General features: G+C 41.9%; 3 protein-coding genes across 10 annotated transcripts; 1 reads left to right on the forward strand and 2 right to left on the reverse strand.

The window, feature by feature from the left end:
- Nucleotides 1–38,942: 38,942 nt before the first annotated feature.
- Nucleotides 38,943–53,011, forward strand: CD40LG (CD40 ligand). The gene is made up of 5 exons (XM_082445478.1): nt 38,943–41,246; nt 43,087–43,218; nt 47,276–47,333; nt 49,269–49,331; nt 52,067–53,011. The coding sequence occupies exons 1-5, from the start codon at nt 41,091–41,093 to the stop codon at nt 52,441–52,443; spliced, it is 786 nt and encodes a 261-aa protein (XP_082301604.1). The 5' UTR covers nt 38,943–41,090; the 3' UTR covers nt 52,444–53,011.
- Nucleotides 53,012–58,723: 5,712 nt separating this feature from the next.
- Nucleotides 58,724–166,009, reverse strand: ARHGEF6 (Rac/Cdc42 guanine nucleotide exchange factor 6). 8 transcript variants are annotated; one of them, XM_082445307.1, is made up of 23 exons: nt 165,540–166,009; nt 164,305–164,388; nt 136,565–136,649; nt 134,264–134,388; nt 132,597–132,798; nt 118,211–118,281; nt 103,351–103,446; nt 102,589–102,683; nt 99,496–99,591; nt 98,410–98,532; nt 85,867–86,005; nt 83,086–83,145; nt 80,962–81,108; nt 78,070–78,156; nt 77,184–77,262; nt 76,011–76,156; nt 74,819–74,956; nt 73,238–73,258; nt 71,961–72,054; nt 70,735–70,824; nt 68,430–68,529; nt 66,670–66,724; nt 58,724–65,521 (listed from the first exon to the last, which is right to left on the reverse strand). In XM_082445307.1, exons 1-23 carry the CDS (start codon nt 165,702–165,704, stop codon nt 65,381–65,383), a joined length of 2,439 nt encoding a protein of 812 aa, XP_082301433.1. In that variant the 5' UTR covers nt 165,705–166,009; the 3' UTR covers nt 58,724–65,380. The 8 variants fall into 8 exon arrangements, with proteins under 8 accessions (XP_082301433.1, XP_082301426.1, XP_082301427.1 ...); XM_082445300.1 differs by lacking the exon at nt 103,351–103,446 and having other exon boundaries at nt 165,540–166,002; XM_082445301.1 differs by lacking the exon at nt 103,351–103,446 and having other exon boundaries at nt 74,819–74,944; nt 165,540–165,998.
- A 48,104-nt stretch (nt 166,010–214,113) lies between these two features.
- Nucleotides 214,114–222,967, reverse strand: RBMX (RNA binding motif protein X-linked). The gene is made up of 11 exons (XM_082445388.1): nt 222,811–222,967; nt 221,449–221,577; nt 221,141–221,247; nt 220,493–220,664; nt 219,728–219,880; nt 219,355–219,469; nt 219,128–219,253; nt 218,940–219,022; nt 217,088–218,311; nt 216,119–216,208; nt 214,114–215,411 (listed from the first exon to the last, which is right to left on the reverse strand). The coding sequence occupies exons 2-9, from the start codon at nt 221,555–221,557 to the stop codon at nt 218,001–218,003; spliced, it is 1,176 nt and encodes a 391-aa protein (XP_082301514.1). The 5' UTR covers nt 221,558–221,577; nt 222,811–222,967; the 3' UTR covers nt 214,114–215,411; nt 216,119–216,208; nt 217,088–218,000.
- Nucleotides 222,968–244,495: the final 21,528 nt, after the last annotated feature.

Consider the following 244,495-nt stretch of genomic DNA (forward strand, 5'->3'; position numbering starts at 1 on the left):
AATGAGTGGATGAAATAGACACATCGAATAGATAAGATATAATAAACAACAATATCACAAATACATGCCACTGGAAGGACAGACACTGCCCGGTCTGTCACCTCTACACCCCAGAAGAATTAGTAAATCCTCACCCAGGTTCCCTTTTCAGAGACTGCAGGAGGTAGCCCTGCCCTGGAATTTGACCCAGCCTCCAAAATAAAGAAAAAAACTTTCCATTTCAAAGCTTCTGCCAGCTCTTGGAGTAGGTGGGTCTGTGATAGGTTTGCACAGTCTGAAAGCAGAAGGAGAAACAAAACACAGGCACTCGCTTTGGGTGACAGTGGAAGTTGGCAGGACCAGCTGGACAGGTTTCAAGAACCTTTGGAAAATGTTCCTCTTCCTTAGCTCGAATTAGACTGGACCGTCCTTGATAATTAATCGAGACCTATGTTGATCCCAAGAGGGGCAGATCACGTCCTAAAGGTATAGGCTTTTTTTTTTTTAAACAAGCATCTGCCTTTTTAAAAAAAAAAATAAATCTATTTATTTATTTTTGGCTGTGTTGGGTCTTCGTTTCTGTGCGAGGGCTTTCTCTAGTTGCGGCGAGCGGGGGCCACTCTTCATCGCGGTGCGCGTGCCTCTCACTCTCGCGGCCTCTCTTGTTGCGGAGCACAGGCTCCAGACGCGCAGGCTCAGTAGTTGTGGCTCACGGGCCTAGTTGCTCCGCGGCATGTGGGATCCTCCCAGACCAGGGCTCGAACCCGTGTCCCCTGCATTGGCAGGCAGATTCTCAACCACTGTGCCACCAGGGAAGCCCCAAGGTATAGGCTTTTGAACCCGCCTGCCTAGGTTCACAATTACCATTCACTAGCTGTGTGACTTGGAGCCTCAAATATGTCACCTGTATAATGTTGATAAAAATAGTCCTTACATGATGCAGTCATTGTGAGGATTAAATTTCCATATCTCACTGAGACTGAGACATCATCATTTGTAGGATAGACCATTATTTTATGTGCTACTAAAAGAGAAAAAAACAAACTACCCCTTAAACTCCATACGTCACTGATTTTGAGACATCCTGGTGGCAGAAATGTTGAAGTGTGAAATGTGCACATTTCCTAATTGTTGAAGCACAGCAGTTAATACTGATAAGGTGCTTAGAGCAGTGCTTGGCCTATAGGAGGTGCTCAAAGTTTGCTCTCATGGGGTGGAACGTCCCTCCAGGAAGATAGTCATTCCCATCTTGAAAATGGGGGCCTTATTTAGAAAGGAAGCCCACAGCCTTCAATAGGGCAGAGTGAGACGAGGAACCGGGACGTGTCCACAGTGGACCCTTACGGAGGGGTTAATTCTTTCACGCTTTTCTGTTGAACACCACAAAGGCAAAAGCCACTTTTAGTGTGCAGTTTTGCATCCTCTCTCCGTCACTGTAATCTGTCTAGTCGCCCTCATCCCCAGCCTTCCAATACTCCTACAGAACTCTGCACGGTGGAGCCAGTGAGGAATAGAAGGGGAACAGGGCCAGCTCCACTTTCAGCTCTGAGCTCGGGCCCAGGCAGAAGAGTGGCAGCACACCGGCAAGGGCCATTGTCCAAGAGCCCCACGTGGTGACAGGCTAAGCAGTGAGCAGTGGCCTATGTGGGAGAGTGGCTGAGAGCGCCCAGGCGTCCCCACGCCCAGAGAAGTTGCTGCTCAGTGGACATCCGACTGAAGAGCCAATGTGGGGGGGCAAACCTTCTTCCTCGGACTTTAGGAAAAAAGTGATCCTGGGGGTGGCAGAAGCGACTAATGCTTAGGACACATAGCTGATGAAATCAGAAGGCATCTTACACAATCCATAGCAGCAGTCACTGAATCAGATCAATAGCTTTACTCTATTTTCTCACTTTTAAAAAGTACATTTTCACATTTCATTATTTCTGAAATCAGAATGTGTGATTATGATGATGGTGAGGTGACGATGATGATGATGATGATAATAATGATAGGGGGCTTCCCTGGTGGCGCAGTGGTTGAGAATCTGCCTGCCAATGCAGGGGACACGGGTTCGAGCCCTGGTCTGGGAAGATCCCACGTGCTGCGGAGCAGCTGGGCCCGTGAGCCACAACTGCTGAGCCTGCGCGTCTGGAGCCTGTGCTCCGCAGCAAGAGAGGCCGCGATAATGAGAGGCCCGTGCACCACGATGAAGAGTGGCCCCCGCTCGCCACAACTAGAGAAAGCCCTCGCACAGAAACGAAGACCCAACACAGCCATAAATGAATAAAATAAATAAATAAAAATAGTGTTTAAAAAAAATCTGTTAAAAAAAAATAATGATAGCTAACACTTATATACAACTTAATGTGTGCCAGGTGTTATTCTAAGTGCTTTATCTATATCAACTCATTTATAACCCTAGGGATTAGATTACCCCCTCTTTGACAGTTGAGGAATCTGAGGCACAAAAAGGTGAAGTCGATTCTCCAAGATGTCTCACAGGCACACCTACTAAGTGGTAGAGTCATGACCCTAACCTTGACACTGTCATGCAACTGACCAAAACCGTGGGATTTATGTTCTTTCCCCAAAGCTCTTTCTAAACCAATGGTGCCTCTTAAGATACCCAATAGTATCTTAGAATCGAGGAAATCCAAGTGGTGGTTAAATGGTCCCATTGGACTATGGTGGTTAAATAGTCCAATTCCAATCCCAGCTTCATGCACTGGGGACCTCTGAGGGGCAGTGTAGGGCAGCGCCAGAAGGCACAGCTAGTGGCCTCTCCCTGCAGTTGAGCCCCCTATGCCACTTTTAAGCTAAGTGAGCTTGGGAGAGTTTTTAAATCCCTCTGATCCTCAGTTTCTTATAAAATGAGGACAATCATAACATTTTCTACCTCGCAGAGCTGCTGTGATGATAAAAAGAGCTAATCCATGTGAAGTTCCTCGAACACAGCAAGTGCTCCTTAAATGGAGACCATTTTCATCTTTCATTTGACATCTTGGTGTGCTCAGATGAGGGGCCTTCCCCTCAGTGTTCAGTGAAGGGAGTGGTTCTTACTCGGTGAAGACTAGCATCTTTAACTAGTGCCACCCTTCAGTCAGCCCAGGCTCTATAGACTCTTCCAGTGGTTTAGAGGGCGCAGCAGTGGAAAGGTCTCCCTGCGAAGGCCACGAGGCACCCGGGGAACCGCTGCTACCACATGCCAGGCACAACTTCGTTCCAGATGGGAATGCATAAACTTTGCTTACTTAAACTCGAAAACAACTCCTCTAGATTTTTGTTTCACGTCGTTCACCTTTTGCGAATGTTTCAAACCTGACTTTTAGGTCTGTGAGACGCCCCAGAGGGCTTTGTTAGGAAACACAAATACTCAAGTCAACGGAAAACAGACACTGAAAAAAGACATCTTGAAGCAATGGGTGACCATGCCAAGAAATACACTCGAAATTAGTGATCCACGTGCTGAAGTGACACCAAATTAAGGACCAGAGGGGATGTTGGGAGTGAGCCCGTGGTAATCAGACAAACCCCCTTCTCCCAAGCTTATTTCCTCCTGTTCTCTCCGTGGAATAGAAGACAAGGCTTTAATCCTCCCCAAGGTAAAAACCCTTTTTATGGGTTACTATCATGGAATCAGTGAATTTTAAGAAGGGGTTGGAGAAGAAAAGTGTGGTCAAGAATGGAGAGAAAAAGGTGCCGGACAACCCTAGTGGTAGGACATCTCTGTGGAGGAAGGGGAAATCGAATTCAAGGTTGCACTGTTGTTGCATTTTCTTTTATAGGAGACATCTTGAAATTGACCTGCGGATTATTGTAAATAAGTACAAGTTTGGCACCTAGCTCCCAGAGACTATCTCATCCCATTTTGCTACAAAGGTCAGTTAGGATGTGCCTCTCTGGTTTCTATTTTCACTTTGACCTACTCCTCTGGGAATGTACTTGGATCTTTGGTTTGAAGATTTCAGATTCTCCCCCTCAGCAAGTGTCTCTAGGAGCAAGACCCAAACCACACCCAGCCATCATATCTTTGCCCCTAGTAGCAAACTCATGACCCTATCATTATCAGCACACTGCTTCAACCAGCTAACCAGGTACAACTAAGCCAACAAAGGCATCAACACAGCTAAGCCAACTAAGGCATCAAATCCTGCCTAAGAGCCCCAGGTAGGATTTCTTCCTCTATAGAATAGCCGAACTCTGGGATCTCATCCCAGTATTCAGCAAAATTTTTCTTTGGCTCAGCTTTTCTGAAAATGAAATCAGTCATCTCTGAAAGGAAGAGTGTCTGCTAGGGCCACCTCTGGGCATGGTGCCCACCCAACTCATAGTTTCCAGATAGTACTATGGTGCTCATTTGGCCTTCAGAAGTTCACAGCCCTGATTCTCTGAGGAAGAGGCAGGTATGAAAAACACTTGGGGGAAATGTGTGGGTGGGTAACAAATAATTATAAGCCAGACATTTCGTGAACTATTGTTCTAGGTGGGTTGAATCCTTAGAGGCTAAGTCACCACCTCCAATCTTTTCTGAAAGTAGTTGGGGAGAAGATAAATAATACATGAAATGAGCGTCACAGGTAGAGTTTAACAAAAACACACGAGCAGCTAGAAACACTGAGAGCTGGGTAACACTTGTCACAGACAGTGGGAGAAACAAGAATAGCATAATGATTAAGAGATAGGCAGTGGAAGGGGGCTGCCTAGGTTTAGATCTTGCCTTGCTATCCATAGGTCAGTAAGTTAATTAACCTCCTTGGGCCTCAGTTTCCCAATCTGTAAAATGGGTATAGTAACAGGAGAGCTACCTTATGGAATTATTGGAAGATTAAATGTGTTATTATATAGAAAATGATTCTAACACAGCTAAGCATATGATAAGTGCTCTATATCATTGTTTCTGAGTTCCAAATGTTTCTAGAGTGTTCAACTGACTTTGGCTGCTATGCCAGTTTAGCAAGCAGCCATTACAAGCAGAGCAATTCAAAGGCGGATGAGAGGAGAGCTGCTGTGAGTAAAACTTCCAAATTCAGGTCACCAATTACCGCCCGCAAAGTCTTATTCTTCTACACACCCACATTTTGGGGGCAGGGGAGAGTGGGGAGTGTTTCCACATGGAAATTAAAGATTGAAATTGCTTATTTCAGGAAAAGCAAAATTAAACAACATGGAGATACAACTGGGGCCGTCCCCCACCTACTTCCTAGGCAGCTTCATAGGAAGCTGGCATTGGCCCTTTGAGCAGTGCGGGGTCATTTGGGTCTGGTTCTGTCACACACCTACTCTTTTCTATTCCACCATGTAACAAAGAACCAAGTCACCATTCTTCGGTTGCCGATCACTTTGATGAGTGCAACTCTTCATTTCCTAGTAACCGTTTCCTTCCTCATTACTAAGCCCTACCACCCGAAGGCCTCTGAGCTCTTCCACTCTGACTCAGAACAAGAAGCCCGCATGGCAAGCCCAACGCCATGAATCAGAGCTTTTCCAGTGTTTGTTGATAGGAAGGGAAGAATGCAGATATGGCAACAGTGATCACAATGTCGACAGCTTTGGAAAACTCTCAAACCAATTTCTAGTTGCTCGTCATCTAAAGATTGTTCCTGAGGGGTAAAGCACCTTGATGTGAAGGCGGAAACGATGATGCAGAGACTACGAAGGGCTCCCTCTCTACCCCACCTCATCCTATGCCCCACTCACTCCCCTGGCCCATGTGTGCTTCATCCCTCTGGACAGGAGGAAAGGATTTGACACCAAATTCGCGTGAAGGTATTGGTGGTCCTAAGTGTGACTCCCTTAGGTAGAATTTACAAATTTGTTTTGGCCTCACCACGCAGCTTGTGGGATCTTAGTTCCCCGACCAGGGATGGAACCCGGCCCCCAGCAGTGGAAGCGTGGAATCCTAACCACTGGACCACCAGGGAATCTGCTGTATTTACAATTTGAAGGGAATCCCAGCTAGGCCAAGGAATCTCTAGTGGTGGACACCCAAGCCTTTGTGACCTCTAGTTCCCAAACCCCAGAACGATATGAGCTAGTCTAGATGAGACCTTTCTCAATTATCCCAACTAAACCATTTCCCCCACCCTGGTCATTCTCTAACCAATGACCCCTTTTCATTTTCTTCATAAAAGTCTCATTACTATCTAAAATCGTCTTAATAATTTATCTATTTATTTGATTACTGTTTGTCTATCCTCTCAAGTATGGTTTGTTCATTCCTGTATCCTTTAGGGCCCAAAACAGTGTCTGTCACATAATAGGTGCTCCATAAATATTTGGAAAGTGAGTGAAAGAATAATGAACTGAAATGATTTTAAAACAAGTTCTCCTGAAAATAAATTGTTCACCTCCCCATAGCCTTTGGTAATTCAGACTCCATACATTTTTTTTATGGGGCAAACAAGACTACCCTCTGTCCCACCTGTACATTAAATTGCACATGGCTATGGCCATGATAAGGAGCACCTGTTATATTGTCGCCATCGTCACTCAAGGTACTTTTGGCGAGAGGTAAGCTGGAGTACCGGCTGCCAGAGGCCAGAACACTCTCCTGGATCTGTACACACCAGCTTGGGGCTGGAAGGTAACACTTCACTTCTAACGTAACTGAAAGGCTGAAGAGGAGTTTGAAAGATGAAGATAACAGGTCTCCGCACGACAACCCCACAGAGCTGAAAGTTCAAAGGTTTCCACTTTGTTAGATGTACATCTTCTAATGATCCCCCGCTCTCTATGGCCTTTGCCTACAATAACCCTCACAATAGCAATAAAGTGTGTAGGTGGCGAGTATTATTAGGCCCATGTGCAGGTGGAGAAAGTGAGGCACGGCCAAGGCGGGGTGAAGTGAATCAACAAGCTGGCTTCTTGCGTACTCCGTTCAAGTCACCGCTCACTGAGTGCCTGCCTTGTACAAGGCATGATTCTCCAGCCATGTTAACCAATAACCCATGTTATTGCTCCCTTTCAGACAGACCCGGGCTTGCTTGTCTCAGGACTGGAAGAGGCTTTTCTGACAACCTACGAGCTGAGCATACAGCCAGAAACCTACAGAGCTGGGAAGACCAGAGCCCCTGAGATGACACCCAGTGCTTAAGAGTGGTGGGTTTCCTGTGTAGAATGAAAGGAAGCTTCTGATTGGTTCATAAACACAAGGCTCACTCTGGAGCCAGGCACTGTGCTTCCCCTGCATTATCTCACTGGGTTCTCACAACCCTGAAGATATAAAGTATCTTTATCCCCCTTTTACAGATGAGGAAACTGAAGTTTACTGACTTGCCCAAGATCACAGAGCTAGTAAGTGGCAGAGCCACTTGAACATGAATCACCGTGTCTCCCTGATTCTGGAGCCATCCTTAAGGCATCTGTGTTTCCAGCTGAAGACATGCCAACCAGTTTGCTACAGCATTCGGGCAGAGCACTGGGAATCTGTCATCCTACACAGACCAGAAAGCTCATTCAGCTGGAGCTCCACACCATCACTGCTGGCTTCAATGGCTGCATCAACAGCACAAGCGCTCAAATGAGGAGTGAATGCGTGAATCATGTTTGTCTTGAATTTAATCTTTGAGAAGATGGAACCACATATTTAGAGTCTTCTGCTGGAAAGTAACATTTTACGAAGATTTCTAGCCAACAGCAGGTATAATTTGTAAGTTCCCACACATAAAGGGCTGGCCTTCAGCTATGTGATAAATGAGCCTCTCTAGGAAAGTTTTCCCCCAATGGTTCTGGAAAGTTGGGATTGCTTGCCTCCACTGTCCTTCTTTTGTATGCAGTGACTAAGCAGGAGTAAGTTGCAGTGGTCATGAGCAAAAGCTCTGAAGTCAGGCTGCCTGGATTCTATTCTTGGCTCTGATTCTTGTTTGTTAGCACTATAATCTTAGGCAAGTTACTTCATCTTTGGGTACCTCCATTTCCTCCTCTGTCTCATGGATTAACTGAGTTATTATCTGTAAAGCACTTAGAACCTGGCATGTAGCAACACTCCATAAGTTATCATGCTGCTTCAAGTAAGAAATGATCCTGTGATGAAAAACTGGCCCGCCGACAGACCACCACATTAAAAAAGCAGAAGCAGCAAGTTGAAGGTTAAGCCTACAAGTTAAAACTTCCGTGCACCAAGTATTTCTCTTTCGCCTTTCCAGTGTTTGTTGTTGAATTACAGAGTAGTAGTTAGATTGTGCCCCACCAGAAGCCATACTCTGTGACACCAAAACTCAGAATTGCCCACCTCCGTCTTCTAGCAACTCTGCATAGGTGACTCAGCACTCACTTTCTAATTCCCCCATAGAACTCTAAACCCGAGGCTAGCCTGAACCACAACAGTGGGTGACATTGGCAGTGTATTTTGGGTGGCCCCTCTCACTCCTTCCTTCAGCAACTTCCTCCTCCAATTCTCCCTGATACTCTGTGCTCTTGTAATGACCCTGCCTGGGCAGGGCTCCTTGCAAAGAGACACCCATCAGGCTATTGGTCTAGGGCTCCAGACCTTCCCCAAATGGGATTCTGGTTGAGCAAAGCCTACATCCCCAGTAGCTAGTTGGATTCAAATAGCCTAACCCCACATTCATGAAACAAATAGACTCCACCTAAAATTGCTTCCTAGGGACTTCCCTGGTGGTCCAGTGGGTAAAACTCCACGCTCCCAATGCAGGGGACCCGGGTTCGATCCCTGGTTGGGGAAGTAGGTCCCACATGCGTGCCGCAACTAAGGAGTCCGAAAGCTGCAACTAAGGATCCTGCAGGCCACAACTAAGACCCGGCACAGCCTAAATAAATAAATATTAAAAAATAAAATAAAATAGCTTCCTAATCTTTGTGAACTGCAGGACTGATCCAAGACAATTTTGTCATCACCAAGTTGTTTTTCTCCATCCCCCCCTCATGATGGACTCCTTCCTCTTGCCAGGCCACCCTTGATAGGTATGACCTCTATTTTTTCAAGGTCAGCCATAGCAAACCACATCTTAGAAGCATCTGAATAGGAGGTCTATAACATCTCTATTATGTTCTCAGTGGTGAAATGTTTGATGCCGTTATATCTTTTTTTAAATTTCTGAGATAATCTGTTACCATTTTTTCCCTGAAAGTTAAGAGATTTGGGGAATTTTATATTGGAAAGCTCTAAAAGATTGAAAAAAATTAAAAGGCATGATTATCTTTTTCTGGATTCAGAAGAGCACATATTTTCAGTAAAACATAATATCAATTCATGCATGTGGAGAGTTTTCATGAAACGTTCATCTATTCTTATGAAATGTTGGGTTTTGTGCGAATAAAACTATATGGTGCATGATTTTAGTACTGAATTGATGGATTTCCTCCCTGAGATCTGAGTTCTCTTACTTAACAAACACTTCTCCCTTCACTCAGCAGCCCTATACTTGGATTTGTTTGCACTCTTCCGCTCCTCTACACTGCTCCCATCCCACTGCACTATCAGTTGCTCATTCCTGTTTATTGTAGAAACAAAGAAAGATGGGACTTCCCTGGTGGTCCAGTGGGTAAGACACCACGCTCCCAATGCAGGGGCCCCAGGTTCGATCCCTGGTCGGGGAACTAGATCCTGCATGCATGCTGCAACTAAGATCCAGAGCAGCCAGAATAAATAAATAAATATTTTTTAAAAAAGAAATAAACAGGGCTTCCCTGGTGGTGCAGTGGTTGAGAGTCTGCCTGCCAATGCAGGGGACACGGGTTCGAGCCCTGGTCTGGGAGGATCCCACATGCCGTGGAGCAGCTGGGCCCGTGAGCCACAATTACTGAGCCTGCGCATCTGGAGCCTGTGCTCCGCAACAAGAGAGGCCACAATAGTGAGAGGCCCGCGCACCGCGATGAAGAGTGGTCCCCGCTTGCCACAACTGGAGAAAGCCCTCGCACAGAAACGAAGACCCAACACAGCCAAAAATAAATAAATAAATTAATTAATTTAAAAAAAAAACCTATCTCAAATAAAGCAGGAGGATGCAAAGTTGGTTCTATAAAAAAAAAAAAAAGAAATAAACAAAGACAACATGCTATGGGGTGAATTATGTCCCTCAAAATTCATATGTTGAAGTCCTAACCCCCAGTACTTATGACTGTATTTGGAGATGGGGGTCTTTAAAGAAGTAGTTAAGTTAAAAAAGGTCATGGGTGTGGGCCCTGATCCAATATGACTGGTGTTCCCTATAAGAAGAGATTAGGACACAGAGGCACACAGAGGGAAGACTACGTGGAGACACAAGAGAAGATGGTCATCTACGAGCCACGAGGATAATCCTCAGAAGAAATCAACCCTGCAGACACCTTGATTTTGTATGTCTAGCCTCCAGAACTGTTAGATAATAAATTTATGTTGTTTAAGCACCCAGTCTGTGGTACTTTGTTACGGCAGTCCAGCAAACTACTACATTACATATACAGTCAATTAATATTATTCTTTTTGGATAGGTAAGGTGATCAAATATCCAAGTTTTTAATGACCTGTATATGCCAAGGGGCCAGGTATCCTGGGGCAAGTCCTCAAGAGGACAGATATATTCCAGGGCTCAGGGTCACTGATGTGAAATAGCTGTCTGGTTCAACCAACGGTGACTACAGAGCTCAGCACTTTGTCCTCACAGCCTGGCACTCTGGCCCCAGGAAAGTCTATGTTGTGATTCACTCCGTTTATGGGGAACAGTGACGCCCAGGGGGACACATCCATTTTGTGGATGCCCCTCCCTTCCCAGCACAGCCCACCTGGTCTGAGGCATGTAGTGAAAAGAGGTACCAGCCGCAACTGGAAACAATAGGCCTGATTGCCTCGGCCATTGACATAGACTCAGGTGAAGAGCCCAGAATAAAGGAAAAGAACTCACTCTAGGACCACAGCAGAGAGGCAAAGGCCCTGGACTGAGAAACCTGGCTTCTTAATCTTGCTCTCAAGGACCTTGAGCAAATTACCCAACCTCTCAGGGCCTCTTTTTCCTTATCTATAAAAATGGATGGGTTGTACCCCCTTCCTGCTAAGGCAGGATTTCTCAAGGTGGGATCAGCATGAACCAGCTGCAGCCCAATCATCTGGGATACTTGTTCCCAATAGCATCCTGGGCCCTAACCCAGACAAACTGAATCAGGATCTCCTGTGTTGGAATCTGCATTTTAACCCATTGCTCCAAGGTCTCTTTCAGCCCAGTATGTCATGAGTCTATGACCTGTTACCTACTCCACCCCATCCCCATCATCCGTTTAGAAACAGGATGACTTTCTCCCCTGGACCCTTCGCTGCTCTTAGCTTCTGGTTTGATCCTTAGTGCAGCTAGTATTGTGCTTTCTGGCTCTAAAAGCCATATTTCTCCTTCCAGCAAAGGATGGCCCAGAGCAAGGAGAAAAGCAAAAATAAAAGTTTGGTGGGAAATAATTTCGAAACTTCTAAGTTAACATAAACTTTTGATATTGCCTGGCTTTTAATTTTCCAGAACTTGTTTGTCCTTCATGAACACAAATAATCAGTAGGTAGCCTCACTAAAAATTTCCTTGAACTGGTTCCTTTGACTGAAAAAACAACGGAGAGAAGGGTAGGTTCGCTAATCATTTGAGTTCTACCTCGCATAATTGTTTTGCATATCAGTATTTTGGCCTTTCCTGCTAAAGTTCTTTCCTTGGGTTTGCAAACAGGAGTTTGAGAAGAGTCCTGGTACTGACTGAGCTTTCTTGGTAATGTCACAAAATTTCCAACCACAAAGTCAATTTTCATTTGAGTCAGAGCAATTAGAGGAAGACAATGGCTGTGGACAAAACGACTGAAATATTTTATCGAGGACGCCAAATAGGTAATTCGAATGGGAAAACGTCCTTTTTACAATGATGGGGTACAATCTGCCACCTTTTAGCAGTGATATGCCCAGAAGATGTTCTTAAAGAAGAGGAGAAAATATGAGTATTCAAGACTCCCTCTCTATAGGTTGTAGGGAATGGCATTGAAGGCTGCTTTCCTGGGTCCTTCTGTAACATCTCTTTTTCACAATGTTTCTATAATTCAAAGTTGAAACCTTGATTTCCAGTTGATTTAGCACTGCCCGTATTCCAGTGCCTGGGTTGGTGCCTCAGGGAAAGATGTTTATTTCAACTGGTCCAGCATACTATTGACCAGAGTCCCAAGATCACTAATACACATGATCTTGGCCTCAGTATAAAAACATACTGTACAGTTAGCTAGAAGAGTGCAGAAAAGTCATTTTTAGCCAAGCTGAGCTTTAACTAAGGGAGTGGTACGCTGTTTAGAAGTCAGAATAGCTAAAGCCACCAAACGTTCAAATGGCTCTTTTCACTTGAGAATACTGCTGCTGGAAGCTTTATTGTTTCCTGAATCTGGGCAGCCAGCGATGAAGAATTCTTTGGCTGAAGGTCATGCTTTATTCATGAAATTCAGGATACTTTAGAGGGTCCATACTTTTTCCAAGAGGCCCACAATGCAAATGATTTGCATTGATAATGCTTGTGGAAATCAACAAACACAAATTATAGATTGCAAGAACGTCTAAACGTTTACTGGTCTCTAAGTAAAAGGTAGGGTTGGACGTTTTCAGCGACGTGACAAAATGCAGTAACCCTTATCAGAACTACAGAGTCTGGGTGACACCTCCATCAGCTGAGCCACTTAGAGTCAGGGAGTTTCCGCTTCTCACCTTAAGATGTAATGTGATACCCTTCAAGAGGCTAGCATCTTCTCACTTGGTTACCACAGAGGAGGTAGGGTATAAACCCGTCAGGCCACCTTCTCCATCAAACCCACCAACCAGATTAAAAGGTGTGGGAGAAGCGTCCACATATACAAGCCCCACATCAAGGCCATCGAAACAGCTCTTTAGCTGGGAGTAGGTCATATAGGTGCCAATGCAGAATCAAACTTTGAGGATGGCAGATGTGGGTCACTGAAAATGACTCATCCCTTGGCACTCACATGTATTCCATTGCTCACAGAGGGGTACCTGTGTAGACGATCCTGAACCTGACGCTACTCAGGCCTTGGAGCTCCAACTTAAGGGTCTTTGCAGAAATAACTACCTCCACCAGAAAGAATAGAAACGGGCTTCCCTGGTGGCACAGTGGTTAAGAATCTGCCTGCCAATGCAGGGGACATGGGTTCGATCCCTTGTCCTGGAAGATCCCACATGCCGTGGAGCAACTAAGCCCGTGCGCCACAACTACTGAGCCTGCGCTCTAGAGCCCGTGTGCCTAGAGCCTGTGCTCCACAACAAGAGAAGCCACCACAATGAGGGGCCTGTGCACTGCAACGAAGAGTAGCGCCGCTCGCCGCAACTGGAGAAGGCCCGCGCACAGCAATGAAGATCCAACACAGCCAAAAATAAATAAATAAATTTTAAAAAAACAGAAAAGAAAGAAGAGAAACGCTTTGAGAGCAGCAGCCATGTCTTAAACCTCTTAACTCTGCACTTACTGCAGAGCAATAGGAGAAAAACCACAGTCTCACAGTGGTGCGATGTTACTAAAAGAAGCATTCTATTATGTTGCCTTTTAAAACGGTGGTTATTAAAATGTGGGGTAACATAGAAAAATGCTTATTAGGAAAGGGTAAGTAAAGAGAAACACATGAGGTGATGGAGGTGTTAATTAACTAGCTGGGGGAATCCTTTCACAAGGTATACGTATATCAAATCATCACAACATATACTGTAAATATCTTACAACATTGTCAATGATACCTCAATAAAGCTTAAAAAGCAAAGGTAAGTTTACGAAAGCAGGATACAAACATGTGGGTTCTATAATTACAGTGAACATTTTTATGTGAAGAAAAGACGAAGGAACTATGACAACAGTGGCTATGCTAGAAAGGTAGGTTTGTGATTCATTTTATTCCTTTTCTCTTTCTTTTCTTTGGCAATATCATTAAAGAATGTGTTTTCAGCATTTTATTTAAGAGAAGGGTTTCTGTCCAGTTATTGTAAAGCTAAGTTCCCAGGCTGACAGCATGAGTTGATTTTTTCCCTTGCCTAACTCAGTCTTCCAGAAACGGAGAATCTCAGCGGGGTGAGCAATGCTTCATCCTAAAAAGGTTGCCTAGGAGAGGGGCTCAGCTGGGCTCTTGGCTGGCAATGAGTAGGCTCAGAGAAACTCTGAGTCACCCCAGAATGAGACCATCAGCCTCAGTCCCGTCAGTTTCTCTAAATTGAGGTCACGGTGCAGCCCATCCTTCTGTGCGCCTGCCGGTGCAGTCTCAGCTGAGCCAAAGGACGAGGATAAGGAATAGACGGAGGCCCCTGATTTCAGCTCCAAGGGGATGGGCCTGAAGTAGAGAAAAGGGACATGGAGCCTGTTGCGTGCGAGCTGGTGCCTCCATTTCTCGGGAAGGAATATGACCTTTGTGGCTAAGATTTGCCACTTAGAGCTTTCCCCGGTCCCCACAGATCATCCAGTGAATCACTAGGTTCACCAAAATATTTTGTGAGGGCTGTTCACTACATTGACAAAAAAGAAATCTCGAAAATACATTTGAATCAATCCAGCAATTGTTTATTGCAAAAAATGAGGGGTGGAGGAACCGGGCACCCAAGAAGCTTAATACCTAGTGCTTGCTGAGGACAAAAGAAACAGTTAAGTGCCAGTGCCTGGTGCTACAGAATTAAGTGCCACACGAATGGAAGAGAACGCCAAGGCTACCATGACAGCCTCCAAATTTCTCTGCCACCCGCTGGGCACTGGAGCTGATTTCATTTGATTATTAGGCTTTGGTATTTGATAGTTAATGGAATTTGCCTCTGAGAGCCAGGGCCCTCCACTTATGTTTTACAAAACCAGTTCCTCATAGGGACAAATTGGGAAACAACTTAAATAGAAAAATGCTCACGCCCACACAGTGTTCAGGGGAAAAAGGGGTCATAAACTTACATATTCAGCTGGAGTCCAGCGATGCATTATGTATGCATATTTATTTCTTTATTGAGAGAGAGAGCATGCAAGCTGGTGAGTCTAGAAGGAAATACTCCAAAATGTTATCAGTGGTTATCTTTGGGTTGTGGGTGCTTTTTGTTTCCTCCTTTATATTTTTCTGCATTTTAAAGTTTCCCACAATGAGCACTTATCACTTTTCTCATCAGAAAACCAGAGCTCCATCAGGCATCGGTGGGTGAAGCATTCTAAAATGTAGAGGTGTCTGTGAAAAATAATAAAATGGGTTTAAGAACGATTTTAAAGAAATCCCTGGCTAACTGAAAATGAATTCTTAATTAAGCCTTTAATTTAAGCTGTATCTGAGCATCTTGACAGATGGCCCAGGGCCTGAGCAAACAGGAGCTGAGGGCCCACTGTGTGCCCAGCAGTGCATGCGGAGGGCTGGGGCTGCCGTTTCTGCTCTCCATTGTCAGTGAACTCAACGCCCACTACTTAGAGGAGGAATTTGCATTTTATCTGACTACATCCCTTCAGCATCCTCTACTGTAGTGAGAGCCATCATAGCACAGAGGTTAAAAGCACAAACCCGGGAATCAGACAGATTTGGATTTTCATCTGCTTTGGGCTGCTTACTAGCTTGGCCAATTAACTGGACCCTTCCCGGCTTGGATTCTTTTCACAAGTGGCTGCTGGGAGCTTGTAATGAGGTAAAGCACATCAACTCCTTAGCATGGTCTGGGCATGTAGTAAGTCGTCAGCCCATGTTCGTCCCATCCTATTTCCTCCCCACTCTCACCCCAAGTTCTGAAGTATTGCGGTATCTTGCCAAGGGTCAAAGAGGAAAAAATCTCAAAAACATAGCAATACAAGGCACCGGGTGAAGAAAGAGGATGGCAATGTGGGATGCAGTGAAAATATTTGATACCGTTTCCCAGCCATCCACAAGAAGCACAGATTTTCTCTGTGTAAGGAAGGGCCAAGTTGTGTGGTAGATGATTCAGTTGCCATAGGAGTTTAGAGAAAAGAGAGCTTCCTGGAGGAGCTACTGCTGGGGTTGGCTCTTGGAGGGAGGGGTATGAAGGAGGTGTGAAAGGAGAGGGGGATCTGGCAGGTAAGGTGAATGAAAGTGAAGGCACAGTGGGGGCAAGAAGGATGCTGGGCTGTCGGCCTAAATAAACAGCTTACTTACAGCAGCAGTTGGTGGGTAGAATATAGGAACAGCAGAGACCCTCGGGGAACATTTTGTGGTCCAAACTTTTCATTTTACATCAAGAAAAACTGAGACCCAGAAAGGGAAGGCCATGCGGTGATACAACTGGTCAGGAGCACAGGCAGGACAAGAAGCTTGGACTGGGAAAGCTTTGGGGGGCAGGGCCCCTGCCTTAGTCAAAATTGAGTGGGGGGGAATAGAGGGAAAATGGGGCATGACTGCTAAAGGGAATGTTCTAGAATTTGAGTGTGGTGATGGTTGCACAATTTGTGAATATACTAAAAAGCACTGAACTACACACTTCAAATGCACCCAATTATATGCTATGGGAATTATATCTGAATCAAGGTGTTATAAAAAATACTGAAACCCCAGGGCCCATCCTGGGTCGTGGCCCAGGACAGGGGTTCAGCTGCTGGGAGAGGAATGGGGCAGGTGAACGGCAGGACAGCAGAGTGCGGTACAGTTCAGACCATTTCGCCACTGCAAAACAACTCACACCAAGCAGAAAAGCCTGGGTGCCTCCTAGGTGAGCTTTTGAATTCATTCTCTGAAGTTCTCAGCTTTGGCCTTAGATGCCATTTCTCCCCCTCCTTCCCTTGCTCAGGATGCCCTTAATCTCGTCATAAACACTTGAGATCAGAGGGTGCCCTGATCTTAGGGGCACCAGGTGTTAGGTTCCGGGTGCCGGCAGGGAGCTAGCAGGGGCTGTGGAGACCCTGGGGTTTGGGAACTACTTGGGCCAACAGAAGCCCCAGGCAGCTCCCCCATGGCCTCTGGCAACACAACAAACCCCAAAGAGGGGTTCAGCCTTGATGTTCACCTGGGTTATACAGCTTTGCAGCTTTCCACAACTTTTTGTGAAGTTATAAGGGCTCCCTCTTGACCATAGTGGTAAGGTTTTTGGTGAATCAAATCACATATCCCCACAACTATTTTTCCTTAGTTCTCTTTCATTTTTCATTCACTCACTCATCCCCCCAAACAGAAATGGCCCCTGCCCTTGTGGACTTTAGGATCTAGTGGAAGAAAGATCAATCAAATCATCATGGTGGTAGGCAGAATTCTAAGATGGCCCCCCAAGATTCCCATGCCCTGGTGTACATGCCTTCTATAAATCCCCTTCCCTTGCACGTCAGCAGGATCTGTGACTACGATGGGACATCACTCCTGTGATTAGGTTACATTATACTGCAGAGGTGAAGGGATTTTGCAAATGTAATTAAAGTCCCAAATCAGTTGGCTTTGAGTTATTCAAAAGAGAGTTTATCCTGGTGGACCTGACAATGCATCACCAAAAGAAACTGTAAGATGACAATTGGGACAAATGCTACAGGAGGGGAACGCATGGTGCTATGAGGGTCTACAATGGGGATATTTGAAACAACAATCTAACATTCAGCATATTATGTTCTGTTTTCCAGGTGCTGTTCTTGGTGCCCTGTTTAGGGCTCACAATAGCCCTAGGAGCAGAGACCATTGTTGTCCCATTTCACAGGTGATGAGATGACGGCATAGAGAGTTTAGTAACTTGTCCAATGTTGTGTGCTTAGAGAATGATGGAGTTGGGATTTGAAGCCAGGAAGTGTGGCTCTTGTTCTGAGGGTCAAACCAAGCTGCTTAGCTCAGAAAAGCATTCCTTGGGTGGGCAGGTGGGCAGTGCTTGAGGGGAAACAAGAAGTTTGAGCTTAATCTTTCCTGCATCTTTTCCCCTCTTTGGTTTCTATGGTACTGCCCAATCCTGATTCTCTATTCTTTGACCCTGCCTTGCTTCTCTTCTTTCTCGTTCCTAATTTTGAGATTCCTCCAAGTTATGGTTACTTGCTCTCTGCCCTCTCTTTTTTTAAGTTTTCTTTCTTTCTGAAAGTGCATTCACTCTAATGAATGATCTTTTAGGTACTGTGAGTCATTCAGTTAATTTTTAGTAATGAATCAAAGCTGATTTCAGAATCAAATGACGTACAGTCGGCCCTCTGTATCCTCATCCGTGGAATCCGCAGGGTTCCACACCTGCGGATTCAACCAGCTGCTGACAGAATATTGACCCTCTCTATCCGCAGATGCAGAACCACAGAGCATCCACGGATACAGAGGGGGATCACTGTAAAGGACTTGAGCATCTGTGGGTTTGGGTATCCGAGGGGGGATTCTGGAACAAATACCCTGTGGATACTGAAGAGTGACTGTATATGTCAATTTGTGTAGAGGTAGTAAAAGTAACTTGGAGTGAAATGACTACTACACCAGTTTGCAATTCTAGCTACTCAGTAGAATCACGTGGGGAAGCTGCCCAGGTGATTCTAATGTGCAAACAGGGCTGGGAACCAATGGTTAATACAACCAGTGAAGCCAATCAGCACAATCTTCCTAAAGACCTTCTTAAAAGAGGGCCTAGGAGTTAGCATGGAAGGTTAGTCAGGAAGTGTTACTTTGTTTACAAGACCATGCATGAACAAACAAGCTAGAGCAGCAGTAAAAACATTCTACATCCAATGGTACAACTGAAAAAAACAGGAAAACTGAAAATTGACAGTATATCACTTACCTTAGTGTGCTGCACACAGTGTTAATGAGTGTTTCACAGGTGAGAAAAAAGGCAGTAAGAGATGGGGGGTGCTGAATCGTCAGACACTGAGAAGTATATATTATTACCACTATTTAAAATATTAGGAAACTGAAGCACATAGAGTGTGTGACATGCCCGAAGTTAGAGATAGTAAGACTGAAATGTAAATTAACTTGTGAATGAAGACTGTCACTATTCTTTCTCTTCTAAAAGCATTATCAGGGGGACTTCCCTGGTGGTCCAGTGGTTAAGACTCCACGCTCCCAATGCAGGGGGCACGGGTTCAATCCCTGGTTGGGGAACTAAGATCCGGCATGCTGCATGGTGAGGCATAAAAATAAATAAATTAATTAAATAAATAAAAACATTATCAGAAATTGATGTTGAATTTTTTTGCTTCTTCACCATTTATCACAATAGTGTTCTGTTACTAAAGGGAATTCGAATAATAGATTTTCTAATATTAAGCTATTTTTGCATCACTTGAATGAGTCCCTCTTGGTGAAGGTATGAGTATATTAACATACTGCTAGATTCCATTTACTAATATTTTACTTAGCATAGTTTCAGAAAATATTTATGTGTGAAACTGATAGGCAGTTTAATTTTCCATGTTCTTTGTGAGGTTTTTAAAATTTTATTTTAACACAACACTGTTAATCAACTATGCTCCAATATAAAATAAATTTTTTTAATTAATTAAAAATATTTTATTTTATTGTGGTAAGAACACCTAACATGAGATTTACCCTCTTAACAATTTTTTAAGTGTACACAATTTTTAAAGTGTACCTATTGTGAGTATAGGTACAATATTTTACAGCAGATCTCTAGAGCTTATTCATCTTGCTTAACTGAAACTTTTGCCCATTGATTAGTAACTCCCCATTTCCCCCACCCCAACTCCTGGCAAACACCATTCCACTCTTTGATTCTATGATTTTAACTATTTTAGATACCGTATATAAGTGGACTCATGCAGTATTTGTCTGTCTTTCTGTGACTGACTTACTTCCACTTAGCATAATTTCCTCAAGGTTCATCCATGTTGTCCCATATTGCAGAAGTTCCTTCTTTTTTAAGGCTGCATAGTATTCCATTATATGTCTATACCACATTTTCTTTATCCAGTTGTCTGTCAGTGGACATTTAAGTTGTCTCCACATCTTGGCTATTGCTGCAATGAACATAGGAGTGCTAATATCTCTCTGAGATCCTTATTTCAATTCTTTTGGTTATATACCCAGAAGTGGAATTGCTGGATCATATGGTAGTTCTATTTTTAGGTTTTTGAAGAATTTTCATACTGTTTTCCATAGTGGCTGCACCATTTTGTATTCCCATCAACATGTGCAAGGGTTCCATTTTCTCCACATCTTCATCAACACTTGTTGCCTTTTATTTTTTTTTTGAGAATAGCAATTGTGACAGGTGTGAAGTGATGGCTCATTGTGGTTTTGATTTGCATTTCCCTGATGATTAGTGACATTGAGCATTTTTTATGTATCTGTTGGCTTTTGTATGTCCTCTTTGGAGAAATGTCTATTCAAGTCCTTAGCCCTTTTTAAAATTGAGTTGTTACTTTTTTTTTTCTTTTTTGGTAATAATTCCTTATATATTTTGGAGACTAACCCCTTATCAGATATATGGTTTGAAAATATTTTATCCCATTCTGTAGGTTGCCTTTTCATTCTTTTGAATGTTTTCTTTACTGTAAAGAAGATTTTTAGTTTGATATAGTCCCACTTGTCTATTTTTGTATTTGTTGCCTGTGCTTTTGGTGTCATATCCAAGAAATCATTACCAAGACCAATGTTGTGAAGATTTTCCCCTATGTGTTCTTCTAGGAGTTTTATAGTTTCAGGTCTTCTGTTTAAGTTTTGAATTCATCTTGAGTTGATTTTTGTGTATGGTGTAAGATAAGGGTCCAATTTCATTCTTTTGCTTGTGGCTATCCAGTTTTCCCAACATCATTTGTTGAAAAGACTATCCTTTCACTGTTGTGTATTCTTGGCACCCTTGTCAAAGAGAGTAGACAGTATATATGTGGATTTATGTCTGGGCTCTCTGGTCAGTTCCATTTATCTATATGTCTGTTTTTAGGCCAGTGCCATACTGTTTTGATTATTGTAGCTCTGTAATATATTTTGAAATAAGGAAGTATGAGGCCTCCAGCTTTATTCTTCTTTCTCAAGATTATTTTGTCTATTCAGGGTCCTTTGTGGTTCCATATGATATTTAGGGTTTTTTTTTTTCTTCTACTGTTGTAAATAAGTCCATCAGGATTTTGATAAGGATGCATTAGATCTGTTGATCACTTTGGGTATATGGACCTTTTAATATTAAGTCTTTCAATCCATGAACATGCAATGTCTTTCCATTTGTGTCTTGTTTAATTTTTTTATTAATGTTTTCTAGTTTCAATAGACAAGTCTTTTACCTCCTTAGTTAAAGGTATTTTATTCTTTTCAGTGCTATTATAAATGGGATTGTTTTCCTAATTTCCTTTTCCAATAGTTTCTTGTTAGTGTTTAGAAATGCAACTGATTTTTGTGTGTTATGGGTCGTGAAACTTTACTGAATTTGCTTATTAGTTCTAACAGTTATTTTTTTTTAACATCTCTATTGGAGGATAATTGCTTTACAATGGTGTGTTAGTTTCTGCTTTATAACAAAGTGAATCAGCTATACATATACATATAGCCCCATATCTCTTCCCTCTTACATCTCCCTCCCTCCCATCCTCCCTATCCCACCCCTCTAGGTGGTCACAAAGCACCGAGCTGATCTCCCTGTGCTATGTGGCTGCTTCCCACTAGCTATCTATTTTACATCTGGTAGCATATATATGTCCATGCCACTCTCTCACTTCGTCCCAGCTTACCCTTCCCCATCCCCGTGTCCTCAAGTCCATTCTCTACGTCTGCATCTTTATTCCTGTCCTGCCCCTAGGTTCTACATAACCTCTTTTTTTTTCTTAGATTCCATATATATGTGTTAGCATACGGTATTTGTTTTTCTCTTTCTGACTTACTTCACTCTGTATGACAGACTCTAGGTCCATCCACCTCACTACAAATAACTCAATTTCGTTTCTTTTTTATGGCTGAGTAATATTCCATTGTATATATGTGCCACATCTTTTTTATCCATTCATCTGTCGATGGACACTTAGGTTGCTTCCGTGTCCTGGTTATTGTAAATAGAGCTGCAATGAACATTTTGGTACATGACTCTTTTTGAATTATGGTTTTCTCAGGGTATATGCCCCGTAGTGGGATTGCTGGGTCGTATGGTAGTTCTATTCTTAGTTTTTTAAGGAACCTCCATACTGTTCTCCATAGTAGCTGTATCAATTTACATTCCCACCAGCAGTGCAAGAGGGTTCCCTTTTCTCCACACCCTCTCCAGTATTTATTGTTTGTAGATATTTTGATGATGGCCATTCTGACTGGTGTGAGGTGATACCTCATTGTAGTTTTGATTTGCATTTCTCTAATGATTAGAGATGTTGAGCATCCTTTCATGTGTTTGTTGGCAATCTGTATATCTTCTTTGGAGAAATGTCTGTTTAGGTCTTCTGCCCATTTTTGGATTGGGTTGCTTCTAACAGTTATTTTTAATGGAATTTTTAGGGTTTTCTATATATAAGATCATGTCATCTGAAAACAGGGATAATTTTACTTCTTCTTTTCTGATTTGGATGCTTTTTATTTGTTTTTCTTGCCTAATTACTCTGGCTACTTCCAGTTCTATGTTGAATAGAAGTAGCAATAGTGGGTTCCCTTGTCTTGTTCCTGATCTTAGAGGAAATGCTTTCAGCTTTCCACCATTGAGTATGGTGTTAGCTTTGGGCTCATCTTATATGGCCTTTATTATGGTGAGGTACTTTTCTTCTATTCCTAGTTTGTTGAGAGTTTTTAATCATGAAAAGGTGTTGAATGTTATCAAATATTTTTTTCTGCATCTACTGAGATGCTCATGTGATTTTTATCCTTTCTTCTGTTAATGTGGAGCATCACTGATTGAGTTTTGTTTGTTCAACCATTTTTGCATCCTGGGTATAAAGCTCACTTGGTCATGGTGTTTGATCCTTTTAATGTGCTGTTGGATTTGGTTTGCTAATTTTTTTGTTCTTTTTTTAATTTTTATTTTAACAATGTTGTGTTAGTTTCAGGTGTATAGCAGAGTGATTCAGTTATATATACACATATATCTCTTCTTTTTCAAATTCTTTTCCCATTTAGGTTACAGAGCATTGAGCAGAGTTCCCTGTGCTATACAGTAGGTCCATGTTGATTATCTATTTTAAATATAGCAGTGTGTACATGTCAACCCCAAACTTCTAATCTATCCCTCCCTCCCCCATCCTTCCCCCTGCTAATATTTTTTTTGAGGACTTTTGCATCTATGTTCATTAGGGACATTGGCCTATAGTTTTCTTTTCTTGTGGTGTCTTTGGCTTTAGTATCAGGTATCATTATCCTGGCCTCAAAAAATGAGTTTGGAAGTATTTCTTTCTCTTCAATTTTTTGAAAGAGTTTGAGAATGAATGGTATTTACCAGTGAAGCCATCTGGTTCTGGCCTTTTCTTTGTTGGGAGATTTATCACATCTTCTTTATCCATTCATCAATCAACAGACACTTAAGTTGTTTCTATATCTTGGCTATTGTAAATAATGTTGCAATGAACATGAGGGTGCATATATCTTTTTGAATTATTGTTTTTGTTTTCTTTGGATAAATACCCAGAAGTGGATCATGTGATAGTTCTATTTTTAACTTTCTGAGGAACCTCCATACTGTTTTCCATGGTGGCTGCACCAATTTACATTCTAACCAACAGTGCACAAGGGTCCCCTTTTCTCCACATCCTCACCAACACTTATTATTTCTTGTTTTTTGATAACAGCCATTCTAACAAGTGTGAGATGATGGCTTATTGTGGTTTTGATTTACATTTCCCTGATGGTTAGTGATGTTGACCATCTTTCATGTGCTTGTTGGACATCTTTGGAAAAATATCTATTCAGATCCTCTGCCCATTTTTTAATCAGATTGTTCCTTTGTTTTCTTTATTGAGAGGTTTTTGATTATCAATTCAATCTCCTTACTCATATTGGTCTGTTCAGATTTTCTGTTTCTTAATGATTCAGTCTTAGTAGGTTGTATGTGTCTAACAATGTATCCATTTTTCTAGGTTATCCAGTTTGTTGGTGTATAATTCTTCATACTAGTCTCTTATGATCCTTTTTATTTCTGTGGCATCAGTTGTAATGTCCTTTCTTTCTTTTCTGACTTTATTTATTTGAGTCTGCTCTCTTTTTTTCTTAGTCTAGCAAAGAGTCAGTCAATTTTGTTTCTTGTTTCAAAAAACCAACTTAGTTTTGTTGATTTTTTCTATTTATTTTTAATTTCATTTATATCATCTCTAACCTTTGTTATTTCCTTCATTCTGCTAACTTTGGACTTAGTTTTTCTTCTTTTTCTAATTCCTTGAAGTGTGAAATTAGGTTTTTCCTTTGTCAGAACTCAATATTAATATTATGCTGGCTTTGGTTTAAAAATGGAGATCTTATTTTTCACTGTTCTAGAACACTTTTTTTTAAAGTAACAAGATTACCTGTTCCGGGCTTCCCTGGTGGCAAAGTGGTTAAGAATCTGCCTGCCAATGCAGGGGACACGGGTCTGAGCCCTGGTCTGGGAAGATCCCACATGCCACGGAGCAGCTAAGCCCATGTGCCACAACTACTGAGCCTGCGCTCTAGAGCCACAACTACTGAGCCTGTGCACCACAACTGCTGAAGCTTGCATGCCTAGAGCCCGTGCTCCACAACAAGAGAAGCCACCGCAATGAGAAGCCCACACACTGCAACAAAGAGTAGCCTGTGCTCACTGTAACTAGAGAAAGCCCGCGCACAGCAACGAAGACCCAATGCAGCCAAAAATAAATAAATAAAATAAATTTATTAAAAACAGAAAAAAGATTACCTGCTCCTTGAAAGTTAGAAAGAATTCATTTATGAAGCTGTCTGGGCCTAACACTGTTTTTTTTTTTTTAATTAATTAATTAATTAATTAATTTTTGGCTGTGTTGGGTCTTCGTTGCTGTGTGCGGGCTTTCTCTAGTTGCGGCGAGCAGGGGCTACTCTTCATTGCAGTGTGCAGGCTTCTCATTGCGGTGGCTTCTCTTGTTGCAGAGCATAGGCTCTAGGCATGTGGGCTTCTGTAGTTGTGGCACGTGGGCTCAGTAGTTGTGGCTTGCAGGCTCTAGAGCGCAGGCTCAGTAGTTGTGGTGCACGGGCTTAGTTGCTCTACGGCATGTGGGATCTTCCTGGACCAGGGCTTGAACCCATGTCCCCTGCATTGGCAGGTGGATTCTTAACCACTGTGCCACCAGGGAAGCCCTCTAATGCTGTTTAGAAGAGTTAGCTATTTAAAACATTCCTGGTTCTTCCCTGCAGGTCCAGTGGTTAAGACTCCGTGCTTCCACTGCAAGGAGCAACGGCCAAAAAACCCCCAAAACATTCCTAGTTTATCCTATAGGGCTTAAGTCAGCCCAAGGAACCCCATGAGGCACAGAAGAAATTTATTCTACTCTATCAGGCCAATTCTTTGCTCTTCCTGTTCACTTATTTACTCATTAGTGATATCCTTCCGTTCACCTGGTAAAACTTCTCTCTTCTTCTTATCCAAATATGGATTAGTTCTAAAATAATATTTACTGTGAAGCGTTTTTCCAGGGCTACATCTAGGGACATGATATACTTAGGGGCACTCCCAGTACAATGGGTATGTGATGCAGATTCTTTATATATGCAGGCAACTTTTGAGTTAAAAATGTTCTGGACTTCCTGAGATTGACATAAATTTTTCTTCTCTGTTTCCTCTACATCCTTTTCCCAGCTATTGAATCAGATCCCCTGTGCTAGAGGAGACTGCTATAAGAAGAGGCACAGAACTAGGTGAGGGGGTGGGGAGAGAGTGGAAAACTATCAGAAACCTAATTGGGAATTATATTTTCCCTGCCTCTCCCCCTCCCACCCAAAAAGGCCTACAGTTCTTCCGGGCCATGGTTTGAGCCTGCCATTCTAGAATGTTCCATAATGCAACGATTACTTTCCTGCAGAGGTCATGAAACGTAGACTTTTGGCTTTCCGGTCTTGCTCAGAGATCTTCATTTCAGTGAAATACCAGTCCAGAAGCTGCTTTGAAAGGTGTCATATGCTGTCCCCAGCCTCGGTTTAGGAATAACTTGTGCAAAAGCCACAACTGCTCTTCTTCACAAAACCTCTACTGTGGTTTTTGCACATCACTGCTACCTTGCACACAGCCTTTCCTCTTTCTTACAGGAGTAAGAGAAAGTCTTAGCACTAAGTCAGCTCTGTTCACATTTCCGGTTTTAGAGGAGCTAACTCTGAAAATGCAGTAATTTTCCTTGTTCACCAACTGTGTGGATACGCACCCCACGGCTGGAAAAGTCTTATGCGTCCTAAGCTGCAAATGACAATTTTGCTCCCAGTTGGGAGTAGATTTTGAGACAGGTCTTTTGTTCAGAAGTATGAAAATAGGAGCATAGGTAATTGACATTTTGTACCTGGTGGCTACTAATGATGTAAACCTTGGAATGCTGGGGGCAGAAGTATCCAGTGTCAGAGAAGAAGACAAATATTCTCTCGACTGTCCTCCCATAGAGCTCCAAAGCCTGGAAGACTTCCTTTCCCAGAATACACATGGTTTGACCTGGACACAGAAATGTGTGATCTCTCGAAACACTTTTGCTAGACAAGAGAGATCACAAATGTGTGAACTCTCTTGTCTAGCAAATTAGCCAGGAATGGTCTTTAATTAAGACAATGGTGCAGGGGTGTGAGAGTTCCTTTTTAAGGCAACTTCCTTACCTTCAGTTAATTGGCCCATAATTCTTTTTTTTTAAAACCTTGTTCTTTTTTTAAAAATTAATTAATTAATTAATTCTTATTTTTGGCTGTGTTGGGTCTTCGTTGCTGTGCATGGGCTTTCTCTAGTTTCAGTGAGCAGGGGCTACTCTTCGTTGCGGTGCACGGGCTTCTCATTGCAGTGGCTTCTCTTGTTGTGGAGCACGGGCTCTAGGCGCGCGGGCTTCAGTAGTTGTGGCACACAGGCTCAGTAGTTGTGACTCGCGGGCTCTAGAGCACAGGCTCAGTAGTTGTGGCATGCGGGCTCAGTAGTTGTGGCTCGTGGGCTCTAGAGCACAGGCTCAGTAGTTGTGGCTCACGGGCTTAGTGGCTCCGTGGCATGTGGGATCTTCCCGGACCAGGGCTCAAACCCGTGTCCCCTGCATTGGCAGGCGGATTCTTAACCACTGCGCCACCAGGGAAGTCCCCATAATTCTTTTTAAGCTTCCTTTTCTTGTCCTGGCTGTGTGGGAAAAGGTCAGGGAAGGGGAGAATTGTGAAAGCCTATGGGGTCCCCAGAGCTCTGCTCCTTGACCCCAGTGCTCAGAAGACCCCACGCCCTCCGTTCTCCAATTTCTTTGCTGGCTTCTGGGCTTCCGGAAACCCAGTCCTTCTCAGCCCTGAGAGTAGCCACACCCACACCCTGTCAGGCAGGGCAGGGAGCAGCCTGCCCTCTGGGAGCCCCCCCAACACACACACACAAGGCCTTGTGGGAAGGTGTTACCTGTGTGGAGGGCGGTGGGAGGGGATGTGAGAACTGGGGGTTGGGCTACAATGACAGGCAGCGGCGGGAGTGTTTTCTGCCTGCCTCACCCCACTTCCTTTTTCCCATTTGTTTCAAGAAGTCTTCCTTCTTGACTCACTTTTGGACATTTTCTGTACTTCTCATGTTCTCTTTCTGAACTGTGACCCTTCTCCATCCACCTTGCTGCCATCTCCTCTGTGTGAGCATGTCTCTCTCTGTGTCAATATTTCTTTTTTTTCCTTCAGTTTAATTTTTATTGGTATACAATTTTTAAAGGTTACTTTCCATTTACAGTTGTTACAAAATATTGGCTATAGTCCCCGTGTTGTGTGTTTATCTTTTCTAATTTTTTTTTTTTGGCTGCACAATATGCGGGATCTTAGTTCCCCATCCAGGGATGGAACCCACACCCCCTGCAGTGGAAGTGCAGAGTCTTAACCACTGGACCACCAGGGAAGTCCCTTGTGTGTCAGTATTTCTTTATGTGTCTTATTCCTTGTCCCAGTCCTATTTCTTGTCCCAGAACCAAATAAATCATTCTGAGGCTGACAAACCCACCCATCGGCAAAACCTGCCCTCCCCTTGACCCTGGATCTTTATGTTGAGTGGCATTTTTTTTGGACAAGGAGCCCTTTACAGACTGACCTTGAATGATATCCCTTAGGGGCCACCCTGTAGGTGATGTGAGAGGCCAGCCCTGGAAATTAGCTACCCTTTACTGGGGGTAGGGGTCAGAGGAGCAGGTTGTGTGGAAGGACAGAGATTGAGGAGAGAGTGGGGCCTCTCCAGCAGCCCTGCTGCCGTCTGCAGAGCACAACAGCTTGGTCTGAACAAAAATGTTCCTAGTAGCAGAAAATGCTTCTAGGGAGGAGCTTGCTTTTGTTACATCCATTCACTAAAAAGGTACTGATCACCTACCATATACCCAGCACCATTCTAAGTGCTGGAGATACAAGGGCTAGGAGAACAAGACAGACAGACAGCATTGTCTTTATAGATCTTACATTCTAGAAACTGCTGCTGGACCAGTTGTCAGGACCATGAGTGCTAGTCACAGCCCCATGAGTTATTAGCTATGAAACCTTGGACAATTCTCTGAGTCTCAGATTCTTTATCAACCAGAGGGCTATGCAGTTGAACGGGTTGAATGTGTTGATGGAGATGGAGGTGTGCTCTTTGAAGAGTATCAAATACCACACAAATACAGGGTTTTATTATTGTCTACCCTCCCCACTGCCAGGGCTTTTCAGGAGTATTTCCTAGCCTTGGATCTACAAGAAATGAAGGTACTCTGGGGCTATTTAACTTGGAAAGATTCTGTGAGTGTACAAGCATACTAGTAATTAAAGATAGGTAGATGGATAAATAGATGACAGGTATATATAGATATATACCTGTTTTTTTTTACCACGTGGGATACTTAGAAAATATTTTTCACCACGTGGGATACTTAGAAAATATAGACAAGTTAAAGCAAAAGGATAAAAATCTCCCAGAATTTATCACCCAAAGACAAATCTTGGGGTGCCTTCCAGACTTATTTCTCTACGCACGTATAGACCACTGTAGAGCATAACCAGAGGGACCACATAGTCCCCAGGCTTAAGAGTGTGTCCTCTGTTGATGAGCATCTTTCTCCTAATGTCTCAACTGGAGCAGCATTTCAGAAGGTGGGGCCATTTTTTTCTTCCATAAAAGTGTCATGTTAGTTTCCAATGGCCTCTGTAACACAGTGCCACAAACTGGGTGGCTTAAAACAACAGAAATGTATTCGCTCACAGTTCTGGAGGCCGGAAGTCTGAGATCGTGTTGGCAGGGACATGCTCCCTCCAAAGGCTCTTTTTTGGCCTCTTCCAGCTTCTGGTGACAGCCAGCAATCACTGTTGTTCCTTGGCTTGTGGCCGCATCACTCCAACCTCCACCTCCATCTTCATATGGCCATCTTCCCTCAATTTGAGTCCAAATTTTCCTTTTCATGTAAAGACATCAGTCATTGGATTAGGGCCCATCCTAATTCAGTATGGCCTCATCTTAATTTAACTAATATCTGCAAAGATTCTATTTCCAACTAAGGTCACATTCACAGATTCCAGGTGGACAAGAATGTGAGGGGGATGCTATTCAACCCAGTACAAGGGTCAATCCTGTTGCTTATTTAAACATGCTTCAGATATGGTTGGGTCCCCCATGTCAAGAGAAAGGTCTCCAGGCATCAGTGACCCTGTGACAATAGGAGGCCCCAGGGCTTCCTGCTCCTCCCAGTCAGAAAACATCTTGATGTCAAAATCCCTGACTGGATTAGACGTTGCATTAGATGTAGATGTGCTCTGGTGGGAGCCGTTCTAAATGCACACTGGACAAGATGGCACCGTTCACTGTGGGACATTGTGAAGGAGGAAAGTTCTCAGCTCCATTTATTTGCAGGTGAACACCTGTGTCGCAGCAGCTCTCCAAGGTTGTGGTCATTGTCAACTATTAACTTCTGGGCAAAAATTAACATGCAGAGAGTGGAGGGGAACACACAGCTAATTGCTAACTACCACTCATAGGCACTTTGGAGACACTCTCAACTTACTTTTACACAAGTAGAACTATGGGAACATTCTATTTTTGCCGTGATATTTGCACTAACCTTGTATCACAGCGGTCCTTCTAAGTCAGTAAATATATTTCTGCACCCAAATGGATTTCACTAGGAATCCTAAATCTTTTGCTACAACCCTTCCACCTCCCACCCCACCCCGTGGGCCCTGACATCTTACCATTTCACTGACTCTCCCCACCTTCTTTTGCACCCTCCACCCTGCCAGAGGAAAAAGTAGGCTTCCTACCCCTGGTGTCTCCTTAATCAGATGCAGACATGGCTGGATGTTCTTTGCTGGGCTGCTGAGTCAGAAGCCTGGACGGGTCAGCTTCAGTCTTAGTGAAGTGGCTCAGGAAGGAAGTACTGAGAGAGATGGGTGCCCGGTGCAGTCGGTGGATGGGAGCTGACGGCAGCGAGAAGACCTGAGCCTTCTGAGAGGCAACCTGATTCCTGGGAAAGAGCATTGGCTGGAAGTCTGGAGGCCTGGGGTGGTCTCTGCTCTGTCACTAACTTGCCGCCTGCTGACCCTCGTAAGTCATCCCCTTTCTTTGAGCCTCAGTTTCCCCGTTTCGGAAACCTTGAGGCTGGCCCCAGGAGACACGGTGGGAGAAGTAGAGGGCTCCTGAGTCAGTCCCCATGAAGAAGACAGTCTCCTGTGAGGAGACCTAGGACATGAGTCAGGAGCAGAAGCGCTCATTTCAGAAATAGCCCCAATGGGTTGTCAGAACGGACCACAGGAGGGATCAGGGAGGGACTGCCCTAGCCTGGGGTCAGAGCTGAAGAAGGCAGCTTGGAGGAGAGCAGTTAGAAGCTGGGGGAGGGGGAGAGAGAAGAGAGAACCCTGAACAAGTTAAGTCAAGAAAAAGGTTTAGTGTAGGGGTAGATTAGGGGCCCCAGGGAGAGGCTATGCGGAAGGGTTTGGGGCATAGGAGCTAGGAGCCAGCCTATTGAAGTCCTGGACTCTGGAGAAAATGCAGAAGGCAGTCTGAGATTGCAGTGAGGGAGGTAAGAAATGAGCTAGAACCACACAGACAAGCATCATATATTCAAGCATATCAGGCTGATTTCTGAAGAAAGATGGATGCCAAAAATGTACACGCCTGTACAGCACTTGATCCCTGAGACCCTTCAACCTGGAACAAAGGGGATGTTTTTACTATAAAGTCTTCATAAGGTGATGCTCCACCTTAAGGGCACATTGGAAAAACCTGGGGTGCTGTGCAGAGCCCAGAACAAGGCTGTGGTTCCAAGAATGCAGCCTCAAGAAGAGAAAGAGCCCCTGGTCTCCAGCCTCTGGGGCCTTGTACATGCTATTCCCTGTACCTGGAATGCATTCTTCCCTCACTCAGAAAATTCCTTCAGGGCTCTGATGTCACCTCTTCCAGGAACCTTCCTGGACCCTCTGGTGCCATCACCTTCCTTCTCCGTACACCCGCAACCCCCTGAACTCTCTCTATTGAGGTGCTTCCCCAATGCACTGTGGTTGACGCCATGCTTTTCTATCTCCTTAACTAGCAGTCCTTTCTTTCTCATTTTGGTTTCCCCAGACATATCAGAGAGCCTAGTGCTTGCTAAGTGTTGGGCAAATATTTGCTGAACAGACACTGACTGCTTGATATCAGGCACAAGGGCCTCGTGCAGTCTTGCCATAGGAAACATCAAGGGGAAACCTTTGGGAATTATACAGAAAGATGCCATGGGGCTTGTGTCTTTCTGCTAGACACACAGCAGTAGGTGTTTAAATCATACAAGGGACGCAGTAGCATCTGAGAACCCAGTTATGACTAGAATTTCTTCTAGAATTTCCTTCAAAGCAGGCTTCTCCTGCTGTTTGGTGGGGGTGGGGTGGGGGGGCAGCAGGAAGTGAGGGCACAAAATGCTACCTCCAGGACACAACTCTAGAGTTTTTTTCCTTAGACCTAGAGAAAGAGGAATCATTCATCCATTCTCCCTCAGATACTAAGCCGTTGACTGCCTCAAGGACAACCTTCTCTTTCATGCCTTCTTTCCAGGCTTTGCCAGAAGGGCAGAGAGACACTGATGAACACTGACTCTGTCAGGCATGGAGCAGAGAGCCTTGCGTAATTTTCTCATCTAATAATCCTGAGGCCAACCCTATGAAGCAAGAACTATTATTATCCCTGCTTTATAGACAAAGCAACCGAGGCACAAAGAAGTTCAATAATTTGCCCAAGATCCTACAACAAGTAGAGTAGTCTGAAACATCTGCTACCCAAATCTGGCTATTTCCACCACCCTAATCTGCCTCTCAGAAGAATTGTTACCCCCAAAGAATATCCCCTAGTCTGGTTAATGGTGTTATTATCTTCAAACAATTTTCTTAAATGATTATGTTCTATATTTATGGAAGATTTTAGCATCCAAGAGGACATGGATAGCAAGTGAGCACATGCAGAGATGATCAACATCATTAGCCACTAGCAAAATGCAAATCAAAACTACAATGAGACAATACTACAGACCTATTAGAATGGCTAAGATAAATAATACTGATGATACCAAGTGCTAGTGAGGATAAGGAGCAACTGGAACTCTTAGTCAAAACCATTCTTTGGTGATAGAAGGCAGAATAGTGGTTACCTTTGTGAGAAGTGGAGGTGATTGGAAGGAGACAAGAGGTGGGCTTCCAAGATACTATTAAAAATCTACAAGTCTACAATCTGGGTGATGATTACAATGGGTGTATTTACTTTATGAAAATTCATTAAGTTTATGATTTGTGCACTTTTTCTGTATGTAAAAGTTTACTTCCATAAGAAGTTTATTTTAGGGACTTCCCTGGCGGCGCAGTGGTTAAGACTCCATGCTCCCAATGCAGGGGATGCAGGTTCGATCCCTGGTCAGGAAACTAGGTCCCACATGCATGCCACAACTTAAAGTTTGCGTGCCACAACTAAGGAGCCCACGAGCTGCAACTAAGGAGCCCGCCTGCTGCAACTAAGACCCAGCGCAACCAAATAAATATTTTTTTAAAGTTTATTTTAAAAATTACAAAAGTAAAATATGCTCATTATAAAAATAATGCAGGGACTTCCCTGGTGGTCCAGTAGTTGACTCCATGCTTCCAATGCAGGGGATGGGGGTTCTATCCCTGGTTGGGGAGCTAGGATCCCACATGCCGCATGGTGTGGCCAAACATTTTTTTTTAATTTTTTAACAAATAAAAATAATGCAAAGGGCACAGAGGTATAGATTAAAAAGTAAAACTTGCTCCCCATAAAACTCCATTGTATTCCCAGTGGTAACCACTGTTACCTGTGTTTCTTGTCTATTTAAACACATAAACAAATACAGCTTTTTTTCTTACACTAATGGAGAGTGGAGTCATGGTGCCTACAAGTTAGAAACAAAGAGTAGACATTTGCTAAGAAAATTCACCTTGGAGACATGGGATGGAGGTAGGCAGCTAGAGATTGAGGATCCTGATCATACTCTCAAAACTAATATCTGAAACCAGGCCAACACTCCAATTATCCCCATCTCCAACCACATTCATCTGTGCTGGAAATGATTATCACCAACCCCCTCCTACTTTACTCCTCCTAAGCCTTTGGCATGTCAGAGTGAATACAGCTGACTAGAAAGATAGCTGTAGAAGGAAAAGGGGTGGAAGATTCCAGACTAGAAAAGCCAAGGACAGTAGATAGACAATGAACATGGGGATTTGTCAGTGGGGTGCTAGAAGTCAGGATACAAAGTTATGACAGGTGTATTTTCTTCTAGGAAGCCTTCCTGGACATTCTCTCTATCCTACTTCCCTGCTGGGTAGATACTCTTCCTTAACACTCCCACAGCATTCTGTCTTCACCTCTACTGTGGCACTTCTCACATTGTTTCATGGTTGTCTGCTCATGTATTGATTGGCTTCTCTTGACTGGGAGCTCCTGACAGGGTAGGGACTATCATTTTTATCTTTGTATCCCCAGCATCCAGCTCAGCACCTGGGCCACAGTAGGCACTCCGTGAATGTTAATTTGAGCAAATAAACTGATTGAAGGCAATGTCTCCTGAAAATGCTTCTTACCAATCTCGCCTGCAAGTGCAGCATCTGGATGGAAGCAGCAGAGATCACGTCATCTCTGGCTTTCTGCTGCAGACCTGCATGGAGAATCCCACATGGTGCAACCAAAATCAGCAAGGCCAGACAGGACTTTGCATTGGAAGCTTTAAAATGTAAGGCCTCCCCCTACCCCTCACCTCCAAGAAAAAAAAAAAAAATGTAAGGCCTGGCTTTGAAGAGGGTGCATAACACAGACAATTTACTATGCACTGATCTGACTAACGGAAAGTAAACAATAGCTTTTATTTATTTTATTATTATTTTTATGTCTTTATTGGAGTATAATTGCTCTACAATGTTGTGTTAGTTTCTGCTGTACAACAAAGTGAATCAGCTATATGTATACATATATCCCCATGTCCTCTCCCTCCCACCCTCCCTATCCCACCCCTCTAGGTGGTCACAAAGCACGGAGCTGATCTCCCTGTGCTATGCAGCAGCTTCCCACAAGCCATCCATTTTACATTTCGTAGTGTACATATGTCAATACTACTCTCTCACTTCGTCCCAGCTTCCCCGTCCCCCCCAAGTCCTCATGTCCGTTCTCTACATCTGCGTCTTTATTCCTGCCCTGCCACTAGGTCCATCAGTACCATTTTTTTAGATTCCATATATATGCGTTTGTTTTTCTCTTTCTTACTTACTTCACTCTGTATGACAGACTCTTGGTCTATCCACCTCATTACAAATAACTCAATTTTGCTCCTTTTTATGGCTGAGTAATATTCCATTGTATATATGTGCCACAGCAATAGCTTTTAAATTATCTTCCTTTGAGTGTGATGTGTTCAGGTTAACATGTTGATTGGTCAATGTTAAAAAGCATATATATATATGTGATTTTTAGCCTTCCAGATCCCACAGATATGCCTGAAAAGAAACTTTAAAAAGTGAATAAGTATAACTAAATCACTTTGCTGTACAACTGAAACTAACACAACATTGTAAATCAAATATACTCTAATATAAAATTAAAAAAATAAAAACAAAAAAAGTGAATGAGGACTTCCCTGGTGGCGCAGTGGTTAAGAATCCGCCTGCCAATGCAGGGGACACTGGTCCGAGCCCTCGTCTGGGAAGATTTCACATGCTGCAGAGCAGCTAAGCCCATGCACCACAACTACTGAGCCTGCACTCTAAAGCCCGTGAGCCACATCTACTGAGCCCGCATGCCACAACTACTGAAACCTGCACGCCTAGAGCCCATGCTCTACAACAAGAGAAGCCACCACAATGAGAAGCCCACACACTGCAACAAAGAGTAGCCCCCGCTTGCCGCAACTAGAGAAAGCCCACGCGTAGCAACAAAAACCCAATGCAGCCAAAAATAAATAAATAAATTTATATAAATAAATAAACAAATAAAACCCCCAAATTCATGGGTCCAGCCCAGACCCCTACCCCCCAAACTCCAGACTCTAAAAAGAAAAGTGAATAAGTATAGGGTTATTTGTTGCAACATTGTTTAATATCATATGACTGGAAACAACCTAAATGTTCATCAAGAGGAGACTAGTTAAATTATGGTGTGCCATTCATACATGGAATACTATGCAGTTGTAAAAAAAAAAAGGGAGCACTTTGCTGACGTGGAATAATCTCCAAGGTATAGTGTTAAATGAAAAAACAAAGATGTAGACAGTATATTATATACTACTGTGTGTAAAAAAGAGTGCCAGAGAATATCTATGTATTTGCTTGAAGGTGCATAAAAGCATCTCTGGGAGGTACATAAGAAACTGACAACACTGGTTGCCAATGAAAAACCAGGAGGAAAAGGCAGAAGGAAGACTCCACATTGCACACTCTTTTCTATCACTTACATATTTAACCATGTGAATGTATTACTCAGTCACAAATAAATGTAAACAGAATGAAATCACAGCAACAATGGGAAACAAGAAAAGGTGACATCAATGTGAAATAAATTTTGAGGGATACCAGGAAGCAAGAAAGCCAATGAATTTGGGCTAACAGAGAAATCAGAGCAGAAAACATTGCAATTCAAGAAATCAGAAGTAAGAGTGGGTTCTCTCAAGGAGGCAGCAATCTCAGAGTTGGTAAATGCAAAGAGCAGGGGCGGGCAGGGGAGGAATCATTATGGCAACTCAATAAAGAGCTGCAGTAGAACAACTAGGACAGGTGGACCCCTTTTCTCCCTCTCTCCCTTCCCCCATGGACCCTTTGTCAGCAGCAACATTGGGCCTTTGCCCTCAGGCTAACTTTGCCCGAGGAGGACTCTAGGGAGTGTGCTGAGACCTCCACAACGAATAGGCAAAAGAAAACAAAAGGAAAACCAGCCTCAGTCAAGAGCGAAACCCTCTAAAGGGCTCCACCCCCAGAGAAAAGCCCTCCTTACTTTATCAGTTGTGGGGGTCCCGGCCTTCCTGCCTCTCCACCCACATAACCTAAGGGGAAACCTGCCTGTTGACAAGCTCTACCCACTTAAACAGAACCCACAGTCGGCCCTCCCATTCCGGGGAGAGGTTTGTGGGGGAAACAGATCAATGCAATTGTAGAGGAAACCCATGCCATCCACCCATAAAAGCTAACATAGATCTTCATTCATAAATATGACCAGACAACAAAGGGTCACCAGACGTTTGAGGAAAACTATCAACATGAAGGAGAAGGACCAAAATAAACAAATGGAACTGACCCCAGAGGAAAGAGAGATAATTAAGGGAATAGAAGAAAACGTAAAACAAATATATTGTGATTCGTATCGCCAGAGACCCTGGCCAGTGCTGTTCTACCAGATTAGAATATTTTACAACTTCCCCTTCTATCCCCTGAAAAGAAAACTTAGTAATTGGGCAAAGATTTACTAATTCCTTACAATGTGTCAGGAAGCAAGGATTCTGAGATTTTTAATAGTCTTTCCTCTAGAAGCTAATGGTAGGGAAATCTGACAAGTCAGTTATGATGTAATGTGTCAAATTCTATGATAGACTGAGCACAGAAGAGGGCACCTTGTCAGCTGGAAGGGCACATTTCACAGAGCGGGTATCTCTTCAACATTAGTGGATAAAAAAGGAGGGAGTCATGATGTTCATAGGGGACAGCTTGAACAAACACAGCACATTTGGGGAAATAAGCTTAGCCGGACATGGGTGATGCTCAAGTCTGAGCATGGGTGAGTGGTGGGGGATGAAGACAGAAAGGTGGGCAGGGGTCGGAACCTGTGCTATGCTTACAATGGAAACACTATCCTCTAGGCTAGGGTTTTCCAGACATGTTCAGGGAAAAGAGTCCTTGAGAGGCCCTTTGTAGAACAAACAAAATGCTGATATATTTAACTCCTTCTTATGTACTGGAAATAACTTTCCTAGCAGAAACTCTGACTGTGTTCTAGGTTATCAATATAAAATCACAACCACAAGCCTAGTCACATCAGAATGTGTGCGATCCATTGTTTTTTTAGTTTTTTCCTTGATGCTTATTTGTTGCAGATCAATCACCAGCTAGAAGAAAATCAGTAGTAGAAAAGGGTGACAGAGATTTGAGAAAATTTTATGCAAGAAAAACTGAAAAATGAAACAATTCAATCCATTCACTTAATTCTTTCTGTGAACTAAGAAAAAGATAGTCAATATTTGACTTTAGCTGCAGGCACTTTCCTGTACTCCCCAGGTCTACAGATTTCTTGGTAACCTAGTTTAAAAATCACTTCTGAATGCAATAGGCAACTGAAGATTTTTAAAGGGGACCCAACACCAGGGCCGGGCCACTCCTTGTTGGGGGAGAGACAGGTATGGGAGGTCCTGACACAAAGGACATCTGATACAGAATCAGAAAGTAGAGCTAAAATGTGGAAGCTGGATAGGTAGCCAATATTGCGGCAATCTAGAGGACCAGGCAGAAGAAGGATGGGAGAAAGAGGAGGCTTCAAGGATTACAGGACCATCAGGCTATTCCGGAGCTAATCCCATTCACATTGAACATGCCAGGAAACTGTCAATCTGCTTCCCTGGGTCTAATGCATAGTCTTAGGGGGGTAAAATCAGGTTAGATAATATGGTCACTTACAAGATTTAGAGTTAACATTCTTCTGGTGGTATGGAGGATGGATGGGGTGGGGCAGGAAGGGAAGCAAGGCAATCAATTAGGAACGTACAATTCAGTCATGCAGGAGAGAGGGGATGAGGGCCTAGACTAGGATGTTGCCCAGGGGGATAGAAAGGTGGCAATCGAGAAGCTTTGAGGAAGCCACTGGGATTGGGGAGTAATCTGGGCAAGAGAGAGGAAGGAATCCTTGATGACTCCCAAGTCTTGGACAATTATGTGGGTGTAGTAGTACCATTCACTGAGATGGGGAGAGCCTGGAGGGGGAACAAGTCTGGGTTGGAAGTGGAGTGAGGAGATGAGTTAAGTTTGGGGCATGCCAAATGTGGGGTGGCTTTGGGGTATCCAAGTGGACATATTCAGAGGTAGCTGCACTTACAAATCCACAGTTCAGGGCTGCAGTTATATATTTGAGGTTTATCACTATGAAGGTGAGAGTGAAAACCATGAAAATGGATGGGAATCATCCAAGGCAAACATGTAGAATGAGAAGAGGGGAGGGGAGGAGCGTGAAGATGGGAGATACCAAAGTTTTAAGGGGAAACGGAATCACATGAAGGATTCTGAGAGGCAAGAGGGGAGAGGTTTCAGAAGGATGACAACAAAATAATAGGTCAACAGACTACTGGAAAGGTCACTAAAAATTAACTCTAAAAAGTATTCAGCCCAAGTGAGAGAGTGGCATGGACATATATACACTACCAAATGTCAAATAGATAGCTACTGGGAAGCAGCCGCATAGCACAGGGAGATCGGCTGGATGTTTGTGACCACCTAGAGGGGTGGGATAGGGAGGGTGGGAGGGAGATGCAAGAGGGAGGGGATATGGGGATATATGTATATGTATAGCTGATTCACTTTGCTATAAAGCAGAAACTAACACACCATTGTAAAGCAATTATACTCCAATAATGTTTAAAAAAAAAAGAAATAGGGGCTTCCCTGGTGGCGCAGTGGTTGAGAATCTGCCTGCCAATGCAGGGGACGCGGGTTCGAGCCCTGGTCTGGGAAGATCCCACATGCCGCGGATCAGCTAGGCCCGTGAGCCACAACTACTGAGCCTGCGCGTCTGGAGCCTGTGCTCCGCAACAAGAGAGGCCGCGATGGTGAGAGGCCCGCGCACCGCAATGTAGAGTGGCCCCCGCTTGCCACAACTAGAGAAAGCCCTCGCACAGAAACGAAGACCCAACACAGCCATAAATGAACAATTAAAAAAAAAAAAAGAAATAAAAAGTATTCAGCCCAAACTATTGTGCTAATAATGGTGGAAGCAGTTTCAGGGGGATATGGTAAGCAGAAGTCAGGAAGTGGAGGCAGGGAGATTGGACAATTCTCTCTTGAAGTTGGTCACGTGAACAAACGTGGCATTGTCGGCAACTCTGGTCCCTTCAGTGACCTCTCCCTCGGGGCTTGACTGAGCTGATGGTCACAGGGTCCTTGCAGCTCTGGCATGCTGTCACGGTATGAAGCTGCTCCTGGAGAAGTCCTCGAGCCCCTTTTAGCTCTTGTGATAATTTTCCTTTAGTGGAACTAAGGTTCCTTGTCTAAGAACTGAAGCCTCTAACTTGACTGATCAAAGTTTATCACATGCATTGAAGCCACCTACTTGGCAGATGTAGTGAGATCTGCGCCCAGGACAGGATGCTGGGGCGTGGGAGGGGAAGACAGCAGGTGGTAACTATGCAGATAGCATGCCTATCAGAGGAGTTTGTTACATTTCCTATTTGTGTCTCAAAACAATCTTATAGGAATCACCAAAGCAATCTTATCATGGTTTCTAGACCAGGTTGGGATGTGGGGTAGGGATTTCCACAGCTACTTTTATTTCGAAGGCGATCTGATAAGACCATCAAAAGCCATTCAGAAATGCATAATTCTACACACTTCAATAATTCAATTCGTTGTCAAGACGCTGGGTGTTTTTGATGTTGATCATTTGTTTTTCGCTAGTATGTAAGGAGTTGGCAATTATTTGGAAAACTCATATCATAGGCTAAACAAATAGCAAAAAACTCAAAGTGAGAGTGTTTTTCTATAGCTTAACGTGTTTCAACCATCTTTCATGCACATCTTTACTTGATTTCATAACAACCTAGAGGATAAGCAAGGTGGGTACAACTGCCCATTTGGATATGAGGAAACTGAGATCTGGAGAGGGAAAGTGATAGGCTCGAGGTCCACAGCAATTTATTGGTACACCAAGGACTAGTATTCAGGTCTCTTAACTGCAGCCTATTTTCCCTAGTCCAAATGGATACATTGGCATCAACAATTATCTGATGGATTGGAACAGTATAGACAGACAACTTGGCTAAATCTAGCTAATATTCCTACTTTAACTTCAATCCCAGAGTTTTGGCCTGAATTACCCCAAGACCCTACTTCTCTTGGCCTTGGAAAAGTGTATTTTTCTTGAATTATCTTTCCAGCTAAATTTTCTTTACTAATTGTCAGCACTCCTTTTTGCTTTACGCCATGTAGACTTGCCTTGAAAAGCTGCCGGGACTTCGTTGGGTTTAAAGATGAAAGAAATGTAAACAAGCAGTTAGCCAGTGGCAAGCCAGTCACAAATTCAATCCAAACTTTTGTTGATGTTTCTTTCTTTCCCCATCTACCAGGTTCCCGCTTTATATTAGTAAGATTGAAATTGAACTAATTCTATTGCTGGTGGATTCATTTGTCACTTTCCTTGAAACTGGTGAACCCCAAACGTTAGACAGCGATAGGAAAGTACTGCCATTGTCTGTTATGAAGTCTATGACATTTCAAGGCAAGAATGAATGTATGGAAGAAGAAACTTGTTTCTTCTTTACTAACGAAAGGGAAAGCCTGGAAGTGAATGATATGGGTAGGTAAAAAAAAAAAAAAGAAAGAAAAAAAAAAAACCTTTACGTAACTTTTTTTGCTGGGAGAGAAGACTGCGAAGCACATTTTCCAGGAAGTGTGGGCTGCGACGATTGTGCGCTCTTAACTAATCCTGAGTAAGGTGGCCACTTTGACAGTCTTCTCATGCTGCCTCTGTCACCTTCTCGGTCAGAAGACATCATTTCAACTCGAACGCAGCATGATCGAAACGTACAGCCAACCTTCTCCCCGCTCTGTGGCCACTGGACCACCCGTCAGTATGAAAATTTTTATGTATTTACTTACTGTTTTTCTTATCACCCAGATGATTGGGTCAGCGCTTTTTGCTGTGTATCTTCACAGAAGATTGGACAAGGTAAGTTGAACCGTAGGCCTTTATTAACTAAATTTGGGGTTCTTATTGATGTGTGTGTTGGTTGGTTTTAGTTCTACCCAAATGATGGACAATGGTAAGAACCCAAATAGATAAGTGGTCTTGTGGCATGGTGGTCGTGGTCTAGTTAGTGAGATGTTCTACTCTTTTCTCTGGTCAAGAGCCTTGGCTCTGGAGTCAGACTGCTGGGTTCAAATATTGACTCGGTCCCCTACTAGTTCTGTGATCCCGGGCAAGTTATTTGCCATTTCTATGCCTCAGTTTCTACATTTGAGAAATGGGGATGTTAATGGTACCCACCTCATAGATTAAATTCAAGCTAAGACCAGAGCCAGGCACAAAGTAAGCACTACGTAGACATTAGCTATAATGATTTGCTAAGGTTTTGCTTAAAAAGTGAACTATTTTTTTTTTCTGATGGAGACAACTGTTTTTCTTCTAAATATCCAACTAGACAAGGAGAGCATCAATCTGAGCTGAAAATGCATAGTGCTTCAGGTTAGCATAGACATGGGTAAGTCCCTGAAAGTGGCATTCTCTGTATAATTCTTCAAATGCTGATTGTAGTTGCAAGCTGCTCAGTTTCCCTCTGAGATGTCTTACGTTCTTAAATAGTTGGACATACAGAACAAAAGAGTGGAGTAAGTTAGCAGGTTGTTCTGCGTTCTTAAGAAAAATAACCATTAGGATTTATCCTGTTTCCATGCATTTACCCACCTCCACTGCTAAGAATTATTGGCTGTGTTGAAAAAATACCAATCATAGATGAAAAGGAGAAATTTCGTCCAATATTTGACTGTTCCTAAAAGTCTAGATGTGGGAACTGTGGATGCACATCATCTGGAGACTGCGTTTTCTCAGGGATGTGCGAGTGGCCATTATTGGGATGCCAATCTTGAATTAAGACCATGAGGTTTTCTATCAGGATAAGGTGGAGTAGGAACAATTGAGGCAATTCTTGGGTTACCCAAATTTTAGGTTTCACTGCTGAGAAAAGAGCAGGGCTCTGGGTCTGGTTGTTTGTTTGTTTGTGTTTGGCCTGGTGGGCTCTGCCAATCAAATGCCTGGACATAAGCCTAGCCTCTATAGGGGAAATACTGACCTGGGTAGACTCAAATTTACCCTGGCACTTGGGTGTTCTCTTAATGACAGTGAAAGCCACCGGCTAGCTGGATCTTGTTTTGAATCTAAAAATGTAATCTGAATATAAGAAAACGGCACAGAATTAGTTGATTAAACAAGTGAATTTCATATATTTACTTATTCTAAGACATCGGAAAAGAAAATATCTCATTACCTTTGGGAATGAAAGATGATTTCTTTAAAAATGAAAATGTTTTCTGCAAATGCTAAACTTAAAAAGAGAGAGATGTAATTAGAACTCAAGTCATTGACACACATTGCAAATTACCTTTTCCAAAGCACTGCAACACAAACACTAAAACTAAGTGGGCAAATTAGCTCAGCAGAAAACTATTTTATAGACTGTGTTTATAATGACCAATCATTACTGAAGCAATGGGAAATATGACCTTTAGAGAATGTTGCTGCTACAATACACGGGAAAACGTACACTTTGTGAAATTTCATTAGAATAGCTGTGATTTCTACCTAGCATTGCAGACCACATGACATTTTCTTTGCTGGCTTTTGTAGATTTTTTAAACTGCTAATACCGAATATCAGTAATCCAGTATACTAACTTGTTATTATGCCCCATTTATATCTGCAAAAAGTCCTCCTCGTGTCGTTGAGGCCATGGAAGTGATTGTAGAGGCAGACAGAATTACAATGTCTCATGTCCCTGTTATTTCATAAATAGATAGAAGATGAAAGGAATCTTCATGAAGATTTTGTGTTCATGAAAACGATACAGCGATGCAGCAAAGGAGAGGGGTCCTTATCATTACTGAACTGTGAGGAAATTAGAAGCCGGTTTGAAGACTTGGTCAAGGTAAGGACCTCAGTTGTTGGGAAAAGTGTCATTGAAAAGTTTTGGTTGGGAAACCTGCTAGGTTGGGACACTAAAACGTGACTATGTAAAATTTAAACATGTGTTATATATATACTATAGATACATATCGCCATACATATGTACATACATGTATGTATGGGTATGTGTATCAGAAAAGCAAAAATGAAGCCAAAATCCTATGGTTAAAAGGGAAAGGAAAGTTGGAAGTGTGCTCGTTGATAGGAATGCCCTTAAGAAGAACAAAAGAGACTCTCTCTGGGGAAAATACATACTCTCATGGACACATCCACACATGCACATGAGCTCAGACATGCAGATGCCTCAGGGAAAAGGATGAAGTCTACCAAGTTTGTTTTTTGCATTTTCTTATCTTTCCATCCAAACCTTGACGCCTTCCCACTGTGGACCCAGGGTCTGGTCCCCATTTCCCAGGGAAGCGATAACCATTGGCCACTGCAGCGTTGGCAGGCCACAGGTTAAGGGTTTGCCTTTACTGGGGGCGGTGGGGACTTCTGAACACTGATAGACTCTAACATAGGAAGGAACGCTTCTCTCATGATGGGATTTCAGGTGCCATGTAAGTGAGATCTTTTCCTTTTACTGTGAGGAGAGGTGTGGGCGATTGGCGATGGACCGTCTCAGTACCGCTCGAACCAGACCCCGTATCATACCACCTGCTCATGGAGCCAGCCCCCTCTAGGGCCAATCAAGACCTGAGGCAGAAAGTCTGAAGCCTTCTAGCCCAACAGACTGGTGCCCAGCATGAAGTAACTGCAGTGGCCTATGATAGGTACCTAAAGCAGGAGTTTCTAGACCGTTTACTGAGGACATGCCCACCACATTAATTCCACCGCTGTAGACAAGGGGTCTAGGAGCTCTTTCTCCAGAAGAAGAACAGCAAGAAGCCTTTCTGCCTGTTTCCCCCTCAGAACACTGAGTCAAATACCTTGGGCCCTCAGGGGACTTGGGGGCCGTGGCTAGGAGGCCGCATCCAGGCTGAGGGCAGCGCTGTGCCAGATGGGTGGGTATCTGGAGAAACCAACAGGAGTTAGCTCTCACATGTGGATCATGTGTAATTAACCTGGGAGTGAAGGACCCGAGATCTTATTTCTGAGCTTATTCCTGTCCTCCTGTACTGTCCCCGGTGTGTCATTTAATCCAGTAGTGAGGACTCTGAAAGCTTATTCCTGGGTCACCTACGGGGATCAGAATGCAGCTCAGATCTGTTGCTGGCTTTTAGGTTCTTTACACTAATCTAGGTTTTAGAGAAAGACTCCTAACTCTTTATTTGCAAGGCCTGAAAATGATTTGAGTTTCTCTGGTTCTTCAAGGCTTCTGGCCAGTATTACAGGGTATTGGAAGGTGCTGCAAATTTAAATGGGAATAAAGCCACTTTGAGAACAACGCTTGAAAATCCAAATAGCATATTTAATGTGCTGGGCTGTGTGACCTTGGGCAAATGACTTCACCTCTCTGGGCCTCATTTTTCTCATCTATCCAATGAGAGGGCTGAGATGATCTGCCAGGGCACTACCAGCTCTGACATCCTGTAATTATGTGATCAGCCTTCAGTTACCCCCAAAGGCAGTGAGAGTGGCTGTTGGTTTCTTCCCTCCCTCCCTCTTTCTTACTGAGAGTTTTACAGTTGTACTGCCAATTCCTCACGGCTGTATTTCAGGTTGGGTATGTAAAGCTTCCCAAATCAGCTACCCAGGACAAAAGTAAGGAAGAAAGTCAGTTTGACCTCTTTGCTTATGCTTGCATGAAAAAAGTGACAGCTCCCAAGTTTCATACTCTGGAAAGGCAGACCTTCTCAGGCATGTCCGCCAGGGCTCCTTCCGTGCAACAGAGGAAGCCCCTTGCCTCCAGTGCTGCGGGGTGGAGTCCGAGTCAACGTCATCTGCACCAACGATGCGCACGACAGTCAGACACAAAGTACTCCAGCTCCCCAGTCCTGCTCCAACGATTGACCCCCGTTCCAATATCCATTCCCCGAAACTTCTCATTCTAAAACAATATTTTGGACTTCTTTTTTTAACCCAATAGGCCAACTACAAAATAACCCCCAAGCTGGATTATTTATATTCTTAGCTAATGTTAGCAGCCTTTCTTTCTGGGTCACAGTCTGATTGGTTCAGAGCAACCCAAGGTCTGAATCACAGGAATGGGTCTTTTTGAAATCATCAGATCCAATTATTAACCCAGAGCTGCTTCTTCTCCCCACAGCCGCTACCCAGTGGTCACTCACTCTCTGTTTGAACACCTCTAGTGACGGGGAACTCATTATTTCCTGAGGCAGGTCGCACCAAGCTGTCACTCTGGGTGCAAGATGGGATTCGGGGCTGATGTTAGCCTAGATGAAGGCAGCATTTTAAATAGTATAATTGCACATTAAAACTTTCTCCCTCCCCCCAGCTCCCTGCTAGAATGATCAGTTCCATGATTGTCTGCTCGCCCATGCCCGAGGTGTCTTTGATAAGGTCAAAGCATCTCCTTTTCGAGTTAAAGGTCAAGCTATCCAACCCTGCCACATGGAGTTCCCACTAAGAGAGAAATAACTAATTCCAGATTTTCTGAAAGTCAACTTTCAAAAGTCTTTCAGTTGAGGTAGGGAGTGAAGCAAGAGGGGTAAAAAAGGCTCTGGGGAGTGTGGCTGGGGGAAAGTTCACAGAAAGGCAAGGCCGGGCGCATAAAGGACAAACTTTGCTGACTTCACGTTTTCATGTTGGCCAAGCCCTGACACCAATGCAACCACCTAGCCTAAAAGTATCTCACCCTCGATCACCACACTCCATCCTTTGAAAAGACATGAAATATTCACTTGTTTGCTTGTTATCTCACAAACATTTTCCTGTTGCAGCACTTTCACACTGCCACACTTCAGCTCAAGTGGAAAGTTGAAGCTCTGGGCCCCCGTGAGAGTTTTGAGGCACGGGCTCCCAGTTAGGCTCCGTGACTTACACCCTCACATCTGGCACTCGAGCCGAGCGTACGAGGAACCCCTCAGCAGTAACAACACTAATTCCTTCTTGGGGAGGAACGAAAAGGAAGGGCGCTGTAGAAGTGGAAGGCACACAGGACTTTGATTATCAGAAGATGTGAAAATACTATTGTCTTCCTCATCTGTGTTCAGAGCACAGCGTTAAGCCCAGCCTCGAACGTGATCTCAGTTTCTACTGTCGGCTTCAGCCTCAGATTCCTTGGGTGACCTCATGCCTGCCAGTTAAGCCCACCGTGCCTTTTATTCAGTATCTTTAAATCTTTAAAATGACAACAGCAGCCTTTATTACCTTCCAATCTGTGTAGATGGCACTCTCTGCTAGCTTCTTTAAGTGCCTCTAGCCTTCCTGCCGTTGCTAATGAGAAGAAACCCCTTAAGAAGTGCTGCGTTTGGCTTGGAATATCAGCCGCATTGGGAGATTACCTGAGTTTCCTATACGCAGATGATTCTGAGTAAGAACGGGCCACACAAGGCAACCAGCAACAAGAGAATCTCTTCAGCCCATTGACAGGGACAACAAAAATTTTTTAAAAAGTCTGAGGATCTTTTCATAGTCTGGGATTTCTTCCCAAGGTCAAACTTACTATTTCCATTTCCTAAGAGATTTCAGACCAATTTTATTCTAATAGATACACACCATGCTTTATGTTAATAATATTCTATATACCAGTTCCCAGGGTAGAATCTGCTCCCCATTCAGCATTATTTGTCAATACTCGTCAAAGCCAGGGAGGTTGGGATCATAGGAGAGGTCAGGATGGCAGTCATTGGTCTGGACAGAGCACTGGAAGATAATAAAGCCCAGATTCTGTTTCCAGGTTCACCCCTGGGCTTTCTGGGCTGTCAGCTCATCTGTCAAAGCCATGGGCTCCTAATCGGCAGGATGGAATTAATGACAGGATCTGAGTCTATATGATAATCTTCACCAGAAACAGGCAACAGAATAATGGCAGGTGCCAAATGAATGAAACCTCCCTCTAAAGCCCCCGCCAGAGTTCCCATCAAAATGACCTTTTGCCATGATTCTTATTTTAGGGTATAATGCAAAGCAAAGAAGTGAAGAAGAAAGAAAAAAACTTTGAAATGCACAAAGGTAGGTTGCTCTTTACCATTTCTACGAATACTTAAAAACTAAAAAGAAGCTTTAGGCCGATCATACTGAACAACCCAGTGTTGGATCAGGGAACTTGTAGCCCTGGAAATGAAACAGGAACACAATTGCCAAATCAATACCTTCTCTGGTGCCTGTGATTTAGAAAGGAGTCGTATGGACATATTTATAGGGAAGGCTGTGTTCCTTTAGTGCTGACAATACCAAGTATGAAGAAATCACATTATTTTCAACACCTTAATCAAAGCAACCATACAGCCTAGTACCACCTACAGAGGATAAGATGACAAGTCGGTCAGCATTTGGTAGCGGTGTCATTCATCACTCAGTGATAACAGCTTTTTCATGGGGAAACACAGCCAGTGGAGCCTCAGAGACCCAGGAGTGATTCAGTGTGACAGCGCTGTTCTTTGCCCTGTTCTTGATGTCAGAGCATCTCAAACATCCCAGGGTTGGAAGGGACCTTGACGGTTCTCAAATCCCGCACCATCCCCGGATCACGAATCTCCTTCACAACAGCACTGACCATTGACTCTCTGATCAAACATGCCTAGACACCTTTAGCTCATAAAGCAGCCTGGGCCATCTTTGAACGGCCCTAATAATTATAATAATAAGATTACTCTGTACTCGAGAGAAGGCTTTTCTCCTCTGGAGCTGAAATTTGTTCCTATAATCTCCACTCACTGAATCGAGTTCTGCTACTTGGAGCCATACTAAACAAAGTATATAATTCCTCTTCTGCACAGCAGCTGTCCACATGTTGAAAACAGCAGTCATGGCCCCTGAGCCTTTTCTTCTCCAGGGTAAACCTCCTCAGTGTCTCCCACTGTTCCTCCTGTGACCCTTTCCAGGCTTTTTCCTGTCCTCATTTAGGTCCTTTTCTGGACACACTAATTTTCTCTGTTCTTTTAAGAATGTAGCACCCCAAACCAAATACAATAATGCCTGGAGTGACCCGAGCAGCTGAGTATGGGGAAAATGGAGTGTTGGTAGATGGGTGTTGTTAGACAAACTGCTATATCACAAAGTCAGTGTAAAAGATGGTATGACTTGTGTAAATTTAATACACACACAGAAATACATACATACATACAGAGATACAGATACTGTTTTCTGAGGCAAAGAGCTTGCTTTAACCATTGGTCTGGATGCAAAGGGTCACCTGATTTTCATGAAGGCTTTGCTTTCAGAGTGACTGTAAAATACGTTGAGTGGTACCATGTTGTCTGTTAATTGCTGTGAAATTTGAGGAAACAGTTCATGTGGGTGCGGCCTAGCAGTCTTTGGGAAAATGATACACTTAACAAAGCTGGTCATTTAGGTCATGCAGCTTGACTCGTTATTCATAGGACACCTACAAAGTGTCCAGCTCCAGGCTCATTACTGAAAAAAAAAAAAAAAAGAACTTCCACACCGTGTCTGCACTCAGGAGATCAGCACATCTAATTAAGGAGCAAATCTTTTACATGAGCAACAATTAGAGGTAGATATAATACTGTGGCCAGTGCTTGATCAAATCAGACACCACAAGCATTTTACTAGCTAAGTGTGCAGACACGACCTTTGGGCCCACTGAGATGACCAATGGATGGGAGTTGTTCTTAAAATCAAGATTCAAAATGTGTTTAAGGAAGATCATTTTCTTTAGCCTGTGTCAATCTATGTAAAGCAGAGTCAAGTGCTGAATGACGCTTGGGAGAATGGGCTCGGTGGAAATAGCCAACTCAGTTGTTCAGATTTTAGAAACCAACGTTTCCCTCTGGTTTCAAGGGATTTCAAGGCCATCTTACCCTTCCTTTCACATAACCTATTTAAGTACAGTCTCTATGACCCAACTGCAGAACTAGACCAAATCGTTCTGTGGCCAGTTTTGTGTTTCTTTGGCCTGACAGTTGGTCTTTGGTTTCATTTCAGGTGATCAGGACCCTCAAATCGCGGCACATGTCATCAGCGAGGCCAGTGGTAAAACAGCATCTGGTAAGAGTCCAAAGCATCTGGGCCTCAGCCACCCGAGCGGGAAGGCCAGGAGGCTAAAGCAAGGCAGCCTAACAATTAGGCGCCTCTCTTCCTCTGGGGGCCAATTTACAAAGCTACCCAGACATGCTTCATGCACTTGCCTTTGTCTTCAAAGTAGGCTCAAATGCACAGATGGGACTTGAAGGGACAAAAGGAGGTGGGAAGCAATCCCGATGTTCTCATTAGGTTCTTGCTCTGTGGCTGATTCTAAATGATGAATCACTGGGTGGAGGGACCATTATTCTGATAACACAGAAGAGATGGCACGTAGTGACCTCCTAACTGGGAGCATCCCTCATCCTAACCCCTTTCCACTATATGCAAATGGGCCTCAAGGGGTATTTCCTGCCATCTGCCAATCCCTGTATGATTAACCCCAGCCTCACTGGGGCCAACCTCAGGGAAATTAAAGGTAAAATCATTCTGCAAAGATCAATAGGTGCCAGGATGTTAGATTTTCCAATGAAGTAACAACAGACGACATACTGTAATCTTTTCAACTCTCAATGATTTTCTTTCCGTATACGTTCTGCCATGACTCTAGCCCTCAGATTTTTTTTTTCCCAAATCTGTACCTCACGATAGCTGATGTTGGACAATATGGCACATCTGATAAATGGATGGAAACATGCACACTAGCATAAAATCCCCTATCTACATAAATGCAGGCCAAGAGCATCAGAGCAGTCTTTGAAAACTTTAACACAGCGCTCTGGAATGGAGTTCTAAGCAGTGTGTGTGTGTGTGTGTGTGTGTGTGTGTGCGCGCGCACGTGCGCGCATGTGTGTAAGAGACAGACAGAGATATAGAGAGAGACACAGAGAAAGAGAGGAAAGGAGATAGGACCTCATCTTGGAGGCGGCTTGGGCTTCTCAGTGGGCATAATGCACACGTGGTAATCCTGGATCGTGGTAGAGGAGTAAGGAGCACTGGATAGAAAGTTGTTGAACACTGAGATTTAAGATCCATGACTACCACTTGCTGGGTGACCTTGGGCAAGTCCCTTTACCTTCGCAGCAGTTTCCTGTCTCACTTACTTCACAGGGTGACTCTGAGCATCAAATCAGCTAATATAGAAGAAAGTTATTCTGTCAAGTGCTATACAAACGTAAGGTGTCATTCCTTAGCTACTTCACTGCAGTTTAGCTGTCAGAAGAGTAACATAAAGCCCTTTTTAATAACACTTACCCCACAATATTTAATAATTCTGCCAAGTACCCCTTTCTCATAAAATCCACTTATGGGAGAATATCACAACCATATCGGGTATGTCCAGGGTGGTCATCCACGTGACACAGTCTCATCCGGATTGGATGGATGCCAGCAACAGAGACACCTCCTAGAAGAATATCTTGCCTTGCATAGAGTTCACGGTGCTCACATGTTCTGCCAAAAGGCCCATGATGGCTGTTGGTCCTAGCATGGTTGACAGTCCGCATCACAGTAGGTCTGCAGGGGATCAGGTGAGAAGAAAGTCACATTCCTTACCCCACAAGCCTCTCAGACCTACTTGGTCACGCTGCTCCAAACTTGACCTACATCTCACAGCAAGGACGAAAATTAGGTAAGGACTTACAAAGATAAACTTTGTGGACTCAGAGGTAGGGAACCTGCCCATGTTTTCTCAATCAGATGGTCCAAAAGTGAAAACATCATAATGAAGCATTTCTAGAGTGATCTGGAGGCCCAAGAAATGTCAGGCATTTCAGGATGCCTTTCCTAATTACTAAAGGATGAGTCTTAACAGGTGGGGTCTTGCACCCTGATAGGCCTAAGACCACCAAATAGGAGTTTAAAAAAAAAGCTCAAGGAAGTAAATGCATCAATACTTTCACTTCTCCCCACCCTCCACCCCCGGCAGTCTAGCTCTCTGTGGGAGCTGAGATTTGAAATCGGCTGCACACACTACTTTGAACCCACTCAACATCTCAGCCGAGAAAAATGGCACATTGTTGGTGGGTACTTCGGCTTAGCCACAAGAATACAGGCACTTTCAAGTTGGTGGCGCCCACTACAATGGGAGATCAAAACACACAGTGAAATGACAGGTTTATTTTCATACTTCCTTGCCTAATTTTAGTCCTTGCTGTGGGAGGCGGATCGGGTTTGCAAGAGCACGATCAGGTAGGAAGAAAGGGGGTCTTTTCCCTGTGCTGAGGCTGAGCAAGAGAGATCGGCAAGTCTACGACTCTGGAAAATTCAAGGAAAGCAAGATACGAGTTAGTCTTAGCAAGGACTTGGAGTATTTTGGCAGGTGTAATTTATGACCTGGGATTTCTAAGTCATTCACATTCTTTTAAGTTCAAGGGCAAATTGGCTTTAAGAGCTCTTAAAGGGAGAAGGAAACTCGCTGTGCTCTGTTACTTGAGTTAATCTTCACAACAAGTCTCTGAAATAGGCTGTAATATTAGCCCCGTGTTACAGGTAAGGAACTGAGAGGCTCAGGGAGATTGACTTGCCCAAGCTTGAATAAGGCCTGGATGGGAGCCCAGCTCCGTCTGACTGTGCAGCCCATGCTGATTGGTCAGCCGTGGCTCCTCCATAGACTGAGGGCTGGACGGGTCCTTTCGAATCCCTGACGACCCAAACTTCCACTCCTATGTGAAGCCAGTATCCGACACGAAACCATGTTGTCTGTTAGAATCTGAATCATGTATGTTCCACCTCACCACGGATTTGTCCCCTCTCCGTTACAGTTCTGCAGTGGGCCCCCAAAGGATACTACACCCTAAGCACCAACTTGGTAACCCTCGAAAACGGGAAACAGCTGGCCGTGAAAAGACAAGGACTCTATTACATCTACGCCCAAGTCACCTTCTGTTCCAATCGGGAAACTTCGAGTCAAGCTCCATTTATAGCCAGCCTCTGCCTAAAGTCCCCAAGTGGATCGGAGAGAATCTTACTGAGAGCTGCAAATACCCACAGTTCCTCCAAACCGTGCGGGCAGCAATCCATTCACTTGGGAGGCGTCTTTGAATTGCCACCGGGCGCTTCGGTGTTTGTCAACGTGACTGATCCAAGCCAAGTGAGCCACGAGACTGGCTTCACGTCGTTTGGCTTACTCAAGCTCTGAACGCTGTAAGCTGGCAGGTTGCGGCTGGGCTGATGCTGGCGGTCTTCACAATCCAGCAAAGCAGTTAAGACCACCCCACCCCACCCCGTTGAACTGCCTATTTATAACCCTAGGATCCTCCTCATGGAGAACTATTTATTATACATCCCGAGGCACGTAGGGCTGCAATGAGTGAATTACCGGGCGGAGGAAACCCCTGTTCCATAAGAGCTTATATTCTGAAGCAGCAATCCCACTGACGCAGACATCCGGAGCGTCTTATGAAAAGACAAAGCCATTACGCACAGCTCGAATTCTGAGTAAGCAGCAGAAAATTAGCCAAGTTTAGTTTTGTTTCTTTGCGTGCAGTGTCCTTCAGTGGAGAATGTATTTGATTTCTCAGTGAAGATGCCGGAGGGAAACGGGGAGCCTCAGCTCACATTCAGTTATGGTGGATTCTGGGTCCCTGCGGCCGCGATGGAGGTGGGGCAGACTTTAGAAAGTATAATGCAGTGGAGAACCGAAAACCCTGCCCCCGCCAATCACCCTGACACTCATTTTCATCCTTTCTTTCTCTCCTACACACACACACACACACACACACACACACACACACACACACACACACACACACACACACACACACACACACACACGAGTCAGGCTGTTGCTAATCAAGTATCTTATTTCAACCCTGTTCCTATCTCCACCACTGTCGATGGGGTAGGCGGGCAGACAGGGCAGCTCTGAGGCTGCCCACTCCTTCCAGAGAAATGACTGGATTTAAAGGAAATCTATTGTATCTACCTGCAGTCCCCATTGTTTCCAGAGTGAACTGGTGATTATCTTGTTATTTATTTTTTGAATAATAAAGATCTCTTAACATTATTGTGGTTATTTAGCATCTGAAGCCCCAGGCCAGGTTGGGGGGAGGGGGGATCGTTTGGAGGGAATGTTCCCAACCCTTGTGATGCTTTCAGAAACTTGGTTCTGAAGCTTGTGGCACCACAAAATATCTTGGTGACAGCACACTCCCTGGAAGGCTGCGATAGCCTTTGATGGATGACAGGAAAGCGTATCCGGTGAAAAGCTTGCTCAGGAAAGGTTGCAGAGGATTGAAAAAAGGCTGGGTTTTTTTCCTTGATTAATCACAGCTAAGCGAAGCTTAAACGAGAAGCAGTTGCTTATCTTTTTAATAGCTGTCAAGGCGGTTCCACCTTAGGTAAGAGGACGTGGAACTGGGACAAACTGAAGGGAAGCATTGGCCTCTCGGTCTTGTCACTTCCGGTCGAGGGGTTTTTCACGTAAGAAGCCCAGAGTGGCTTCGTCATCCTTACCGGTAGGGGGCCCTTCTTAAGGCAAATACCACGTGTCCAGGCAGAAAAATATGACTGTAGCAATAAGACAGGGGCGTGAGGAGAGTTGGGGGCAGCTCTCGGCCGCTGGCCCTGCTCTTCGGTCCTCTGGATGGCACAGTCCCTTCCTGGCTGAGTGACTTGGAAGGCCTTAGAGCATGAATTTCTAACACAAGGCTGGAGTCGTGCTAGACAGACTTGCTGGGTTGTGTATGGATACTTTCTCCAACAAGAGAACTTTGGTCTGAGCCCTCGTGACATTTGTGGATTCGGGGACTCAGTCAGGGATGTGTCCACAGTGCGATCCTGTCCTCTGGAGCAAAGATCCTTCTTCAGCGTTGCCCTCGGCACGGAAGACTTGAAGGAAGGGGGCAGCGAGCAGACACTGCTCATGATATTCTCACAGGTAGGCCAGGACCCGGTCTAGCTGATGGGAGGGCCTGGCCCAGTCCCGAGGGAAGAAGACAATACATGGGCCATCAATGTCCCTCCCTCAGGGTAGCTGAGCGCCCACTTTGGAGCACAGCCATGGGTGGGCAAGAGGGTCATAAGGGAACTCATGTCCAGCCTGGACAAACCTTTTATAGTCTTTATACACTCACATCCTCTGTTTAAACCTTGCCCCTGCACTTCACGCCCCCTTCTTCTTCTTCTTTGGAAATCATTATCTTCCAGACTATCTCTACATCTAGTAACCAAGTGGCTATGGCTAACAATATCTGTTATCGGAAGGAATGCTATAGACACAGAAACTCGAATTTTCTAGGCGATCTCCTCTGCTCCCATGCTTTCTGCTGCCCTCTAAATGCCAGTTCCCGCAGCCCCAGCCCAGAACTTTCTCCTAAGCTTCAGCTTCACATAGCCAAGTGCCTTCAACCTCTCAGACGGCTTCCTCCTAACGTCACCCTTGCCCTTCCCAAGAACTCCAGGGCCCATCCCTCCCCTCTCCTCCTCCTGTCCTACCTGCTCACAGGGGGCTGTCTCTCCCAGCGCATGGGTTGAATGACCCCCTTCGTGCTACTGACGTTATGCCTTTAGTCCTGACCTGCCCCCTAGAGTGTGTCCCCTTCTGCCCGCATTTCCGAATGGTGGGCCCAGGAGTCAAATCCAAGGCATCCAAATGGAACCCTTGATCTTCCCCCCGCCCAAGATGGGACCCACTTTCTGTGTTGCCCATTCCAGTGAAGGGCAGCCTCATCCGCGCTGCTTCCTGAGCCAGAACCCACGCTTGACTCCTCACTGCCCTCACTCCCACGTCCAATCCTACCAGCCCAACGCATCAACCTTATTTCTTAAATACCTCTTAATCTACTTCTTTCTGTCTCTACTGTCACGATCCTAGTCCAAACTCCTGTCATTTCTCTTCTGGAAGATTACAACAGCCTCCTAGACTCTCTGCCTCCACCCCTGTTCCCTCTCATCCATTCTCCATGTGCGGCCTGAGGCGAGAGCGAATTCTTTTTCTTTTTGGCTGCACCACACGGCATACAGAACCATAGTTCCCTAAGCAGGGATCGAACCCGCGCCCCCTGCAGTGGAAGCAAATTCTTAAATACAATTCTGATGTCACCACTCCCCTACTTCTTAACGACCTCAGAATAAAGACCCAAATAATTAACTTATTTCTTCTCCTGCCGATACCTCTCTCAGTGCGTTAAGTTCCAACCCTCAGTTCCTCTAAGCAAGGCTACAAACGCTTTCATGCCTTAGGAGAGATGGGAATGCTATTTTCTCTGCTTGTGGCTTCCCTCCCCTCCCCGCTGCCCCCCGCACTTAGGCTCACAGCACTTACAGGGTGGAGGTGTTTCCTCTGATGCCGGGAGCTGCTTCTAACCCAGGATTCCATGAAATCATTCTGTGTGTTGGTTAAAGCAAGAATTTGCACCGCCTTAGGCCTTTAAAGCAGTCTGAAGTACTTGGAGACACAAAAAGGGAACATGATTTTTATTATGTTCTTTTTTTCTGTGAAGCACATCTAGGCTCCACAGACAAGTCATTTTCTCTCTTCTGGGCCTCAGCGTCCTCATCTGTAAAGTGGGGATGCTAAGAATACATGCTTTGCAAAGCTTAGGAGGATTTGATGAGACCATTCCCAGAAAGCCCCCAGCAGAGTCTGCTCTCTGGAACACATTATCCTATAAAGAGCACTAAGGTGGGTCTCCACGCGGTCCCCAGCACACCAGCCCGCACCCAGTGGCATAGGTAAACAGGACGGCATCTTAAAATGATTGAAACCTCCGAGACCAAGGCCAATGAATGCCTGGCAGCCCAGGTACACATGAAAGGCCTTGCCCATGTAGTAGACCAAAGACCACACCCACTTTGAAGCAAAGTGAAAGCAAAAAAAAAGAAAAGAAAAAAGGCAAGATTAGAGTACATACCGAACACTAGAGCAGGTCTGTGTGTAGCAAAGACTCTTTCCTATAGTTTCCTTGTCAAAAACGATTAACCATCGGAGGCTGGGGGTTGCCAAATTTTTCAGTAGGCTTGAGCAGTTCCATCTTTACGACATTTAGGAAGGTTTAAAAACAAAACTATGATCACTAATTCTCAATCTAGAGGATATCAGCTTATAAACTTCCCCCTTCCAAGATAAACAACAAGGTCCTACCGTATAGCACAGGGAACTATATTCCCGATACACCATAATGGAAAAGAATATGAAAAAGAATATGTATATGTATGTATAACTGAATCACTCTGCTGTACACCAGACACTAATACAACATTGTAAATCAACTATACTTCAATAAAATAAATTAAAACAAAAAAACTTCCCCCTTCCATACCACACTTCTCTGAGTAACCCCAAGAGGCAATTCAGCAACTTTCAAGAAAACCAAATATATAGTTGCTTTCCATTTCCCATTCCTGGAGTTCCACTGAGTTATCTGTCATATTTTTCCTGCTAATGTAACCCCACTTAAAGTCCAATAATTTTTGGTCACTAATTCTTTATCTTCTGTACCTCTCTGATGGTAAACCTCTTTGAAATCCAACATGAAACCTTTAACACATCTTCGATCTGATTCACATTATTTATTTATTTATTTATTTATTTATTTATTTTTATTTTTTTATTTTGGCTGCGCTGGGTCTTAGTTATGGCACGTGGACCGTTAGTTGCAGCATGCAGGATCTAGTTCCCTGACCAGGGATCGAACCCCGGCCCCCTGTGCTGGGAGCGTGGAGTCTTACCCACTGGACCACCAGGGAAGTCCCTGATTCACATTTCTTATTACTAGGAGTTAAAGACTTGGTTTTTTATCCATTCACCCACCCATTCAACACTGATTGGGATGATACGTTCTGTGCTATGCACTCGATGGATATGATCCAGTCCCTGCCCTCAGGTAGCTTACGGAATTTTGCATCACAGGTGTGCAAATGTTGAAAGCCCAGCGTGAATACTGCAGCGGTGGTCAGGGCCAGTGTAACAGGGAAAACCGGGAAGGATATGTAACTCGGACAAGCAGGGCAAGGTAGGTGTCAGGAAAGGCTTTCCAGGACAGGTGGCACACACTGAGTCTTGAGGGATGTTGGGGGGAGGAGGGGCCACAGGGAGGAAAGGAGGACCAGAGGGAGAGCACAGAACATACGAAAGCAGAGATTGTGAAGACGGATAAGAGGTTCAGGGGAGCAGCGAGGGCCTTGTGTGAGAAAGAATCTTGGTGTACAGGCCAAACAGCACCTGCTGAAGCCCAATCTAGGAAGAGCCTTTGTGCTCATCTGGCAGACAGAAACTTCCCTCTGAGCTGCTTGCCCAGAGGGGCTGGCTCTACAGCTTGGCCGAGGTCGCCTGCATGCCAAGAGCTGGGTCAGACTGGACCCTGCAGGCTTGGAGGTTGCTGAAAGCTTAGAACCCCACTGGCCTTCTGCTATTGGCACCAAGGCAAGTCTTCACAATTCTTCCAGACAAACAGCGGAGACCTCAAATTATGGGGAAAGTTGGCTCATTCAACAAATATTTCTTGAGTAGGTTCTATGGGCTTGACCCTGTATTAGGCCCCGAATTTACATGGATGAAAGGAGCCTATTCTCCCCTTTTAAGGTAATTAACATTTAGTGTGGAAAAAGACACAAGCAAATAAAGTGCAGCGTGATGGAGTCTGGATTCCCTGAGGAGGTAATGCTTGAGCTTTTTTTTTTTTTTAATTTATTTGAAAATTATTTCAAACTTACAGAAAATTTGCGAAAATAAGAATAGTACAAATAAAAAGTGGTTTCTGAATCATTTGAGAGTAAGTTGTGTACCTCACGGCCTTCACCCCTAAATACTTCAGCGTGTATTTCCTAAGAATAACGATATTCTTGTTTATAACCACAGGTACAGTTATCAACTTCAGTCGATTTAACATTGATATTGATCTTCCATTTGTATTCCAATTCAGGTAAGTCATCCAATAATATCTTTTATAGCATTTTCCCCTCCAGCACGGGATTCAGTCTAGGGTCGGTATTGCATTTAGTTGTCATGTCTCTTTAGTCACCTTTAATCTGGAACATTTCCACAATCTTTGTCCTTTTTTTTTTTAATAAATTTATTCATTTACTTCTGGCTGCGTTGGATCTTCGTTGCTGTGTGCGGGCTTTCTCTAGTTGCAGCGAGCGGGGGCTACTCTTCATTGCAGTGCGCAGGCTTCTCATTACGGCCGCTTCTCTTGCTGCGGAGCACAGGCTCTAGGCACGCGGGCTTCAGTAGTTGTGGCACGTGGGCTCAGTAGTTGTGGCTCACACGCTCTAGAGCGCAGGCTCAGTAGTTGTGGCGTGCGGGCTTAGTTGCTCCATGGCATGTGGGATCTTCTTGGACCAGGGCTCAAACCCATGTCCCCTGCATTGGCAGGCAGATTCTTAACCACTGAGCAGGGAAGCCCACAACCTTTGTCTTTAATGACATTGACTTTTTAGACTAATATAGTAACAATCTGTCCCCTTTAAAAAAAAAAAAACAGTGTTCCTTATTTTGAGTTTGTCTGATGTCTCCTCATGATTAAATTCAGGTTATGCTTTCCTGGATGGAAAACTACATAAATGATGTTCTGTCCTTTGCAGCGTATCACATCTGGAGGCACATGACGGCCGTTTGCCTCCCACTGTTTTTTTTTAAAATTAATTATTTAATTAATTTATTTATTTTTGGTTGTGTTGGTTTTTTGTTGCTGCTCGCGGGCTTTCTCTAGTTGCAGCGAGTGGGACTACTCTTTGTTGCAGTGCGCAGGCTTCTCATTGTACTGGCTTCTCTTGTTGTGGAGCATGGGCTCTAGGTGCACAGGCTTCACTAGTTGTGGCATGTGGGCTCAGTAGTTGTGGCTCACGGGCTCTAGAGCGCAGGCTCAGTAGTTGTGGCACACGGGCTTAGTTGCTCTGCGGCATGTGGGATCTTCCCAGACCAGGGCTCAAACCCATGTTCCCTGCATTGGCAGGCAGATTCTTAACCACTGCGCCACCAGGGAAGTCCCTGCCTCTCATTGTTGATGTGAATTTTGATCACTCAGTTACAGTGCTGTCCAATTTCCCCACTCTATCTAGAGTTACTATTTTCCACCTTGCAACTAGTAAGCACTCTTTGGGGAAACACTATAAGATCATACAAGTAACTTGCTCGTCATCAAAGTTTCCCTCTATACTTAGCACCCAATGATAATTTTTGCCTGACTCGGTCTTTACTATGATGGCTGCAAAACAGGGATTTTCCAACTCCAGAGTTCCTTCCACGTTTACCAGTCAACCCTCAGCATGGTACTGTAAACAAGAGCCTTCCCTTTCTCCCCACTTACTTATTTATCCATATGGACACATAGATTTCTACTTTTTCCAATGTTTTCAAATTCATTACTGTATTTTTGTGCTCAAATTTTCCCTTATTTGGCCAGTAAGAGCCTCTTCAAGTTTGCACCTGTGTCTTTGTAACATGCCCCTATCATATTTCTGAGCATTACTTTCTGGCAGAACAAGATGTTCCAGGCTCATCTTGTACCTGTCCTGCCTCAGCCGTAGAATCGGCCATTTCTCCAAGGAGCCCTCGTTCCTTTCAGTGCAGAGTATAGTGTTTAGAAACCAAGTTCTGGGCACAGCTGTGTTCATTGCTATTAGGATGTCACTTCTCCTAGGAAATGTATGCGTTTAGACGCCTATGTATACGCATGTAGGTACTAAAGCTGTCAGCCTTAGCAAATAAAATTTCAGGGTAGGGACCTCCCTGGTGGCACAGTGATTAAGAATCAGCCTGCCAATGCAGGGGACACGGGTTCAATCCCTGGTCCGGGAAGATCCCACATGCCGCAGAGCAACTAAGCCCACGTGCCACAACTACTGAGCCTGTGCTCTAGAGCCCGCGAGCCACAACTACTGAGCCCGCATGCCGCAACTACTGAGCCCACGTGCCACAGCTACTGAAGCCTGTGCGCTCTAGGGCCCATGCTCCGCAACAAGAGAAGCCACCGCAATGAGAAGCCTGCACACCTCAAAGAAGAGTAGCCCCCGCTCGCCGCAACTAGAGAAAGCCCGTGCACAGCACCGAAGACCCAACGCAGCCCCCAAAAAATAAAAAAATAAAAAAAAATTCAGGATACCCAGTTATATTTGGATTTCAGGTAAACATTGAAAAACTTAGTATAAATATATCCCATGCAATATTTGGGACATGATCTATACCAAAACATTATTTGATGTACAGTTGAAACTCCGATGTAACTGAGCATCTTGTATTTTATCTGGCAACCCTAATTCATACAAACATACACACTACATACATATAAATGTACACATATACATGCAGAGATACATATGTACATGCGTTTTAGAAATCAGGAGTTCACATAGATACTTGAGCTGACTCTAAATGGAAAGGAATGAATTTGCTTGATGGACAGGGATGGGAAAGGGATTCTAGGCAGGGCAAATGGCATATTATGGGACTTAGAAATTCAAGGAGATCCAACTTTACTGAGTGTGGTGGGGAGTAGCCAGAGATTAAATTTTTAAACAGGTGAATGACATAGATGTTTTAGATAATCATTCTACTGGCACCAAAGAGGCCAGACTATTGGCACCAAAGAGGCTAGACTACAAGAGGCAAAGAGATGCATTAGTCTGAGGGAGAGATGATAAGCAACAAAAGTAGGCAATGGAGGATGGGGTTATAACAGAGTTAAAAATGATAAGACTTGATGACTAGATGTATAAAGGGTTAATGTATAAATTTATACAGGGTTGAGGGAGAGGAAGGACTAAAGGACAATACTTGTTTTTCCGGTTCGGGCAACTAAGTGGCCAGGGGTGCTAGGTACTGGGATAGGAAACATTGGAAGAGCAGATCTAGGACTACAAATGAGGAGTACAGTTTGGGACATGCTGAGTTTGAGGTGCTGTAGGACATCCAAGCTGAGATGTCCACAAGGTAGCTGCATCCACGGGTCTGGAGCTCAGGAGAAAAGGTCAGGATGGGAAAATATGGACCAGGGAGTCATCTACACTTTGATGAATAAAGTTATAGGAATAGACAAGGTTGTCCACGAAGAGGCTATAGAAAGGAAGAGAAGAGGCAAAGAGCATCAAGGATCAGCAACATTCAGGGAACAGGCAGGAGGCAGATCCAGCGAAGGAGACTTTGGGGTGGTCAGAAAGGTTGAATGAACGCCAGGAAAGCTGGGATCATGAAAGCCCAGGACGGAGAGATTTATCAAGGAGGCAAGGGTCAGAAACTGCAGAGAGGTCAAGATGGGTATTGAAAAGCGTTCCCTGGATTTGTCAATAAGAGCTCATCAGTGACTTCAGGAGAGTAGATGGCTGAGGTAGAAGCTGACTTGGCAAGTACCAAGTGCAGAGGAGGAGATGCAGTAGCAAGAGCATGGATTCGAGAGGCAGACGGACCAGGGTTTCAAATCCCTGCTCCACACATACTAGCATATTGTTCAACCACTGTAAGATGGGGATAACAATAGTGAATACCTCACAGGGTTGTTGCAAGGGTTACAGGAGCTTTACTATGTAAAAGAGTGCAGAGCCTAGCACATGGGAGGTGCCATGTTACAGCTATTGCTTCGGCTTCCTACGCTGAGGCGATCTCAAGCAGAAAGGTAATATCAGGTGCCTATAAAATTGATGGCTACAGGGGCTTCCCTGGTGGTGCAGTGGTTAAGAATCCTCCTGCCAATGCAGGGGACACGGGTTTGAGCCCTGGTCCGGGAAGATCCCACATGCCGCGGAGCAACAAAGCCCGTGCGCCACAACTACTGAGCCTGTGCTCTAGAGCCCGTGAGCCACAACTACTGAGCCTGTGTGCCACAACTACTGAAGCCCATGTGCCTAGAGCCCACACTCCACAACAAGAGAAGCCACTGCAATGAGAAGCCCGCGCACCACAATGAAGAGTAGCCCCCCGCTCGCCACAACTAGAGAAAGCCCGCACGCAGCAACAAAGACCCAATGCAGCCAAAAAACCAAAAAACAAAAAACAAAAAACAGACGGCTACAGAAGTGGAAGTCAGGGGGCTTCCACTGACTATGGCTTCAAGGTCATAACACGGTAGCTGTAATCCAAATCCAGTTTCAGAAGATGCTGCTGCCACTACAGTCTGTCACCCATAGGTAGTACAGAAGCCACGAACATATCCTTGGAACCTCCTGCCAGCCAACAAGCCCCAGGAAGATAGCCTCTGCCTAAATGAAGCCTTTCAAGCATTGCACAAAGGCATCTCATTGGCAGAACTGAAAATGTATCAGAACCCACACTGTATCGGAACCCTAGCTGCAAGGGAGTCTGGGCTAGGTGCTTTTTTAGCCTTGGGGTTGCGGGTGGGAGGAGGAATGGATGCTGAGTAGCAACAGATAATATCCAGTGCATCTATCTTGAGGGGGGAGCAAATATTTTCATCCTGACCGCTGACACCAGCATTCCACCTGTGGTCAAAATAGAGCAAAATTGGCAAAATCCTGCAAAATATAAAGAGGGATGGAAACAAGACTAAAGATCAAGGGATAAGCTTGAACAAGAAAGTGAATATCTCTTTCTCTTATATTGGAAGGAAAATGGTGAGAAGAGGTACAGACAGTTTATAGGTTGTGGGCAGGAGGAGAGAGGTGGAGAACTTACAGAAGGTTCTCTCTCAAGAGATGTATTATCTCTTTAAAGTGGGGAACAAATATCATCTGCCCTGAGTGAAAAAGGTAGAAGCTGGTTCAGGGGCCTGATGAGCATGGATAGCTATGAGGGAAACAGAAGAGGAAGCTGACACAGCATGAGAAATCTTTCTGCACACCAGCTAGCAAAAAAAAAAAAGAAAGAAAAAGAAAATGAAGAAGAAACACAGGACTTATTTTATAAAGCATTGTTATTCTTATTTATTGAAAATGTCCATTTTAAAAGTCTTCAAAATAAAAACAAGTTAGAAAATTTCAGCTGTGTAAGAAGGGACATGACAGAAGAGGAACTGAAAGGCCTCGAAGGGCAGCGGTATGACTACAGAGTAACAGGGACCCATTTATAGAGTACTGTAAACAACACAACTATGGAGACACTGCCGTCAGGTTACCATGGCTTCATTTCCCATATGGGATTATTAAGTGTGAGCGCGGACACCACTCTGCACAAGCTACGTTACCCAGAGTACTCAGGGCCTCTCATCAGAAGGGCCATGTCCCCAAAACATGCATATGGACACGTCGCTTTAAAATAAAGACCTTTCAATATTTTAAGCAATCCTATATACCTTATCAACTAAAGTACTTTGTAATCACAAAAATGTTTCCTATGGATATAGTTTGCACATTTATTGCAAGCCATTGACTAACCACAGACAGGGCAGATGCTGTGATCTGTGCTGCTGTTATTGTTGTTTTCCATTTGGAGATGAAGGACGGCATCTCTAAACTGTTGGGCTAAAAACAGAACAACAGCCATTCCTAGCAATCTTGTTCCGTCTTCAGCTTCCAAAGACAGCTGTGTGTGGTTGGCTGAGATTGATCTGCGGGAACAGTCCATTTCCCGTGGATGGTGTAATTTCTGCTGTGCAGCAAGCAGTCAACAGCCCTGTACCATGTAGCTATGGGAATTGAGACCCACCCTGTACTAGAAAGGAAAAGGGCTTAACAAGCTGGGGAGTTCAAGCTTCAAGTTTAGTTCCTAAACAACATTCGCAAAACCCACATTTATAGGCACCCATCAAATGTATCTGGGAGACAACTTTGATCAGTCCGCTGGTCCTTGGCCTCTCTTTCCAGCGATCTCCTCCACCTGGCCAAACTTCCCATCTTTGGGACAGACAGGGGCAGGTTGCCCTGCTCTGTCCTACAGCCCCAGGCCAACTTTCAACTGTGCTGAATTTGGATGTGCGTTGCCCTCCTGTGACCCTCTTCTAAACCTGGTTTATCACAGTCCTAATTTCTCAGATACTTACAAAGGCGAGGGTTTGATTCAACGAGCAATTTGAGTAAACCAGTTCCAAATAATCAGCTTCACTAGTAACCAGCACACAGCTACTAGAGGGGCCCTTTCTTTCCGGCTATACAAACTGGACCAACAGCACATTTCTGCAAATAATGCTTAGAGTCCTACTCGAAGAGGCCGATGACTATTTACAGCTTCTCACAGCATATATGGGAGAGCAATCAAGGGAATTAAAGCTGTCTGCTAGGGCACAACATCTCCTCAAGTGTAGACTGAAGGATGAGAAGTCGCAATTTGAATATGTGATGGAGAAAAAAGTAACTGCTCACAGTCTATATTTTTAAAAAGCAAAGCACACACATACCAGTTGACACACCACTTGGTATGCTTGGCTAAAAGCACTGGGGAAATAGAAAACTTACACACAAGGCAGAAGGTTAGGGACAAAACCTATCATGCACTGGCAAGAGATGGGCAACTCTGCTACTGAAGGGGAGGACTGTCCAGTGCAATTTGCTAATGGATTTGGTGTTGGCATGGGTGACCAGAGCTTCTGTCCCACAGAGTTAAAATGTAAACCAACACGAAAGGAGGGAGGGCACTACAGTTTTCTTGGTCTTCTAGACAAAATAGGGTAGTCATTAAAAAAAGTGTGCATTGAGGACGGCCCAGGGAAGGGCAGCTGGATCACTGGGCAAACGTGTTAGCCTTTCACCCTACGCCGGTCAGAGTTCCAGAAGTGTCGCCTTCAGTAAATCAGGTACTGAGGGGCTGCCAGGCACAGGAAAGCATTGTGGGGGAAAGTCAAGTTCACATTTAATAAGCCATGGCGGGCCACTTTGGGTCAGCAGCCGGCCCAAAAACAGTGACCCGAGATAATGGCTGGTAAAGAGGCACTATGAATTGAAAGCCATCTGAAGACCATGTAAGTCATTTGCCTACATTAGCTTCCCTTTGCTTACTGAATGGAAAAGACTCTGGGGAGACGTTCACCCCCTCTTGCTTTGACCTCTGTCAAAAAAAATAAACAACCAACCAATAACCAAACAACAACAAACACTGAACCAAACACACACACAGGGAGAGAGAAAGAGAGAGAGAGAGAGAGACTAAGATACGAAATAAAAACCAGAGAAGTGAGCAAACTGAGTCAGATCACTCAGCTGGACATTTCCCGATGCCCTGCGGGCACCCTCTGCCAGCCGCACTGTGATGGTTATGGGAGAATGGAGGTCTTGCTACTGGACTCAGCCCGAATACACTCATCAGTTTGCTTCAACAGCCTCCGGACCAACTTTTCTAGGTCCCTTCTTGATTTCAACTCTTCTTCCAGGCACTGCTTCATTCTTTTATTCTCCTATGATGGGAAAAGGTTGGTTGGTTACCAGACAAAGGGACCCCGCCTCAGGGCTCCTCCTGCCCAGTCTCTTGGCAGCCTTCACCACTGACAACACTTTCCTGCCTCAAGCGCCTCTCCCTCAGCTTCTAAGACAAGGCAGCCTCTTGATTGTTCTACTTCTCGCTGACCATCCCTTGAAATACAATACAAGCATTCTCTAGGGCTCTGGCCCTGGCCCTCTTCTAATTCAACACACTTTTCACTTAGTGTCTCTTCTCTTTCAACTCAAATAACTACATAGGGGCCTCCCCAGCCTCTCTGGTACTGACCTCATCTCAGCTCATGAGCACCAGGTCCACAGTCCCCAATGCCAACATAGATGTGTTACAAGCACCTTGGACTCATTATGTCCTAAAGTGAACTCATTATCTCCCCCACCACCCAAACTTCTCTTCCTCCTGTGGCTCTTGATTTCCGCGAAGGGCACCACCATATCAAAGTAGATACCCAGGTGAAGAGACTCATCTTCCATCCCTGGCTCTTTCTTAATCCCCACATCATGGCGCCATTTTCCAAAGGCTCTAACTCTGCGATGTGCCTTCCTTTACATCTGTGTCCCTCCTCCGCAGCCTGAGTGGCTCTCCCTCCTCAGCTCAGGACTTTATCATGTCTCACCCTGAGTTTTATAATAACCTCCTAAGTGGTCTTCCAGCCTCTGGTCTCTCTCCCTTCAATCCATCCTTAACCCTGTCACCAGGTACAGTCACTCCTCAAACCCAAGGAAGAGCGTCCCTCATGGAGCACTGGATCAGATCTGCAGAGGAGCCCACAAATCATGATTTATGGTTCTGTTTACACTTACATGCTCATGAATGACTTATCTTTTCTTAAATTCTGTTTGCAAAAGTCAGGGACCATGAAAGCTGTAACTAAGTTTGTGATCCTATTGTAAATCCCTAAATAGGTATAGAAGCAAGCCTTGGAAATTGAAACCCAAGGTCACGTGGTAAAATCAACAAAACCCACCTGGATGACACAAGGGAACTAAGAATCCCCACCTCACCACCTTGTTCCTGGCCTTCTCCTGAGGGCATATACCAGTGCACAGCAGGGAAGAGGGAGCAGGCCCGTTAGGACCTGAGAAAACGACTTTCGAATTTCATTACCTGTTTCAGCTCTTTGACCTCATCCTTCAAGGCATAAACAGTATCGACAAGGCTCCTAGGACACAAAGATAAAGTTCATAGATTAATAGATGGCACTGAAGTATTGTTAAGTGATACTTAAGAAGAAAAGCAGCTTTCTAGAAATACAGATCCTGAAAAGCGGTGGCCTTTCTGGTGGATCGGAAGAGATACTGCTATGAATGGTCCTTGTGTTTCTCATTTTTATGGGCTAACAACCAGCATCACACAAGCTCTTTCTAACACCGTGTCACCGCACATTTTCTATACTTCCCTCCTCCTCTGCTGCTCGCTTCCCAGCTTAGGCAAGTCCAAAAAAAAAATAAAACAGACTAGTGTATTGTACACCTGTAACTTATATAATATAGTACATCAACTCTACTTCAATTTTTTTTAAATAAATAAAAAGAAAAGTCAAGGAAAAAAAGAGACTAGGGCTCCTCATAAGGTTTTGATTTCTCTCTCGGGGGCAGGAAGGACCATCACCTGACATATTGTAATGAGAGGTGTCACCAGGCCCTGCCTATCCTACACTATCTGTGCTATGGCATTGCCCTTCTCACCTATCTGACCCTACACCATCGTATATGACACAAACACAAAGTCAGGGGCATTATTTCTAAAAGATTCCATATATTCCAAAAAAGGATAAAGCGCCTTGGCAGAACTGTGGAAGAGTCACTTCCTCTCTGGCTCTCTCCCTGGACAAGGACATTGGAGATCTGGGCTCCAGTTCTGACCCTATGACTTACCAGGCCTCTAACCTTAGGTAACCAGTTTTCTTCTCATCCTCTCTTGGTCTTATTTTCTTCACATACAAAATGGGGATAATACCACATTCCCTGAAAACCTCATAAAGTCATTGTAGGGGTTAATATAGCTATAATAATAGTCATTATAACGATCATCATTTACTGAGTAATTATCATGTGCTAGCCTTTGTACTTCTTATTCCATTTAACCTCACAAAAATCCTGAAAGTATTACTATCGTACCCATTTTACAGATGAGGAAACTGAGGCACAGAGAGGTGACGGAACTTGCTCCAGGTCACACGGCTAACAAGTACCAGAATCTGGAGTTGAACCAGGGCTGTTATTCTCTTGAGCCCAAGTGCTTTACCATTTGGTCGTATCACTTCATACACCAGATGGAAAAATACATTGACGATGCCAAGCACTGTGAAACACGCTGTCCTATGCAAATTTAGGCCTGACTTCAGAAATGACTCAAGTATAAACAAGTACTTAACCTGATTTTCCCCCGTTAGGTCACCCTCACTACTGTGCAAAGCTAGGTCAGGGACATAATTTCCCTGAATCTCAGTTTCCTCATCTGTAACAGTGGTGAAAGTAACGTTTATCTCCCAGGATTGCGGTAGGAGCTTAAATGAGGTCAAGTATGTGAAAGTCCAGTGCCTGAGTCAATAAATGTGAGAGGCATCCCTCTGGGCAAGGGAATTGGTGCTATGGCCTTCCCAATGCCTCCAAAACCCATGTGGAGTGGTATTCTTGCGTGCCCTGAAGTCCCACCCTGACCTCTTCTGCCTCTCCTTCCCCCTTCCCTTTGTTGGGGGGCAGCACCCCCGAGGCTCCCAACTGCACAGTCAGCCAAGAGGGCCACATTCTCAGATGAGGAGGGACTGTCCTTCCATGCAGGCTTGGCCAAAGCCACGTTGCCCTGCCAGAACCTTCTTTCCAGCCCCCAGAAAAATCAGAAAAGGTTTAGCCCGCTCTACGCACTTTTCTTCGATGATGGTCTGGCCGTTGCTTCTGGTTTCTTCAATGATGAGTTTCTCTTCCTCGGGGAGTAAGACTTGGGGAACGGAATCCTTGCGAGCACCTACAGACAAGGGCGGCAAGAGGCGAGGGAGGGAGTTTACTAGGGGAGACTATTTGTTGGGGGTTAGTTCCTTTCTACTGTTGTTTTTGAGGGGTCTTTGTTGACGGCATCTGGCTACCTGGCACCCCGAGAATAGTCATCCAACATTTGCTGACGAAATCCTCCTGACGTGAGAAATTCGAAATGGCCAAATACACTGATTCAATCCTGGGGGCGGGGGGCACATTTTGTATTCAGAAACACAATGTGAAAAGGCCGCTGTGAGAACTATCCTCAACCAGGACCCCATCCTTTCCTGTTTTGCCTCTTCCGGAGCAAAGAGCCGGCCAGTGACCATTCCTCCCTGTACATCTCTGGGGAACGGCACGCCACACCCTGTGGGTTTTGTATTTGAGTAAAGATCGTGCAGAACGTAGCACTGCACTGGGACGCAGCATGCTTAAAGGGTCAGAAGCATCATTCACTCCCATTTGTTCTCTTTACCGTCCTACAGGGTGAAGCAGGGTCAGTGAAGACCACTTTGATGGAGGGTAGAGGGGGCGTTGGGGAGATCATCACAACAGCAGCAAAGATGCAGGCGTCCTCACTGCTCTCTGCTCACCATCTCCAGGCTCTGGGATGGAAGAGGTGACAGAGCAGCCATGGGACCTGACCAGACAGCTCTCCTGCACCTGCAACCTCCCCTTCCCTTCTGGATCCTTCCTCTCAGAGCCACTGGCTTCCTCTCTTCTAAGCCAAGTTCCTTCAAGTTGTGAACACTCAGTGCCTTCACTCAACCTCCATCCCTTTCCCGAGGTGGATGTGTCTCTGCCTTCCTCGGGGGCCCAGTACTTCGTAGGTGCTTAATAAGTGCATAGCAGACTGGCCGACTAACCAACCGACTGGATGCAGCGAGAAACAATAGCAGCCGCTTCTAGGGGTGCAGGACTTCTGGCTGGAGAGGGATGGAGGGTGTCGGTCACCAGGATGCGAAAACGCTTACCATGTGCCAAGCACTATGCTAGACACTTTCCACACATAAAAGGGAGGCCAGGGAGGACGGGGGGAAATGAGACTCTTGAGGCCAGAATGCCTGCCCGCACCTCTGAGCAAATCTCCCGTTCTATCAGTGTGAGGACAGAAGGCGGCAGGAGGTGAGGTCAGATTTCCTATGAGGGCTGCTGCTTCTGGCGTCTCCTTGCCCCCCTCTTTCCTAGTTTTTGCGATAAAAACTGCTCTCACTTTCTTTTCCTGACTCCTCGAACCTTGTTATCAGGGCTGGGCATGCCCAAAGCCGGAGGCAGGTTTGGTCTGAGAAGCAGAAGGTGCGACAGTCCCCCCTTCAGAGTCAAATGTGTCAACTTCCACATACAATACTTTCCCCATGACGACCTGAGAGACATGTTACTTTGGAAGCATCGGTCAGGGCAGTCCACTGAGGAAGCCCTGCCCACGCTCAAGCCAGGGCTCAGTGGCTGTCCAGATGGAACATTATGGAGAGCTTATCCCTTACACAGATGCAAGACCCTCACACCAGGTATCTTGAATGTCTATAATAATGAAAGGCCAAGGACATAAGCGATGTGACCTGGCTTTTCTAAAAGCACAAGGATGAATCAGAAAGTATTATCTCGCTTTCAGTTTGTAGCCTGAAAGTTGGTGGGGGAAATACCCTCACCTAATGGCTCCCTGATAAATTGTAGACATTCTCAACAGGGCCTGCTAAGCAGCTACATTTCCAGATTTTCAGAGCAACTCTGAAACTTGAGTTTGGTGAAGCTCTGTTTGCTTAAATATGCAGCTGATCAAAGATAGTATTTTGACTTCCTTTCCAAATCTGCCTATAAGAAGAGATTAGCATCAGTTCACAGACACAGGAACTCTCTGGGCTCTTTAATTCCTAACTAGTGTTGGTGAAGGTATCTGCGTACTTCAAAGGAGAGTGACTTTAAAAAAAAAATTTATTTTCATTTCTATCACCTCCAACTTTTTTACTCTTGCATCTCTCTTTGTCTCTGGGTGAAAAGAAACAGTGGGTAAACAAACCGCTTGGTAGCTAAAACCAGCTTATCTGAAAGATGCAGCCCTGTGCCCGCCTCCCTGCTGCAAGTCACCTGCTTTACACACCCTGCAGCCCATCTGGGTTGCTTTTCTCTTTTTCTAAGAGGCGGTGAGCAGTAGCAAAGAAACATCACTCATTAGAGAAAGTGGTTTGGGGGAACCTACTCGAGCCGTGGCCTTGTTGAAAGCTGGCACTGGTACAGTAGGCTTCGATCACTTTCAGAATCTGAGCGTCCTCTTCCAGAGCAGCCGTACCTGTCAAGTGTAATGAATCGTGACTCCTCAGGGAGATACATGCCTCTGGACCCCCGAAATGATGCAGTGCGCTCGGGTGCTAGGCACTGGCTTCTCTGACCAATGGTCTCAATGAAAGGCAGGAGAAAAAGCTGACCGGCTGGCCTGGTGGAGGGGAGTGGCGCTGTCCCCAAGGAGCTCTGGGGTGAGCACCAGTGACTTCAGCACCGAGAGTGGCCTGCTCCGGAAGCCACCCGGAGTTCGAAATTGGAGGGTCCTGTCAGTGTCTCAGAGGCTACAAGGCCAGCACTGGGCTTGGCGCTGGCCTCAGTTCTCATCCCATACACCACACCCTTCCTCTCCATCAAATTTCAAGGCTCACTTTCTCTAGGAAGCTTTCCACCATTAATCCCACCCATTTTTTTCCCCAACCAGCCAGCCTAGTCACTGATTCTCCCTCTCATTCCCCCAACCCCCTCCAACTCATCCTAGAAATGACTGTTAACATGCTGATGTGCACATCCAGGGGTGAGGTGAGGGGTAGGGGAAGCAGAAGCTAGAGTCCAGCAAAGATTTATCCAGACTGTATTTCGGACTGATACACACAGCTCTGTCACCCCTTTGTGATACATCACCTACTCCTTCATGTGTGTCCCAGAGCACCTCGTTCCCAGAGAGGCAAATGTGTACATATCGATTGGCTGACCGACTTTGCAGCCGGCCTCTAAACCCAGCCCTGTTTCTATATGCCAGCAGGCTGCTTCCTTGACTAACTGAGAACATCACTGAACATTAAAATCCCAGAGGATCTCAGGTTTCGGGCCTATTTAGTCGATCTCAGTAAAGGCAAATATCTCAGGTGTCAGAAACTAAGAGAGAAGAAAAAAATGTATCCATAGCAAATGGGTCCCTTTAGTGGTTCTAAACCAGGTAGAGCCAAATATTCAACATGAAAACTATATAGATGGTTTGTCTGCCTAAGACGACATGAAAAGCAGCGGGAGACAGCTTATTCCAAAATCTGAGAGGTGGCGGCCAAGCCTTCCCATGCATTTTTCTTCATGTCACAGGTGATGCTGAGAACACACTGCTTGAATCCTCTTCTTTCAAAAAATTCCTCATCCATAACCGACTTTCTAAAAGCACGAAACACGTACTTTTGCGGATGACATATTCCTCCTCCGATGGCTTTCTTTCGGTCTTTCTTTTGTGAAGAAACTTCTTCATCGTTTTGGGGCTTTTACCAGATTCCTGTAAGGATAGAGGTTTCTTTATGAATTAAAAATTTCCCCAAAAAAACAAATGAGAAAAGCAAATGAAATTAAATAGAATGGCTCTCTCTTATTTTTGACAGTCTCACTTAGGAGGGTATCAAGATTTAATACTATACACAATAAAAATGGCTCCAATAAATGCTAAAAGGTTAAATAAAACCGAGGCAATGCTATTATCCTCTCAATTGCCATAGAGATGGGAATAAGAATGGTGTGGGCCTACTGCAGATGCGGCTGCTTCTCTAGGAGGCCAAATGCCTTTAGGGTACCATCTGCAGAGAAAGTAATGGATGGCAATCCTAGAGAAATAACAGTATTCCTAACTTGGTTTATATTCCCCACTGATACAGCTTTAAGGGAATGAAATAACAATTGTAACTATTAATGGGGTATAGACCGCTTTTTGAAGAGCTTCAAAACTATTTAAATAAATTCTCCTTAGCGACAGTCCCACAAAGAAGAATATCAATTTCCATTTGTGAGACAGGAAAATTAAGGCAGAGAGACTAAGTAAATTCCCTGTAGTCAGAGAGAAGAGCCAAATGAAGGATTTCCTGATAAATAATTTGGGGTTAGGCATAACGTACCTACAGCAAGCTTAAACGTACATCTATAAAGTCATATTTTTAATTAGTAGATAAAAGAGAGATGAATTATTGGATTTGCCTTTGCCATATGAATAACCAGCAGGTCTAAAAAAGTGCTCATTAAGTACCCGAGTAAACAGCGATCATCTTATTCCCATCTCCCATGCAATGTATATACAGGATGCATGGATAACAATTACTACCTTAAAAATAACTGCAACAAAGAATTTAATTTCTTCCACTTAGCCTCAGTGATCCACTTAGACTTGAAAACAGACAGACATGAAAAACTCACATGTGACAAAAATAACAGGAAAAATAGAAACAGCATATAAAAAAACCCCATGGAAAACAGACATCTTAGAGGCATTATAAGATGACATTTTCGTACATATTTCACAAGAGCCTACTTTTTTGAAGAAAGTACTTACATGTCAGAATTGTATCTTCATATTTTAGCCACCAATTGTAACAAGGGACAAAACAAGCATAAAGGAAAGCTTCATTCATCAAAGGTTACAGCACAGCATTATATGATGTCACTGTACGCCAAAGATATCGTTCTACCCTTACCTTTAAGATATAAGACATCCTCTAAAGTGAATATGTAAAGAAAGAGAAGATGAGCGTGAGAGGTCGATGGTTATAATGACCAAATCCATTTATCAATAATTCTAAAACAACATTTGAAATGTTAGTGTTATCATAAATTACACAGAGAGAATATCATCATGTTTCCCACATTAGTTTCAGATGCAATATCATCATGCAAAAGCCCAAGGAATTCAGTTCTGTGCAGAAAAACAAATGCTGAAAATAACTGAAATACACATCTCCCAGCAGAAACAAAGTGATCATGCCTTAGTTTTAATGGATTAGTTCTGTGAAGGATTAAGTCAACTTTACCCTTCAAAGCTCACCTTAATTTGAACTTAGTAACTGACAATTACAAAATATCCATCATTAAAAAGGGGGCTTAGGTAACTATGAAGTGGCACTCCTGGTTTAGGTAATCAGAGGAGAAAATTGGATGACTGCAGGAATCACCGGTCAATTTCCAAAGTCAACCTGTGGAGCTGTTTCCTGGCCAAATTCTGAATAGAGGTACATAATGAAGATTCAGCTCAAGGATTATTTCTCCTATCATGTCAGGTTGAAAGGATCAAAAAATCCTGCCATATCCAAATATTGTCCTACTTTTACTGCACTAAGAATTGGAGGCAATAATTAAGTGAAACAATTAAGTGAAGCATGGAGTTTTAAATCAAAAACTCAAAATTGAGCTAAGTCTGCGTCACTCATCAAAACACACATTTGACACAAAAATATATGCTGCCTTTGCACCATAATTCTAACACGCGTCTCATAATTGTCACAGGCTTAAATCTGCACTCGGTAAGACCTATTTAAAGAATAGTTACTAATAAATGAGGATCTTTTCCGAAAGCTGAAATGATGAGAAACTTGTTAGGGTAAAAAAAAAAAAAAACCACCGTTTGGATGGAAAAGGTAACACTCCGCACAGTTACAGAAGATAGTGACTGACATTTCCTGACTACCGCTTCTAGACAAAAAAAAAAGAAAACCTTGAAATCCGCATTCTACCCAAATATCAGATGTCCTCTAGGGTTGTCGCTTAAAAGCCTCTTTTTAAAAGACACTCCTTTCATTAAATTCTTTTTCTCTTTCCAACTGCAGCAAATAATTCAGACTTTCATAGTTCAGACCCATGGCTTGGTCCCATAAGACTTTTACTGATTTGGTTTAAGAGATCAAAATGATTCAAAATGCAGAATTGGGACTGCTTGGTGAGCAATTCAATGGTAATGAGGTGGTATTTGTTTGAGATGTGTGTACATCATGACCTATTTATAGAATTATCATATAATCATAAAGGCAAGCCAGAGGCACTCCAGGGGGAGACCAGGGAAACTCAGGCAGTGCACAGAAACCTTGTGGATATTCAAGAAATATGTGTAGATGGACAATGCGGAAATGGAAAATTAATTTAAAAAAATCACTGAGTCTGGCAATTCAAGATTGACTGACGTGTATCACCTATCATCAATTCTAGCACATTCCCACAGAACTCTTTGTAATAAGCTATGAAATCAGCTTGTCAGAAGCATTTTATACCATATGTAGCAAAATTACCTCTTTATAACCTAGCGCTGCTGATGGTCTAAGTGGAGGTGCAGGTCGCAGACAACTTAAGCTCCACGGTTTTATAATTTGAGGAGGCTCCAAGGGTCCTCGGGGCTGTCCGGTAGAGCTAAAAGACTGGGAAAATGTCTGATGAGATGCTGGCAATCTGCCATCTGAACCCGACCCTTGGGCCACACACTGAGAGAACAATAGCTTCGTTGCATCCGCAAAGGCAGCCCCAGAAAGGAAAAGATGGGAAAACAAGTCTCCAGTTGGAGAACTGGCGTTTTCCAGTCAAGACTCTGGGGTCTCTAAGGAACAGCACAAAACTCACTCCACATCCCATGATCCTGCCCGCCCTCTGTCCTGGAATTTCACTCAAGTCAGGTGTTTTCTCCCCTCTAAGGGAGGAAAGTGGAGTAACAGTCAACATTTAATGAGTTTGGTCATGTGTGTCGCACTCAATTAGGCACTTAAATAGGTTATTTCCCGAGAAAACCTTAAGACAAACGTTAGCAAAGTGAAGTAACCAGCCAGCAATTGGCAAAGCCAAGATTTGAACCCAGATCGGGTGCCAAAAGCCCTTGTTCTTTCCACCACACACTGTGCTCAAAACTGGAATTTGGGCATCACAGGTTTGAGTGTTAACAGACAACACAGCACATCTTCAATACTCGGCAAGTACAGTAAAATCTCATCAATTCAAATTCCGTGAACTCTAAATTTATGATAAAATGGAAGGAGACGACGCTCAAAGTTCACCCTTAAAGGTTACTGAGGTAACGTGATGCATAAATGAGACCGCGTGGAGACGTTCAAGTGCTTACGAAGGTAAACTCTTTCCTTTGACTTAGCACATTATTAACATGAACGTAATGGTTGCTGATTAAAATAAATGCCGTTTATCATTAAAACATCTTAGCAGGACTTCTGGCTAGAAGAACTTTGCTAGCAGTTAGTTGGAGTACCTTAATACTGTCAAACAAAGCTGCACACCTCTTAAGTCAAACTCCATTCATTGGGATGGGTCTCCCTCCATAACAAGAAACCAGAATTAGTGAGGTTTGACTGTACTTCAAACCCTATAAATACAGACTATCCAAAGGCTAAGGGCATGCTCACCACTTCTTGTTAAGTCCTCAGCAGGCAGGATTTGACAAGAGACTCAATGATCCCTGGACAGGACAGACGGACTACTTACGGAATGAGCGCTACAAGATGACGACGATGTTTTGGATAACGAACTGCAAGAGGCGGGTCCTCTGATCAGCCTGTACAGATGCTCTAGCCAGTCCTGGAAGTCCTGGTTGTTGCCGCAGTGGACCACAATTCTCTCTACCATGTTACCTGCATCACCCGATTAGGAGCATTTGGAAACAGAAGGCAAGGAGGAGCTTGAGCTTGCCTCATTCATAAACACACTTCATTGCAGCTAGGACTTGGGTGTCCATTTTCAGGCGTTTTCATACCTATGAGCTAACCCTGTTGAAACTTGTCTATCAAGAACAGATAAGCTCTGATGATAAAGACAAGACATAAATGCCCATATCGGATTTATAAAACCATCCTGGATTTCTACCACTTACAGAATCTTGGAAGGAGTATAAAACTTCACTCTAAACAAACTCACAGTCCAAAAATGTAAGCACAAGGTCCAGCCAGTTCATAGTCTAAAATGAGAATATTGTATTGCTCTACCCAATATCAAAGATGAAGCAAGATCCAACTAAGACTGGTTCCAATCTCTGGGCCAACACCAAATCTCGGGCTCCCTATTGGGAAAGAAGGGGGTAAAGCCTGCGGCCAGCATCCCAGTGTTAGCCATCGTGTCGTGTCAGTGCAAAAAGTGCAGCCATCAGGTGGATATCACACATGTTTGGCAAAAGGGACAAGAGGCCAAAGTGTCACGGAGCATTATGGAGGTGTGGCATTTTGCTCAATTTGTGAACAAAGTTTCATGGCTTTTCAGCATTTTTTAAAAAGATGTCCAAATCTTGCTAATTCATAGGCTGGTGATAAAATGGCTGATAAAAGTCCACATCTTTGGCTCCTCTGCCACCAGGGAACAGATGACAGAAGAGAGAGAAAATTACATTTACATCGGTCCATTTTGTTATTTCTTAGCTCTAACAAGTAGCTCTTATGCAAGAGAAGACTGAAACCAATGGCGAAGCCGAGGCTTTTGAATGACCAGGAGGTTTCCCTGCTATCGCTGTAGCCTAATTAAGCCAGAAAATGGAATATGCTTTGCCATGCCCATGTAAAACTTGCTCATGGACTATAGAACAGAAAATAATAGCACTTATTTATTTAAACCCCATTGCATTTCAAAAAGAATTTGAAGTAGCTACATGAAGAAGAGAAAATTACCTACCAGTGATTTCAAATGTGTAGTCATTCCCTTCAATTTCATCTAATCTAGTCACCACCATTCCTGCTATTGGTATTTTTCCCTACCAGAAAAAGAACATCCCCATTAATTCTGTGGTTATACATGTCTCTGCTTATTTATTAGATTTTCTGACCCTCTGAGGAATCACTGGTGAATTATGGAGAGACATATTTCTTTGGTTTGTCAATAGATAATATGTTTCCCGACTTTAAATTTCAATCAGACAAGAAAGCAAGGGGAAAATGTGGGTTGTGTTTTGCTAACACACCCTAAACCATAAGGTCAGGATTTAATCACAGTTTACTTTTCTAACACATTTTCCTGAGAATCAGAAAACAAAGTAGAAACTCGAATTTCATGAAAATTAGTAATTGCTAGGCCAAGATAGGATAGGCAACAGTAACTTATAATACTCCGCGTTTTGGGAGCAGACTAAAGGAAGTTGAATTTCCTAAGGAGCTGAATGACTTCCAGCTCAGAAACTTGAGTCACGTGATGTGACTGTAATAAGACAACCATAGGGGCAAGTCTCAACTTTATATTTTCTCAGCAATAATGATATGATATGGGCCTGGAAAATGCTGTTGCTAATTCATCTAGTTGCAGACTTCAATTTCTATTTACACATTCATAACCTAGCTTATAACCAGAGCAGTGGACATTCAGGATAAACTCATTATGCTAACACATACGCCTCTGAGAGAAGGAACATCTGCTCTTATAAACTGTTTAATTACATGAAGGGTCAGACAGAACATTCTGTCTTTTCTGGCTGGAGCTTTTAATGCCGGAGTGGAAATATTGCATCTGGATGGAAACCTGTTTTCATTACAGGTCTTGCTATTTGCTTTATATGAAATCTACTAACCTGATAGATAAAGCCACTCATCCGAGGACTTGCAGATAACATTATCAAGACACTTGAAAATAACATGAGGTACCGCTCTTCTTTTTCCTGAAGTGGAAGGAAAAAGATTAAATGAAAAATATAAATTGCACATTTTGTTTATTAAGAATTTCTGGAATCATTTTTGTAACATAGATCTTATATAAGGCAATGAAACACAGTGATTTTTTTTAAAAAAGGATACCCAACTTAAAAGTACAAAACGCATTTAATTTTACTTTGAAAATGGATATAGGCCCGCAGTTTATCTGTGTCTTTCCTATACATAAGAGTTAAATACAAACAACCATGCTTGTTTCCCAAGCATGTAAGCCTGAAAAGTCACGCAGTTAATGCCTTCCTGCCCAAGTTGCAACCAGAGCACAATGTAAGTCTCAGTGTTCCCAAAGTGAAAATGATTTTACTTTGAAAAGTGGCCCAATAAAGGGGTTTTCAGGTGATAGGAAATTTATTATGCCCTAACATGTATGGTAAACTCTTCCTAAAATTACCGTTAATCAATAACTACACAATAATTATTATACCCATATAAAACAAAGAAGGAAACCCTTTTTAAAATGGCACTAAAGGAAATTTTACACACGAAGGCTTCTCTGAACCCCTTAAACAGATATGCAATGAGTAGATGCCAAAGATTGCGCTGGGCTCGCGCGTCCAGCCATCTTAGCTACAATTATCCTCATGCCTGGCTCCGTCTCCTTTCTCCCGCTTGAGAAGAGCAACCTTTCAAGGCTAATTTTTCTAACAAGTGTTCTGCGTTCTCTCACATCTTTCTCTTGCTTGGTCTCATCTCCTGCTCTTGCTTCCAGCTGCCTCTCCTGTCTAACTGGCTTCTTCTGCTGCCTTTAGCATATGCACATCTCCTGTCCGTTTCATAAGCTTTCACTTGCCCCTGTGGCTCCTTAGACATAACACCCTATTTCTTGACATTTTATTGCCAAATTACTTGCTGCCTTCGTTTTCTCCCCATTGATCCCTCTCTAACTGCACCCCTGCTGCTCTCTCAAAGTCTTCAATCACTGCCTTCTAGAGAAATCCAATGGCTTCTTCCCGGTCTCCATACTCTTTGACCTCTGACCCTTCTACAGCACTCAGCAGGCTGACCATTTTCAAATGCTCCTCCTAGAATTTCCATGACACACCACACTCCCCTGATTCTCCTCTATCTTCTGCTTTGTGTTTGTTTCTTTTTTTAATCTTTTGGCCTCGTCGCGCAGCATGTGGGATCTTAGTTCCCCAACCAGGGATCGAACCCCAGCCTCCTGCACTGGAAGCGTGCAGTCTTAACCACTGGACCGCCAGGGAAGTCCCTGCTTTGTCTTCTTTTTCCGGCACTGATTCGTCCTTGCTTTACCCAAGAGGTTTATCCCAAAGGTATGAAAGACTGTTAGAGTCACTGCATTAACCTTCCCCAGGGTATCTGCATTTTAAATGAGATTGCTTTTTTTTTCCAATTTTTTAATTGAAGTATAGTTGATTTACAATGTTGCAAGTGTACAGCAAAGTGATTCAGATACATATTCTTTTGCAGATTCTTTTCATTTTAGGTTATTACAAGATATTGAATATAGTTCCCTGTGCTATATAGTAGGTTCTTGTTGTTTATCTATTTTATGTATAGTCGTTTGAATCTGTTAATCCCAAACTCCTAATTTATCCCTCCCCACTTTCTCCTTTGGTAACCACATTAACTCACAGTAATGAATCTCTGACAGAGACCTGTCAGGGAGTAGAGGAAGATGTCTGGGGAGGGAGACGACGATTGTAATACCCCATAAGTCACACCAGGTGATGTAATCAACCTTCTTCCCCTACCCCGCTCCCTTCCTAAAAGACATAATCCATCTTCAGGCTTCCGTGCTTCTCTCTGGATATTTACTTCCCAAGAAGGCACATCTGTCAGGGGCATGTAAACCTCTGCCTCTAACTCTGACCTCCTACCCACATTTCTATACCGTTTCAACAGCTGCCTACAAGTCATCTCCTCCTGGATATCCACCATCACTTGAAAGTTACCAGGTCTGCAATGACATCCGTCATCTCCTCTAGCCTCTGGCTCACCACTTCCTATAGGCTTTCCCTTCTAAACAGGTCTCATATTTGCCCCTTAAGTTTCATTCTCTCTGCCACCACCTTCCTGGGGTGGGTACTTACCACTTTCCAACCCAGCTGGCCTGTCTCTAGCCCCATCCCCTCCAGTTTAGCTGACATATACAGCTGCCAGGTTGTCAGAAACACCCCTTTCGTTTCACCCCTGTTTCTCTACTACTCAGGCCTTGCATGGTTTCCTGCTGCGCCCAGCTGAACTATCCTTGCCTGACATCCGAGGTTCTTCACAACCTGCCTCTCTCAAACCCAATGAATTCGCTCTTTCACTCTGCCCAGGATGCTTCCTCTGCTCCTAATAAACTGGCTGCCTCAGTGCGCTGAAGAAAAAAGGCCACATTCCTGCTCTCTCCTGAGATAAGAATGACCTCTCCCTCACAAAATCTTCCCCCTCTCTCTTCACTGCCCCCTCCTCAAGTCCTATCTGCGTACAGTCTTTTCTTGGTCTCTCCCTTCTCTGAACTTCTATGGAATCTATTGTAGGGATGGCATGATGTGGCATTGACTATTTTGGTTGGTTTTTTAGTTGCAGCTTGGGTTTTAATCTGTCTCCAATGAGTTCTTTGAAGGCAGAGATCATGGCTGTCCCTGGTGATGGAACTCTGCTTGGTGCTGTGGGCTGGGCAAAGAACAGGTGCTCAGTTTCTGATGGGAAAAGTTTGCGCATTTGACCTTGACGGAAGAAGAAATAAAGGAAGAAATATACAAAAGACGGAAGAAAGGGTGTTGAGATTTGAAACCTCTTACCTCACATGTTCCATACTGCACCATTACTTGTGACATAAAGATCACATTTCCCAAGGTTTTAATATCCTCCCCTTCCCATGCCTGAATAGGTTCCGAAAGTATCTGCAACTCCAGCTGTTTTCTCTTTCTGAGATCTTGGCACTGCCCCTACAGAACCAAAGCACAACATACTGAAATAGGAATTCTTCTGAAACAGACCTAAAACAAGGCTAAAGTAAGAAGTGGCTCTTGTCTATCAGATTTCTGCTGAGTCCCTATTCCTCATCACGAGTCCCATCACCAGGTCCGTTCGGGACAGATGGAAAGATCCACTACCTTAAATCTCTAGCCTTCAGCCCCTAAACATTTTGTAAGGAAGAGCCACTTCTCATTTTGCAAAACATCAAGATAAAGTGGTAGAAGGGGGTTGCCTCTCCCTCCCCACACGGAGTAAGGGAAGACAAGTAGCAGAATCACATCCAACAGGACCAGTAAGCTCAGATCTGGTGCTTGGTGTCCCTGCTCGCTCCAGCTCCTCTCCATCTTGTCTACCTTTGCATAAATCGTGCTTTGTTACAAAGCAATTTTATTTTTCTAACTCAGTTTCCAACCAAGTGACATCTTAATTTACAAAATGACTCCAAGAGTTATCGAAAAAGAGAAAAAGTAAACTCCTTATGCCACAGTGAATCAAACTGATCTTATAGTGAAACATACGCACTGCCTTATACTTTGTTTTGGGACCAGTAGTAGATTGCTATGAAAAAGTACTAAGTTAATTTTTATCCCTAAAAGGATTGGAGAAAGAGATACAACTGAATTTCACAAATACAAACTGAAAATACAAGCCAAGAAATAACATGTGGGGTATATGACTACTATATATTTGTATACAGTATATACTATGTACATATATACCTCACTGCTTCAGAAAATGTGTGGTTATCTTAAAATAATTTAACAGTATTCACTCCAAATCGAATATGAAAATAAGCATATGGTTAGTTATGTTCCTGTTTCCAAATGACTATCATAGTGTTTTGGGGCGTGTTTTCTATAAAATCTCTGCTGCCCCTTTTAGGTAAACGGAAACTTGAGGAAATAAATTCATTGTACACATATTTTTGAGGCCTAGAATGGGAATAAGTATACTATAACCATCAAAGCAAGTTTTACAACATGTAAAATGATTAGAATGAAATATCATTTTTCAAATGAGACATTTTATATTCAATTTACACAGGAAAAAAGAGAAGGGACACAAATAATTATAAATGCCATGGGTTTCAGCGGGCTGTTCCATTAGGCTGAACCATGTCAAACTGCCAATATTCCACCATTTTTTACCTACAACAGCAATTTTAACCTGATACCTTACACTCTGGTCTTCAACTTGCTGTTTAACTGTGGACACGTCAGGTACAGATCTTTTGACAGCAATAAAAACGAGGTGATGGTGAATGTTGCATCGCAACCTTACAGCAAGAATCAATAACTGAGCGGTGATCCCCATCACTTGGAGTACTACAGAAATGTCTAAAATTAAGCTCAACTTAATCAATCACCCCAAATAACGTTTTCTTTCCTCCTAAAATGCCACCAAGCAGTTTTACATCAGTGGGTTCAAGAGGACATTAAGCCATTGTGCTCGAGATTCAAGATAAAAGGCAACTTTGATAGCACTCTATATACAGCAATTGTATTTTAGTCGGGTTTCTTTTTCCTTTTAGATTTGATGAAGGATTTCTTTTTCATATGCAAAGAATAGACTCACACCTTTCGGCCTAAGTAGATGAATCCGGTATTGATGCCAATCAGTGAAGGACGAGTTGCACAGACATAAGGTGAGTAACACGGGGGTAAAGACAAAGAGACAAAAGGAAACCCCCCACCTACACAGCCATGCTTAATGTGGCAGAGACTTCAAATGTGAGTGCTTTACGCCCTCAGCCTGGCAACCTTTCACAGGTAAGCATGATGTTTGGAAAACAACATTAAATGAAACAATCACTGCGATACGGTCACTAGAGCTTATTGTTTCCACTCTAGAGACCTTTGCAGAAGGAAAGAAACATTACACACAAGTCACTCTTTTAGGAACAAAGCATACAAAATGGAGAATTATAATTTTAGAGCATCACCTACCATGAGAGTTTTGAATGCTATGATTGCTTTCAGAATATCCTGGTGATCTGGATGCGTATCCTATTAAAGGAATACATTTTAAAACAATATTAAAGGAGAACAGAGCAGTGATTGCAGGGGTTAGGGGTGGGAGGAGGGTGTGGCTGCAAAGAGAGCCAAAGAGGACATTTTGAGGGATGATGGAATTGTTCTGTATCGAGACATTAGTGGTGGCAACTCGAATCTACACACATGTTAAAAATCATAGACCTGTACCCCAAAAGAAAAAAGTCAGTTTTACCGTATGCTAACTTGAAGATTAAAAAATCAAACAGCATTTGAGCATTTGGAATCTCAGCACCTCTAATGATTAGGTGATGAAGAAATTAAGATGGCTGGGAACACATTATATATTTGGTAACAACATACTAGGTACAGTTATCGAGGCAAGAGCTCCCATTTGCCTTTTTGCTGTTATACCGTGGATAATAAATAATAATTATGTGGGGGGGCATCATTAGGTCATGTTATTAGTAAATGACAAGAGGTAGGGAATTGCAGAAACAGAGTGGTGGTTAGAGAGAAATCAATCCAATCTCATTTCCTACACCGCCTCCATTTTCTTTCAGCAGACTCAACATGGCAGACGGGAAAACATTCCAGGTCTCATACCATGTGCTCCGTCTTAAGCAAGCTGATTATATTTGGTCTGCAATTCCACGGTACTCACAACCCTGAAAAGTGAACAGGTTCAAAAATGGCTTTGAGGAATCCACATCTGCGTGACTGTTTATGAAGGGAAAGTAGGGCTCCTTGCGGGAGATGCCCAGCTAACCTCTGGAATTCAGCTGCAGTAACAGGAAGACAAAATCTGCTGTTCAATCAGCTTTGGGTGATAAAATACAGAGCTGAGTAGACTAAGGGTCTGACCCAAGCCAAGAACAGCACTGCTTATGAAAAGAAAGGTGGTACTCCTTTATAAATGTATCCTTCTGCAAATCGGCTGATCATTGAGAGGTTCAAGTTCTACTCTGCCATGAGCCAGCAGCCATACTCAATGATCAGAAAGCTGGATAAAGTGTCTCACCAGATGGTGAACTTGTACTCAGGGTACGTATTATCTGATGGTGGGAAATGAAAGGCAGCCAAAGGCAGGTGACCAACAGCACGTGGAGCAGGATGGAAACGGGCTCTGAGACAAGAAGGGCCAAGACAGAGGATCCAGGCAGTAGGAGCTCCTGGGATTTTATTTCCTCAAATGAAGTGTCTATTTGCACTTCAGCACTGAGCAGTTACAGAAACCGGGGCCACTCGTTTCTGGATTTTTGTGATAAACAAGGAGGGGCAAACCTCAAACGGTTCAGTGAACAGGTTTAGCTTTTGGAAAGCCATCCAGAGGTCAACACCGTCCTGGGCCCTAACTGAAATTTCATTCCGGCAGGCCAAAGAACTTGAGAATGTGCTTTCGCTCAGAGTACACGCTTTCAATCCTTACAAATGCTGACAAGACCGGCAGCGTGCAACCTTTTTCTTTAAAGATAATCAAACCCTTTCAAACCTCAAAACCTTTCCCCAGACACAGGAAGAACAAGTAGGGTAAATGCAGCTTCACCCCTCGGGCCCTCCTCACCCGCCCCCATCCCCTATGCTCCATCACACAAGAACGGCTCAAGAAGCTACCCCTGCTGATTGGCTTTTAATAAAGAGGATTTGGGCTCTTGAGGCAAAAATATTCAATTCTCAGGCCTCATTGCAAATCTGAATATTTAGAAAAAGTGATAGCTATGCTACAGCTGTTGCAAGTAAACTGTACATTTATAAACAAAAATGTGAGGGGGCTTTGATGGAGATGTATGGCTGCATAAAGAGAGAAACTGAGAGTGGACCCATTTATTCATCTTTAAAGAAATACCAGAATCTTCCATTGTAATCCAGAGTCAGAAAGCTGAATGACCACAGTGCTCTAGGGATAAACATTCCTGTCTATAATGAAAAATGTTCTGTACATTTTCTGATGCTGTTTTGCTTTGTTTAGCTCCCACAAGAAAGCTGGTTCATATATCAGAGCAACAGAAGATTTCTTGGTGGAAGACTTCTCTGTAGAACTCTACAGATGAGAGGGCAGAAGAAAACCTAAGTCAACCAGTGAGCAGAGACTTGAGGAAGCAACAGGATGGGGGCTGGGAGAAGAGAGGGGAGGGAGAATGATCATGAATATTTAATAGTAAAGTATGGGTATCTTTCAGTTATTAGATGAATAAGTCCTGGGGATCTAATGTACAGCATGGTGACTATAGTTGATAATACTGTATTGTATACTTCAAATTTGCTTTAAAAAAAAAAGAAAAGAAAAGATCTTGAAAGTTCTCACTAAAAAAAAAAAAGGTAGGTATGTGAGGTGGTGGATGTGTTAATTAACGTGACTGTGGTCATGATTTTACAATGTATGTGTATATTAAATCATCACATTGTACACCTTTAAAAAAATCATGTTGTACAACCTAAATATATACAATTTTTATTGGCCAATCATACCTCAATAAAGCTGGAAAAAAGAAGTAAAAATAAGTTAAAAAAAATCTTCAGAGGGGGGAAAAAAAAAGAATGTCCCCTTCTTATTTTGCTGCATAAAGAGGAAAACTAAAAGCCCGGGAAGAGGGAAGACTGGATCAAGTAAATTTTGAAACCCAGGTTTTTTCTGAACTCCTCAGTAAGGCTAGTTTGGAGGCGGTACTGGCTGCTTCCTCCAGAGCAGAGGCCCACCCTTTGTACAGGAGCTTAAAATAGCTCGCCTTCCCTTACCTCCATATGCCGTTCCAACTCTTGCAAGAGAGTAACATACTTTTCCAGTCGCATGAAAGGTTTGCTGAGACTTGTTGTTAAAATGAGGATACCTGGGCTAGATGCACCTTGACTTTCCATAAATCGTTCCAGATCATCACTGGCAAAAGAACGAATATAGTTTTGTTACTGCTTAATATTCCATGTAAAGAGTTACCAACTGAACATGATTTTCCTGTATTTCACAGCACAGAAAACCAAATAAATTTTGTATCACCAACACAAATGCTGCCCAACGCACTTCAACTCAATTCAATCAGCATGGCACACAGCACTGCGCTACAGCGGTGAACCAGGCACTTATGATCCCTGGCTTTATTTTCTCATCCAACAATTATTTATTGAGCATCTACTAAGTGACAGGCTCTGTTCTCTGTTGGGAATACAGCCGTGAAGAAAACTAAAACCCCTGCCCTTAAGAAGCCTGCACCCAGAGGCATGGGGCATACAATCTATCATATGACCTCAACGTCAGATTTGAAAAAATCTTTTCTTAGTCACTGCAAACATTCTAGTTATTGGCTGATGAGATGCCAAGGGGAGTAACTCACCAAGTGCTCCCTATCACTGGGACACCCACTTGTAATGTGCCAGAATCAAGTCCTAAATTCAGATAGCAGCATGTTTGCATGACTAATCACTTAGCCTAGGATCTGAAAACAGTGCAGCAGCCTACCCAAATAACTCGGCTTTAAAAAAAAAAAAAAAGACTGTAGGGAATTCCCTGGCGGTCCAGTGGTTGGGACTCTGAGCTTTCACTGCCGAGGGCCCAGGTTCAATCCCTGGTAGGGGAACTAAGATCTCACAAGCCGCGAGGTGTGGCCAAAAAAAAAAAGACTGTATTAATATCTTAGGAAGCATGTTGTGCAAATGTCTAAGTCTAAGCCTGGGTTTTCTCTGCCCTTCATCACCCTCTGGATTGTCTCCTTTCCACCAATAGGATACTGAGTCCTGGGGCTGCAAGATCATTTTAGTTTATATTTCTGCAAAATAGAATTAAAGAAGGAAACCTGCTTTATCTCTTGACCCCTCCCCCTCCTTGCTCACCCATGCATATCTAATCCGTCACAAGCCTTCTTGTGCCTGTTTATTCCTTTCCATTCCCACTGCCACTGACTTGGCTCAGGTCTTCATCTCTCCGGTCTGGTTCACTGCAATAGTCCAATGGACCCCCCAGCTTCCAGGCTTTCTGGCTTCTGAACCACCCTGCAAACCACCACTTTACTCCTGTTGCTTTCCGACTCAGGAACCTCCAATTGCCTGCAAGATCAAGTCTTAACTTTTTGGATTCCCACTGGCCCCACCAATCTTCTCATCCCTCTCCAAGAGGAACCCTCTACTACCAAATGACCTACTTATTCTCCTAGAATACATCTTCGACAGCGGTTCCCAACTGTGGCATGTTACAAAAAGTTGTGCTGTGTTCAAAAAAACTTGCTATCAGTGATAACCTACTAGGGGGTTTGGGGGTGTGGTGGGTTGCAGGTTGCCCCTACTATAGATACTCTCCCCCTGCTTGGCTTTTGCGAGCAGGAGAGAAAAAGACATCTTTTCAGCTGCTACACAGCAACCTTGAGTCACGCAGAATCACAGGGATGTCACGGAAGCTAGATCTCATCTGAGTGGTCACATCTAACCATCAATGCTACCTGTTTTATCAGTTTTTGCAGTCTTGCTCCAGAAGCAGCCAAGGGGAGGGAAGTGCCCTGGACTTGAAATCATAAAACAGATTCAGTGACCCTGATCAGTTACCAACCTCAGCTGACTCATTTGTAAAGCAGAGATAAAACCTACTTCCTACTAAAATTGTGAACCTTAAATATTGGGGTTTATAAGACTAAAATCTTTCATGCTAAGATCTCTGCATGCATTTGTTCTTGTTTAATATTCACAACAACATTTCAACACAGGTGTTATCTTCATTTTACAGACGAGAAGCATAAGACTCAGAAAGGGTGAGTGAAAGCAAGTAAATAGCTAAGTTAAGGTTCATACCCAGGTCTGTTGGAAATCACTACTGTCTGATGCTTGATGTGGAACACAGCAGTGGCATGGACCATCTCTGAGGTCTAAACCATGAAAAAAAGGAGGGTGGGAGCTGAGTTGACTTGAATAATGCAGGGAGAACTTCTAGAAGAAATAGTGTTTTGGACCTAGAGATTATCATACTAAGTGAAGTAAGTCAGACAGAGAAAGACAAATATCATATGATATCACTTAATGTGGAATCTGAAATATGACACAAATGAACTTATTTACAAAACAGAAACAGACTCACAGACATAGAAAACAAACTTACGGTTACCAAAGTGGAAAGGGGGTAGGGAAGGGATAAATTAAGAGTTTGGGATTAACAGATACACACTACTATATATAAAACAGATAAACAACAAGGTCCTACTATATAGCACAGGGAACTATATTCAATATCCTGTAATAAATCATAATGGAAAAGAATATGAAAAAGAATATATATCTATATGTATAACTGAATTACTTTGCTGTATACCTGAAACTAACACAACATTGTAAATCAACTAGATTTCAATAAAAATTTTTAAAAAAGAAATAGTGCTTAATGCAAGCGACTAGGGAAACACAGGTTAACCTGCCTCTGGGTCAGATTTGGCTTAGACTAAAAAATAATCATCACATATAAAATATAATTAGGAAAATAACTCGAAGTTGGAGAGTGCATTTGAGTATGTAATTTTGAGAAAATCACTTTCCTAATTTCTTTTCAATTTGGTAAACAAGTCTTATTTTTTCCTTTCCATGAGTAAATCACTACCTGCATCCTCAACGTTCTACTCTAATTGATACAAGGGTTACAAACAATTACAAGCAAATGCTAACGTGTACTTTATTACTTTCCATGCAGCATTCTAACTTCTAGGCTTGTTAAATATTACAAAAGAATTTTAAAAATTTTTTCAATATAACGTGAGATCACTATCAGAATAAAACACTGGCTATTGGGGAAAAAGTAACATTAGACTAGTGCAACAAAAGAACAAAACTGCCTTATAAAGCCACTGCCCATTATGATAAATAGATCCTCAAAGACACATTTTACTTAGCCAAATAAATTTAATGCACAAATTAATATCATACACAAATATAACATGCAAATATATATCGTTATACCAAAACACAATCTGTCTTTCAAATGCAGCTTTTACGTTTTATACAGCCTGTTTGAAGTGCTTTTCAAGTTTAACAGGTTCTGTCTATGTGATGTGATACAATAGAAGCAGTTTTCAATGTATGAATGTTGTTTGAAACTCAACATACCCTTATAGAATGCATGGTGGATGGGGCTCTGGTATATTCTAGGTTGGGCTGGAAAACTGAAGAAAAGTATCATACATTATAATAACACTACAGGGCTTAACCATCTCATATAACAGTGTTTGTGTAGAATCTTTGCATAGATTTCCACTTTGAACGATGGTAACTCTAACTAGAGCAGCTAGAAAAGGACCAGATTTTCCCCCCTCTTCGCCTCACTCTCTCGCCACCAGCCTTTCGTGGGAATCACTGTGGTCTGGAAAGGGGAGGTGAGGCATGAGGAGCTGGGGGGCTGGGCGTGGCCAGTGGAAAATCCCCGGGGTTGCCGCTCACACTGGGTTGGGTGGATCTCACTCAGCCCTTTCTTCACTGATCCAGTCCCAGAAACTAGGCTGCCTCCTTCTTCCCCACCACTTTTTGTCTGTGGTCAGTCTCACTTGCTCCCTTCCCTGGTTCCTCAAAGACAGAACAGAACCTAGTCTCAGAATTTTTCCTATGTGCTTCGTCCCGGAAGCAAGTACACAGCTCTGAGTTTTTCTCAAAGTCTTCGTTGCTGACAACAGTGGTAAACAGAGAGTGAATAAAACTAACAAGAGGAAAAGAACACGTGGTGTTTGTGGTAGTCGCCGCAATAGAGCCGGAAGTGAGGTCCAGATCTGCCTCGGCGCTAACTCTCTCCTCCTCTCCCCCCTCTGTCTTTTCACGCTGCTGGGTTCCTCTCCCTTGTGAAAAGGATGGATGCCACAACGAAGCACGGGAGAGAAGTGGGTATTTTTGTAAGGGTGAAGTTACTCCCAGGAAGAAATAAGAGCCACAATAGCAAGCCAGAAGGGGAGAGAGAGGGGAAATCCCGAAAGACCTCACCCAGGGCCGAGCAAAAGACTGGGGCAGTCATTCAAATATATGTAAATATGGGGAACAAACATATCAAGATTGGGGTCTGCTTATATCTCCAAATTCAGATAATGCATCACTGCACTTTTCACAAGGCACCAACACACAGTCATACAATTTTCAGGCTGCGTCTGGTCTCATTGGCAATCGTTACAAGCATTTCTAGTATGATACTGCTACCTGCCGGCCGAAATGAAGAAGTTCACCTACCTGGCTTGCTCTGACTCAGAGATTTTCCCGCTTCTAAGCATCTACAGCTTTAGCAGAAATCCACCAATGTCCCTATTTCAGCTGAAATCTTCATATAAAACAGGATTTTAATCTGAATTTTCTGAGAATTTCACTCAACTATGCTTTGCCTCTAGTATGTCAGTATAAATTACAACAAGATGCCTAGAAAATAGCTGAGATTATATTAGAAGCACCTCTGAGGATAGCCCCAAGTATTTGAATTTAATTTTCATTCCTTACATGTAAATAAACCACTAAGATAAAAATTCAGTTCTATGGGACTCCAGTGAGTCTTCCATCATTTCAAGGGATATAAAATTCTCCAAAAAAATCACTAACCATTTATAAAATAGATAAACAAGGACCTACTGTATAGCACAGGGAACTATATTCAATATCTTGTAATAACTTATAATGGAAAAGAATCTGAAAAAGAATATATATCTATATCTATACATAAATATATGTACACTGAATCACTTTGCTGTACACCTGAAACACTGTAAATAACTATACTTCAATTAAAAAAAATCACTAACCAAAATCAAGCGAACAGGATATAATAATTTCCCCCCAAAGTTGAGAATCTTTCAATTAACTGTGCAACAAACTTTAAATCATAATGTTTGAAGGAATCTCTACTGTCATTTATACTTTAAACTCCTAACATGGGTAAATACAGAGTCAGTAGTATTTTAGCACACAGAATTACAACAGAAAATTCTCTAAACACTACAAAAGTCTGCCATCTGAGGTACACCATTTCTTTCTGGTATTTATCCAGAATTGCTGTTCTCAGATCAGAAGAAAAAGAATACGTGCTCATATACATGGCAAGCTAACATGATGGGATCTCTTTTCATTGGCATTAAGAAATTTACCCTTAGCCACACAGGATGTTTACATAGCCATCACAGGAAAAATGCCTCTGAACCATATTTTTCTTTATTGAAGATAAGTAGTGAAGTATGAAAACATTCCTGGAAATAATAAAAACAAATTCAGGACTGAGGTTCCCTCGGGGGAGGGAGGGAGGAGAAGGAAATATTGGAAAGTATACACAGGACTCCAATTGCAGCTATAATTTGATTCTTAAGCTGAATGGTGGGTACGTGGGTGTACTTTATTTTATCTCTGTTCTTTGTATGCTTGAAATATTGCATAATTTTTTTTCTAAAAAACAACGAGAAGCTGGTAGAAGATGAATAAAGCAGACATGGGAGGTGGCAGCAAGTACCTTATGCTATATGCCGGGTACTTGGTACACATTATTTCATTGAATCCTCACACCAACCCTGCAAGGTAGGTGATTTTATCCTCATTTTACAAGTGAGGAAACTAAGGCTTAAATATTAAGTGAATCACCCTGGGTAACACAGCTTCTAAGTGGCAGAACTGTAAACTGAGACAATATAAAAGTGGGAAAAGTTTTTAGGCTGACATCAAGGAGTGGCATGAAGGGGATGGTGGCATGAGATGCTACGTGGACCCATCCCCCGGGGAAACAAGCAGAGCTAGTGGAACCTATAAAAACAACCGTTTAAAGTCTCTAGAAAGTGTTCCAATGACATCTGGTAAATGAAGAAAACATTTATTCAAGAAAATATTCTAAAACTCAGTAAGAACAGGGAGAGCTTGGTATTTGAGCCATGACCTGCTCTCTCCCTCTCTCCCTCCTCCCTCCTCCTGGCTCAGTTTGCCAGAAGGCACTCCAGGCAAGTGTGGACAAGAAGAGAGGGCTCCCTCTGCCCTCAACTCCCAACCCAAGGACACAATATCTCACTAGCGTATCTCAACTGCTTCAGCTCTGAGTTGAAGATGCTGAATGCCTAGTGAATGTGGCTGAGAGGTTGGATGGAGAGGGAGGACGCAGGCTGAAAATACTGGCACCAAATTACCCTCACCCCAGCTCGCTTGTAGGGTAGAGGTTCTGTGCTGGGAAAGGTAAACAGAGAAGACCAGAGGCTACTGCCCTGCCCAGCACCCAGAGTAGTGGCTCAAAGATTTTGCCCAGGGGAGAGGCAGACAGACTATAGGAACAGAGAGCTTTCCTCAAAGGAATTGGTTCTAGTTGAAAAACAGTGTGGGGAAATTCAAGCCTAAGGTCTCTTGCAAAAGCAATGAAGATTTTGGTGGTAAGCAAATGAGAGAAGGCTGGTCCTCTTAATTAAGAACAACAAGCTACACAAGAGGCCAGCTAGGTCAGTAGAGAGAACGAGCAAATTTCAAAGACTGGTCTCAAAAAACTACCCCCAGAATAAAGAGCCCAGAAATAAACCCACAGGCCTACGGTCAATTAATCTTCGACTAAGGAGGCAAGAATATACAATGGAGAAAAGACAGTCTCTTCTATAGGTAGTGTTGGGAAAGCTGGACAGCCACATGTAAATCAATGAAGTCAGAACACTCCCTCACACCCTACAGAAAAATAAACTCAAAATGGCTTAAAGACTTAAATGTAAGACAGGACATCATAAAACTCCTAGAAGAGAACATAGGCAAAACATTCTCTGACATAAATTGTACTAATGTTTCCTTAGGTCAGTCTCCCAAGGCAATAGAAATAAAAGCAAAAATAAACAAATGGGACCTAATCAAACTTTAACCTTTTGCACAGCAAAGGAAACCATCAACAAAATGAAAAGACAACCTACAGAGAAAATATTTGCAAACAATGTGACTGACAAAGGCTTAATTTCCAAAATATACAAACAGCTCATACAACTCAATATCAAAAAAACAAACAACCCAATCCAAAAATGGGCAGAAGACCTAAGTAGACACTTCTCCGAAGAAGACATACAGATGGCCAACAGGCACATGGAAAGATGCTCAACATCACTAATTATTAGAGAAATGCAAATCAAAACTACAATGAGGTATCACCTCACACAAACAGTAAATAAGAATGTTAATAAAACAAATTCTATAAATATATCCTCACTCTCCTCTCTTCTCTCAGTTTCATTAATAGAAAATTATATTATTAATAACGATGGCGGGCTTCCCTGGTGGTGCAGTGGTTGTGAATCCACCTGCCAATGCAGGGGACACGGGTTCGAGCCCTGGTCCGGGAGGATCCCACGTGCCGCGGAGCAACTAAGCCCGTGCGCCACGACTACTGAGCCTGCACTCTAGAGCCTGCGAGCCACAACTACTGAAGCCTGTGAGCCACAACTACTGAAGCCCGTGCGCCTAGAGCCTGTGCTCCGCAACAAGAGAAGCCACCTCAATGAGAAGCCTGCACACCACAACAAAGAGTAGCCCCTGCTCTCAGCAACTAGAGAAAACCCACGTGCAGCAGCAAAGACCCAATGCAGCCAAAAATTAAATAAATGAATAAATAAATAAATTTAAAATAATAATAATAATAACAATGGCAATGTATTACTGGGTTCATAACATATAGACATAACGTGTATAACAACAGTAGCACAAAAAGGGAAGTGGAAATAGAGGTATACTAGGAGTAACATTTTTATATCTCACTAGAATTAAGTTACTGTAAACATGAAGCAGATTCAGACAAGTTAAGATATATATATGGAAAGCCTCAAAGCAAACACTAAAAAAATAATTCATGGGGGTGAGAGCAGGGATTGACTGCAATAGGCATAAGGGATCTTCTGTGACAGAAATGTTCTTAAATTGGATTGTGGTGATGGTTGCACAACTCTATACATTTACTAAATGTAAGTTAAACAAATTGGTTAAAAAAGTAAAATAAAATAAAATAATTCAAAAACCCATAAAAGGACATTGGGTTTCAGCTCTGACATCCAAAGAGCTTAGAAGTTATCATTACCATCCTCGCAACAAGAAAAACACTGAACAAACTGAAAATCAATTACTTTTCTTAGATCCACTGAGAATTGAGATCACAGGGAAAACCACCACCCTCAAATCTAGAAAGACAGGCAAACACAAAGAATTAGAACTGAGATCAACTTCCCTGAGGAGAAGCCACTGGAGCCAGTAACTGGTAGGACCACTCAAATGGGATTTTTCTGTGATCTTCTCCATGAGAACCTGCTTGGGTTCCTGGATGCAAAACCCACAAAAATTTTGGTCTCCCCAAGACTGGGTCCCTGGGAGTTTTTAATTGTCAAGCTAGTCCATGCTCATACAGAGTGAAGTAAGTCAGAAAGAGAAAAACAAATACCATATGCTAACACATATATATGGAATCAAAAAAAAATGGTTCTGAAGAATGGTCTTGAGGACACGGGGAGGGGAAAGGGTAAGCTGGGACGAAGTGAGAGAGTTGCATTGACATATATACAGTACCAAATGTAAAATAGATAGCTAGTGGGAAGCAGCCGCATAGCACAGGGAGATCAGCTCGGTGCTTGGTGACCACCTAGAGGGGTGGGATAGGGAGTGTGGGAGGGAGACCCAAGAGGGAGGGGATATGGGGATATACATATACGTAGAGCTGATTCACTTTGTCATACAGCAGAAACTAACACACCAGTGTAAAGCAATTATACTCCAATAAAGATGTAAAAAAAAAAAAAAACGAATCCGCCTGCCAATGCACGGGACATGGGTTCGAGCCCTGGTCCGGGAAGATCCCACATGCCACAGAGCAACTAAGCTCGTGCGCCACAACCACTGAGTCTGCACTCTAGAGTCCATGAGCCACAACTACTGAGCCCACGTGCTGCAGCTACTGAAGCCCACAGGCCTAGAGCCCGGGCTCCGCAACAAGAGAAGCCACCGCAATGAGAAGCCCGCACATCGCAACAAAGAGTAGCCCCTGCTCGCCTCAACTAGAGAAAGCCCACGTGTAGCAATGAAGACCCAACGCAGACAAAAAAAAAAACAACTCACAAACAAACAATGATGCCACAACTAAGACGTGGCACAGCCAAAATAAACAAACAAATAAATATTTTTAAAAAGTGATAGAACTGCAAAGGGAAATAGATAGATCCAGTATTGTGATCCATCCGTCTATCAGTAATCAAGAAATCCAGCAGGTCGAAAATTAGTAACGATGTAGTTGAACTGAACATTATCAATTCTGTGACATAAAACACAATATAACAAATTTATAAGAAGAGAAATCAACAAATGGTGCTGGGACAATTGGATATACACATGCAAAAGAATGAAGTTGGACCCCTACCGCATATCATATGTAAAAATTAACTCAAGAAGGATTAAAGAGCTAAACTTGAGTTAACAATATTAAATTCTTAGATAGGCATAAGTCTTCACAACCTAGATTAGGCAACAATTTTTTAGATATAACACCAAAAATATAAGCAAAATAGATAAAATAGATACATTGGATGTCATCAAAATTAAACTTAAAATTAAAACTTTTGTGCTTCAAAAGATACCAAGCAAACCCAGAAAATGAAGTTTTTTGCAAATCACACGTCTGATAAGAGTATATAAAGAAGAATATATAAAGAAATGTTGCCACTCAACAATGAAAAGATGAATAACCCACCTAAAAAAACGGACAAAGGGTTTGAGAGAAAAAATGTTCAACATCATTAGCCCTTAGAGAAACGGAGAGTGACTGCTACTGGGTAAGGGGTTTCTTTGTGGGGTGATGAAAATGTTCTGGACCTAAATAGTGGTGATGGTTGCACAACCTAATATATTAGCAACCACTGAGTTCTACACTTTAAAATGGTGGATTTATGGTATGTGAATCATATCTCAGTAATGAATCAAGTAACCCAATTTAACAATAGGCGAAGGATCTGAATAGACGTTTCCCCAAATGAAGGTACACCAATTGCCAATAAAGCCCATGAAAGATGCTCAACATCATTAGTCATTAGGGAAATGCAAATCAATATCAAAATGAGATATCGTCACTTCATACCCTCTAGAATGGCTATAATCAAAAAGACTGATGATAACAAATGTTGGTGAGGATGTGGAGAAAGTGAAACCGTCGTAAACTGCTAGTAGGAATATAAATTGGTGCAGCCACTTTGGAAAACAGTCTCACAGTTCCTCTAAAAGTGAAATACAGAGTTACCGTATGACCCAGCAATTTCACTCCTACGTACCTACCCAAGAGAAATGAAAACATAGGTCTACACAACGACTTGTACATGAATCTTCATAGTAGCACCATTCACAATCCATATGTCCACAAACTGGTGAATGGAAGAACAATATACGGTAACCATACAATGAAATATTTTTCACTGTATGTATGGCAATTTAAAGAAACAATGTACTGTTAAGTGCAACAACATGCATGAACCTTGAAAACATTATGCTGAGTGAAAGAAGCCCGACACAAAAGGCCATATGTTGTGTGAGTCCACTTAAATGAAATGTTCAGAATAAGCAAATCCATAGTGACATAAAGTATTTTAGTGGTTGCCTTGGGCTGGCAATGGGGAGTGACAGCTAATGAGTATAGGTTTGTTTGGAGAATGAAGACAACCTTCTAAAAATAATTTAACTGTACACTTTAAACGGGTGAATTGTATGGTATGTGAGTTATATCTCAATAAAGTTATTATATTAAAAAAGAAACGGTAAAATTTTATTTCTTAAGCTGGGTGGTGGGTACATGGTGCTCATTTTATGATAATTCTTTAAGTTTGCATTTAGATTATTCACTTTGTAGGTGAAATACATGTCTTAATAAAAACATTTTTTCAGAAGTCTGACAGACTTGGATTCTAATTCTGGCTCAATCACTTAACAGCTATGAGTACTTGGGCAGATTACTTAACCTTCTAATGTCTTATCTGTAAAGCAGAGATGGTAATAATAGTAACTCCCTCATAGGCTTTTACATCATGTGCCTGGCACATTGTCAGTGTTATTATTAGCTCTAAGCAGTTGAGCCACTTGCCTAAATAATCCAGAGTCATGGCTTCTCTTTCTTTAAACTCCAACTTCCATATTTGCTATTCCACAAGAGTTCACAACTTTCATCAGGGAAGTAAAATTCACCTTCAAGTAGGACCTACTGAATTCTACCTTCAAAATGCCCTTACATAACAGCTCTGTAAAGCCAATCAAGCTCCTAATGAACCAGGACAAAGTCAAAGTTTCCATCACTTCTGAGGGTTGTTGTCACCTACTGTTCCAGCCTGGGTCTGGGAGTACAAGTCAAATTAAGAGAAGAATAATCTTTTCAGTCTTGAGCAGCCTCCAGAATCATGTCGGTTCTGAATCTAGTCTCCGAGTTCAGTCATAAGAGCCTCTGTGTGTTGTTCTTCCTATCGTCCCACCTGGATTCCTAGCACGTGGCTTCAAAGTCCAAACTGTGTCTTCAAGCCTATCCTACAGAATTCTGGCCCAGATGAATGTATCAGTGAATGTGTCAAGGGTGAGTCGTCAGAGGGTAAGGAAGGGTAGGAGAGATGTGAGCTTATCTGGGTCCCTTGCAAGGACTCTTAAAGGAGATACGGTGCTGCTGTTCCCCATGAATCTGAAACAACTTATATTCATGTATAACTGTCATCAGAGACCTTTGCTTAGAGTACCTGACACCCAGTTCACAGCGTTAGTTTCCTTCCACCTTTCCCTGCTGATACCTGCCTTTTAGCCATATTACTACTTGAGACTTCCTCTACCAGACAAAGGGAGAGTGAAAAAGAGATGAACCTAGGCAGCTTAGCTCTGCAGCAACTTGGATAAAACATTCACTGGGATGCGGAAGGCTAAACCATTGGCTCTAAATAGAATTTTACTTCAAGAAAGCCTTCCCTGACCCTTCCTTCACTCCACACTTTGATACCATGTTCAAAGTCTCACAGCTTCCTTTTAATTACCCTTTTCTAATACAACATGTTTACAACATTTAATTTCATGTCTATTTCTCTCAAGAGTCTATGCTCCATGAGGGAAGGGACCTTCTCTTCCTTGTTCACTACTGTATCTCCATCAACTACTATAGGACCTTGCACATAGTAGGTGCTCAATAAATTATTTGTTGCATGAATGGACAATAAATCCATATAACAATGAATCAATTTCTGGTATGATGAATGGGGATAATCAAGAGTTCAGTGGGAGATCTTGGATTTCCAAATGAGGTAGTCCTGGGAAAGGATATCATTGCAAAACAGCTTTTTGGCGGAAACGTTAATGATTTACCTGTGCTGGGTGAGTACATTTACAGCTGAAGGATGATTTGCACAGTAAGCCAGGTACATAGATTTAAAATGAGGCATGAGGTTCAGTAGACAACCACCTACTTTGTGTTGGTTTTCTGGAAACCTGTAAGCAAAACAGGTGAAACACAGACTGTAAAATAGGAAATGGGATAAAGGAAGATGATTCCAATTAAACCTGGCAACATGCAAACCTTATGAATTCTTTTGCCAAAGTTAAAAAGAAACTTCTATATTATAACCACTTTATCTATGAAATGCAAGTTCTTGGCCACTGTTTTAAACTCTAGCCACCAAACATAGCTCCAATATATAGGGTCAGATACTTATTTGGAATTACTAGGGTTTTTTAAGTTGCTTATTCAAATTATAATATTCAAATTTAGCCGGGCACACTAAAAATACTCTTGATTAATTTGCATGAAGTTCAAGTACAGACAAAACAGGAGCAGTGGCTCCTCAGGTCTCTTTAGAGGGGGTTCTCACCAGCTTCGTCCCTGGACAACCCCCCGTGTCTCATTAAGCTCAAGAAACAGGCAATTGCCCCAAGTTCCCTATAGACGATGAAAGTCACCAATTCTCCGAGATCCACTACTTGGAAAACGAATCTTGCTCCAGAAACATATTGCCTGATGATCATCACAGGTCATTCTGCAGTACGAAGTTGAACACTTCAACGAGCTAGCTAGCCATCAATGATGCGTTGTGGTTCACATAAAGATATTACTTGGAAAAGTAATTCGCAATGTACAAAAGAAAAATATCTAATCGATGACAAAGGCATCATCCATGGTCAATTTAGACCTTATTTGTCAATATGATTTTTAAATAAAGTGAGAAATAACTGACCAGATGTAGAGTCCTGATAAGCAACTAGTGGGTTGACTCTGTGAATACCACCAGCTAGTAGATTTTCTCTGTACTGGGGCAATTTATCAAAGTTGTAATAAATGTATAAATGCATAATAAATATAAAGGGCCCCTATCTAAGACAACAGTTAAAAGAAAACAAAACACACCAAAAAACCCAATGTTGCTAGCTACCCTGATGGCGACGTGCGACACTTACTTTGAACATTCTTCCAAGGCTTGGCAGAGCGTCTGTTGAAACGTGCATACTTCCTCGAAGTTTCCCAATAAAGATGTAAATTCCACAGTACTCAGGCTGAAAATATATATATATGTAGTTTCAGTGAAGAGAACTTGGGGATGACTCTAGTTATCTATCTCTAGTCTAGTTAGCTGATAATTTGCTAGTAACTGGCAAATGGGAGAAGGGAAGCAATCCCTATATTTTAACTTCTGTTTTTTAATTGATACCAACTCTGTGATCTCAAGCAACTTTCTAAAGCTTCTTTCCTTGATCTCCCTTTTCCATAACAAGAATAATGATCCTAAAGAAAATGAGTGTTTATAAGGGACATTTAGGTATTTTACAAAGCAAGGAGTAAATGAATAACAAGTGCTTGACATCTAAGCATCTACAGAGAACAGATTGGTGGTGGCCAAAGGGGGGGGGTGGAATGGGGGTCAAAAGGTTCAAGCTTCTAGTTATAAAATAAGTAAGTCATAGGGACGTAATGTACAGCATGGTGACCATAGCTAATAATACTGTACTGCATAGTGGAAAGAGTTGCTGAGAGAGTAGATCTTAAAAGGTCTCATCACAAGAAAAAAAATTTTGTAACTGTGTGTGATGATGAACGTTAACTAGATGTATTGTGGTGATCATTTCACAATATATACAAATATTGAATCATTACACCGTACACCTGAAACTAATATAATGTTATATGTCAATTATATCTCAATAAAAAAATATCTAAGTATCTAAATGGGTAGAATACATCATAGCTGGGAATAAGTGTAAAAACTTTTGAATACTCTCCTCTAGAGGAGCTGGGAAAGTAATTGAAAGACATTACATATGCCATTCATAAATCAACTAAAGGAAATCTTGAGCGGAAATAGGAGGGAAGAAAATAGTACTGATGTGTTTGTTTGCTTTAGGAACAGAATGGAGTCAAACACAAACTGAACCATTTTAATCCAGTGCCTCTGTACTGAGAATTTTCTCATCCTTTCTTCCCCTACCAAATAATAGGTGACAAAAACAAGAGCCAGCACGAATACAGCGCTTAACACTGAGGTAAGCATTTTACAAATAACAACTCATCTTAACCTTACAACAACTTTATGAGGTAGGTACTATTGCTGTCTCTGTTTTACACATAAGGAAATCCAGGCACAGAGAGGTTAAAGCAAATCAGCCAAAGTCCCAAAGCCAGTGAATGGTGAAGCCAGAATTTGAACCCAAACATTCTAGCTCCAGAGTCCATGCTCCTAACCACTTTTCGAGAGAAAACTTTTCTGAAGATTTAATTAAAAGGCCAATGTCTGCCACATGTTCTTTCTCCTTAATATAATAATACAAGGGGAGGGTTTCCAGGAGAGTAATTTTTGCTGACAAAGAAAAGGAAGACCCAAACAGACGTTACCAGTAACCCCTAGGGTATAAAAAGCACCCAGTTCCTCTGCTGTGATGCCCTCCTGAACCACAAGCTGGAAAACCCCTCTCATGGGTGTCAAAAGCGAAACCCTTTAGCCAGCTTCCCTGGCTGCCGTCCCCCATAGCAGCAAGAACCTGATTGGGGGCTTAACTGGACCTTTCAGGATCAAACAATAAACAGTCCCCTTTGCTCAAATCACTTTGGGGTCTACGAGGCAGAACCAATGGAAAGTGACCAGAACTGCATTTTGAATTTCCTTGGGAACAGCGCATTCTGACTCGGGTCTCTCACCTCCTCTGCCGTGGCTCTTTTCTTTTCCTTTGACTATTTCTTGATTGCTAATCAGTCACTCCTCCATTTGAAATCTTACCATCTCTGCTGCCAGGGTTACCACTTCAGTTTCCCTCTCCTCCTCTGCCTGTCACCTCTAGAACACGGAACCACATTTTACTCGGTGGCAGGAGACGCAGTGGGTTGAGTCTGGCCACTGACTGACCGTGTGATGGGCAGGACCGTGAGCCTCTCTGGACTTTGTGGTTTTTTTATTTATTCAATGAGGATAGTCATTTCCTCCAGGGCACTAGACCCAGTGATTCACTGAGGTTCCATTCAGCTCTAAGGGCTATGATTCACAGAGCACTTCATGTTTTACATAATAATAACAAAAGCCACTTTGTTGTTGATCATTTAAACTCTTACAAAACACAGGAATACAAAATCCTTTCATACCGAAGTAAGATTCCCATAGTGCCATGAAAATAACCGAGTAGGAAATTTAACAGGACATCATGCCTAAGCAAGCGTGATTTAGAAAAAGGGAGAAAATAGTGAAATACATTAAACTTATTTAAGCCTGAAGCCAACAGTTTAGGCAATTGTTTGGCAAAAATAAACTCTTAAACTGAGGTACAAGAAGAGGTTTCTGTCCTCCATTCTATGTATCGACTGCTAAATTTACCATTTGACTTACAGATCATAATCTCCAGTAAAGTTTAATCCATTAAAATAAAAAACACACATAAATGCAGTTAGCTATTATTTGTTACATATGCCAGGCCTACAAGCACTAAAAAATGAACAGCCAATATTTTTCTTTTGTGAAAAGTAAGTTTTCAGTTCAGGCCTTCAGATTTCTAAGACCAGGATAAGGTTTGAATATTTTTAACACCTCTTTCTCATTCACTTTTGCCTGGGTGAAATACTGGCTTGAATTGCTCTTAGGAACATTCACAAAATGCCACGCTTTTTCCACTCTGGGAGCATGGGAAAGAGTTTCTGCCCTGGCAAGCCAAGGTCAGAGCGAGCACAAGAATTTCCCGTGTCTGTGCTTTCTGCATAAAAACACCAGCAAGTCCTTTTTCTGGAAGGTAAAACTAGATGTATCACTTCTAAAACGTACAAGATAAAAATGGTGACAGACAGAAAGGCAGATCGGCTCATTCCCTCCACAGCCAGAAGAGAAAGAAAGCCAAGCTCTCCAAAAGCTATATCTTGCATAATTCCTGTTGCCTTGACCATGTTCTTGGCAACCTGTGATCTGTGGAAATTCTTCTAAAGGGCAAAATCAATTATTCAGTGACATAAGAGTAATGACTCCATCTACTGACATTATCTTGCTTTGCTTAGCGAGGGGTTTAAAATATAAATCTTACTTGTTATTGGACTGCAGGGGTCTTAAGTAAGTAACAAGAAGAGACTGAAGTTCTTTAGCATAATCTTTTTCAGTGTCCAAGATATTCTGTAACACCTATGGAGAAACAAAGGTCAAGGTATTGTAACTGTCAGGAAAGTCCAAGGTAAAATAGAGTTTTAGATCTTTTAACCAAATTATCAAAAAAAAAAGTCCTATTTACTCAGCTAGCACTGTAAGTAAGGAGCACAAAATCTGAATGCACTTTGTTTCATTCTTGTAAACTACTCTAATAATTGCATGACAACTGGTTATACTGCATAACTCATACGAACACATTTTTTCAGAATTACCCATAACTGGAGGGGCCTTGCCGTTTACACAGTACTGCTCAGAATGCTTTCACGTGCTTTAAATCATTTTATCCTCAGCAAAGGTCTCAGCTAACAAAGGATCATCATTCCCATTTTATGGATGAGGAAATTGAGGCCAGCTACCTCAAGACATAGAGATTCAGTGTCAGGATAATTTCATGATAACTGATGTCAAACATCAAAAAAGATTTTTTAAATTATGTTCTTGAGAAAATCTTTAGGTGACAAAATCAGAGGACACTGAATTTTTAAGCAGTTAAAACTGGTTTTTTAATAAAGGTAAAAAGTGCTAGTACGAACATTTCAAAGAGAAAAAGAAGCTGAAATGTGAGGGATTTAACAAAGAAAATGATGCTTACCAGTATTATTAATGATAGCCAAATGAAAATCCTATCGGCAAAACAACCAATGTACAGGTCCACAACTTCTCTGCCGCCACCAGCCCTGGGGTCACACCTCATTTCCCAGCCTCTTCTGGAGGCAGCTATAACCTTCATTCTAAGCTCCTAGAGATCACCAAGTTAACATTTTGGTGTATTTTCTGTCATATCTCCTAATCCATTCAACACAAATTTACTGAGTGCCTCCTTGGTGCCAAAGGCCATGCCTGTCCTCAGGGAGTTTCTACTCTGTCTTCAGAGGGAGACATTAAACACGGGCTCACAAGACAATGTGAAGCATTCTTAGCCAGGAGAAGCCCCTTAGCCTACCAATATGCCAGACATATACTCACAAGACAGTGCATGATGATCTGCTATTGACAGGTGGAGTGGACAAAGCAATTGGAGGTCCAGGTAGCCGTGGGTTTTTTGGGAAACAATTGGACTGGAAGGTGGTCGTCCAGGCTCTGCTACCAACGGACAGGTTGCTTCAGTTTTAAGGCTCATCTCAGATTGTGACATTTCACCTACCTCAGGGACCATTGTGAAGAGGTAAGTGTGAGACACTGTACAGGTAGGTGCTGGGTGAATTGGGAAACAGTCCCTCCAATTTAAGGGGTTAAAAAAAGGTTTCTCAATGGCAGCACTATTGATATTTCACAGCAGATAGCTCTTTGTTGTGAGCAGATGCCCTGTGCACTGTAGGATGTTTAACAACATCCTTGGCGTCTACCCACCAGATGTCAGTTGCATGCCACCCCCTACCCCAGTATGAAAACCAAAAATGTGTCCAGACGTTGCCAGATGTCACCTGAAGGGCAATATCACTCCTAGTTGACAAGGACATAGGCCACAGGGTGGCTTCAAAAGCTAGGGCTTAAGTTGTAGCCCCTCCTCCCAGCCACTCATGTCTACTTTCAGTTTCTCTATTCCTCAGGGAGGAATGCCTACTCTCTAAAGGTGTAAGTGTAAATTTAAGGGCCTGGAGGTACCAGTGCTCTGTGAAATTAATCCAGGGATGGAACAGAAATGTTACCCCTATAGAAAGTCGAAGCACAACAAAGGAAATTAGAAACTAACTTCAGATGAATAAAAAAGAAAACACAACATCAAAACTTATGGGATGAAGTTAAAGCAGTTCTTAGAGACTGTAAATAGCTGTAAATGCCTACATCAGAAAGAAGAAAGAGGACTTCTGGTTTCCAGTCCAGCATTTAAGGCATTTGGAAGTCATCACTCCATCCTAAAAACAAGTAAAGAGATGAAGAACTAGAAAAAAACTTTGCTTATATCTGTCAGGGAATTGAGGTCACAGGCAAAAATGGTACACTTAAAATTGGAGAGACAGACAGGCAGATAGAGAATCATAACTTGCTGGACCAGAAAACCATGAGCAGAAGCCTCCATGGGAAGTGGTATCAGGGTAGGAAAACCTGAACCATAATTGATGAATTGCTGGGGGCTCAGTGCAGAAACACCTGAGAGTTAAAAACTCTAGGGGGTCCAGTCACAGAGGAGCACACCCACACTTCTGTGACTTTTACCTCCAGAAGCTGTACCAGGTTATCACAATGAAGATTGGAGGAAAATCTCCCTTGTGCTTCAGGAGAGGGAAGGGAAAAGTAGCCATTTTGAAATTTACCAGAGCATTCTGTTCTTCATAACAAGGTCTGCCCTCAAGAGAGAAAGTATTTTACCAAACCCTAACCTATTGGGGTTTTATCAGAGCCTAATATACCTAGGGGAAGAGAAATACCCTACTCCAGCTCCCTCTAGCCTTCCTGTCCTATCTAAGGGAGGGGAGAAAAAGACTGAGAAACACTGCTGAAGTTCACAATCTAGGGACATAAGCTCACCAAAAGACTGAGACCTAATCATAGGACTTGAGAACACTTCCCCTGACCCCATACCTTACCACCATATTACTAAAGGCCTATTTACTGCAGTTCCTCTTACCTAGTACATCACATCTGGCTTCCAACAAAAAATTACAAGGCATATGAAACGGTAAAAAAAACACAGTTTGAAGAGACAGAGCAAACATTAGAACCAGAATCAGATATGGTAGGAACATTGGAATTATCAGACCAGGATTTTAATATAACAATGATTAATATGCTATGGGCTCCAAAGGAAAAAGTATACAACATGCAAGAACAGATGGGTACTGCAAGCAGGAATAAATACTGAGAAGGAATAAAAATGAAATGCTAGAGATCAAAAACACTCTAATAGAAATGAAGAATGGCTTTGATGGGCTTGTTAGTAAACTGGACCACTGAGGATAGAAGCTCTGGGCTTGAGGATGTGCCAATAGAAACTTTCAAAACTGAAAAGCAAACAGAAAAAAAACCTGAAAAATGGAACAAAATATCTAAGAACTGTGGGACAACATCTAAAGGTGTAACCTATGTGTGATGAGAATACCAGAAGGAGAATAAAGAGAGGAAGGTACAGAAGAAATATTTGAAACAACAATGACTAAGAATTTCCCCAAATCAATGTCAGACACCAAGCCACAGATCCAGGAAGCTCAGAGAAAACCCAGCAGGATAAATGCCCCCCCTGCAAAATGCCCCCTAAGCACACTATATTCAAACTCCAGAAAAATCAAAGATAAAGAAAAAAATCTTGAAAAAAGCCAGAGGATAAAAATACTTTACCTATAAAGAAGCTAAGATAAGAATTATACCTGACTTGTCAGAAAGCATACAAGCAAGAGGAGAGTGGAGTAAAATATTTAAAGTGTTGGGGAAAAAAACCCCCACCAACCTGGAATTCTGTATCTTGTGAAATTTTCCTTCAACATTCAAGCAAAAATAGACTTTCTAGGACAAAAATTGAGGGAATATTCTTGCCAGCAGACCTGCTTTGCAAAAAGTGGGGTTTTTTTAAAGTTCAGAGAGGGACTTCCCTGGTGGTCCAGTGGCTAAGACTCTGTGCTCCCAATGCAGGGGGCCCAGGTTCAATCCCTGGTCAGGGAACTAGATCCCGCATGCATGCCGCAACTAAAAGTTCACATGCCACAATGAAGATACCACCTGCTGCAACTAAGACCCAGCGCAGCCAAATAAATAAATATTTAAAATTTTTAAAAATTAAAAAAATAAAGTTCAGGTGGGATAGGGAGGGTGGGAGGGAGACACAAGAGGGAGGGATATGGGGATATAAGTATACCTATAGCTGATTCACTTTGTTATACAGCAGAAACTAACACAACAATGTAAAGCAATTACACTCCAATAAAGATTTTTTAAAAAATAAAATAAAAACTAAAGATCAGAGAGAAAGAAAATGTTATAGGTTAGAAACAGATCTACATAAATAAAGAAAGCATGAAAGAAGGAATAAGTGAAGATAAAATAAAAACTTATTTTTCTGTAAATCAACTACACCTCAATAAAAAAACTTTTATTTTTCTTCTTAATTGATCTAACAGATAACAGTTTGTTCAAAATAATAATGGAAACAATGTATTATATATATATATATATATATATATATATATATATATATATATATATAAAATGCTTATGTGTGCTTATGTATAAGTGAAATGAATGACAGCAATGATACAAGGGATAGGAAGGAGGAATTAGGAACACTTTGTTATTATAAAGTATTTGTACTTGTACCTGTGAAGCAATACAGTGTTATTTGAAAGTGGACTTGGACTAGTTCTAAATGTATATTGCAAACTCTAGGGCAATCACTAAAAAAGTTAAAAAAAAATTCTAAAAAGACACAAGCTACCAAAACTGACTCACAAAGAAGTAGAAAATCTGAATATCTCTATAACAAGTAAAGAGATTGAATTAATATTCAAAACAACTTCCCATAAGTTAAAGCCCAGGATGAGATTGTTTTATTGATTAATTCTACCAAAAATTTAAAGAATTCATATCAATCCTTCACAAACACTTAAAATCCTGGAAAAGAAGAGTGTACAAAGTTAGAATGTATACTTCTCAATTTCAAAACTTACTAAAAAGCTTCAGTAACAAGACAGTTTAGTACTGGTATAAAATAGATATATAGACCAATGGAATAGAATTGAGAGTCCAGAAATGAACTCATGGTGAACTGATTTTTGACAAGAGTGCTGTGAACTTCCAATAAGGAAAGAATAGTCTTTTCAAAAAATGGTGCTGGCTAAATGGGAAAAGAATTTGATAAAGAATAGATACATGTATATGTATAACTGAATCACTTTGCTGTACACTTGAAACTAACACAACATTGTTAATCAACTATACTCCAATATAAAATAAAAAGTTAAAAACAAAGGTATATAAAAAGTGGTGCTGGGACTTCCCTGGTGGCACAGTGGTTGGGAATCCACCTGCCAATGCAGGGGACACGGGTTCGATCCCCGGTCCAGGAAGATCTCACATGCTGCGGAGCAACAAAGCCCATGCGCCACAACTACTGAGCCTGTGCTCTAGAGCCTGTGAGCCACAATTACTGAGCCCGTGTGCCACAACTACTGAAGCCTGCGCGCCTAGAGCCTGTGCTCTGCAACAAGGGAAGCCACCACAATGAGAAGCCCAGGCACCGCAATGAAGAGTAGCCTGCACTCTCTGCAACTAAAGAAGGCCTGTGCACAGCAACAAAGACCCAACGCAGCCAAAATAAAATAAATAAATAAATAAATAAAAACAACAAAAAAACAAAAACAAAAAACACATGTAGCCTTTGATTGTGCAATCCCTCTTTTTTAAAAAAAAAAGTGGTGCTGGGACCACTGAATAACTACATACAAAGAAAGAATTTGCACTCCTACTTCACACCATATACAAAAATTAACTCAACATGGATTCAAGAGTTAAAACTACAAAACTCTTAGAAGAAAACAGAGGAGGAAATCTTCCTGATCTTGAATTCGGCAGTGGATCCTTGGATGACACCAAAAGCACAAGCAACAAGAGAAAAAATAGATAAACTGAAATTCATGAAAATTGAAAACTTTTATGTATCAAAGGACATTATCAAGAAAGTAAAAAGACAACCCACAGAATGGGGAAAATATCTACAAATCATATATTTGAAAAGGTTCTACTATTCAGAATATATAAAGGACTCTTACAACTCAACAATAAAAATAATCAGTTAAAAGTTGGCAAAGGATTTAAATAGACATTTCTCCAAAGAAGATATACAAATGGCCAATAAGTGCATAAAAAGATACTCAACATAGTTAACCATTAGGGAAATGCTAATCAAAACCACAATACTACTTCACACTCATTAGGGTGGCTATAATAAAAAGAAAAAATAGAAAGAACAAGTGTTGGTGAGGGTGTGGAGAAACTGGAACCCTCATACATTGCTGGTGGGAAAGTCAAAAATTGTAACTGCTGTGGAAAAGTTTGGCAGTTCCTCAAAAAGTTAGACATAGAGTTATTACATGACCCAGTAATTCCACTCCTAGAGAAATGAAAACATATGTCTGTGAAAAAATTTGCACATCAATTTTCACAGCAGCATTATAAATAATAACCAAAAAGTGGAAATAATCCAAAGGTCCATAAACAAAACCTGGTATATATCCATAATATGGAAGATTTATTCCGTCATAAAAAGCAATGAAGGGACTTCCCTGGTGGTCCAGTGGTTAAGAATCCGCCTTCCAATGCAGGGGACACAGGTTCAATCCCTGGTCGGGAAACTAAGATCCCACATTCTGTGGGGCAGCTAAGCCTGTGCACTCTAGAGCCTGCGTGCCACAACTAAAGAGCCCGCGCACTGCAACTACGAGCCCACATACCACAACGAAGATCCCGCATGCCGCAACTAAAACCCGACGCAGCCAAATTAATTAATTAATTTAAAAAAATACTTTCCTTCTTTAAGAAAAAAAAAACAATGAAGTACTGATACATTCTACAACATGGATGAACCTTGAAAATACTATGCTAAGAAAGAAGTCAAACACAAAAGAACAAATATTGTATGATTCAATTTATATGAAACATCCAGAATACGGAAAACCCATAGAGACAGAAAGTCGATTAGTGGTTGTCAAGGGCTGGAGGGAGTGACTACAAACGGGTACAGGGTTTCTTATTGGGGTGATGAAAATGCTGAAAAGTAAGATGGTGGTGATCATCACACAACTCTGTTAATTTACTAAAAATCAGTGAATTGTACACTAAAGCGGTGATTTTTGTGGTATGTGAATTACGTGTCATTATAGTTGTTATTTTAAAGTCAAAGCACAAATTTCTCATCTGTTAATAGAAACTTTTCTGTTTTTTCTCTGACTCCAAGTCCTCATCCAGTAGTGTCCTTCCAAACTCAAATGTGTCCATCGTTAGTGGTCTCTGCCCAGCTGGGCTGCTGTTCAATGCAATGTGTTAAATAATCATTTATACTCATGCTCAGCACTAGGATTCATTTTTTTATTCTTAAAAATGGAGAGAGCTGCACTAGAATTCAACAGTACCACATTTTATTAAGAGGTAAAACTCATACGCAGACTACCGTTTTAGCAACGTTTGTCTATAGTATTTATATTGGAGGAAAAAGAGGATGGTGGCCTGGCTTCCCACTTACATTCAGGAGAGAATGAAGTCATCTCATCATCTCTTTTGTTCACATTTTTCTAAAGAGACCATGTCTGGTAATGAGCCATCTCACATCCTCAACCTTGCTTTCAAGCACTGTTGTCTGTAACTGTCACACTACCCAAAGTATAGTGTCCATTGAAAAAAAGAAAAACAAAGTAAAAAAGAAAACAAAACAAAACACAGTCATTGCCTGAGGGAATTTTTAAATTAGAAAATTCACGGATATTATTTACATTATAAAATGTGATTTTTAAGACAATTAAACATCACTGCTTTAATCCCATGGTTGCTATAATTCAACATTCCTTCCCTCATTGAAACAGTTTTATTATTTTAACTTCCTTTAAAATGCTATCACAGGTAGTTCCTTTAAGAGAAAGCACTAAGATGTTGCAAGAAAGGCGCCAACTGTCCTGCTCCAGTGGATTTATCTGCTAGGCGAAGCAGCACACTTTCTAAGGGTTCCATCTGTGCTGGAACCACTCACATGGGACAAACGGAGGTAGGAAGGCAGACACTCCCTGCTGCCTTTGAGTAAGTTCTGGAGAGCTGAATGGAAACATACACTAAACTCATATTGTTGCAAGTCTTGAGGGTGGCTGAATGCTGACTTTACAAGCTAAATTGACACAGGTGATTAATGAGTCCTTCATTAAATAATGCAAAATGTGTTTGAATGATGATGGACTAAATAGCATTGCCCTTGCTGTGGTTTGATTAGTAGAAATGCTCATCAGGGTGGATGCCTGGGATTCTCTCCCAAATTCACTTGGATTTTTATTGCTTTCCTCAATCTCAGAAGACCAACTGATGAACTGTGGAGACTGGTTCTTTATTTTTCAGGCCACAGGGCATCTACTGTAAAAGGAGAAAAAGGGAAGCAGACAGAGAAGGCTATGTGTTCCCAAACAGAAGGCCTCAGTGGTGAGTCAGAATGCAAACAGTTTGGCAGGCCAACCAACTTCAGAGCAGTACAATCTGATCGAGATGAAATCCACTCAAATACTAAAATGGACTGTGTCCAGACATTGCCTTTGCCTCTCTGACTCCATCTTCACAAGGACAACAGAGTATCCTTTTGCTCAATTAACCTCTGACTAAATTCAGAATAAAACAGATGGTGAGAAGCCATAGAAAAAAGAGGTGGAGGCCTTTTGTACGTCCATCCTGGGCTATTGATTTTCCAGTAAAATATATTTCCTCCATTTCCTGGAAAGGCTTTAGAGTGAGTTCATTTTTATAACTCTGTTTTCCATAAGGGAACAAGTCATATAAGTCTGAAGAAATTATTTTAGGAGGCTAAAATGCATAAACAAAAGCTGGAAACAGAGATACATCCCATGATAAAGGAAGATTATAATGGCCCCAGGAAACCTTAATCTAAGCAAAACCATCATATTATAGGAATTCTGAGATAAGTATGATGCCTGCAAAAACGGGTTCATGTTGGTAAACTCCTAGGAGATGGGAAAAGACAATACACTACCGTATTTATGTCATATTTGACGTATATGGCAGAAGAGCCCGCCAGTTTACATTCAAGTGCAGTGATCAATTTCACCCCTCCAGGTCCTTGGTTTTCACAAAACAAGCAGCACTCTTGCCCTGTTATGGACAGATTCTGCAAAACAGAGATGGATTCTGAAAACTCTTGTCACCTCCCTGACCTCAGATGGAAGATATGGATGAGTTAGGCAGGAAATGGGTAGGTAAAAAACAATAGGGGATATGGAGAAGGAATAACTGGATAGATGTGTAAGGTAGTTTAGGCTGATGGTTTTTAAAAAGGGAGGGTGCACAGAGGTTTTTTAGGGCGGTGAAATTACTCTGAACAACACTGTAACTGTGGATACGTGTCATTATACATTTGTCCAAACCCATAGAATGCCCAACACCAAGAGTGAATGGTAATGTAAACTCTGGACTTTGGTGCTAATGATGGGTCGATGTAGGTTCATCAGTTGTCACAAATGTCCCACGCTGGTGGGAGATGCTGATCCTGGGGGAGCCTGTGCCTGTGTGTGGGTAGGTGGTATACAGGACATCTCTAACCTTTGGATCAATTCTGCTGTGAGCCTAGAACTGCTCTAAAAAATAAAGTTTTTTTTAGAAGGGTAGATAAGCACTAGAAACGTAGAGAAAATTCAGGGTGGGAGCAAGTGGGTAAATAGATGAGTGAGAGAGAAAAGGGGGGTAAACAGAAGACGGGTGGCAGGAGCAAGAACTACAGGAGGCTTCCTGGGATTCTGATGTGATTGAACGGGTCTCAGATTGCTTCCCACCTTTCCGACTGCACGGAGGTTCTGGTAAGACATCTGCCACACGTTACAATAAAGGAGAAGAAAGTTAGAAAAAATGACTAATACTGGCCCTTACTGATTATATTTTCCTATTTGGATGTAGGGAAATGCCATCTCTCACTCTGCAGACAGATGCTCATCCCCAGAGTTTAGTACAGGCAGACCTCGTTTTATTGCGTTTTGCTTTACTGCGCTTCACGGATATTGTGGTTTTTCCACAAATGGAAGGTTTGTGGCAACCCTGCATCAAGCAAGTCTATTGGCGCCGTTTTTCCAACAGCATTTGCTCACTTCATGTCTCTGTGTCACTTTTGGTAATTCTCGCAATAGCCCAAACTTTTTCATTATTATTATATTTGTTATGTGACCAGTGATCTTTGATGTGACTATTGCAAAAAGATTACAACTCGCTGATGGCTCAGATGTTGGCGAGCATTTTTTAGCAATAAAATTTTTTTAAATAAGGTGTGCACATTGTTTTTTAAGACAATGCCATTGCACACTTAACAGACTACAGTAAAGTGTAAACATAACTTTTATATGCACTGGGAAAACAAACAACTCATGTAACTCGCTTTATTGTGATGGTCTGGAACTGAACTGGCAGTATCTTTGAGGTGTGCCTATATTAGGATTACTGTGAGTCTGGCCTATTTGTGGCAGCACGAGGGACCACATTCTTACATTGGGCTGCACCAGTTGCAATAAATAAGGAATTTCACCCTCCGAGAGAGGCATTTTGACGGGGAGAGAAGAGAGCGCAGTCCATTCTGTGACCTGCAGGCACGCACATTCTTGCCTGGATGAACGTGCTCACAGGGTTCCCCCTGCCTGAATTCCCTTCCAGCTCTTCTCTGCTTATCTAAGTCCTGACACGCCGTCAATCCTCTCTCCCATTCAACCTTTCCCTTTATTGGCTCTCAAATTTTAGTTTAGTGAGTATCAGCATCACCTGGGGGGGATGGAGAGAAGGGTGCTGAGGGGGTGTTAAAAATGCTGTTTCCTGGGACCTATGGCCAGAGATTCTGATGTAACAAGCCAGATGTGGAGAACAGATATCTGCAGTTTTAACAATCTCCCTGGGGGCTTTCAAATGCAAAAGATCCCCCAACCACATTTGGAGCAACTCATTTTAGGACAGTTTATAACTTGACGTCATTGTCTGCCATGTGGCTTATACTATCATGTCTGTCCCGTCTTCCCAGTGAGACCATGGGTGCCAAGACCTAAGCACTGCATGCAAATTAAGCCTGACAACTAAGCTACATAGATTCCTCTTTCTTTTCTTTTCTTTTTTTTAGTTTTATTGAGGTCTAATTGACAAATAAAAATTGTATATATTCAAGGTATACAACTTGATATTTTGATATATGTACACATTGTGAAATGATCACCACAATCAAGCTAATTAACACATCCATCACCTCTCATAGGTACCATTTTCTATTGTTGTGCTTATTATTTATTTTTTAATCCCTCCTGGCATGTAACATCAACTTACAATAGGCAAAGAGAGCCAATGAGCAGAAGATCATTAGAAAAATAATTCATAGAAAATGATATGCTTTTTCTCAGTAGTGAGAGAAGTTTAACAAATGGCAGTGAATTCTGAGGACAATGAAGGAACCAAGGTCAGGAGCAGCAAATGCCTCCTCTAGGCTGCCATGTCCCTAAAGTATGGGCTAAACTCTCATTCACAACAACCGGCCAGGAGAGGCCAAGCCTCGGTTAGAGGCATTAAACATGCCCCTCTGCAGAAGGTAGGAAGGAAGGAAACTACTTTTTGACATGTACTGTTTACATTATCATTCAGTGCTAAATATCTTGTATTTCGTTGATGACTTCCTTTTAATCCAAGGCTTTTTGAGCTTTAAAAAAAAATGCCTCATGGCAGATGCAGGTCTGAGTTGGGTACCCCATGCCACTTGTGATGACACCGGAGAACTTCTAAACATTTCAAAACTGATGTGCCACCAGAAGCATATCGAGGCCTAAATGGGGCTGAAATCAGCAGACAATCCCTTGGAAACCTGAAAAAGGGGAGAGAACGTCTGCAGACCTGCAAATTCCAAGAGGTCTCTATCCTGCCCAAGTTTACAGGATGTGACAGTTAATTTTATGTGTCAACTTGTCTGGGTCACGAGGTACCCAGATTAAATAATATTTCTGGGCATGTCTGTGAGGGTGTTTCCAGATGAGATGAGCCTTTGAATCAGAAGCCTGAGTAAAGCAGATTGTCCTCCCCCATATGTGTAGGCATCATCCAATCTGTTGAGGGCCCATATAGAACAAAAAGGTGGAGGAAGGGAGAATTTGCTCACTCTGCCTGACTTCTTGAGCTGGGACATCAGTCTTCTGCCCAAGGACTGGAATTTACACCATTAGCTCTCCTGGTTCTCAGGCCTTTGGACTCGTACTGAACTACACTGCCATCTGTCCTGGGTTTTCAGCTTACAGATGGCAGATCGTGGGACTTCTCAGCCTCCATAATCACGTGAGCCAATCACTTACAGTAAATCTCTTTATACGGATCCTATTGGTTCTGTCGCTCTGGAGAACCCTGACTAATACACATGACCAAAATAAAGGAAGCATTTGGACTAGCAAGGACTCGCTGAATGCAAGAGCATAAGAACAGGTCTGGTCAGCAACAATATTGTCAGGGTCTGAGAATAGAAAAATCTCCATGAAGGAGAAATAATGAAGAATACATAATTCCTGTTTAAAATACACACACACACACACACACGTCATAGGCTATATATATATGTATATATGTGCACACGTGTGCACACACGCGCACACACGCACACACACATACATATCTACTTCAAAGGAAGATTGTCATGAGATTCACCAAGATGTTAATAGTGATCATCTCTGAGTGGTGGGATTACAGGTGATATTTATTTTCTTCTTTATACTTTTCCTGAACTGTCTGACTTTTTAAAAAAATCATTGTTTACATAATGTTATGTAGTCAGAAAAGAAATACTTCCCGTTTAAAAAAAAAAATGAAGTAAAAATCAGTCACTAGTGCCCTTATAGTACTAGCAACAGAAAATGTCTACAATTAATCACTCTTAGAGAGGATAAGAGTTAATATAAGATCATATGGGAAATAAAATTTGTTACATTTTTACCAAAAAAAAAAGATCAGATGGGGACACCTTACATGTGGGTGAACTTGATTTTCCAGGTCTCCAAATACTGTGCGTGAGCTAGAATTATTTTGGTTTGTCTAAGGTATTCAACACAGATTGGGAGGGCAATCAGAACACTCAGAACATATTTTGAATTAGTTGCTGCTAAAAATTTGCCTAAATACTCAAAAATGTAAATTAGAAAAAAACACCAACAATCAACCCAAATCCCTTCACATGCATATCTAGTTACAACAACATGTCTAACTGGTCTCAATAATTCAGCAATATTTACACCACAGCTCTACAGTTCCTTCCCAGGCCATCATGGGCTCTCCAAGACCTTCTGTTTTATTAAGTTTGGTTTGAGACAAAATCTATCAAAATTTAAATACATATATATTTTTTTTGGCTCAACAATTTAACTTCTAGGAATCCACCTCACAGATCTTTATATACTTTGCCAAAGTTACACATATAGGATGTTCACTGCAGAATTGTTTATAATAGTGAGGAACTGGAAATAATGTACATGAACTCCAACAGGAGATGGGTGATAGAAACTACAGTACAGGGGCTTCCCTGGTGGCACAGTGGTTGAGAATCCGCCTGCCAATGCAGGGGACACAGGTTCGAGCCCTGGTCCAGGAAGATCCCACATGCCGCAGAGCAACTAAGCCCGTGCGCCACAACTACTGAGCCTGCACTCTAGAGCCCACAAGGCACAACTAATGAGCCCGCGTGCCACAACTACTGAAGCCCGCACGCCCTAGAGCCCATGCTCCACAACAAGAGAAGACACCGCAATGAGAAGCCCGTGCACTGCAACAAAGAGTAGCCCCCGCTCGCCGCAACTACAGAAAGCCCACGGGCAGCAAAAAGACTCAACGCAGCCAAAAATAAAATTAATTAAAAAAAAAAAAAGAAACTACAGTACATCCAGAGTTGGTATATAGTATATATGGGGTTTACATAACGCCCATAAGAATCACAGAGGTTAGTCTGCCTTGGATAATCCCAGCATTTTAAATTGGTAGACTCAGCAGAGGCAGAGAGAGACTGAAAGCAGAGCGATGGTGTGCTCCAGGTCCGCAGGGAGAAGCAGCTACGGTAACGCTTTCACCCACCATTTGACTGTACCCTTCCATTAAAACTTAAATCCTTGGGGGTCGCCTGGAAGCTAAAAGTGGTCAGGACCAGAGACAGGGGGGAATTATGTGAAGGTGGTCAAAAGGTACAAACTTGCAGTTATAAGATAAATAAGTACTAGGGATGTAATGTACAACATGATAAATATAATTGACACTGTTGTATGCTCTTTAAGACAGTTGTTGAGAGTAAATCCTGAGGAGTTCTCATCACAAGGAAAACATATTTTTTTTTATTTTTTAAATTTTGTAACTCTATGAGATGATGGATATTCAATGACTGGGGTCATCATTTCATGATGTATGTAAGTCACATCATTATGCTGTACACCTTAAACTTACACAGTGCTGCATGTCAATTATATGTCAATAAAACTGGAAGAGAAAAGGAAATAGAAGGTAAATAAATAATTGAAAATGATATAATGTTAAGTGACAACTCAGGACACAAATTGTATATATAGTATGATTGTAACTATGTAATGATATATAGCTATATAGGTGTAGGAAAAAAAGGCATCAAAATATTGCCAGTTTAAAAAGAAAAAGTGGTCAGGGATGAAGGGAGAAGGGAGCCTAGCTCTGTTGGGTAACGTTTTAACCTCGGAAATGTAAGAGGAAGAACAGTGTCAAAATTATCCCCTATGATTATTGTCCAGGTTACCTATGAAGCTCCTACTTGATTTTTCATACCAACTACTGTTTATATCATCATTACGGAGCAAATTCACTGAAGAATGAAATTCCATTTTTTGAAACCAAATGTACAGAGAGATTTAAAAATTGTTTAGAGACTTCCCTGTCAGTCCAGTGATTAGGACTCCACACTTCCCCTGCAGGGGGCACGGGTTCGATCCCTGGTCGGGGAACTAAGATCCCGTAAGCCGCGTGGTGCGGGCAAAAATAAAATAAAATTTAAAAATAAAAATAAAAACTGTTTATCCATGGACACGATGAAAGCAGCATGTAGTACAAATGCACATAGAGCATTGGGTGAAAAGTGAAACTGTATTTCAGCTGTGATGGGGAAGATGACAGGACTACCAGACAGGGAGACTTAGAGGTCATGATGACTTGACCTTTTCATTGCTGACTGGGCCAAGTCTGGAAAGGAGACATGGAGGAAAGCAGAGAGTAGATTAAGGAAAAGGATACGATTTCTTTTTCAAACGGGAACTTATTTTGAGTATTGCACATGCCCTATTTATAGCTAATATATTTTGACATATCTGTGTTCAAGCCAGAGCCATCTCATTCCTCCCTCTGTGCCAAAGGGCAGTCTTCCCTTTGGGCTCTCCTCAAGAACAAGGTTGATAATATTTCAGAGGCTATCATAACTGGTTGATTGATTCTAAAATAAAATCACAGTATGCAATCACTTAAAACGTATTGCATTAGAGGAACTTGGGAATTCACCTCCTAACTATCTGGTAAGGCTAGATCTAACTGCTAAAGTTCCCCATAATGTCTACATATTAGCTGATTTCTCTTTTGCTGCAGTTTAGTAGACCTTGCTCTGAACCTTCATGCTACCCTTGAATTTCTCAGTACAGTGGTTGTAAAACTTCTAGACGTCTGTAACAAGCCTACAAATAAAAGAGCTCCACTGTCATTAGTGGAGACCCTTGCAATGCAACTTTCTCCAGTCTTCCACTGGTGTCACCTCAACACATCAGTGGTTCTCCATGTAGAGAGTCAAGAAAATTTTTGTTCATCATCTGAACACTCACCACAGTATAATAATTCTTGGTAAGTGGAGTAGTTTCAAATCCTTTGACAGCCTTGGGGGAGAGAGGTCTCTCTGTGAAAAAGACATTTAAATTATGTTAATATTATACAGGTGTAAGATGAACAGTTTATAACATAGGGCAACTAACATACTATAAATATTGTCAAGTGGAAGGCTCAATGGAGATGTACATTCCCAAATAAGTGAAAGTATAATCTTACTATAAACTACAGCTGGTCAAGCTAGAGTTTCTTAATGACAGGGTCAAGGCAAGAATTTCAGTTCCAGTTTAGGCTGTTTCTTCACTCCAGTCTGCCTCTCCATTCAACTTATTCAAAACAGATAAGCAAAGCCAATGCTAACCAAATATGTATATTTGTATCTTGCAACTTACTATACAAGAATAATAGCAGCCATCCTTTCTTAGGGCTGTCTATTGCGCCAAAAACAAAATAATCAGAATCCTTAATACACTGAAAACTAGCAGAAAATTCTTCTTTTATGTATCATTTTAATATCACTATGCTGTGCTATAAAAAGATGCCTTTCTTTTACAAAGTTCATCTTACCCATATATACACTAATATGTATAAAATAGATAACTAATAAGAACCTGCTGTATAAAAAATAAATAAAATAAAATTCAAAAATTCAAAAAAAAGAAGCCATTTAGGTTATAGGTTCTCACTACACCTAATACCCTCTCTGAATTTTGCAAGGTGGTATTACTCAGGTACCAAGGGCCTACAGAAGAAAGAAGATTTGGGAGACTATGCAGCATGTCCCTGCCTCTATATAAGACTTCTTGGTTTCACAGCCGAACACTAAGCTGCTTTAAGACCCCCTAAGATTTTATTAGATAATTCAAATAATTTTAGTGCCACATCTCTATATGTGGTTTCTGATGAGTTCTATGAGTAAGTAAACACACACTTCTGTCATACAGCAGTTAAAGAAATATAGTTTATATAATAAATACTATATCTAGTGCAATGACCCACAATTTTATTAGAACTGAACATCCTAAACAGACCTGACTGGTTTTCATAATATCCTATACTATCCCCTCTTAAACACCACAGTACTCTGTGGCATATATTTACACTCTAAATGAAATAAATTTAGGGGCTTCCCTGGTGGTGCAGTGGTTAAGAATCCTCCTGCCAATGCAGGGGACACAGGTCCGAGCCCTGGTCCGGGAAGATCCCACATGCCGCGGAGCAACTAAGCCCGTGCACCACAACTACTGAGCCTGTGCTCTAGAGCTCGTGAGTCACAACTACTGAGCCCCCGTGCCACAACTACTGAAGCCCGTGTACCTAGAGCCCTGCTACACAACAAGAGAAGCCAACGCAATGAGAAGCCCGCGCACCGCAACGAAGAGTAGCCCCCACTAGCTGCAGCTAGAGAAAGCCCGCGTGCAGCAACGAAGACCCAACACAGCCATAAATAAATAAATAAATAAATAAAATCTATTAAAAAAAAAGAAACCACTTAATAAAAATACAAGACAGCGATCATAAATGTTTAACAGTGTCACTACAGACCGTCTTCCCTACCCTCATTTTCTCCTTTGCTTCATTTTGTTTCATATTCCATTTTTACCTTGCTATATCATATGCTGCTTTAAACTCTTTCTGGGGACTTCCCTGGTGGCGCAGTGGTTAAGAATCCACCTGCCGGGCTTCCCTGGTGGCGCAGTGGTTGAGAGTCTGCCTGCTAATGCAGAGGACACGGGTTCGCGCCCTGGTCTGGGAGGATCCCACATGCCGTGGAGCAACTAGGCCCCTGAGCCACAACTACTGAGCCTGCGCGTCTGGAACCTGTGCTCCACAGCAAGAGAGGCCGCGATAGTGAGAGGCCCGCGCACGATGATGAAGAGTGGCCCCCACTTGCCACAACTAGAGAAAGCCCTCACACAGAAACTAAGACCCAACATAGCAATCAATCAATCAATCAATCAATAAATCTTTAAAAAAAAAAAACAACACAGAAATTATCTTAAAAAAAAAAAAAGAATCCACCTGCCAATGCAGGGGACATGGGTTCGAGCCCTGGTCCGGGAAGATCCCACATGCCACAGAGCAACTAAGCCCATGCGCCACAACTCCTGAGCCTGCACTCTAGAGGTCGCAAGCCACAACTACCAAGCCCGTGCACCACAACTACTGAAGTCCATGTGCATAGAGCCCGTGCTCTGCAACAAGAGAAGCCACTGCAATGAGAAGCCCACGCTCCACAATGAAGAGAAGCCCCCCGCTCGCTGCAACTGGAGAGAGCCCACATGAAGCAACGAAGAACCAATGCAGCCAAATAAATAAATAAAATTAATTAATTAATTAATTTTAAAAAAACAACTCTTTCTGATGTATGGTGGAGTATAAATAACCAAATATTATCATCAGGACTTGATTTTTTTTCTTTTTAAAGACAATATTTTCTAGTTTTATATCTATTACATTCCTACCCTAAAAAATGCAAAATATAGAAAAGAAAAACCAACAGTTAACCCATCATCCAGAGCTAACCATCATCCAGAGTAACATTTTGAAGTACGTCTTCCCATTCTTTTTTTTTTTGCTATTAAAATAGATTTTTTCTTATTGGGGTATAGTTGTTTTACAATGTTGTGTTAGTTTCTACTGTACAGCGAAATGAAGTAGAGTTCCCTGTGCTATACAGCGGGTTCTCATTAGTTATCTATTTTATACATATTAGTGTTCCCATTCTTTTTATACATGTGTTTGTGAACACACACACACAAACACACATAGATCTTTCTTACTTCACCTACAGCTTTGTAATCCTCCTATTACAACATTATTTCACAAACATTTTCCCATTTAATCTTAATTTCTAATCATTATTATATTTAAAATATCCCTTATGTTTATTTGGCACTTAACTGCTTTTAAGACATTCTATTTGATCTTTACAACTACCCTGTAAGGCAGAGATGATCTCGTTTTGTAGAGGAGGTCACTAGGGTGCAGGAAAGTGATGTCAGCTGTTTAAGGGCATGAATTTGGGAAATGGCAGAGCCAAGACTGAAGCCCTGGTGTGTCTTGACAAAAGCCTGTGCTCCTAACCAACAGGACGTCCAGAGATGAAGCTACTGAAGGGCCCGGTCAATGGCATGAGCAGTGGTTTCCCCCAGAGTTCAGAGGGGTCATCAGTTTGATCTGGGATGGTCAGAGAAGACTTTACTGGGCAGAGGGTACTTGATGTGTCCCTGGAGGGGAGCTAGAATTCAAATAGGCAGAGAAGACAGTAGAGAGTTTTCTAGGCAGGGAAGATTCCAGAAGCACAGCTCTAGAAATGGCAATGCTCAAGGCAGGACTGTTCCTGTGACAGTGAACTGTCCAGCTGGGCTGGGCTGGGTAAAGTGGAAATAAAACAAAAAGGCAACAATGAGGGCCAAATCTGGCACTCCTCAATGCCCCAAAACTGGGGCATAACCAGGTTTGGAAAGCTTCATGCAACTTCAGGGTCTGCCTGGATCCACATGGTGGCTTCACAAGGCTTTACTGGGTAAATGTGAGCACTGCAGAGCCACCCAGCCTATTACTTGAGATTGCAAATGGCAGAGTCAGGAATTGAACCCAAGTATTGTACTGCCCAGCCTGGTGTTCCCCCCAGCACACCATGGTTTTGCACTCGTAGGCATATTCAAAATCGACAGTTACCAAATTCTTTCAGTTTTTTATTAGGCAAGTTTTCTACAATGTACCCTTAATGCTACTTAGAACTTGGTTGTTTTGTGCAATTATGATGTAAACCAGTCTTGATAAAAATGAAACGTTCTAGAGAAACCAGCAAGATGTGACCACCTTTTGAAAGCAAGGCCAAAAGGAAGGGTAAACAGTAATGGAGAGCCCTCCAAGACAGAAGAGGAAAGGAAAGGCCACAGAAACTGGTCACTGTAACTGAAAAAAAATGTTAACTATGTGAAGTAGAACAGAGAAACATGAATTGAAAGAAAACAGTGGCTGCCATGGACATTCCTGGGTGGCTGAACAACATGCAAAAAGAGCTGGTGCTTTGATAAGATCAATAAAATTGTTAACAAGGATTTACTGTAGGACTTCCCTGGTGGCGCAGTGGTTAAGAATCCGCCTGCCAATGCAGGGGACAAGGGTTTGAGCCCTGGTCCAGGAAGATCCCACATGCCACGGAGCAACTAAGCCCGTGCACCACAAGTACTGAGCCTGCATGCTGCAACTACTGAAGGCTGCGCCTACAGCCCGTGCTCTGCAACAAGAGACGCCACTGCAATGAGAAGCCCACACACCGCAAGGAAGAGTAGCCCCCGCTCGCCGCAAGTAGAGAAAGCTTGCGCGCAGCAGCAACAAAGACCCAACACAGCCATAAATAAATAAACGAATAAAATATATATTAAAAAAAGGATTTACTGTATAGCACAGGGGACTATATTCAATATATTGTAATAACTTATAACAGAAAAGAATCGAAAAAAAAGAATATAGATATATACATATAACCAAATCACTTTGCTGTACACCTGAAACTAACACAATACTGTAAATCAACTACACTTCAATAAAAAAATATTACAGCAAAAAAAATTTTAATAAAATAAAATTGTCAAACCTCTAGCAAGACTGACAGAGGAAAAAAGAGAGAAGACACAAATTACCAATAGGAGGAGTGAAGTAGGGGATATCATTACAGACTCTGGAGATGCCCAAAAGATAATAAAGAAATACCATGAACAACTTAAAACACATAAATTTGATAATTAGGTATGAAATGGAGCAATTCCTCAGAAAACCAAAACTACCACAGTTCACTCAATATTAAATACACCATTTGAATAGCCTTATAATTATTCTGGAAATTGAAGTTATAAATTTAAAACTGTGGAAAAAAGAAATCTCCAGGCCCATATGGTTTCAGTGGAGAGTTCTACCAAATGTTTAAGGAAGAAGCCATAGCAATTATTCCCAATCTCTTACAGAAAATAAAGAGAAGGGATCACTTTCCAATTCATTTTATAAAGTCACTATTAATTACACTGACACCAAAACCAGACAAGACAGTACAAAAAAGAAAACCGCAGACCCATACCCCTCATGAATTTCGATGCAAAAAACGTTAACAAAGAATTAGCAAATAGAATTCAGTGATATTTTAAAAGAATGGTATACCATAGAATTCATCTCATGGATGTTGGTTAAATATTCAAAAATCAATCAGTGAAACCCATGGTACTAATAGTCTAAAAAGAAAAATCACATGATAATAGCAATCGATGCAGCAAAAGCACAGGACAAAATTCAACACCCATTCAAGAAAAAAAAAACTTCCAGAAAAAAAAAGGAATAAAGAGGAACTTCTCCAACTCAATAAAGAGCATCTACGAAAACCCTAAAGCTAGCATCTTAACTAGCAGTGAAAGACCTAAGGCTGAATACTTTCCCCCTAAGATCAGGAACAAGACAAGGATGCCTGCTCTCACCACTCTCACTCAGCGTAGTGCTGGAAGGTCTGGCTGTCCCTGCAGTCTTGGTGTAGGATGGGGAATCAATACCAAGAGAAGAAGGAAGTCAGATTTGGAAGGACAACCTTGGAAAGTCTTCAAAAATGTAGTCCTTGCAAACAACTGGCCCCGTGAAAAAAATTCAAGGGGTGGCTGCAAAAAGAAAAACACCAGCACTAGCTTTCAGTGACAGTTTCTTGCCTCTTGTACCTCCTTTGCCCTCCACCACTGCCTACTCCCGCCACGTGCAGTCCTAGCTGAAACCCACCCTCGGCAACACGCAGAGAAGGAATAAGAATGTGGACGTTCAGAGGAGACAAGTCCAGTCCCTGGGGGTGGTTCAAAGTGATGGGAGGGGAGCAAAATTTGCCACCCCAAAATGTCTCTTTGGCATGTGGATTATTTCGAGCTGAAAACAATCAAGGCTCTAAAGACTCAGGAAGTCTTTCTTTTCACCACCCCCTTAGCTGCCTAGAGAATTTAGGTAGAGGGCCTGTTCCTGAAACAGAGCTATCAGCAGAGACATATGCAAAGAACGTGTGCTGGATGTGAGGGGGCAACTCTCAGAGATCAGAGTCCACTCTGTGTCCCGCTGTCTCTGTCTGGCCCGGCAAACGTTTATTTACCAAACATTTGCTTTTCCATCTCTATGTCAATTGCCTTCCCGCCCCTTTGAAGTCCCAAACCCCTACCCCCAACATCCTCTTTTGTCTTTAGCTGAAGTTGGTATTTAAGGTGAGGGTTTCACCATTTTGGCGACTTATTCAGTTCTCCAGGGTCTCTCCCATGTATACATGTTATTAAACTTGGATTTCCTCCTGTTAATATCTCATATTGGCTTAGTTCTCAGACCAGACAGAAGAACCAAGAAGGGTTAGAGGAAAATTTCTTCCTCTCCGATATGACCTAACATGAAAACATAAACCTTTTACATGGTGTTTCTAAGGCCATTAAAAAACTGGTCAATTCAATTCAATCAGTGGAAAAAAAAATCAGTCAATGTAGTGAAGAATTCAAATGGGTTATTTAGCATAACTCAAACAACAACAGTGTCACACAGGTATAGCCATAAGAAACCTTCCTAGGGCATTATGCTAAGTGAAATAAGTCAGACAGAGAAAGACAAATACTGTATGATATGACTTATATGTGGAATCTAAAAAATATAACAAACTAGTGAATATAACAAAAAAGAAGCAGACTCACAAGTATAGAGAACTAGTGGTTACCAGTGAGGAGAGGGGGTGGAGGGGCAAGATAGGAGTAGGGGATTAAAAGATACAAACTATTAGGTATAAAATAAGCTACAAGGATATATTGTACAACATGAGGAATACAGCGAATATTTTATAACTATAAATGAAGTATAACCTTTAAAAATTGTGGATCACTATATTGTACACCTGTACAATATAGGTGTATAGGTATATAATATTATACATCAACTATATATTATATGATATAATTATAGGTATAATAATATTATATATATTATTAATATAATAATATTAACAATATGTGATTAATATATTATACCTATCATTATAATACTATATAGTAATATAATATTACATATCAACTATATAATATATAATATTATACATCAACTTATATAATATATACAACTATACTTCAATAAAAAAATGTTACAAATGTCCAAAAAAAAAGAGAAACCCTCCTAATTTTTTCTTTTTTTTTTTTTTGGCTGCATTGGGTCTTCATTGCTGCATGCAGGCTTTTTCTAATTGCGGTGAGCAGGGTCTTGGGGCTACTCTTCGTTGCAGTGTGCGGGCTTATCGTGGTGGCCTCTCCCGTTGCGGAGCACAGGCTCTAGGTGCGCAGGCCTCAGCAGCTGTGACACGTGGGCTCAGTAGTTGTGGCACACGGGCTTAGTTGCTCCACAGCATGAGAGATCTTCCGGGACCAGGGCTCAAACCCATGTCCCCTGCATTGGCAGGCGGATTCTCAACTACTGTGCCACCAGGGAAGCCCAACCCTCCTAATTCTGATGTAAAGATCCCTTTCCCATTAACTCTCGATTCGTTCCCCTCCCTTGCTGAGGTACAGATTCCTATGCCTGTTGGTGGTGACAGGTCAAAAAGAAATCTAGTGATAACCAGCTTTCTCTGGACATGAAGCATCTATGTGATACACCCAGAGGATTAAAACAAGAAGTCTAAATATAAAGCCCAATCCTAGTTTTGGAATTTAGTAAGTAGGAAGAGTCATTTCTTAATCTGCCTTAGTACAAATTTAATTAGCCATCTACCTAATCCCCTCACTTGACATCTATATTTACCTGAGAAGAAGAAGTTTTAGAAGGATTTAATGATCCCTTAACTGAATCAGTTGCAGAAAACAGAACTTGCTTTAAATATCTGATCCAATCATACTTGCCTCAATATTTTCTTGGCATGGACATTTTGCCAGGAAAATTTTAATGCAAAGTCCTGACAAAACATGTAGCCTCTCTCGGTAACAAAGACACAAATAAAAAAAGAGATATAGGGACTTCCCTGGTGGCGCAGTGGTTAAGAATCTGCCTGCCAATGCAGGGGACACAGGTTTGAACCCTGGTTCGAGAAGATCCCACATGCCGTGGAGTCACTAAGCCCGTACGTCACAACTACTGAGCCTGTGCTCTAGAGACCGTGAGCCACAACTACTGAGCCTGCGTGCCACAACTGCTGAAGCCCGTGCACCTAGAGCCCGTGCTCTGCAACAAGAGAAGCCACCACAGTGAGAAGCCTGCGCACCGCAACAAAGAGTAGCCCCTGCTCACTGCAACTAGAGAAAGCCCGTATGCAGCAACGAAGACCCAACACAGCCAAAAATATTAATTAATTAAATTTTTTTAAAAAGAGAGATATAATTTACTACCTTACTGATGTAGTGGCAGACATGACGTTGATGTATAAACAAGTTAATTTACAAGTTACCACTGATTTTGAAGAAAAGGACTGAAAATTGGATAAATGGCTAATTTTCTTATTTATAATGTATCTGACTCAAATGAAATAAAGGAGCAAGGGCCCTTAATATATCTTCTGTAGTTTATATAATGACTAAGTTATTCATACAGGTATTTTTCATGAAGATCCTTGAAAAAATATTTTTAGTCAAAATAGGGTTTTTCTCATGTAACAAGAAATTGACTGGTAACAAGGGCTTCCTAATGTCACCAGTGTCCAGGTTCCATTATCCTTGGTGAGAGGCTTTTATCATCATGGTCACAAAAACCTACTCTATCTTCAGTCTTAAGCTCGTGTTGAAAGGTTTGTGTGTGTTTGTGTGTGTGTGTGTGTGTGTGTGTGTGTGTGTGTGTGTGTGTAAAAAACATTATACTCAAATATTCTATTTCTTAACTTTCTACACTATTACACTGGTGGCTCTGTAGGTCCTCAGAAATCAACCTCCTCCTGAAGAGAGGAAGAAGCTGTCCCCAGGGCTTCGGCCATAATTATCTCTAGACAAAAGTTACAGTAGAATCGAAAACGCAAAAGGCCACTCCCCAAGGGCAAACTTCCAGAGCATGAAATGCTCTTGTCAAGGGAAGAAAACACTGCACAGCTCTCCATGGCACAGCCATCTGCAGGGTTAAGGGCTGTCTGGGGCTAGGGTTGCTTCATTTGGTTTCTAAGACAATCCTAAAGAACCTGTAGTATCAGCCTGAATGGCACCCCAGGCTACCAGGAACAAGTATGTCAGAATTCCTGACTACTTGAGTGACCTCAGTGTTACACATCTGCCCCAATAGTAAGCAGATGGTTCCATGCCTGATTCAACTTCATAAAGGACCCAGAAGTTGTATGGCAGAGGGGTTTAAAACTCCAAACTGAAGGTTTCGTTTCTTTGAGCTAGGCATTTAACTTAGAAATCATTTTTTTTTAACTCTTTAAAAATAAATTTTCTTTCCTGAGCTTACATAGCAGTATGGACTTCGTGGAAAGAAATTCCAAAGTTGACAAGTATTTTCTAGACCAAGCATAAAACAGCGCAACATTCAATTTATATTGTCCTTCAGCAGCATCCTAGGTAGGTTTTGGCCTGCTTACTGTTTCGTGGAGGCAAGACTTGGGTGGGAAAGGATTCAATTCAGCAAAGACCTGACACCTACTTTCCCAGCAAGACCTTTACATTACACCTAGCTCATCTCTTCCACGGTCCCCTAAACTCGCTCTGCTCACCTACCACAGCTCCTTCATGGTTTTTGATCTCCCCAACCAATCACTACAACTTAGATTGTCCTTCTGGGCCTATCCACACAGTCTCCGTGTCTTTGAGGGTTCAGCTCAAGCCCTATCTCCTCCAGGAAGCCTCTCCCGACTCTCCAGCCACAGTGTTCTCTGTCCACTGATGATCTGCTATGTATTTGAAGCTTCATCAGCCACCACTTCATACTGTCCATTGTCGGTTTCATCTGCAGCTCTTCGCACGCACACACACACACACACACCCTTCTCCTAACTTCTCTATTAATGGAGTTCAGCATGTATGTCTAAAGCACTGCATTAGGCGCTATGGAGATAGGAAGGTATACAAAGATGAATAATTTCCCTTTGACCTACATGTCAGGATGAGTTAGGCACCCCTCTTCTACTCACCACTCTCCAGAGTACCCTGTATTTGGAAGTTATCATTCAATATGCTAATGAGATCTTCCCCTCACTAGACTATGAACACCATGAGGGCAAGAGGCATGCCTTAGGTTTCTGTGCCTGACCGGTGCCCAGGTCGGAGACCAATATCCTAGTCCTCTGCTGGCTGGCTAGGTGGATGACATCAAGCTGGACCCCTAGACTTGGCGTTATGCTCACCTCTTCCCTTTTCCTCATAGCTGATTATCAGCCAGTTTTCTTGATCCTATTTTCACAATATCTACTGCATCCATCCACTTTCTCTTCCTCTCCACTGTCGCCAAAGTCACCCACGCCACTATCTGGATTGCTGGGACCTCAGCAGTAGTCTTAACTGGTTTCCCCACATCCTCATTGGTTATCCCCACCACTTCCCTGCCATCCAGCCCCAATACCACCACTAGAAAGATCTCCCTAAACCACATGCAATCCCCTGCTTACAGCTTGTCATTGACACCCTTCTTAATGTAGCTCCAGCTCAAGGCCCCACCCCTTCTCTTCACTCACCAGACCCTCAGCCCAAATCCTCCTACCACCCACTCCATGCTTCCCTACTTCCCGGCTTTAACTTAGTGACTCCTTCTAACCTTCTGCCCATCATAAGCCTCTTTTCATCATTCAAGACCCAAATCAAGTGCTTTTTTCCTCTGAGGTTATTGTTAATCACATCGTTTCTTTACTCCTCCAACAGCTTCGTACGTAGAGCTTTGTCTGTGTGACTCTGTCCTATCCTGTCACGGTTGGCTGTGTACACACCTATCTTGACTACTAGACTGTAAGCTCCTTGGGGGCAGGGTCCATGAGGACAGATTTTTATAGTCCCCTCCCCACCAAGTACCCAGGAGATGCTCAATGAACAAGCTAAACAGAATTGAGTGACCTTTTGATCCCTGGTCCGGGAAGATCCCACATGCCTCAGTGCTGCTAAGCCCGTGCGCCACAACTACTGAGCCTGCACTCTAGAGCCTGCGAGCCACAACTACTGACCTGCATGTCACAACTACTGAAGCCCACATGCCTAGAGCCCATGCTCTGCAACGAAGAGTAGCCCCCACTCGCCGCAACAAGAGAAAGCCCGCGCATAGCAACGAAGACCCAATGCAGCAGAAAATAAATAAATAAATAAATTTATTTAAAAAAAAAAAAGAATTGAATAACCTGCCCCACAATATTCATTGATTTTACAAATATTTACTGAGCCCAACAACACAGAAAAAACATCTCTGCCCTTGTGGTACTTACATTCTAATGGTCGGATACAGATGGTAAATGAAATAAATAAGTAAATGTACACTATGTTAGATAGAAAGAAATGGTAAACAAAAACCTACAAAAGGGAAGGAGGATAGGGGCAATGGGAATAGGGTTCAATTTTCTCCTGGGTGACCGGGGAAGGTGCTACCATGAAGCCAACGAGTGAGCAAAGACCTGAAGTAGGTAAGGGAACCAGCCGTGCTGATATCTGGGGAGAGCGTTCCAGGTGGAGGGACAGCAGGTGAGGCAGGAGCCTGTCTGGAACAGGCAACCAGGAGGCCAGTGTGGTTGAAGTGGGATGAGTGAGGGGGAGAGAGGTCAAAGAGAAGGCCAGAGGGGCCACCAGAGGCCAAATCCTGGAGGGCCTTGTAGGCTATTGGGAATGACCTTGACCTTTACTCTTTATGAGATGTGGAGCCATTATATTACTCAAGTTACACTTTGAAAGGATCATTCTGGACTTACTGAGTTTAAATTAGATTACAGGGGTGGCAAGGACAGGAGCAGGGACGCCAGTTAGGAAGCTACTGCAATAAACTAGGTGAGAGATGGTCCATATTCTTCCAGTCTGAGGCCTTCCCTGACGATCAGGCTTCCTGGCCCCAGCTAGCCAGACCTATCCTTGACAGTTGCATAGGATGCTTCTAAGGGTTAGGTTCCCTAGGTGCTCAAACCAGAGCCAGAAAGCTGCCAGGTGAGTTCTTAAGTGAGTTGTAAACCAAAGAGAGTATAGGTAAAGCTCTAAGGGAAGGGGCCAAAGACCAGGACAAACAGCTCAGGGCAGTCGGTCCACAAGGCAGGGGCCAGACTATACGCTACAAGGCTACAAGGCATCTCAATAAGGGACACTATAAGGAGTGCGTGCTGTCTGTCTGCCCCCCACAACCCCTCAAACAATGCTTGGGACTCCCAGGCCAGGAAGCAAGAGCTGTTCCTTTTAGTTTTACAGATGGAGCCAAGTTAGAGTGAATCTGTAAAATTATTTAGAGATCCTAACAACGAGATTACAGCAATTGAAAGATGCAGCAAGGGGTAAAAATTGGCTGTGAAAATCATCAAAACCAAGGAAATTTCAAGCACAGCCTGTGAAAATACTTCAGGGCTCAACAGAAACGTCTCGGTTCCCAGTAATATTGCATTAGCCAAAAAGTTCGTTCAGGTTTTTCGTAACAGCCTAACGGAAAAACCCGAACGAACTTTTTGGCCAAGTGAATTAAAAACTGCTAAGACATCTACACATACATATATAATTACAAATCTGTTACTAAACACTTATTCCATTAAAGGAAATGCCCCACCTTCACCCAACACACAACACAGAAAAGCGTGAAACTAAATTTTATCTCAAATGCTTTAGGGATAAGCTCCTCACAGTGGTTACCTGGAGGAGGAGGTGAAGGAGAGGGGAATTTTTATTACCTACATTATCTATTTCTATAAGTTTTAACTTATTTACAGTGAGCCTATAATTTTATTAAATAATAGTATCAATTTTGAGGCATTAAAAAAAGCAATAAAGGGACTTCCCTGGTGGCGCAGTGGTTAAGAATCTGCCTGCCAATGCAGGAGACATGGGTTCGATCCCTGGTCCGGGAAGTTCCCACATGCCGCGGAGCAACTAAGCCCGTGCGCCACAACTACTGAGCCTGCACTCTAGAGCCCACATGCCACAACTACTGAAGCCCACGCGCCTAGAGCCCGTGCTCCGCAACAAGAGAAGCCCCCTCAACAAAGAGTAGCCCCCCCTCGTCGCAACTAGAGAAAGCCCGCACACAGCAACAAAGACCCAACGCAGCCAAAAATAAATGAATAAAAATAAATAAATAAATAAATAAATAAATTTATTTTTTAAAGAAAGCAATAAAGACATTAACCAAAGGAAAAAATATACTGAGGTGCTAACTACTTAAAAGGAGCCCTTGGGTAAATAGCTTTGAAGAGTGAAGAGATTTAATAATGTGAATAACTGAACCTTATTTTATCTGTATCGTGACATTTTCATAATGCTAGGGATTTTTTTTTAAATATAGGCAGGACCTAGTTTCTTCTTTTTTTTTAATTAATTAATTTATTTTATTTATTTATTTTTGGCTGTGGTGGGTCTTCGTTGCTGCGCGCAGGCTTTCTCTAGTTGTGGCGAGCAGGGGCTACTCTTCATTGCGGTGCGCAGGCTTCTTATTGCGGTGGCTTCTCTTGTTGCGGAGCATGCGCTCTAGGCACGCAGGCTTCCGAGGTTGTGGCTTGTGGGCTCTAGAGCGCAGGCTCAGTAGTTGTGGCGCACGGGCTTAGTTGCTCCGCGGCATGTGGGATCTTCCCGGACCAGGGCTTGAACCCATGTCCCCTGCATCGGCAGGTGGACTCTTAACCACTGCGCCACCAGGGAAGCCCAGGACCTAGTTTCTTAAATAATAAGAGGCAAGTACGTTACCCAAGAAAGTTCTAGAAAGATTACTGATGAGTGATTAGATTGCATTCTCTGGGTATCATTAATGAGTTAAGGGCAATCTTTTTCAGAATCAAAGTGGCCAGACAGCTTCCTGCAGTCCTATGATTATTATTTCTCCTACACATCTCTGAGACATTTAGACTTAGGTCTGCTCAAAGAGCTTGGGGCTAAAAAAGGAAGTTAGCACATGGCCTCTCTTATTGTTGTACTCTGCCATGGTGATTCTTAGAGTAGCGGGAAGGGCTTTGTACTATGTTACACGGGCTAGAATTAGTAGACAGAAGGGGACATAGTTAAGGTGGAACAGTTGTCTGAGCTTTGAATTCTTTTGCTTTTTTAGGTTTTGCTGCCTTGATGTAGTCTAAGTACAACTTGGTTTCAAGATATCTAATCATAGATTTTTTTCCCAGTTCTGTTCTCGTCTTATTTTTGACATACACATACAAGTACAAACAATTCTGTTAACCGATGAAAACTACAAGATTTTTGGTCCGAAGACCAAGAAAGTACAAGAGTCGCAGTCAAAAAAGCTTTGAAAAGATTGACTTACCACTGGATTTAATTTCTCGGACATAATTACTAGGGAACCAGCCTGTTCTCCCATTTAATGTGCCTTCCCACCAGCCTCCTTCTTCAACTCTAGTGACATAAATGATGTCCCCTTTACAGACAGACAGTTCATCTTCATTAGTCTGCTTAAAGTTGAATCTCGCCTTTACTATCAATTGGTGACTTCCATTTTCCGTCATCTCCTGGAGAAACAAAAGTCACACCAGATTAGGCGCTCATCTCAATGAGGCAGGGGCAGATATTCTATGAATTTAGGCAAATAAAGTAGGGTGACCAAGGATAAAACCCCAGGTCCATCTCAGTCTTGAGTTTTTAACTTAGGAATGGGCCTAACACGGGTAGGCCTTGGGGGAATGAGGGGAAGGGGATTAATAAAGCCCTCAAAATTGTAGGCAAACGTTTGCATTTGAGAGAATGTGTATTTTGGAGGGGGTCATAGCTTTTATTTCCTTCTCCCCCACCAATTATCTAAAGATACTTCTTTTTTTTTTTTTTTGGCCACGCCGCTCGGCTTGCAGGGATCTTAGTTCCCCCGACCAGGGATCGAACCCAGGCCCCTTGCAGTGGAAGCTCAGAGTCCTAACCACTGGATTGCCAGGGAAGTCCCAAAAGATACTTATTTAAATGAGCCAGGAAACAAGGTAGAGTCATAAACTATCCCACTCTGCCTCTACCCAACACCCGAAGTCTTACATAATTATGTGACCAAGATTAGGTACCAACCTCCTCTCATAAAATCTGCCTCCCCCTTCCAATTACTAAGAATATCTTAAATTGTCTAAGACTTAGTCATATGCAAAGATCAAATATCCCACAGTTACCTAAGTCTGGAGTTCTTAACCTGTCACATGTCCCTTTGAGAAGCTGATAGCACAATAAGCCTTGACCCAAAACACAGACCAGTTAAGTTCACATACAGGAGATTTTGCATACAATTTGAGAGGGCCCAAGGAGTATGGAACCATAAAGTGTTCATCAGCTTCTGAAAGAGATCTGCAATCTCAAAAGATTAAGTGCTTTGGAAGTAATTAAAGTACTTTGGAAGTAATAGCTCATGACGGCTTAAAGCAAGTGGGTGGATTTTGACAAGGAATAAAGGTCTCAAAAGAGCAGAAGCTAGGGCGCTCCCTCCCAAATGAAAGCTCCCATTAAGACCAAATGCAAAGATAACCGAGCTATCCCAATATAGGAGCTCGTCCTGGGCTCAATAGGAATGCAAAGAGAAAAAGAAAATGACAGTGGCAATGATGAGAGCAAGTAATATACGTTGATTGCCTTGTATATGCCAGGCACTATTTAGTTCTCCTAATAAGCCGGGGCGGGGTGGAGGGGAGAGGGGAAATAACAGCAAACTTCCCTCCGGAAGTCGCCCTAATGACTGACATTTGAATTAGCATTCTCAGTTGCTCAGTTCCAGAAAGGGACAGGACTTTGGGGCTTCAACCCCAATTTTCAGACTCTCTGCCCCACATGCCTTTGATTTGTGCCCATGGGCCAGCCTGAATTGGGGCGAGGTTCCAAATTCGTTTTCTCACAACGTCCCAAACAACAGGATGGCTATGTCACCACCTATGGAGATGTAACCGAGATAGCAATCGAAGTTTACAAATTTTAAAACAGGCAGGGGGAATTGGGGACCAGACTTACCACTGGCTTTGACTGCCTTTGCAGCCTTGGAGCTGTGCTAGAAACTGCTCCCTGTGGGTTTGTCTGAGAACTATTAGCAGCGCTAAGAGAAGAGGAACGTCCACATGGCCTTTCTGAGAGCTGATCTGTGAAAAGAGGAAAAGGCACCGTAAAGAGAACCCCTTGTGTCAGAAAAACATCTACAGCTTAATATTATCTTTCACGGGACATTATCAAAGGCACCCTGATCATAATTCTAACTGTTTTATGATGAACATGCCGAGCTTATTTCATTCCCACCCCCTCCCTTTTTGGTGGCCAACTTCTTTTTCTTAACCTTACTGGCCATTGCTCTCCAGTAGAATGAAAAACAGCGACAGAACCACATTTTCTCTTAACCCATTTCCCTACAACTCTTCCCTCCTGAACCCGTTGCAACAGTATGCCCTGTTAGCCCAGGCAGAACTATATTGGGTACCAAACAGCTGTTTGTGGCTCTTATTACTTTGAAATATTTCAAATTTCTCGCTTTGTTTTTTGGCCTATAACTGAGTGGTTCTTTTCTTCCTCACATGGAACAGTCTGTGTGGCACATATAATGTAAAATCCCTCTTATGCCTGGGGGAAGGGGTGGGGAGAATGAGAATGAGAGAGAATGTGTGTTTGAGAAAGATGCAATCTTGATACTGGAATTATTTCTTTAAAAAAATCAAACTCAAGAGTCTTCTCTTGCTTGAAACCTTGTGAAATTCGATCAGCCCAGCGCCGAGCTGGGTGTTTTCAGTATGCCGAGAGCCTGGGTGTTTTCAGTATGCCGAGAGCAGTACTAAAGGCAGCAGCTGGCTTCCTGACAAATTCAAATGAGGGTTCTTTTCCTCTCCATTTATTTTTAAAAGATATAAACTGCAAAAGTCTAAAGCCCAAACATTCCCGAGGCGACAAGCTCAGTATCCAAGTAATTTCCTTGATGCTGTGGGTTTTAACTTTCACCTCCTTGTATTTTATAAATATCTATGGCAAGGGAAGAGACTGTAAAACTTGCTAGGAGAGTTTGGCAAAGGAACATATAATTTGTATGGCATAATGTTCGAATTATACGATCCTCCCTGCCCAGAACTGGATAGTTGTCATGTGTGTTAAATATAGTTACTTGAATTAGCTGTACTTTCTGCTATACGCCTTGCAATAGCTCCAAAGCATTTTCCTCCAGAGAGCAAAAGAACAACTTCAGAGAAGTATTTTTACATTTATTGCTATTATATACAGCTCTTTTGACTAAAACTATAATTACTCGATAGCTTCCTAGATGCTCCAGCCTATTTGGCACTTGATTATATTGTCTGTTCTTGTTCTCTCATTGTTCCACGTGGGTAAGCTGAGTCTCCCTAAATAGACGGTAATTTTCTCCAGGGCAGGGACCAAGTCTTACACTTCCTTTGTAGCACCTGGCAGTGCTGGGCACACAGCCTGTTGACTCTCCAACGGTTTGAGCATCAGGGCTCTGGAGTGGGTCAGATGTGGGTCTGAATCCCAGGTCTGCTGCTTACTTTCTACTTGGGCCACTATGGGCCTGACTTTCCTTATCTGTAATACGGACCTAATACTAACACCTACTCCCAGGCTTGTTTCAAAGATTGAATGAGACCACCGATGGCTCTTAGGACAGCCGAGACCCATGGTAAGGGCTCAACACATTTTAACTATGGTTATTCCTGCCCAGCTGTAGGTAAGATACTATATCACGGAAGGAATGAAGTTATACTTTAAGGTTGTCATCATTTGCTTTGCATTTACTAGGATTTATATTTCATTCCGCCAACGTGATGGATACTAAACATTTAAATAAATGATGTTCTTTTCACTCACTATGAACCTGAGGTTTCATTTCCAGTGCAAGGTTACTGAAGGGTTCCTTAACATGGACAAAGACATACAGAAAACTATGAGAAAAAATATGTCTCTGGCGGGCAAAGGGAAGTAACGGCTGTATTTTGTAAACTTTATGAAAAAGGGAACTGATCTTTTTTCCTTTTTATTTTCTGTCTTGTTATACTCCGTTGCCTATTCAATAGCGTTGAAAGAAATTGTTTCTTGGTTCTTATTATATTAAGGGCATTAGAATAACCTCTGTGACAGTTATGTTTAAATCCTAAACTATGACAGATTAAAGTATCTGGCACCCATCAGTGTTTCTTTAGGGGGAGGAGAGAAGTCTGCCCCAATCACACAATCCTGGCCATAGACAGTTGGCTCCTAGGGTAATCAGAGACATGTGAACCCAAATGTGTCACCCAGAACCCATCTGTCCCAAGCCCTACTTACCTTCTGTTGCTTTGTTGACAGCTAAAAGAGTGCTCAGAACCTTGGAGAAATTGACCCCTGCATGAAGGTCATCAGGATCAAATACCTATGAGAAAGGAAATTGAAACTGTTAAGACACTGTAAGTATTCAACTCAACAAACCAAACTATCAGAAGGCCACTTCCTCTAGCTCTCAGGAGAAAAAAAAAATGTAAAAGCCAAGACCCAAACCTCTGTATACCTTTGGGGAGAAATGAAAGCAGCAGCTGAGCCGCCTAATGACATGTGGCGGGCCATCAGTGAGTCAGAGAGAAGCAGTAATGGGAAATGAGAGCCACGCCGAGTCCAGGGCCCACTAGGAAATGCACAGACCTGCTCTTCTGACCTGAGCCCATCAATACTCTCAGCCCAGTTACTGGAAACTCTGTGCTGGGTTACAGTCAATGCCCATCACCTACAGAAGGAGGGGAAGCCTTTGCGACACGCTTTCCTCTGTACAGTTTATTCACTGTTCTCAGCCAGGGCACTGTCTTCAGGGCCTTCCTCTCTGCTGCCCATCCTCCCCAAGGCCACCCACTGGGTCCCAACTCCATGTCGCCCAACTTTCTGCCCAGGCCTGCCTCTTGCTCCCAGCCTCAATGCCCGTTTTCTGCCCCTTGACCTTGCCCCTCTCAGCTCATCTTCATGGATTTGACCCTTGGGTGGCCTGAGCCTATAGGTTCTTCCTGGCCTTAGGTGACTTTTCCAGATACGACCTCTGACCTTCCTGGTATTACTCAACTGCCAGCAGCAAAACGTTAAAGAAATACAATATTTCACTTGGCCTGTCACAACCATCATTCTGATATCCCACTGTCCCTAGGGAAGATACCAAGCAGTTGTTATTTGAAAGACAATTGTAAATTTAAAAATGTATTCAGGGCTTCCCTGGTGGCGCAGTGGTTAAGAATCCGCCTGCCAATGCAGGGGACACGGGTTCGAGCCCTGGTCCGGGAAGATCCCACATGCCGCGGAACAACTAAGCCCATGCGCCACAACTACTGAGCCTGCACTCTAGAGCCCGCGAGCCACAACGACTGAGCCCAGGTGCCACAACTACTGAAGCCCCCGTGCCTAGAGCCCGTGCTCCCAACAAGAGAAGCCACCACAATGCGAAGCCTGCGCACCGCAATGAGAGTAGCCCCCGCTCACCAAACCAGAGAAAAGCCCTCATGCAGCAATGAAGACCCAACGCAGCCAAAAATAAAATAAATAAAATAAAAATAAATAAATTAAAAAAATAAAATAAATGTTTAAAAAAATAAAATAAAATGTATTCAATATCTTGTAATAACCTATAATGGAAAAGAATCTGAAAAAGAATAGATATATAGATATATAACTGAATCACTTTGCTGTACACCTGAAACACTGTAAATCAACTATACTTCAGTAAAAAAAATTAAAATTTTTAAAAATATAAAAATTAAAATGTATTCAATGTTTTAAAATGTATGAGGTGTCTTCTAGTCTCATAAACGTGTATTTGAAACGAGAAGTATGCTCAAGCACAGGCACAACCTATTAATCTGCCAGCCAATGATGCCAATCTATATATATCTATAGGTAACCAGATGCCCACCTTCTGGACGGAAATACACCTTCAAAAAACATTTCATTCCAGGATGTCTAGAAGTTTGCATCCTTTTTTCCCCCCAATGTGGTGATGGGAATAAAATGTACCTTTGCACATGGGACATGGTTGGTAATGAGCCTAAGATTTTGAAGGATCTGTCTTCCCATCAGGTAGAGACATTTGTTCCATTTCTAATCCTCATGTTTTCTGGGAGCCGCGTCAAGACCCAATTTTATCTTCTTTGTATACATATTCTAGAAGACCTAAAATCTGTCTCTCGAATGAAAATATAGAGTATCTATTTTTTTTCAAATTTAGGGGGGGCATCAGTATAAACAATATATGCAAATGTGTGCCCCTTCTGAGACTTACAACTCTTTTTCTTTTAAAATAAATTTATTTATTTATTTATTTTTGGCTGTGTTGGGTCTTTGTTGCCGCACGAGGGCTTTCTCTATTTGCGGCGAGCCGGGGTTGTTCTTGGTTGTGGCGCGCGGGCTTCTCATTGCGGTGGCTTCTCTTGTTGCGGAGCACGGGCTCTAGGCATGCGCGGGCTTCAGTAGTTGTGGCACACGGGCTTCAGTAGTTGTGGCACACGGGCTACAGTAGTTGTGGCTCGCAGGCTCTAGAGTGCAGGCTCAGTAGTTGTGGCGCACGGGCTTAGTTGTTCCACGGCATGTGGGATCTTCCCGGACCAGGGCTCGAACCCGTGTCCCCTGCATTGGCAGGCGGATTCTTAACCACTGCGCCACCAGGGAAGTCCCCACACTCTTTATTCATTTAATCAATGAATGCTTTGCATTCAAACTTAAAATGACTGAAGAGCCCAATCACATCTAAAAATGAAACACTAATACACTTCTAGCAAAGGGGGAATGTCGAAATTACTAAAGAGTTAAATGACACTACAATCCAAATATGTTCCTGAACGCTACAATCTAAAATGCAAACGTTGGACTTCCCTGGTGTTCAGTTGTATTGGTACTTGGCTGAATTTGAGAACAAATAAACTGATCAGAAAATGAAACGTGCATCAACAAGAGGCACTGTGTCTGCTTGAGGGAAGTTGCCTGCACTATACACAGTTCCCTTTTTAGAAAACCTCAATACACTAGAATTTACCCACAGATGCTGTTCTGAAGCACTCGGAACTACATAGGAAGAAGTTGGAAGAGGCCTCTCGGGACTAGCAGAGAAGGCAATGCCTGAGGGTTATGATTTCCGAGCAGATGGAAGGTTAGATAGAACCATGAATGCCCTCTACAGCACTGCACCCTCACAAGCCTCACATGGAACGGTACCGAACATTCCACCCCAGACCTTTCTTCCATGCACTTGAGATTGGTCACCTACTAAAATGGAAATATTATTTGGAGGGAGTGCAATACTTTCAGCTGTTATCAGTCTTTTACATCTTAGTGGAAACGAGAGGTGTGAGACCAAGTTTAGAGACGATGATGTGGAGAAAAACTAAGGGCACTGGCGCCCAACTGGGAAAAAGCAAGGGAGATTCCCCCAGCATGGAGAGGGTGTGGGGAGAGCAAAGAGAAGTAGATTCCAATAGAAGCCACTTGCCTAGGCCTAATCCCAATCATTTATACGTGCAAAATGGAGAACCAATTCTCCTTTTCTATCTGCAAAGCAGTGGGATGGTTAAAAGGTAATGCAAATTTGTACTTTGACGCCGTTAGGCGATTTCACAATACAAAGTCCCGATGACACTCATCTCCCTATACTCTGTGCAAGCCTCACTCGCTTGTTTAGTGTCTCTGGTATGAAACTGAGTCCCAGATTAGCTGAACTTTCTTGATTCCTATTTTGGTGCAGAAATTAGCTGCTTAGTTCCAGTTGGATCTGTGAAGGTCAGATGAACAGCAGGATTCCCTCCCTCCATTTACCACTACTGTGAGGCAGACAGGAAAGAAAGGATTGCTTCTTAGACTACAGCTCGATGGTTTCAAGGTCCCACGCCTGCAGTGGGATGAGGCAAGGTTCAAGTATAACAACGACAAAAAAACATTTACTTTACGTTGGGTAAGCAATAGGAGAGACAAGGATTAAAGTTCATTCAAGATTTTTTTTGTTTAAGTATTTACATAGAGCCAGCCTAAGGTCTAATCCTACAGCGGCAGCTGAAATCAGACAAGGCATTTCATTTTTAAACGTATCCTCACATTTTTCCATTTTGGAGATCCACAGTGACAGCAAAACCTATTTTCCATCCACTAAACACCAGGTGTTAATTCTGAACCGCTGGGGATCTGCCAGTATAAGCTGCACAGAAGTTAATATTTATATGGCTTTACAAATAGATCCTTTTTGGAGGAGTTTTCAGTTTCAACATGTATGCTATTTTATGACATTTTCCCTAAACTGAGAAAAGCAAGGAAGCACAGGAGAAGACACTCCCCCCAGCCACTTGGTAATCTTACAGCTACGATTTCCTGACTTACCGAGCCCTTGCTATGCGCTACATGCTGACACCATGCTTGGAGTCTTCATTGTCCTTGATTCTCCAAGCAAGCCTGTAATGTGGGTACAATTATTTCCCCCATTTTATAGATTGGTAAACAGTGACTCAGAGTAAGTAGTTAAGTCACAAAGCAAGAAAGTGATGGAACCAATAAAAATACACAAGAAAGTGCTCCAAGAGGCATTTTAGCCCTGTATGCATACTTTATGTTTTCATGAGACATGAAAGAGATGAGAAAGAAATCTGTGAGTTTGTACACAAAAAGAAATCCCTTGCTGCTGTCGATATGAAATCCCTTGCAGCATCTGTACCATACGCAGCAAGTTTGTTACAACCTCTAAGATGACTTAATTCAACTAATTGTGACAAAGAGAAAATGGCCTATATGAGAAAGCCCCTGTCTCCCCAGGGGCTTTGCCTAACTCATGTGCTGTCCTTCTCATTTCAAGGGGCAGCCCTGACCCAGCAGGCACCTGGTCATGTTTGCCAGAAGGGGGTTAGGGCTGCCCTGAGTTACTTCTATTTGTTCATCTGGTTCCATCGTCCACATAAGTGAGGTGTTAGCTGGTGGGGGGGGGTGCAGGGGGAGGGCGGCATCCAGCCCGTGGTTATAGGACCAAGTGAAACCATTCCTCGGCATCATGCTCTCAGCACCGGAGGTAACCAGTCACGACCCCAGCCGCATCCTTGTTAAGAGAAGAAGCCATACCGCATGCTAGTTCGGATGCCTAGTGATGGCTCTAATGTCACGTGGCTTCAGTACCACTCAGCGAACTTCATTTAAAGTTAATTTAGGGTTTGAAGTGATCACAATAGGCTCCATCACTCAACTATTAAAGTCTAATCAACTGCAAAGCAAGTGATTCATTGGGACCACATGGACATAGCTTATGTTTCAGGCCCAGTTTTTAAAATAATTCCAAATACTTCAGGAACATTCCATCTCTTCCTTGTTCTTACTGAATAAGATCTTAAATTAACTTAGCCCGTCTTGAATCACATTCTCTTATCCTCACAGCTGAGCACGCTGCCTCTGTTAACCCCTGAACTTGGAAGGAAATGTCATTACGTCGTGCGACAGAGCAAGCAAATCTGAGCTGCTTAGTCATATTTTACCGGGTGGCAGTGCTCCTGGCTCTGTGGACACGACCTGGGAGGCTTCCGCTCAGCTCCTACTAAAAGCAGTCACCAAGTCAGCGACAAATAATGCTCTCAGCTCAGAAGCTGGACTCAATTCGCCACTGGTATTCCACTTACTAGAATACAGTGGATGGCATTTGTACCCTGCCTGGTTTTAAATAATAACTGTTCCAATTTGATATGGAGCAAACCCTGCTCTCTACTTCTCTCTTATTTCCTTCCTTTCTCTCCATTTCAGCAATTTGGGGAACAAGATCTGACTTATGCATGTAGTTGCAATAACATCAGTATACTGAAAAGAGCCCTGATGTGAGGGTCAGGAGACCTTGACTCCAATCCCAGATTTGTCACTGCCGAGCAGTTGTGAGGACCTAAGGAAAGCAACACTACTTTCTTTGTGGCTCTGTTTCCCATCAGGACAGTAAGAGATGTCTTTGACCAAAGGAGCGCAGGAAAAGGCCTGCTGGTCCATCATCTGAATAGGGGCTCCCAAAGGCAGCGTCTTGGCTGGGTCTCCAAGGTCCAGAATCTGGCCTTCAGTTCTCAAGGCTCTTAAAAATGGACTCATATTAACCACGTTCACAAAAGGCCAATGCATAAGCCAAAGTGCCAATTTACTAATTGAAAAAAAAATGAGCCATGAAGAGGATTGGATACTCCCATTTTATGGGCCAGATCACTCTCTCCCAATAGAGAAATCTACATAGTAAGCCAAATTACAATTAGAAATTTGTCAGATAATACAGAATCAAAGCAAAGGGAGTCTGGGGTATCACGGCCTAACATAATTATTACCTGTTTATAGTTGATTTTTTCAAAATGTCATTTTTTAAATGGCCTATTTATAAATTCTGGCTTTATCTTGCCACCACTGCCTCGTGGGACTCGGATTGCAATTGTGGACAGCTTTGACCATCTATGTCCTTTTGTCTCTGTGGATTTATATAGAGTCACTTTAGATAACTAATACGGGCTTCTAGATGACTTGGACCTCATCTCATCCAGAGCTAGGAAGTCCAGCTCCACAGAGCTCCTGTAATAGGAGCAAAGATCTGAGCGTAATTGTCACTGCTCACACCTCATCGAGAAGTTTCCAAATCCACTCCGGGAGGCTTCCTCAGCATCACCGACATCAACGTGTCCCACCTTATGATCGCCATCTTCCTTGTTAGCACTCACCTAGGGCAAGAACCTCTTTCTCCACAACAGAGATCTATCTTCAGTTGAGTAGCAAGTGTTGAGGAAAGTGGAGAATGAATGAGGAATGATACAGGCATTTGGTGGGGATGGTCCCAGGATTAAAAAGAGAAAGAACAACTGGCTTTGGATAATCTCACCAAAAAGAGAGTAGGCACGAAGGAAAGGGAAAGATGAAATCTCTCTTGTCAATAGCATTTGCCAAGCCAAGGGTGGGAAGCCAGAGGCTTAGAACCAGCTGCCTCTCAGCCCGCCGGCCGCTGTGGCCCTCCCCCCGCCCCCCCTCCTGTGCCTCTGTCACTAGAGCCACACTGGCTGCCAGTTTTGAGGGATGCGGGCGGATGGGTGATGCCCCAGCTGCTGGAGTGCCTGTGCGCCAGAGCTGGGGGTGTCCTTCCCAAGCCCCAAGCCACCACCGTGTCGGAGAAGGGGACTTACTTCTTAGTTGTGCAAACTGGAATGAGGAACACATTTTCCCGGGGACACAGTGTCACCTGCGCCACTTAGTCTCTATGACATCCATAGTTCAACCACATTAGTTATGAAACTAGCCGCTGTGGGCCAGCCAGAAAACAGAATCACCACGTAGCACCTTGGTTTTATGGGAAAATGTGTTCTGTGTTCCTAACAATAACTTAAAAACAAATATTTGGAAAATAATCCATTTTTATACTGAAGAATGCCTGAACGTGGGGTCCCAGATCAACATCCTCATCCTTTATATTTCTTCCTTGTCCTTTCACGTAAAGGATGAATTAAAAAAGGAGGAATTGGGCTTCCCTGGTGGCGCAGTGGTTGAGAATCTGCCTGCCAATGCAGGAGACACGGGTTCGGGCCCTGGTCTGGGAAGATCCCACATGCTGCAGAGCAACTAGGCCCGTGAGCCACAATTACTGAGCCTGCGCGTCTGGAGCCTGTGCTCCGCAACAAGAGAGGCCGCGATAGTGAGAGGCCCGCGCACCGCGATGAAGAGTGGCCCCCGCTCGCCACAACTAGAGAAAGCCCTCGCACAGAAACGAAGACCCAACACAGCCATAAATAAATAAATAAACAAATACTTTAAAAAATAATGACTCCCTTCTTTAAAAAAAAAAAAAAAAGGAGGAATTAAAAAGAAAAAAATACCCTAGACACTCCAAGTACTATTTATTTTGGAACTCCCCGTGATGAATCCAGCGACACATGTGAAGACCATGAAAATAAGCTCAGAAAGTGTAAGAGCCGACAGCTCCTGCCTGTTTAACCGTCCAGGAGGTTAAGGAGGAGACTCTCCTGTGAAGATAGGGTTCCTGCAGCCCCTGTTTTCCTAGGAGCCTCCTGTGATTTAGGGTTGGAGCCCGAGAACCTAGCAGAAGCAGCTGCTTCGGGACAAATTCCATGCACAGGAGAGACTGGTGTTAAATGAGCCCCACCCAGAGCTGAGGGAGGGAGGAGGGCAATGGACACAGGAGCCCCTCCTCCAGCGGTCTCATCCGCTGCCTTCCTTAGAGTCCTCCACCACCTCACCCTCACCTCTCTTTCTTCTGAGCAGCTACAGCCTTGCAGTCTGGGTAGATGTTGCACACATGCACTCTCAATCACCTCCCACTGTAATATTCTCTAGTTATTCTGTGAGGGTTAAGATTAGCCCTGGCTTTCCCATTGGAAAGCCAACTCTTTGCAGTGCAAAGGGCCCCCCAGCCCTGGTCCAGCATTCAACACATGAGACACTCGATAAATAGTCATTCATTGGTGGCTTGACGGGATGGACTGTCAGAGAAACTTAAATATAAATTGCGCCTAGAATGTGAGCCCCATGAAGCCAGTTCTTTCCAACCTTTTTCACGGCTAGATCCTCAACGTCTAGAATAGTGCCTGTCACACAGTAGGCGCTCGATAAATGTTTGATGAGTTAATGAAAGTTTAGAAGCTCTCGCCAATTGGTGATTAATTATAATTGAGGAAAAGGCATTGCCGAAATTACGGTAAAGGCAAAAAGAAATATCATTAAGGAAGAAAAAAAAATCCATTTCCATGTGACTTTTCAGGAAACATCTGTTATCTAAAATAACATACACCTGTGCTCGTCTGCAAACTGAAGCCCTGTGACCATGACGTGACCAAAGATGCTTCAAACTCCATGGTGGTGGATTTCATTAACTCGTCTGCCAATGCGATTACTGGCCTGTCCCAGGTAGTACAGGTTCCTTTTAAATCTCCTCCCAAAGCACCATGATGTGAGCACTATAGAGAAGGGACACTGGAATGAACTGTGAGATTTTACTGTCTGGCTGGGCTGGGCTATCTTTTTTTTTTTTTTTTTAACTGTTTATTGTAAAATAGCTTAAATGACAGCCACTAAGAGCCACATTCACCTGTTCATCCCTTGCTCTAAAAGAGGCTCTGAGTCCCAGCAGGGCACAGTGGGATGTGGCAAAACACGGCAAAGTAACCCACGAGAAGTAAGAAGAGGTGATAGGCGATTGGCAAGACTACAAATCACACACCTGAAGTCCCTCTTCCACCAGCTAATCCGGGTGGGAAGGATGTTGTGCCAAAGTTTCTCCTACTTTCTTTCAAGATCACCTTCAACCATTCATTTGGCAAAGACTTTTGGCGCACTTTGCTTACGTCTCTATGTGAGTCACTTTTCCAAGTCTGCCCTTTTCAGAGATGCCCATCAATGCCTAACAGATATCAATCAACCAATTAATTAACTAATTAATTAATTAACTAATTTTCCTCCACCTGACCCCAAACAGGATCTGTGCCTAGGAAACCATCCAAACACAGGAAGGTGGGTGTACGGGAGCTCAGATAGCCAAGCCATCAGGAATGGTGCTTTCAGTTAAAATCCACGTCTCTCAGCCTAAGGTAACCCAGCCTGTAACTGCCTACAAGGTCAAGTCCACGCTCTTCGAGCCAGCATTCAAAGTCCTTCTCAAGCTGGTCCCATACCTAGCAAGCCCATCGTTTCTCATCATCACCTCCTCGTATGCCCCAGAATCCTTTGCTTCCTTCACTGTGCCTCTCTCTGCTATGCACACTTCTCCTTATGAAAAAGTTCCCTCAACCGTCTGAATCCTAGCGGTCCTTAGGAGCCCATCCTCCATCACTCTCCTCCACGGGGTCTTCCCCCAACACTACACCTCAGTACACAAAGGGCTTCTCTTTCTCGCAACTCTGTATTATGCTCTAGATTCTGGAAGCTTGGCTACCTAGCCATCCACTTCTACACGCTGCGAAACTCCACTATTTCCCATACACATGCTGCCTTTTCCCACAATTCTCAGTACTCACCATGTAGATGGTGCACAAGCACTTGCTGACTATTCCTCTTTCCTTTCAACCAAAAACTTAAGCAGCTATTTCTTCCACCAGAAACACCTGTCCTTTGGTCATACCTTCCCCAGAAGGAAAGACAGGGAGAAGGTAATTTTTTCCTGGTAGAACTTGATAAATCAGGGCTCATATATTTTCCATCACTTGGGAAGATAGATGCTTCTTTTTGAAGAATATGATTGAGAGAAGCGAAGAATGCTGACAAAGCATTTACCTCACCCAAAGGAAGTGAAGTTACTACCTGGGCTCACTTGGGAGAATCAAAGTTACGGAGTCCTGGATGTGCAAATCTCACACGTGGACAGCCCAGTGAAATCGAGAGAGTTTGGGTAACATAAGGAATGAGAAAGTGACCTGAGCACTGAAAAGGCAGAGAAGGTCTTCCAAATGACATCGTGGCACCTAATCTCTCATACCTTTCATTTTCTTTTTTTTTTTTTTTAACTTTTAAAAACATGAAACAGTTGCTCCAGCTTGACATAAAGAAACTGAGTAATACTGTATTAGGAAGGACCCGGCTTTCGTTTTAGCCTTTTTTTAATCCACTAAAGAGTCATTTCTATGAATAAAGTCAGCTGTTGATAATCTACATATAGACTGTTAGATATTCAATCTATCTAAAATAAATTTTTAAAAATTCATCCACTCATTACCCATTCAACAAATATTTACTGAACACCTGGTATATGCCAGGCACTAATACATAAATTTGTTTTAAGATAAGAAATAAAAAGGATGCTATATAAAATCTAGCAAATAAAATCACCCACAGGTATACCAACTGTCAAACATTGTTGTTCATTCTGTTCTCTTTGCCTGAAGATGATTTTTTAATCCCCAATCAGGATTTTCCCCAATCCATTCCCAAATACCAGCATATCATCAAAGAATGCAAACTGGTCATTTTACAGTAAAAATGCTGATTTACACTATCACAACACACATTTCTCCAAAGAAGTGGCTAAATTTCTTTTGTTAGTAAAATACCGCATTCTCTTGGTTTGCATACATTTCTCAGGAATTATTGGTAAGTAGCCCCAGTTTGCTGGAAACCTAGCCATGAAGAACAGACAAATTACAAGACAGAATGTTCCTCAGTGTTGAGACTTGCTTCACAGGCCGGGCTCTTCATAAAAGCTGTTAAGAGCTTGACCCCTTCGAGATGCCTCTTAAAGTAATATCCATGTGCTTCCAAAGCATAAGGAAACCTGTATGTTATTGTCTAGGGTGAGAAGTCCTTATAACACTTTCACTCACTGCTTTGCAAACTGCTGCATTTCCTCCCACCTTAATTTAATTCCTTCTCTTCCCTATTGCCCTATTCAATCCCTCAATTGACATGTCTGATCTCTGTAATAATATTCAAGTCCCCAAGAAAGTATAAAGCTGGGATTTTACTCTCTTTCTCTAAGCAGAACTAAGTTAGGAAGGTAAATCTTCTGCCAAGAAGTCAATAAAAATGACACGTGACTATTATGTCATCTGGGCTGATCCACAGCTCTGAACCCACACGCCCCTCTGTGTGGAAGGGTCCAGTTTGCCAGGGGATGACAAAGCGGGGAGCTAATTAGACAGATGTCTGGTGTTGTAAGTCTATCTTCCAGATGACAACAGAGGAAGTGGCAATGCCAAGGTTGAAATGCAGATATGGAGCAGCTTCTGGACTGAGTGGACACACACTTCCTCTAAAAACATAGGTAAGCAAAGGCCCTAAGCAATAGGCAAGTGCCCTCACTCTTCTTCATTTGCAATTCAAAGGCCAGACCTTGTACTTCCTTTTGGTACTAACCCCAAGGTCATCACCAATGGCTCTGCATACCTTATGCTGTGCTGGCAATGTCTTCACCTCTCAGATTGATCCTCGGCGGTCGCCTCAGTGATAACATATGACCAAATTAGAATGGGGCTGGAGTAGGGGAGAGTGGCCAAGATTGCGTGATTTGAATAAAGGGCTGTATTGTGCTCTGTTGCCCCCAGAAACAGCCTGGATTAGAATCAACATTAAAACCAAATTAAAGGGGCTTCCCTGGTGGTGCAATGGCTAAGAATCCACCTGCCAATGCAGGGGACACGGGTTCGATCCCTGGTCCGGGAAGATCCCACATGCCGCGAACCAACTAAGCCCATGCGTGCGCCACGACTACTGAGCCTGCGCTCTGGAGCCTGTGAGCCACAACTACTGAGCCCACGTGCTGCAATACTGAAGCCCGCGTGCCTAGAGCCCGTGCCCCGCAATGAGAGAAGCCACCGCAATGAGAAGCCCGCTCACCGCAACTAGAGAAAGCCCGCGCGCAGCAACGAAGACCCAACGCAGCCAAAAATAAATAAATAAATTAATTTAATTTTAAAAAACAAATTAGAGTTGAGTTAGATTTAAAACAAGATAACTTTGACATCTCCCATCAGGAAGATTCAATTGATCAAATTTTGTAATAAAATGCCTTCCTTTTGGTATTATCAGCACACATTCAATCCAATTCAGAAACTATATTTTTCCCTTTTAAATATTACATATCGTGGGGTTTTTTTTTGTTTCTTTTTGTTTTGTTTTTGTACAGAGGCAATTGATTTTTATTTTCTCCCCTCGACTATGCCCAAATCAACAGGTTTATTACTTATTTCCTGGGAGCAAGGGGGAAAGTTTTTGTCAGTCATAACCAAAGACAAAAAACCATTTGTTGAATTGTTTAATTCAACTAAAACAAGAAGCATCTTGCTCTGGGGTGGATTTTTAAATTTCAAGCTATCGTAATTATAAAACAAATGCATTTGTTTTAAAAGGCACACCAACCATTTCATCCAGGTAAACAAGAGAAACTGAAAATATCCTTTTTACACATTCTCCTAGTTTATGCATAGACTAGAAAAGAGTGAAAGGCTTTCCTGATTTTTCAATTCCAAGAGGAATCCGTCCAAACCGTTTCTATTATTAGCACACAAAATGGTAGCTAAAGAAGTTACTGTGGTTAACAACTGAATAATTCATAGTCTCGGAAGAATTCAGTCGCTTTGTCTTCTCCAGTTCCTCTTTAGAACTGGATCCCCAAACATATTTCTTATCCTGAGTTGTTATAAAGGCAACCATATACAAATTCTTCTCAGCACTTAAAAATTGGCCACACTAAGCACTGAGAACTACAGCAAGACATTAAGCTGGAGACTTAACAGGAACTCTTATAACCAGTTCATGAAACTCTTAAGATTACACATACATTGTCAGAAATTAGAGTCACAGGTTCCAGTCTGTGTCCCATGGATATCACTGGGCTATAACATCACTGAAATTTAAACTGCCTTTATGCAGTCTTCCAAATAAAATATGTAAACACAGTAAATATGACCTACAAATAATTTTAAACACATTTCAACACCCTCTAATCTAAATTCAAATTATTTTCTATGAAGTGAGGCACTGAGAATCTCAAGTGTAGAAAAAGAAAAAAAAAACACTTCAATTAGTGAGTGAAAGAGGTTAATAATGTTGACAGGATGAACATTTCTGCTGTTCACCATGAGAACAGAGGTCAAGCCCGCCACCACTCTTCATCTAAAATTCCCAGAAACGGTCAACTTTATTTTGTCTTCAGAAGAGAGATGTTAAGAATTAGAAAATATGTGGGGATTTTAACCTTTGACTTTATTTTCCAAAAACGTTTTTCCAAAAACAAGCGATCTTTGCCAAGTAAAGCACAGACCTGAGAAACAAAATGGCTGGATTTTTTTTTCCTGGTTTAAGTTTCATCCCCGTCTAAATTCTCAATGTGGGAATTCCCTGGCGGTCCAGTGATTAGGACTCCGTGCTTTCACTGCCAAGGGCCCCGGTTCGATCCCTGGTCGGGGAGCTAAGATCCCGCAAGCCGCATGGCGCGGCCAAAAGTTTAAAATATATATATTTACATTTTATATATATAAATTCTCCATGTAACTAGTGTAAAACCTCAGGACCCCTGGAGAAGCCATCATTCCCCAGAGCCCACAGTTTACCTTCTCCTGTATCCAAGGTTTTTTAACGTTAAGATTCCTAAAGGAAATCTTTCTATAAAGCACGACTCACTTCTTAAACGGAGTTTGCCTAACGTAACTGTCAACAAAAAAGTGAACTTGTTTTTTGATAATGCAATGTTATCATTTGTGAACACTAGTCTACTGGGATACATTAAAATTCCAATTAGGAACTAGCTTTTATTGAGCGTTTACTCAGTGCTAGGCACTGGTGCTAAGTGCTTTACTTGCCTTCTCTCATTTAATGCTAAGAGGTGGCATATATCTAATTAGCATATACCTAATAATAATAAAGTAATATATACCTAATATTACCTACCACTACCACCAAGGAAATTAGCATATACCTAACAAGTGACTACTTCAGGTTAGTTCAAGTCCAAGGCTCAAGCTCTTAGCCACTGTACTACTATACTACTTCTCAAGAACAAAGGTTCCCTGACCGGGAATCAGACCCAGACCAAGGCAGAGAAAGTTACAAATTCTGGCCACTAGACCACACAGCATGTGTTGGGTTGCCTGATCCCACACCAAAAAGGCCCTGATGGTTATGTTTGGCAGTCTGCTTTTTATAGTTTTTGTCTCCTGCTGATTTCATTGCTTCCATGTTACACATAGATACAGACTCATTCTGCCATCGCCAGCAAGTCTAATCTAGAGCAACTTCTCTCTTCTCCCTTTATCACAACTTTCTATTTAAATGCTGTTTTCCAGTTTACAAAGCGCTTCCACATTCCTTATCTCATTTAATCTAATTTGCTATTTCTAACCAGTTTGGGGATGAGCAACCAGATTACCCATAATTCCAAGAGGCTTCAATAAAAAAAAAAGTAATTAGGCTCTGAGTGAGGGTCTGAGGCAGTCTCCTAGGAATAAAAGTGCACAAGTCTAAGGACAAAGATGGGGCATCTCTTTTGCAGCCCAGAGCTTCCCCGACCATTCAGTCATTCCAGCAATCATTCATTTAATAAACATTTACTGAGCACCTGCTATGTGCCACGTTCTGTACTGATTGCTGGCGTTATATGATCAAGTTCTGGTTCCTGCCTTTGAGAAACTCCAAGGCTAGTAGAGACGGAAGTGTGTCCACAGATTACCATGGTGAGAGCGGGCAGGTAGCTGGTAGCTGGGCACAAGGGATTATGGGAAAATGGATGCTAAATGCCCAATCCAGCAGAGAAGATTTCCTAGACAATCCGAGGCTGAGGAGGTTCTCAGCTTGGTGGCAGACACTAGAGGTTGCTAGATGTCTGAACTCTAGATAAACCAGGGAAATAGTTCTCGACTCTGGCTGCACATTAGAGTCACTTGGGGAGCTTTCGAAACCAAATAATAACTTCAGAAAACTTTGGGGCAGCACTTACTCAAGCCAAACATATACACACCCTATGGCCCAGCAGTTCCATTCCTATGTATAAACCCAGCAGAAATGCGCACCAGAAGACATGCGCAGGGATATTCATAGTAGCATTGTTCATAGCAACTCCAAACTGGAAACAACCCAGATGTCCATCAACAGGTGAATGGATAAACAAAATAGGGGACATCCACGTGGTGGAATACTACTAGCAATAAAAAAGAAAGAATGACATGGGGAACTCGTACAAATATTACCCTGAGTGAGAGAAATCTTATACAAACGGATACATACTATATGATTCCACTCATATAAAGTACAAGACAGAAAAAAAGGAATCTATTGTCTTAGAAGTCAGGGCAGTGGTGCCCACTGGTGAGGGGTAGTGACTGGGAAGGGGCACAAGGCGGGTGGCTTTTGAATGCTGATGATGGTGTGTTTCTTAATCGGTGTGCTGACAATACAGATGTGTTCAATTTGTAAGGATTCATCAAACTCTACTTAGGATTTGTGCAGTTTCCTGAATTCATGCTATATGGCAATATAAAATTCGTTTAAACATTAAAAAAAAGAACAAGAAATACCAAGGCCTGGGTCTCACTGCAGACCAATTAACCCAAAAGCTCAGTGTGGGGAGACCCCAACATTTGTATTTTTTAAAAACACCCCAGGTGGCTCTAATGTGCAGCCATGTGTGCAAACCAAGGTTAGGCGTTCCTGTATTTATCAATAGCTCCTCTGGGGGGACAGCCTGGCACGCAGCAAAGGGAACAAGTTCTGAAGTAAGGTACATCAACGATTACATTCTGGCTCCATTTTGCACTGGCAGTGTGTGGCATTTGTCTCGATCATCCCCAAACCTCAGTATAATGGGAACAATATCCCCTCCCTCCCAGGATTGTTGTGAGGATTAAATAAAATAATATACTTAAAGCACCTAGCACGGTACCTAGAACACAGTAGGTGCCTGAGAAATGGTAGGTACTCAACTCCTTTTCCTCCTTCGTGTCTAAGTTCCAGTGATGACCAGATTGCTGTTAACGAACAAAACTCACGCTCTCCAGTTTCTCCTCCTGAATGAGTTTCTTTGTGAAGACTGAAGTAATATTATACTTGGGCTAGTGATGTCAAACGAATGTCGGACATTTCTGGGCCCTGGTCACTCACTCTGTTCAGCACCTGCTACCCCCGAAGGTGAACGGAGGGGCGGCAGACTGTAGGTAAATACAAACCACAGACCCTCCTTTGGAAAGCTTTGCCCCTGTCCTCACTCCTAAGAACAGCGCCAGCCATGTGAGTTGGCAAAAAGAATAGAAAAAATTAATAGCTTGGAAGACATACCACCCATGAAATGTGCCAAATGAAACACTTTTGTATAAAATGTCATGTTTTCGTAAAAACAAACAAACAAAACAGAATCCTGGGCTGAGAGCAGGAGATTCAGGTGAGAGTTTTGATGATACCACCCGTCAGCTGTATGACTTTGCTTCACTAAACTTTTCTGTTTCTCTGGCCAATGAAAGTAATGCCATCTCTCCTGCCGCCTTTACAAGGGCACAGTGAGTTTCAGATAAGATAAATAGAAAGCTTTGCAAAAATTGAAGCAGCAAAGAAAGGCAAGACTGGAAATTTACTTTTTTCCAAACTCCAATCACCAACCACCAACCTCCCTCCCCAAGACTGAGAACTCTCTGATATTAACTGCTCCAAGTGCACGCAGAGACTCCACCAGCCTGAAGCTCGCTTATGTAAGAAGAGACTGCAGCACTGCTTGGCATGTAGCATAATACTTTGCTTAAGAGAAATCCTTGGAAATGCCTCAGCTGAAGTACAAGGGCAAGCCCAGGCCTTACGTTTTGGAGACAGGCGCTCTCAGTCACGGAACACCAGAACTGTGGCTCGAGCAAATGATGTCATCCGAGCTCCTCTTACCATGGTCAATGTCAAAAATTAAGACAGGAAGTTCAAGGACAAATTGTGGGGTTCCCAGGCAAATATAAGTTAGAAAAGCAGTTTGGACCTTAGAATCTTGCCTTAAAAGTTGTCTCCTATTCTGTAATGGTTTTTGGTTTATGTGAAGCTTTTCTTGACATACATAGTTGCATAGAAAAATATATTCCCTTAGGACTCTATTTTTACTCCCACTACGCATTAAGAAAAGAAAAAAAAATCATGTGAGTCACCCCTAGATCCAAAAACAATATCAAACTAAAAATAAAAATATAAGATTCTCGAAGAGACAGAGATAAACTTAAGGGCTCTCCACTCTAGAGCTAAGAAACGAAATCGCTCACATACCTGTTGGGTTCCTAAATGACTGGAAAATGAAAACTCGAAATTAACCACAGGCACGTTGAACACCTTGGAGATACAGGACTTTCCCCATCCACAGACCATTCCTGCGACAGACCTGTGTACTCAACACCGAAAATATCCCCAAATGTACAGATGCCGGGGGTTGGGGGGTGGGGGGAGGTCAAGTTAGTATCAAAAAAATAGTACTGTTGACTCCCGCCCTGGTTCCGGGGGAAAGAAGGAATCCGGTCTGATGCGAAGCTCGCGGCCAGAGCCGGACAACTCGCCCCTAAGTTTGGCGCGTCCCAGCTCTCCGCCCGCGGCCCCCGCCCCCGCTCCCCGCACCCCGGAGCTCAGAGCCCCGCGAGGCCCTGGCGGAGGACGGACCCCGCGGCCACGGCCCGGGGAGGAAGGGCGGCTCCTCTCCAACCGGGGTCCTTCGCCCCCACCCCAGGCCCTCGCGCGCTTCCCTTCCCCTGACCCCCTCGCCTCCGGTTGCTCGCTCGGTCCAGCCGCGCCGCCGCCGCCTCCGGGAAGCCGCTCGCCCTCCCGAGTCACGGGGCCGACGAGCGGGCGGCCGAGCCCGTGCCAAGGCTGCGGGAACCGTTCCACCCGGCCGGAGCTGGGACCCTGCCCCGAGCGCGGCCGCCACCAGGGCGAAACTGGAGAGCTGGGCTCGGCTCGCCGGGGCGGGGAGGGGCGGCTGCAACTTTGCTCCTGGACGCGGGCGAGGAGGGGGCGCCCGTCTCCAAACTCCGTGCAGCGCCCGCAACCTCTCCAGTCCGGGGATTTTTTTTTTAATGTCCCTCCCCCTTTTTTTAATATACAGGGAAGCCAGATTCTTGCCCTCAAGTTCTGGTTTCCAGAGCGGCGGGGCCGCTGGGAGGGCGGGAAGCTGGGTGCGGGAGACGCGCCCCGCTGGGTGCGCTGGCGGCGAGCCGGTCGAGGGCGCGAGGGGCGGCGGCGGGCGTGCAGCGGCTGCCCTGGGAAGCCGCCTTCGCGGCCGCTCCGGACCCTGCTCTCAGTACCTCGCTGGCCCCCTCCAGCCCGGAGCCCAGAGCCCGGGAGGGAGAGAGGCCTGGAGGGACCGGGCCAGCGGCGTGGAAGCAGTGACCCGGACCTGGATCGCCGAAGTAGGAACTGGAAGTGACAGCGGCGCAGGGTAGAGCAGCAGCCGCCGCCGCCGCCGCCCGGGTAGCCGTGGCAGCAGCAGAAACCGCGGAGCGGCGGCGGCGGCCACACTGCGCATGCTGCTGCCGCCCGGTTCGGCCCCGAGCCCCGGGCTGCCGCCGCCTGGCCTGCAGCGGGCCTCTGCCAGAGCCTTGGGTGGGAATCCCGGCCTCACAGAGCAGCCCTGCCTGGTGGCCCGCTTCCTCCTCCAGCCCCCGACGCAACTCGGACCCCCCAAGCTCTATGGTGAGCCGCTGAGACACCCCAGCAAGGAAGCGCTCTCCAGCGGACCTCCACATCCCTCCTTTCCCCCAGCTGTCCTGGCTGCCCTTCCCGGACTCTCGGATAACAGGCCCCACATCAGATCGTCTCTTTGATAGAGAATGAAAAGGTTCGTGACAGATGGGAAATATTTCCGACCTTACTTGAAGTCCAATTTTTACAGAAATACAATGCAGTCGGTAGATTAGGATGGCCAGAGTCATGGGTGTCATTTGATGTAACTCACAGCAATTCCAGTAGGAGTGTCAGATTGGCTCAACAGAAAGAAAAAAAAAAAAAAAGACCAACAACTTACAAAATCCTCTTTAGTCTTCCCACTAGCTCAAATTGAGCAGCTAAATATACAAAGCTTTCCCCAGCGGAAACTGATGGGAACGGGCCAGTTAAAAACAGTGTCCAACAGTGAGACATTACCAATCACTACTCCAGTCTCTTCGTTTTACAGATGAGTCAACCGAGGCCGAGGGAAGGGGACTGGGACTTCTCCGAAAGAAGGTGGCAGGTGCAGGGTCTGAAGGAAGGTCTGCTGCTACCCACTGCAGCTACTGCTTAGTTGGCTGGCCTTCTGCCTCACTCCAGGCACTTGGCTCCAGGGAGGCTTTGCTCTCCTAGAGCCGGAGCTCTCTTACGGGAGATTTTGCCTTGACTCATGATCAGAGCAGCCCCTGGGAAATGGCAGATCGTCCATCCCACAGGCCCCACTTTGGGGAGGGCGCCCCTGCTGTTCCAGTGACAAGGCAGATGGGGTGACTCACGGAGACAGGAGGCAGTGAGCAGGTGGGGGCAGAGAAAAAGCCATACTGATACCAGCTGATGAGAGAGAAAGAGAGAAGGAGGGAGAAAGAGAGACAGAAGCACTAACTGAGCCTCATATACATTCAACGATATCCTTCATGAACAAAACATCTTTTTTACAAAGTAGGGTTGGCCCAGGAGCAGAATAGGAGATGGTAGGGTATCCCTGGCAATGTGCGGGTCATAAGGGTGGCAGGTGACAAAGCAGAAGTACCTGTTGAGGATGAGGCAGGGAGAAAGGCTGGCCGAAAGGAAAACCAGAGGACTAGAGCTGAGACAGACCAGTCCTTCCTGGGGCTGTAGCCAGGACCATGCAGTCAGAGAGGTAGCACCCTGGCCACTCTCAAATGATTGCAAGAACTGTATCTGTCCCTGATTCCCGCCAAGTTCAAAGGCAGAACAAAGACAAAACTAGCATTGCTAGGACAGTGTTGTCAAGGGGCTTCCTGGTCACATTAGCGACACTCTACCTAGATATGAGGATTCTTCCATATGTTCTGGAAGATTTTCTCTTGAGGCCTGAGTGTCCTCCCTGCCCTCTCCATTCTGTAAATAAATAAGAAAGATGTATTTGGCTTGCAGAAAAGGAAATACAAATGAACTATAAAGGCATGAGAGATATCCAAACTCACTAGGAATCATGAAAGTCAAATTATAGCAATAAATGAAATACCATTTTCACCCAACGTTTTAGCAAACATTGAAGATAAATAATATCCAGGGCCACCAGGGACATGAAGAAGAAGGCACTTTCTACACTATTGGTAAGAGTATAACTTCAGCATCTTTGTAGAGGAATTTGAGAGTATCAAATTTTCACACAGTAATTCCATTTCTATGAAGAAAGATGCGTCAAGAATAATGACAGATGCGCACAATTCTCTATGTGCATATACAACATGATCCATTGGTGTTTATCCCAGGAATGCAAGATTGATTTAACAGATGAAAATTAATCAGTGTAATACAACATATCAGTATAATAAAGGACAAAATCAGTGGTCATCTTAACAGATGCAGAAAAAGCATTTGACAAAATCTGGCACCCTTTCGTGATAAAAACACTCAAAACCTAGGAATAGAAGGGAACACCTTCAACCTGATAAAGAGCATTGAAAACCCACAACTGTCATGATACTTAATGGTGAAAGATTGAAAGCTTCCCCCTAAGGTCAAAAACAAGACTAGGGTGTCCACTCTCATCACTTCCATTCAACACTGTATAGAAGGTTTCAGCCAGGCATATTAGTCAAGAAATGAAATAAAAGGCATCCAGATTGGAAAGGAAGAAGCAAAAGTATCTCTGTGCACAGATGACATGATCTTGTACAAGAAAACCACACGGAATCCAATAAACTATTAGAACTAATGAACAAGTTAAAGTTGAAGGACACAAGATCAATATACAAAAATCAACTGTATTTCTATGCACTTGCAATGAACAACCCAAATATGAAATTAAGAAAAATATTCTATTTGTAGTAGTATCAAAAGGAATAAAATACTTTGGAATAAATTGGACCAAGGAGGTATAAGGCGTGTACACTGAAAATTACAAAACATTGTTGAATGAAATTTTAAAGACCTAAATCAACGGAAAGACATCCTGTGTTTATGGATCAGAAGACTTAATATTGTTCAGATGGCAATATTCCCCAAAGTAATATACAGACTGAACACCATCCTTATTAAAATTCCAGCTGGCTTTTTTGCAGAAATGGACAGACTTATCCTAAAATCTATATGGGCACACAAGGGATCCAGAATAGCCAAAATTATTTTGAAAATGAAGAACAACGTTGGAGGGCTCACGCTTTCTTATTTGAAAACTTACTACACAGCTACATTAAGCAATTCAGTGGGGGAAAGAATAGTCTTTTCAACAAATGGTGTTGAGACAACTGGATATCCACATGTAAAAGAATGAATTTGGACACCTATCTCACACCACACACAAAAACTAACTCAAAATGGATCAAAGAACTAAATGTAAGAGCGAAAACTTGAACACTCTTAGACGAAAATGTAGGAGTAAATCTTCATGACCTTGCACCAGGCAATGGTTTCTTAGCTATGTTACCCAAAACACAAGCAACAAAAGAAAAAAATATGAATTTAACTTCATCAAAATTTTAAAACTTTGTGTTTCAAAAGATACTATTATCAAAATACCAATGGCATTTTTCACAGAACTAGAACAAATAATTTTAAAATTTGTGTGGAAACACAAAAGACCCCAAATAGCCCAAAAAATCTTGAGAAAGAAGAACAGAGCTGGAGGAATTATGCTCCCTGACTTCAGACTATACTACAAAGCTACAGTAATCAAAAGAGTATGGTACTAGCACAAAAACAGACGCATTGATCAACAGAATAGAGAGCCCAGAAATAAACCCACACACTTATGGTCAATTAATCAATGACAAAGGCAGCAAGAATATACAATGGAGAAAAGACAGTCTCTTCAATAAGTGGTGCTGGGAAAACTGGACAGCTACTTGTAAAAGAATGAAATTAGCACATTCTCTAACACCATACACAAAAATAAACTCAAAATGGATTAAAGGTTGGATACTATAACACGCCTAGAGGAAAACATAGGCAGAACACTCTTGGACATAAATCACAGCAATATTTTTTTGGAGCCATCTCCTAAAGCAAAGGAAATAAAAACAAAAATAAACAAATGGGACCTAATCAAACTTAAAAGCTTTTGTACAGCAAAGGAAACCATTGACAAAAAGAAAAGACAATCTACTGAATGGGAGAAAATATTTGCAAATGATATGACCAATAAGGAGTTAATATCCAACATATATAAACAGCTCATACAACTCAACATCGAAAAAACAGACAACCAAATTAAAAAATAGGCAGAAGACCTGAATAGACATTTTTCCAAAGAGGAAATGCAGATGGCCAACAGGCACATGAAAAGATGCTCAACATCGTGCTAATCATCAGGGAAATGCAAATCAAAACCACAATGAGATATCACCTCACACCTGTCAGAATGGCTATCACGAAAAAGAACACAGATAGCAAATGTTGGGGAGGATGTGGAGAAAAGGGAACCCTCCTACACTGTTGGTGGGAATATAAATTGGTGCAGGGCTTCCCTGATGGTGCAGTGGTTAAGAATCTGCCTGCCAATGCAGGGGACACGGGTTCGAGCCCTGGTCTGGGAAGATCCCACATGCCGCGGAGCAACTAAGCCCGTGCGCCACAACTACTGAGCCTGCGTGCCACAACTACTGAAGTCCACGTGCCCTAGAGCCTGTGCTCCACAACAAGAGAAGCCACCACAATGAGAAACCCACGCACCACAACAAAGAGTAGCCCCCGCTCGCCGCAAGTAAAGCCGGTGTGCAGCAACAAAGACCCAATGCAGCCAATAAATAAATTTAAAATAAATAAACAAATAAACAAATAAACAAATAAATAAATTGGTGCAGTCACTGTGGAAAACAGTATGGAGGTTTCTCAAAAATAGAGTTTTGTAGAAATGTAGAAAATGTAGAAAACATTATATATTAGGTTTGTAGATTAGGTTTGTAGGTTTGTATATTAGGTGTATGTTAGGTTTGTAGGTTTGTATATTAGGTTTGTAGGTTTGTAGAAATGTAGAAAACAGTATGGAGGTTTCTCTAAAAATAGAACTACCATGTGACCCAGCAATTCCACTCCTGGGTATATAACCAAAAAAAGCAAAAACACGAATTCGAAAAGATACATGCACCCCAATGTTCATAGCAGCATTGTTTACAATTGCCAAGGTATGGAAGCAACCTAAGTGTCCATCAACAAATGAATGGATAAAGAATATGTGATATATTATACACACACACACACAGACACATACACACACACACACAGAATGGAAAACCACTCAGCCATAAAAAAGATGAAAATTTTGCCATTTGCAGCAACATGGATGGACTTGGCATTATGCTAAGTGAAATAAGTCAGACAGAGAAAGACAAATACTGTATGATATCACTTATATGTGGAATCTAAAAAATACAACAAACTAGTGAATAAAACCCCAAAAAAGCAGACTCACAGATACAGAGAACAAACTAGTGGTTGCCTGTGGGGAGAGGGACGGTGGGAGGGGCAATATAGGGGTAGAGGGGAAAAAAAGGGGTTATTATGGGATTATATGAAATCATGTGTGTGAAACTTTTGAAAATTGTAAAGCACTATAGAATTTAAAGGATTTTTCATTCAATAAAAAATAATTTTAAAAAATTAAATTAAATTTAAAAAAAAGAAAAAGAGGAAATATTAGAAAAAAACAGAGAGAGAGAGAGAAACTATCAAAGTCTGGGAGATGCTTCAGAGATACCTTTGTCTCCCAGGTGTCTCAGCAGACTTCCCTGACCAGTTGCTAGCTGTGTGATCCCCTAGAGACCCTAGGACACTGTAGCCATATGAGAACACAAAGATGGAGGTCACTTGCAGAGGCCAACTGGCCACCCAGAGGGTCAGAAGGCAGCAGTTCTTTCATGTGGTCACTGTGCCCCACAGCCAACACTCAAATTGTCAGTGTTCTGCTGCATCTCCAGCTTCATTTTTCTACATTTCCAAGTTGACCATTTCAAGCTGCTACTCTTTTTTTATATAAATAATAGTGTGTTCTTGGCAATAATCAAGCCCTGCTCTTCTTGCTTTTCATACATTAACAGTTTTATAGCATCAACAAAAAAGTATTCAGCATGCCCTATACTAGGCACTGTCTGAGAGATACTCTATCTAAAGTGACAAGATACGGAAACAATCTAAATGCCCATCAATGGGTGAATGGATAAAAAAAGATGTGGCATATACACACAATGGACTGTTATTCAGCCATGAGAAAGGAGGATATTCTGCCATTTGCAACAACAGGGATAGACCTGGAGCACATTATGCTAAGTGAGATAAGTCAGACAGAGAAAGAAAAATACTGTATGGTCTCATTATATGTGGAATCTAAAAAAGTCAAACATAAAAAAACGGAGAGTCAAATGGTGGTTACCAAGGGGTGGGGGTAAGGTATGAAAAGTGACGCTGTTTAAGGGTACCAACTTGCAACGAGTAGCAAATATGCCGTAGTGCTCTAATGCCCACTGTAGTGAACACAGAGAACAATATTATACTATACTTAGGTGATGAGAGCTACAACGGCAGTCATATTACAATATATAAATCTATCAAAGTAACACAGCGTACACCTTAAATTTACACCATGTTGTATGTCAAATATATTCAATTTTAAAGTAATTAATTTTTTTAAGTTTGCAAATATTTATGTTGAGGTCTGTCTCCCTAGCTACTTGGGAGCTTGAGACTGGATGGTCAGTATTCTTGGCTGCTTGGGTACACCCCAGCTTGGCTTTCAGTCTCATTCCTTATGTGCTGATTTTATTAGGCTTCCCTCAGGCTTCTAGGAGTGCCTCGGTATGGCTGCTATACACCCCTTACAGACATAATTTTGCTTTTTTTTTTTTTACAGGCATAATTTTGTGTACAACACTACCTAGTAATAACAGTGTGAGCAGCTATTACGCGTGTCTTATGTGCAGTGACATATGAAGTGTGTCTTAACTGCATTATTTTATTTGATCTTTAAAACAATCCTATGCAGTAGATATTACTAATGTCTCCATTACACAGATGAGGAAACTGGAGCAGAAAGAGGCCAAGTAACTTTTCCCAGAGTCACACAGTCAGAGCCAAGACTCTGACACAAGTCTGTCAAACTAGAGAAGGTATGTGCTTAACCATGATGCCAGATATTGCCTCCTTACAATATTCATCTGATGCTCAGGCCAGCCTGAATTATCAAAAAGAAATCAAAATATGCCTGGTGCCTTTCATGTAAGAAATGAAAATTATGTTATACTTTTTAAGAAAGATTTGTATCCAAAGTGGCTAAAAATTAATGGAGTAAGCATTAGTTATCAGAAGAATCCACTTATATGAAATGACTCATTCTCCAACAATGCCAGACCCAGGAGGTGTTCCTTTTTTTTTTTTTTAATTTATTTGTTTATTTATTTTTGACTGCTTTGGGTCTTCGTTGCTATGCACGGGCTTTCTCTAGTTGCAGCGAGCGGGGGCTACTCTTCGTTGCAGTGCGCGGGCTTCTCATTGCGATGGCTTCTCTTGTTGCGGAGCACGGGCTTCAGTAGTTGTGGCTCATGGGCTCAGTAGTTGTGGCTCGCGGGCTCTAGAGCGCAGACTCAGTAGTTGTGGCACACGGGCTTAGTTTCTCCACGGCATGTGGGATCTTCCTGGACCAGGGCTCGAACCCGTGTCCCTTGCATTGGCAGGTGGATTCTTAACCACTGCGCCACCTGGGAAGTCCCCCAGGAGGTGTTTCTGTATCATCTAGTATTCTTAGAACCACAAAGAAGCTCGGTATACCTTCTGGCAGCTTCAGAGTGCATAAATCACTGGCAACCTCACCATGTTTTTATTTATCAAATAAAAAAGAAAATACCATGATCTGCTCATAGCAGACATGATTCCATAAGGGATATAGAGTAGGTTACACCTACCTCAAAAGCCATACACACTCATGTGCTCATGCACACACACACACACACACACACACACACACACACACACACAGAGTGCTAAAATTTGGCAATAGGGAAATCTGGAATAAAGTATTCAGAGACAAGCATAGCTTGATGCTATGGCTAACTTTAGGAAAAATTCTGAAGGAAGCAAAGTTTATCTGGGGCAAAGGTACTTGTACTACTACTACTAATAGCTAACACTTGGAGAAGACTTACTACGTACCACGCACTCTTCCGGGACACAAATTCATTGAAATCTCACACCAATCCTATGAGACAGGAGCTGCTATTCTTCCGATTTTACAGGTGGGGAGACTGAGGCAGAGAGGCATAGTAAAGTAACATGCCCAACGTCATAAACTTACTAGTGGAAGAAAACTGAGATTTGAACCTGAGCAGTCTAATGTCCGAATCCAGGCTCAAACCACTACTAATACTTCTCCACAAGTAATACTACTAATGCACATCTACACTTCTTATGTCCTTGATCCTGTGCTGAGCACTCTACACACATTACTTCATAGATCTTTGGAGGTTGGAGGTCTTAACTCTAAATTATTATGCAGTATCTCATTTGATCCTTACCACAACCCCATAAGGTAGCTATTATCGTGTCCATTTTACAGATAGAAACACTGAGGCACAGAGACATTAAATAATTTAACACACAGGCGAAAGTATCACCTCCTTTTCAGCAACACCCCCTATACTTACTGTAAGGATCTACATAACATAAAAGAATGCAACGTAATTTAATTTACAATTTCTACCTCAGGGCCAGGTTCTTTCAAGGCCTCTGTTCTAAAGTGTTAGTGGGAAAAAGTGACAATAAGCTTTCCAGTCTTCCCAACTCAGGGGGATTACAGTAACCCTCTGCAGCAGCCAGTGGCCTGCTTTGGGCTCCACTTAAGTAGGGACTCACACCATACAAGCTCTGGCACCGGAAGCCTGCTTTCAGGGCTTGGGTGCTGTTTTTTAAAGGTACCATATTTTGGTTTTGTTTTTTGTTTTGTTTTTAATTGAAGTATAGTTGCTTTACAATGTTGTGTTAATTTCTGCTGTATAGCAAAGTGATTCAGTTATACATATACATACATTCTTTTTTATATTCTTTTCCATTTGGTTTATCACAGGATATGGAATATAGTTCTCTGTACTATACAGCAGGATAAAAGGTACCATATTTTGCTCTTTTTTTCTTTTTCTTTTCTTTTGTTTTTTGGTGGCATGCAGGATCTTAGTTCCCTGACCAAGGATCGAACCCTTTCTCCCTGCAGGGGAAGTGCAGAGTCTCAACAACTGGACCACCAGGGAAGTCCAGAAGGTACATATTTTGAATTTTTATTTTGTTTTGTTTTGGAATTGGTTTCTGGAAAGGACAAACTAGCAAGCCACGACTGGGGACCACCGATCTTAACCATGGTTTCCATAAAATGCTTCCTCTGTTTCACAGTGAAAATAAACCAAGTACTTTTACTACAACACCATCTTCATTAGCAGAGTGAAAAACGATGACCACGAGGAAGGCAACCTGGGTGGGCTTACCTCCACTTGAAGGGCTGCACATCCTTTCAGGAAGTCATTGATGTTGTTGGTGCAGTCAGCTTCAGTTTGGGGCTCCAGACAGTACTAGGGAAACACAGTCAAATGTCACTTGGAGACTGTCATCACATGCGGGTCACATCATTGCATCATTCACTGATAAGTAGATAAGGTAGGCTTTTTAAGGCGGGGCCAACGTTGCTGTCAGTCCAGGAAGAGAAATTAACCACTGAAGGAAGCGATGCAAAAATCTAAACGGTCGGTCTTGTTTCAAATGTCACCAAACCCTCAGTCCCAAGCCGTCTCTACTTACAAACTTTTTCTCATGCTTTCTGCCAAAGCGTAGTGATAGCAAATTAGAGAGACCCTGAAGGTTTTTTGATCCTGGTTCCTGCTTTCAACCTATTACCACCCTCCGTCCTCCTCATGATAATTTATTAAAAAGTATATTTTCCCCTTCACTGTTCTCTACATTTGATCACATTTCTCAACATTTTCCCACCATTTTATCACTGTTTTTCAAGTTTGAGAAATTATAAGCAAAAGAACTGTACTCAACATCACATTCGCTGCTGACCTTAAGAAAATAATAGTAGGGCTCCACCTTTAAACTTACTTAAAGTGCCCACTTTTTTAATCACATCCTCCTGACCATAGGTTTCCAACATTCACAATTTTGGATTTTTAAAAGAGAGTAAGGTTAGTTTCACTTTGAACACACGTTGCATTTGAAACATATATTTGGTTTCCATTGTTTTAACAGAACGTGTTGTAACATTTTGGATTATTTCTCCAGGTTGCTAAATAGCCTTTCTTTCTTTCAATGGATATTTTATTTCTTGGTGAAGAAAATCTACACTGAATTTAGTCATACCGTCAATAGGCACCATCTGTATCTGTTATTAATCATCCCATTTTTCCTCAGACTCATATGTACCCCAAGTTCAAAACATGTCCTCAGTACACAAGGAGGTATAACATGCATCTCTATGACAGAGCAAGCTCCTTGTCCCTGGCACCAGCGGTGTAACAGGTTTTTACTGTACTAATCTTCGGTGGCCAATTACTAAAGGATAACATTTCATTTTCCAACTACAAAAACAGAAAGAAAGTCGAAGTCTTAGAAAGAGATTAAAGTAGGAGCGTCCCGTGACCCAGGCAATCGAAAATCTCCAGAGTGACATTATTGCTGCTCTCTGGTGGTAAGCAACCCCAAAGATACTGCAAATTTCCCTTACCTTTTCTATAGAGCCAGGCCTAAGTCTGTTGATCAGTTTGCATAGCACTACCCCATTTTTCAGCGAGGACTTCAAGAACTCCTCCGGATCACAGATGGTCTTTTTGGGGGAATCTAATACTCCCAAAGATATAAGCCATGTCACGATGCGTTCTTCTGGATTCATTACTGAGGACTGTACACTCCGAACAGCTCTCTGGGGCAGCTGCAAGGACTAAGCCACATCCGCGATTGCATCTGCTGTTGTCTTCCTTTTTATGAGTTCTCTTCTCGTGCTTGCAGCGCAAAGCTCTAAAAGAACTTTTCTTAGACAACGGTGGAAGCCACTCCAGTTATGGGATTTGAAAACCACAGAGCTCACACTCAAAGATGTGGAAATAGAATGAATGGGGGGGAAAAAAGTCCTGGATAACACTGGGTTTCTTTTTCAAAATCTGCAAAACAAATTCATTGGGATTAAAAAAGAAGAAGAAGAAATACATACACACACACACACACACACACACAAAAAGCAACGGGTGCAAGAAGCTGTAAAGGAAGGAAGTGAGGAGGATGCCGGGGAGGGAGGAGAGAGAAGGAAGTGAGCGCTCTGGGAAAACGGAGGTGAGCCAGCACTTCAGGGGACCTTAGAAATGAGATACTCATGGGCCAGTCTGGGAAAAAGCTGTCAATATATAGTCTAGCCCCAGTGAAAATCTGGTTTCTGACAAGAGGAAGATGCCAACTGGCTCTTAGGTCAGACAGATCTGAGCCTCGTGGGGAGCTGTGCTGGCAAAACAGGGCTCAAAGAAGGTAGGCTGGGAAATTCTTCCAAGAAATGGCCACATGTCCTCATACTGTCTCACTGAGATGATATGTCACAATCATGCCTTGCAAAACATGTTGAGTTGCACGGTGACAACATGCCAAGCAGAGGAAGATTGTGCCTGCTGTCAGCCATCACTGTGTATAAGCACAAGCTAGAAGAATGGCATTTTACTTTGCAGCCAAAAAGCTATGTTGAGGGAAATAGACTAAGGATAACATCTGACATCCTGTTTACTTGCATTCTTGAGTGATTCTTTTTCTGGACCTGGTTCCACTACACAATCCAGCTGCAGTACCCTTAGCAAAGGCTCAGACACAGTCACATCAACGGGTAAAAAGCACTTGAAAACAGAGCTTTTGAGAACAAAAGAACACTTGTCCTCTGTCTACACTACAGTCTGGAAAGTTGATGTTTCCCCAACAAGAAACACTGCCTTAAAAATACTGCTCTGGGAAAAAACTGGTCTATAACAAGAGATCTGAACTATTCTTAAACATCTTCATAACCAGTTGAAATAGTCATATTATTGGGAAATGTATGATAAGGCCGACAGTATAGCCTCATCTGGGCAAATGCATGGTACCCAGCACCACCACCCTCTCCTAGTGCATGGGATCCTGCTAAGCTTCAGAATCTCTTCAACACAGTTTTAGGCATCTACTACCGAATAACCAGCTTAGATAATCCTGCTGCCTGTTTTCAAGGCTTCCCCTTCTTACCCTGTAGTAACACTTACCAGACTTTACTATTATCACTTATCGATCTGTCTCCTCCACCAGAATGTACCCTCCCCTAGAGGAGGGGTCTTGTCTGCCTTAATGAACACTGTCCCCAGCAGAGTGCCTGGTACACGGTAGATGTTTTAATGGCTTAAAACCAACATGTTTTCCTTGTTAATGATTTTTATACTTTTACTGAGATATAATTGACATAGTGAATTGCACATATTTAAGATGTATGATTTAATGAATTTTGACATATGTATACATCCCGTGATACAATCACACACACACAGACAATTCAGATAAATCTTTCCATCATCCCCAAAAAGTGTTCTTGTGCCCTTTCAACCCCATCTTCCCTCCCTTCCCCCAAAATCCCAGACAACGAACAATCCCCTTTCAATCCCTATAGATTAGTTTGCATTTTCTAGAACCTTATATAAATGGATGCATACAGTATGGAACTTTCTTTTGTCTGGCTTCTTGCACTTAACATCATCACTCTGAGATTCATTCATGTTGTTGTGTCTATCAATAGTTCTACAAGAAAGATTTGACCTCCAAATATTTGGTTTGATATAATTATATTTATGAACAAAATAAGTATAGTCAATCAGAAGTTATAATTGACTCTTGACCCATGACCAAATGTATGTAATGGAAATAAAACCAAAATCCATGTGTTGATCAATAAAATTCTTAAATCTGACCTGCTTAAACATATTTTGATATGTCATTTGGCCAGTTTTCATGACTGCTCATCAAAATTGTACTCTATAGACAAACAAATCTGGCAGTATTATTGAGGTATCACTTATATTTTTTGGTGAAGAACAAAACCTGAGTAATTTCAGGAACCCAGTCCAGTCCAAAATAGCCTTGAGCCCACTGGGGTCATCAGGGTGAAAATCTGCCTTATTTTAGACACTGGCTATAGCAAATTACTGTAAATAATAATCAGAAAGGCAACTCCACCTCCTCAAGGCAGAAGAAACAGTTCTACTAGTATAAAGATTGGAAGTTAGGGTTGGTATGGTCAAATGTCAAGAAAGCAAGGCATTCCAGGACAGTAGCAAGCATAGGGGTGAAATGACTAACCATGGAACACAGGGAAATGGAAAGGAGTTGATGAACTGGGGGAACAGAGTCGGGGGTTGAAAGACTGGAGATCACAGTGGCACAAAGCACAGGCTTTACACAAGAGTGTGAAAAAATAAAGTAAAATAAAACAAAACAAAATAAAATAAAATACTATGCAAAAGTTACCTTGTCAAGATTGGAAGAAGAGAATGGCAGAAGTAAAGGTGGAATAAATGTATCCTGGACTTGCATGAAATTGCATCCGTGGCTCATTTAATTCAATAAGAAGCCTAAGTTTTCTCTTCCATTGTATGAATATGTCTATCCATTTTGATAAGCAGCATTACCTGCTCTCCTTCTGCTATACAGAAATCTACCAAACATTTTATCTAAGCACACAACACAATACCAAATATGAAATCGATTTCATAGTAAACTTAAAAGGCAGACATTGAACTTTCTGAAAAGATGTTTTAAGTCCAAGTTTTATGAACTGGACTGTAATTTTGAATTTCTATAATCTTGGTATTGTATTCCAGTAATATTGCCCAGATTGGTTAAAAGGTGACCAGTATGGGGATTTCCCTGGTGGCGCAGTGGTTAAGAATCCGCCTGCCAATGCAGGGGACACAGGTTCAATCCCTGGTCCAGGAAGATCCCACATGCCGTGGAGCAACTCAGCCCGTGAGCCACAACTACTGAGCCCTCACACCACAACTACTGAAGCCCACGTGCCTGGAGCCTGTGCTCCGCAACAAGAGAAGCCACCACAGTGAGAAGCCTGCACACTGCAACAAAGAGTAGCTCCCACTCGCCGCAACTAGAGAAAGCCCACGTGCAGCAACGAAGAGCCAACGCAGACAAAATTAAAAAAAAAAAAGGTGACGAGTATGTGCTCTATTTTGCAAACTGTATTTTTTGCAGATTTTTTCAAGTTAAAATTATACATAGCTATCACCCAAAATAAAGTGGAACATAAATTATGAGCATATTTTTTAAAAAGAGCAAAGGTCTGTGGTTCTACTTCAGATCCTTAGTACCACACACCCTGGGCCAGTGAACCTCCCTCCTCATTGGCTTTCCCACCTCCATCCTCTCATCCTAATGAACTCTCTGGCAGAGCACAGTTTGGTTGATTTTCCAAAGCCCCTGTTTAATAGTGTAATATTCCTGCTCAAAAACTAAGGCTCTCCACCACCTAAAACCATGATTTACAAACGACAACGTACAAAAATAATCACCTCTTGCGAGGGAGGGAGGAGAAAGGCATGACAGTGGAACCTGAGCCAAAATCGCTAATATTATATTAAAAATAAAAAGACCTACAGGAAATAAGGCAAATGTTAACATTTGTTAAAAGTGATTTCTGGGTACACTGGAACCTATTATATTACTTTCTTTACTTTTCTGTATTTGGAATATTCATAATTGATTTTTTAAAATTTTAAATCTCCTGGGGCACTTGTTAAAAAGATTTGGGGGCTCAGTTCTCTAATACCCTAGTTCAGAAGATACACAATGAGAGAAAGGAATCTATATTATTAAAGTATCCCCTTGATTCTGAGGCAGGTGGACCAAGGTCACACTTGGAGGAACAAGTTGGTTTATCACCTTACACTCCACCAAAATTTCTGCCAACACCTGGGTCATTTCAATATTCACAAGAACAACAATACAACATCAGGACCGCTCAGTTTCTTGACCTCCTGTACCTGTAATTGATATAGTACCTCTCAGCCCCTCTCTATGCTGTGAAAATGGATCTGGGGCCTTTCAATATATTTTCCCTTGCCAGCTGGTGCGATATGAAGTTTTATCAGTAGATGGTGGTGGAAAGACCTGGCAGGAAGAAGGGGTTTTAATTGCTGTGTCCTTTGTGCTCCCCCCATGGGCTCCTGCCGAGACCACCCCTTTTCCTAGTGCTTGCCTTCTATGCACTGGCTTCCTCAACACACAGCGGGGAGCAGCTTCCCCTGGCACCACCCTTGGGTGGCTCTGTAGCAAAGTGTCTCTGCTGAGACACCTCCCCTGTGAACGGGAAACATCTTAGAGAGGCACATTTTCAGCAAGTTCCAGAGGGTGGATGTCCAGCAAGTTCCACTGACTCAGCACCACAGGCGACTCCTCTAACAAGGTCTGGACATCAGCTGTACACGGAAAGAGGGCTTATCACCGCGCTATGGGCAGTGACTATTACATATTGTTTTTATATTGTCAGCTATTGTATATTATAACCGGTATTCCTAGAGTTCCCTTTAATTCTTACTAGCCAATCTCTTATTATCCAATCCCCTATTATTGTTAATAATTCTTGATGTTAAACTTTTCCTCTTAACGTCCCCCTGTGGTTTCTCTGTCCTGATTGGACCCAGACTAACATGCGTCATCAGCTTCGGTGAACACACCTCCACTTTAGCCAACCACTTGCAAGGTCACACCCTGTACTTTGTCATGGCGTAAACTTCTCTGCCTCCTGAATCGTGAGTTCAAACACTACATTTTCTAACCACAAGCTACTGTCTTTCCAGCGTCACAGGGATCCTCAAAGCATGGTTTTCCAAGATGATTATACAAATTTGCATTCCCACGAAGCAGGGTATGATTTCCCATTGCTCCATATCATAGCTAACGCTCCATATTACAGACTTTTAATTTTTTTTTTTTATTTTCGTGGGTGTGAAATTTACTTTTGTATGATTGCTAATAAGGTTGAGCATTTTTCCTTTCTTCTTTTCTTTTTTTTTTTTTGGCCGCTCCGCACAGCTTGTGGGATCTTAGTTCCCCGACCAGAAGCACAGAGCCCTAACCACTGGACCGGCAGGGAATTCCCGAGCATTTTTTCATATGTTGATTGACCACACATATTTCCTCTTCTGTGAAATCTTTGCTCATTTCTATTGCCCACTTTTTACTAGGTTGTTTGTCTTTTTGTTATTGATTCATAAAATTTGTCATACCAGGAATCCCCTGGCCGCCCAGTGGTTGGGACTCCATGCTTTCACTGCGGAGGTGGGTGTGTGTGAGGGGGTCCGTGTTTGTTCCCCAGTAGGGGACCTAAGATCCCACAAGTCACAGGGTGCAGCCAAAAAAAAAAGTTTGTCATACCCTATGGATACTAAACCAATGTCAGTTATTTGTGTTTGCAAATATCTTCTTGTACTCCTGTCTTTCGTTCTATAGTGTATTTTAGGAAACAGAGGTTCTTGATTTTTTTAAATAAGATACTTTAGCTCACCCTCATGTAAAACAAATGCAGAATTTGGCAGTCCAAGGCTAGCATGCAGCTTCCTAGGCATTAGAGACCCAGGGTTCTACTCTCTAGTTACTTCACCATTTTTAGCTTCCCACCTCATAGTTCAAAATGACTCTTTGCATGAACTTGGATTAGGCAATGGTTTCTTAGATATCACGCCAAGGCCACAAGCAACAAAAGAAAAGAATAGATAAATTGGTTTTTATCAACACTAGAAATTTTTGTGCTTCAAAGGACACCATCAAGAAAGTGAAAAGACAACTCACATAATGGGAGAAAATATTTGCAAACCATATATCTGACTAGGGACTTATATCCAGAATATATAAAGAACTCATAACTCAATAACAAAAAGACAACTAAAAATGGGAAAATTATCTGAATAGACATTTCTCCAAAGAAGATATACAAATAGCTAATAAGCACGAGAAAGGATGCTCAACATCATTAGCGTTTGCAGAAATGCAAATCAAAACCACAATGAGATTCCAGTTCACACCCATTAGGATGGCTATGGTCAAAAAGACAGACAATAACAAGTGTTGATGAGGATGTGGAGAAATTGGAGCCCTCATACACTGCTGGTGGGAATGTCAAATGGCGCAGCTGCTGTGGAAAACAGTTTTGCAGCGACTCAGAATGTTAACATAGTTATCATATGGGCCAGCAATTTCACTCCAAGAGAAATGAAAACATGTCCACATAAGAACATGTACACAAAGATACATAGCAGTATTATTCATAATAGCCAAAAAGTAAAAACAACTCAAATATCCAGTTGAATATTATTCAGTTTATATAAAGGAATGAAGTACTGACACATGCTACAACATGGATGAACCTTGAAAACATATGCTAAGTTAAAGAAGCCAGTCACAAAATATCATATATTATATGATCTCACTTATATGAAATGTTCAGAATAGGCAAATCCACAGAGATAGAAAGTAGAACTGCTGTTGCCTAGGACCAGGGTGAGAGTTGAGGGGAAATAGGGATTGACTGCCAATGGATATGAGGGGGATTTGGCGGGGGGGGTGGGGAGTGAAGAAAATATTCTAAAATTGATTTGGTGATGGTTGCACAACTCTGTAAATATACTAAAAGCCATTGAATTGTACACTTTAAATAGGTAAATTATACACTATCTTAATTATGTCTCAACAAAACTGTTATTTTTAAAAAGGCCATTGTGGGACTTTCCTGGCGGTCCAGTGGTTAGGACTCCATACTCTCACTGCCGAGGGCCCAGGTCAGTCCCTGGTCAGGGAAGTAACATCCCACAAGCCTCGAGCTGTGGCCAAAAATAAATAAATAAAATAAAAAGGCAATTGTGATGAGCAAAAAAAAAAAAAAAAAAACGACTGTTTGGGCTCTAGCCATCATGTCTGCATTCCAGCCAGGAAGTCAGGATGGGGGACTAAAAATGAAACTCCTCCCTCCCCACACACAGTTTATTAGGCAAAATTTATAACATGCTGAAAGACTGAAGGAATATGATGATCTCCTTTGTCCCCACCATCTAGATTTAATCACTGGTAACATTCTGCCATATTTCACTTGCCTATATAGGTGCAGTGGCTATATTTTTTTTAAATAAACTATTAAATAAGTTGCAGACATCCTATCACTTCACCCTAAATACTTCAGCATGCCTCTCCTCAAATTAAGGACATTTTCAACATAACCAAAGATCTAGTATCACAATTAAGAAAATTAACAATAATTCACTAATGCCATCCAATTTTCAGTTCATATTAAGACTTCCCCGGGACTCCCTTGGTGGTCCAGTGGTTAAGACATCACCTTCCAATGCAGTGGGTGCAGGTTCGATCCCTGGTCAGGGAGGTAAGATCCCACATGGCTCACGGCCAAAAAACCAAAACATAAAAACAGAAGAAATATTGTAATAAATTCAATAAAGACTTAAAAAAAAAAAGACTTTCCCATTTATCCCTAAAAGTGTCTTTCGGAGCTTTTTTTTTCAAAGCAGCATCCAATCAAGTTGCCCCTACTCATGTCATAGAACTGAATTTGCTTCTAGGCAAAAATCTGAGTGACCATAGGGTTCGTCCCCATTTGTTTCCCTTCTCTTGGGATCAAAGTCCTGTGCTGCCTGTTGTCTCAATTTCTGGAAAGAGTTGTTTCATATATTCTGACTAGTTTTCTAGTTGTTTATATTGGGAGGACAAGTCCATACCACATAATCCTTCATGGGTAGAAGCAGAAGTTGGCTTAGTCTACTTTTAATTACGTCTTCTACATCATACAACAAATGAGACCTAATATAGTTTGTTCTTGTTAATTTATAAGGGCTCTTTAGATATTAAAGATATTAACCTTTTGATATATATGTTTTAAATTGTTTCCTAGTTAGTATTTGCCTTTTAAATTTTATTAATTTCTTAGCAATTACTATATAGAAGTTTTAAATTTTGTATATAATTAAATATATCAATCTTTCCCTTTATGATGTACACCTTTTATATCATGCCTAAAGTTCTCCCTCAAGGTCACTTTAGAAATTTATCCTAGAGAAATAATGACAAGTTCAGAAGACAATAAAATCACAATCTACAGAACAACAACAAAAACAAAAAATTAAGAAATTAGGCCTCATCAAAATTAAGAACTTTCAGGATTTCCCTGGTGGCGCAGTGGTTAAGAATCCGCCTGCCAATGCAGGGGACACGGGTTCGATCCCTGGTCCGGGAAGATCCCACATGCCGCAGAGCACCTAAGCCTGTGCACCATAACTACTGAGCCTGCGCTCTGGAGCCCACGAGCCACAGCTACTGAGCCCACATGCCACAACCACTGAAGACCGGGCGCCTAGAGCCCGTGCTCCGCAACAAGGGAAGCCACCGCAATGAGAAGCCCGCGCACCACAGCAAAGAGTAACCCCGCTCACCGCAACTAGAGAAAGCCAGCACGCAGCAACAAAGACCCAACACAGCCAAAAATAAATAATAAATAAATAAATAAATAAAATTAAGGACATTTGCTCTTTGAAAGCCCATTTGAAGAGGATGAAAAGACAAGCTACAGACTGGGAGACACTATTGCAAACCACAGATCTGATAAAGATCTACCATCTAGAATATATTTTAAAACTCTCAGAACTCAACAGTAAAAAATAAACAATCCAATAGAAAATGGGCAAAAGACATGAACAGATAGTTCATGAAACAGGATATGTGGATGGCAAATAAACACATGAAAAGATGTTCAATGTCACTAGCTACTAGGGAAATGCAAATTAAAACCACAGTGAGATCTCACTACACACATATCAGAAGAGTTAAAATAAAAAACAGTGACAACGCCAAATGCTGCTAAGGATGCAGAGAAACTGGATCACTCCTACATCACTGGTGGGAATGTAAAGTGTTACAGCCACTCTGGAAAAGTAGTTTTTAGTTTCTTAAAAAACTAAACATGCACTTGCCATATAACTCAGCAATTACACTCTTGGGCATTTATTCCAGAAAAAATGAAAATATAAAAACCTATACATGAATGTTCATAACAGCTTTATTTGTAGCAGCCCAAACTGGAAACAAACCAAATGTCCTTTCTTTAAAAGGTAAATGGATAAACAAACTGTGGTCCATCCATATCATGGAATCCTACTCAGCAATAAAAAGGAACAAACTATTGATACACACAACCTGCATGAATCTCAACTGAATGATGCTGAATGAAAGAAAAGGCAATCCCCAAAAGTTACATACTGTATGATTTCATTTATATGACATTTTTGAAATGACAGGTGCCCACAAGTCTCACAATGCCAGAGGTACAACATACGTATAAAAACTTTGCTGCTGAGAAATAATGCAAAGACATACAGGATTATATAGTATGCTCTCCGAAAGGGAAGTAGATTCTCTCCTTGTGGAAGGCCAACTTGGAAAAAGTCATCATATATATCCCCAATCGAGCCATTAACTTTGCCTTTAAGGTTAAGTTTAAGCACGTATTCTGAGGATAAGTGGACAAGCACATACAATCTTGGAGATACTTTGCTGACAATCTGGCCTCTAGTGATATATTGGAAGTCATTTCTTTCAGCTTTTTTTCTCCTTAGGTTTTGCCAGAACCCATTTGACACTCAATATTGGGAAATCTGTCAAGGAAAGAAAATTCAACTTTCTCTCCCTTTCTCCACCATCACGGTGTGTATGGTTGACTGTTCCTTGCCATGTCTTCTCACAAGACTTTCAAGAACAAGTGATTCCTGGCCAAAAAAAAAAGCAGAATTATGTTATTCCCCAATGGATTCTGATGAAAACTGGTAATGAAATCAGGTATAACTCCAAAGGGAGATATCAGTGAAGGGACTTCCCTGGCGGTTCAGTGGCTAAGACTCTGTGTTTCCACTGCAGGGGGCCTAGGTTCAATCCCTGGTCAGGGAACTAGATCCCACATGCATGCTGCAACTAAGAGTACGCATGCCACAAATAAAGAACCCTGGAGCCACAATTAAGGAGCCCACCTGACGCAACTAAGACACGGTGCAACCAAATAAATAAATAAATAAATATATTTTTTTAAAAGCTGGTTGCTAAAATCTAGTAAGCCTCTTGTTGAAGTACACCATATATTGGCAGCAATAATTCACTGCATACATTTCTGAATACTTGTAGAGCTCTCAGGATGTATTTAATTTTGTCAATAATGGTCACCAGTAGAGAATGCAGTTATCCAAAATTAAAATTTATTAAGAACTACTTAATGTCTACAATGTCAAAAGGAAACTGTCATATACAGTGATTATTTCTATAGAGATAGAGCAAGTCACTGTTGAAACTGTCATAAAGATTTTTGTTTTCTAACAGTGGTGAAAGTGGGCAACCTTGTCTTCTTCCTGATCTTAGTGGAAATGGTTTCAGTTTTTCACCATTGAGAATGATGTTGGCTGTGGGTTTGTCAGATATGGCCTTTATTATGTTGAGGTAGGTTCCCTCTATGCCTACTTTCTGGAGAGTTTTTGTAATAAATGGGTGTTGAATTTTGTCAAAAGCTTTTTCTGCATCTATTGAGATTATCATATAGTTTTTATCCTTCAATGTGTTAATATGGTGTATCACATTGATTGATTTGCATATAATGAAGAATCCTTGCATTCCTGGGATAAACCCCACTTGATCATGGCGTATGATCCTTTTAATGTGATGTTGGATTCTGTTTGCTAGTATTTTGTTGAGGATTTTTGCATCTATGTTCATCAGTGATATTGGTCTGTGATTTTCTTTTTTTTCAGTATCTTTGTCTGGTTTTGGTATCAGGGTGATGGTGGCCTCGTAGAATGAGTTTGGGAGTGTTCCTCCTTCTGCTATATTTTGGAAGAGTTTGAGAAGGATAGGTGTTAGTTTTTCTCTAAATGTTTGATAGAATTCACCTGTGAAGCCATCTGGTCCTGGGCTTTTGTTTGTTGGAAGATTTTTAATCACAGTCTCAATTTCAGTGCTTGTCATTGGTCTGTTTATATTTTCTATTTCTTCCTGGTTCAGTCTCAGAATGTTGTGCTTTTCTAAGAATTTGTCCATTTCTTCCAGGTTGTCCATTGTATTGGCATATAGTTGCTTGTAGTAATCTCTCACGATCCTTTCATTTCTGCAGTGTCAGTCGTTACTTCTCCTTTTCCATTTCTAATTCTGTTGATTGGAGTCTTCTCCCTTTTTTTCTTGATGAGTCTGGCTAATGGTTTATCAATTTTGTTTACCTTCTCAAAGAACCAGCTTTTAGTTTTACTGATCTTTGCTATTGTTTCCTTCATTTCTTTTTCATTTATTTCTGATCTGATATTTATGATTCCTTTCCTTCTGCTAACTTTGGGTTTTTTTGCTCTTCTTTCTCTAAATGCTTTAGGTGTAAGGTTATGTTGTTTACTTGAGATGTTTCTTGACTCTTGAGGTAGGACTGTACTGCTATAAACTTCCTCTTAGAACTGCTTTTGCTGTGTCCCATAGGTTTTGGGTCATTGTGTTTTCATTGTCATTTGTTTCTAGGTATTTTTTGATTTCCTCCTTGATTTCTTCAGTGATCTCCTGGTTATTTAGTAGCATATTGTTTAACCTCCATGTGTTTCTATTTTTACAGTTTTTTTCATGTAATTGACATCTAGTCACATAGCGTTGTGGTCGGAAAAGATACTTGATACGATTTCATTTTTCTTAAATTTACCAAGCCTTGATTTGTGTCCCAAGATATGATCTATCCTGGAGAATGTTCCATGAGCACTTGAGAAGAAAGTGTATTCTGTTGTTCTTGGATGGAGTGTCTTATAAATATCAATGAAGTCCACCTTGCTTAATGTGTCATTTAAAGCTTGTGTTACCTGGAGACCTTCAAGATGGAGGCGGAGTGAGACATGGACATTGCCTTCCTCCCCACAGATACATCAGAAATACACCTACATGTGGAACAACTCATAAAGAACACCTAATGAACGCTGGCAGAAGACCTCAAACTTCCAAAAAGGCAAGAAACTCCCCACATACCTGACTGTGTGGCTGACAGGGTCTTGGTGTCAGCCGGATGTCAGGCCTATGCCTCAGAGGTGGGAGAGCCGAGTTCAGGACATTGGTCCACCAGAGACCTCCCGGCTCCATGTAATATTAAATGGCGTAGGCTCTCCAGAGATCTCCATTACAACGCTAAACCCAGCTCCATTCAACAACCAGCAAACTACACTGCTGGACACGCTAAGCCAAACAACTAGCAACACAGGAACACAACCCCACCATTAGCACAGAGGCTGCTTAAAATCATAATAAGGTCACAGACACCCCAAAACACACCACTGGACCCAGTCCTGCCCACCAGAAAGACAATATCCAGCCTCATTCACCAGAACACAGGCATCAGTCCCCTCCACCAGGAAACCTACACAGTCCACTGAACCAAACTTAGCCAATGGGGGCACACACCAAAAACAACGGGAACTACAATCCTGCAGCCTGCAAAAAGGAGACCCCAAACACAGTAAGTTAAGCAAAACGAGAAGACAGAGAAACACACAACAGATGAAGGAGCAAGGTAAAAACCCACCAGACCAAACAAATGAAGAGGAAATAGGCAGTCTACCTGAAAAAGAATTCAGAGTAAAGATAGTAAAGATGATGCAAAATCTTGGAAATAGAATGGAGAAAAGACAAGAAACATTTAACAAGGACCTAGAACAACTAAAGAGCAAATGAACAGTGATGGACAACACAATAAATGAAATTAAAATTTCTCTAAAAGGATTCAATAGCAGAATAACTGAGGCAGAAGAATGGATAAGTGACCTGAAAGATAAAATGGTGGAAATAACTACTGCAGAGCAGAATAAAGAAAAAAGAATGAAAAGAATTGAGGGCAGTCTCAGAGACCTCTGGGGCAACATTAAATGCACCAACATTCAAATTCTAGGGGTCCCAAAAGAAGAAGAGAAAAAGAAAGGGACTGAGAAAATATTTGAGGAGATTACAGTTGAAAACTTCCCTAATATGGGAAACGAAATGGTTAATCAAGTCCAGGAAGCGCAGAGAGTCTCATACAGGATAAATTCAAGGAGAAACATGCCAAGACACATATTAATCAAACTATCAAAAATTAAATACAAGGAAAAAATATTAAAAGCAGCAAGGGAAAAACAACAAATAACATACAAGGGAATTCCCATAAAGTTAACAGCTGAACTTTCAGCAGAAACTCTGCAAGCCAGAAGGGAGTGGCAGGATATATTTAAAGTGATGAAAGGGAAGAACCTACAACCAAGATTACTCTAGCCAGCAAGGATCTCATTAAGATTTGATGGAGAAATTAAAAACTTTATAGACAAGCAAAAGCTAAGAGAACTCAGCACCACCAAACCAGCTTTATAACAACTGCCAAAGGAACTTCTCTAGGCAGGAAACACAAGAGAAGGAAAAGATCTACAATAACAAACCCCCCAAAATTAAGAAAGTGGTAACAGGAACATACATATCAATAATTACCTTATATGTAAATGGATTAAATGCTCCAACCAAAGGACATAAACTGGCTGAATGGATACAAGACCCATATATATGCTGTCTACAAGAGACCCACTTCAGACCTAGGGACACATACAGACTGAAAGTGAGGGGATGGAAAAAGATATTCCATGCAAATGGAAATCAAAAGAAAGCTGGAGTAGCAATTCTCATATCAGACAAAATAGACTTCAAAATAAAGACTATTACAAGAGACAAAGAAGGACACTACATAATGATCAAGGGATCAATCCAAGAAGAAGATATAACAGTTGTAAATATTTATGCAGCCAACATAGGAGCACCTCAATACATAAGGCAAATGCTAACAGCCATAAAAGGGGAAATCGACAGTAACACAATCATAGTAGGGGACGTTAACACCCCACTTTCACCAATGGACCGATCATGCAAAATGAAGATAAATAAGGAAACCCAACTTTAAATGACACATTAAACAAGATGGACTTAATTGATATTTATAGGACATTCCATCCAAAATAACACAATACACTTTCTTCTCAAGTGCTCATGGAACATTCTTCACGATAGATCATATCTTGGGTCACAAATCAAGCCTTGGCAAATTTAAGAAAATTGAAATCATATCAAGTATCTTTTCCAACCACAACGCTATGAGACTACATATCAATTACAGGGAAAAAATCTGTAAAAAATACATGTACATGGAGGCTAAACAATACACTACTAAATAACCAAGAGATCACTGAAGAAATTAAAGAGGAAATCAAAAAATACCTAGAAACAAATGACAATGAAAACACAATGACCCAAAACCTATGGGCTGCAGCAAAAACAGTTCTAAGAGGAAGTTTATAGCAATAGAGTCCTACCTCAAGAAACAAGAAACATCTCAAATAAACAACCTAACCTTACACCTAAAGTAATTAGAGAAAGAAGAACAAAAAACACCCCAAATGAGCAGAAGGAAAGAAATCATAAAGATCAGATCAGAAATAAATGAAAAAGAAATGAAGGAAACAATAGCAAAAATCAATGAAACTAAAAGCTGGTTCTTTGAGAAGATAAACAAAATTGATAAGCCATTAGCCAGACTCATCAAGAAAAAGAGGGAGAGGACTCAAATCAGTAGAATTAGAAATGAAAAAGGAGAAGTAACAACAGACACCGCAGAAATACAAAGCATCCTAAGAGACTACTACAGGCAACTCTATGCCAATAAAATGGACAACTTGGAAGAAATGGACAAATTCTTAGAAAGGTATAACCTGCCAAGACTGAACCAGGACGAAATAGAAAATATGAACAGACCAGTCACAAGTAATGAAATTGAAACTGTGATTAAAAATCTTCCAACAAACAAAAGTCCAGGACCAGATGGCTTCACAGGTGAATTCTATCAAACATTTAGAGAAGCGCTAACACCCATCCTTCTCAAACTCTTCCAAAAAGTTGCAGAGGAAGGAGCACTCCCAAACTCATTCTATGAGGCCACCATCACCCTGATACCAAAACCAGACAAAGATATCACAAAAAAAGAAAAATACAGGCCAATACCACTGATGAACATAGATGCAAAAACCCTTAACAAAATACTAGCAAACAGAATCCAACAGCACATTAAAAGGATCATACACCCTGATCAATTGTGGTTTATTCCAGGAATGCAAGGATTCTTCAATATACGCAAATCAATCAATGTGATACACAATATTAACAAATTGAAGGACAAAAGCATATGATGATCCCAATAACTGCAGAAAAAGCTTTTGACAAAATTCAACACCCATTTATTCTAAAAACTCTCCACAAAGTAGGCATAGAGGGAACTTACCTCAACATAATAAAGGCCATATCTGACAAACCCACAGCCAACATCATTCTCAATGGTGAAAAACTGAAACCATTTCCACTAAGATCAGGAACAAAACAAGGTTGCCCACTCTCGCCACTATTATTCAACATAGTTTTGGAAGTTTTAGCCACAGCAATCAGAGAAGAACAAGAAATAAAAGGAATTCAAATGGGAAAAGAAGAAGTAAAGCTGTCACTCTTAGAAGATGACATGATACTGTACATAAAGAATCCTAAAGATGCTCCCAGAAAACCACTAGAGCTAATCCATGAATTTGATAAAGTAGCAGGATACAAAATTAATGCACAGAAATCTCTTGCATTCCTATACACTAATGATGAAAAATCTGAAAGTGAAACTAAGAAAACATTCCCATTTACCACTGCAACAAAAAGAATAAAATATCTACGGATAAACCTACCTAAGGAGACAAGAGACCTGTATGCAGAAATTTATAAGGCACTGATGAAAGAAATTAAAGATGATACAAACAGATTGGAACATTGTGAAATTGGAAGAATCAACATTGTAATAGTCTTTATTTTAAAGTCTATTTTGTCTGATATGAGAATTGCTACTCCAGCTTTCTTTTGATTTCCATTTGCACGGAATATCTTTTTCCATCCCCTCACTTTCAGTCTGTATGTGTCCCTAGGTCTGAAGTGGGTCTCTTGTAGACAGCATATATATGGGTCTTGTTTTTGTATCCATTCAGCCAGTCTGTATCTTTTGGTGGGAGCATTTAATCCATTTACATTTAAGGTAATTATCGATATGTATGTTCCTATTCCCATTTTCTTAATTGTTTTGGGTTTGTTATTGTAGGTCTTTTCCTTCTCTTGTGTTTCCTGCCTAGAGAAGTTCCTTTAGCATTTGTTGTAAAGCTGGTTTGGTGGTGCTCAATTCTCTTAGCTTTTGCTTGTCTGTAAAGGTTTTAATTTCTCCATCAAATCTGAATGAGATCCTTGTTGGGTAGAGTAATCTTGGTTGTAGGTTTTTCCCTTTCATCACTTTAAATATGTCCTGCTACTCCCTCTGGCTTGTAGAGTTTCTGCTGATAGATCAGCTGTTAACCTTATGGGGATTCCCTCGTATGTTATTTGTTGCTTTTCCCTTGCTGCTTTTAATATTTTTTCTTTGTATTTAATTTTTGATAGTTTGATTAATATGTGTCTTGGCGTGTTTCTCCTTGGATTTATCCTGTAGGGGACTCTCTGCACTTCCTGGACTTGATTGACTATTTCCTTTCCCATATTAGGGAAGTTTTCAACTATAATCTCCTCAAATATTTTCTAAGACCCTTTCTTTTTCTCTTCTTCTTCTGGGACCCCTAGAATTTGAATGTTGGTGCATTTAATGTTATCCCAGAGGTCTCTGAGACTGCCCTCAATTCTTTTCATTCTTTTTTCTTTATTCTGCTCTGCAGTAGTTATTTCCACCATTTTATCTTCCAGGTCACTTATCCGTTCTTCTGCCTCAGTTATTCTGCTACTGACTCCTTCTAGAGAATTTTTAATTTCATTTATTGTGTTGTTCATCATTGTTTGTTTGCTGTTTAGTTCTTCTAGCTCCCTGTGAAACATTTCTTATATTTTCTCCATTCTATTTCCCAGATTTTGGATCATCTTTACTATCATTACTCTGAATTCTTTTTCAGGTAGACTGCCTATTTCCTCTTCATTTGTTTGGTCTGGTGGGTTTTTACCTTGCTCCTTCATCTGTTGTGTGTTTCTCTGTCTTCTCGTTTTGCTTAACTTACTGTGTTTAGGGTCTCCTTTTTGCAGGCTGCAGGTTCGTAGTTCCCGTTGCTTTTGATGTCTGCCCCCGGTGGGTAAGGTTGGTTCAGTGGCTTGTGTAGGCTTCCTGGTGGAGGGGACACTAGTGCCTGTGTTCTGGTGAATGAGGCTGGATCTTGTCTTTCTGGTGGGCAGGACTGCATCCGGTGGTGTATTTTGGGGTGTCTGTGAACTTACTATGATTTTAGACAGCCTCTGTGCTAATGGGTGGGGTTGTGCTCCTGTCTTGCTAGTTGTTTGGCATAGGGTGTCCTGCACTGGAGCTTGCTGGTTGTTGAGAGGAGCTGGGTCTTGCTGTTGAGATGGAGATCTCTGGGAGAGTTTTCGCCGACTGATATTATGTGGAGCCGGGAGGTCTCTGGTGGTCCAATGTCCTGAACTCGGCTCTCCCACCTCAGAGGCTCTGGCCTGACACCCGGCCGAGCACCAAGACCCTGTCAGCCACACAGCTGGATCCACATCAGAAGAGCAAGGAATAGGAAGGTGTTCCTCAGAACTAAAAGCCTCACTGTTGGTCTCCTGGCTGGGTCTCTGCAACATGTAACCCCTTACATCATAAACTGATGACCAGTCCAAAGCATTGCTCTCCTCTGACTGGCTTCCTAGAGTGGCTTCCTGAGTTGCCGTAGTCTGCTTCGCAACAGCAGCTGCCTCAGACTGGAAGCCTTAGTTTTTTATTGTTACAATTTAATGGCTTCGAACAACACAAATTTGCTGTCTTACAGTTCTGTAGGTCGGAAGTCCAACATGAGTCTCACTGGACTAAAATCAAGGTGTCAGTAGGGCTGTGCTCCTTTCTACATGCTAGGGGAGAATCTAGTTCCTTGCCTTTTCCAGCTTTTAGAGGTCACCGACTGCTATTGTCTGAATGTCTGTGTCCAACCCCCAAAATTCATCTGTTGAAATCCTAACCCTCCAAGGATGATGGTATTAGGAGATCAGGCTTTTGGGAGGTACTTAGGTCATGAGACTTCACCCCTCATAAATGGGATTAGTGTGTTGTTTTTTGTTGTTGGTTTTTTTGTTTGGTTGCACTGCAAGGCTTTCGAGATCTTAGTTCCCCAACCAGGGATTGAACCCAGGCCATGGAAGTGAAAGCGCCATGTCCTAACCACTGGACCTCCAGGGAATTCCCAGGATTAGTGTCTTATAAAGGAGGCTCCTCGTCCCTTCCACCATGTGAAGACAGTATGAAGGCGGCAGCTATGAACCAGGAAGAGGGTCTCCACCCAACCATGCTGGCAACTTGATCTTGGACTTTCCAGCCTCCAGAACTGTGAGAAATAAATTTCTGTTGTTCTTAAACTACCCAATCCATGGCATTTTGTTATAAGAGCCTGAACACCATTCCCTGGCTTTTGGCCCCCTTCTCTGTCTTGAAAGCTAGCAACAACTGGTTGTCTTTACATCACCTCTCTAACCCACTTGCATGCCTCCCTCTTCCATTGTCTAAGAACCCATGTGATTAGATTGGGCTCACCTGGATAATCCAGGCTAATCTCCCCATCTCAATGTTCATACCCTTAATCACATCTGCAAAGTACCTTTTGCCATGTAAGGTAACATTCACAAATTTCAGGGATTAGCACACGGGCATCTTGGTGAGGAGGTCATAATTTTGCCTAAATTGGAGAAATAGGATTAAAAACAAAATCTCTCCAAACTCAGAAATCCCTTCCACAATGGTAGTAGAGGAAGAAAACCATTTTCGTTACAGAATAAGCATTAAACCAGAATGTGGTGTGGATCACAAGTAATCTATTGAGAGATCGCAAAGACTGAAAGCAATCTCACCATTTTGTATGGCCAAGCAGATACAACCTATTACATACATGTCCTTTTTTTTTTTTTTTTTGGCTGCGCCACGAGGCTTGTGGGATCTTAGTTCCCCAACCAGGGATTGAACCCAGGCCCTCAGCAGTGAAAGCAAGGAGTGCTAACCACTGGACAACCAGGGAATTTCCAGGAAATAATCTTTGAATATATCATACCTATAGTGAAGAGTTAAACCAGATTCTTTTCCTTTTTTTTTTTTTTTTGCTGCATTGGGTCTTCTTTGCTGCGTGCAGACTTTCTCTAGTTGCAGCAAGCAGGGGGCTACTCTTCGTTGTGGTGCATGGGCTTCTCATTGCAGTGGCTTCTCTTGTTGCAGAGCATGGGCTCTAGGTGCATAGGCTTCAGTAGTTGTGGCATGTGGGCTCAGTAGCTGCAGCTCATGGGCTTAGTTGCTCCATGGCATGTGGGATCTTCCCGGACCAGAGCTCGAACCTGTGTCGCCTGCATTGGCAGGCGGATTCTTTTTTTTTTTTTTTTTTTAATTGTATTTATTTATTTATTTATTTATGGCTGTGTTGGGTCTTTGTTTCTGTGCGAGGGCTTTCTCCAGTTCCGGCGAGCGGAGGCCACTCTTCATTGCGGTGCGTGGGCCTCTCACTATCGCGGCCTCTCTTGTTGCGGAGCACAGGCTCCAGACGCGCAGGCTCAGTAATTGTGGCTCACGGGCCTAGCTGCTCCTCGGCATGTGGGATCTTCCCAGACCAGGGCTCGAACCCGTGTCCCCTGCATTAGCAGGCAGATTCTCAACCACTGCGCCACCAGGGAAGCCCTGGCAGGCGGATTCTTAACCACTGCGCCACCAGGGAAGTCCCTAAATCAGATTCTTGATTCACACAAAAAAACACACTTTTTACTCATACATTAATTTTACAAATTGTTATGATGCCTTTATTTCTTATGCTTTCAAATGATTAACGATTGACTATTACTTTGTAGTTCTTTATGAGTTCTTTCCCATTCCAAGCCTAGGGAGTAGCTTAACTCAGGAGCCTGGTCATTTAAATTTTTAATTAAGGGACTTCCCTGGCGGTTCAGTGGCTAAGACTCTGTGCTTCCACTGCAGGGGGCCCGGGTTCCATCCCTGGTCAGGGAACTAGATCCCACATGCATGCCGCAACTAAGAGTTCATGTGCCACAACTAAGGAGCCCGTGTGCCACAACTAGGACCTGGTACAACCAAATAAATTAATTTAAAAAAAAATTTAATTAAGAGTTTTCCTTTTAGAAATTGAAGATGATGTAAAGAAATGGAAAGATCTTCCATGTTCTTGGGTTGGAAGAATTAATACTGTTAAAATGGGCATACTACCCAAAGCAATCTACAGATTTAATGCAATCCCTATCAGTCTACCCATGGCATTTTTCACAGAACTAGAACAAATAATCCTAAAATTTATATGGAACCATAAAAGACCCAGAATTGCCAAAGCAATCCTGAGGGAAAAGAACAAAGCAGGAGGCATAACCCTCCCAGACTTCAGACAATAGTACAAAGCTACAGTAATCATAACAGCATTGTACTGGCACAAAAACAGACATATGGATCAATGGGACAGGATAGAGAGCCCAGAAATAAACCCACACACCTATGGTCAATCTTCGACAAAGGAGGCAAGAATATACAATGGAGAAAAGACAGTCTCTTCAGCAAGTGGTGTTGGGAAAGCTGGACATCCTCATGTAAATCAATGAAGTTAGAACACACCCTCACATCATACACAAAAATTAACTCAAAATGGCTTAAAGACTTAAATATAGGACACGGCACCATAAAACTCCTAGAGGAGAACATAGGAAAACATTCTCTCATATAAATCATACCAATGCTTTCTTAGGTCAGTTTCCCAAGGCAATAGAAATAAAAGCAAAAATAAACAAATGGGACCTAATCAAACGTATAAGCTTTTGTACAGCAAAGGAAACCATCAGCAAAACAAAAAGACAACCTACGGACTAGGAGAGAATATTTGCAAATGATATGACTAACGAGGGCTTAATTTCCAAAATATACAAACAGCTCATATAACTTAATAACAAAAAAACAAACGACCAATTGAAAAGTGGACAGAAGACCTAAATAGACATTTCCCCAAAGAAGACATACAGATGGGCAACAAACACATGAAAGGATGCTCAACATTGCTAATTATTAGAGAAATGCAAATCAAAAGTACAATGAGGTATCACCTCACACCAGTCAGAATGGTCATAATTAAAAAGTGTACAAATAAAAAATGCTGGAGAGGGCATGGAGGAAACAAAACCCTCCTACACTGTTGGTGGGAATGTAAATTGGTGCAGCCACTATGGAAAACAGTATGGAGGTTCCTCAAAAAACTAAAAATACAGTTGCCATATGAACCAGCAATTCCATCTACTGGGCATATATCTGGAGAAAACCATAATTCAAAAAGATACATGCACCCCAATGTTCATTGCAGCACTGTTTACAATAGCCAAGACATGGAAACAACCTAAATGTCCATCAACAGGTGAATGGATAAAGAAAATGTGATACACACACACACACACACACACACACACAATGGAATACTATTCAGGCATAAAAAAGAATGAAATAATGCCATTTGCAGCAACATGGATGGACCTAGAGATTATACTAAGTGAAGTAAGTCAGAAAGAAAAAGATAAATGCCATATGATATCACTTACATGTGGAATCTAAAATATGACACAAGTGATCTTATCTACAAAACAGAAACAGACTCACAGACATACAAAACAAACTTATGGCTACCAAAGGGGAAAGGGGAGGGGGAGGGATAAATTAGGAGTTTGGGATTAGCAGATACAAACTACTATATATAGAACGGATAAACAACAAGGTCCTACTGTATAGCACAGGGAACTATATTCAATATTCTATGATAAACCATAATGGAAAAGAATATGAAAAAGAATGTCTATATATGTATAACTAAATCACCTTGCTGTACAGCAGAAATATTTTTTTAATTTTTATTAGAGTGTAGTTGATTTACATGTACAGTAGAAATTAACACACTGCAAATCAACTATACTTCAATAAAATAAATGTTTTTTAAAAAAGAGTTTTCCTTTTAAGGCCAATAAATTTCTCCTGAGTTTCCACTGATTACACAAGTAGCATCACATTTACATGATAATTTAGGCCCTTTGGTAATTGTTCCATCTTTCCAAATAATTTTTTTCAGATGTGAAATACAAATATACCCATGTCCATCGTCTAGTATCAAAGTCTTATGAGACACCAGTTCAAGAGTACAGATGGAAATTCTAGTGTTTAATGTACATGGTTCTAATGTTTTAAGTCTTGAGGGCAAACCCATCTTATGGGCCATTTTTCACATTGGCTTAAATCAATACTTACATTATTGTAACAGTAAACTGAATCTCTATAGATAATAGGCATCCACCTTTGTTTATCCAGCCATATCGGGACTGGAGAGAACTTGCCTCCCAATGTTAATCAGACCTGTCTTCTGCAGTTTCTATCTGTAGATGCCAGCTTTCTGTTGGCTAATTAGATAGTTTTTTAAATTACATCAACCTTCCAATCAAACCAGTTAACAAGACCTTCCTGTGTTAAATTTACAGTTCAAGTACCTAGATGCATACTACTTTTACTTTGTTACAATCAAAAATTACTAGTGAAGATGGTCCCACATGTAGTCTGCCAATAATTGTAATGTTAGATTTTAAATGGAGATCGTGTCCAAACCGAGAGCACAATTTAGAGCTGATTGGGAATATGTGGTGGTGGGAATCATTTGAGTGCAAAAAGAAAAAGTAGTGTCACAACATTTCTTTTCTTAGTAAATGTGATTCTTAAAGTAACTGGAATAACCGCTGCTGTGAGTAGGACAGCATGCAGCTTATGAGAATAGTAATCAATTTTCTAGACTATCTCTTTTCAGTTGAGTTCAGTATCAATATCCGTTACTCTAGAAAAGTCCTTTGTGGAAACCACAGTGCAGTCTTCCTGCGATGCTGGTTTCACATGGAAAGCATGAATCCAACTAAGTTTCTCCTTTACCTTGATAGCCACATGGGTAATCAGTGTGCTTAAAAGCGTCCCTTTCAACTCAGCCCACCTTTCCTCTGGAAGACCTTTATGTAGATGAAATTTTCCAGTTGATAGAGGTGGAAGACTTCCTCAGGTGGGTCCTTCCAGGTCCTATGACCTTAAGTCTCAAGGTTTCCAGGAAGGAGAGAAGCCTTTTTAAGTACTGGACATGACTATGAGAGGATTCAGTTAAATCAGGCACAGGACCTGGTCTCAGACCCAAATTCACAGACCTGCCAAACTAAGTTCAAAGGGAGAGTCCCTGCTTGATTGCAGGTGTCACTAATTTTGAATAAGGTAGGCCATTTTAACATGGTAGATGGCTGAATCTTAGCAAGGAGTTTGATTCATTTGCTCTACACATCCAGAGGACTGAGGTTTACAGGAATCTACAAACATTTGCATAATTCCTGAACAACGAAGAAATAAAATGACTTCCTCTGTCCTAGTCAATATGCTCTAATATCTCAAAAAGGGGAATTCTATATATTAACAGAGGCTTTACCACTGCCTGAATATTGGCTTTTGAAGTGGGAAACATTTCAGGCCATCCAAACGTCATACATACCATAACAAGACAAAATCTCTTACTTTTCACAAGCATTAGTTCTATGATAACCCTATTGCCACTAGGTGCCTGGTAAAGTTGGTTAAGGAGATTTTCCTGTGCTCACCTTGGGAGTAGCCTGTAAAGAATTCTGCTGACAAATAGCACATCTCTTTAATGTGTTCTTGCCTTTAAAATCCCTTTTTTATTCAGATGGTTTTGTTAATGACATAACACTAACTGGGACATAAGGATTATTGTTTGGAGTCTGCCATGTTTTAACAGCAGTTTTTGCAGCTCTGGCAGCAAAATGAACTGCTGGCACCTGAGTAGGTAGTTGTAAAGCCCCTAAAAAATCAACTATCAGTTTTTGGTGAGTTTTTTTTTTTTTTTTAGTTCTTAATAAAGTAAAATCCTCCATTTTTAAAATTGCCCTGTTGCATGACGGACACCAAACATAAATTTATTATTAGTAGATACATTATATGTTTATTTTAAGTCCAGAGCCAAGAATTGTAGCTCTAGTAACTGGTATTAACTTGTCTGCTTGCGTAGGCTTAATTCTGGACAAAACATGAGCTTCCAAGGCTGTATGATGTCACCACAGCATTGGAGGACCTAAGTGGATCACTTTTAGCCACAGTACATTGCCCATTGGTAAATATTATTAAATCTGCTTTTTTTTTTTGGCCACACCATGCAGCTAGCAGGATCTTCGTTCCCCAACCAGAGACTGAACCTGTGCCACGACAGTGAAAGCACGGAGTCCTAACCACTGGACAGCCAGGGAATGCCCTAAATCTGCATTTTTAACAAGAACGTCAAATAACTCAGGTCAGAGTTTTCAAAATTTGGACTCCTCAAAGCTGGGGGAGAGGCTATGGTCAATTTCAGTTGTACAAAAGCCTCTTCAGATTCTCAGGACCAACCAGAAGGTCTGGAGGAGTATCAGGCAATTGCTTCATCAGAGGTTTCATCCCCTCTGCAAAAACTGGAATCCGCTGTCTACAACTTTTTTGTACTAGTCTCAAAATTATCTAAGTTTTTTTTAGTAACTATTAGATCTGCAAAATGGGCTGCCTCCTAGACTGTCACACTCTGTGGCCTACAGCTGACAACAGATGTCCTGTTTTACCTCAGATCAGCCATACTGCAATTTGTCTAGTGAAGCCTTATGTCCTTGTGAAGCAAAGAATTGTACCACAGCCAAAGTATCAATTAGTTTTACATTGCTCCTTGGTTTCTGAGACTAGCAGCAAACCATCTACATTTTGAAAATTATAAATCCCTCTAGTGGGGGCTTCCCTTGTGGCGCAGTGGTTGGGAGTCTGCCTGCTGGTGCAGGGGACACGGGTTCGAGCCCTGGTCTGGGGGGATCCCACATGCCGCGGAGTGACTGGGCCCGTGAGCCACAACTACTGAGCCTGCGCGTCTGGAGCCTGTGCCCCGCAGCAGGAGGGGCCGCGATGGTGGGAGGCCCGTGCACCGCGATGAAGAGTGGCCCCCGCACCACGATGAGGAGTGGCCCCCACTTGCCGCGGCTGGAGGGGGCCCTCGCGCGAGACGAAGACCCAACACAGCTAAAAATAAATAAATAAATAAATAAATAAATAAATAAATAAATAAATAAATAAATAAAGTAGCTATTAATTTTAAAAAAAATCCCTCTAGTGGAACAAATTTCTCTGTTTTCCTGTAAATGACTAGAAAAAACAGAAGGGGAGTCTCAAAACCCTTGAGGAACTCTTTGCCATAAATACTGGACTCCTTCATAAGCAAAAGCAAATAAAAACTTAGATTCATCCACTAGAGGAACAGAAAGAGAAAGGAAGGAAGGAAGGAAGGAAGGAAGGAAGGAAGGAAGGAAGGAAGGGAGGGAGGAAAGAAGGAAGGAAGGAAGGAAGGAAAGAAGAAAGGAAGGAAGGGAAGAAAGAGGGAAACAGGGGAGGGGGAGGGGAGGGATGTGAGCCAGGGCTTATGGTAGAAGATGCTATTACAGAACTGGACTCCCTAGTAGCAATAGAGGTGTTAAGATTCTGGAATATGTGAGGTCAGCTGGTAGCACTTAAGCATCAGAAGCAAGGTGGGTCTAATTATTGTAATGGGCAGCAAGGTTAGAATTTCACCAAAGTGTGCCTGACCCACACATCTCAAATGAGATGATTCACAGAACACTGTGTTCTTAGGGGCAAGATAGAAGAACAACAAGGGTATTATGTGCTTCTACCTCTCTCACTCTCTCTCTCTGTATATATATATATTTTTTTAAATATATATATATATATATTTTAAAAGATATATATATATATACACACATATATATGTATATTTAAAAAGATTAAAAGTAAGCAGAAGTCTGAGGTTGCTATAGACTGAATGTTTGTGTCCCTGTCAAAATTCATATGTTGAGGGCCTTCCCTGGTGGCACAGTGGTTAAGAATCCGCCTGCCAATACAGGGGACACAGGTTCAAGCCCTGGTCTAGGAAGATCCCACATGCAGCAGAGCAACTAAGCTCATGCGCCACAACTACTGAGCCTGCGCTCTAGAGCCCACGAGCCACAACTACTGAGCCCACATGCCACAACTACTGAAGCCCGCGTGCCTAGAGCCCATGCTCCACAACAAGAGAAGCCACCGCAATGAGAAGCCCATGCACCGCAACGAGGAGTAGCCCCCGCTGGCCGCAACCAGAGAAAGCCCGCACAGCAACAAAGACCCAACACAGCCAAAAATAAATAAATTAATTTAAAAAAAATTCATATGTTGAACCCTAATCCCTAATGTGAGGGTATTAGGAGGTGGGGCCTTAGGGAGATGATTAGGTCCTGAAGGTGGAGCCGTCATGAATGGGATTAGTGTCCTTACAAAAGAGACCCCATAGAGATCCCTCACCCCTTCTGCCATTTGAAGTTACAACAAAAAGATGGCTGTGAACCAGGAAGTGGGTTTTCACCAGGCAACAAATCTGCCATCTCCTTGATCTTGGACTTCCCAGCCTCCAGAACTGTGAGAAATGAATGTCTATTCTTTATAAGTCACCCAGTCTCTGGTGTTTTTACAGCAGGTCAAACGGACTAGGACAGAGGTCAACTGCCCCAGTGGAAAGTCACAACTCCATTCCCAATTTCCAGAACTAAGACAGTTATCAGACCCCAAAACCCATAAAATGAAGGTGAGGCCAGGTTCCCATGAGGAAGGACCCTGCAACAACATGGCAAGTATACCCGGTAGTGATTTCCCCAGTCTGTCTCCAAAAGGATCTACGACCGTTTACTCAGCTGGAGAAAGTGGAATATACTTTTGAGGTCAATTGGAACCAGGAAATAAGTAGACACTAATATCCAGGAGCCCAAAGTGCTACTGTGGCTGCCCTGTTAGACGGGGGTTTATGAGGGTCAGGTAATAATAAGGAGATAAAGAGTACTGGCTCAGATCTGTCTCTGTAAGTCCAGTAGTCATCTCCATAGCTCCCAGATGAATAATTGCAATGAATATATTAGCAGTTAGTAGAAATCTTACATCAGTTCCTTGATCTATAAAGTAAGAGGTATTGTAATAGGAAAGGCCCTATGGAAGACCCTGAAACTCCTCCCCCAAAAAAACCCTCCAGTGGCCAAAATGGTAATTTTTTTTTAAATCACATCCTAGGCAGGGTGCAAAGATTAGTGTCACTCTCAAAACATTAAATGATGCAAGAGTCATGATCCCCATCATATGCCCATTTAATCAGTCTGCCACCTGCCCAGTAATAGTCCCAATTACATTTACTGAGCTGGATGTGGTATCTTTACTAGAGCAGATTAACACAGCCTCTGGTAGGTAGTAGGTGGTCACAGATTTGGGCAAATATATTCTTTCACACACATCAGGAAGGAAAATCAAAAACAGGTTCCATTCATGTAGGACAGATACCAATATATATTCACAGTCTTATCCCAGGGCTTGTTATTTCTCCTGCTCTCTTTCATAATATAGCATAAAGGAAACTTAACCATCTGGATACTTCATAGAACATCATATTGGTCCACTGTACTGATGGTATCATGTTAATTGGATCTGATGAGCAAGAAGCAAAAGTACCGTGGATGCCCTGATAAGACACACACTCTAGAGAATCAGAGATAAACCCTACAAAGATTCAGGGGCCAGCCATATGAGTGAAGTTTTCAGAGATGTAACATCTGGGGAATGCTGGGACATTTGCTCCAAAGTGATGGACAAATTGTTGCACTTTGAACCTCCTACCTCTAAGAAAGGCTACAAAGTTGGGTCCCTTTGGGTCCGGAAGCAACATTCTGCACTTGGGAATACTGCACTGGTCCATTTATTGAATGACTTAGAAGTTTTGAATGGACCCCAGAGCAAGAAAGAGCTCTGTAGCAAGTCCAAGCTGTAGTAAACACAATCCTACCACTTGGGTCATATGATCCAGAAAGTTCCATGATTTGAAAAGGAGCTCCTGGCATGCTACTGGGCCCTAGAGGAGATTGAACACCTGAATTTGGGACATCAAGTGACCATGTTCCCAGAAATGCCCATCATGAGCTGGATTCTGTCAGATCTACCCAGTCACAAGGTTGGGCAGACCCAGCAGCAATCCTTTCTAAGACAAAATGGTACATCCAGCAGGACTAGGCTCAGTCAGGGGACACAAGGAAGCTGTAGGAACAGGCGGTCTCGACACTTACGTCACCCACCACTATTGCACTGGGGCCTCTCCCTCAAATCCCACCTACAGGCACATGAAAGGGAGCATCACTTGCGACCAGCTGACATACAAGGAAAGAGCTCAAACTTGGTTCCTGGATGGGTAGGCTCAGTGTTTGGGTACAAGCTGAAAATATGCAGCTGCTTCCCTACCGCCCCACTCAAGGATGTCCCTGAAAGACAGTGGGGAGAGCTTTTGGTGGTACACTTGGGCATCCACTTTGTGTGGAAGAAGTGGCCTGAAATTATAATACATATTAGTTCACGGGCAATCGTGAATGGCTTGGTTTGTTGGTCAGGGGCTTGGATGGGAAAGATGGAAAGATTGGGGTCAAGGAGGTCTGAGGAAGAGGCATGTGGGTGGACTTATGGGAATGGGCACAAAGTGAAGGTCTTTGTCTTTTCACGTTAACACCCACCAGAGAGCATCCACTGCAGAAGAAGCACTAAACGACCAAGGAGACAGGATGACCTGGCCAGTTGATATCAGCCAGTCTGTCCTCTGCCACCCAGTCCTTGAACAGTGGGGTAGGCACAGTGGCAGTGATGGCGGCTATGCATGGGCCCATCAGCAAGAGCTTTGCCGATGTACACATTGCCATGGCCAAATGTCTAACCTTCCAGCAACAGAGACCAACACCAAGTCCCCAATATGGCACCATCCCTTGAGGATATCAACCAGTCTCTTGCTGTCAAAATGATTACATTTGACCCCTTCCCTTTGAAAAGGTCAACTGTTCATTTTGACACACATGCCAAGTATGGATTTGCCTTTATCGGCCCACAGGCCTCAGTCAGCACCACTATCTGAGGGTTCACGGAGCATCTGATCTACCAACATATGCCAAATTCCTAGTCCCATGGGGAGAAGTAAGTGAGGGGCACAGAGAAGCCTGGAGTGTTACTTCAATAGATATGTCCCTCCACCTGCAGACTGGGGGAATAAGGAATAAGTAACCCCTTCGTCTTGGGTTGGGTTCCCCTGGAGCAGTTGCTGAAATGCACATTCAATTAACTTAAGGAAGTGCTCCCAGGACAACCTGATAAGAGAATGGAGAAAGTGGGACGGGAAAGGGGAAGAAGCTAAACAGATGTGTACTTTCTGGCAACATCTTGTGGAGGGTTGCTTCAGCGTGATGCAACAGGGGAACACAATGTAAATTCTGCCTCAGAGCTTGTCCCAACTTGAGACAAAGAAACTACATTTTCCTACTCCCACAGCAGTCAGTCACTGGGCAAAGACCGTCAGCGGCTTGCAGGTGGGGAGGAAAGGGATTGTGTAAGGATGACTGTAAACTCACAGGCAATGCAGCTCTCTGCGTGTGCAAGCAAAGCAGCTCCATTAACCCCAAAACAGGCTTCCAAGAGCATTAGAGACACAGATGCAGGCCTGTAGAAGCAAAGAGACACAACAGCCAGCAGAATGGTACTCACAAATCGTTAAAGGGATTGGAGGTATGTGGAAAAACACTTCTGTTTTCCTTTACACACTCACTACTCTCACTACTAGTCACCAAATATGTGTGGGGTTTTCCCACACCAAGCAATTCTGCGACCCCAGCTTGTTGTCCTACAATTTAACTCAATTCTATCACTATCTTCAGGTAGACAGTGTCAGATCCAACAGGTTAAGGGCTCAGTCCCACAAGATTGTCCCCATGTCAGGGGCTAATCAAAAATCCAGGTTGTTACTTGTGCTTCTGACCGACAGGCTATAAATCGGAGGTTCCCACGACCCCCTACTCGGGTTTATTAATTTGCTAGAGTGGCTTACAGAACTCAGGTAAAGAGTTTACAGTTGACCCTTGAACAACACAGGTTTGAACTGCGAGTGTACACTTATATGCAGATTTTTTCAATAATAAATACGACCATACTACACCATCCGCCATTGGTTGTATCCGACATATGAAACCTTGGATACGGAGGAACCGCCTGCACAGAGCGGATTTTCAATTGCTTAGAGGGTCGGTGCCCCTAACCCTCAAATGGTTCAAGGGTCAACTGTACTTACTATCATCAGTTTTACAACTTACAACTCAGGAATATCCAGATGGACAAGATGCATTGGGCAAGGTCTGTGGGAAGGAATGGAGAGCTCATGCCCTCTCCAGGCATACCATTTTCCCAGCACCTCCACGTGTTCACCTGGGCAGCTCTCTAAACCCATCCTTTTGGGTCACTATGGAGGTTTCATTCCTTAGGCATGAATGATTAAATCATTGGTCATTGGTGATAGATTCAGGTTCTACCCTCTAATCACAAGGTTGGTTCCCCTGGCAACCAGCCCCATCCTTAGGGGCTTTCCAAAAGTCACCTCATTAACATAAACTCAGATGTGGTTCAAAGGGGCTTGTTGTGAATAAGAAAAGACACCTTAATCTCTCTTATCACTTAGGAAATTCCAAGGGTTTTACGAGCTCTGTGCCAGTAATGGTGAGGAAGACCAAGTATATATTTCTTATTGTAAATCACAATATCTCTGGAGGGGATCTAGGCAGAACAACAGTAACCACTGCACATCCGTAACATTCCTCAGCTTTTTAAAAATGTACGTTCATTGGGAATTCCCTGGCGGTCCATGGTTAGGACTCTGTGCTCTCACTGCCGGTTCAATCCCTGGTCAGGGAACTAAGATCTCATAAGACGAGCGGCGTGGCCAAAAAATATATATTCTTTTTCTTTATTGATGCATATTTTACATATCATACAATTTACCTATTTCAAGTGCACAATTCAATGATTTTTGGTAAATTTACCAAGTTGTGTGACTATCACCATAAATCCATTTTAGAACATTTTCATCACCCCAATAAAATCCTGTTTACTGTTAGTGCTTGTTCCCATCATGAGGCCCATGCAACCACTTTCTGTCTCTATGGATTTGCTTGTTCTGGACAGTGCAAATAAATGGAATCTTACAACATGTGTGATACAATATGTGTATCAATATATGTAGATACAATCTGCAAACTTTTGTGTCTGGTTTCTTTCACTTAGCATAATGTTTTCGAGGTTCATTGGCATAGTAGCATGTATCAGTACTCCATCAATTTTTATGCGTGAATGATACTCTACTGTATGGGTATATCACAGTTTGCTTATCAATTCATCAGTTAGTGGACATTTGGTTTGCTTCTACTTTTTGGCTATAATGAATCATCCTGCTTGGAACATTCTTGTACTAGTCTTCTCTTGGGTATTCATTCAGCCTGGGAAATAATTTCTGGGTCATATGGTAAACTTATAATTAAACATTTTAAGAAACTGCCAAATTGTTTTCTGTGTACATTCTGCCCCATGTACATTCCCACCAGCAATTTATCAGGTTTCTCATTTCTCTGTATCTTTGCCAATTGTTATTGTCCACCTTTTTTATTTTAGCCATTCTAGTGGATATGTGATGTTATCACATTGTGTTTTTTTGGGTTTTGGGTTTTTGTTTTTTTTGTTTTTTTGGCCGTGCTGCGTGGCTTGCTGGATGTTAGTTCCCCTGACCAGAGATTGAACCCGCGCCCTGGTCAGTGGAAGCACCGAGTCCTAACCATTCGACCACCAGGGAATTCCCTTGCATTGTGGTTTTTGCTTTTTTTTTTTTTGGCTGCATTTGGGTCTTCTTTGCTGCACACGGGCTTTCTCTAGTTACGGCGAGCAGGGGCTACTCTTTGTTGTGGTGCGAAGGCTTCTCGTTGCGGTGGCTTCTCTTGTTGCGGTGCACAGGCTCTAGGTGTGTGGGCTTCAGTAGTTGTGGCACGTGGGCTCAGTAGTTGTGGCTCACGGGCTCTAGAGCACAGGCTCTGTAGTCGTGGCGCACGGGCTTAGTTGCTCCACGGCATGTGGAATCTTCCCGGACCAGGGCTCAAACCCGTGTCCCCTGCATTGGCAGGCAGATTCTTAACCACTGCGCCACCAGGGAAGTCCCTTTATTTTTTTATTAAACACATATTTTCTACTGTCTCTTTTTCATTCCTTTGTTAAATAATTTCTCCAGTTTTTTATTTATTTATTTATTTATTTATTTATTTTTGGCTGTGTTGGGTCTTCGTTTCTGTGCGAGGGCTTTCTCCCGTTGTGGAGAGCGGGGGCCACTCTCCATCGCAGTGCGCGGGCCTCTCACTGTCGCGGCCTCTCCCGTTGCGGAGCACAGGCTCCAGACGCGCAGGCTCAGTAGTTGTGGCTCACGGGCTTAGTTGCTCCGCAGCATGCGGGATCTTCCCAGACCAGGGCTCGAACCCGTGTCCCCTGCGTTGGCAGGCAGATTCTTAACCACTGCGCCACCAGGGAAGCCCTCCAGTTTCTGAGTTATTTTTCTTAGTGGTTGCTCAAGTCTTTTGTAGTAACCTACATATTACTTTTTGTGGTTCTCTTTATTTTTTTCTGTGGTTTCAAGTTACTGTTTGGTGTCATTTATTTGCTCCAATATAGTTTCATTCCTTCTCCCCTCCACCATGATACTATTATATACATCACATCTTTATATGTTAAAAGCCCAAGAATACAATTTTATAAGTTGTTTTAAAAATCTATTCAGATGAGAGGAAAGAATATAATACATATAATTTCTGCCTTTTTATAATTGCTTACATAATTACCTTTACTATGCTCTTTGCTCCTTTGTGCAGATTTGATTTAATCCCTGGTATCAATTCCTTTCACCCTAAAATTTTCTTTTGATATTTCTTTTTTAATTTAATTTAATTTATTTATTTTTGGTATTTCTCGTAAGGTAATTATGCTAGCAATACATCCTCTCACTGGTTGTTTATCTGGGAATTCGTTTTGCCTTCAGTTTTTGTTTGTTTAATTGCAAAATGATCACCACAATAAATCTAGTTAACATCCATCACCACACATAATTAACAATTTTTTTTCTTGTGATGAGAGCTTCTAAGATCTACTCTGTTAGCAATTGTCTTCAGTTTTGAAGAATAATTTTTTCTGGATATAGGACTTTTGTTTGACAGATTTTTCTTTCAGTACTTTGAGTCTCATCCCACTGCCTTCTGGTGGTCATTGTTTCTGATGTGAAGTCAGATATAAAGGCACATGTTTATCACATGTGCAGATTCACAAAACCATCACCACAGTCAAAGTGTAGAACTGTTCCATCATCACAGGGTTCCTCAAAACCTTCCATGCCCCATTCCCCAATCCTTAACAACTACTAATCTTTTTCTCATCTCTATAATTTCGTGATTTTAAGAATGTTATATAAATGAAATCATATATTATGTAACATTTGGGATTGACTTTTTTCACTTAGCATAATGCTCTGGAGATTATGTAGTTTGTGGCATGAATCAAGTTCATTCTTCTTTATTGCTGCATATTATTCCATGGTATGGAGGTAGCACATTTTGTTTAATCATTCACCCATTGAGGTGCATTTGGGTTACTGCCAGTTTGGGGCTATGATGAATAAAGCTGCTTTACACATTCCAATACAGGTTTCTCTGTGAACATAAGTTTTCATTTCTCTGGGATAAGTAGTCAAGAGTATGCTTGCTGCATCATATGGTAAGCGTAAGCATAATTTTAAAAGAAACTTTTAAAATGTTTTCCAGAGTGGCTACACCATTTTACATCACCACCAACAATGTATGAGTGATCCAGTTTTGGTACATCTTCACCAGTATTTGGTGTTATCACAATTTTTCATTTTAGCCAAGCTGACAGGTGTATAGAGATATCTCATTGCAGTCTTAATTTGTGTTTCTCTAATGGTTAATGATGTTGGCCATCTTATCAGCGCTTACGTACCATCTGTTATTTTCAGTGAAATGTCTGTGCATATCTTTTGCCTAATTTCTAATTAGATTGTTTTCCTACTTTTGAATTTTGAAAGTTCTTTATATATTCTAGATACAAGGCCTTTGTCAGATATGTGGTTTGAAAATATTTTCTTCCAGTCTTTAGCTGGTCTTTTCCTCCACTTAACAGAGTCTTTTGCAGAGCAAAACCATTTTATTTTGATGAGGTTCAATTTGTCCATTGTTTCCTTTAAGGATTGTGCTTCCGAGTCAAGTCAAAAAAAAACTCTCCACTTAGCCTTAGGGCCCAAAGATTTCATCATATTTTTTTTTCCTAAACGTTTTATAATTTTACATTTTATATTTATGTCTGAGATTCATTTGGAATTAACTTTTGAAAAGGTGTGAGGTTTAGGTAGATCAAGGTTAATTTTTTTGCCATAGAGATGTCTAATTGTTTCAACATCGTTTGTTCAAAAGGCTATTATTGGGACTTCCCTGGTGGTGCAGTGGTTAAGAATCCACCTACCAATGCAGGGGACACAGGTTCGATCCCTGGTCCGGGAAGATCCCACATGCCACGGAGCAACTGAGCCTGCACTCTAGAGCTCGTGAGCCACAACTACTGAGCCCATGTGCCACAACTACTGAAGCTCACACGCCTAGAGCCCGTGCTCAACAAGAGAAGCCACAGCAATGAGAAGCCCACACACCACAAAGAAGAGTAGCCTGCATTCTCTGCAACTAGAGAAAGCCCGCACGCAGCAACGGAGACCCAACACAGCCAAAAATAAATAAATAATTTTTTTAAAAAAAGGCTATTATTCTTTCTCCACTGAATTACTTTTATGCCATTGTCAAAAATCCTTTGGGCATATTTGTGTGGGTCTATTTCTGGGTTCTCTATTCTCTTCCATTGATCTATTTGGCTATCCCTCCATCAAATACTACATTGTCTTGATTACAGTAGCTATGTATTAAACCTTAACATCAAATAGAGAAATTACTCTCACTTTACTTTTTCGAATTTGTTTTAGGTATTTTAGGACCTATGCCTTTCCATACAAACTTTAGAATAAGCTTATATGTATGTCTGTGTCAATTTATATGATCATATGATGTTATTCCTTAGTCTGTTGATACAGTAGATTATGTTAATTGATTCTTGAATATTGAACCAATCTTGTATTACTGGAATAATCCCACTTGGTTGTGGTGTATGATTCATTTTGTACATTGCTGGACTTGATTTGCTAATATTTGAGTATTTTTGTGTCTAACTTCGCGAGAGATATTAGTTTATAGTTTTCTCTTTTATGCTATCTTTGCCTGGTTTTGGTATCACAGTTAACACTGGTCTCATAAAATGAGCTAGGAAGTGCTCCCTTGTCTTCTATTTTCTTGGGGAGATTGTATAATGTTGATGTTAATTCTTTAAATCTTTGGGAGAATTCTCCAGTAAAACAACACAAGCATGGAGATTTCTTTTCCTTTTTTTTTTTTTAATAAATTTATTTATTTATTTAATTTTGGCTGCATTGGGTCTTCATTGCTGCGTGTGGGCTTTCTCTAGCTGTGGCGAGCATGGGCTACTCTTTGTTGCGGTGCGCAGGCTTCTCCTTGCGGTGGCTTCTCTTGTTGCGGAGCATGGGCTCTAGGCGCGCAGGCTCCAGTAGTTGTGGCACACGGGCTTCAGTAGTTGTGGCTCACTGGCTCTAGAGTGCAGGCTCAGTAGTTGTGGTGCACGGGCTTGCTTGCTCTGCAGCATGTGGGATCTTCCCAGACCAGGGCTTGAACCCGTGTCCCTGCATTTGCAGGCGGATTCTTAACCACTGCGCCACCAGGGAAGTCCTGGAGATTTCTTTTTAAGGAGTTTTTTTAGTTTGTGAATTCAAACTTCTTTCCTGGTGAAAGGACTATTCAGATGATCTATTTTATCTTGGTTGAGTTTTAGTACAGGCACACCTAATTTTACTGTTCTTCACTTTATTGCACTTTACAGATATTGTGTTTTTCACAAATTGAAGGTTTATGAGCATCAAGCAAGTCTATCGGCACAATTTTTCCAACAGCATTTGCTCACTTCGTGACTTTGTGTCACATATTAGTAATTATCACAATAGTTCAAACTTTTTCATTATTATATTTGCTATGGTGATCTGTGATCAGTGATATTTTATCATTACAAAAAGATTATGACTCACTGAAAGCTGAGATAATGGTTAGCATGTTTTAACAATATATATATATGTGTGTGTATGTATATTCTTTTTTTTTTTTTTGGCTGCACCACACGGCTTGCAGGATCTTAGTTCCCAGACCAGGGATCAAACATGGGGCCCCGGCAGTGAGAGAGCGGATTCCTAACAACTGGACCACCAGGGAATTCCCCTAGTGATAAAGTATTTTTAATTAAGGTATGTACATTGTTGTCTTAGACATAATGCTATTGCACACTGTACGGTCAGGCCACTCAAGATGGCTGTTCTCTTGCTCTCTGTACACCCCCTGCCCGACCAGTGCCTGCTTCATCTACACCCTAAGCACATGACTGACCTTCTTACATACTTGCCCCAGGCCCCAGCTAGTGACTGTTCTTATCAAAGGGGCGGTGAGGGGCGTGCCCCTCTGCTAGTTCCCCTGGTAACCCATGATCCAATCTGACGTCAATTCTCCCTATAATTGGCAATCTCCCCTCCATCCGCTGCGCACAGTGGGGTGTTGCTCCAGGACCTTGCTTCAGACATGTAAGCTCCCCCATCCATCAAATGAGTGATGTCTCTGTCACTGATTCCAGCCCCTTTCTTTGGTCTTGAAGCTGGGCAAGCACAGGGCTTGTAGGCTGGTGAGGTGCAGCCCAACACACATTTAATAAACACAGTATAGTGTAAACATAACTTTTCTGTGCACTGGGAAACCAAAAAATTCGTATGACTCTATTACGATATTTGCTTTATTGAGGTGTCTGGAACCGAACCTGCAATATCTCTAAGGTAAGACTGTGCTGTTACTAGGGTTCTCCAAAGAAACAGAACCAACTGGATATATATAGATATACAGAAAGAGATTTCTTATGAGGAAATGTCTCATGTAATTATGGGGGCTGGGAAGTCCCATCTCCATCTGCAAGCCCAGGAAAGCTGGTGGTACAGTTCCAGTCCAAACCTGAAGGCCCAAGAATTAGGGGAGCCAATGGTGTAAGTCCCATTTCAAGTCCAAAGGCCTGAGAACCAGGAGCACAGATGTCCAAGGGCAAAAGATGGATTTCCCAGCTCAAGCAGAGAGCAAATTCATCCTTCCTCTGACTTTTTGTTCTTTTCAGGCTCTGAATCTATGATGCCCATCCACATTGGTGAGGGCAGTCTTCTTTACTTAGTCTACCAATCCAAATGCTGATCTATTCCAGAAACACCCTCACAAACACACCCAGAAATAATGTTTTACCAGTTATCTGGGCATCCCTTAGCCCACTCAAACTGACACATAAAATTAACCATCACAGGTACCTTGGGGTTTTGAAAGAGTTGGTACATTTCTTCTGTTTTCAAATTTATGAGTGTCAAGTTGTTCCTAATATTCCCTTTTTCATCTTTTCAGTGTCTGTAGGATCTGTAGTTCTAGCCCTTGTTTGACTCCTGATATTGGTATTTATGTCTTCTCTTTTTATCTTTGTCAATCTTGCTAGAGGTTTATCCATTTTATTGATTTTTTTTGGAGAATCACTTTTTGTTTCATTGATTTCTCTATTGTTTTCTTGTTTTTAATTTCAGTGATTTCTTATTATTTCCTTCCATCTGTTTTCTTTGGTTTCATTTTGCTTTTTGTTTTCTAGTTGCTTGAAGAAGGGAACTTAGATTATTGATTTGAGACCTCTCCTCTTTTCTAATGTAAACAGCATTTAGTGTTATAACTTTCTCTTTGGTGGGATTGTAAAATGGTGTAGCCACTTTGGAAAACACTGTTGTGTTAACTCAACATGGTAAGCAATGAGTTACCATATGACCCAGCGGTTATTACCCAGCAGTTTCACTCTGAGGTATATACCCAGGAGAACTGAAAACATGTTCACACACACAAAAACCCACACAGCATTATTTATGGCAACCAAAAGGTGTAAACTACTCAAATGTCCATCAGTCGTTGAATGGATAAACAAAATGTGTTATATCCATACAGTGGAATATTATTTGACAAAAAAGAAAGTTCTGATATATGCTACAACGTGGATGAACCTTGAAAATATGTTAACTCAAAGAAGCCAGTCACATAGGGCTACATATTGTATGATTCCATTTACATGCAAGTAAAAAAACAGGCAAATCCATAGAAATAGAAAGTAGATTAGTTATTTCTAGGGCCTGGGAGCAGGGAGGAATGGGAAGTAACTGCAAATAGGTATGGGGTTTCTTTTTGGGGCAATGAAAGTATTCTTAGATAGTGGTAATGGTTGCACAACTCTGTGAATACACTAAAAGCCACTGAATTGTACACTTTAAAGGGGTAAATTCTATCTCAATGAAGCTGCTATATAAAAAAAATTTCCCTTTCAGCACTGCTTTAGGTGAGTCCCACATATTTTGATACATTGTATTTTCATTTTCATTCAATTCTATGTATTTTTAAAAAAATTTTCCTTTGAGAATTTCTTTTTGATCCGTGGGTTATTTAGCAGTGCTAAAGTTTTATTTCTAAGTGTTCATTGATTTTCCTGTTGCTTTTTCTTTGGCCGTGCCCTGAGGCATGTGAGATCTTAGTTCCCCAACCAGACCAGGGATCAAGTCCATGCCCCCTGCAGTGGAAGCACGGAGTCTTACCCAATGGAGTGCCAGGTAAGTCCCTCCTGTTGTATTTCTGTTATTGATTTCTAGTTTGGTTCCATTACAGTTAGAGAACATACCCTGTGTGGTAGGCAGAATAATGGCCCCCCAAAGATGTCCATGTTTGATCCCCAGAACCTATAAATATGTTATATTTCATGGAGAAAAGGAGTTAGAGTTGCAGATGGAATTAAAGTTACTAATCAGTTTACATAAAATAGGGAGATTATTCTGGATTATCTATGTGGGCCCAAACTAATCACAAGAATCCTAAAAACTGGAAGAAGGAAGCAGAAAAAGAGAGATGCAACATGACAAAGTCTCCACCTGCCATTGTTGACTCTGATGGCGGAGGAAGGGGGATACAAGCCAAGGAATTTGGTAGCCTCTAGAAGCTGGGAACATCCCTCAGTTTACAGCCTACAAGTAAACATGGACCTCAGTCCTATAACAAGGAAATGAAATCTACCAACAAAGCAAATGAGCAAGAAAATGGACCTTCTCGAGCCTACAGGGAGGAATGCAGCCATCCTAACACCTTCATTTTAACCTGACGAGACTTGGACTCCACCTCCCTGTGTTGCAGTCAGGAAAGTGTCCCAGGCCAGAAAACTGGAGTGAATATGCAGCTCCCCTCGTGCGTTTCCCTTTTCTCCAGGATTGTACTCCTGTGATACTTACTGAGCAATGCCTGAAAATAGCTGTCTCCTTATACTTTGTCCAGTTTTACAGTTGTTTATGGTGAGAAGGCAGGTTCAGTACCAATTACCTCATTATGGTCAGAGGTGGAAGTTGCTTTGTTTACTTTTCTGTTACACTTTTTTTTTAATGTTTTTTAAAAGTTAAAGGAAGATTACTACAACACACAGGTAGTTGGACTCCTCAGGAATGAAGGTTTAGGTTATATCACCAAGTAAAATACCATTAACTGGGGTAAAAGGGTATATAAAATGGATCTCTTAGGGAGAATATTATAAATACCAATTATGGCCCTGTGACTAGTTACCTAAGCAAGGATTGTAGATTCCACTTGAATTTTGTCCCTTGCTGTATGAATTCCTGTTTCCTCCCAATACTTTATATAGAACGTTTGGGGATAAATTTAACATTTTTAGTTCATATCTAGGAGAATAGAGAAGATCCCAGAAATTCTGCATTTGGAGTTAAATGCAATTATTCACAAAACTCTGGGGTTGGCCACAGAGCAGTGTATTTGGGGACATGTGTAAAATAGTCCAAGTGTGTTAGGCAGAGAGACATTTTTAGAAGAGTACCTAAGGGGAGAAAAGTGTATTCAATCAGTCAACATATTCGTTGAACCCCTACTCTGCCAGGCTTTTGAGACACATCAATAAACAAACAGGTAAAGTTCCCTGATCTCACGGAGGTTATATTCTAACAAAGGAAGACCGAAAATAAGTAATGGATGTAATAGGTATATAATATAGTATGTAAGAAAGTAATAAAAGTTATGGGGGGGAAACTAGAATAGGGTAATGGAGTTCAGGCCTGCTGGGCATCGGGAGAGATGGGATGGGCAGATTGCAGTATTAAATAGGACAGTCAGGATAGGCCTCGTTGAGGGGTGAGATGAGCAAAGGCTTGAGGAAGATGAGAGTTAATCAAATGGATGTTTCAGGGTGGGGTGGGGTTGGGTGCAGTGGATCAGAAGTCCAAGTCAGCCCTATTAGGTTCTCTGCTTAGGGTCACTTAAGGCTAATATCAAGCCATTGGCTGGGTGGGGCTATTCTCTCAAGGTTCTGGGGAAGAATCAGCTTCCAAGCTCATTTGGGTTGATGGTATTATTTAGTTCCGTGTCCTTGCTGGCTGTCAGCCTGGGGCTGTTCTCAGCTTCTAGAGGCTACCCGTATTCCTTGACATGAGTCCCCTCCATCTTCAAGCAAGTAATGGTACATGAAATCCTTCTTATGTTTGAATCTGACTGCCTCTTTTGCTACCAGCTAGAGAAAAATCTGTTTTTAAAGAGCTCATGAGATTATATCGGGCCTACTCAGATAATCTCCCTTTTGGTTAACTCAGAGTCAACTAATTTTTTTTTAATATTTATTTATTTATTTAGCGTGTGCCGGGTCTTAGCTGCGGCACGTGGGATCTTCATTGCGGCATGCATGTGGGATCTAGTTCCCCGACCGGGGATCGAACCCTGGCCCCCTGCATTGGGAGTGTGGATTCTTACCCACTGGACCACGAAGGAAGCCCCAAAGTCAGTTGATTAATAACCTTAATTATATCTGCAAAATCCCTTTTACCATGCAACATAACAATCATGACTGTGACATATCATATTCACAGTCCTGGGGATTAGGCAGGGAAATTTGGGGGGCCATTTTGGAATCCTGCTTACCACAGACACAAAAAGAAATAGAAAACCTGAATAGACCTATATCTACTCAAGAAATTAAATTTGCAATAAAAAAATCTGCCCACAAAGAAAATTCCAGGCCCAGATGATTTCATTAGTGAATTCTATCATTTAAGGAAAAGACAGTAGTACCTATCCTGAACACACTCTTTCAGAAAACAGAGGAGGGGGGAATTCCCTGGTGGTCCAGTGGTCAGGACTCCTCGCTTTCACTGCTGAGGGCCCGGGTTCAATCCCACAAGCCTCTCAGCGTGGCCAAAATAAAAAAGAGTAGAAAACATTTCCCAATTTATTTTATGAGACTAGATTTACCTTTCACACCAGTTATCAATTTATTGCCTCTCAGCTCCAAATTCACTCTTGTTGCTCGTTCTATGAAAATGAACCTGAGCCTTTAGATATTTTTCCTTTGCCAACTGGCATAACATTATGTAAAAGGAAAACTTGATTCCTCTATACTACTACTCTCAATACTTCTGGCCACCAAATGCGTGGGTTTTTTCCCACATTGACCTATTCTCTGACAACAGCTGGGTGGCCTGCAATTCAATTCTATCTACCTGGAGTTAACGTCAAATTCCACAAGTTAAGACCTCAGTCCCACAAGACTGTCTCCACTTAAGATGCCAATCACAAGTCTGGGCCTCCTGTACTTCTGACTGACCAGCTGTAAACCAGGGGTTCTCACCATCCCTTCCTCCGGTTCAGTAATTTGCTAGAACTGCTCACAGAACTCAGGAAACTGCCTTTACTATTACCCATTTATTATAAAAGGACATAACTCAGGAACAGCCAGATGGGAGATGCATAGGGCAAGGTACAGGGAAGGGGCATGGAGCTTCCATGCCCTGTCGGGGCACACCAGCCTCTCAGCAACTCCACGTGTTCACCAACTGGGAAGCTCTCCCGTTACCCCGGTGGTTAGGGTTTTAAGAAGGCTTTGTTACAGTACGCGTGATTAAATCACTGGCCACTCCTCTCCCCTCCCTGAGGTCAAGGGGTGGGGCTGAAAGTTCCAGTCCTCTCAACACCCAGTTGGTTCCCTGGCAACCAGCCCCAAAGCCTTAGGGACTTTCCAAGTCATTTTATTAACATAAACTTGGGTGTGGTTGAAAGGGGCTTGTTATGAATACGAAGAGACAATCTTTTTACTTTTACTACTCTAGAACTATTTCAGGAACTGGGAACAAAAACCAAGTATTACAACAAAAGATGCCCTTTTCACCTTTATCACTCTGGAGCTATTTCAGGAGCTGGGAATGAAGACCCAAATATGTATTTCTTACCATATCACAACATCACATTAGGTTTTGTCAGTAAAGGACATTGGAGAGATTGCAAGAGGAAAAAAGGGCTTTGCCTCCTGGTTGAGGTAGGCTCGCTTGGCAGGCTCCGGGAGCATGTGCGTCTCCAGCCTGGGCAGCTTCTCCTGGTGGAGGTGGGCATCTCCCGCTTCAGGCCCTTACTGTGCTCACGGCTCCTGCAGTGCCCCACAGGCAGCAGCTTCCCCAGAAACTCCCCTCCCTGGTCAGTTTCACAGCCAGAATACCACGGACAGACACCTCCCTACCAAAAGCCCTAAGGGATAGACTTCTAGCAAGTTCTGTGGGTGCGCCACCACAGCGACTTCCCTACCATTCAACAAGCCAAAGCCATGCCTCTCCAACAAGGTCTAGATTTCAGCCCCGGGGTGGTTATTATGTTATTCTACTACTGTATCTGGTATTCCTATACTCTTTAAGAGTTCTCTTTAAGTAATCCCTCATTATCCTATCCATATTAAATAATTCTTTATATCAAACCTTCCCTGTTCAAAGTACTGTGAAGTTTCCCTCTCCTGATTGGACCGAAATAAATACTGAATTGGCCTAGAGATTGACCCTGGAGAGTGACAACTGCAAACCCACAAAAACAGGATTTGGGGATTGGTTTGTTCATGCCTTTGGGCTTGAGGGCAGTGCTCCTTGCAAATGAGAAAAAAAAAAGGATGCTAGTGATCCTTGGCCTACAAGGACAATCACAATGAATCAAGTGCCAACTGAAGCAGTGCTTTGGAAGCTCAAGTAGCTGCTGCACCCAACCGTTATACCAGTAATGACGACCATCAAACTCTGGTGTTGGGTGGATTTTTCTGAGTTCATCTGAGTGCTGGTCCTGCAGTTATCTGTAGAAATAAATCTCTCTCTGCTTAAAAATCCTGTGATAACTTCACCTGGGGCAGATTCCTTGAAAGGGAATGGTATTCTCCTTAAGATCCACCACAACCACTTCCAACTGCCATTAAACCCATAACTAGGGTCAGACCTCAGGATGCTCCAGGCGGCCAGATACACACTACAACCCAGGAAGAATAGCTTACACGCCAAACTGGGAGAATGGACAGGTAAAACTGGGGATGGGGCTTCCCTGGTGGCGCAGTGGTTGAGAGTCTGCCTGCCAGTGCAGGGGACACGGGTTCGAGCCCTGGTCTGGGAGGATCCCGCATGCCGCGGAGCGGCTGGGCCCACGAGCCACAACTACTGAGCCCTGGTCTGGGAGGATCCCGCATGCCGCGGAGCGGCTGGGCCCACGAGCCACAACTACTGAGCCTGCGCGTCTGGAGCCTGTGCTCCGCAACAAGAGAGGCCGCGATGGTGAGAGGCCCGCGCGCCGCGATGAAGAGTGGCCCCCGCTTGCCACAACTAGAGAAAGCCCTCGCACAGAAACGAAGACCCAACACAGCCATAAATTAATTAATTAATTAATTAAAAAAATAAAGTATATTAATTAAAAAAAAAAACTGGGGATGCACACCTTCAAATACTATGCTAGTTAGAAGCAACGGATTAGATATGTATTTGCAACATCTTCAAAACATGGTGATGAGAAGTTGTAAGAAACATATACAATACCATACCATTTAATTTTAAATATATGCATATAAAACATTGATATACATTCAATAAGAACATATACAAACAAAAAGGATATACATTAAATGCATTATAATGGTTGCCACTGGTGGGCAGGGAGTGGGAATAAAAAAGTGAAAATAAAATGAGAAGGGTCTTGTGTGGACTAATCACAATTAACAAAAATTGAGGAGTATGACTCAAGAGAGAAAGAAGGAACATTGGCTTGTAGTAGGGACTTTCAGTCCTTGACAAGATGCTGATCTAACATAAGGTGCTGGCTCCCTCCAATTCCAGCCCTGAAGATGACACACAGAAGGAAAATTGACAGATAATGATGAAATCTCCTACTTATGCAGCATTTACCATGTACCAGGCACTCATTTAATCTTCCCAGCCAATGCTATACTATTAACCCCATTTTACAGATGAGAAAACAAGTACAAAGAGATTAAGTAACTTGCCTAAGGTCACACAGCTGGTAATGCTGGAGTTGGAATTCTAACACAGATAGTCCAGATAAAACTGAGGAATACCCAGAGACTGGAGAGAGCAAGTCTGGGATGGGGCTGGAGATCAGGGGCTAGTGGCCTAAAATGAAAGAGGGACAAGCACCACGGACAAGAGAGGCCAGAGGGGACTTCCGTGGTGGCACAGTGCTTAGAATCTGCCTGCCAGCGCAGGGGACACGGGTTCGAGCCCTGGTCTGGGAAGATCCCACATGCCGCGGAGCAACTAAGCCTGTGAGCCACAACTACTGAGCCTGCACTCTAGAGCCTGAGAGCCACAAGTACTGAGCCCATGTGCTGCAACTCCCGAAGCCTGCGCGCCTACAGCGCATGCTCCACAACAAGAGAAGCCACCGCAGTGAGAAGCCTGCGCACTGCAATGAAGAGTAGCCCCTGCTCGCCGCAACTAGAGAAAGCCCGTGCACAGCAAGGAAGACCCAACGCAGCCAAATATAAATAAATAAATTAATTTATATAAAAAAGGATACACGTTAATTTTAAGTACAGTAATGGACCTAGGTATATATGGTTCCTGCAGATATACTGAGGTAATTCAATGCAAGAGTAGTCTTAGCAACAAAAGATGCTAAAATAAATTTAAGTCCATATATTAAGAAGTAAACTTAAACCCCTACCTCACCATAAAAAAAATCAATTCAAAATGAATCATAGACCTAACAATTTAAAACTACCAGACTTTGTAGAAAAAAGGAAAAAAAATCTTCATGACCTTGAATTCAACTGACCTATCACAGGAAGCAATAACCATAAAATGTTTGATTAGATTTCATTTGCTCATCAAGAAAAATAAGAAAAAAAAGGCAAGACAGACTAGGAGAAAATATTCATAACTCATGACAAAGACCTTGCATCCAGAATATACTGAGAATTTTATATTTAAAAGAACTGTTGAAATGGACAAAAGACTTGTACAGTTTTTCAAAGAACGTATAAAATTGGCTATAAGAACATGAGAAACTACCCAATATGAAATAGAATGTGAGATATTAGATCCTGGAACAGAAAGAAGACACTAGTAGAAAATTTGTGAAACTTCAATAAAGTCTAGTTTAGTTCATTGGTATCAATGCTAATCTCTTAGTTTTGACAAATACACCATGCTTACGTAAGATACTAAAGTTAGGGCAAACTGGGTGAAGGATATACATGAACTCTGTTATCTATGCAACTTTTCTGTAAATTTAAAAATCATCCCAAAATAAAAGTTTTTTAAAAAAGTGCTCAGCATCATTAGTCATCAGGAAAACGCAAATTAAAATCACAATGTGATACCACCCCACCCATCCACTAAAATGGTTAAAATGGAACAGATCAACAGCAGCAAATGTTGGAAAGCAACCAGGACTTTCATAAATTGCTATGAGGTACGTGTAAGATGGTAGTCACTTTGAGTAAAATATTTGGCAGTTTCTTAAAATTAAGCATGTATCATCTACCCTATTACCCCATCAATTCCACTGCAAGGTATTTCTCCAGGAGAAATGAAAATATGTCTAAGATCTGCATAAGAATATTCACAGCAATATTATTCCTCAAAGCCCAAAACTGGAAACAGCTCAGATGTCCATCAATAAAATGGATAAAACTACACTGGAATTCTACCCTGCAACAAAAAGGAACAAACTACCAGTACAACTATATGGATGAGTCTCAAACATGCTGAAAGCTAAATACAGAAGATACATTGCTGTAGGATTTAATTTATACAAAGTATTAAAATATGCAAAAATATCCTACACCAATAGAAACCAGGTCAATGTTGTTTCTCTAGGGGGTGGGAACTTCCTGGAGGGCAATATTCTGTCCTGATGTGCAGGTTACCCTATAAAACTAAGTATTTTTCAAGACTAATCAAACTGAACACTTGACATCTACGCATTTCACTGTAAATATTTCAGTTCAAACAATTTAAGTGCTACTCAATTCACTGGAGATACACAAATTTAAACCACAATGATACAATGTACCCAATGGCTAAATTTTAAAATACCAAACATCGATGGGGTCCAGAGTAACCAGAACTCACATTGTTAGTGCTAATAGAACTTTGGAAAAATCGTCTGGCAATTTCTTATAAAACTTTCTATCTTACAATCCAGCCATTTCATACCTGTTTTCATCTCTAATCACGTACAGACTTGCATAAGAACATTCATTCGCAGGTACTTTATTTGTAATAGCGAAGAGCTGAAAAAGCCCAGGTTTCCAGCAATAAGTGAACCGTACTTTGCTCATACTCATGTGCGTACACAACATGGCTGAATCTCAAAAGCATTTTGCTTAATGAAAGCCTTATACAAGGACCCATATTTTTATTACATTTATGTTCAAGAACAGGCAGTTCGTCTTTATCTCTAGGGGATAGAGGCAAGAATCGTCGAGGAAGGGCCACAAGGTAACTTGCTGGGGTGACAGCAACATTCTCTACTTCGATAGTATGTATGCTTTTACCAAATCTCATGGTATGCTTCCAGTTGAAATTTCTTTCAAAATTTATGAACATTGAGCTTGTTATTGTTGTGAATGTTTGTTTTCAGGTTATTGACATGTGCAACTGAACAAAAACTGATGTGATGGATTTTAAGTTTTTCTGGAACAATTGGTAGAGCTGAGGTTATTTACAGAATGACAGTACTGAGGCTTTTTCTGCAACCCTAATGCTCAGCTAACACTGCTTTTCCATGTGATGAGTTCCTTCAACTGGCTATATAGCCCAATCACAATACCCTGTTTCACATGCTGATAAAGTTAATACATATTTCAGGACCCAAAAATGAAGGCTGCCGGCAGTGGTCTGGCCCACCTCAAAGGTAAACCTAAGTCAGCACACACTTACAGGAAAACATCCCATCAAGGGGACCTTTAACATACACCCATCACAATCCTCCAACTTGAGCTAGCTCACCTTCCCCGAGAAAACAGGACCCCACAGCCAATGATGCCTACTCTGTAAAACTCTTGCCCCAAATGCCCTGGGAACAGTGCTTCACTGCTTGTAAGGCACTGCACTCCCAACCCATCGATTGTTCTCCCTTAAATAAAGGACAATTGTCACTAAATTAGTTTTATCAAGTGCAAACGAACATGAGTCAGATGTACATAGAACAGTAAAGAAACTTACCAATAAAGCAGCACACTAATCATGTGCTGGTTTAATGGCATCCCCGAGGGACTTGGTCTGAAGTGGGACTCACTGCCAAATCGAATTAACCTGCCTTCTCCCAGGAGCCAGCAGGAAATATCAAAAGCACTACAGTACATCTTTGGTACTTTAGCTTCTAGTGCTTTGGTGTTATTGCTCCAATTTCAGGGTAAGGATTAAATGAAATCATCCGAATTACCTTGATGCCTACCTGAAACTCCCTCTCCTAATGAAGGAAGCCTAGCCATAGGCTACCTCAGTGACTATGTTCCCTGGCAACTAACTGCAAGGGCTAACAGTGCCTGAGAACTAGGGTTTGGGGGAGGGGAACACACGGAGATCATTATTTAAAAGCCAGAATGAATTCCTTATTATAAAAAAGAACCCAGGGCCACAAAAAAATGCATGTTAAGTTTTATTAAGCTTCAAATACAAAACATTCCAAAAAGAGAAAAACCATTATACCTAAGTTCTATATTCAACTACCAGTTAAACAAGAAAAACATGTTATTCTGTTTCTTTTACAACCAGTGTAAAGCCAGAAGAATCAAGACAGATTCTTTTTCCAACAGGAGCAGCATTAAGTCTGCTGGGTCAACGAACTATTTGCCAAAGAGCTGTCTGGTCATTAAGCATTCTTCAATTTAGTATTCACGTTTACTATGATTAATCTCTATGTTCTACACTATCTTCAAGATAACCTAAATAAAATCTCAAGAGCCAAAAGGTCCACGGAAGCATAAACCCAAGTATTTAGATTACAGAATGACTGAGGAAGACAGCTATGTTAAGTGCAATGGTTTTTTAAGTTTGGTCAATACCCTGATGGTCTGTGATTAGAAGAGCCCATCAAAATGAGGATTAAATTTCTTGATTATTTTCCACGATTACAATGTTAAACATGATAGTACTGATATTTACTAGGTAAAGATTCAGAAGGCGAGTTGGTTTCTTCTTACCCAACACAACTCAAATCTGTTTCCTTTGAGAACATTAGCTTTTACACTATTGGCTCTAGTCTCCAATGCAATAAATGACAAAGCTGTACTGTATCTTGATTTGTTTCTAAGATATGAAGTGGGGTGAGGGGTAAAGTAGGCTTACAAAACAACTTAAAAAAATAGCAAAAGCCAAATGGCCCAATTTTGTTTCCAGTTTTTAAGAAGTGTGCTTTTGAGCATTTTATGTTTCCAGTTACTTTAGTTTCCAGATATTAGTCTTCCCTTTAGTTTTAAGACTAAATCTCTCACTCCTGGATAAACTAACACAAAGAAATATTTTACCTGCTGAAAATCAGACACTTTACTGGATAAAGTCACCTCTTATGCCTTTCATTTTTCTAATCCGACTTTCTGACAATCAGTGGTAATTAGGAAGTTCTAAATTGCAGTTGTCCCTATGACTTTGGCTAAAGGAAATGAAAGTCAAAGCTGTAAAATCTACATGGAGAACCATGAAAACTTCCTGACTACCTCCACTTACCAATTTCTTTAATTGCTCCCCTTTCTCCATCTGGTCAATTACTTTTTAAGTAACTGCCACTCCCTAGTTAAAAGTGCTAACCAACGTTGATGCCTTCCTTAGATCCACAGGAACCCTGGAAGGCAAAAATCTTGACTGCACCAAACCAATTCTGATGAGTACTGCTTATGCAACTGTTGTGCCTTAAGGACAATCAGCATTCTTCTGCTTCAACAACTCTGTAAAATGAAAAGCATGTTATCACATCACAAGGTATTTACTGTTTTATACTGGTAATTACTGCCCCCCTTACCTATTCTTTAAATACATTATTTTGTTGCGTTTTTAACTGGCAACATGTACAACATTTGCTTTAAATTACAAACTCAAAAAAGCAACCATAAAAACCTATCAGAATTCCTGTAAGCATCACTTTGGTAATGAAGACAATAACTATGTCATCATTTTACTAATAAAATCGTTACTCAAACTAGGGACTCAGTGGCAGCTGCACCTGTTCACCCTTAAGCCAGTCTGTACCGTGGCCAAGCAAACAATCAGGAACCGATGAAAAGGGTGTCCTTTTACAAAACGCACAGGATAAAATTTGAACCTCATACAAGTTAAGTATGCTTACACGACAAAACACTAACTGTAGAGCTCCAGCCAACAACTGCTTCTGAAAACAGTATTAGCAAGCTGTATACATTCAACAGAGCTACTAAAAGCATTGCATGACTGAGCCACTCATGGAAATATGCCCATTTAAGATAACGTCACCCCACATTCGAACGAATAATGGGCCAGGTGTTACACATTAGAGCACTTTTTATCCTTGTAATCCAAGGATTAGATTATCCCATTACAGGTAACTTGCCAATATCAACATATGCAACATGGCAAAGCTGTATTTAAACCTATAAAGTTAACTGCTTTCAGAACTTACCTTAGCATTGCATTTCTCTTGCTGCCAGCTTATCTATTGTGAATCAATCAGCACTCCATGACCATCATGACCATGACCAAAATTCTCAACCTGTAAAAATTAAATAGGTAACTAGTTATCCCTCTTAAGGAAATTCTTCAAAACTTGCCTATAACTGCCCCCTTTTCCAGAAAGAAAAGGCAAGTTCAGACTTGCAGCTTAACGTATTTCATGTTCTACTATTTCTCTTAAGTGGTGGAAGCTTCACTGGCTTGGGATGGACTGGAATGGCTTAAATGGTTAAGTTGCATGGCTTATGGATCCCCATTCTGTTCCAATGGTGCACTGCCATGTTAAATCCATAAGTTGAACGGACAAAACTTATTTGAAGGAATAAGTGCAGTGTAAGGATTTTTAGTTGGAGGTCTTCAAGTTTACTATATTCAAGAGCATCTTTTTCAACTTCATGGCTGGACCTGGGTCATGCTGCCTCAGGTTTTGCTTTTTAAAGACCACTTGCAATAGATTTTCTCCATACAGTGTAGTTTCACAGAACTAAAAACAAGTCAGGCATCCAACTAAATGTCAGGTTTGCAATGGCTTACAGGGGTAAAGAGAGGGGGACCCCAAACTTAAGCCATTTCCTACATTGACTAAAAGACTAATTTGAAAAATGTTAAAACAGGAAGCATGTTTAAAGGTCTTCATCAAAAATAGATTAAAAAAAAATACCCCCTCCCAAGCCCCAGATCACTATTGGTAAACAACAGCTGTATTAAGGCCTTTAAGTGTCATACATGCTTTTAAAAAAATCCAAGTGTTGAATTTGGAGGACTTCTAATATGCTATCGAACACTTTGTTTTCCAAAAGTTTTTTTTTAATCTAGAAAGCATTTCCATTGCCATGAGGTACAGTATGTTTCACTGTACTATGAGGAAGGTAAGTGTTCAATTTCGACTTAGACGGAAAAACTAGTTTGCTTTGCTTACCATCTTTGCTGTTTCACAGGCATTTGATGCTTTAAATCTGATGTGGAATGCTGATAGATTCACTTTTTAGAAGTCATAAGCCTTTGAGAAGTTGGAGATAACTTCATTGCTTATCTATTTTCTCCTTTGCAATCAAGCTGTTCCTTAAAAGTGAGACACTACAGAGTTGCAAAAATTTGAAACAGTAAGAGCAAGCATCGTTTGCAGCTTCATGGTTGGTTTTGGCCAAACTTTTTATTTAGTATTCTGTAGTTGCTTAACACACACTTAAATGGTCTTATTGGGGAGGGGGAAAGGGGAGGTTCTTGTAGATTCCCAAGGAAATGTCAGAAAAGCAAAATATGGCCAGCATTATCCATTTGCTTTTTTGGGTTTACTGGGCGAATAGCATTTTCCTTACAATATAAGCATCTGATCTCAGGTTTTTCATACTGAGAACATTGAGATTTCAGTTTGAAGACACTCTGAAATCCTAAGAGTAGCATACCCCGACCACCCTCTAATAAGCTAGCTTGTTTGTACAGGCAGGAGGATTCATCTCTCCATTTTAGATGAATAGATATTTTGTGAAAGATCTTAGAATTGCTTGCCTCATCATTTACTGGGGAAAATCTTATAGAAAGTGGCCTTTAGGGTCACTTTTACTTGGAAAATTACGATACTAGTACACATGTCAAGTCTTAACACACTTAACATTTGCTTGTCGAAAGCAATGTCATAAAATCAAAGATTAAACATGTTTTACTCTTTTTCCTCACAGAACATAAAAATTATGGAAGGGGAACTTAACAGGAAATTTAAAAAAGGTAACACAATCTTTCCTTTTAGTAGTCCTTGGGTAGTTATGATAGAATAGGTTCCACTTTTGTTTGTTTCTTTGAACAGGGATTTTGGTCCAAAGTTTTGTTTGTTTTTAATATCTGCTTCTGCCTCCCCCTCTATCAGATCGGCTTCCTCCACGGCCACCACCTCTTGGTGCTCCGCGGCTTGAACTGCTGTAGGAATCTCGTGGAGGAGGGTACCCCCTTTCCATAGAAGGGGGAAGCCCTCTTTCTTGTCTGCCAACCCGATCACGACCACTTGAGTAGAGATCACTTCGGCTGCTTGAGTAACTGTCTCGACTTCCACCATATCCGTCACGTGAGCTGCTGTAATCATCATAGCGACTGCTTCCACCATAAGATGGCGGGGGCCCTCGTGTAGGTGGAGCACTACGTGAGTTACCTGCAGGGTCAATGGTCAGGTAATATGGCAACACTATAAATTGTATATATACAACATTTAAATCTGAATTTACAGAATTCTTGTATTAAACGTTTACTTTCTCAACTGGGAGGTTTTAAACTCTGCCATTGCTGGCCATTAACAGGGATTTGCTCATCTGCTGAGATACGGAAATGGATGGGTTTTAATGTTTGTTTGAAAAGACTGAAGACGGTGTGTATTTCAAGAGGATATTCCAGACAGCTTGTTATTTTATAGTAGACACTCAGCCACTTTCCAGTGATAAGTTGCAATTTTGAACTGTAGACTTTCCTTCATATTGCAATGGTAAACATTTGATCTTGTTAATAAAATTTTTAATTGTATTTTCACTGTTGGGGGAAAACACATAAGGCTGCCAATTTAAGCAAGCAAAATCCCCTCCAAAGCAAGCCAACAGCCTCAAAAAAAAACTTAGAAAAAACAAAAGCCCCTCACAAGACTAGGAAAAGCCCAGCTGATTAAGTTACCCCCTTAAAAGCAAGCAAACATCCCTTTAAAAGCAAGCACCACAACAGCCTAATAAACTGGCTCATGAACCTAAAAACTCAAGCTGGTGATATTCAAAGACCCTCAACCAAAATCTTACCATAACTCTCATATGAATCTCTGTAGGAACCTCCACTTGGATGATCTGAATAGTCACGATCACGACCATAGCCATCTCTATCACTAAATTAAAGGGAAAAAATGTATTACAAGCCACAGAACATCAATTTTTACAGCAAAAAAATTTTGTTTACACCAAGCCATGGCAGCAACAGCAAAGTCACTTACCTATAGCCTCTTGACGGATAGTCATCACGTGAACTGGAATGACCATAATCACGGTAAGTATAATCTCTTGGTGGTGGTGCATAATCTCTTGTATCACGAGAACTTGGGTAATCTCTGCTTGAATAGCTAAAGAAACAAAAGTAACTTGGTTCATATTTTTGATGAGCTCTCCCCTTCAACCTTAAGTATTAATATTAGAGACAAAAACTACTACGCTTTTCTGTTACCTGTCTTTAGTAGAATATCCATCATCTCTTGGGGACAAATAGACATCTCTACGAGAGGGCAGGGGTTCCCTTCGAGGTGGACCTCCATAACTATCTCTTCCACGTGATACAGGAGCTTAAGGAAAAATGTCCATTTTAAAAATACACCCAGTGAAAAGTCAAAACGTCAATTTACATTCAGGCAATGAAAAGTAGTGATTCAACCAAATATGACAATATGGATGTAAATGAGGAAATCCTCTTTAAAATTTCTTACGTACACCAATCTTTTTAATGATCTAGGTACAGTTTTAAGCATCATTTTTAGGATTCGTCCCTCAACCCTTCCTTGTGTTATGGTGATAGGATAGACTGTCATAAATGGACCATTTACCTCTTCCTCCCATTCCACTGCTGCTGCGAACTGGTCCTGAAGGGGCAGATCTTTTAGGAGGAGGACCCCCACTTCGTGGCGGTGGTCCTCTTTTTACTGGAAGGGGTCCCCTGGAAGAACTCATGTTAAAATTCATGGAATAGCCACCATCGTCTACGTTAGAAGAAAAAAAAAGAAAATCATGTTAATACAAGTAACTAAGAAAAATCTATCGTTTTCTTTGCTTAATCAAGAATATGACCATTTCTGTTTAGTTGGGGAATCTTGAGTTCTCACTCATACATGACTGAGCATGAGAACTGTACAGTGTATATAGTGTATGCACAGAAAACTACACACAAGGAACTATACAAAGTGTATACAGTTCTATACAGTAGTCATCTATATAAGTCTGCATAGATTAGCAAAGTAGAACTGAAGGGTTCTCCTGAGGGTTCTTTTCAAGTTACTTCAAAAAAATATATACATTGTTTCATTTTCATATGACCAACACCTAATACCTATCAAAATTTTTCTGCAAGTGTTTTTTCCTACAGAATGAATTCACCTGGATAAGGAATAGCTAATTGTTAATTATTTCAAGACATTGTAATTTAACTTAGGATGGCGTCTATGTTTTCCTTAAGTCAGTCACTTTGGTAGATGAACAAGTGTTCTCAATTTCAAAAGCTAGGGCCTTTAAAATACTTATTAACCAAAGCACACACTGGTGTGTTTACAGTTCCTAACTTATACACCAAGCCTAAAGTAAACCTAAGTCATTACCCATGTGCCCTCCACGTGAGGGAGGTCCCCTGGTTCCTCCACTTCCTCCTCTTCCGCCTCTAAGGCCTCTTGGAGGGCCTCTGCTTCTTGGAGGTGGAGGCGGTCCACGTCTACCACTTTCAAATGATGGTTTAGTGGCTTGTTCTACCTTGATGGCTTTTCCCTCTAAGGACTAAATAATATCAGTGGTTAATTATGGAAATTTAAAAAAAGAACTTGCAGATCCACTATGCACTGTGACACTAGTATGTCCTTCCTTCAAAATGTTGTACCTTTCTGTTTAGCACTTAAATGCCCAATCTTTTAAGATACGGCTTATTCGAACTAAAACCTAAGGTGGATCCACTGTACTTCTATGTCGGTAAAGTTTAAAACAATGCCAGACAATGACCAACTTATTAAGACAAATAACCAAAAAGAAAAGCCAAAGATCCCAGATGAAATATAATACAGAATATTCTAAAATGGAAAGATTCTTGTCAAGAATACACTTTACAAAATTTCGTTCTAAAATTACAAAGGGCTAGGATAAGAGGGTCCTGGAAAAGTATATACTCAGTAAAATTCAAGAGCTGCCCTAGACCAGACTTGGATAACATTGTGCTATTTTACGTACTAGGAAACATGGTATTGTGCAGACAGTCTCACCTTTCCATTCATGTCTCTAGCTGCATCCTTAGCATCTGCTGGGCTTTCAAAGGTGACAAAAGCAAATCCTCTCGATTTGTTGGTTTCACGATCTTTCATCAAGAGAACTAAAAAGTAGTTTTCAGGGGGAAAAGGAGTGTTACTCTAGTTCAAACGGAAAAGCAAAAGTAAATCTGTAAAAAGAAAGCTCAGAACTTCTTAGAGGACAAAGCACGTTATCATTTCATATGATCAATGCAATCAAATTCATCACAGCTTACCTTTTTTTAAAATTACAATAAACCTGCATATACTTTCAGATAACTCACCTTCCACTATTCGTCCATATTTGCCAAACACTGCTTCAAGAGCTTTCTCATTTGTTTCTGTATTGAGGCCACCGATGAAGAGCTTTCCTGGGCGATCTGCTTCAACCATTTTTTCCCTCTGGTGAAAGTCTGTTGGAAAAAAAGTGTTACTCTCCCTGGAAAAGTTTACCCAACATGTGTATTGGGGCTCATTTTTCTTGTTTACTAAAATCATTCCTTAATAGCATAATACACAGAAAGCAACTTTTTCTAAGCCTCACCAGGAAACCAACTTAACTAGTTCAGTGATAGCTGTTTACATTAAACTGGTTTAAAAAGCCAACTTAAGGGAATTTCCTGGCGGTCCAGTGGTTAGGACTCTACGCTCTCACTGCCGAGGGCCCAGGCTCGATCCCTTGTCAGGCAACTAAAACCCCACAAGCCGCGCGGCGCAGCCAAAAAACAAAAGCCGACTTAACTAATGCCGTTACCCTTAATCCACTTCGGCAGTCTTAACCAAGTAACTACAACATTTCAAAAAGTGAATTTTAGCTTTAACACTAGATTTGTTGCCTTTTAAAAACTCAATCACATCCCAATTACCCTTATGATTTTTTTAAACTGACTCAGTCAAGGTCACAGACCAAACGTAGGTCTGTAAGACCAAGCCCTCTCCCAAGAACTTTGCCTCCTTTCATTGGGATTCCCTAGTAAATCTAAGGACCAATTTAAAGTTTTAATCAAGTTATGACTCCCCTTCTTCACCAGCCCCTGCCCCGCTCGCTAGGTTGTTGACTTTTAAAAAGCGTCAATATCATCTCAGACGAAGTAACGGAACGTGGAAGCGCGCACTCTAACACTAAGCGCTCCATGACTGCAGCGGAACCCAATTAAAACCCGTCATTAAAAACCGCGTGGAAAACACAAAATGGCGACACTTGGATTCAGCCCAGAACCACCGCCGCGGGTCAGGGGAGTAACTTTTCCCACCAGCGGAGGCTGAGAAAACTCAAAGGGCTTCCGCTCCAAGGCCGCCAATGAACAAGGACCCCGCGCAAAAGTGCACGTGCCCGCCCGGAGCGCCAGCGCCATCCCAATGCAGGTAGCGACCACGGAGGCGCGGTCCCTCCTCGTCCCGCTCAGGCCCCGACCTCCGCCACCCCCCGCCCCCAGGGGCGACAGCCAAACTTTCTGGAGAGGTACACTACGAAGTGGCACCCCAGCGTCTGTTCTCCTTCGACACTCCCAGCTTTCCCTAAATAGGTCGGCACCTCTGGGTTCTTAAAATGGCGCCCGCCACCCCCATCTCCAAGGAGATAATCCCAAGTTATAACGTGGCAAGAGTGAACGAAAAACAGACTGTAAAAGAGAGGACTCACGTACCGGAGGGGTGACGACGGTTTTCAAGCTCCTACGAGCTCGCCGACGGCGGCTTCCTAGCAGCTCAGCACGCTGGAGGGTGGTCGGTCCCGAAAAAGGAAGCGAGAAGCCGCTCGCACTACTGCGCAACGAGGGCGAACAAAGGAGACAGCAAACTTTATACTGCCCGGGAACGAGGCTCAAGGACCCGGATGGAGGCGGAGCTTAGACTTTAAAACGCGAAGGGTGGGGAGCGGTTCCCAGCTTCCCCATTAGCTGCCTCCGCTGTTATTCACTCTTCGCTCCTCCCTTTTTCCTGGGCCCTCAGCTCTCCAGCCGGCCCCGATTTCTAACCGTTTTCCCAACCCCCACCGGTGCTCCACAAACCCGCGTTTTTGCTTTCCGCTAAAATGGTTCACGGGCTGCATGTAATAAAGAACTGAAATTTTTTGCGTGTTCCGGTGGGCCAGGCATGGTGCTAAACTTTACACTCATTAACTCATTTAATTCTCAAAACAACGTTGATGAGGATAGAATTATGCCAGTTTTGCAGAAATGAAAAAGAAAGAAGTTTAGAATTACTGTATTAAAAATACATTTTCCCCAAATATCTTTAACAAGAATTTTTAGTGAATGGGGAAAATTCTGATAAATAAGTATGAGGTGGGGGAAAAAAACTGTGCTAAACAGACAGATTATCCGTTTACATAGAACAATTACTGAGCATCTACTAAATGGCGGGCAGGCTCTGGGCTTGGCCGTGAGGGTACAACCCAGCAAAGCGAGACAAGGGCAACGCGCCTCATTGGTAAGGCTGCCAGACTTAGCAAATGAAATACAGGATGCCCAGTCAAATTTGAATTCCAGATAACAAAGACTTTTTTTCAATATAAGTAGATCTCAATATCATATAAAGTAAACTTATTCACTATTTATCTGAAATTCAACTGTAACTGTGTTTTTTATCTGCCAATCCTACTCGTGGAGGGGATTACAAAAATTTCTGATTTTCTAATTTCTTTACAAACTAAAGACATTTAAATACAATTAACAAAACAATTGCATCTTGTGATTAGTGCCAGGGAAGACGTAAACTCGGGGCTTTAATGGACAACATTTGGGAGACCAAATTCGATTTAGCCCTCCGGGAAGGTCTATCTGAAGAGGTGACTTTGGAGATCAGATCTGAAGGAAGAAAAGAAATCCGCCACGGGAAAGCTGGGGTGGGGGTGGGAGGTCCGAAGCTTTTCAGAAAAAGAAGCGCAAAGTGGAGGGAAAGAGGTTGCATGTATCAAGGGACAGAAAGGGATCCAGGGCGACCGGAATTTAAGGGGCATAAAATGAGGGAGCCAAGGTAGGCAGAACATTCGAACCCATTAAAAGATTGCAGGGGGTAAGTGTGGAAGCAGGGACACCACTGGGGCTGTGCGAACAGACCAGGAGAGAGAAGACAGTGCCTTGAATCAGGGTTCAGCAGTGGATCTGGGGAGGAAGGAACAATTGCTAGGTGTATATGGCAGGTAGCATGGACAGGATTTGCTAATGAATCAGATGGGAGAGCACTGGGGTGGAATTCAAAAAACAGGGTAAGTCATTATGGATGACTAACTATCTGGTATTAATAGGTGGTGGCCATTTATCAAAATGGCTGCAAAGGAGCAAGTTTGGGAATGTGGGCAAGGGTGAAGATATCTGATGCTCAGACCAGAGATCAGGGCTAAATTTGTCACTTTAGAAATAGTAATAAAACTCATCAGGGTTAATGAGGCCACCAAAGAAGAGAATACAATGGGGAAAAGAAAAGAAGTCTGTATTAACTACTAAAAAATACATGTGGAGAGGAAAACACTAGAAGGAAATATGCTAAAATGTTACCAGTTTATCTTGGGGGAGGAGTAGAATTTATGGACAATTGTCACTTTTCTTCTTCACAGTTACAGTTACTCTGCCATGGTGAATTATGGTATATGCCAGGCAGGTGGTAGTAAATGATGCTCAGGTCATGGGTAAAAGCTCCAAGGAGCTTTGGAACCAGCTCTGAATTATGAACATTAATGGAGGGAATAGTACTCAGTACAATAAGAATATTTGTCCTTTTTTCTTTTCCCAGCCAAATAATAACAAGTAAAGCAAAAGTCACGTCCACTTGCCTTCAGAATGAGTTATGTAAATTATTGACTCGAGATAGTTGGGGATTGGCCAGGTTGGCAAAAAGCACTTAAATGCTCGCCTCGCAAACGGAGTCTGCACCCCCAGGCAGAACTAGGAGAAATCCCTCCCCCTGGGCCAGCAGGTGCTCTTTCTCTGTCTCAGATCCAGGCAAAATGACTAGAGGGCCTCTGCCGGACTAGGGGAGAACGGGGCTGATTTCTACCACAGACGTCCTTGTCCCCCGGGTCTCGGGAAGGAAATGTGCCTCCCAGTGGCACAGATTACTCTGGTCTTTGCAGTTCGTGCTCAGGAATGTGGGAGGTGGGGAGTGGAGTGCTCTAGACTAGGGGGCCAGCACTTCCAAGGACCCGAAGAGAAAGGGAGGGGGTGGGGAATGGCTAGTTGAGGAATCTGTAGGAGAGCATCATTATGGCTGTAGCTTAGAATCTAGAGGTGAGACACAGAGGACAAAGCAAGTACCTGGAGAGGGAGGCAGAGAGCCTATTGACCTGATCAGAGGGCACTGGAGAGGGGAGCCTTTTTAAGAGGTGGAGGAAGATAATCAGATTTCATCTTAAAGAGATCACTGTGGCTGCAGTCCAGAGACGGTACTGGGGAAGGGAGGGGCAGGAAGCAGGGTGTTGCTGATGTAGTCCCAAGAGAGAGGGGATGTGGGCAAGCTAAGTGTGAGCAGCTCTGGCCAACAGGCAGTCGGGTAAGCAGGTCTCTCACTGCCCAAAACTAATCTCTGAATCCCATCCTTCCCCTTCATGGATCTTCTAGATTTTTCCCTTTACTTATTTCTTTCTATTTACTCCTTTGGATTATCATTAAGTATAGTTATAATTTTCTTTTTACTCTAAGTTTTCCTTTGCCTCATTGTTTCTCTCCAGATGCCATCTCAATGACTGACCGATGGTCTGAGTCCAGTGATGTTACTTCTCCACTAGGTGTCCTTGGAATATAATCAGTGCTAAATAAATGTCGGCTGAATGAATTACAAGCTCTTTTTATCCTCCATGTTACTTAGTATGAGATGGGTGCATAGTAAGTATTTAATGAATACTGGTGGCCTTGTCTTAAATCCCAATTTACCTGAAAAGGGCTCACATTTTTTTTTTAACCCAACAAACAACAATAAAACAAAAACACTCCATAGTTTTAAAAGCTTCAACCTGTTAAATAATTAAGAAATAACCTTCAGTCATCAAGCTAGGGATCACTCTGAGATGAGTAAATTGAAGCTCTCCTGTCAGCCTTGCATTTTTACAGAAAGGGCAGATGTAAGGTCACTCTGCAGCCAGTTATGCCTGTTTTCCAAACTACAGAAAGATATCCTGCCACATGTTCTAAAAACGTATGTTATCTGGTATGAAGCAAGGAGGAAGGGAGGGAAGAATTGTATGTGATTAAAGATTGGGAGGCTTTCCAAGCCACTGTCCAGAAGATAGCCTACTTAACTGCAACAAGCAAGGAAAAAAAACTTTTTAACCAATGTACGGCTCTGATATCTATATAGGAACTGGCAGAATGAGTGAGGATATAATTCTCCTGTATCTTTCTCTACGATGAAGGAGATGATGACTTTTAACCAAACTTCATAGTCCCTTAAAAGGAACTGAAGTATGACTTAAGAAACATTTCAAAATGGCTGGGAGCGGGAGGGGGGTTGGGGCGGGGGATGATTGATTTTTCAATAAATTGTGTCAAGACAATTAGAAAGTTGTTTGAAGGGGAAAAAAATCCAGATTCATACCACACTTTTTACTTCAAAATAAATTCCAGCTTAAAGGTTTAAATGTAAAATGTGAAACCACTGAAGTACTAGAGGAAAAATGGGTAGATGCTTTTATAATCTTGTCATGAGGAACATCCATCCTTTCATTCATTTATTCATTTAACAAATATTTATTCAGTGCCTATTATGTGTCGCACTGTTTTGGGTGTTGGGAATACATCAGTGAACAAAAAGACAAAAGTCCCTGCCTACCTGAAGCTAACATTTTAGTGAGGAGGGCTAGACAATAAACAATAAACCAAATAAATTATAAAGTGTGTTTGAAGATGAAAGACACTAGGAAAGCAATAGAGCAGAGTAAGAGGGGGAGGGTGTCAGGAGTACAGGAATGGAAGGGTGCAAAATTAAAAGGGTGGATCAAAGTTGGCCTCAACCAAGAATGTGACATTGAAGTAAAGATAAAGGAGGGAGAAAGCCAGCTGGGGGAAGAGCCATCTTGGGAAAGAGCATGCCAGGAAGACTGAAGCATACCTGCCCCATTCTAAGAACAGCAAAGAGGCCAGCGTGGCTGAAACTGAATGAGCAAAACACAAGAGTAGTAGAACCCAAGGCTGATAAGTAGCAGAGGGGCCAGATCATGGAGGGTTTTGTAGGCCATTGGTAAAGACTTTGCCTTTGTTGAGGAGGAAAAATAATTTTCCCTCTACTCTTCTAGGTTCTTGGCTAAGACCACCCCCCCCAAAAAAAGACATTGATAGAAGAAAAACAAACAGAAGTTTAATAACATGCATACCTCCTGTATACATGGGAGATAGCCGTGAAAACTGAGTAATTCAGGAAATGACTCAAGCCATCATTTTATTTTATTTTTAAATTGAAGTACAGTTGATGGACAATATTATATGTTACAGGTGTACAATATAGTGATTCACAAGTTTTAAAGGTTATAATCCATTTAGTTATTACAAAATATTGGCTATATTCCCTATGTTGTACAATATATCCTTGTAGCTTATTTTATACAAAATAGTTTGTAACTCTTATCCCCTACCCCTATCTTGCCCCTTCTCCCTCAAGCCATCATTTTAAATACCATCTTCAGCTAAAAGAGAAGTTGTAGGAGCCGGTTATGGGAGGCTATCAAGCAAAGCACAATAAACAAGAATAGGGTTGTGATGCAGATAGAAATTATTACATTCTCCATTGATAAGAGTTTCTAGAGATAAGACCATCCTCCTCTTCCTGGTATAGAGAGGAAGACACTTACAAATGGAGATTTCCCTTATAAATGTAAATATCTCTTACAAAAGGGTAACTTGTCGATTTTCAAAGCTTCTCCTGTGTCTGCTGTTTCTTAAAAATAGTCAGCTCAAAATAATCCTCATGCCAAAGAGGCATATTTTGACTTTGACGTGGCCAGTTCTGCTCCCCTTCACCTTTTACTGTGATTGAAATCAGGAGCCATTGCAGGGCCTTGAGCAGAGGAGGGACACATCTTTCTTACCCCAGAACAGGATCCCATTGTTGCTCTGTGCAGGATACACCGTAGGGAGTGTCAACTGAAAAAAAGTACACAACCTAAAAGTTGAGAATTATGTTTTATTTGGCAGAATTTCAAGGACTTAAGCCCAGAGGACAGCTTCTCAGATCTCTCTGAGACACAGCTCCAAAGAGGAAAAGAAGGAGCCAGGATATATAGGAGTTTTTTCAACAAAACCCAGGTAGTTGGAACATCAAAAGATTACTTTTAATTAAAGAAAACCAGAATTCCCAAGTTAATGAACTTAGCGTTTTTTCTATGTATGGGAAGATGCAAGTGTCTGGGCTCGTTGAAATCCCTTTGATATGTACCTTAACTATCCAGGGCCAGTATCCTGTTCTTTCCCATTCAGGGTGCACTTTTGCGGTTGGCTAAAGATCCTGCACACGCAACTAAGACCCGGTGCAGCCAAATAAATAAATAAATATTTTTTTTAAAAGCTATTGTAATAATGCCTGGATGGTGGGGACAGCAGTGCCTGTGGTGGTGAGAAGTTGTCTGATCCTGCATATATTTTAAAGGTAGAACCAAAAGAACTTCCTGACACAAAACCCAGATGGCATGAATGAAAAGACTCATTCATTTACCTATAAAAGCTTTCATTCATTCTCCAACTGCTTTGGTGGCTCATTCATCTTTTTTTTTTCAAACTGCAAACTAGGGAATTCCCTGGCGGACCAATGGTTAGGACTCCACGTTTCCACTGCTGAGGGTGCAGGTTCGATCCCTGGTCAGGGAACTAAGATCCCACAAGCCACGCGGTGCAGCCAAAAATAAATAAATAAATAAATTAAATAAATAAACTGCAAACTAAATATGTTCAACAGTGGTTCTCAAAAGCCTTTGTTATTTCTGTAACTTTATTAAAATTAAAAAACTAAATATATGTATGAAAAAATAACAGAAAACTAGGACCTCTATCAGCTTTATTAGCTGTGCTAATAGGCATTATTTGTAATTATATATTATAAATTAGAAATTACATGTAACACATAATTATAACAAAAACTTTAGTTTTGAAAAAAGTTTTATTCAAGAACTTTCTAGTCCATCTTTTTTTTTTAATTGACATGTATTCGCACATACACACACAAATAATACACATACATAACATTTTTCTGAACAGTTCAAGAGTAAGTTACTTGCATAAAGCCATTCACCCCCAAATATTTCAGTGAGCATTTCCTCTAAATAATAATATTCTCTTACATTTACACAGTAGAGTTTTCAACTTCAGGAAATTTAATATTGACACAATATTTTTATCCAAGCAAACAACCATATGCCAATTTTTTAGTTGACCTAATAATTTCCTATGTAGCATTAATTCTTTTTTTTTGAATATTTGAATTTTATTTTTTTTATACAGCAGGTTCGTATTAGATATCCGTTTTATACACATCAGTGTATACATGTCAATCCCAGTCTCCCAGTTCATCACACCACCACCACCACAAACCCCCGCTGCTTTCCCCCCTTGGTGTCCATGCGTTTGTTCTCTATCTGTGTCTCAATTTCTGCCCTGCAAACCAGTTCATCTGTACCATTTTTCTAGGTTCCACATTTATGCATTAATATACGATATTTGTTTTTCTCTTTCTGACTTACTTCACTCTGTATGACAGTCTCTAGATTCATCCACGTCTCAACAAATGACCCAATTTCGTTCCTTTTTATGGCTGAGTAATATTCCATTGTATATATGTACCACTACTTCTTTATCCATTCATATGTCGTTGGGCATTTAGGTTGCTTCCATGACCTGGCTATTGTAAATCATGCTGCAATGAACATTGGGGTGCATGTGTCTTTTTCAATTATGGTTTTCTCTGGGTATATGCCCAGTAGTGGGATTGCTGGGTCATATGGTAATTCTATTTAGCTCTTTAAGGAACCTCCATGCTGTTCTCCATAGTGGCTGTATCAATTTACATTCCCACCAACAGTGCAAGAGGGTTCCCTTTTCTCCACACCCTCTCCAGCATTTGTTGTTTGTAGATTTCCTGATGATGCCCATTCTAACTGGTGTGAGGTGATACCTCATTGTAGTTTTGATTTGCATTTCTCTAATAATTAGTGATGTTGAGCAGCTTTTCATGTGCGTCTTGGCCATCTGTATGTCTTCTTTGGAGAAATGTCTATTTAGGTCTTCTGCCCATTTTTAGATTGGGTTGTTTGTTTTTTTAATATTGAGCTGCATGAGCTGTTTATATATTTTGGAGATTAATCCTTTGTCTGTTGATTCGTTTGCAAATATTATCTCCCATTCTGAAGGTTGTCTTTTCATCTTGTTTATGATTTCCTTTGCTGTGCAAAAGCTTTGAAGTTTCATTAGGTCCCATTTGTTTATTTTTGTTTTTATTTCCATTACTCTAGAAGGTGGATCAAAAAAGATCTTGCTGTGATTTATGTCAAAGAGTGTTTTTCCTATGTTTTCCTCTAAGAGTTTTATAGTGTCTGGTCTTACATTTAGGTCTTTAATCCATTTTGAGTTTATTTTTGTGTATGGTGTTAGGCAGTGTTCTAATTTCATTCTTTTACCTGTAGCTGTCCAGTTTTCCCAGCACCACTTATTGAAGAGGCTGTCTTTTCCCCATTGTATATCCTTGCCTCCTTTGTCATAGATTAGTTGACCATAGGTGCGTGGGTTTACCTCTGGGCTTTCGATCCTGTTCCATTGATCTATATTTCTGTTTTTGTGCCAGTACCATATTGTCTTGATGACTGTAGCTTTGTAGTATAGTCTAAAGTCAGGGAGTCTGATTCCTCCAGCTCCGTTTTTTTCCCTCAAGACTGCGTCGGCTATTTGGGGTCTTTTGTGTCTCCATATAAATTTTAAGATTTTTTGTTCTAGTTCTGTGAAAAATGCCATTGGTAATTTGATAGGGATTGCATTGAATCTGTAGATTGCTTTGGGTAGTATAGTCATTTTCACAATGTTGATTCTTCCAATCCAAGAACATGGTATATCTCTCCATCTGTTGGTATCATCTTTAATTTCTTTCATCAGTGTCTTATAATTTTCTGCATACAGGTCTTTTTTCTCCCTAGGTAGGTTTATTCCTAGGTATTTTACTCTTTTTGTTGCAATGGTAAATGAGAGTGTTTCCTTAATTTCACTTTCAGATTTTTCATCATTAGTGTATAGGAATGCAAGAGATTTCTGTGCATTAATTTTGTATCCTGCAACTTTACCAGATTCATTGATTAGCTCTAGTAGTTTTCTGGTGGCATTTTTAGGATTCTCTATATATAGTATCATGTCATCTGCAAACAGTGACAGTTTTACTTCTTCTTTTCCAATTGTATTGCTTTTATTTCTTTTTCTTCTCTGATTGCCATGGCTAGGACTTCCAAAACTATGTTGAATAATAGTGGTGAGAGTGGACATCCTTGTCTTGTTCCTAATCTTAGAGGAAATGCTTTCAGTTTTTCACCATGGAGAATGATGTTTGCTGTGGGTTTCTCGCATACGGACTTTATTATGTTGAGGTAGGTTCCCTCTATGCCCGCTTTCTGGAGAGTTTTTATCATAAATGCGTGTTGAATTTTTTCAAAAGCTTTTTCTGCATCTATTCAGATGATCATATGGTTTTTCTCCTTCAATTTGTTAATATGGTGTATCACATTGATTGATTTGTGTATGTTGAAGAATCCTTGCATCCCTGGGATAAATCCCACTTGATCATGCTGTATGATCCTTTTAATCTTTTGTTGGATTCTGTTTGCTAGTATTTTGTTGAGGATTTTTGCATCTATATTCATGAGTGATATTGGTCTGTAATTTTCTTTTTTTGTAGTATCTTTGTCTGGTTTGGTATCAGGGTGATGGTGGCCTCATAGAATGAGTTTGGGAGTGTTCCTTCCTCTGCAATTGTTTGGGAGAGTTTGAGAAGGATGGGTGTTAGCTCTTCTCTAAATGTTTGATAGAATTCACCTGTGAAGCCATCTGGTCCTGGGCTTTTGTTTGTTGGAAGACTTTTAATCACAGCTTCAATTTCATTACTTGTGATTGGTCTGTTCATATTTTCTATTTCTTCCTGGTTCAGTCTTGGAAGGTTATACCTTTCTAAGAATTTGTCCATTTCTTCCAGGTTGTCCATTTGGCATAGAGTTGCTTGTAGTAGTCTGTTAGGACGCTTTGTACTTCTGCAGTGTCTGTTGTATCCTCCTTTTTCATTTCTAATTTTATTGATTTGAGTCCTCTCCCTCTTTTTCTTGATGAGTTTGGCTAATGGTTTATCAATTTTGTTTATCTTCTCAAAGAACCAGCTTTTAGTTTTATTGATCTTTGCTATTGTTTTCTTTGTTTCTATTTCATTTATTTCTGCTCTGATCTTTATGATTTCTTTCCTTCTGCTAATTTTGTGTTTTGTTTGTTCTTCTTTCTCTAGTTCCTTTAGGTGTAAGGTTAGATTGTTGATTTGAGATTTTTCTTGTTTCTTGAGGTAGGCTTGTATAACTTTAAACTTCCCTCTTAGAACTGCTTTAGCTGCATCCCATAGGTTTTGGATCGTCGTGTTTTCATTGTCATTTGTCTCTAGGTATTTTTTGATTTCCTCTTTGATTTCTTCAGTGATCTCTTGGTTATTTAGTAACGTATTGTTTAGCCTCCATGTGTTTGTGTTTTTTACATTTTTTTCCCTGTAATTGATTTCTAATCTCATAGCGCTGTGGTCAGAAAAGATGCTTGATATGATTTCAATTTTCTTAAATTTACTGAGGCTTGATTTGTGACCCAAGATGTGATCTATCCTGGAGAATGTTCCGTGCGCACTTGAGAAGAACGTGTAATCTGCTGTTTTTGGATGGAATGTCCTATAAATATCAATTAAATCTATCTGGTCTATTGTGTCATTTAAAGCTTCTGTTTCCTTATTTATTTTCTGTTTGGATGATCTGTCCATTGGTGTAAGTGAGGCATTAAAGTCCCCCACTATTATTGTGTTACTGTCGATTTCCTCTTTTAGAGCTGTTAGCAGTTGCCTTATGTATTGAGGTGCTCCTATGTTGGGGGCATATATATTTATAATTGTTATATCTTCTTCTTGGATTGATCCCTTGATCAGTATATAGTGTCCTTCCTTGTCTCTTGTAACATTCTTTATTTTAAAGTCTATTTTATCTGATATGAGTATAGCTACTCCAGCTTTCTTTTGATTTCCATTTGCATGGAATATCTTTTTCCATCCCCTCACTTTCAGTCTGTATGTGTCCCTAGGTCTGAAGTGGGTCTCTTGTAGACAGCATATATATGGGTCTTGTTTTTGTATCCATTCAGCAAGCCTGTGTCTTTTGGTTGGAGCATTTAATCCATTCACGTTTAAGGTAATTATTGATATGTATGTTCCTATTACCATTTTCTTAATTGTTATGGGTTTGTTTTTGTAGGTCCTTTTCTTCTCTTGTGTTTCCCACTTAGAGAAGTTCCTTTAGCATTTGTTGTAGAGCTGATTTGGTGGTGCTGAATTCTCTTAGCTTTTGCTTGTCTGTAAAGCTTTTGATTTCTCCATCGAATCTGAATGAGATCCTTGCTGGGTAGAGTAATCTTGGTTTTAGGTTCTTCCCTTTCATCACTTTAAATATGTCATGCCACTCCCTTGTGGCTTGTCGTGTTTCTGCTGAGAAATCAGCTGTTAACCTTATGGGAGTTCCCTTGTATGTTGTCATTTTTCCCTTGCTGCTTGCAATAATTTTTCTTTGTCTTCCATTTTTGCCAATTTCATTACTATGTGTCTTGGCATGTTTCTCCTTGGGTTTATCCTGTATGGGACTCTCTGTGCTTCCTGGACTTGAGTGGCTATTTCCTTTCCCACGTTAGGGAAGTTTTCGACTATAATCTCTTCAAATATTTTCTCGGGTCCTTTCTCTCTCTCTTCTCCTTCTGGGACCCCTATAATGCGAATGTTGTTGCATTTAATGTTGTCCCAGAGGTCTCTTAGGCTGTCTTCATTTCTTTTCATTCTTTTTTCTTTAGTCTGTTCCACAGCAGTGAATTCCACCATTCTATCTTCCAGGTCACTTATCCGTTCTTCTGCCTCAGTTATTCTGCTATTGATTCCTTTTAGTGTATTTTTCATTTCAGTTATTGTATTGTTCATCTCTGTTTGTTCTTTAATTCTTCTAAGTGTTTGTTCTTTAATTCTTCTAGGTCTTTGTTAAACATTTCTTGCATCTTCTCAATCTTTGCCTCCATTCTTTTTCCGAGGTCCTGGATCATCTTCACTATCATTATTCTGAATTCTTTTTCTGGAAGGTTGCCTATCTCCACTTCATTTAGTTGTTTGTCTGGGGTTTTATCTTGTTCCTTCATCTGGTACATAACCCTCTGCGTTTTCATCTTGTCTATCTTTCTGTGAATGTGGTTTTTGTTCCACAGGCTGCAGGATTGTAGTTCTTCTTGCTTGCTGTCTGCCCTCTGGTGGATTACGCTATCTAAGAGGCTTGTGCAAGTTTCCTGATGGGAGGGACTTGTCTACTCCATCTTTAAATATTAGAGTTTCTTCAGTCTCATTGCTAGAGCTTCTTGTTTATTCATTCTATCCTCATCCCTTAGGTAATCTCACCCATTCCCAGGGGGTCTTCTACAATATTATCTCTATAGCCTCAGGCTGGGGATTTTTTTGTTTGGTTTTGTTTTGTTTTTTATTTTTTGCTGCACCTGCGTCTTGCAGAATCTTAGCTCCCTAACAAGGGATTGAACCTGGACCCCCTGAAGTTGAAGCGTTGAGTCCTATCCACTGGACCGCCAAGGAATTCCCAGCCCCAGGGTTTATATATCTGTGCCAAGTCTCTCCCTTGGGCTCCTGAACCTGCATATCCAGCTTCCTGTCTGACATCACTACTCGGCTGCCCCCAATTCATTAATTCATTCCCTTGCCAAATATCCACTGGGTACCTACTCTGTGTTGGTCACTATGGTAGGGACTGGTATACAATTCTGAATAAAATGCACTTGGTCCCTGCCCTCATGAAGTTTACATTCTATTGGGGGGGGAGGGTGTAAGAAAATAAACAAGAAAACAAACAAAAAATAGTGAAAACCACTACTTTTTTTGAATTTTTGAATTTTATTTTATTTATTTTTTTATACAGCAGGTTCTTATTAGTTATCTATTTTGTACATCTTAGTGTATATATGTCAATCCCAATCTCCCAGTTCATCCTACCACCACCCCCCACCACCACTTTCCCCCCTTGGTGTCCATTTGTTTGTTTTCTACATCTGTGTCTCTATTTCTGCCCTGCAAACTGGTTCATCTGTACCATTTTTCCAGGTTCCACATATATGCGTTAATATAAGATATTTGTTTGAAAACCACTATTTTTTGAATAAAATAAGTTGCAGTAATAGAGAATTTTTTTAAAAAATGTGTGTGCAAGTGTAGGAGGCCTACTTACAATAGCAAGGGAAGAGCTCCCTGGAGGTACTGTCATGGAAGCTGAGAGTTCAAGGATGAGAAGCAATCGCTCATGGGAAGAACATTCTAGATAGTAGCAACAGCATGTGCAAAGGCCCTGCTGAGGAAAAGAATGAGAATTATGTGAAGAACTTAAAGGAAGCCACTAACGCTGGAATGCGGTGATTTAGGGAAAACAATGACAGTTAATCTAGCCAGAAGGTTAGGAAAGTGTCAGATTATCCAGGATTCTTTAAGTCATAGCTAGGATTTGTGGGGTTTATGCTAAGAACAATGGGAGCCACCAAAAAGCTTTAATCCAGGAGAAGCACTTGAGCTGATTGGTATTTTTGAAAGCTGACTCTGGCAGCTCCGTGGAGAATGATTGGTAAAGGGGCAAGCATGGAAGCTGGAAAAAGGACTTTAAGGCTGTGTGAGCTATGGCGTGGCTTGGACTAGGATAGGGGTTGTGGACAGGGTGAAAAGTGGATAGATCAGAAAGATAGTTGGGGGAATTCCCTGGCAGTCCAGTGGTTAGGACTCAGCGCTTCCCTGGTCAGGGAACTAAGGTTTCCCCAGGCCCCATGGCATGGCCAAAAAAAAAAAAAAAGTTGGGAAGTTGAAACAGTGCAGAAGAGTCTACCTAAGAACTAGACCCTGGTGCTAGAATGTCTGGTTTGAAGCCTGGCTCTGCCACTTCCTAGCTGCATGGATTTGGGCAAATCCATAATTTCAGTGTCCTCATTTATAAAATGAGGATAATAATAGTACTTATAGGAAGTGTCAGGATGAAATGAGTTAATATACACACATGTTTACAACATTTCTTAGAGCATAGTAAGCATGATTGATATTAAGTGTTAGCTATTAATATTAATGATGCATTGGTGATGCGGGGTGAGGGAGGAATCAATGGTGATGCCAGATTTCTAGCATGAGCTACTGGATGTCTTCTTGAGACACTAGAGTAGCAAAACTTCAGTCTTGGGTAAAACTGATATTTTACTTTCTCCATGTCTACTGGAAAAAGTCACACAATTGGGCAGATTGAGCCTATTGTAAAATCCATGATCATAGACCTCAAATGAGACTTCAATATGGCCCAGGAATTTTACTACATATTTTTGGTCAATTCACTCACCTGCCTTCTGCAACCATTTTTTACAACTTTCTCCACTCTCCTCTAACCTCCTACCCGAGCACCACCTCCCACCTGCTCCCACACGTTCAATATTTGACCACAACTCTTATTTCATAGAGAAAATAGAAACCGTTAGATAGGAACTCCCGTCATCTTCTGGCAACCAAACACATGTATCTACCCATCTCTACACCCACCCTACCTTCCTTTCCCCCTGCTACATAGGATAGTGGTTCCCAAAGTGTAGTTAATTCCCCAGAACAGAACAGGAGAATCGACAGTGCCTGGGAACTTGCTGGAAATGCAGATTTGCAGACCCCACTCCCAAATCTACAGAATCACAAACTCTGGTGGAGGAAGGGGCAGCAACCTGTTTTAACAAGCTCTCCGGGGAATTCTGATGCACAGTCCAGTTAGAGAACCAATGCAAGAGAAGAAGGATGCCTCTTCTCCTTGAAGGCCAGTCCTTTACTTGTGCTTGGATGATGTCCTCCCCTGCTTTCCTGAGAATTTTATCTCATTAATTATCTCTTTTTCCTCATGTATATTCAACCTCTCCTTCTCAACTGGAGCTTTCTCATGCACATTAAAACATGCTCTAACACAACATTGTAAATCAACTCTACTCCAATAAAAATTAATTTAAAAAAACAACAAAACAAAACAAAAAAATAAAACATGCTCAAGCCTTTCTCACACACAAAACTGTCTCTTTCAACCTTTCATCCCCTTCTGGCTACCACAGGATAGTTTTCCTCCCCTCCACAGCCAAACATCTTGAAAGAGTCGTTGCTGGTGTGGGATAATGGGTAGTCAATAGTCTTATGAGACTCCCACTGCTGGTGGGAAGGAAAATTGGTACAGCCATTTGGGAGGGCAGTTTGGTAGTACAGTAACTATTAAAATATAAAAAGTGCAAGCAGTGTCTATTAAAATTTAAATGAGTGTTCCCTTCTTGTTGCCTTCTTTGACAAGGTGAGTGTATATAAGGCAGTATTCTGCAGAATTGTGAGCGACTGGGGAAAAAATAGAAACAACTTAAATGACTATCAGTAGAGGAACGCCAAATAAATTATGATACAGTATGTAATATCGGTAGTGCATTAATTAAAATAATGAAGTGGTTCATTCTATACATCATGTTATACTATATAATATATGTTTATGTAAAACATATGCACATGTATATATATTTGTCTATGTTAAATTATGTTATTATCTATAACATTAATATGTTAATACCCAGAAAAAGGCCAGGAAGGACACACCAAACAAATAACTATGGTTACCTCTGAAAGGTGAGGAAGAAGACCAGGATTGGTAGCAGCGGTCAAAAAGGATTTTAGTCTTGTCTGTAACGCTTTCATTTTTTAAAGGAAAATATATTTATGTATTACTTATATAATTAAAAATCAAATAAAAGAAAGAGTTGTCAAAAAAGAAAGAGTTATCTATACCAGCTACTCCATTTTATCACCTCTCACTCAATTCTTAACCCACTCCAATCTGGCTTTTATCCAGATCATTTCCCCGAAATAGCTCTCTTTCATGTCGAAAATGACATCTGTGTCACCACATCAAAAAGATAAGATGTTTTCTGCTATTTTACTTGGCCTTTTTTTTGTCCTTGACCACTTTCTCCTTGAAACACTTTCTTCCCTTGGGCTTCCAAGCTCTTTTATATTTAACAACACATTCTTCTGGCTTTCCACCTACATCTCTGCCTGATCTCTCTCTAACAACTCTGCAGCTTGCCTATCCTTGTCTACTAGACTACAAATTTGTTGAATTTTTTTCAAAGACTTTCCCTGGATCCTCTTCTCTTCTCATTCTGTACTCTCCCAATAAGTGATTTCTTTTATCATCCATAAGCCATCAACTTCCAAATCTGTATCTCCCATTCCATGGCTATATGTTCAGCTGCATGTTTGATATCTCAATTTGTAACTCTCAGAGTCTCCTCAAGTACAATAGGTCCCCCCAAAACCCCTCTTAATCTCTCTCTATCCCCTTAAATCTAGTCCTCTTTCAATATGCCATGCCTCAGTGAATGGTTCCACCATCCATCCAGTTGTGCAAGCCAGAAACCAATGAATCTGCCATGACACTTCCCTTTTCTCTCTCTCTCTTTTTTTTTGGCCACACCAGATGGTATGTGGGATCTTAGTTCCCAGACCAGGGATCGAACACCAAGCCCGCTGCATTGGCAGCGCAGAGTCTTACCCACTGGACCACCAGGGAAGTCCGTGGTGATCATTTCTCAATGATCCCTGTAATAAAGGAATATAGGTACCCTTTTGATAACAAGTTGATATCGGTGCAGAAATACAATTCACAGTCAGAAACTCCATAGTATCAGGGAAAAAACTAAAACTCTCCATTCTCACCATATCACAGAGCATATAAATTATGAGAATAATTACTCAGATGGAAAACTTAATCTTCAAAGTGTTAAACCTGTGAAATCAAGCTATTTCAATGGCTGCCTTGCTGTACGAAAGTGGTAGGTGTGGATAAAAGGAGAAGATCCAGAGTTAACAATTGACTAAATGGGGGAGGCAGACAGAACTTTAATACAGTGTGAAAGTGACAAATCACAAGTATACACAGGGTGTAGTGGGAGCATATACAAGGGGCACTTAATCCAACTCTGTGTGGTATGTGTGTGTGGTGTGGTATATATGCGGAGTCGGGGGCTGTCAGGGAAGATATGCTAGGAAAGGTAACTTTCCAAATTAACTGAAATATACAAGCAAGATTTCAGCCAAGCAAAAGGTGGGAGAGGGGGTGGCAGGGTCTGCAGAGGCTACTATACCAAGGAACAGCAAGGATCAATTTGTTCAGAGGCTAGAGAGAACGGCCTCTTCGTGTAACTGAAAGTAGTTCTTTGGAGCAGGATCGGAGAGTAGATTGACTATGGGAGTGGCGTCTCCATCCTCCACCCTCCTCCCCTGCACTGAATTTTGATGCCGGAGCGGTGTATGTATGTGAGGGCGAAGGGTTAGGTCATGCAGGTCTTCCCGAGCAAAGGCAGAGTTTGTACTTAACCCTTAGGGCAATGAAGAACCAGGAGAAGATGTTTTCCACTTTTTATTTCAAGAGAATTTTAGATTTACTGAAGTGTTGCAAAAATAGTACAGAAAGGTCTCATTCACTGAAGTTGCCTTAACATGAACATCTTACATAACCACAGTAGAATGATCAAACTAAGAAATCAAGGTTGGTACAATACTATTAACTGCACTACAGACTTCATTGGGATTCCACCAGTTTTTCCACTAAGGTCCTTTTTTTGTCCAATCCAGGACCCACATTGCATTGAGCTGTCCAGCGAAGGATTTTAAAGAGGAGTGTGACGTGATCACGTTTGCAATGTCAGTTTGAGAGAAACATATTTAGATTTTGGGCAATGGGGAAGGAAAAAGTGAGTCAAGTTAGGAAGCCCAGGGAATAAGCTAGTCTGGCCCTGTTGGCACCCTATGAAAGTTATGATGTAGCCTCTGGAGCTGACATGCTGGCCTACCATGGCACATTAGTTCCCTTTTTGATGTTCCGATATGCTGATTTAGAAACATGGTTTAACTAGAGCATGATTCCACTGGATCACAGTATTCCTTTGTTCTACCACTCAGTTTTGGTATAGACACATGGAAGTGAACTGGAAAGAGGATGGGAACTGCAGCTTGGATATTTTTAACTCCAAATGGTTAGAAACATGGGGAAAAATAACTATTAAAGACTTAGTAGTTGCATTTTCTTTAATGTGGCCTGAAGCATCTGTTTTTGTGAAGTGCCATTCCTTCTGTTTCCCTTTACAAAATTGTCTGAGTGACACTGCATGTCACGAATTGCATGGTTAAATCTCTCTATGTGCCATTGTCAAAGACAGCTCCTAACTTGAGATTTATATGCTTTGTTCAATCCTTTACTTGCTTGTTTCTGGAACATTCTTAGTTGATGTAGCTGGAAGCGTAACAGCTACGTTATAAAATGAGTTTATTTCTTTTTTATTACCAGACATTTTTCACTTCCTTTTTTTTAAATTTATTTTTTTGGGCCACACCATGTGGCTTGTGGGATCTTAGTTCCCTAACCAGGGATCGAACCTGGGCCCCCTGCAGTGGAAGCACAGAGTCCTAACCCTTGGACTGCCAGGAAAGTCCCTCACTTTCTTTCTCTTTTTTTTTTTTAATATTTATTTATTTATTTTTGGCTGCATTGGGTCTTCATTGCTGTGCATGGGCTTCCTCTAGTTGTGGCGAGTGGGGGTTACTCTTTGTTGCAGTGCGTGGGCTTCTCATTGCAGTGGCTTCTCTTGTTGCGGAGCATGGGCTCTAGGCACGTGGGCTTCAGTAGTTGTGGCACGTGGGCTCAGTAGTTGTGGCTTGCGGGCTCTAGAGCGCAGGCTCAGTAGTTGTGGCACACAGGCTTAGTTGCTCTGCGGCATGTGGGATCTTCCTGGACCAGGGCTCGAACCCGTGTCCCCTGCATTGGCAGGTGGATTCTTAACCATTGCACCACCAGGGAAGTCCTTCACTTTCTTTTAATACCATTATTTTTAAGAACTATATTAGATATCAGGAGACCTGCTTTCTAGCCTTGAGTTGGTCATCTATTAGCTGTGTGACCTTGGACGAGCAAATTAACTTCTCCTGTTCTCAGTTACTTCACATTAAATAACTACCCTTTCTACCTCATATAGTCACGTAAAATAATGGATGGACACAAACTTTGCAAACTCTACTGCTACATAAATAAAGGGGGTATTATCCTTGTTATCTACATTTACTCACATCTCTTGATTGCATCCTCTTTTGATTTCCAAATGAGGTAAAACATATAAAATGTCTATGACAGTGTAAGTGAATTCACTCATTAATTCATTTTTTCATTTATTGTGAATCTATGTATTATGTTCTAAGTGCCCAGATCTGCACTATGGATTTGAAGATAAGCAAGAAATGGATCCTGTGCTCAAAAGCTTACTTTCAGTAGAGGGAGAGATACAAGTAAGCAAATAAAATTAATAAAGTGTTTGTTCTTTACTTTTCCACCAAATAATCTTAATGGCACAGGAGAGAGAACCCATGTCTCCCTGGAGTTTGGGGCATAGCCTACATTAAGAAATTAATTTCTTTGAAATGGAAAGATATCCCATGCTCTTGTATTGGAAGAATTAATACTGTTAAAATGGGTATACTACCCAAAGCAATCTACAGATTTAATGCAATCCCTATCAAATTACCCATGGCATTTTTCACAGGACCAGAACAAGTAATCCTAAAAATCATATGGAACCATAAAAGACCCAGAATTGCCAAAGCAATCCTGAGGAAAAAGAACAAAGCAGGAGGCATAACCCTCCCAGACTTCAGACAATACTACAAAGCTACAGTAATCAAAACAGTGTGGTATTAGCACAAAAACAGACATATGGATCAATGGAACAGAATAGAGAGTGCAGAAATAAATCCACACACCTATGGTCAATTAATCTTTGACAAAGGAGGCAAGAATATACAATGGAGAAAAGACAGTCTCTTCAGCAATGTTGGGAAAGCTGAACAGCCGCATGTAAATCAATGGAGTTAGAAGACACCCTTACACCACACACAAAAATAAACTCAAAATGGCTTAAAGACTTAAATATAAGACATGACACCATAAAACTCCTAGAAGAGAACATAGGTAAAACATTCTTTGACATAAGTTGTACCAATGTTTTCTTAGGTCCGCCTCCCATGGCAAATATTCTCTGATATAAATTGTACCAATGCTTTCTTAGGTCAGTTTCCAAAGGCAATAGAAATAAAAGCAAAAATAAACAAGTAGGACCTAATCAAACTTTAAGCTTTTGCACAGCAAAGAAAACCATAAACAAAACCAAAAGGCAACCAATGGACTGGGAGAAGATATTTGCAAACGATGCAACCAACAAGGGCTTAATTTCCAAAATATATAAACAGCTTATACAACTCAATAACAAAAAATCCAAACAATCCAAACAAAAGATGGGCAGAAGACCTAATTAGACATTTCTCCAAAGAAGACATACAGATGGCCAACAGGCATATGAAAAGATGCTCCACATCACTAATTATTAGAGAAATGCAAATCAAAACTACAATGAGAGCACACCTCACACTGGTCAGAGTGGCCATCATTAAAAAGTTGACAAATAACAAGTGCTGGAGAGGGTGTGGAGAAAAGGGAACCCTCTTACACTGTTGGTGGGAATGTAAGTTGGTGCAGCCACTATGGAGGACAGTATGGAGGTTCCTCAAAAAACTAAAATTAGAATTAGAGTTTTGTCCAGATATATGCCCAGGAGTGGGGTTGCTGGATCATATAGCAACTCTAATTCAAAAAGATACATGCACCCCAGTGCACTATTTATAATAGCCAAGACATGGAAGCAACCTAAATGTCCATCAATAGATGAATGGATAAAGAAGATGTGGCATATATATATACACACACATATATGTATATATATATACATATATATACACACACAATGGAATACTACTCAGCAATAAAAAAGAACAAAATAATGCCATTTGCAGCAACATGGATGGGCCTAGAGATTATCATACTAAGTGAAGTGAGTCAGAAAGAGAAAGACAAATACCGTATGATATCACTTTTATGTGGAATCTAAAATATGACACAAATGAAATTATTTATGAAACAGAAACAGACTCACAGACGTAAAGAACAGACTTGTGGTTGCGAAGGGGGAGGCGGGGGTGGGAGAGGGATGTACTGGAAGTTTGGGATTAGCAGATGCAAACTATTATATATAGAATGACTTTATAAACAACAAGGTCCTACTGTATAGCATAGGGAACTATATTCAATATCCTGTAGTAAACCATACCGAAAAAGAATATGAAAAAGAATATCTATCTATCTCTCTCTCTATCTGTCTATCTATAGATATATATATATCTGAATCACTTTGCTGAACACCAGAAACTAACACAACATTGTAAATCAACTATACTTCAATAAAAAAAATTATAAAAGAAATTAATTTCTTTGAATTTTCTATTTTAAAAGCCTTACAAATTTGCATTCTACACCACAGTGTAGTCCTGTTTATTTTGTTATTGTTTTTTTTACACAGCAACCAGCCAAGTGGGGTTTATTCTGTAAATACAAGCCTGACTCAATATTTTAAAATCAATGTAATGCATCATGTCAATAATCTTAGGAAGAAACACAAAATTGTGTCAATTGATGCCAAAAAAATTGGATAAAATTCAATAACCAGTCATGATAAAAATTTTCAGCACACCGGGAGAGAAGGGAACTTCGTTAACCTGATAAAGGGCAGCTACAAAAAGCCTATAGCTAATATCATGCTTAATGGTGAAAGACTGAATGCTTTCCCCCTAAGATGGAGAGCAAGGCAAGGATGTCCATTCTCATCACTTCTATTCAACATTGTATTGGAAATCCTGGCCAATAGAAATAGAAAGGTCCCTGTTTGCATACAAGATGAGAAGGTGTACAGGGCTGGCTGGAGATGGCAGGCAGGCCTTATTCTTCTGTAAGACTTGGTCAAATTGGCTCATGGTGGAAGGGGAGGCTTTGGTGTTGGGGAAAACCAGGCCTGCCTAGAGGATACTCCCACAAGGCTGCTCTGGGGCTTCTGCATCTTCTAGGGTGGTGGGGAAGCAGAAACAAACTCTTAGCGCCCCTGTAGCACAGAGAATATGCTGTATCTCTGGGAC

The sequence above is a fragment of the Balaenoptera physalus genome (assembly GCF_965194825.1).
Source record: "Balaenoptera physalus genome assembly, chromosome: X".
Taxonomy (NCBI): Eukaryota; Metazoa; Chordata; class Mammalia; order Artiodactyla; family Balaenopteridae; genus Balaenoptera; species Balaenoptera physalus.

Bases quoted from the DNA above. Each gene is read 5' to 3' on its own strand.
- RBMX (XM_082445388.1), bottom strand. From the start codon at position 221,557: ATGGTTGAAGCAGATCGCCCAGGAAAGCTCTTCATCGGTGGCCTCAAT. The intron at 220,665-221,140 runs GTGAGACTGTCT...GATATTATTTAG, and splicing joins CTAGAGACATGAATGGAAAG to TCCTTAGAGGGAAAAGCCAT. The intron at 219,023-219,127 runs GTAAGTGACTTT...CCTTTAATTTAG, and splicing joins TATCCGTCAAGAGGCTATAG to TGATAGAGATGGCTATGGTC.
- CD40LG (XM_082445478.1), top strand. From the start codon at position 41,091: ATGATCGAAACGTACAGCCAACCTTCTCCCCGCTCTGTGGCCACTGGA. The intron at 43,219-47,275 runs GTAAGGACCTCA...TTCTTATTTTAG, and splicing joins GGTTTGAAGACTTGGTCAAG to GGTATAATGCAAAGCAAAGA. The intron at 47,334-49,268 runs GTAGGTTGCTCT...GTTTCATTTCAG, and splicing joins AAACTTTGAAATGCACAAAG to GTGATCAGGACCCTCAAATC.
- ARHGEF6 (XM_082445307.1), bottom strand. From the start codon at position 165,704: ATGAATCCAGAAGAACGCATCGTGACATGGCTTATATCTTTGGGAGTA. The intron at 118,282-132,596 runs GTAAGTCAATCT...TCTTTTTCACAG, and splicing joins CCGAGAAATTAAATCCAGTG to AGAGACCTCTCTCCCCCAAG. The intron at 66,725-68,429 runs GTGCGTAGAGCG...TTTGTGTCCTAG, and splicing joins CAGACCATCATCGAAGAAAA to GAGCCTTGTCGATACTGTTT.